Source organism: Bombina bombina, chromosome 4 (genome assembly GCF_027579735.1).
Source record: "Bombina bombina isolate aBomBom1 chromosome 4, aBomBom1.pri, whole genome shotgun sequence".
NCBI lineage: Eukaryota > Metazoa > Chordata > Amphibia > Anura > Bombinatoridae > Bombina > Bombina bombina.
Window position 1 is genome coordinate 420,280,494 of NC_069502.1, and position 288,358 is coordinate 420,568,851.

Consider the following 288,358-nt stretch of genomic DNA (forward strand, 5'->3'; position numbering starts at 1 on the left):
GGGTATTTGTATGTTATATACTCCAGCTCCAGCTGCAGGTATAGTTTAATTATCACTATAAATGAATGAGATCAACAACTGACTCCAGTAAACCCACGAGCCATAGGTATATCACCTCACATGATACTGGTTATATTACCAGGAGTAGTTATTATACCAGTCTTAATACAGATAAATATGTCCTAGCTTACTACAATATACCCCAGCACTAGCTCTAAGTACTACACAATTTTAGCCTGCAGAGCCAATACTATGAGGACACATTTTAATTAGCTAACTATTAAAAATCTTACACCTCTAGCTCTTCATACCCTTTTCTTTAATATCTCACTTAACTGTGCCCCACCAACTTACTACTTTTCTCTTATCTTTCCACTCCTAGATAGAACACACTTGTAACAGGGGCCCAATTTCACCCCCCCCACTCGCTCTTTTTCTTTCCTTTCCTTCTTCTTTTCTACAAACAGCTTTTGCCTGTTGCTTTTCCCCACCTTTTCTATCCCCACACTTGGTCCAAAAGTGACCACTTCAATTGCCAAGCTCCTCCCTAAATGTACATAAGCTATACGTAAGGTTCAAGAGTAACCTTCCTTATCAATAGAGGACCCCACTATAGCATTAACCATAAAATCAAAAAGGAGGTTTCAAATGATTCCCCACATAGACCCACCGTAACATTATCGTGATGTTTTGAATGTATCTATTTGTTGTATCATATGTTATGTATACTAAGTGGTGTTATATATTGGTTGTACTACTCTTATAATCTCAATAAAAAATTTGGAAAAAAAAAAAAAAAATATTTTATCTGATTGTGATTGACCCCTGGTTGTTTTATTATGTAGGCTGTTTTAGTGAATTTAGTGAATGGTTGTATATCACAAATAAAACTTACATTGTTAAAGGGACACTGAACCCAAATGTTTTCTTTCGTGATTTAGATAGAGCATGACATTTTAAGCTACTTTCTAATTTACTCCTATTATCAAATTTACTTTATTCTCTTGGTATCTTTATTTGAAATGCAAGAATGTAAGTTTAGATGCCGGCCCATTTTTGTGAACAACCTGGGTTGTCCTTGCTGATTGGTGGATAAATTCATCCACCAATAAAAAAGTGCTGTCCAGAGGTCTGAACCAAAAAAATAGCTTAGATGCCAACTAATTCAAATAAAGATAAAAAAAGAACAAATAAAATTGATAATAGGAGTAAATTAGAAAGTTGCTTAAAATTGCATGCTCTGTCTGAATCACAAAATTAAAAAATTGTGTTCAGTTTCCCTTTAAGTGCTGAATTTCCTAAGTTTTGTTGCTAAGAAATATTTTTCAAGCCAGTATTATTTCTACAATTTAATTTGTATTATACATATAGGGCCAGATATGAGTGGAGCACAGACGTTTCTTTGTGCAAACGATAAGGAGTTTATTGCAGGTGTTTGCACTCATCTGACATTTTGCTCATATTACGAGTTGAAAGCAAACACGATTGCTTGAGCGCAATCATGGTTTAAGCTAGAATATGATTACTGTGACTTCAAAGCTCTGGTTAACTGTTTCACAAAACAAACAAGTGTCACAAATCACATAAAAAATAAATTACAAATATAGTTACTCATAGTAAGCCTATCTAATAAAAATATTGCACAAAAAAAGTTATAGGGCTCAAAGCTATGAGAACATAGGTGTTAGAAAAAAAAGGCAGGCAAAGGGCTTTAACATAGACATACATACATATACATGTCTAGAGATTTATATATATATATATATATATATATATATATATATATATGTGTGTGTGTACATACAGTATGTATTTATATGTGTATATATGTGTTTACAGACCATATATACACACAAATACACACACACACACACACACACACACATATATATATATATATATATATATATATATATATAAAACAAGTTGTTGTGGGATTAGCACTCTCACTTCTTCAGAAATAACCAGGGTGTCAGGAACAGAAGTATCAATATTGAATATATAGATCCTCACTCACTGGACTTTTAAACATCAAACAGGGTTTATTATGACGTTTCGGGGATCAAAACATCCCCTTCATCAGACCAAACATAAGTGAGCAATAGTGGGGGCCTATATAGGCCAACAAGCCCTCCCCTGAAACGGAAATGATAAGGTATCTCTATGGAAACCACCATAGTAACACTAATTGAAAAATATATATAGCGCAAATTTCTATAACAAAATACATGATATAACATATAAATAGTGATAACTAAGAGAAATCAACAGATTGAAAAGAGAAGCATATTGGGCACACTTGTGGGGAGATAATCATACAATAGGTATGGTGTGTGGAGTGTAGTGATTAAAACATAACTTTTATTGTGTAAAATTGATAAAAGAAAGGTGGACAAGTCCACTACTAAAATTAGAGTAATTAAAACCGTGTCAAAAATAACAATTGACACACAGACTCCTCTCAAGATTTGGTACAGTGATCAATCTGTACCAATCACCAGCCACTACTATAAGTCACAATTGAACTGTTCCATATAGATTGTAAAGCATGCCTAAGTCATAGCTAAATGGTAGCTGTTACCCAGTATAAATACAAAATATATATATATATATTAGTGAGAGGCACCACATATGTGGTCTCACACACAACGATGGTAGGATACAGAGATATGGAGAGGTTTACTAAGCGCCTGCTGGTTAACAGACCTCTGGCTCTGATAGGATGACACCTAGTTGTCAACTAACACATTTGTCAGAAATCAGAAATATATCAGAGCGCCACACTGTGGAGGCTGGGTCTATATGAAGCTATGTATAAAGCGCCACAAATTACAAAGTTTATGATGATGACAATAACAATTTATTCAAGGTGAAATAACAAGTCAATAGTAAAATTTACAAGTAGAAAATGTCATGGATCCATGTAATTAACAATTCAAATAAACGTAAAACACAGTGTTTTAAGTTTATTTTAAGCTTATTTGAATTATTAATTACATGGATCCATGACATTTTCTACTTGTAAATTTTACTATTGACTTGTTATTTCACCTTGAATAAATTGTTATTGTCAACAACATAAACTTTGTAATTTGTGGCGCTTTATACATAGCTTCATATAGACCCAGCCTCCACAGGGTGGCGCTCTGATATATTTCTGATTTCTGACAAAGATGGTAGGATACAGTTAAGTAGAAAATTGCTCTGACTACTATGGCGTTTCACTAGTGATTCCTTTAGAGCATATTTTGATCAATTTAAAATAGTAACTCTTACACAGAGGTAGGTACTATTAAATCCCTGTATGGTCTCACATGTGAGACAAGTAATTGTGTTATAGCATAACATTAATAAGCATTGAAAATGTCAAATAGATAAAAGTATCGCCATAAATATAAATCTACAAAACTGATGGTACCTGAAAGCAAAATAGCTAATAGATTCAACAATTAATGCAGCTTGAGATCATATATATACTCAAATTGCCCAGAGAGAGATACATAAGGGCTAAGAGCTCAGCCAAAGCGGTATAAAGTATCCAAAATTATTTCTATAGGCATGCCAGAGCCAATTACAGACTCAAGTTTTTTACAAATAAAGTCTGTGCTAGAACAAATGCCATAAGGACCAACAATATTAAGCTAAAGAAAAAGGGGGGTATCAACGGCACTGCTATGCAAGTATTTCTTTTATACTCAATATTTCTTTTAACCCTGTATCGCTATTAGTGAAATCTGGGAACTATTCCCTTTCAAATTTAGTTAGCTCGGATAGGTGCTATGTAGTGTTCAACATATGATACATATAGTAGAGAGACTATATGGACCTACTATAACTAGGGACGTTAGGGATATGGATATGGTGAGGAGTCCTGGAGCTCCTGTATTTTAGATTAGCCTCAGAATGCTTTAATGCTGTAATATTAGACCTGATTTGATTTACTTAAAAGGTGTAATTGTAGGTATCGAGCCTCAGCTTTTTGAACTTAGCATTTAACCGTATATGCTAAACTCTTAGCAGTGGAGTTTATTTTTCAATTTAAGCTCAACATTAGGAAGTGGGGCTCACTTTTATTTAAACGATAGTGATATACACACGGTTGCTTTATATAATGAGCAACGCTGACTGCAGACCATATGCAGATAGCTTTACTAGGCAATAGGTAAAGAGTCAACACATGTACCGGTAAACAGCTACCCACACGTCAGTGAGGCTGGTATACTAACACTATCAGAGTTCAACATTGGACAGGAGGTTTAATCTTTGATTTATAATGCTACAAAACTTATAACCACTGTTCACAACTCTATGTTTTTATAACAATATAATCATACTAACTAAACTTTAACGAGTAACGGTTAAGGACTGATACAACAAAGAGCTTTAATCTAGTCATATACACAGCGGGTACAACATACAGCGTATATAAAAAAGATCAAATCAGCAATGTTGAGCCTTCAGTATCACGAACGGATAATGGTCCTATATATATGTGTATCTATGTTGAGCTTTTAATATAATTAACGATTATTGCTCCCATATATATGTGCACAACTGTTACTCTTAATACATAAGTTTATAATAGGTACGCGGTACTGTTGATACTTTGAATTATATACAAACCTACAGTTTCCAGTCGACCTGGAATAGTCTGCAAAGTGTATATGTATTGAATATTTAATCAAACTAGTGAGCATTAGACTGATATTCCAATACTCAAACCGGGGGTTAATTCCCCATGCATAAATACTAAGTGACTAGTAGCTCTAAACTGGGTGCATTGCACATCTATCAGCTTATTCCAAGCTCATAGGATATAAGACCCACATAAACTAATAGTGGGTGAAACCTGAATATCAGAGCTATATGGACCTACTATAACTCTACAGCATTCAGTGGCTCTTGTGTTTAATAATTAATTTAAGAAGCTTTACAAAGAACTCAATAAATAAATAAAACAAAGTATTCTTTTACTTATAACAAACTATTTGAGTTAAAAATCTTTCTACTAAAGACTGTATCAATATACAATAAGTTGATACAATCTAACTCAAGTAGTCGTTAAGCACAACAATATTACCTACCTTACTATATTGAATTTACCGTAATTCAGGCTGTTCAACATTTTTTTAGCATCTGAGTGTGTTTTTAACAATTTTCCAGTATTTTATTTATTTTTGATCTAATAAAAGTTATGTTTTAACGTAGAGCACGTACACTCACTCAATAATCAGCAACTCTGATTTGCCTTATGTAATAGAGTCTTCTTATTACTTATTGATGCACCCAATATTAACCCTTTGAGTGCTATACATGTAGTCTGTCTAGTTAGAGCCTCTCTCTACTATATGTATCAATATTAAGCTAAATTAGGAGCTGGTAGAGAGGAGCAGTGATGTGCGTTTCGCAACTGCTTTTTCAGAGGCGCCCGATTCTAAAACCACACACAGAATTTAAAGGACCTATGGCCAATCATATGGCCGATTGTATTATTGGACATTTACGCCAACCAATCGACTGCCATGTGACAGAATCCGAGAGTGAAGATGTCAGATTGGGTCCATTGTATGATTAACTCCCCACAATATTCTTCTCTTTTCTCTCTAAATATACTATGTTTAACTATTAGCATAGGCACTGCCCATCTTGATCACTCAGGTTTGCACAAGGAGGGCCTGTCGAGATAATCCACCTATATTGTTACTACCCCCCCTCTTTCCCTAGGGGCCTTAGGGAATTACACTATAATACTTATCTTTAGACTATTCTGTAGTCATTCCTGGGGGCAATATGGCCTCCTTTAATTTAATGGAGGACTTTCTCAATAGAGAAAAGCACCGTAAAAATCACTATAGATAAAACTTTCGCCAACCTATCAGCAGAGGGTTATAAAAAAGCTGAGTTTGATGACTGGGAATCAGGCCTCAAGGAATTAGGTGAATTACTGAGGAAACATACACGATCAGTTTGGAATAAGAGTGCATATGATAAATATCTAGCCAAGCATATCATTCCAAGAGGCCTGAGAGTCAGACTTTTCCCATCTTTCAGCTTCCATATTGAAAGTTAACGAGACAGATGGGAACAAGCATTAATTACATGTTCTGAAGTTTTGGTTGCCATACTGTCCGATTATGAAATGGAAATTGTGGAAGAATTAAGTAAAGAAATCTCAGATACTACAGCTAAACTCACAAAATATGAAACCTTAGATAGTTTCAAAGCCGCATATAAAACACTACGCAATGAATTAGACACTAAGGAAAAAGACATTATTAAAACTAAATGTGAGAAACTAAGCAGATATATAAAGGATTTTGAAAAAGGTCGAATTTTCACATAGGACGAACAAATCCCTAGAAGCAGAAGAAATTACCTACCCGCTAAGAATAACAAAGATGATGCATCTACATCAGAGTACGAATCCTCAGCTGCTGAGGATGGTGATGAGGAGTTATCTAATAGGACACTATTAGTTCCAAATGCTAACAAAAGACTAGCTATACTCTCCAGGAGTGAGAAAAAAAAACGAGACAGGAAACAAAACAAAAACAAAAGAAAAAGAAGGGGAGCGAAGATCAGATCGGAACCTAAGGAACAGGTCAAGATGGGGGTATGGGAACAAAGAAGATTGGTCGAAGAGACGGAGATGGTGAAAGTTAACAACCTACAGATTATTAATCTATCAAATAAGACATTATCCATCGATCACCTGAGTGTACTAGGCAAAGGCTTATCCTTCTCACCCATTAATGATATAGACTATTTTGAAATTGTTAAAGATGTTCACTCATTTACTAGGAAAATTGCCCTCAACAAATTATATGCAAAACATGATGGCACCAAGCTAGACAAACAGGCAGTCATGGATCTCATATCACTGTTAGAGGAGAGAGAAAATTCTGATACTGACATAAATGATTGGCAAAAGGGACTAGTTAAGAAGGCAACCTATATGACACAAATATCACAATTTTCAGAAATAGATACTTACCAAAAAGTAGTGATTAGAGATATTCTTAAACTACATGACCATACAATCAACAACATAAGCAAACAAGAATCCTTAGCTTTAAGAGAAATTCAAAAATGGGACAATGTGGTGATAAAGGCCTCTGATAAAGGAGGCAATGTAGTTATATGGCCTACTGAGATGTATCTAATCGAAGCCATGAAACAACTTGGTGACAAAAAATGCTACAAACCCCTGATAGGTAACCCTACCCAAGATTTTCTGAAGAGCTATAACACCTTGATTGAAGGAGCTAAAAAAGATGAACTATTCAACATCAAGGAAAATAATTTTTTTACAGATACAAACCCAAAGGTAGCTACATTCTACTTACTCCCAAAAGTACATAAAAACCAGAGATCACTACCAGGGAGACCAATTGTGTCCGGGATCGGTAGTTTATGTGAACAAGCATCCAGATATATCGATCTGAGACTATGTTCTTATACTAGGGAGACCATTGACATTCTCAACAAGATTGAAGGTATGTCTCTATATGACCAAACTTTCTTTGCAACTTGTGATGTTGAGTCACTCTACACCTCCATAGACCACAAATAGGGATGCCATGCAGTCAACTATTTCTTGGGAATGGAAGCATCTGTGAATAGACCTAAGAACCAATTTATATTCAAACTGTTGCAATTTGTCTTGAGCCACAACTATTTTGTCTTTAGCGACAAATTATTTCTACAAACACATGCTACCACCATGGGCACAGCATGTGCCCCCACATACGCCAATATATATCTTGGATGGTGGGAATGTGAATTTGTTTTTGGAGAAAAAAATGGAACAATATACAGATAATGTCTTACTATGGCTAAGATATATTGATGATGTCTTAATACTATGGAGAGGTGAGGAATCGACATTCAAAGAATTCATAAACAATTTAAATTGTAATGATCTCAATCTCAGACTAACATATGAAATCAGTCATACAGAGGTAACCTTTCTCGACCTGACCATATCAAGGGACTTGTTTGGCCAAGTTCAATATAGTCTGTACAGAAAAGAGACAGCCACATACTCAATATTATCCTTTATGAGTGCTCATCACCCATCCACTAAGAGAGCTATCCCATATTGGGAATTTTTAAGGGTACGCCGAAATTGTTCTAATATCGATTCATTTAAAGTTGAAGAGAAAGAACTCAAATTACGACTCAAAAACAGAGGTTACAACTTGTTATTACCCAAACAAAAACAAGTGAAGGACACAAGAGTCAGATTTATATGCACCTACAATAAGGAAATCAGTGCAATACTTAATAAACAGCTCAATACTTAATAAACTTAATAAACATGCCAATATATTACGAACTGATCAAGATCTGGCAAAAAGTGTGGGACAAAAAGTGGCGATTAGCTGGAGAAGAGCTCCAACTATCAGAGATAGAATCATGAGAAGCCACTTTATTAAGAAAACAAACCGCAGAAAGGATGGCCTAATTGGTACTTATCCCTGTGGCACTTGCAAGTTCTGCGCTTACAAGACTAATGTCAAGAATATACCGATTTTCCCAGAAGGATCAAAGAAAATAAATGGACTTTTCAATTGTAGAACAAACAATATTATTTATTGCTTACAATTTAGTTGTGCCAAAAAGTACATTGGGATGTCCACTAGGGAACTTAGGAAAAGATTGGGGGAACACTTGGGGAATATTAGAAATGCCAAAAAATGATCTGGAAAAGGGCAAAAAAATAATTTTGGTTGCGAAATACTTCTTAGATTGCCATGACAGCAAACCAGAACTTAAATGCTGGATACGTCAAAAAATCTATTTGGGCATAAGAGGTGGCAACATGGAAAATACTCTATTAAGAGCAAAATCAAAATGGATTTTCTGGCTTCAAAGTATGGCACCCCTAGGATTGAACGAAATGATAACGTACAGTGCATTCCTATAATAAACACAGCCAAACAAATTACTGTATAGCCTTGGTAAACCACTTCTATGAGTTAGTGGTAAAACATAATACAGGTTAGATAGTAATTTATCTATGCCTAATGAATTACTTAAGCACAAGTTACTAATCAATACATTTTATGTTAAGGAATTACACTACTAATCCATTTTCTTGAGAGGCTAGATAGTGTTACTCCAGACTTTCAGAATTATCTCCTAAACACATATCCTTGGGGGGTTAGTTAACCTGTGTCCATCTTATTTGAGTAATTTCCATTTAACATGATAAGCAGCTACTCTAGACTCTATAGTCTTTTGTAGTATATTCCAGACTTTTATAAACATTCCCTATCCATACATATTTTGGATGTGAGATAACCATTGTCTTTCGTATCTAAGTAATCTCCGTTTGTCAGGGACAGCACAGATATGTTTTACCATAAATATACTGATATCAGAATGTACGGTTTAAGCATTAGTAATCACTGACGTTATCAGAAACTCTTAGTATGACCCCCGACTCAGTATTAATGTGTCTTAATAATATGTCTAAGGTACAGCTTATATCACCTCAGGGAAAAGCATGTCATTGTTTTGACAGTTACTCAGTGTACACACTCTGTGATATGGGACGACTGTGATTGGACTATGGAGACACACACCCACAACACTATTGGACAATACACTCATGACCCAATCTGACATCTTCACTCTCGGATTCTGTCACATGGCAGCCGATTGGTTGGCGTAAATATCCAATAATGCAATCGGCCATATGATTGGCCATAGGTCCTTTAAATTCTATGTGTGGTTGTAGAATCTCTGAAAAAGCAGTTGCAAAATGCGCATCAGGCGTTCGCACTGCTCCTCTCTACCAGCTCATAACTTAGCTTAATATTGTTGGTCCTTATGGCATTTGTTCTAACATAGACTTTATTTGTAAAAAAAACTTGAGTCTGTAATTGGCTCTGGCATGCCTCTAGAAATAATTTTGGATACTTTATACCGCTTCGGCTGAGCTCTTAGCCCTTATGTATCTCTCTCTGGGCAATTTGATTATATATATGATCTCAAGCTGCATTAATTGTTGAATCTATTAGCTATTTTTCTTTCTGTTACCATGCTACAATTTTGTAGATTTGTAATTATTATATTTATGGTGATACTTTTGTCTATTTGACATTTTCAATGCTTATTAATGTTATGCTATAACACAATTACTTGTCTCACATGTGAGACCATACGGGGATCTAATAGTACCTACCCCTGTGTAAGAGTTACCATTTTAAATTGATCAAAATATGCTCTAAAGGAATCACTAGTGAAATGCCATACTAGTCAGAGCAATTTTCTACTTAACTGTATCCTACCATCGTTGTATGTGAGACCACATACTGTATGTGGTGCGTCTCACTAATATATATATATATTTTGTATTTATACTGGGTAACAGCTACCATTTAGCTATGACTTAGGCATGCTTTACAATATATATGGAACAGTTCAATTGTGACTTATAGTAGTGGCTGGTGATTGGTACAGATTGATCACTGTACCAAATCTTGAGAGGAGCCTGTGTGTCAATTGTTATTTTTGACACGGTTTTAATTACTCTAATTTTAGTAGTGGACTTGTCCACCTTTCTTTTATCAATTTTACACAATAAAAGTTATGTTTTGGGGGCCGAGCCGACAGCAAGCATGAATGGTCGCATTTATTCAGAGCTCCAACTGCTATTGCTTTAAAATTGATATAAGATGCGATTTAGCTATGAAGTCAGACTCAACAATATAGGGGCTTTATGTTTGATTTCTAACCAATAACCAGAGAATGCTGATTTTCCCTCTGACACACTGGCATCAAGTTGAGACCGGAGATCAGTTTTGAAATTACAAAGACGGTGGCCATCTTGCCTTCCTTTGCTCTATCTGAATCATGAACGAAAATTATTGGGTTTTATATCCCGTTAAAGATATATTAACTGCTATGAATGCATCTTTTTTTTTATAAATAGCCAGAACAATTAATTTTTTTTTAGCAAATAAACGGCTAGATTACGAGTCTTGCGTTATGAGTAAAAAAGCACCGTTAAGCCTCATAACGCTGCTTTTTTACTACCGCTGGTATTACAAGTCTTGCAGATTTAGGGGCACTGCACACTTTTTTGGCCTTACCGCAAATCAACTTAGGCAAATTACGTATAGTCTTTTTTTTATGGGACTTCCATAGCGCCGGTATTACGAGCTTGTCCTGGGAGGCTAAAAAGTGAGCGGTAAACACCCTATCCCGTCAAGATTCGTACCGCATTCTAAAGTCAGTAGTTATGAGTTTTACACTACAGAGCTGTAGCATAAAACTCATAACTAAAGTGCTAAAAAGTACACTAACACCCATAAACTACCTATTAACCCCTAAACCGAGGCCCTCCCGCATCGCAAACACTATAATGAATATATTAACCCCTAATCTGCTGCTCCGGACATCGCCACCACTAGAATAAACATATTAACCCCTAAACCGCCATACTCCCGCCTCACAAACACTAGTTAAATATTATTAACCCCTAATCTGCTGTCCCTAACATCGCCGCAACCTACCTACATTTATTAACCCCTAATCTGCCGCCCCCAACGTTGCCGCCACTATATTATATTTATTAACCCCTAAACTTAAGTTTAATCCTAACACCCCCTAACTTAAATATAATTAAAATAAATTTAAATAAAACCTAAAATTATTACCTAAATTAATCCTATTTAAAACTAAATACTTACCTATAAAATAAATCCTAAAATAAATACAATATAACTAATAGTTACATTGTAGCTAGCTTAGGGTTTATTTTTATTTTGCAGGCAAGTTTGTATTTATTTTAATTAGGTAGAAAAGTTACTAAATCGTTATCAACTATTTAATAACTACCTAGCTAAAATAAATACAAATTTACCTGTATAATAAAACCGGACCTGTCTTACACTAACACTACACTAACACCTAACACTACACTACAATTAAATAAATTCCCTAAATTATATACAATTAAATAAATACCTAAATTACAACCCCCCCACTAAATTACAGAAAATAAAAAACAAATTACAAGATATTTAAACTAATTACACCTAATCTAATAGCCCTATCAAAATAAAAAAGCCCCCTCAAAATAAAAAAAAGCCCTAACCTAAACTAAACTACCAATTGCCCTTAAAAGGGCCTTTTGCTGGGCATTGCCCCAAAGAAATCAACTCTTTTACCTAAAAAAAAAATACAAACAACCCCCCCAACAGTAAAACCCACCACCCACACAACCAACCCCCCAAATAAAACCCTAACTAAAAAAACCTAAGCTCCCCATTGACCTGAAAAGGGCATTCGGATGAGCATTGCCCTTAAAAGGGCATTTAGTTCTATTGCACCCCAAAGCCCTAACCTAAAAATAAAACCCACCCAATACACCCTTAAAAATCCTAACACAAACCCTTGAAGATCCACTTATAGTTTAGAAGATCCGACATCCTTTCTCAACGAAGCCGGGAGAAGTCCTCAACGAAGTCGGAGAAGTCCTCAACGAAGCTGGGAGAAGTCTTCATCCAAGCCGGGAGAAGTGATCCCCCAGACAGGCAGAAGTCTTCATCCAGACGGCATCTTCTATCTTCATCCATCCAGCGAGGAGCGGCTCCATCTTCAAGACATCCGACGCGGAGCATCCTCTTCCAACGACGACTACCTGACGAATGAAGGTTTAATTGACATCATCCAAGATGGCATCCCTTAGATTCCGATTGGCAGATAGAATTCTATCAGCCAATCGGAATTAAGGTAGAAAAGATCCTATTGTCTGATGCAATCAGCCAATAGGATTGAACTTCAATCCTATTGGCTGATCCAATCATCCAATAGGATTGAGCTGGTATTCTATTGGCTGCCAGCAGGGAGGTGTCACTCAACCCAATCGATCGGTTTAAATTGTGGCGATTCCTGTCTGTCTCATCAGAGCAGGCGGACAGGGTTATGGAAAAGCGGTCTTTAGACCGCTGCTTCATAACTACTGTTTCTGGCAAGTCTGCAGGCTCAACAGAAACACGGGGCCTCAAGCTCCATTCGGAGCTTGATAGATAGGCCCCACAATATCAAAATTCCTAAGGTTAGTGCGTGTTGGCTTTTCTTCCCGATGTGTTTGCGCTTGAGCTAATAATAATAATAGCGCACCACTTGTAATCTGGTCCAATGTAAGACGAAGAAGAAGCTGCTTCTTGCACTCTCCACTATCTCTGTGGTGGGAATGGAAATCACCCTGAACATGCTCGCTCGGCGTGATTGACAGGCCCTTCTCTCACGTGACTGGTCACGGGAGAAAAGAGGGCAGCGTTACATATTCAATCGAGTGTGTAATGATACATACAGGCAGTGAACGTACAGTGTCCGCTGCCCATCCAATGCAAAGGCTTTTAGACAGACTTTCAAGTTGAGAACCTTATAGCACGGCCGTAAGTACATACGGCCCAGAGTCACTTTAAAAAAAAAAAAAGAATTTATGATTCACGGTTTAGCAATTATTCACCTTTCCAAAACACAGAAATGTAGGATTGCTTCAACAAACTCTTCACTTTTATACTTTTAGTCTAGCTGTTTGCATTAAAGGGAGTACTGCCTATTCTGTGTATTGTTTTTGATATTTGTATTTGATTGTTCCTATTTGGCTTTTCACCCAAGACAGTGTAGGGGTTAACTGCTTGAGTCACTGTTTACAAATCCAGCTGTCTGTGAGTTCTGGTGAGCACCCGGGCTGTGAGTTTAGACAGGGGTATGGAATGTGTACTCATTGCGGTTTACTTCCAGGTTTTGTAATATTTAGGATTTAATATCTTTCCTTTCTAGAATAAATTATAAATGAAAACTAAAAAATGTATTTCATATGATTTCCACCATAAAACAAACAACAAAAGATAACATGGTTAATGACTTATTTCTATGTTTAATTAAAATATAAAACATGCATATTATCACTCACCTGTCCATTTAAAGGTACATTGCTCACAAATATTTTTCATCCTATCTAAAAGAGTGAATGTGAAAGTTTTTTCATTAAATTAACAAGTTGTTCACAGCAATTGTTTTTCAATAGTCAAATTCCCCCACCGCTTGCCTTAAAGTGAAAGTTAACCCTAGCATTTCACAAACGCTAGGATTGACTATTGAAACAAATAAAGGGGACTTTCATTCATGAGGTATAAAATACTTCATGCAGAAAGCTCCTTTATTTGTTTCAAGCGAGCGCCGATCTGAGGCTGCTACGGCAGCACACGGCAGATTGCTGTTTTGCTAGAGAAGTGACGTTTTCACCTCTTAGCAAATAGCCGCACAGTAAATCCGGCTCCCAAGGGCGCCAAGCCAGATTTACCGCACGGTTATTGGCTAAGAGGTGAAAACGTCACCTCCAAAGCAAAACAGCAATCTGCCGTGTGCTGCCGTAGCAGCCTCAGATCGGCGATCGCTTGAAACAAATAAAGGTGCTTTCTGCATGAAGTATTTATACCTCATGAATGAAAGTCCCCTTTATTTGTTTCAATAGTCAATCCAAGCTTTTGTAAAACGGTAGGGCTGACTTTCACTTTAACCAGAGTAGCCAGGCAGGGTAAGGCTTGTGAAGTCTACAGTGTACACTTCCAATTTTCTGAATGGCAAAATACACTATTTTCTGGCTTAAGTTATGGGGGGGAAAGTGCAAGGATAAATAATGAAATTATATTATAAATAGGTTTTATTTTTCATGTTTATACATCAACTTATTTATTTGACTAACACAGTTGGAATAAGAATATGTAAAGGGGCATTAAATGCAATATTTAATTTTCCTCTAAAAAAATGTTTAATTGCAGAAACAATAATGCATTATTTATGTTGCCTGTTTTTTCTGCTTTGAAAAGTATGCTTGTTTCACTTCCACCAGAGGAGTACCTCCACCTGTATGGTGGCACCTGACCCTGCAACATTATACACAGTGATTAGTTAGTTTAGAGCACAAGCTTATTTACATCTCCCTCTAGTGATAGGTGCTACCATGTTGAAATATGTATTTCACTACATTCCAGTGCTGTTTGCACATGTGCAGCAACTCTCCTTCAGATACCTGCAGTATAACCTCGGTACCATAATGGCAGAACCCATGATTAGAGGGAGGTAAATGAAATTTATTTAGTGTTTACTGTCCCTTTAAGTACCCACATACAATAGATATCTCACAAGCCAATGAGAACCACTAGCAACACGTAATTGCAATAATTACAATTGCAACACTTAGGAAGTACACTTACAAAAGAGTTTTTTAAAGCTGGTAATTGTAAAATATTCACATCTATTAGGGTAAAGTGTCTTGCTGGATAGAATAACTGTCTCAGACACCTCAGCTTGTCATGTTGCAGAGAGTTTGTTCTGAAGAAGATCTAGTGAAACGCGTGTCAGGGAGCCTTATATGTAGTGTCATCTCCATTTTTAACACGTTTGTCTTCAGCTTCAGTATGACCTGTTAGTTATTTATCTCAGTGGTATAGCAATTAACTTAGCATTAGATATGGTAGCTCCCGGATTGAAATAAAATTAAACCTAATCTAATACCCCTAAAAAAACAAAAAAGCCACCCCAAAATAAAATGTGGGGCATGGTGATTTGGAGGTTAATACATTTTATTGTTCGTTGCGATGTGGGGGGATGGCAGTTTAGGTGTTAATAACTTTAATAGATACTTTGCTATATGGGGGTTGGCGGATTAGGGGTTAATACATTTATTAGTTATTGTGATGGAGGATGGTGGTTGAGAGGTAAATATTGCACATGCGTTAGGTGTTTGTTTTTATCATAACAGCGAGCGACGGGTAAAATACTTGTATGCAGCGCCGTATATGGGATTAAGTGTAAGTGTAGTGTAAGATCGGGTTACGATAGTAACCTATTAATTTTCAAGAAATCCAGCATCGGGTGGAAGCCTTAACACAATGCTAACTTACATCTACACGAAAAGGGCGACTGCACACAATGAGCTATCCTTTGAATGGAAACCTGGTATTAAAATGGAGCCGTAAATTACTTTTAGCTGCCAACAACTTAGGTATCTTACGACACCATTTTTAACTGCTCAATGGAAACAAGCCCTAAGTCGGCCACCAATATACTCACATATATCCTATTATGTTAAAAATACAAGCTGATACAATGTATTTTTAAATTGGTATGAATCTGTACATGTATATCTAACAGAATGATGCACTGAAATTGCCAATTCTTTTTAAGCAGTTACTAAAAGTAATAGTTTAAACATTTACAGTGATATTTAAGCCACAATCCATAAGTTTAACCCCTTAACGACACACGTCGTACAGGGTACGTAATACACAAACTGGTCCTTAAAGACCAGTGACGTACCCTGTATGTCGTTAGGGGTTTAAATTGCCTGGAAGCGATCATGATCGCTTCCAGATGCTTTCAAGGTTATGCCGTGATGCCTCTATATTGAGGCATCACTGCAATACCTTTTTTGACACACCAATGCAGATTGAGACACTCTGTGGCCCTCTTTGCATTGGCCAGTGATGGTGAAATCGTTGGTGGGTGGGAGCCATTGCAGGGAGGCGGGTGGGTGTCCATCGCTGGTGTAGATTGCATCAGAGGGGGGCGGGATCACACGCAGTGATGTTGGGAGCACGCGCGGGGGCGCGCATGGGGGCGGGAGCGGGTGGGAGCCCTACACTATGGACCAAAGTTGTTAAAGGAAGGAGGCTGAGAGGAGGGGGGACAATTTTATCTAAGCAATCTGGGAGGGGGTGGGGGTTGGTCATTGACGGAAAAAAGCTACACTACAGAAAAGTAAATAAAAAAATCAATAAATTATAAAAAATGGCTAATTTTATGCAAACTGGGTACTGGCAGAAATCTGCCTGTACCCAAGATAGCAGACAATAAGGTATAGGGGCGAGGGTTAGAGAGCTGTTTGGGGGAGGTCAGGGAGGTTGGGGGCTAAGGGGGGATCCTACACAGCAGAATATGTATTTAAAAAAAGAAAAATAAAAAAAAGCCTTTTATTTTAGTACTGGCAGACTTTCTGCCAGTACTTAAGATGGCGGGGACAATTGTGGGGTGGGGGAGGTAAGAGAGCTGTTTGAGAGGGTTCAGGGAGGGATCAGGGGGTGGGATGTGTCAGGTGGGAGGCTGATTTCTATACTAAAGCTAAAATCAACCCTACAAGCTACCTTATTTACCCCTTCACTGCTTGACATAATACAAGTATGGTGCACAGCGGCATTTAGCGGTCTTCTAATTACCAAAAATCAATGCCAAAGCCATATATGTCTGCTATTTCTGAACAAAGGGGATCCCAGAGAAGCATGTAAATAATTTCAGTGAGAAACCTAAAGTTTGTGAAAAAGTGATTTTTTTTTTAAAATTTGATCACATTTGGCGGTGAAATGGTGGCATGAAATATACCAAAATGGGTCTAGATCAATACTTTGGGTTGTCTATTACACTACACTAAACCTGAAATGAACCCTACAAGCTCCATACAAGCTCTCTGATCAACCCCTTCACTGCTGGACATAATACACGTGTGGTGCGCAGCGGCATTTAGCGGCCTTCTAATTACCAAAAAGCAAATCAAGAAGCCATATATGGCTGCTATTTCGGAACAAAGGGGATCCCAGAGAAGCATACAACCATTTGTGCCATAACTGCACAAGCTGTTTGTAAATAATTTCAGTAAGAAACCTAAAGTTTGTGAAAAAGTTTGTGAAAAAACATAATTTATGTAAGAACTTACCTGATAAATTCATTTCTTTCATATTGGCAAGAGTCCATGAGCTAGAGACGTTTCCCAAACCTCAAAATGCCTATAAATACACCCCTCACCACACACACAATTCAGTTTAACGAATAGCCAAGCAGTGGGGTGATAAAGAAAGGAGTAGAAAGCATCAACAAAGGAAATTTGGAAATAATTGTGCTTTATAAAAAAAATCATAACCACCATAAAAAAAGGGGTGGGCCTCATGGACTCTTGCCAATATGAAAGAAATTAATTTATCAGGTAAGTTCTTACATAAATTATGTTTTCTTTCATGTAATTGGCAAGAGTCCATGAGCTAGTGACGTATGGGATAGCAATACCCAAGATGTGGATCTCCACTCAAGGGTCACTAGAGAGGGAGGTAATAAAATAAAAACAGCCATTTTCCGCTGAAAAAATTAATCTACAACCCCAAAAAATAATTTTATTTCCTTAATTGAAAGAAAAAAACTTAAATCAAAAGCAGAAGAATCAAACTGAAACAGCTGCCTGAAGAACTTTTCGGAAGAAGCAAATACATCAAAATGGTAGAATTTAGTAAATGTATGCAAAGAGGACCAAGTTGCCGCTTTGCAAATCTGATCAACTGAAGCTTCATTCTTAAAAGCTCACAAAGTGGAGACTGATCTAGTAGAATGAGCTGTAATTCTCTGAGGCGGGGCTTGACCCGACTCCAAATAAGCTTGATGAATCAAAAGTTTCAACCAAGAAGCCAAGGAAATAGCAGAAGCCTCCTGTCCTTTCCTAGGACCAGAAAATAAAACAAAGAGACTGGAAGTCTTCCTGAAATCTTTAGTAGCTTCCACATAATATTTCAAAGCTCTTACCACATCCAAAGAATTTAAGGATCTTTCCAAAGAATTCTTAGGATTAGGACACAAGGAAGGGCCAACAATTTCTCTACTAATGTTGTTAGAATTCACAACCTTAGGTAAAAATTTAAAAGAAGTCAGCAGAACTGCCTTATCCTGATGAAAAATCAGAAAAGGAGACTCACAAGAAAGAGCAGATAGCTCAGAAACTCTTCTAGCAAAAGAGATGGCCAAAAGGAACAACACTTTCCAAGAAAGTAGTTTAATGTCCAAAGAATGCATAGGTTCAAATGGAGGAGCCTGTAAAGCCTTCAGAACCAAATTAAGACTCCAAGGAGGAGAAATTGATTTAATGACAGGCTTAATACGAACTAAAGCCTGTAAAAACAGTGTATATCTGGAAGTATAGCAATCTTTCTGTGAAATAAAACAGAAAGAGCAGAGATTTGTCCTTTCAAGGAACTTGCAGACAAGCCCTTATCCAAACCATCCTGAAGAAACTGTAAAATTCTAGGAATTCTAAAAGAATGCCAAGAGAATTTATGAGAAGAACACCATGAAATGTAAGTCTTCCAAACTCTATAATAAATCTTTCTAGAGACAGATTTACAAGCTTGTAACATAGTATTAATCACTGAGTCAGAGAGACCTCTATGACTTAGTACTAAGCGTTCAATTTCCATACCTTCAAATTTAATTATTTGAGATCCTGATGGAAAAACGGAGCTTGAGATAGTAGGTCTGGCCGTAACGGAAGTGGCCAAGGCGGGCAACTGGACATCCGAATCAGATCCACATACCAAAACCTGTGTGGCCATGCTGGAGCCACCAGCAACACAAATGATTGTTCCATGATGATTTTGGTGATCACTCTTGGAAGAAGAACTAGAGGCAGGAAGATATAAGCAGGTTGATAACATCAAGGAAGTGTCAGCGCATCCACTGCTTCCGCCTGAACATCCCTGGACCTGGACAGGTATCTGGGAAGTTTCTTGTTTAGATGAGAGGCCATGAGATCTATCTCTGGAAGACCCCACATCTGAACAATCTGAGAAAATACATCTGGATGGAGAGACCACTCCCCTGGATGTAAAGTCTGGCGGCTGAGATAATCCACCTCCCAATTGTCTACACCTGGCATATGCACCGCAGAGATTAGACAGGAGCTGAATTCCGCCCAAGCAAGTATACGAGATACTCCTTTCATAGCTTGGGGACTGTGAGTCCCACCATGATGATTGACATATGCCACTGGTGTGATATTGTCTGTCTGAAAACAAATGATCGGTTCTCTCTTTAACAGAGGCCAAAACTGAAGAGCTCTGAGAATTGCACGGAGTTCTAAAATATTTATTGGTAATCTCGCCTCTTGAGATTTCCAAACCCCTTGTGCTGTCAGAGATCCCCAAACAGCTCCCCAACCTGAAAGACTCGCATCTGTTGTGATCACAGTCCAGGTTGGCCGAACAAAATAAGCCCCTTGAACTACATTGGGATTTAAGGATATTAATTGTGATATCTTGGTATAATCCCTGCACCATTGATTCAGCATACAAAGCTGTAGAGGTCTCATGTGAAAATGAGCAAAGGGGATCGCATCCGATGCTGCAGTCATGAGACCTAAAACTTCCATGCACATAGCCACTGAAGGGAATGACTGAGACTGAAGGTGCCGTCAGGCTGCAACCAATTTTAAATGTCTCTTGTCTGTTAGAGACAGAGTCATGGACACTGAATCTATCTGGAAGCCTAAAATGGTGACCCTTGTCTGAGGAATCAAGAAACTTTTTGGTTAATTGATCCTCCAACCATGTTTCCGAAGAAAAAACACTAGTTGATTCATGTGAGATTCTGCAGTACGTAAAGACTGAGCTAGTACCAAGATATCATCCAAATAAGGAAACACTGCAATACCCTGTTCTCTGATTACAGAGAGTAGGGCACCTAGAACCTTTGAAAAGATTCTTGGAGCTGTTGCTAGGCCAAATGGAAGAGCAACAAATTGGTAATGCTTGTTTAGAAAAGAGAATCTCAGAAACTGATAATGTTCTGGATGAATTGGTATATGAAGGTATGCATTGTGCAAGTCTATCGTGGACATATAATGTCCTCGCTGAACAAAAGGCAGAATAGTCCTTATAGTCACCATCTTGAAAGTTGGTACTCTTACATAACGATTCAAAATTTTCAGATCCAGAACTGGTCTGAATAAATTTTCCTTCTTTGGGACAATGAATAGATTTGAATAAAACCCCAAACCTTGTTCCTGAAGAGGAACTGGCATGATTACCCCTGAAGACTCCAGGTCTGAAACACACTTCAGGAAAGCCTGAGCTTTTACTGGATTTACTGGGATACGTGAGAGAAAATATCTTCTCACAGGAGGTCTTACTCTAAATCCTATTTGATACCCTTGAGAGACAATGCTCTGAATCCATTGATTTTGGACAGATTTTATCCAAATATTCTTGAAAAACCTTAATCTGCCCCCAGCTGAGCTGGAATGAGGGCCACACCCTCATGCGGACTTAGGGGCTGACTTTGGTTTCCTAAATGGCTTGGATTTATTCCAATTTGAGGAAGGCTTCCAATTGGAAGCAGATTCCTTGGGTGGAGGATTGAATTTGTGTTCCTTATTCTGACGAAAGTAACGAAAACGGTTAGAAGCCTTAGATTTACCCTTAGGTTTTTTATCCTGAGGCAGAAAAACTCCCTTTTCCCCAGTGACAGTTGAAATAATAGAATCCAACTGAGAACCAAATACATTATTACCTTGGAAAGAAAGAGATAGTAATCTAGATTTAGATGTCATATCAGCATTCCAAGATTTAAGCCACAAAGCTCTTCTAGCTAATATAGCTAAAGACATGGATCTAACATCAATTTTGCTAATATAAAAAATGGCATCACAAATAAAATGATTAGCATATTGCAGTAAGCGAATAATGCTAGATAAGTCAGAATCCAATTCCTGTTGCGCTAAATTCTCCAACCAGAAAGTTGATGCAACATCAGCCAAAGAAATTGCAGGTCTGAGAAGATGACCTGAATATAAATAGGCCTTCCTTATATAAGATTCAAGCTTCCTATCTAAAGGATCCTTAAAGGAAGTACTATCTTCCATAGGAATAGTGGTACGTTTAGCAAGAGTAGAAATAGCCCCATCAACTTTGGGGATTTTTTCCCAAAACTCTATAGATTTAGCTGGTAAAGGATACAATTTTTTAAACCTTGAAGAAGGAATAAAAGAAGTACCTGGCTTATTACATTCCTTAGAAATCATATCAGAAATAGCCCCAGGAATAGGAAAAACCCCTGGAGAAACCACAGGAGTTTTAAAAACAGCATTTAAAGGTTTATTAGACTGAACGTCAAGAGGACTGGTTACCTCAATATCCAAAGTAATTAACACTTCTTTTAATAAAGAACACATATACTCTATTTTAAATAAATAAGTTGATTTGTCAGTGTCAATGTCTGAGGAAGGATCAGATAGATCCTCATCAGAAGAGGATAAATTATTATGTTGTTGGTCATTTGAAATTTCATCGACTAAATGAGAAGTTTTAAAAGACCTTTTACGTTTATTAGAAGGTGGAAATGCAGACAAAGCCTTCAGTATAGAATCAGAAACAAATTCTTTAAAATTTACAGGTATATCATGCACATTAGAAGTAGAAGGAACTGCAACTGGCAATGTACTATTACTGCTGGATACACTATCTGCATGTAAAAGTTTATCATGACAACTATTACAAATGACATTCGGCGAAATAATTTCTACAATTTTACAACAAATGCACTTAGCTTTGATAGAACCGATGTCAGGCAGCAATGTTCCAGCAGAAACTTCTGAGGCAGGATGAGATTGAGACATCTTGCAAAATGTAAGAGAAAAAACAACATATAAAGCAAAATGATCTATTTCCTTATATGACAGTTTCAGGAATGGGAAAAAATGTAAATAGCATAGCCCTCTGATAGAGAAAAAATCAAGAGGCAAACATCAATGGGGTATTGAAATAATTAAAAAGTTTGGCGGCAAGTATGACGCACAACGTAACAAACTTTTTTTGGCGCCAAAAATAACCGGAAATGACACACTCAAGTATGACGCCGGAAATGACGAAGTTGCGTCATAGACGTATTTTTTCGCGCCAAAAATATTTTCGCGCCAAGAATTACGCAATAAAGTTTAGCATTTGACGCACCCGCGGGCCTAATACCGCCCGCAATTTGCAAGAAGTAGTCAATTGAAAAAATGACTAAACCCCAGGTAAGAAATACATTTCTTTAAAAAATGTTTATATTCCCCAAATATGAAACTGACAGTCTGCAGAAGGAAATACATGAACCTGACTCATGGCAAATATAAGTACAATACATATATTTAGAACTTTATATAAATGCATAAAGTGCCAAACCATAGCTGAGGTGTCTTAAGTAATTAAAAACATACTTACCAAAAGACACCGATCCACATATAGCAGATAGCCAAACCAGTACTAAAACAGTTATCAGTAGAGGTAATGGTTAATTGAGAGTATATCGTCAATCTGAAAAGGGAGGTAGGAGATGAATCTCTACGACCGATAACAAAGAACCTATGAAATAGACCCCCGCTAGGGAAATCATCGTATTCAATAAGTGATACTCCCTTCACGTCTCTCTGACATTCGCTGTACTCTGAGAGGAATCGGGCTTTAACAATGCTGAGAAGCGCATATCAACGTAGAAATCTTAGCACAAACTTACTTCACCACCTCCATAGGAGGCAAAGTTTGTAAAACTGAATTGTGGGTGTGGTGAGGGGTGTATTTATAGGCATTTTGAGGTTTGGGAAACTTTGCCCCTCCTGGTAGGATTGTATATCCCATACGTCACTAGCTCATGGACTCTTGCCAATTATATGAAAGAAAGTGAGCGATTTTTTTTATTTGATCGCATTTGGCGGTGAAATGGTGGCATAAATATACCAAAATGGGCCTAGATCAATACTTTGGGTTGTCTACTAAAAAAAATATATACATGTCAAGGGATATTCAGGGATTCCTGACAGATATCAGTGTTCCAATGTAACTATCGCTAATTTAAAAAAAAAAAAATGGTTTGGAAATAGCAAAGTGCTACTTGTATTTATGGCCCTATAACTTGCAAAAAAAGCAAAGAACATGCAAACATTGGGTATTTCTAAACTCAGGACAAATTTTAGAAAACTATTTAGCATGGTTGTTCTTTGGTGGTTGTAGATGTGTAGCAGATTTTGGGGGTCAAAGTTAGAAAAAGTGTGTTTTTTTTCATTTATTTCATCATATTTTATAATTTTTTTTATAGTAAATTATAAGATATGATGAAAATAATGGTATCTTTAGAAAGTCCATTTTAACGTGAGAAAAGCAGTATATAATATGTGTGGGTACACTAAATGAGTAAGAGAATAATTTCAGCTAAACACAAACACCGCAGAAATGTAAAAATAGAACTGGTCCTTAAGGGTAAGAAAATTGAAAAATGGTCTTGTATTTAAGGGGTTAATAGCTGTAAAATACTTTCTGCAGTCACTTTTTTGACCTAGTTTACTTAAAAAAGTTGCTGCGCCAAGCACAACATAAATGCATTCAAATAAAGAATTACATACATATATACACTTTCTGATAAACATATTTAATATAAATTTTCTTATTTTCGTATATAAGGGCTAAAAAGGTATATGGTATATGAAAAGGCATTTGACTGGAAAGGGCTATGTGTGTGTGTATATATATATATATATAAATATATATATATATATATATAAATAATGTGTGTATATATACATTTGTATTTATGTGTTTATATGTGTATATCTGTTTCCTCTAAAATACATTTCAACATGAAAAATCATTTTTATTAAATTTTAATATATTTTACTCTGTTTTTACTGTAAATATTTTACATTCCAATGTTCTTTGTATCTAAAACAGATATTTATATATATATATATATATATATATATATATATATATCTGTGTGTGTATATATATATATATATATATATATATATACATATATATATATATACCTGTATATATTCATATAGATATATAGTTATAGATATAATTTTTAAATAGCTCATTATATATATATATATACAGTGTATATATATATATATATATATATATAAATAAATATTTAATTTCTTCTAAGTGAAAAACATTAGAAAGTAAAATATGCATAACTACCATTGGGTTTAGTGCAATTGGTCTAATGTGTCGGGTTAGAGTGTGAGCAATAAGTGTTATGTGTTTTTTGAACAGTGCATTCCATTGAAGTCTATGGGAAGAAGAAATTAGCGTGGTCACTACATCCCTAGTGCTAAAGGTGACGTGCAAACGTTTTACTTTCAACTTGTAATTCGAGCGATAATTGAGCGTGTAAAAAGTTTAATTTGAGCGCGGTTTTAGTGTGAGCACGCCACTTGTAATCTGGTCCACAATAAGTAATGGACTCATTGCTATGAAACTTTCAAAGTTGCTAAAACTGATTAAATAAATGTTATTTCAACAAATGCATTTGTTAATTAGATTGTACAATTCATCTAAAAATGCTACTTTACAGAAAACAAATGACCTAAACACACTTTTAGAACAAATCAAACATTGCTCTTAAATAAGAATTTCAGTAAAGGATGTTACAATTAAACATTTAAAGGGATATGGAAGCCAAACTGTTTCTTTTGTGATTCAGACAGATTTTAAAAAAAGTGATATGAAATTTGCTTAGCTGCCATGATATTTTTTGTTGAAGCAAAGAGTAGGAAATACTATTGCCAGCCATCTAGTGCTCTTGCAAATGGATAACATTCTTGCAAAGCAGCTGCCATATCGTGCTCCAGAAATGGTCAGGCTTATAAGCTTCACAGCTTTTCAACCAAAGATACCAAAAGAACAAAAAAATGATAATAGAAGTAAATTAGAAAGTTGCTTAAAATTGCATGCTCAATATAAATAATAAAAAAATGACAGGTCATAATATACATACAGACCCAAGCTGAAAATAAAGCACTTAAGAGTAAATAATAATATACTAATATAAATTATTGTTAAGTGCCTATATACAAATGTGAGTTAAAAATAGCTCCACACATCCTTGTGCAATTAAACTTATACTCTTCAACTTTGAGCTATAAAATATTACTATGCTTTTCCAGTATTTTTAACCACATGCAGCTTCCTTTTCATGCACCATAATTGCTGCCATCGAGTATATAAATGTCAGTGCTCCCTAGAAGACCTGTGCAGCACTGAGTATATTGTGTGTTATCAGTTTGCAATGTGCATAGTTTCTTAATACACTTACTTTCCTTCTGAAGTCTGTTAAAGGAACATTAAACCCAACTTTTTTCTTTCGCGATTCAGATAAAGCCAACTTTCCAATTCACTTCTATTATTAAATTTGCCTCATTCACTTGACATTCTTTGTTGAAGAAGCAGCAATGCCTTTGTGGGAACTAGCTAAACACATCTAGTCAGCCAATGATAAGAGACAAATGTGTGTAGCCACCAATCAGTAGCTAGCTTCCAGTAGTAGTATAGGATATGTACATATTCCTTTTCAACAAAGGATACCAAGAGAACACAGTACATTTGAAAATAGAGTTGAATTTAAAAGTGCCTTAAAATTACATTATATAAATCATGCAAGTTTAATTTTGACTTTCCTATCCCTTTAAACAGACATTAAAAGCCTCTTCAATTCAATCAAGGAACAAAGCAGGGAATACACTAGGAACAGTATCATGTACAATAACCAAGGACTTATTATAAAGTGTATGGTACTTTCAGTGAATCTGACATCCCTGCTGGTTAAAAGAGGCTTCAGACTGCTCTACATTTTGTCCACTGCCAATTCCACAGCTGCCTCCTGTACCGTTATAGTCCAAAATATTTGTTTAGCCTCATCATACTGAAACAACCCCTAATTTACAATTCATTAAATGTGCATTACATATCTTATTCATGGACTGAAACATATCATCCATAATTTATTGGTCATTTCTTAACATTTTTGTTAAAAAAAACTTTTTTTTAACATATGCAAAATATCTGCATGTAATTTTAGCACTAGCAACCGTGCAATACTATGTATTTAACGTTCCACTTGGGAGCTGCAGAGCACTGCTGGTCTTAATAATTTAAAGGCACTGAGCTCTGTATCTGCTTTAAGGGACATCCTACAATATAATTTTTATAGATTTAAAAGATACATACTCCCTTTATTACCCATTCCCCAGTTTTGCATAACCAACACTATTATATTAATACACTTTTTACCTCTGTGATTACCTTGTATCTAAGCATCTTCTGACAGCCCCCTGATCACATGACTTTTTATTTATTATCTATTGACTTGCATTTAGTATTGTGTTGTGCTAACTCTTAAATAACTCCCTGGGTGTGAATACAGTGTTGTCTATATGGCTCACATGACTTATCAGTCTCTTGTTGTGAAAAGCAATTAAAAAAGCATGTGGTAAGAGGCAGCTTTCAATGGCTTAGAAATTAGCATATGAGCCTACCTAGGTTCAGTTTCAACTAAGAATACCAAGAGAAAAAAGGGGACATTCTAAAACATTTAATGTGAAAATGGCTTAATGTAAACTTAATGAGTAAAAAAGTGGCCAAATGGTAATCAATTGCTGCATAATTTTGCACAACCCAAGATTTCCACTATCCAAGCCTATCCTAGAAGTTTCATGGATTTTGGTGTCCCACACGGCAAATGAGTGACATTAAGCTTGTTCTTTGGGGAGCTTAATGTGGCTTAACTTAGATGTTAACCAATTTCCCCCAAACTTACCACAATACATTAATCTATCCATTCAAACATATTATGAAAATTTCAGGACATTTGATAAAACATACTAAAAGGTTTTTTAAAAAACTTTTATTTAAATCCAACAATGTATACAGTCATATATATCACTCATCTTTGCGCCATGCAGGGCAGAATATAATGTGCTAAAAGGTAAATAATTCACAGATAGATCAGTATTAACATTCGTTAAATTATGCTGGTGCAGGATTACCATATGTAAAGTTTTGTATACAACGTTGGGGTTTTTCCATTTTTCAAACATAACAAAACAAAACAAAACAATACTTAACTAGCATAAAACAATTAAAGCAAAACTAGTACCTTCTCCCATTGATAGTACATATGTCACCTTGTGAAATGAATGTGTAAAGCAACCACCTATTAAGTATTTTAGGTGTAAAATGAATTACAATGCTATGTGAATATAAGTCAAATTGGAATACATTTCTGTGAGAGCTAGCAGGCCTCACATATAAACATTCTGCAAGAGTGGACTAGTTCTTCTGGGATAAGACCTAAAACAGCATTGTCATTTATGAATTGGGACTGGTATTAGTGAGCACGGCATAAAGGGGGTAAGGTGAGATCTATGGGGGTACTGAGCGTATACTTGTATTCCAGGTTATATTGCAATGGAGGTAGCATTGGTTTTGGGGGTAATGCAGTGAAGGTTCCTCCCTGACCAGGGACACTATGACAGACCAAGGGGTAATTTGTCAGGGTTTAAAAGGAAATTATGGGAAAAGTAAATAAAAGGAGACAGCAGTGCCATAACAGTCTTATAGTGAATAGGATTAGATTATTTTAAGAGTTATTAATGTGTACATATGAAGCCTCTCCAGAGACAACGATACTAGTAGGTTGAAGTAAGGCGGTGAGGGTACAACCTGCAAGAACTATTTTTGGTGGTAAAATGAATGTCTTCTCTTAAGTTCAAACCTTAAGTGTAATGAGCAAACAAACCTCTTATATTACAATAGGTATCAGAACGCATGGCATATCAAAATACAACTTACATTAGTCACCTAGAAAGTAATTACTCTTGCTTCAGGAGAAGTACTAGCAAAACAAACAAAAGAATTACACACTTACACAGACAGCCAACAGGGCAAGGGCCAAATATTATTACGTGTTATCACGGATTACACTGGAAGTCCATTGCTGTTTGAATTGAAATAATGTAGGGAGCACTTGTCATACCATTGTGTAGCATGATAATAATATCAGATGTCCAATTGAACATATGATCACCCGATAGCTTTATGTAAATTGAGCTATAGATTACTTAGAAGATTTGGTAGAATGACCCCCCTAAAAGAATGGTGTGGATATGTTTATCCCAGGCTACTATGGGAGAAATAGCTATTAGTTATAAGAGTATTACAAAGATGCTAACCCTTCAGGCAATTAAAATTTGAGAACATACTTAAATAAAAGGGGAGCATCCCTGTCACCACATTGACAAGTGCGGATATAATGGCAGGATGGCGGCGTGACTTACAAGTTATCTCAACAGAAGCAGTCAGATTATCATAAATGGGCTGGACCCATATACACATGCTGAGCAAATGTGGACCGATTATTGCAACGGGGGCAAAAGGCAGATCACACTAGAGCACTTACATACAACAAACATGAAGAGGGACCCCCTGTTACCTCAGGACAATAGGCATTAGTAAAAGGAAATCTAAATCTAAATTTAAAAAAAAACCTAACAAACATAAAACTATCAAACTTATACTAGTTATAAACAGCAGATCCATCTCTGGGGTATACCCAATAGTGAGTCGAACAATGTTTTTGTGCAGTTCAAAACACAGAATAATCAAAGCGGTATACTAGCCAGCAGTCGAGACAATCAATCAGCCAGTCAGCCAATGCCCCTTGCTCTGCAGTCATATTCGATATTGTCCTGAACATGGTTTCTCAATGTGTGCGCGTGTGCCGGTACAGGGCATCTTGCAGTAGCTCTGCAGAAACCGCTCCATGCTACTTCAGGTTTGATGGTAAACAGTGAGGTGTAAGGTTAGTTGTACCTGGATGGTAGTTTTGCCGTCCTCCACGTTAAATAGTGGGCCAATGTTGCAAGACAAGGGAATTCTTGGTGCGGTTTATAGGGCTATGGGTGTAATGGGCAGTGCTTCCTTTATTGCTCAGTTCATCTTGGTTATGCACCAGAGAGGGCAGGGGGGGCAAGAGTAAGCCTCAATTTGATTCACAGTATGGTTCTGCAGCAGGTTTCAGCATCCGCAGATGTAGGGGAACTATGGTTATCACCGGTGTCTCCGTCACTGCCCTCAGCTGCTCAAAAGCTAGGTCTGGAAGACCGCTCGTTGTCTCATATGGGTAGGATAAATATCATTCATTGTAGTATGCCGGACATGGCCAGTGTGACTTGAAGTATTTCTCTCCAACTGAGGGGCTTGTTCCAAAATCTTAATTGCTGTGCAGAGACTTGTGCAGGAGGATAGAAGCAGATCTAGCCTAGGCATGAAAAATGCTTTTATTTCAGCCAATACTTGGATGGCTGCATCCGATTCACCCATAGTTAGAGTTTCCATTGTACAGGTACACCACGTGGTGGTAGAATAACTGTCACTGTGTTACGTCCCTTTCTAAATATGCAGGTACAAAACTATGTACAGTGTGGCAGCAGAGCACACGCCACAGCGCCAAATGGCCTTCTTAGTCTTATGCTGCGACCGGGGGCTAGGGCTGATGGAGCACCCTACACAAGTAAAATATCGACTGGTGATGACCAGAGCAGGGTCTCCCAGTAGGATGTGTGATGTGGGGGTCTGGATGGTCTCGAAATAGGCCACTTATTTGGCTGATGGTAGCGGAGCTCTTGTAGCTTGCTTCCATCCAGAAGTCCCGCCCACCGGAAGAAAACATACTAAAAGTTATTCACATTTAACTATTTTTTTTTACAATCCTGAAACATTTAATGTGAGCAACTTAATGTAAAAAGAGCTTAATGTACCAAAAATCATCTAAACATCAATCAATTGCCTTGAAACTTGGCCCAAACTCAGTTTTTCACTTTCCAAACCTATCCTAGAAGTTTCATGGATTTTGGTTTCCCACAAGGCAAATGAGTGACATAATGGGGCCTATCTATCAAGCTCCGAATAAAGCTTGAAGGCCTGTGTTTCTGGTGAGTCTTCAGACTTGCCAGAAACACAAGTTATGGAGCAATGGTCTAAAGACCGCTGCTCCATAACCCTGTCCGCCTGCTCTGATGAGGCAGTCAGGAATCACCGGAAATCAACCCGATCTAGTACGATCGGGTTGATTGACACCCCCCCGCTGGCGGACGATTGGCCGCGAGTCTGCAGGGGGCGGCGTTGCACCAGCAGCTCACAAGAGCTGCTGGTGCAATGCTGAATACGGAGAGCATATTGCTCTCTGCATTCAGAGATGTCTGTCGGACCTGATCCGCAGTGTCGGATCAGGTCCGACAGACATATGATAAATAGGCCCCTAAGCTTGTTTTTTGGGGAGCTCAATGTGGCTTAACGTACAAAATTGAACTTAGATGTTAACCAATTTCCCCCAAACTTCCCACAATACATTAATCTATCTATTCAAACATATTCTGAAAATGTCAGAACATTTGCTAAAACATACCAAAAGTTATTCGCATTTAACTTTTTTTTACTATCCTAAAACATTAAATGTAAACAGATAAATGTGAAAAGAGCTTAATGTACCAAAATTGACCTAAACATCAATCAATTGCTTTGAAACTTGGCACAAACTCAGTTTGTCACTTTCCAAACCTATCCTAGAAGTTTTATGGATTTTGGTTTCCCACAAGGCAAATTAGTGACATTAAGCTTGTTTTTTTGGGGATCTTAATGTGGCTTAACGTACAAAATTGATCTTAGATGTTAACCAATTCCCCCCAAACTTCCCACAATACATTAATCTATATTTTAACATATTATGAAAATTTCAGGACATTTGATAAAACAAACGAAAAGTTATTTACATTTAACTACTTTTTTACAAACCTAAAATATTTAGGGGCCAATTTATCAAAGCTTCAACTGATAATAAGATGGAATCCGCTAGAATCTTGCGCCATATCAGACGCAAATTGAATCCGCCGTAATTATCAAAGTGTCAAGATCGTCAAATGTTGAAATGTGTGACATAATATACCCTCCCGCGATCTCAATCCGACGCAGATCGATGCTTGCGTCATCCCAGATATTTCGAATACACATTCGACTCTATATGACCCTTTTTCCAATTTACCAAACATTTAACAGGTACGCTTGGGTCTATTCCAACGTAGCGTACCTATCATTCAAACTGTCACCCTTGAGGCTGCAGATGCCATAGAAATCATTGGGAGTCTGAAAACACAGAAAGATTATGTTCGATGCTGCAAGACAATGAAGCATATTAGACACAGCGATATGAAAGACAACATTGTTTAGAACAAAAAAAAGGGAATTTAGGGATATGTAAATATGTTTGCATAAGATTTCTGACATAACACACACACACACACACACACACACACACACACACACACATATATATATATATATATATATATATATATATATATATATATATATATCAAAATAACAAGAGTATTGCATTGAGCAATTATACTTTTTTATTGGACTAACTATACATTTATAAGATACGCTTTCGGAAGAGTGTCTTCCTTTTTCAAGTCTGAAGTAATACTGACCAATTTGATGGAATTTACAGATTATATCTTAAAACACAGGCTAAAAAGTGTTACAGAGGTCTGAATGCAGGGGGAGGAGGGGTGTCATAAAAATCATGATGGGGGTTTAGGAGACAGGCAGATAGTGTCAGTAAAAGATTACAGGCAGGGGAAAAAATATGGTAATACACACAGAATATACTGATATATAAAGTTATATATCAACATAGAATCCATATGAATAAAGATGGGAAATTAGGTATACAGGGGAATATAAAATAGTCAAAAAAGGATAAAGGAAAGAAAGAAAAAAAGGGGAATAATAATAATGACAAAAGGGTGGACATAGGCTTACTTGCATACCTATTCAGTGTGGAATATACCATGTAATTGACTACAGTATATGAAAAGTACATTACAAAAAAAAATTGATAATGGGTTTAGAAACCAGCGCCCACATTTAGTCCAGAATTTAGCAAATTGAAGTGCATTATCATTTTCATTTCAAAGGTTTTTCTTTCCATGATGTTTTTGAAGTTGCCTCTGAGAATCTTGATTTTGAGGTTTTGGATGGAGTGGTATATCAGAAGAGAGAACAGCACTCCTGAGATAGAACAAAAGCTAGAATAACTTCCGTGCCTGTTCATTACTATTACAACTCAGGGTGCACGCTCTTTTAGCACACATTAATGCCTTTTCACAGAGAAAAAATATCCTGTAGCATATCAGTCTGACCCTGCCCAATGACAGTCCAGCACCGAAATACCAATTCTTCTCTGAACAAGAGAAACAACAAGCCCAGCCGATCGTTTCGGCCTTCTGTGAGCCTCATCAGTGAGGTGCAGCTGTTTCTCTCTAAGGGCATGTGTACACACAAGTATGTGCAAAGATATATGTACAAATTCTAGCATTAATAATCATTTATAAAAAAATAACATGAGATAAAAGCATATGACTTCTAGAAATACAAATATTCATTAATTTATGTGAAAGTATCATATAACAAATAAAAATAAAAAAAACTTTCTATGAAATATTGTTTGTTGAGGTATAACTCAAGCTATTTCTTGGACATTAACAGATGAGAAATAAAAGATTAGCTTTAGAGAACTGTGCTTGTTAATGGACAGTAATGAAATGGTATAAATAAAGTTGGGAAAAACCCAAATAACCGCAACATCGATGACTGTCAGTTAACAACAGTCCGATGCTCATCGCACCGTACTTGACGCACGTGTTTTTGACGTGTTTTTTGATAAATAAGGGCATCGTATGTGGATCCGCGGCAGCGATGTCTGGCGAGCATATTGACGCCGGAGAATGCACCGAGATTGATGCTTTGATAAATAGACCCCCATATGTTTTAGGACTGTAAAAAAATAGTTAAATGTAAATAACTTTTGTTTTATCAAATGTCCTGAAATTTTTACAATATGTTTGAATAGATAGATTAATGTATTGTGGGAAGTTTGGGGAAAAGTGGTTAACATCTAAGTTCAATTTTGTACGTTAAGCCACATTGAGCTCCCCAAAAAACAAGCTTAATGTCACTCATTTGCCTTGTGGGAAACTAAAATTCATGACGCTTCTAGGATAGGCTTGGATAGCGAAAAACAGAGGTTGTGCCAAGTTTCAAGGCAATTGATTGATGTTTAGGCACATTTTGGTACATTAAGCTCTTTTTACGTTTAGCTGCTCATATTAAGGCCCCTATTTATCAAAGCGTCAAATATGTTGCATTCGTGGGCGTCTACGCTCGCCAAACTTTACCAAACATTGCGGCCGCGAATCTCAATATGCTCTCCAAATGTATGAAAAAAGTCTTCAAAAACAGGCGCGTCAAGTACGGCGCAATGAGCATCGGATTGAGCAGCGTACTTTTGATAACTTAGAGTATTCAACGTCGCGCATTTCCTTACTTATCTAAATTCTTGCTTATATAAATTTTAAACATGTATATTCTACATTAATTTAGTAATGATCTTATTTTAAAGCTCTTCATACCATCTGTAAATCTCTTTGTTAATATAAATATCTCTATATATCTATATATATATATATAGATATATAAATATATATAGATATATAGATAGATAAATATAGATACTGATACTTTTAATATCATATATATATATATATATATATATATATATATATATATATATATATATATATAGAGAGAGAGAGAGAGAGAGAGAGAGATAGATAGCTAGATAGATAGATAGATAGATAGATAGATAGATATAGATATGGAGAGAAAAAATATTATCTCTCTAAGTATAGATAAATAGATATTTGTTAGATATATAACTTATTTTGATATTTATATCGAGAGAGAGAGAGAGAGAAAGAGAGAGAGAGGTATTAATATCTAATTACGTATATCTATTTATCTATGTATGTACGCTTGTATATATATCTGTTATGTATATTTTTAAATTTTTAAACATACTCCTCAACATTGCAATTTTTTAATTATATCAATCTTGACCTTCATATTTCATTATTTATTCCTAATACTAATTATAGAAATAGAAAATATATTATTAATTGGATCTACACTAAAGTTATAAAAAAGAAACCATGTGAATTATTATTCAATTTATTATTCTATTACCAAAATAGAGATTTTATATCTTAAAGGGACATCACACTTATATATGTTATTTCATTATGCAGATAGATAATGCCAATCACATGAGTCATCCATATGTAGACATAATTCTGCAGCTATATAGTTTACATAGATATGCAACCCATCAAAGGATATCTCCATAAACGGTTTTCCAATTTAATATATTTAACAAAATAATAAGAAACAACATTTCATGCTATCTATAGATGATTAAACATATATTTAATTTTCATGTCCCTTTAATATAATATTTTAAAAAAATGTAGCAACAACATGATATTATTAAGAGAAACTTTTTTTTATTGATCTAAAAGTTGTGGTAACATTTTAAAAAATAAAATATAAATAGATAATAAAAAAATTAAAATTTTGAAAGGTTTTCTTGGATTTGGCGCACAGCCTCCACCACATTTTCCAGTGCCTGCCTCAAGTTTCCCATTAGAACTGGAATAAAGGGCTCCGTTTGTGTGCCCTGTTCAATTGATGGAATAAAAACAAAAAATGAAATATGTTACAAAAATTCACTTTTAAGATATAAGCTCTAAAACATCATATGAAAGATTCCTATTTTCTGTTGCTGCCACCTCCTCTTCTGCTGTGGCCGCATATTCAGTATCCTCATCTGTTTCATCTGTCCGAGAAGAAGCACAAAACCAAACCATTGTTATGTGTTTATAATATGTGTCATGGCCTAGATTATACTCCAATTAGAAAGAAAGTTCCCCAGCTTGTGATCAACAGTGATGACCTCTATTGTGCACACAGTGTCCAAATCAGCAACGTTTCGGGCAACAACTTAGCTTGAAAAAGGCCTAAATTGTTGCACAAAACATTGCTGATTTGGACCCTGTATGCGCAATAAAGGTCGTCACTGTTAATCACAAGCGGAAGAACTTTATTTATCATTGATGTGCTGGGCTTGGTAAGCCCTCTCTGAGTCTCATGAGTGGTAGGTGCTGTACTCCATTTGTTTGTTATAGATTATACTCCACATAGATTTACATAAAAAAAAATTGCTTGTCTACAAATTCAATATCAACATATCATTGAAAAAACAGGATAGGATAAATGCTTGCATTCAGTATCAGCCACCTCCTCCAGACTCCCCTCAGGACTCCTGTCTGCTGTGGCATATTCATCACCTTCAGCTGTCCGAGAAGAAGCACAAAACACAAAAACCTTGTTAGTGATGCGGAATATGTGTCAAGGACTAGGTTACACCCCACATTGTCCTCCCAAACAAAAAAAACGAAGTTCTCAAAATTCACAATCAATATAGCATTGACAAAACAGGATATGATAAATGCTTACATTCAGTATCAGGCCCCTCTTGTATAGTCCCCTCTGGACTCTGGCCTGCTTGCACAACAATATCCTCTTGAGAGGATCCCTGGTCTTCAGCTGTCCGGGAAAAAGCACAAAACACAAAAACCTTGTTAGTGATGCGGAATATGTGTCAAGGCCTAGGTTACACCCCACATTGTCCTCCCAAACAAAATAAATGAATCTCTCATAATTCCCAATCAATATAGCATTGACAAAACAGGATATGATAAATGCTTACATTCAGTATTAGGCCCCTCTTGTATAGTCCCCTCTGGACTCTGGCCTGCTTGCACAACAATATCCTCTTGAGAGGATCCCTGGTCTTCAGCTGTCCGAGAAAAAGCACAAAACACAAAAACCTTGTTAGTGATGCGGAATATGTGTCAAGGCCTAGGTTACACCCCACATTGTCCGCCCAAATAAAATAAATGAAGCTCTCATAATTCACAATCAATATAGCATTGACAAAACAGGAGGGGCCTAATTCAGTATTAGGACCCTCTTGTATAGTCCCCTCTGGACTCTGGCCTGCTTGCACAACAATATCCTCTTGAGAGGATCCCTGGTCTTCAGCTGTCCGAGAAGAAGCACAAAACACAAAAACCTTGTTAGTGATGCGAAATATGTGATAAGTCCAAAATTTGGGTAATTGAATGTATAGATGGTTATGAAAAATGAATTATATCAATCAAATATTTTCAAACACAATTGCTAACATAAAGCCTAGTGGTCTTCTTCAGATTTGTTCTTTCCTAGGCACTCTATATTTATAATCTTTATTTGCTATTGATGTCATAGTAACATAGTAACATAGTAGATGAGGTTGAAAAAAGACCGAAGTCCATCGAGTTCAACCTATACAAATCTAAAATATATATAAAAAGCTCCAGTTAAATTTAAATAATCCCACTAAATGGTGACCCATTTAATACTAGCAATCATATCCATGAATTTTGTTTATAGACAGAAATGTATCCAAATAATTTTTAAATGTATCTAGGGTATTGGCATTCACTACCTCCTTTGGTAATGAGTTCCAAAATTGTATTGCTCTTACAGTGAAAAAATGTTTCCATTGCAGGAGATTAAATCTCCTTTCCACCAACCTTAAATTGTGACCTCTGGTCACAACCTTAAATTGTGACCTCTGGCTTTATATAGTGACAGAATTATGCTTTTTTCCCTTGAGTCAATGCCTCTTTTAATACATGCTAGTATCTTATTAGCCTTTGAAGCTGCTGCCCTGCATTGTGTACCCATCTTTAACTTGTTATCTATTACTACTCCCAAATCCCTTTCCTCCTGTGTTTGGCTAAGTTTTGTCCCATTTAAATAATACGTTGCCTGCTTATTTTTACTTCCAAAATGTAGAACCTTGCATTTTCCCGTATTAAATCTCATTTTCCATTTACCTGCCCATACTTCTAATTTTTGCAGGTCCCTTTATAACGAAAGTTCATCCTGCTCTGACCTAATGACCTTACTTAACTTAGTATCATCTACAAAAATAGAGATGTCGCTATTTAATCCTAGCTCCAAGTCATTTATAAAAATATTAAAAAGAATAGGGCCCAGCACTGATCCCTGGGGTACTCCACTGATTACCTTTGTCCAATCTGAGTATGATCCATTTACTACTACTCATTGCTCCCTATCTTTTATCCAGTTATTTATCCACAAACTAACATTTTCAGCTATTCCCAGTCCCTTAATTTTGTGCATTAATCTCTCATGTGGCACTGTATCAAACGCCTTTGCAAAATCTAAGTATATCACATCAACTGATTCCCCTTTATCTATATTTTTACTTACTTCCTCATAGAATCTAATTAGATTAGTTTGACATGATCTATTTCTCATAAAACCATGCAGATTAGAACTCTTAATCTTGTTTATACGAATATGCTCATCAATATAATCCCTTATAATCCCTTCAAATATCTTCCCCACTATTGATGTCAGACTAACTGGTCTATAGCTTCCCGGATCATCCCTACTTCCCTTTTTGAAGAGTGGCACCACATCAGCTTTACGCCAATCCTTGGGTACCATGCCTGAGGATAATGAGTCTTGAAAAATTAAGAGTAGAGGTTTGTCTATAACAGTGATAAATTCCCTCAACATCCTTGGGTGTATTCCATCTGGGCCTGGAGTTTTATTTACCTTAATATTATCCAATTTGTTCCTGATATCCTCTATACAAAACCCAATTAATGGTATGGGCTGACATGTTCTATTTTGTTCCAAAGTATCATCCAATGGTTCCTCTCTTGCGTATACTGAAGAAAAAAAACTGGTTTAGTATCTCAGCCTTCTCCCTGTCACTGTTAATCATGCTACCCTCCCCGCATTTTAAATGTACCTATATTGTCTTTCTTAGATTTTTTGCTATTTATGTACTTAAAGAATCTTTTAGGGTTGGATTTAGAATCCTTTGCAATTAATTTTTCATTTTAAATTTTGGCTAATTTGATTGCTTTTTTGCATGCTTTGTTACATTCCTTATAAATATGGAATTTTGAGTCTGTACTATTTTCTTTGAATAATTTAAATGCCCTACGTTTTTTCCTAACTTCTCTTAACACATTTATATTCAGCCACATTGGCTTGGATTTTTTATTTTTATTTTTATAACCATATGGTATTTGTTGATATGTATATTTATTTAACAAAGTTTTAAATGTTATCCATTTATCCTCTGTATTTTTATTAGAGAATACTTTGTCCCAATTTATGTTATTTAATGATTTCCTTAAATCATTGAATTTTGCTTTCTTGAAATTAAAAGTCTTGGTTAAACCTTTAAGACACTGCTTATGAAAAGAAATTTCAAATGTGACCATGTTATGATCACTGTTACCCAAATGTTCTTTGACTTCTATGTTTGATATTATATCTGTATTATTTGATAGCACTAAATCCAATATAGCATTACTCCTAGTTGGCTCCTCCTCCTATTAATTGTGACAAGAAGTTATCCCTGAGAACATTTATAAATCTATCCCCCTTAGTTGAATTACTAGTTTCATTGACCCAGTTTATATCAGGGTTACAGGTAGTTAAAATCTCCCATAATTACAGCACTGTTATTAGCAACCTTACCTATTTGTATTAGTAGTTGAGTTTCATCCAGGTAACTAATGTTGGGGGGCTTGTAGCATGTTCCTAGTAATATGTTTTTAGGATTTTCCCCCCACTCTTTATTTCCACCCACAGGGTCTCTACATTGTCGCCTGTATCAGAAATATCTTCCCTTATTGTAGGTTTAAGGTTAGGTTTAATATACATGCAGATTCCTCCACCCCTTTTATTATTTCTGTCCTTTCTAAATAAAGTATAACCCTCTAAGTTAACTGCCCAAAAAAGGGAAAAGAAACTGTGGTTTCTTTTCCCTTTTTTTAATAATATTAAAAATATATAAATAAAAAGAGAAAAACACTTGCATACAGGTGTGTAGAATTTATGGTTTCCACCTTGGCCATGTTTTCGTGAACACTTATGAGTTACACATTTTGCATGGTGTGCATAGGTGAACATGCATTTTGCTGCTTGACAGTCAAAAAATAGTAACCCAATACAGCACTATTCATGTCCCTCTATACACACCGTGCTCCGGGTTGAACTTGTAAGTTGCCATGAAAACATGTTTTAGGTGGAAACCAGAGTTGAATAGCATGCATCTCATACCATTTTATGTATCAGAGAAGTTATAGAAAGGTAGTGCAGTTTAAATCACTTTGGAAGCATATCTCTGGTCAATTTTATCATGTTCAACACTTCAACAGCAACAATGGTGTCTGCTCTAAAGTTTTCTTTTTAAAAAGTTTCACTGCCTGTAAGCTTTAATCAATGTGTGTTACTTCTTTCTCTTGAAATGCCTACACATTATTACTTACTGTACTGTAGTAATCTTTTTTGATATTGGATAGGACAGGTGTGCTGCCTATATCTAATTGTATGCCCTGGGCACCAAACTTGTGTTCATAGGCAATAATTTATACAGGATGAAACTGCATTATGTAACAATATAAACTTGTTTATCAGTCTTTTAAAGTTAAATAATAAGAACATGTTGATATGTTCAATTACCTTCTGTACCTGACACATCTGAAGAAGATGTGCCCGATTCTGCGTCCCTCAAATGTTCTAGGAGGCTTAATGGTACTGGCAGTGATGCCCTGTTGCTCCTTGGGCTCTCCATGGAGACAGGCAACAAATACCTGGGTCTCCTGTGTTGTGGCCTTGTTATATCGGCAATGATACAATGATGAATGTCAACATTATAATCAGTTTTATTGTAATATGATGTTCAATGTCAATTTTTAATAAAAGTATGGATTTTATATATTCCATAGTAAACAAAAAGTATTTATTAAAATATTACAATATATATATATTTAAATATACATATATATATATACATATATATATATAAATGTACACACATATACACATCTCTATCTTTGCATTCATTTATGTCAATTAAAGTAAATATATATAAAAATATATTTGTAATCTATAATCTATTAACAATGAAAGCAATCAACATGTATTCATTTTTTTAAAAATATGCGTTTTTTTGTCAATAAATATACTTTGTAATATGAAATATTTCAATATTTAAATTTTAATCCACTTTGATTTTATGTGCATCATGTTTGTCAATATAGTTGATAACTAATACTCACATCTCCGGATCAGTGATCTGATCGCTGCATAACGATCCTGTTCCCTTTGCCTCAGATCACTAAACCTTCTAAGGCATTGACAACGCAATCGTTGTATTCCTGACACCCGCCTCATACGTCGCATCATTTCGTAGACTATGGTGTCCCGATCTTCATGCCTAATGCCACGCACTCCACCTATCCTCCTTGGGAAATACCGGTTTATCCCATACACTAAGATGACCAGTTCACCATCAGTAAATTGTGGTGGCTTAGACATAACTAAAGAAATTTGAAGAAATAAAAAAACCTCAACTGCTCTCACAAAATACCACTGCTCTCTCTCTCTCAAACTCCTGCTCTCTCTCAAAAAAATCCAAAACATAAAGCTATCTTATTGGTTCTATGTAATATCAATTTTAAAATGCATTTTGATAGGCGCAATATATGAATCATGTGCTATGAACAGCGAATCATTGATAATATTTAATGCGTCACCAATGACTGACTGACAAGAGATTAAAATATATTATTAATAACTGCGTATACAATTCTAATTTTATTTTGTCCAAAAATATGGGCCTTTAAAAATTATAATAGGATTACCTGGATTTGTGGCATTTTAATAGTAATGTCCAAAAAAAGATGCGATCCCTGACCTTGCGCATAATAACACTCACTCACACAATCCATCTGAAATAGCTGTCACTCCCGTCGAACTGGATGACCAATTCCCCGTCACTAAATAATTGAGATCGCGCCATCTTAAACTGTAAAATTAATCACTATTATTTAAATGAGACAACTATCACAATTGTAGATGGTTGTAATTCATTATATATTAAGTTGACATATGAGGATTATATTAATCATGTGTCATAAATGTAAATACAATGTTATCATATTGTTGTTTTATTGATGATTCTCTAATTGTCAACAGCTGATTTTCTACGTATTTATCTATAAAAGGGAATTGAAAATGGAGTCTTTTAAGTCCTACTAAGCTATGACAAGAGCTGTAGGTCTTCTTTTTCATTTGATTGTTCATTTGATTATTATTCTTGCAACTTTTGTGTGCTCTATAATTTGGTTTTGTTATGTCTGGGAAGACTAAGTCGGGTAGAAATATTCAGTTTACTTTTGAGCAAAACAAAGTTTTAGTTACCCTTGTTTTAGAGCAGTACGATTTTAAAAGACCCAAAAGACCTCGCTCTCCAGAAAAAATGAACTTTGGAGAGCAATAGCTGGTAGTGTCTCCACCGAAGGCACTCATCCCAAAACAGTGGAGAACTGTAAGAAGAGATTCTCTGACATTAAGAGAATCTTAAAGGCCCAGCTGGCCAGGGAGAAGCAAGCTGCATGTTCTACTGGTGGTGGCGTGCCATATACAGCTGAGCTCTCAGAGTACGAGACTCAGCTGATGGAGAAGCTGGGAGCAAATATAATGCTCAGCCTGGATTTGGTGGGGCATGATACTGACGAGTTGGCAGGTAACATTCTATTACTTGCGTTTTTTATGTCGCACACATTTTAATTTTTTGTTTGTTAATTTTTTATATTTAAATTTTTAGTGTTATTGAGATTATGATGTGAAATTATGTTGATAATAATCATTTATTTATTGTATTTTGTTTAAGCATCTACCAGTGCTGCAGCTGATGATGATGCTGCCACAGATGGAGATGAGACCCTCCTATTGCCCGTCAGTATCCACACTGAATCCAGCTACAGCTTCTCCTTGGCCGCCACACACCCGGACATTATGTGCAGCACCCCTGATGGAGCAAGCATTGGCCATTCTACAGGTATGTTTTTTATTATTACTTTGCTTTTAATTAAATTGTTCACATTTCTAAATATGTATATTGTATTTTTATTATATAGCTGAGGTCCGAAGGGCTTTGGGACCCCCTCCAAGATCTACGATCTCCTCCTCAGGTAACAAAAACAAGATCAAACATGTTATGTTTAAAATGCACAAAAGGTTTGTGTTATACTGGTGCTATAAAACAAACAGAACAGCCAACCTCACTAGCCGCAACTCTCACCAAAAAAGTGCAGCTTTAGGTAAACAAACAGAAAAAACAGAGAGGAGGTGGCGCCTACGGCAGTCTGATGTATTTACAGTGGGGCAAAAAAGTATTTAGTCAGCCACCAATTGTGCAAGGTCTCCCACTTAAGAAGATGAGAGAGGCCTGCAATTTTCATCATAGGTATACCTCAACTATGAGAGACAAAATGTGGAAACAAATCCAGACAATCACATTGTGCGGTTTGGAAAGAATTTATTTGCAAATTATGGTGGAAAATAAGTATTTGGTCAATATCAAAAGTTCATCTCAATACTTTGTTATATATCCTTTGTTGGCAATGACAGAGGTCAAATGTTTTCTGTAAGTCTTCACAAGGTTGTCACACACTGTTGCTGGTATGTTGGCCCATTCCTGCATGCAGATCTCCTCTAGAGCAGTAATGTTTTGGGGCTGTCGCTGGGCAACATGGACTTTCAACTCCCTCCAAAGGTTTTCTATGGGGTTGAGATCTGGAGCCTGGCTAGGCCACTCCAGAACCTTGAAATGCTTCTTACGAAGCCACTCCTTCGTTGCCCGGGCGGTGTGTTTGGGATCATTGTCATGCTGAAAGACCCAGCCACGTTTCATCTTCAATGCCCTTGCTGATGGAAGGAGGTTTGCACTCAAAATCTCACAATACATGGCCCCATTCATTCTTTCATGTACATGGATCAGTCGTCCTGTTCCCTTTGCAGAGAAACAGCCCCAAAGCATGATGTTGCCACCCCCATGCTTCGCAGTAGGTATGGTGTTCTTTGGTTGCAACTCAGCATTCTTTCTCCTCCAAACATGACGAGTTGTGTTTCTACCAAACAGTTCTACTTTGGTTTCATCTGACCATATGACATTCTCCCAATTCTCTTCTGGATCATCCAAATGCTCTCTAGCATACTTCAGATGGGCCTGGACATGTACTGGCTTAAGCAGGGGGACACGTCTGGCACTGCAGGATCTGAGTCCCTGGCAGCGTAGTGTGTTACTGATGGTAGCCTTTGTTACGTTGGTCCCAGCTCTCTACAGGTCATTCACTAGGTCCCCCCGTGTGGTTCTGGGATGTTTGCTCACCGTTCTTGTGATCATTTTGACCCCATGGGGTGAGATCTTGTGTGGAGCACCAGATCGAGGGAGATTATCAGTGGTCTTCCATTTTCTAATTATTGCTCCCACAGTTGATTTCTTCACACCAAGCTGCTTGCCTATTGCAGATTCAGTCTTCCCAGCCTGGTGCAGGTCTACATTTTTGTTTCTGGTGTCCTTCGACAGCTCTTTGGTCTTCACCATAGTGGAGTTTGGAGTGTGACTGTTTAAGGTTGTGGACAGGTGTCTTTTATACTGATAACAAGTTCAAACAGGTGCCATTAATACAGGTTAAAGAAGAAGATACAGGTCTGTGAGAGCCAGAAATCTTGCTTGTTTGTAGGTGACCAAATACTTATTTTCCACCATAATATGCAAATAAATTCTTTCCAAATCAGACAATGTGATTGTCTGGATTTGTTTCCACATTTTGTCTCTCATAGTTGAGGTATACCTATGATGAAAATTACAGGCCTCTCTCATCTTCTTAAGTGGGAGAACTTGCACAATTGGTGGCTGACTAAATACTTTTTTGCCCCACAGTAAATTAAACACTCAGGCCTAGATTTGGAGTTTGGCGTTAGCCGTGAAAACCAGCGTTAGAGGCCCCTAACGCTGGTTTCTTACGGACTCCGGTATTTCGAGTTCATTTACCGACACTCAAAAATCACCCAACGCTCAAATTTCTACCGACACCTCAGACCCAGTAGTTAACATCTACCGACAAAATAAACATTCACAAATCACAAAACAAATATTACACAAAGTACACTTACACTCATACAAACACTACACTATATTAATTTTCAGATTTAATAATTTTTCAACAAAATACAAAGGATCAAAGTTGCGAGATCTTGGGTGTTAGAAAAAAAACTACACAAATCCATTTTCCCATTGACTTACATTGACACACGGGAAAAGACCCTCATATACCTACATCTAACTAATAACATTATCACAAATATACACTCATCGATGCATACAAACAATATACACCACATGACATACAAAAAATATTTATTTATTACAAAAAGAACACAATTTAGTTACTTTTTAACACAAGATCATGACGTCACTCACTTTACGAGGAAAACCAGTCTTAGAAAAAAAAAGACCAATTTTTAGAGCCTCCATTGACTTCTATTGGGAAGACGTGCTCGTGCACGCGAAACCCACATTTCCCTAACGCACGCAAATAGCGTAGACAGAAAAACTCCAAATACCAGCGCTAGAAAATACATGCTTTTATGCGTTAGACACAGCTATGATAAATAGATCAAGAAATTACTATTTCCCTATGGTGGATTTATGGATTTTACTTATTGAATATTCACAACACCATTAAATTGTTTCAGACTTTATATTACATCAACTACAAATCAACATCACTAGTAAAAAACTTTTTTGAACAAAATATTACATTTAAACGGACACAAAAATAATGTCAACTTTTCAGGATTCACAAACACTACACAATGGGAAACAATTCTCATTTACCTTTATTATTGCATTTCAGTTATTCAACTCATATGCTTGCAGCAACAGCATATCTACATAGGCTTAACACATGATCAGTCATGGATGCACATACATTACTTTTAACATTCACTCATACATGTGCATTCAAATGATGGGGGAAAAACACATTACATTCTCTCGAGGAATCACAAAACAGAACATATGGATTTTACTATACTTTTAACATCATGATTCCATCACCAGAAACCATTAGGAATTACGTACAACAAGAACATCATAACACAAGATTACAGATGTCACTTTATGGGAAGGAACAACAATGCAAGACCGCTATATACAAGTCAGCATATGTGGGACACAATCACAATATATACGTACATGTACATAACACGCATCACCCATCACGCAACCACAAAGCACACATTTAGATTTTATTCAGCACACAATAACAATGTAGCACAATACAACAACACAATGAGGATTTCAGAACTACATAGGCAGGTTAATAATATCATGACGTCATTAGAAGATTCAACCATACACATCACAGATTCACGACTGTACCGCCCCTTTCGGAACTTTAACACTCAATACTACAATACAACATATACGTAAACAACAGTTTGGAACAGCATTATTAGGGAGATTTGAATGGGACAATTAATAATTATTGTCAGATCGCAAATCACTTATATATATAATACTACAGATGACAGCCGGAAGTTATTCAGCATTAGTGCCATTTGAAAGGGACGCATACAATATTGACAGCTCGGCAATCACTTATATACACAATACTACAGATGACAGCCGGAAGTTATTCAGTATTAGTGCAATTTGAATGGGACGCATACAATATTGACAGCTCGGCAATCACTTATGTATACAATACTACAGATGGCAGACGGGAAGTTCGGAATTATTATTGCGATTTTAAAGGGACGCATACAATATTGACAGCTCGGCAATCATTTATATATACAATACTACAGATGGCAGACGGGAAGTTCGGAATTATTATTGCAAATTTAAAGGGACGCATACAATATTGACAGCTCGGCAATCACTTATATATACAATACTACAGATGGCAGACGGGAAGTTCGGAATTATTATTGCGATTTTAAAGGGACGCATACAATATTGACTGCTCGGCAATCACTTATATATACAATACTACAGATGGCAGACGGGAAGTTCGGAATTATTATTGCGATTTTAAAGGGACGCATACAATATTGACAGCTCGGCAATCACTTATATATACAATACTACAGATGGCAGATGTTACTTTATCGTTTACAAACAATGTTGCAGCATGTCTTAGCTGAAATGGGAAGATATTAGCTAATGCAATTTAACCATGTCATTGTCTCTTTCCGCTAATGTCTTTTAGTTCAATGCAGATATGTAGCATGTCTTACCTTAAATGCTCAGATAGAGAATGCAATGTAACCATGTAGTTAGCATTTTACACAAGGTTTGGTTTAGGAGAAATATGCATATGTAGCATGTCTTAGCTGAAATGGGAAGATATTAGCTAATGCAATTTAACCATGTCATTGTCTCTTTCCGCTAATGTCTTTTAGTTCAATGCAGATATGTAGCATGTCTTACCTTAAATGCTCAGAGAATGCAATGTAACCATGTAGTTTGCATTTTACACAAGGTTTGGTTTAGGAGAAATACGCATATGTAGCATGTCTTAGCTGAAATGGGAAGATATTAGCTAATGCAATTTAACCATGTCATTGTCTCTTTCCGCTAATGTCTTTTAGTTCAATGCAGATATGTAGCATGACTTACCTTAAATGCTCAGATAGAGAATGCAATGTAACCATGTAGTTAGCATTTTACACAAGGTTTGGTTTAGGAGAAATATGCATATGTAGCATGTCTTAGCTGAAATGGGAAGATATTAGCTAATGCAATTTAACCATGTCATTGTCTCTTTCCGCTAATGTCTTTTAGTTCAATGCAGATATGTAGCATGTCTTACCTTAAATGCTCAGATAGAGAATGCAATGTAACCATGTAGTTAGCATTTTACACAAGGTTTGGTTTAGGAGAAATATGCATATGTAGCATGTCTTAGCTGAAATGGGAAGATATTAGCTAATGCAATTTAACCATGTCATTGTCTCTTTCCGCTAATGTCTTTTAGTTCAATGCAGATATGTAGCATGTCTTACCTTAAATGCTCAGATAGAGAATGCAATGTAACCATGTAGTTAGCATTTTACACAAGGTTTGGTTTAGGAGAAATATGCATATGTAGCATGTCTTAGCTGAAATGGGAAGATATTAGCTAATGCAATTTAACCATGTCATTGTCTCTTTCCGCTAATGTCTTTTAGTTCAATGCAGATATGTAGCATGTCTTACCTTAAATGCTCAGATAGAGAATGCAATGTAACCATGTAGTTTGCATTTTACACAAGGCTTGATTTAGGAGAAATACGCATATGTAGCATGTCTTAGATGAAATGGGAAGATAGAGAATAATATTGAACTAGATTTTTTAATTTAAAAAAAAACATTTGTTACTGGATTATCGTGTACAAAACTTTTTATTGGACTCCAAATACTATTTTGAGGATTCTGTTCATAATTTATAGGTGATTCTGGGTACATGAGCCGGCCTTGGCTCATTACCCCCTTGCGTAGCCCGACTGATGTGTCTGAGGAGCGCTACAATAGGGCTCATAAGAGAACCAGGGCGGTGGTTGAACGGATGTTCGGGCTCCTGAAGATGAGGTTCAGGTGCCTGGACAGGTCGGGAGGAGCCCTCCAGTACAACCCAAAGAAGTTGGCTAAGATCGTTATAGCCTGTAGCGTCCTGCATAATATTGCACAGCGGACCGAAACCTCCTCAGAGATGAGGAGGATGATCCTGTTCTTGAGGGGCCATTCCGGGACGAGGGGCTCAATGTCAGAGCAGACATCATCAACCGCCACTTTAGACGGTAAAGAATAGAAGTTAGACTGGAGTATTGTCAATAGATGTGAACTCTAGGGAAATGACAAGTAGAGAATTGTGCAAACATGTTAGGATTGTTCATCAAATGCTAAAAATGTGTTTCATTTATTAATATAGGTGATGCTCTGGGCATTGGGTCCTGTAGCGAGTCTTTGCCACATGGTTTTTAAAGAGGACATCAGCTGGTAAGTATAAATGTATGGACTGTTGCTGGCATGAATTGTACACAAATACATCATATGGCATACATTTTCTAAACTAGTATTTAGTTTACACATTACTTAAAATGTAAATACTCAGAAAGGGATCCTCTAGCATGACTATGGTTCAATGTCACACATTAGAGGTTTGTTCTGTTCAATATGACTCATCTTCACACTTGATAGAACATAACACAAGATGCTACACACGCTTAGTAAGCTAGTGACAGAAATTTATTCTGAAATGGGGGGTGGGAGAGGGGTACAGAACTGATTCACACACTTGTAGTAATTTTTATTAAACTTTTTCTGCCATTAGGGAGCTGACTTAATCTAAAGACTGAAAGGGAAGAATTAGAAGCCTGACAGTGAAGATTGCCCAGACTGACAGTGGAAAAAGCCAAGATTGAAATTGAAGTATACCAATGGGATCATGTCTGGCATTATCTTTCCAATCTGCTGACCTTGAAAACCATACAAAGACATGTTCACATGGTAAGTGCCAACTATTTGATAGAATAAGGCTGTGGAGGCATCCTATTGGAGACACTTAGATGATTTTCTAATTTTTAGATGGTATTTCACAGTCCTCTATTTTTGAAATGATGAATAACACACATATTGAAGATCAACTGTTTACCCCTGAATTGACTTTCAAAGACCATGCATTATCCAGGTTGGTGTACCAATGCATGCTAGTTAAGAATCACAGGAAGAATGTTGAATATTAGTAGCTTACATACATTAGTCATATTTAGTTCTTAATTAGATATTTAGGGATCACAATCAGACACTTAGATGATTTTACTTTTTTAGATGGTATTTCACAGTCCTCTATTTTATGAACTGATGAATAAGACACCTATTGAAGATCAACTGTTTACCCCTGAATTGACTTTCAAAGACCATGCATTATCCAGGTTGGTGTACCAATGCATGCTAGTTAAGAATCACAGGAAGAATGTTGAATATTAGTAGCTTACATACATTAGTCATATTTAGTTCTTAATTAGATATTTAGGGATCATAATCAGACACTTAGATGATTTTACTTTTTTAGATGGTATTTCACAGTCCTCTATTTTATGAACTGATGAATAAGACACCTATTGAAGATCAACTGTTTACCCCTGAATTGACTTTCAAAGACCATGCATTATCCAGGTTGGTGTACCAATGCATGCTAGTTAAGAATCACAGGAAGAATGTTGATTATTGGTAGCTTACATACATTAGTCATACTTATTTCATCATTAGATATTTAGGGATCACAATCAGAAAAAGGAATACATATTATAGTTGATATAGAGGTATTTGAATGGACATGAAATATTACATTTATGTTCAGCATACATATATATTATTGAAATGTGATATACATTATTATGTATAATTAGAAATTCAGATATTTAAATTTATTTTTCATTACACAATATAATGGTGTATGTTTATTTTTTATTTTTTTTAAATTTAATTAATAAATATCTTTAAAAAATGTTGAACAAAGTTAGAGCATAGACACAAGATGATTGTAAATGTATTTTATGAATATTTGACAACGTGTGTATTAACTTTGTTAAATTTTAGTTTTTTTATTTCAGATTGTCATCTGATGACTTCCAGGAATATTTTTTTGTTTTTGTTTCAGAAACTTTTAATTTTTTAAATGGTAATAATAAACATTTTATTATTAAATACACTCTTTTGAAAAGATTATAATAAATATCCATATAATCTGTCAATAAAAAACAATTTGACTCCCATGACTGGTAGTTGGCTATTTGACAAGCACATGCATAAGATCAAATAATGCATTAATTTTATAAAATCCACTGATTCCGAGAATATTACATTAAACTATCTTTTTTAACATTAATTGGGGAGTGAGATCCATCAATGCTTTTCTTTGGAAATTCTTAGATGTTAAAATAATTTCGGATATGTAGTCAAAATTTGTCATAAATTATTTGTTTTCACTTTTAAGAAGGGGAAGTGGTTCAATTACATTAAAGTGACAGTGTTGTTGAATGTAAAATTAATTTTATAAGATCTTGTATCTTCCTTAGGTATCTCAAAACATTATTTTCTAAATTATTTTAATTTTTACTTTTATAAATGGTAGGTCATTTTAACAAGCTAGTTATTGGATGCCAGGTTAATCGATGTAATTTTCAAGTGGAGTCATTTAACTATAGTTATTAATATTATGTAGTTTTTAAAATCTTACCTCTTGGGTTAGACATCACATATCTATATATAATTTTCATTCCCCTTTAGTTTATTTTGACAATGTTAAATCAACATTCCAAATGTTTTGGTCCTTAAAGGGACATTCACAAAGTATATTGTGCATTGATTTTTAAATAATAATAATAATATAAAAGAATTTAAACATATTTAGAAAGTACTATAGAATTACATTCAGTCTTTAAATATACTTTGAAAAAAATACATCAATGCACATATCTTAGTCAATTACATAAGGCATCTATGTGCAACCAACAATCAGCATCAAAATAGCCTATGTAGATATGTATTTAATCCAAGAATATATATTATTACAATCTAATGATTGAATACCAAAACATATTAAGTTGTTCAAATATTATAATCTTATCCAAAATGCATACATAACAGATAGCTTAATGTCCCTCTAAGCTGAAGACTCCAAAATACCTCCTTTACAATATATATTTCAGTCAGTGTGTAAAACAATCCAGAAGTTAATCTAAATTTGCTTTACTCATATGTTATACTAATTTAGCAAAAGGAAGGTGCCTAGGTTTCTGATATTTTAAGCATTATTGTGAAATGTTTATTTAAAGGGACATGAACTCAAAATATACTTAAAGGGAGACAGTTAAAAAATTAATGATTTATACATTCTGAATGAGTATTCTATTTTAAGCAACTTTAAAAATTGTCTCATATTATGAATGCTCCTTGTGATGTTGCTATCATTACTTTAAAAATAAGGCATTAAATAGATAATTTATTTGCTTCAGTACTCTGGACAGAACTTGGGTTTTTTGGTTGGATTAATTTATCCAACAATCATCAAGGACAACCCAGGTTTTTGGAAACAATTGTCCGTAATCTAAAATATCATTATTGATTTGCAAAGAAAGATAACAAGATAATTCTTAACATTTGAGAATCGGATTAAATTATAAAGTTGTTTAACATTTCATGTTCAATCTGAATCACGAACGCTAAATTTGTTTGGACAGTGTCCCTTTAAGAGATTTAAAGAGTGTATTTACTTCTCTTCTTATCTTGACATACTTTGCTTGAAAAGCATATCGAGATAGGCTCAGTAGATGAAGATTGGTGGATGCACAGAGATGCCTTATGTGATTGGCTCAACCATGTGCATTTAAATTTCTTCTGTTGAGGATAACTAAATACTAAGATAAATTGATTTACATTTTAAAGTCTAAACAATTTTCTATCTCTACAGATCATTTGATACAATTGTTTGTTTGTAATGTCTATTTAAAAATAAAGACGCCATTGCACAATAACATATATGAGCACTTCAGACAAATACAAGCTCGAGGTTTATTTACTAATAACAAACAAACCTGTAGTTTAACATTTATAAACAGATTATCCAAGTTACTGACATTATAACCTGAATTTGAACATTCAGAAATATTGCGTGGGAAACGCATCTTGAAACACCAGATTAGCATCTTTAAACATTAGAGTCTAATGTCACGCAATAGCACACAATCAATGTGCATTATAAATACATTTAATAGAGCAATATCAATACTTCACAATAAGTCAAGAAATGGATTTTATGAACAATAAAGACATACAATATTAAATGTGTATTTGTATTAAAGAATCAAACCGTTATTAAACCGAGAAATGTCTACAACATTTAATAATGTGACAGTATTAGATTTTAAAGAGAATTTAATCATTAATATTTAACGGATCACGGATATTAAATCTGCGTCACACATATCCGCATGACAGGCCCATGAGTTACAAATAAGTCTACATGAAAAATGAAGTTACAGCACCACCAGGAGGTATGTGTAAGGAAGTTACTAAGATATGAAACATTAAGGAACGGCCAATCAGAGTTCATCACACAAACACAACTTGAGTCAGGATGGTCTCACAGACATTCTAACTATATTTCAAACTTTTATCCAATCAGATGTACAGATAACTTGTCCCATGGTGCATCTCATGTTTACTTCACCATATAAAAGTCCATTACACGTTGCCATCTTTGTCAGTTCTCTAATGCCTGCAGGCAGTATATATATTTATATATTTATATATTATATTAGTATCAAACCGAGCAGGCATGTCAGCTCCCAGGTTCACCAAGGAGGAGAGTGCTGCACTGGTCCACGTCGTCAAGGACTTTTATCCCCAGCTGTTTGGGAACAAGAGGAGGTTGACAGATGCGCATGTTAAGAAGGCCCTCTGGGAGTCTATCACCAATGCGGTTAGATTGGTGTGTGACGTCCAGAGGAGCCAGGATCAAATCATGAGGAGATTCGGAGATATGAGGTTGCGCTTAGCAAAAAAAGTCAACCTCATAAGGGACTGGGTACAAGCCTGTAAAAGAGGGGGCAAAAGAGAGGCCCCGCAGAAACTGTACCTACTCCCTTATGAGGTGACTTTATGCGAGCTCCTCAATCTCCAGGTCCCCAAAAGATTTAGATCCTCGCCATCCTCGGCCTCCTCTTCTTCCCTCCCAGCTGCGGGATCTGAAAGTCCTGACGCGGGGGTCAGGGCAGCTGCTTCTCCATCCGGTGGCCTGGGAGGAGATGGAGAATCTGAACCAGGTAATTATACAACTTCATATAATATCTTAATATTTTTTTATTTTTAAAAAAATGTGTATATAGTCAGATACTAAACCTATACAGATCTTACAACATACACTACATATGATGTTTAGATATCTGATTTTATATTAGTGACACATGAAATAGGAATGATGTTTCTTGCGCTATACAGAATATGCGTCACAGAGCGAAAATGGAATAGCGCATACACGTTAACATGGGTTAGCTGTAAGTGGCATTGCTTTATACATGTTGGTCAAATGACGGATGCGTAATTCCGCTTTGAATCATTGCGCAATGATCGTGAAAATGGAATTTCGCATACACGTTAACATGGGTTTGCTGTAAGTGGCATTGCTTTACACATGTTGGTCAAATGACGGATGCGTAATTCCGCTTTGAATCATTGTGCAATGATCGCGAAAATGGAATTTCGCATACACGTTAACATGGGTTTGCTGTAAGTGGCATTGCTTTACACATGTTGGTCAAAATGAAATGTGAATTATTATATATGTGAAGAATACAGTATTCTTATTTTCAATATTATACATAATAAAAAAAGAAGAATACAAATAAATTATAACATATGCCCATCAATTGATGAGAATGAAATAACACCAAAAAATAATTTAAGCTACAGTAAACAACACAACTGATTGAAAATAAGAGTACAGGATATATTTATCATGAATTGAATTGAGGAAACAATTAACTCATGGGACTACCAAAGGATTAATATTTTTAAATTGATTTGCTAATAATGTAAAGATTTAAAACATGGCATGATTTGTATTAATGATATCCAATCCTCATTTAATATATTACAGATCTGGATGTTGGTGCTGGATCCTCAAGGCAGGGCTTGTCACAGTATGGTATGTCTCATTTTAATTGACATTTGTCTTAGAAACATGGACAGAACATTACATACTAAATCCACATTGTTCAATATTTATATGTATCTGCAAAATGGATTTTAAAACTTTTTGCAAATAAGAATAAATAAAACCAAAAAATAGGATTACATTGTAAGACTACTCTGATTTTGTTTGGAATTTAAGATATCCCATCTATTCTGGATGTCTTAATTTTAATGTAAGATTCTTTGAATGTCCAATTTATATTCTTCCCTTGTGTATTGCTTAATCTTATTTGTATACATTTTTAAAAAATACACACAATTTTGCATATGTTTATATTTTAAAAATATAGATTCCATTTTTGAAATTGATCACGTCATTTAAGGGACATGCCAACTAAATTTAACATAGAATTATTTGTAAACGTGATTTTATTGTTTTGTTTAAACATTTTATGAGCTACATTGGTTCAGTCTATTGTTTTAGTTCTTAAAAAAAAAAAAAGGATTTTGGTTTAGGTTAAACAATGCATTACTGGTATTATCCGGCTGTTTTTCTATGCATAAATTGGCATATTTACAAAAGTTAAAATCATGTGTTCAGATAACAGTAGTACATAGTTTAAAAAAGTATACAATTACACATTTAGAGCTTCATGTCCCTTTAATAGATGAAAATTAAATAATTCTTAGGATATCCTTAAATAACATATTAGATTTGAATTGCATGCTCAATCCCATTCATTACATCAACATATGGAGTAGAGAATTCATTAACACCAACATTGTCAAATCAATCTATTTTTATATTAAAGGGACACTGAGCTAAAATTATTAATGTTGTCATTCAGATAGAGCATGCAATATTAAGCAACATTTAAATATAATACTATAATCATATGTGAAATATTCTATTGCTAAATGTATTTTAAAATCAAGAATGTACGTTTATCTGCAGCTCAATTTTGGTTGACCAACCTGGGTTTTTATTGATGATTGGTGGATACCTTCAACAAACAATATTTATTGAATCCAATATTGCTTATCTGCCTTTAAGATTAAAATGTAGCAACATTAAAATTATAATAGGAGTCAATGTTAAATCATTTGGAACAGTTTGAACAGTGAAATCAATGATTGAAATAAATCATGTCAGTGTCCCTTTAATAAACAATAGATTCATTAATCCTTACATTCTTTGGATTAGACAATATTGATATATAATTCACATATTCACTGTTGGAGTTACTTTATAGATATAAGCATACTCTAACAGCACCATGATTACATATTTGTACTAATCAATTTGGTTTGGTATTGTGATCAATATGTGCTGTATCCTAAACAAGATTACTGTACATTGCACAAATGGCTCGATGTGCCACATGTCTTTGTTTATATTTGTCAACAGCTGTTATTCAAAATGTGGTTTGTGTGTATTCTTTTAAGAACATTGATCAATGGGTATATTTAGATATGCAATAGCATCGTATGAGATGAGTTTGATGTCTAATATAGTCAGAAATTAAACATATGTTCAATACATCATTTTTTACAGAATCACCTTGATTCAATCAAGCATTTTTTTTTATAATGACTGCTCTATTCTTCACATTTTCAAGTTGATTATTCTTATAAATCAATACAGATGTGATTTAGTGATATCCCAAATGTGTTCACTAATATATATCTATATCATTCATAGAGAGAGTTGGTGTGGGGAGCCCTGAGGAATCCAGCACTGACACAGAGCCGCATTTGCGGTCTTCTGGTAAGTCCATTGACTCATTTATATGTCATTGAAGGTGTATTGGTAATCAATATTATGAGCATGATTCTGATGAAGCATAACATTTGAAACAAACATATAATTGACTCCTCTGATTATATATTCATTTTCTTTGAATATTGAAAGATTAATAATTAAAACTTTCTTAGTCTACACCTTTGTTATTCAGAAGATGTATAGCATATGTTTGTTTCCATGTTCATTTTTGACAACAGTCATCAAGTGATATCTTAAATGTTCTATGTACTATGCTTTTATGATTTTAAAATTAATACAAACAATACATCGAAAATATGAATCATTGAGAATAACAAATCTAATGTCATTTGTATGCTCCATCAAAATGATGTAAATCATAACTTTGGGTATGTATATCTTTAATGCAACATTGATGTGTGTCTTTGAGCAACAGTAACATATGTTATAATATCTGATCTTAACGTGTACACAACATGTTATGTTTTACAGAGATTGATTTAACATGTGGGACGGAGGAGGAAGAGACTCCCTTGAAGTCTGATGGTATGTGAAATATATCTAACATGTTTCCAACATGTTGCTTTATTGGAAATCATTTTATTGAAGACATTCAAAGTCTACAGCTTTTGCACTTTAAAAAGGAATATTATTTGTCTGTTCAAATACACTACTGCCCCCTTTATATATCAGGCATCATGAAGATATGCTTGGATTTGTTTAAATATTTGGATTTGAAATTCATGCCATCATGATGTCACATGCATATTCTAGGCCAAACCACAATAATAATTTTAGAATTGTACAGACAGTCATTGCTATTCATCTGAGTGCCTATATGCATACCATATCCTCATGTCATCATTGTTTAGAAATTCAAACACACTTCTAAGTATATTGCAAACATAATCAAGTTGAAATGCGTTGATTTGATTTCATGATGTATGAGATATTAATATATTTATTATATTTATTTCAGATGGATCCTCCACTTCTGGTCATCATTGTTCCTCCCCTGCCCAGTCCCCTGCCCAGCCCCCTCCCCAGTCCCCTGCCCAGCCCCCTGCCCAGCCCCCTGCCCAGCCCCCTGCCCAGTCCCCTGCCCAGCCCCCTGCCCAGTCCCCTGCCCAGCCCCCTGCCCAGCCCCCTGCCCCTCCCGGCCCTTCCCATTTGTCCTGTCCTATCCCTCCCAAAAAACGCCCCTTCGTCCCTCTTCGCTGCTCTCCCCGTCTTTTGGCCCGTACAGCTACCCCAGCTGCCCAGCCCCCAACTCACCACTCCCCAGATGTACGGGCTACCCCAGAGCAGCAGCACATCCCTCCCAATCCCATCCCTCCCCAACCCAATCCCATCCCTCCACAACCCAATCCCATCCCTCCACAACCCAATCCCATCCCTCCCCCCTGTCTCAACCTTCATTGTCCTGGGTGTCGGATTGTCCTTCCCAGGCACAGCTGTAAGTATCATTCAAAATCAACATTATAAGATACTTAAGGGAACACTGAATGAAAATTTTTCAATTGTGATTCAAATAGAGCATGCAATGTTAATCAAATTTATAATTTACTACTCTTATCAATTATTCTTTATTCTCTTGCTATCTTTATTGAAACAAATAAATGCCTATATTGTTTTTTATTCCAATAAAATATGGACATCATTTCTTTATTGTTGGATGAATGTATCCATCAATCAGCAGGGACAACCAAAGTTGATAACCAAAAATGGCCTGCCCTATAAACTTACATTCTTGCATTTAAAATATAGCTAGAGAATTCTAAAATTTAAAAAATATGATTAAATTAATAATTCTTTTTAATGTCATGCTCTATCTGAATCAGTAACTAAAATATTTAGGTTTACTGTCCCTTTAATTTGATATCACTACATATACCAATCACCACTATTTGGATCCAACAATGTATGTACAAATGTTCATACATTATCTCTTGTATAACCCAGTGGGAATGTAATTTCTTCTGGTTGCTATGTTTACACAGCTTGTCCTCAACGCCAAAATGTTTAAGGATAGGTGTGCCTACCACAGTATAACAAAAATCTTTAAATTGCTAATGTAAGTACAATGTAAATCCTTTTACAAGATTTTAGACACTCAAGCTGTAAAAGTGGATCATCAAAAACCAATTAAAGGGGACAACATGTTGGATTAAAATGTCCATTTAATGGTTTAGGTCTGTCTGAATAACATATTTCATGTGTAAATAATCAATGTCAACAAATTAATTTAAAGAATGATTTGTCTTTATGATGACAAAGTATTTTTGCTTTTTATTTTGTCTGTTGTGTAATTATCATTAATATTTGTTTTTTTCTTTATTTTAGGCTGTGACTCAACATGGCTCACGCTAGAAGGTCTAGCACGCGTAGAGCAGGCCGTGTTGAGGAACGCAGCTGTCCTGAGAGGGATGGCCGACACCATGCAGGCCCAGCTACAGGTTCAGCATATGACTCTACGTCAGATGAGGCGGTGGAACTCTATGCTTGAATCTGTAGCTGGACAGGCACAGGACGATGAAGGGGATGACCAGTAAGTGGAGGATCTGGAGATGCTCCAAGGGCGCTGATAAGAATCCTCCGTCCACATATTGATGTTTGTTTTTATGGTTGCCATTTGGCCTTTTTTTATGTTTATTGTTGTGCCTGTTGCACTCTTTTACCTTGTCATATGTCTCCAATGGGGCTATGCTGGCCCTTGGCAACTCTCTTCATGGACTGTGATGCACTCTGTTACCTTGTCATATGTCTCCAATGGGGCTATGCTGGCCCTTGGCAACTCTCTTCATGGACTGTGATGCACTCTGTTACCTTGTCATATGTCTCCAATGGGGCTATGCTGGCCCTTGGCAACTCTCTTCATGGACTGTGATGCACTGTGTTACCTTGTCATATGTCTCCAATGGGGCTATGCTGGCCCTTGGCACCTCTCTTCATGGACTGTGATGCACTCTGTTACCTTGTCATATGTCTCCAATGGGGCTATGCTGGCCCTTGGCAACTCTCTTCATGGACTGTGATGCACTGTGTTACCTTGTCATATGTCTCCAATGGGGCTATGCTGGCCCTTGGCAACTCTCTTCATGGACTGTGATGCACTCTGTTACCTTGTCATATGTCTCCAATGGGGCTATGCTGGCCCTTGGCAACTCTCTTCATGGACTGTGATGCACTCTGTTACCTTGTCTTATGTCTCCAATGGGGCTATGCTGGCCCTTGGCAACTCTCTTCATGGACTGTGATGCACTCTGTTACCTTGTCATATGTCTCCAATGGGGCTATGCTGGCACTTGGCAACTCTCTTCATGGACAGTGATGCACTCTGTTACCTTGTCATATGTCTCCAATGGGGCTATGCTGGCCCTTGGCAACTCTCTTCATGGACTGTGATGCACTGTGTTACCTTGTCATATGTCTCCAATGGGGCTATGCTGGCCCTTGGCAACTCTCTTCATGGACTGTGATGCACTGTGTTACCTTGTCATATGTCTCCAATGGGGCTATGCTGGCCCTTGGCAACTCTCTTCATGGACTGTGATGCACTGTGTTACCTTGTCATATGTCTCCAATGGGGCTATGCTGGCCCTTGGCAACTCTCTTCATGGACTGTGATGCACTGTGTTACCTTGTCATATGTCTCCAATGGGGCTATGCTGGCCCTTGGCAACTCTCTTCATGGACTGTGATGCACTCTGTTACCTTGTCATATGGCTCAAATATTCCTTATTTTTACAAGATTATTTATACACGTTGTCGATGTTTTTTTACATACTAATAAAAGACATGTCATTGCACGATTCTTTGTCCTCATTCTTCATTTTATTGATTGGAAGCTCTAGTTTATCTGGTTGATCCTTAAAGGGACCTACCAAAAATAATGGATTTTCAAGAATCATGTATGTAATACAATTGTAAATGACTTTAAGATTAACATCTCCAATGTAATTTTATTATTTGTCTTTATATATTTTTCTCAAAGCTTTATCATTGCATGATTATGATTAGCATAGTAATTCTTTTATATATGTATATATAGATTGTTATTTGTGTATATATGTATATTTCAATTTTCACATCCATGTGTGTATTTAGAAACTCTGCATGAATTGATGCACCATTAACAAATGATCTGAGGATTGATACAATGATATAATCCCTGTAAAGGGTTCATTTTATTGAAATAGTATTGTCTATGTGTATCCTCTTTTTAAAAACAAAATAATGTCCCTTTAAGTGATGGTGAGCACAATTGTTAATGAATGTATTTCCATTTCTAAAGCGTTTTTGTCCTTTTTACATGAACAAGGACATATAATCTTATTAATAAACAATCTTATTGTAATGTTGACAGCACATGTATTTCATTTTCAATTCTATCTTATTGTAAAAGTGTAACCAAATAAATCTCTGTGTGTAATGCGCATATTTTAGATGATGAATATTTTTTAACAAATATGTTAACAAAATACTTCTCCTCCCATATATGGCTTTAGGTAGGCTGACCATATTTCAACTTGAATAAATGACACGTTTGATCAATACATGTGTCATTATTGTTATTCCAAAACAATCTAAACATATCTTAAAACATCAATGGCATATGTATTTCTCATGTGTATCTTTTAAATGTTAAAGATATACACCATAGCTATAGTTCAAGGGACAGTCAAGTCCGAAAAGATGATTCATGATTTCGTGACATTCCTAGATAGCAATCTACACACATACTAGTTACTAAAATATAAATATGTTTCTTATTGATATGCCAAGCTGTCAACTGAGTCCTTGTATTGGCTGCGGTTTTTCAGCGATCTCGGATGCGCCATGTTGCTTAAGACGTCACCTGCCAGGCTGTCCAATGATTCCTTGTATTGACTGACGTTCTTACGTGATCAAGAATGTGCCTTTTATTGGATTGCGTTTTGACGCGATCAAGGATGCACCTTTTTTTGGTTTGCATTCTTACGTGATCAAGAATGTGCCTTTTATTGGATGGCGTTTTGACGCGATCAAGGATGCACCTTTTTTTTGCGTTCTTACGTGATCAAGAATGTGCCTTTTATTGGATGGCGTTCTTACGTGATCAAGGAAGCGCCATGTTAATTAAGACGTCACATGCAAAGGTAAAAAAAACGTCTGATTGTATTACGTAGTCCCGCAATATTTGTTTGTGCACGTTAAACACGTTTGTGAATGAAGCCAGTTTTAAAAACCTTGCGAATATGGATTTTTTGCATCATGTTACATTGTTGACCCGTAGCTGATAAAGACCACCACATTCTCTTTTGCTGGATGTCTGGTTGAATAAACGAACGAAAGCAAAATGTTTTCATGCATATGATATTTCGAGGCAAGTGCAAATATCTATAGTCCATGTTGTTTAATATGTTTGTCAACAATATGTTCCTTTTTCTGAAAAATGACTGTTGTGTTTAATGTTAAAGATATCTAATTCATAAATATGCGCTATTGTGTTAGAATAAAGTAATCAATATGCATTTATCTTTATCATATGCTAAATATATGATGCCGACTTCTTCAAAATGTAATTTCGTTGTATATTTTATTAAAGGTTCATTAGACACTCACATTATAAATCAAATCTTTTAATTTGTTCTCTAGTTAGATAGTCCATTGTTTAACAAATACACGTTTCATTTTGCTTCTGTTCAAATAAAATGTAAGTAATTTTCAGACTCCTCGCCAAGCCTCTAAGTTTCATGTGAGTACCATCTCCAGCTTTCTCCTGTTTTGTGTATGATGGTGTATTGTCTTGTTTTACGTTTGTAATGGGGGTTCATCTATATTTTCAATAGAGCTAACCCGATTTTCTTTGAAAGTGTTTAAAGCTTTGTAATATTGATATCAGTATATGTTAATCTTGTTGTTTCTAGTAGTGTCTATTACATACAGTTCTGTTAAAAATATAGTATACTGTCCCTTTAATGCAAATGTTTATTTTTGTATCATGTATGAGTTCCACATTGGTTAATCTCCAAATATATTATTGTTAGCATATTTTCACCCCCCACTCCTAAAAGGACTTTAAACCATATTCATTGTTAAAACAAATGTCTTTATAAAAATAAATTAACACAATAATGTCTCTTTAAGAAAATAGACTTTATTTAACACGTCAATATAAATCTGATTTCCAAATTTATTGTTTGAACAAGTACATGTAGATATACCAACAATCTTCAAATATATGTTAGCATATGTAATTTTGTTAAAGGGACAGTTTAGAAAACAAATAATGTTTTGCATTATTCTAAAAGTCAATTTTGTAATATCAATGATATCAAATGTTTCTCACCAATTAATAATTTGTCTGTGTTTATTTTAATTTGCGAGCTAAACCTATGAGGTTTGTGTGCTCATTTCTTCGAGCTTGAAGAGTGCATGTAATCATTATACAATTTGACCACTAGAGGGCATTTGGATAGCATTTGTATATGTAAAACCTTGTGCTCATACAGCATATTATTTACCATGTATTCATCATTGATATCTAAAATGTTGTTATGTCAGAACAACAAATAAGTGGTCATTTTTCATAGTCATAGATACAAGGATAAGCACATAAGTCACACGTATTTCTCCATGTTTTGTTGTTTCCAACTTGATAATGCGTAATACAGTGTTTTCTTTGTAATCAATAATTTTCTGCCTGTCCCTTTAAGCTGTGTTATTGGCATTCAAACAGTAATATGCCATCATGGATAATTGTAATGGTAATTTTGTTTGCGATTCGGGAAACAGTTTGGACATCACATCACAGAAACCAATCAATATCATGAAAAAGGATAGGTATGTGATGATGTGGTTTTCACACACTTATAACCCACACTCTGCAAACAATCTGCCTCCATGGACCCGGTCCCATAGAAGTAGATTATATACAGAGTGTGGTCCACAAGTGTATGAAAACCACATCATCACATACCTATCCATTACACATTAAATAAAAAAAAACATTAAACATGAAAACAAATACTTCCTCTTCCTTCCCCTCTTCCCACGGGGCTGAGGCTCTGGGAGGGGCAACTGCCGACTCTGACGAGTTCTCCTTGGAGATGTTGTGGGAAGAGTGGAAGGAAGAGTACTGGGACGACCAAGGTGAGGAGGAGAAGATGGCTGAGGAGGAGAAGATGGCTGAGGAGGAGAAGATGGCTGAGGAGGAGAAGATGTCTTAAGAGGAGAAGATGGCTCGGCAGGAGGAGATGTCCCGGCAGGAGAAGATGGCCCGGCAGGAGAAGATGGGCCGGCAGGAGAAGATAGGCCGGCAGGAGAAGATGTCCCAGCAGCAGGAGGCCCAGCAGCAGGAGGCGGACCAGGAGGCAGACCAGCATGCGCCTCCCGGAAAAAATTAAACATCTCTTGGTGTAGATTAATGATTCTGTTTTGCCCTTGTTCTATTCTATTAAGTATGTTTATTATTTGGTTTTGGCCTTCAATTATTTGGTTTTGTCCATCAAGAATTCGAGTTCGGCCTTCGATATTTTGTATCCGGGAGTTACGCATCTGGTCTATGTAGTCCAGTAGAACCCGCACCTCCGCTATTTCCCTTTGTTGTGCTTGGCGGGGTACCCGTGCACGGCGGTGTGCGGGTTCTTGAGGGGCCTCTGGTTCCGCTGCCTCCTCCTCTGCTTCCGGGGCCTCTTCATCTGCTTCCGTGCCCTCTTCGTCACGGGGGGCCTCTTCCCTCCGAAGTGGAAATTCCTCCCCACCACTCTCATCCCGGGGAGATGGAGGAGGCTGTATTTGTTGTGCTGCCTCCTCCCCAGACTCTGTATATTTAAAAAAATAAAAATTGTATATATTAGCATATTTGCAAATGAAGCTTTAAATGACTTAGCTTACGATACAATTACAAATGCAGAATCATTAATCCACTTTGAAATCTAACAATCAATACGATTTGCGCATTTTCTAAACCGTGTTTGTGATATCTCTGGTCAATCTGAATGTTTTAGCGTTTGTTTTCAGTCTGTTTAAATGCACACCTAACCTATAGCCTAGATACTGATGTAACCGCAAAGTAATTGAATGCGTGTAAACAACGTTATAGCATTAATCTGATCCTTAAAGGGACATGAAACCCAATGTTTTATCTTTCATGATTTAGAAGCATACATTTATTATCAACTTTCTAATGTACTTTTCTTATCTAATTAGCTTCATTCTCTGGATATTCTTTGCTGAAAAGCATATCTAAATATGCTTAGAAGATGCTGATTGTTAGCTGAATATAGCTGCCTCCTGTGATTGTTTCACCGTGTGCATGGCTATTTCTTCATTAAAATATATCTCAAGAATGATTCAAATTAGGTAATATAAGTACATTTGAATGTTTTGTCAAATTGTATTCGCTACCTCAATCATGAAAGTAAAGGTTTGCGTATAGTGTCCCTTGAAATACATTCATATGTGAATTTATTCTTCAATGAGCTTACCGTCAGATGAGAATGGCAGGTTCCCGGTATCAATTCCTCCGATACCGACTACATCCACCTCGGAGATGCTGGGCCGCAACATTTCCTCCCATCGGCAGTACTCGATTTCCAGGGCAGGGCCGCCACCGGTTCCTGCGGAATGTCGGGCCTCCAGGCTTAACTTTTTCTTGAGATCCATCTTACAGTCCCGGTAGCAATGTTTTATAGAGTCCATATCTCTGTTCCGGCCACCCACTGCATTGACTGCATTCCTTATTTCATTCCAGAGCCTCCTCTTCTCAGTCGGGGTAGTCTTCTGGTGCTGCAGTCTCCTATACCTGGCCATATAGGCCTCTACGAGGGCCTCCTTCTCCTCCATCGAAAACCTCGCCTCCCTAGTCGCCTTGGCCTTCCCCTGTGACGATGCCCTCTGTTTCCCGGACTGTGAAGCCCTACTCTGTCCGCCACTGGGCCCAGCCACTTGTTCATCTTGAACCAAGTGGCTGGGTCCACCCACCGCTTCCACCCCCGCTTCCTGCCGCCCTTCCTGTCCCCCTTCCTGCCCTGTTCCTCTCCCCCTCCCTCTCCTCCCCCCTCTACCTCTCCCCTGCCTACCCTCCATCTGTTCCCTAAACTAAACCCCAAATAATCAAACAAAAAGTGAGTGTGATGAAATGAAAGGGGGTCAAAATAAAGAACTAAAAAGACAAAAAAAGTGCTGAAAGTGTGAGAGGGATCTAAAAAAACAAAGAGGGTAAGGAGTATTTAAATAAACCAAAAGAAGAAGAAGACTAAAAGGAGGATATGTAAACTAAATGTAACTAGGGGATGGGTATGGGATGGGTATGGGGTATGGGATAAGAGTAAATGGGATGAAAGGGAATGGGACTACAGGGAATGGGGTATGGAGTGTAGTATGAGGGGGTATGGGGTATGGAGTGTATGTAGTGTTATTGATAAGTGTATGTATGTATTGAATGTGTTTGCGTGTAAATGTGTTAAGTGTACAGAAAAATCACTCGCTCGCTAACTCACACTACTACTAATTCTCACTAACACACTACTACTAATTCTCACTAACAAACACTCCCACTAACTCTCACTAACTACCACTAACTCACGCTCCCACTAACTGACTCACACTAGCACTAAATCTCACTAACAACTCTCACTAACAACTCCCACTACCACTAACTCACTCACGCTCCCACTAACTGACTCTCTCCCACTCCCACTAACTCCCACTAACTCACTCACGATAACACTAACAACTGACTCTCTCACGCTAACACTAACTCACTCACAATAATGCACAAACTCTCTAATCTTAAACCTCCAATCTCCAAAGACCCACCAGCAACACAGTCAAAGAAGCCATGCTTGTGTGGTGCTTATATACCCTGTGTAAATGTTTAATGATGTACCAATTTTCGTTGTAAATTGTGTTCAGGTGTGCTTTATTAGCAATTAATATTAGTGCAATGTGTATTAGTTGTGTGAATTTGCGCATGCTCATTTGGAGTTAGTATTTGTGGAATGTGTAGAATGCGATGATGTCATAGTGGTCGTTTTCGATAACATTGTCCAATAGTATTCTGTTTAAATGTGAATTTGCGATGGTGTGGTATTAGTGAAGTGTTGTATATGTATGTTTGTCCTAATATATAGTGATATTGAATGCGATTATTTTTCTAGTGTATGTATATATTTTTTATTCCTTGTTGTTATTTTGCGAATTTCCGCATCTTAAAGTATATGCGTATTCCCCGTATTAAATTTTATTAAAAATCCCCCCGCTTGTGAATGTGTAATGCTTGTGTGCTTTGTTGATTGATTGTTGTTGTGACATTTGCGACGTGTTATTGTTGTGCATGATGTGGTATGCGTCATATGACCGAGCTGTGCGTATTTCTCGCGAGATCGAGTGTTAGGTGAAAAAAGCTATTTTTTTGCTTTTCCATTGATCTCTATGGGAGACTGTCTAACGCGGGCAGTATTCCGCGTATGACATACACGCGTTAGGAGCATCGTTAGATGGTCTTTTTTGAACTCTAAATACCGGAGTCAAACAATGCCGTGCGTTAGACATAAAACACGCGTGGCGTTAGCAACCCATCTACCGCCAAACTCCAAATCTAGCCGTCAATTAGTAAAAACCTCTCAAGAATAAAATAACTTGAAATGAGCTCTTATTACAATTAAATAAATTATTTATTAACACAGTCTAAAACATCTATTCATATAAATATTCAGTACAGCTTTTACAAACTCTATCTGGAACAGCTATTTAAAAAATATGAATAAAATATTTTTTTTATTATGAATAAATGTGTTTGTTATTACTTGATTCACATGTTATAAATGACTGATGTTCAAATTCAATGCAGGTGTAAGATATTATCTAGTCTTATTATTAAAGGTTAAATTTAATCAAGATATTTATATTTAATTTTTAAATTAATATATAATATTGACCTTTTGGATAAACAAATCAATTATAATAAAGGTTACATGAATCAATAATCATAATTTAACTATTGATCATTAACATTTGATATTCATGTATATTTATCTTTTGTTAAATTATGTAAATTTATTCATTTCAAAAGTATATGAACATTTTAAAAAAAATAAAAGGAAAGTGAACACCAACAACCAAATTATTTTTTAAAATGGAGCATTTAAAGGGACAGTCTACACCAGAATTTTTATTGTTTTAAAAGATAGATAATCTCTTTATTACCCATTTCCCAGTTTTGCATAACCAACACAGTTATAATAATATACTTTTAACCTCTGTGATTATCTTGTATCTAAGCCTCTGCAAACTGCCCCTTTTTTCAGTTCTTTTGACAGACTTGCAGTCTAGCCAATCAGTGCCAGCTCCCAGATTACTTCACGTGCACGAGCACAGATTTATCTATATGAAATATGTGAACTAACACCCTCTAGTGGTGAAAAACTGTTAAAATGCAATCTGCAAGAGGTGGGCTTCAAGGTCTAAGAAATTAGCATATGAACCTCCTAGGTTAAGCTTTCAACTAAGAATACCAAGAGAACAAAGCAAAATTGGTGATAAAAGTAAATTGGAAAATTGTTTAAAATTACATGCTCTATCTGAATCATGAAAGTTTATTTTGGCCTAGACTCTCCCTTTAATGGTACACTGAACACTATTTGTTTCTTTTGTGATTCAGATAGAGCATTCAATTTTAATCAACTTTATAATTTACTCCTACTATAATTTTTTTGTTGTTCTCTTGCTATCTTTATTTTAAAAATAAAGTCCATAACCTTGAACAGCACTTGTTTGTTGGTTGATGAATGTATCCACTAATCAGCAAGAACAACCCAGGTAGCTCCCATTTACTTCTTGTGTAGCTGTTGCTGGACACGGCCAGAGCACTGAGAGATATCAGGTATTGATGTAACTGGAGTGAATAAGGGAACCTTCTTCCTGAGCACAGACATTGGAGCCTGTTATCAGCATGAACTCATATGTGTTAGGGGAAGGTGGACCGACTGTGTGACCGAGAGTAAGCAGAGAAACGCTGATCTATGCTGATGACAGAAGGAGGGTTCCATTTGATTTCAGGAAATAGCTCCCATACTGGGCTTCCCTGAGCACCCATCACTTACCTCATATGATTGGGTGTACAGAAGTAAGTGAACTGTGAGACCGGTTAAGGATATTATATTTGGAAGGTCCTTTAAACATTTACGTTTGAATATCCCTATATCTGAAGATTCTATATGCCGTTCTGAGGAAAATCCGTAATGGACATTTGATTACTGTAGTCTCTCCATTAGATCCTTTACTATACCTGTTTATATACATAGACATACATTTTGTTAGAGTTTACCAGTGTGTATGTATTTTTTCTAATTATCCTTCGAATTGTACTTCTGGACGAAAGGTTCTTCTACTATCGATATCACTTTCTATCGGTTGGGGCTGTAAAACTCCTTTCCCATTGTGATCTGATACTGCTTATATGTTAACGCTGGTATACTGTGGGACTAACACTTATGTACAAAGTATATCTTTAAGACAGATCCTCATTATATGAACAATTTTACTCGTCTAGAAATAGGTTTATAATTTATTTGCACTCTATATATGATATATTTTACATCCCACAAGGTCAGGGATTAGCGCTGTGTAGTTTACTTAAACTTTCTCTTCCAAAACTAAATACTTACCTATAAAATAAACCATAAGATAGATACAATATAACTAATAGTTACATTGTAGCTATTTTAGGATTTATATTTATTTTACAGGCAACTTTGTATTTATTTTAACTAGGTACAATAGCTATTAAATAGTTAATAACTATTTAATAGCTACCTAGTTAAAATAATTACAAAATTACCTGTAAAATAAATCCTACCCTAAGTTACAAATACACCTAACACTACACTATCAATAAATTAATTAAATAAATTAAATACAATTTTCTAAAATAAAATACAATTAAATAAACTAAACTATATTACAAAAACAAACAAACACTAAATTACAAAAAATAAAAAAATGTTACAAGAATTTTAATCTAATTACACCTAAGCCCCGTAATAAAATAAAAAAGCCCCCCAAAATAATAAAATTCCCTACCCTATACTAAATTACAAAGTAATCAGCTCTTTTACCAGCCCTTAAAAGGGCTTTTTTTGTGGGGCATTGCCCCAAAGTAATCAGCTCTTTTACCTGTAAAATAAAATACAAGACCCCCCCAACATTACAACCCACCACCCACACACCCCTACTCTAAAACCCACCCCATCCCCCCTTAAAAAACCTAACACTACCCCATTGAAGATCACCCTACCTTGAACCGTGTTCACCCAGCCGTGCACTGATGGGCCAGAAGAGGACATCCGGAGCGGCAGAAGTCTTCATCCGATCGGGGCAGAAGAGGTCCTCCATCCAGCAGAAGTCTTCATCCAAGCAGCATCTTCTATCTTCATCCATCCGGCGCGGAGCGGGTCCATCTTCAAGACATCAGACGTGGAGCATCCTCTTCTTCCCGACGACTAACGACGAATGAAGGTTCCTTTAAATGACGTCATCCAAGATGGCATCCCTCGAATTCTGATTGGCTGATAGGATTCTATCAGCTAATCAGAATTAAGGTAGGAAAAATCCAATTGGCTGATGTAATTCTTCTGCCCCGATCAGATGAAGACTTCTGCTGCTCCGGATGTCCTCTTCTGGCCCATCGGTGCACGTCTGGGTGAACACGGCTCAAGGTAGGGTGATCTTCAATGGGGTAGTGTTAAGGGGGGATCGGGTGGGTTTTAGAGTAGGGGTGTGTGGGTGGTGGGTTGTAATGTTGGGGGGGTCTTGTATTTTATTTTACAGGTAAAAGAGCTGATTACTTTGGGGCAATGCCCCACAAAAAGCCCTTTTAAGGGCTGCTAAAAGAGCTGATTACGTTTGTAATTTAGTATAGGGAATTTTATTATTTTGGGGGTCTTTTTTATTTTATTAGGGGGCTTAGATTAGGTGTAATTAGATTAAAATTCTTGTAATATTTTTTTATTTTTTGTAATTTAGTGTTTGTTTTTGTAATATAGTTTAGTTTATTTAATTGTATTTTATTTTAGAAAATTTTATTTAATGTATTTAATTAATTTTTTGATAGTGTAGTGTTAGGTGTATTTGTAACTTAGGTTAGGATTTATTTTACAGGTAATTTTGTAATTATTTTAACAAGGTAGCTATTAAATAGTTATTTACTATTTAATAGCTATTGTACCTAGTTAAAATAAATACAAAGTTGCCTGTAAAATAAATATAAATCCTAAAATAGCTACAATGTAACTATTAGTTATATTGTATCTATCTTATGGTTTATTTTATAGGTAAGTATTTAGTTTTAAATAGGAATAATTTTTTTAATTATAGTAAATTTATTTTGTTTTATTTAAATTATATTTAACTTAGGGGGTGTTAGGGTTAGGGTTAGACTTAGGGGTTAATAACTTTATTATGGTAGCAGCGATGTTGGGGCGGGAGAATAAAGGTTAATAATTGTAGGTAGGTTGCGGCGATGTTAGGGAGGGCAGATTAGGGGTTAATAAAATGTATTATAGTGTTTGTAAGGCTGGAGTGCGGCGGTTTAGGGGTTAGTACATTTATTATAGTGGTGGCGATGTCCGGTCGGCAGATTAGGGGTTAATAAGTGTAGGTAGGTGGCGGCGATGTTGGGGGGGGCAGATTAGGGGTTAATAAATTTAATATAGGTGTCGGCGATGTTAGGGACAGCAGATTAGGGGTTCATAGTGATAATGTAGGTGGCAGCGGTGTCCGGTCGGCAGATTAGGGGTTAAATCATTTTATTATAGTGTTTGCGATGTGGGGGGGGGGGGCTCGGTTTAGGGGTTAATAGGTAGTTTATGGGTGTTAGTGTACTTTGTAGCACTGTAGTTCAGAGCTTTATGTTCCGGCGTTAGCCCATAAAACTCTTAACTACTGACTTTTAAATGTGGTAGGAGTATTGGAGGTAGAGGCTCTACCACTCACTTTCTCCAAGACTCGTAATACCAGCATTAGGCAAATCCCATTTAAAAGATAGGATACGCAATTTACGTAAGGGGATTTGTGGTAGCCTCGAGTCGCGGAAGAAAAGTGAGCGGTACACCTGTACCTGCCAGACTCATAATACCAGCGGTAGTTAAAAAGCAGCGTTGGGACCTCTCAATGCTGCTTTTTAAGGTTAACGCAAAACTCGTAATCTCGCCGAATGTAAGCTATAAATCTAAAAAAAAATGTGAAGAAATGAAGGGTGCACATGTAAATAAACCTTCTATTTATCAATATTTAATATAAAAGAGAGTGAAAAAGAGAGAGAGATTGTGAGAGAGAGAGAGAGAGAGAGAGAGAGATTGTGAGAGAGAGAGATTGTGAGAGAGAGAGAGAGAGAGAGAGATTGTGAGAGAGAGATTGTGAGAGAGAGAGATTGTGTGAGAGAGAGAGAGATTGTGAGAGAGAGAGATTGTGAGAGAGATTGTGTGTGTGTGTGAGAGAGAGAGAGAGAGAGAGACAGACAAACAGACAGGGAGAGAAAAACATGTATTAATGTATAAACCTGTAGTGCATTGATGCTACTTCCAGAAATGATAGCAAGATTTTATTTTGTCTTTTTATTTTATATTAGTTTAATGTGACAGTGAAATAAAAAAAGGAATATTTATAATTAATTGTTTGAACTTCATATAGATAACATTGAGCTCATGCAAGTTAAGTTATCCCGAAGATAACAGTGATTGTCTAAAATGCAAGTATGCCTAAAAAAAAGAAATTAGTGGTCATTTTTAAAAAGGCAAGCTAGAATCTAAACACATATTTAAAAATATTTCTTGTTCTAGCCTTACAAATAACCACAGAGTCAATTGTACATCTCTTTTTTTATTTTTATTTAAAGAGATTAGATTAAACATGTGTTTCATCAACTTTACATTGAACAATTGCAACATTTACAAAAATTAACCACTTTCAATGGCTTTACAATGATATACAATATCATTCCTTGAAATGACAATATTTGCTCAAAATTAATCCAAAATATATAATCTTTTGGATTATAAATAATACTGTAAAGTAACTAAAAACACAAATAAAAACTGTATGTTGCACAGTCAACATTATTGCCCAAAAAACGCCTGTATATAGTCTGCTCGAGCTTGGACTCCCAGAGCATCATTCTCCAGGAATGGATCGATGTATTCTCCATACTCCTGTTTATCCAAGATCTCCAGATCTATATCATCTATATCATTTTAGGGCAATATTATGCAACATATAGCAAATAATAAAAATTAAGGAGACTTTGGGGGGGGCGTATTGAAGAACACCACCAGAGATGTCCAAGCAGCGGAAACGGCTCTTCAATATGCCAAAGGTGCACTCAATCACCGATCTTGTGGCGATGTGTGTCTGGTTTTAGCGCACCTCTTCCACTCCATTGGGGTTTTTGACTGGTGGGAACAGCCACGGAAGACACGAATATCCAGAATCACCTGCGCAAACAAAATAGATCATTGACATTAGCAATCATAATGATTAAAACATATCATATAGATATGTTATAGTATCTAAGAGATATTTACCTATCAGGATTCCCTCTGGCATTTAGCCCTCCTGGAACTGATGGTATATGGCAGAATTTCGGAGGATGAAGGAATCATGATTGCAGCCAGGGAGTCCGGAGCGTACACTCATTATCCTCAACCTGGCGTCATAGATGACCTGGATATTCAGCGAGTGGTTGAATTTTATGTCCCGGTATGGCTCCTCTGTACCCCTGGGAGGCTGCACCAAGACATGGGTGCAGTCTATGGCCCCCAATACCCTTGGCAATCCAGCCCTTAGGTAGAACTGGAGCTTGACAGCATGCCACTCCTCCGGTATATTTGGGAAGTGGACATGATGGACTAGGCATTGGTGCAAAGCATTCAGGAAAACCTTCAGATGACGTGAGAAGGTTGCCTGGCTCATACCAATGCCTAGAGATGTCACAGCCTGGAATGACCCAGTTGCCAAGAAATAGAGGACCGATAGCAATTTCACCATCCCAGGGATTGCCTTAGTTCTTGCAGTGAGTGGCTCGAGAGAGTCCTTGATCTCAACATAGAGCCTCTCAATAGATGCCCTATCTAGTCGAAATCGACGGATCACCTCTCGGTCACTGAGGGCATGGAGCCCAATCCTTGGATAGAAAACCCTTGGCACTCTCTAGCGTCTTCCTTGTTGCACCGCAGCCATCAACACCCATCTTTCCCTGTGTCTCCATAATAAAAGTAAAAATTGGACTGCATTGAGTATGTCTATTCTCAATGCTCAAAGTAATAATGAAATAAAGTGATTGAAGAACCCCTTTTATAACGCCTAGTTTCACAGCTGTGAATGATTTCAGTACTTGGATAAATAATGCGCCAAACATTACTTAACAAATAACTTGCACATTTTGATTACTATAGCGTAATTTTGCGAGCAATTAATTGAATAATTTATTTCAAAAACGTATTTTCAATATTTCTTGCGTCATTTGACGAGCATGATGGGATGTCCAAATGAATGTTTGATTAGGTCATCCAGGTGTGTTTATCAGCTGTAAGAAATGCAGGTGTGTTTGTGCAATTCACAAAATTAATTATAAAAAACACGAGTATTTCGCTGTAGTTTAAATCCTATTTCTGAAATTTCTGTGTTTGGATGGCAGCATTGTGAAGGTTAAAAGGTCAGTGATTACTGTGTTTTTAAGATTGAATATTCAATAAAAAAGTGGTGTATTAACAAATCTAAGTAACAAAAAGAATGCAATGTCGAAGATTATGATGTAAAATATGGTTTGATATCCTTTATGTGATTCATAATACCATTTTCAAATTCTTTCAATGTATTTTTAAAGCGCAAAGTTAAACAGTGACATTAATGAGCCAAAGCCATAATTGTTTATTATCAAAGTAATATGTGACTTACCTTTTAAACCTCAACGACAATGCCATTTGAGCCTCCACAACGCTGCCATACAAACAGAAAATCAGAGTTCATGTAATACCTATGTAAATATGCAGGTGATGTACGTAATTAATTGATAGCCTTATTTGTATTGTGTATAATTACTTGATAGCATAATTGTTGTGCAGTGTTTTCATTCTCTTGCTATCCTTTGTTTGAAGGTGTTTTTCTTTTTTAAAGCTTTTTCATTGTTGTGCAGGGTTTTCATTCTCTTGCTATCCTTTGTTTGAATGTGTTTTTCTTTTTTAAAGCTTTTTCATTGTTGTGCAGTGTTTTCATTCTCTTGCTATCCTTTGTTTGAACGTGTTTTTCTTTTTTAAAGCTTTTTCATTGTTGTGCAGTTTTCATTCTCTTGCTATCCTTTGTTTGAAAGTGTTTTTCTTAATACAATATTGGAATTATAGGAAGGGAATGATATTTATAAAAGGGTATACATATTTAATAATGCTTTCCATAGGTGATATGCTTCACTCTAGCAGCATCGAACATAAGATTTCTGTTTTGCGATTCCCATTAACTAATATAGCATCCACGACCTCTAAAGCATCGGATAAGACGCAAACGTAACTGTTCATTTATTGATAACTATTGTAAAGCTTCAAATTGTGTCGAATAACACAGCGAATGCACACAATTCCGCGATAATTAAAGAGGTTTTCTATTCGCATCGATCTGCGTCGATGAGAGCGTCGGATCGTATGTTATGTCACAAATTTCTAATACTTACGATCTTGAGGCTTTGATAACTATGGCGAATCAATCTTGCGACAAGTACAACGCAGAATTTGGGCGCATTTTTGGTTGACGCTTTGATAAATAGGCCCCTAAATGTTTTAGGATTTTAAAAAAATAGTTAAATCTGAATAACTTTTGGTATGTTTTACCAAATGTCCTGAGATTTTCAGAATATGTTTGAATAGATAGATTATTGTATTGTGGGAAGTTTGAGGGAAATTGGTTGACATCTAAGTTCAATTTTGTACATTTAGCCACATTAAGCTCCCCAAAAACAAGCTTAATGTCACTTATTTGCCTTGTGGGAAACCAAAATCCATGAAACTTCTAGGATAGGTTTGGAAAGGGAAAAACTGAGTTTGTGCCAAGTTTCAGGACAATTGATTGATGTTTAGGTGAATTTTGGTACATTAAGCTCTTTTTTACGTTAAGCCATTCACATGAAATGTTTTAGGATTGTAAAAAATACTTTAATGTAAATATCTTTTGGTATGTTTTACCAAATGTCCTGAAATTTTCAGAATATGTTTGAATAGATAGATTAATGTATTGTGTGAAGTTTAGGGGAAATTGGTTAACATCTAAGTTCAATTTTGTTTGTTAAGCCACATTAAGCTCCCCAAAAACATGCTTAATGTCACTCATTTGCCTTGTGGGAAACCAAAATCCATGAAACTTCCAGGATATGTTTGGAAAGTGAAAAATTTAGTTTTTGCCAAGTTTCAAGGCAATTGATTGAAGTTTAGGTGAATTGTGGTACATTAAGATCTTTTTACATTAAGCTGCTCACATCAGGAGGGATATTTATCAAGCCGTCAACAGAAAATACGCTGGAATTCCGTAGCATAATTGTGGCGAGCCTGATTCGACCTAGTTATCAAAGCCTACAGACCGGAAAAGTTGAAATTTGTGACGTGACATATGATCCGCTGGTCTCAATCTGACATAGATCGATGCTTACGTCATTACAGATGTTTCGAATACAAATTCGACACTATCTGACAACTTTTGCAAGTTATCAACTGCCATGATTCCGGCCCAGCGTACCTGGTTTTCAACCCGCCACCCTGGAGACCGCGGATGCCATAGGAATCAATGGGAGTCTGAAAGCAGCGAAAGCTTATGTTCGATGCTGCCAGATATCCCATTGATTTATATGGTAGAAAACAAGTTACGTTTACACCTAACACCCTAACATATACCCCAAGTCTAAACACCCCTAATCTGCCGCCTGACATCACCGCAACCTACATAATGTTATTAACCCCTATTCAGCCGGACCCCATCGCAACTAAATAAATGTATTAACCCCTATCCCTCCGCTCCCCGACACCACCGCAACTAAATACATGTATTAACCCCTATCCTGGCACTCCCGGAGCCCACCACAACTAACTAAATGTATTAACCCCTATCCCTCCGCTCCCGGAGCCCACCACAACTCTAATAAAGTTATTAACCCCTATCCCACTGCTCCTGAACCCCTCCGCAACTAAATAAATTTATTAACCCCTAAACCCCTGGCCTCCCACATCACTACCACTTACTAAACCTATTAATCCCTAAACCGCCAGCCCCCCACATCGCCATATTAACTCATCCCTATCTTATAATAAATTTAAACTTACCTTTAGAATTAAAATAAACTATATTAAACTACTAATTAACCTACCCTAACTATTATACTAAAATTATATTAAACTACAAATTAAATTAACTATATTACATATTTAAAAACCTAACCCTACTCAAGTTATTTAAATCTACTATAAAGAATTACTAAGTTACAAAAATATAACAACTAAGTTACACAAAATAAAAAACACTAAGTTACAAAAAAATTAAAACTAAGTTACACAAAATAAAAAACACTGTAACACAAAATAAAAAATAAAATATTTAAACTAATTACACCTAATCTAATAGCCCTATCAAAATAAAAAAGCCCCCCAAAATAAAAAAACCCTAGCCTACAATAAACTACCAATGGCCCTTAAAAGAGCCTTTTGCGGGGCATTGCCCCAAAGAAATCAGCTCTTTTACCTGTAAAATAAAATACAAACACTCCCCCCCAACAGTAAAACCCACCACCCACACAAGCAAACCCCCCAAATAAAAACCTATCTAAAAAACCTAAGCTCCCCACCCATTGCCCTGAAACGGGCATTTGTATGGGCATTGCCATTAAAAGAGCATTTAGCTCTTTTTCAGCCCAAATTCCCTAACCTAAAATTAAAACCCATCCAATAAACCCTTAAAAAAACCTAACACTAACCCCTGAAGATCCACTTACAGTTTTTGAAGACCGGACATCCATCCTCATCCAAGCGGCAGAAGTCCTCAGCGAAGCCGGCAGAAGTCTTCATCCAAGCGGGCCGAAGTCTTCATCCAACCAGGCAGAAGTCTTCATCCAGACGGCATCTTCTATCTTCATCCATCTGGCGCTGAGCGGCTCCATCTTCAAGACAACCGGCGCAGAGCACCCTCTTCTTATGACATCTGTTGCAGAATTAAATTTCCTTTAACCCCTTAGTGACCACAGCACTTTTCCATTTTCTGTCTGTTTGGGACCAAGGCTATTTTTACATTTTTGCGGTGTTTGTGTTTAGCTGTAATTTTCCTCTTACTCATTTACTATACCTACACATATTATATACCGTTGTTCTTGCCATTAAATTACCTTTCAAAAGATACCATTGTTTTCATCATATCTTATAATTTACTATAAAAAAAAACTATAAAATATGAGGAAAAAATGGAAAAAACCCCACTTTTTCTAACTTTGACCCCCAAAATCTGTTACACATCTACAACCACCAAAAAACACCCATGCTAAATAGTTTCTAAATATTTTCCTGAGTTTAGAAATACCCAATGTTTACATGTTCTTTGCTTTTTTTGTAAGTTATAGGGCCATAAATATAAGTAGCACTTGCTATTTCCAAAACCATTTTTTTTTTTTCAAAATTAGCGCTAATTACATTGGAACACTAATATCTTTCAGGAATCCCTGAATATCCATTGACATGTATATATATTTATTTAGAAGACATCCCAAAGTATTGATCTAGGCCCATTTCGGTATATTTCATGCCACCATTTCACCGCCAAATGCGATCAATTACAATTTTTTTTACAAACTTTCGGTTTCTCACTGAAATTATTTACAAACAGCTTGTGAAATTATGGAATAAATGGTTGTAAATTTTTCTCTGGGATCCCCTTTGTTCAGAAATAGCAGACATATATGGCTTTGGCTTGCTTTTTGGTAATTAGAAGGCTGCTAAATGCCACTGCGCACCACACGTGTATTATACCCAGCAGTGAAGAGGTTAATCAGGGAGCATGTAGGGAGCTTTTTGGGGTAATTTTAGCTTTAGTGTAGTGTAATAGACAACCCCAAGTATTGATCTAGGCCAATTTTGGTATATTTAAAGCCACCATTTCACCGCCAAATGCGATCAAATTAAAAAAAAAAACGTTACATTTTTCACAATTTTAGGTTTCTCACTGAAATCATTTACAAACAGCTTTTGCAATTATGGCACAAATGGTTGTAAATGCTTCTCTGGGATCCCCTTTGTTCAGAAATAGCAGACATATATGGCTTTGGCATAGCTTTTTGGTAATTAGAAGGCTGCTAAATGCCGCTGTGCACCACACGTGTATTATGCCCAGCAGTGCAGGGGTTAATTAGGGAGCTTGTAGGGAGCTTGTAGGGTTAATTTTACCTTTAGAAAAAGTGTAGTAGACAACCCAAAGTATTGATCTAGGCCCATTTTGGTATATTTCATGCCACCATTTCACCCCCAAATGCGATCAAATAAAAACAAAGTTCCCTTTTTCACAAACTTTTTCACAAACTTTAGGTTTCTCACTGAAATTATTTACATTCCGATTGGCTGATAGAATTCTATCAGTCTATAGGAATTAAAGTGGAAAAAATCCTATTGGCTGTTGCAATCAGCCAATAGGATTGAGCTTGTATTCTATTAGCTGATTTGAATAGCCAATAGAATTCGAGCTCAATCCTATTGGTTGATTGGATTAGCCAATAGGATGAAAGCTCAATCCTATTGACTGATTGCAACAGCCAATAGGATTTTTTCCCCTTAATTCCTATTGGCTGATAGAATTCTATCAGCCAATTGGAATGTAAGAGACGCCATCTTGGAAGACGTCATTTAAAGGAAACTTTATTCTTCAAGAGATGTCATAAGAAGAGGATGCTCCACGCTGGATGTCTTGAAGATGAAGCCGCTCTGCGCCGGATGGATGAAGATAGAAGATGCCGTCTGGATGAAGACTTCTGCCCGGTTGGATGAAGACTTTGGCCCGCTTGGATGAAGACTTCTGCCAGTTTCGCTGAGGACTTCTGCTGCTTGGATGAGGATGGATGTCCAGTCTTCGAAAACTGTAAGTGGATCTTCCGGGGTCAGTGTTAGGTTTTTTAAGGGTTTATTGGGTGGGTTTAAATTTTAGGTTAGGGACTTTGGGCTGAAAAAGAGCTAAATGCCCTTTTAAGGGCAATGCCCATACAAATGCCCTTTTCAGGGCAATTGGGAGCTTAGGTTTTTTAGATAGGTTTTTATTTGGGGGGGATTGGTTGTGTGCGTGGTGGGTTTTACTGTTGGGGGGTGTTTGTATTTTATTTTACAGGTAAAAGAGCTGATTTCTTTGGGGCAATGCCCTGCAAAAGGCCCTTTTAAGGGCCATTGGTAGTTTATTGTAGGCTAGGGTTTTTTTTATTTTGGGGGGCTTTTTATTTTGATAGGGCTATTAGATTAGGTGTAATTAGTTTAAATCTTTGATAATTTATTTTTTATTTTGTGTAACTTAGTGTTTTTTATTTTGTGTAACTTAGTTTTTTTATTTTTTGTAACTTAGTTGTTATTTTTTTGTAAGTTAGTAATTCTTTATTGTAGATTTAAATAACTTGAATAGGGTTAGGTTTTTAAATATGTAATACAGTTAATTTAATTGTTAGTTTAATGTAATTTTAGTATAATAGTTAGGGTAGGTTAATCAATAGTTTAATATAGTTTAATATAATTGTAGGATAATAGTTAGGGTAGGTTAAATAATAGTTTAATACAGTTTAATGTAATTGTAGGATAATAGTTAGACTAGGTTAATTAATAGTTTAATATAGTTTAATGTAATTGTAGGATAATAGTTAGGGTAGGTTAATTAGTAGTTGAATATATTTTATTTTAATTCTTAAGGTAAGTTTAAATTTATTATAAGATAGGGATGAGTTAATATTTAATGTAAAGTTAGCGGGTTGTTAGGCTTAGGGGTTAATATCTTAATTTAGTTTATGGCGATGTGGGGGGCTGGTGGTTTAGGGGTTGATAGGTTTAGTAAGTGGTAGTGATGTGGGAGGCCAGGGGTTTAGGGGTTAATACATTTATTTAGTTGCGGAGGGGTCCGGGAGTGGCTGGATAGGGGTAAATAACACTATTAGAGTTGCGGTGTGCTCCGAGAGCGGCAGGATAGGGGTTAATAACTTTATTAGAGTTGCGGTGGGCTCTGGGAGCAGCGGGATAGGTGTTATTAACTTCATAAGAGTTGCGGTGGGATCCGGGAGGGGAGGGATAGGGGGATAGGGGTTAATAACATTATTAGAGTTGCGGTGGGCTCCGGGAGCAGAGGGATAGGGGTTAATTACTTTATTAGAGTTGCGGTGGGCTCTGTGAGCAGCGGAATGGGGGTTACTAACTTTATTTAGTTGCGGTGCGGTCCGGGAGCGGCAGGATAGGTGTTAAACATTTTAGTTTAGTGGCGGTGTTTAGCGACAGCGTATAAAGTTGGGAAAAAGGCGAAAAGCAGCGAGATTGATGACTGTTAGTTAACAACAGTCCGCTGCTCATTGGTGCGCGGCTTTTTGACAGCTTTTTTTTTATAAATATGGAGATCGTATTCAGGTCCACGGCCTCGATGTTAGGCGATGTTAAGCGAGCGTTTGTGGTGCCGTCAAATGCAGCATAGTTGACGGCTTGATAGATAGGCCTCCAGATGTATTAGGATTGTAAAAAAATTGTTAAATGCAAATTACTGTTGATATGTTTTATCAAATTACAATCACAATCAGAATATTGTATTGTATTGTATAGATAGATTAATGTATTGTGAGAAGTTTGGGGTAAATTGGTTAACATCTAAGTTCAATTTTGTACGTTAAGTCACATTAAACTCCCCAAAAAACAAGCTTAATGTCACTCATTTGCCTTGTGGGAAACCAAAATCCATGAAACTTCTGGGATAGGTTTGGAAAGTGACAAACTGAGTTTGTGCCAAGTTTCAAGGCAATTGGTTGATGTTTAGGCAAATTTTGGTACATTAAGCTCTTTTTTACGTTAAACCATTTACATGAAATGTTTTAGGATTGTAAAAAAATAATTTAATATGAATAACTTTTGGTATGTTCTATCAAATGTCCTGAAATTTTCTGAATATGTTTGAATAGATAGATTAATATATTGTGGGAAGTTTGGGGGAAATTGGTTAACATCTAAGTTCAATTTTGTACGTTAAGCCACATTAAGCTCCCCAAAAAACAAGCTTAATGTCACCCATTTGCCTTGTGGGAAACCAAAATCCATGAAACTTCTAGGATATGTTTGGAAAGTGAAAAACTGAGTTTGTGTCAAGTTTCAAGGCAATTGATTGATGTTTAGGTGAATTTTGGTACATTAAGCTCTTTTTACATTAAGCTGCTCACATTAAGGGGCCTAGTTATCAAGCCGTCAACCTCAAATACGCTGGAATTCCGCATCGTATTTGTGGCGAGGCTGATACGCCTTAGTTATCAAAGGCTCAAGACCGGCAAAAGTAGAATTTTGTGACGTAAGCATCGATCCGCCGGACTCAGTCTGACACAGATCGATTCTTACGTCACTCCAGATGTTCCGCGGCACATTCTCACTACTTTTGCTAGTTATCAAAAAACTAGCAGGTACGCTCGGCACTTTTACGGCCCAGCGTACCTGGTTTTCAATCCGCCACCACTGGAGGCGGCGGATCCCATAGGAATCAATGGGAGTCTGACCATAGCGAAAGTACAAGTTCGCTGCTGACAGACATCCCATTGATTTCTATGGGAGCTGTCTACACCTAACACCCTAACATGTACCCCGAGTCTAAACACCACTAATCTGTCCCCCCCTACACCGCCGCAACTAAATAAAGTTATTACCCCCTAAACCGCCGCTCCCGGAGCCCACCGCAAGCGACTCTATACATATTAACCCCTAAACCGCCGCTCCCGGAGCCCACCGCAACTATAATAAATGTATTAACCCCTAAACCGCCGCTCCCTGAACACGCCGCAACCTATATTAAATGTATTAACCCCTAATCTGCCCCCCCTACACCGTCGCCACCTATAATAAATTTATTAACCCCTATCCTGCCCCCCCTACACCGTCGCCACCTATAATAAATTTATTAACCCCTAAACTGCCCCCCCCTACACCGTCGCCACCTATAATAAATTTATTAACCCCTATCCTGCCCCCCACTACGCCGCCGCCACTGTAATAAAATTATTAACCCCTAAACCTAAGTCTAACCCTAACCCTAACGCCCCCCTAACTTAAATATTAATTAAATAAATCTAAATAAATTAACTCTTATTAACTAAATGAATCCTGTTTAAAACTAAATACTTACCTTTAAAATAAACCCTAATATAGCTACAATATAAATAATAATTATATTCTAGCTATTTTAGGATTTATATTTATTTTACAGGTACCTTTCAATTTATTTTAACTAGGTACAATAGCTATTAAATAGTTATTAACTATTTAATAGCTTACCTAGCTAAAATAAAGAGAAATGTACCTGTTAAATAAATCCTAACCTAAGTTACAATTACACCTAACACTACACTATCATTTAATAAATTAATCCCATTTAATAACTATTTAATAGCTATTGTACCTGGTTAAAATAAATTGAAAGGTACCTGTAAAATAAAAATAAATCCTAAGATAGCTAGAATATAATTATTATTTATATTGTAGCTCTATTAGGGTTTATTTTAAAGGTAAGTATTCAGTTTTAAATAGGATTCATTTAGTTAATAAGAGTTAATTTATTTAGATTTATTTAATTAATATTTTAGTTAGGGGGGTGTTAGGGTTAGGGTTAGACTTAGGTTTAGGGGTTAATCATTTTATTACAGTGGCGGCGGTGTAGTGGGGGGCAGGATAGGGGTTAATAATTTTATAATAGAGGGCGACGGTGTAGGGGGGGCAGAATAGGGGTTACTAGGTATACTGTAGGTGGCAGCGGTGTCCGGGAGCGGCGGTTTAGGGGTTAATACATTTATAAGAGTTGCGGCAGGGTCTAGGAGCGGCGGTTTAGGGGTTAATACATTTATAAGAGTTGCAGCGGGGTCTAGGAGTGGCGGTTTAGGGGTTAATACATTTATAAGAGTTGCGGCGGGGTCTAGGAGCGGCGGTTTAGGGGTTAGTAACTTTATTGAGTTGCGGGAGGCTCCGGGGGAGCCGGTATAGGGGGTAGAACAGTGTAGTTTAGTGTGAGTGCTTAGTGACAGGCTAGCAATAAAGCTGGGAAAAAGCCGAAGGGCAGCGAGATCGGATGAGTGATAACTGTCACAGTCCGCTGCTCATCGCCCCGCGGCTTTTTGACAGCTTTATTTGATAACTTAGGCGTATTTTTTCAGGTCCGCGGCGGCGATGTGAGGCGAGCTTAGGCGGGCGTATTGGGACGACGAAGCCAGAAAAGTAGACGGCTTGATAACTACCCCCCCATATGTTTTAGGATTGTAAAAAAATAGTCAAATGTGAATAACTTTTGGTATGTTTTACCAAATGTCCTGATATTTTCAAAATATGTTTGAATGGATAGATTAATGTATTGTGGTAAGTTTGGGGTACATTGGTTTACATCTAAGTTCAATTTGGTACGTTAAAAGGACACTGAACCCAAATTTTTTCTTTTGTGATTCAGATAGAGCATGCAATTTTAAGCAACTTTCTAATTTACTCCTATTATCAAAGTTTCTTCATTCTCTTGGTATATTTATTTGAAAAGCAAGAAAGTAAGTTTAGATGCCGGCCCAGTTTTGATGAACAACCTGAGTTGTTCTTGCTGATTGGTGGATAAATTCTTCCAACAATAAAAAAATCTGTCCAGAGTACTGAACCAAAAATTGGCTGGCTCCTTAGCTTAGATGCCTTCTTTTTCAAATAAAGATAGCAAGAGAACGAAGAAAAATTGATAATAGGAGTAAATTAGAAAGTTGCATGCGCTATCTGAATCACGGGAAAAAAAATTGGGTTCAGTGTCCCTTAAAGCCACATTAAGCTCCCCAAAAAACAAGCTTAATGTCACTCATTTGCTTTGTGGGACACCAAAATCCATGAAACTTCTAGAATAGACTTGGATAGTGAAAATCTTGGGTTGTGCAAAATTATGCAGCAATTGATTAACATTTGGCCACTTTTTTTACTCATTAAGCTATATTAAGCCATTTTCACATTAAATGTTTTAGGATGTCCCAGAAAAAAAGCAAATTTGATGATAAAAGTAAATTGGAAAGCAATCAGCTCTTTTTAAGCCCATAAAAATAAAAAAGCCCAAATCTTAAAAAAAAAAAAAAAAAAACTACCCCAAAAATAAAATAAAAACCTAACGCTCACCCTGAAATCAGTACTCACCATTGCTGAAGTCCAGCGATTCATCTTCTTCCCGGCGGCGCAAGGTCTTCATCTTCCATCTTCTTCCAGCGTGGGACCATCTTTATCCCAGTGGCGCGGAGGCGGCACGGTGATACGACATGGATGTCCTCTTCATGTGATCATCTGCCATACACTGAAGATTGAATGCAAGGTACCCATTTTATATTGAGGTACCCTTGCATTTCTATTGGCTGAAAAATTCAAATCAGCCAATAGGATGCGAGCTGCTTAAATCCTATTGGCTGATCTGATCAAGATTTTTCAAACAATACATGGCTATGATTATTTATTAAAGCTGAGCTAATGTCTCTGCATGTAAAGGCTCTGTCAAAGAAGCTAATTTTATTTTAAAATATTATTATTATTATTATTATTGTTTTTATAGCATTGCTTAATTGGTGATATTTTCCTACACATCCGGCTTGCTTACTATCACTTACCATTGTTTTATGCTTTTTATTAACCTGTTCTCATCCAAGGATATTGCAGCCTTGCTGATTTCCTCCCATTGCCTTGTACTTACTCCAGGACGCTAAGTTCTGTTTAGTATTTGTTACCAATAAATGAAGTCCATTTTATTACTTTACTAACATTTTTTTTACCTTGTCCTACTTAGTGCTTCTTTTAAGCTTATTTATAAATTCAGCAGATAATTTAATATCATAATACACACAGGTATTAGAAATTTGTAATATAGTTTCACATGAAAAGCTCAAACTTAAGAGGTATTAGAACATTTATCTCAGAAAACAACAGGCTTTATTTCAGCAATATCTTTTTTATACCACCGTGCCATGAATAGCAGAATAAAGGGTGGTCCAGCAAAGGAGTCTGGGTGATTCAGAAGTATGGCTTATCAGACTGGAGGTCAAGTCAGGCTGGTCCAGTTTTATAACTGGGATGGATGAAGTTTTAATCCGAGCAATCCAAAGATGTGATTAGGTAGTCCTGAAGCAGAATTGTGCATATCTGGCCAAGGCTTGGGTGGTCCCTAGAAATGTGCGATTCATTTTGGATTGATTCGGAAATTCGTCCGAATTCGTAAAATTCGGGATTCGGATCGATTCGAATTTCCGAATTAAAATAGTGCCGAATCTACCGAATAAATCCGAATTAGTTCGGATTTATTCGGTAGATTCGGATGGCCATGGATTACACTAGTATTGTACAGTATATTAGGTTATATCACTCTGCTATGGGTTACACCTAATATACAGTACATAATACTAGTCTAATACACAGCACATCCCACCTAACACTTACCGAAATTCCGAATTTCTGAACTGAACTGAATCCAGCCGAATTTATTCGAATCCGAATTAATCTGAAAGGAATCCGAACCGAATTTATTCAAATTTTTCCGAATTCGAATCGATCCGAACCGAAATTCGAAAAAATCAGAATCGATCCGAACCAAATTTTTTCGCCATGCACATGTCTAGTGGTCCCTAATTTCACTTTACAGCATAGGTATAGTTGAGGTCAATAGTGGGACAGAGATCCTAAACGTTAACAGTCCCACATAATACAGGTTTATTTGGATCTCTGCCTGGCAAAATACTAAAACACAACAACCAGAATATATTTCATATACAAATAACAATGCTCTTGTACTAAGCATAATGAAATACTTTATATTAAAACAATCTCATTGTGTTTTCTGTCCTTTAACTGCTAAAGTTAAAAATGAACAAAGAGCAGAATGTTAATTGACAGCACTGTTACTTAGCGGCAGAACTATGCCCTTACTAAATGTCAGCTTATCTATTCCAGAAACTGAAACATAACAGTTTCCTACCAAGTAATCATTATTAAGAAACCTTATTAGAAAGCTTTAAAGGTAAAGGTATTTTGTGTGGCCGAGAGGGACCCTAATTGAAGTGGGCCTACATGGTGCAGACAGTGCCCTCACTAAAACTAAAAATTGTTTCTGTGTAGGCACACTCTAAATATTGCCTGCAGGACCTAAGTTTTATTACAGTTTATACTGTAACTACCTCAGGCAATGTAGTCTCGACAGCTGATAGCTGGTGAAACAAACATGGCCACTACTCTTCTCTCAACCTGCACTTTGCTGATTTAAACACATCCATCTTGTGTAGATGTGTCCGAATCAAAGGGCAGGCTGCTCACACTAACACAAAGCTGCTAACTCCCCCTGAACAACTATAACTACGTCACATATAACCTACACTCCCCCTGCACCTCCTCGCTACCTCCCACCGACCAACAACACCTATGTCACAGATAACCTACACTCCCCTGCACCGCCCAGCTAACTCCCCCTGACTGCATATTACTACGTCACAACTTACCTACACACTCTTGGAATGCCCAGCTAAATGCCTAATACCACTTACACTTACGTAATGAATTAACCTACACACCACTGGAGCGTTCTAGCTAACTTCCACATACTGCCTACTGTAAGAAAAATACCTCACTATAATAAACTATACTAGATATTAAACCTCCACATTATAACTATAAAGCTATGTTGCTAAAATTATAATCAATTTTTAAATAATGTGTCACAGAGATGCGCTAAAACGCTGGCGGCCAACCGCTGGAGGGCCAGAAAAACCTTGCCGACCTAGCTGGACTCCTGGAACTCAGTGTCGGTGCGCTGCTTCTTTAAAGGGGTGCAGGGGATCAAGTCACCCTTTTAGTATGTCGGCAATTTCATGACGTACCTAGGGATACCAATAGGGATGAGGTAACTTAGGGGTTTTAGCTTAGAGGGGATTTAGGTGTTAGGTAGAGTAGGGATAGTTTGCATTGGGGGTTGTGGGAGATTAGGGTTAATAGTGTAGGGTACTTGCAGTGGGTATGTGGCTGTATAGGGGTTAAAATAATTTTACTAGTAGTGGGTATGTGGTGGTATGGGGTTAAAAGGACAGTCAACACCATATTTGTTGTTGTTTTAAAATATAGATAATCCCTCAATTACCAATTCCCCAGTCTTGCATAACCAACACAGTTACAATTATACACGTTTTACCGCTGTAATTACCTTGTATCTAAGCCTCAGCAGACTGCCCCCTTATTTCAGTTCTTTTGACAGACTTGTAGTTTAGCCAATCAGAACCGTCTCCGTGGTAAATTCATGTGCATGAGCTCAATGTTATCTATATGAAACACGTGAACTAATACCCTCTAGTGGTGAAAAACTATCAAAATGCATTTAGATTAGAGGCAGCCTTCAAGGCCTAAGAAATTAGCATGTGAACCTCCTAGGTTTAGCTTTCAACTACGAATACAAGAGAACAAAGCAAAATTGGTGATAAAAGTAAATTGGAAAGTTGATTAAAATGACATGCCCTATTTGAAACATGAAAGTTTTTTTTGGACTTGACTGTCCCTTTAATAGTTTAATTAGATACTTGGGCTGGGTATGTGGCGGTTAGGGTTGCCACCTCAGCCATGTTTTCCTGGACACTTATGAGTTACACATGCTGCAGGGTAAGCAGAGGGGAACATGCATTGCACACCTAAAAAGCACATGAATAGTGACCCTGGATAGCACTATTCATGTTCCTCCCTGCACACCCTGCAGCATGTGTAACTCATAAGTGTCCAGGAAAACATGGCCGAGGTGGCAACCGATTCATAGAATAGTACTTGTGGTGGGTATGTGGTCGTATAGGAGTTAATATTAGACATGTGCAACGCAAGAAAATTATTTTCGTTTTCATTAGTTAAATAAATAATTTTGTTTCGGCAAATTAGTTTAGTTAAGTTTAAAAAAAATTGTTCTCTTACACCTGAGTCTTTTTTGTGCAATTTTTTTTAAAATAATTTGTATTAGATGGCGTTATTATGAGTGTAACTGAACCTTTCCATGTGTTTTTTTTTGCTGAACAGTTAACCAGAGCTCTGAAGTTGTGCTAACCCAAAGGAGGTTAACTTCAATTGTGCTCAAGTGATCACGTTTACTTTCAACTTATAATACGAGCAAAAAACCTTACGCACACAAACAGCTGCGATAAAACCCTTAGCGCTTGCGCGTAGCTGTTATCTATCCACTTGTAATCTAGCCCTATATGTTTTTCAATCTGTAACTAATAAGGTATACCAAAGCGCCAACTATACGAAGGCTGGGTCTGGACCAAATGCCATATTATCAAACGATTACAATAAACAATTTATTGAGTACACAAATAAGTTAAAAACATGGATCCATGTATAAACAATCAAATTTATACAACAATAATAGCTAAATGAATAGTTAAAACAAATAGTTATGTAGTAGATATAGCATTTAAAATTGTGCAAACATTGCTCTTAAAAATATTCCTAAAAATTTCCAAATTTAGTATAAGGCTCACAACAGAAATTCAACTTTGTGTTTACCACATACACATAATAGGTGAAATATATTAGTCAGTTATATAATATTATCTAACCAATAATGTTCTCGATTTTATGCAATGCTTCTAAATATTGCCAATAGTTACTAATGTGTAAGGCTCTGAGTAAGACCTTTAACTGTGTGTTTAACACATATGCATTGTCAAGTGAAAAATATTGTGACAGCAATATGCCAATGTAAAAAATGTGTATCAAAAAAGTTGTGTGCAAAAATTAGTGTACCAAAAATATTAAAGGTCAAAAAAATAGGTTGATCTTCAAAAAACGTGAATTAAGAACAAAGATTGTGAAAAATGAAAAACCAAAAATTTACAAAAACATTGTGGTGTGTTCAAATAGTGACTTATATAAATGTGAATAATAGTCCAACCGTTAAAAATAGTCCAACAGTGAAAACTTAATAGAAAAAATAATCCAACAAAAAATTATAATAAGTAGTGCGTCTCTTTAAGAAAAAACAATAATCCTTAAAGTGTTGTGAATCCTAACAGCAATAGTTATGGTGATTTTCCAAGTGTTTTATACTGAATAGCAGTGTCAGTACTTGCTAGCCATTTTCCAACCCAAAATTCTATCTTCTTGGCAAATATTTTGTTATAATCCCTGGATGATCCTTCTGTAAGATATGATGGTGTAGATTGTTTTTAGATCAATAGAAAATTAAATTGTGCTTACCAGTCGACGTGTTTCGGTCACAAAGAGACCAAGGTGATGATCCTTCTGTAAAAGAAAGATATGAAGATGGATATCTTATACCAGTCGACGCGTTTCGGTCACAAAGAGACCAAGGTCTCTTTGTGACCGAAACGCATCGACTGGTAAGCACAATTTCATTTTCTATTGATCTAAAAACAATCTACACCATCATATCTTTCTTTTACAGAAGGATGATCCAGGGATTATAAGATATCCATCTTCAGTCGGCTGTCGTTTGAAGAGGATGCTCCGCGTCGGATGTCTTGAAGATGGAGCTGCTCCGCGCCTGATGGATGAAGATAGAAGATGCCGCCTGGATGAAGACTTCTGCCCATCTGGAGGACCACTTCTGCCCGTCTGGAGGACCAATTCTGCAGGCTTCATGGAGGACTTTGGCCCAGTTGGGTGAAGACTTCTCAAGGTAGGGTGATCTTCAAGGGGTTAGTGTAAGGTTTTTTTAAGGGTGGATTGTGTGGGTTTTAGAGTAGGGTTGGTTGTGTGGGTGGTGGGTTTTAATGTTCGGGGGGTATTTGTACTTTTTTTTTTGCAGGTAAAAGAGCTGATTACTTTGGGGCAATGCCCCGCAAAAGGCCCTTTTAAGTGCTATTTATAATTTAGTGTAGGGTAGGGCTTTTTTTATTTTGGGGGGCTTTTTTATTTTGTTACAAAAATACAAAGTTGCCTGTAAAATAAAAATAAACACTAAGATAGATACAATGTAGCTATTAGTTATATTGTAGCTATCTTAGGGTTTATTTTACAGGTAAGTATTTAGTTTTAAATACGAATAATTTAGTTAATTATAGTAATTTTATTTAGATTTATTAAAATTATATTTCAGTTAGGGGGGTTAGGTTTAGGGTTAGACTTAGGTTTAGGGGTTAATACATTTAATATAGTGGCGGCGACGTTGGGGGCGGCAGATTAGGGATTAATACATGTAGGTAGGTGTCGGCGATGTTAGGGCAGGCAGATTATGGGTTAATAATATTTAACTAGTGTTTGCGATGCGGGAGTGCGGCGGTTTAGGGGTTAATATGTTTATTATAGTGGTGGCAACATTGTGGGAGGCAGATTAGGGGTTAATAAATGTAGTTAGGTTGCGGCGACATTAGGGGCAGCAGATTAGGGGTTAATAAATATAATGTAGGTGTTGGCGATGTTGGGGGCATCAGATTAGGGGTTCATAAGTATAATATAGGTGGTGGTGGTGTCCGGAGCGGCAGATTAGGGGTTAATAAAATAATGCAGGTGTCTGCGATGTTGGGGGCAGCAGATTAGGAGTTCATAAGTATAATGTAGGTGGCGGAGGTGTACGGAGCAGCAGATTAGGGGTTAATAATATAATGCAGGTGTCTGATTAGGGGTGTTTAGACTCGGAGTTCATGTTAGGCTGTTAGGTGTAGACATAAAATGTATTTCCCCATAGGAATCAATGGGGCTGCATTAGAAGCTGAACGCTGCTTTTTTTTTCAGCCCGCTCTCCCCCATTGATCCCTATAGGGAAATTATGCACGAGCACATTTTACCTGCTCACCGCTACCGTAAGCAGCGCTGGTATTGAGGTGAGATGTGGAGCTAAATTTTGCTCTTCGCTCACTTTTTTGCAATCGCCAGGTTTGTAAAAACCTGTAATACCAGCGCTGTCTGCAAGTGAGCGGTGAGGGAAAACTGCTCGTTAGCACCGCACCCCTGTTAACGCAAAATTCATAATCTAGGTGTATGTGATTACTGAGGTATAGATGTATACCTGAAAGTTGTTACCAGACAAGAACATTTTAAACCAATGTTTAGACTATTTTTGCTCTTGAGAAGTGGTACAAAAGACCTCTAACTTTCTGCTTAAGCCTGAAATAAAATGGTGTTTTTTTAATGTTGGAAAAAGAGACAATTAAGCAGTATAGCACTGGAGGGGTTAAGTTAATAAGACTTTGTTTTCATAAGACAGCTTTTCAGCAACACAAGCCAAAGTCAACCAAGTTTCACAAAGAGAAAACACAAGATTCGAATGATGGTTCTGTCATCCGTAAAGGGATCTTTGGGATTAAATTCTCATCATCCACCTGAAGGAAATACCAAATTACAAAACCAGAATGCTGGTGGTCTGGGAAAATGACTATACCCCAAATAAAACACCCTTCTAATATGCAGAAGATTACAGATTATGGAAATGTCAGTCTTCTACCTGAACATAACGGTATGCCTTGTATTCATTCCCACACATGTACAATTTAAGTGCTCAGAAACCAAAAGAAACATTTCAAAGATTCACACAATATGAAGCATTTATGCAGATATTCTGCAAATGTTCTAAAGGTGGGAAATGTAACACATTATAATTAAACAACACAACATAAATAAATTAGCCGACAGCAATAAAACTCATGAATGAATGTTGCCTAGAAGGCAAACATCCAGTTGTTAGAACATTACATCACTGAATATGAAAAATAACGACTCCTATAATACCACCTACCTGTTTTTTTCGAGATGGACCTAAGCACACTTAAAGGGACACTAAAGTAAAAAAATAACTTAAATAATTCATACAATGCATGAAATTTAAAAATGAGAACAACAACTTTCTAATATACTTCTATTATTATTATTATTATTTTTATCTAGATACCCTTTGCTAAAGAGTAAACCTAGATAAACTCATAGTAGCTAAGAAGGGTGAACGTGTCTTTAGTAATTTGTGGGCACAAAGTCGCTCCAACAGCACAGTCTCCTTTAAGATTTTTTATTGGAACATAGGATCACAGAAATCAGGTGACATTTAAACATGCCATATTAAACACATTCACCATCACAATACATAGCTATATTCTATTTCACACAGTAAAACCAGTCTCCAAACTAGATCACCTTACAAAACATCAATCTAAATACAAAGTGCCACCTAGTGGTCACTCCCCAGTAAAATTCCTCTATACTATTAAATGAATGTGATTTTTTTTAAAAATACATAAACAGAGGTCTCAGCGATAATTGTTCACAAAAAGACAGTCAAATCCTTCTCTCTATTTAAACCTTTAGGGTACATAAAATCCAAATGGGAAATCCAAAATGCCACAATTCCTTGTCACCAGCCCTCCTATGGGCTAGATTACAAGTGGAGCAGTATTTTGTGCTCCCGCTCGTTGTGTTAACTGCGCTACAGGTAAGCTTTTTGAGCACGTCGGGTAGTGCGTGTATTACAAGCTTAAAGTAAAACGTTTGTGCACGAGTGCTAACCCAACGTGCACAAAAAGCAGAAGTTAGAATATTGTGACCATGTTAACTTATTCCCCCATAGTAAATGGAGCAAACTCGATTGCATTTTCTCAAGTGCCCTAACCTGACATGAAAATATGAATATTTCACATTCCAATGTTCTTCACATAGCAGAATATGTTCTATTTATTGTTAAATACCTATATATATATATATATATATATATATATATATATATATATATATATTTATTTATTTATATTTATATATGATAGTTTTTTTGGTAAAATATATATCTCACATATATATATATATATATATATATATACAGTGGGGCAAAAAAGTATTTAGTCAGCCACCAATTGTGCAAGTTCTCCCACTTAAGAAGATGAGAGAGGCCTGTAATTTTCATCATAGGTATACCTCAACTATGAGAGACAAAATGTGGAAACAAATCCAGACAATCACATTGTCTGATTTGGAAAGAATTTATTTGCATATTATGGGGGAAAATAAGTATTTGGTCACCTACAAACAAGCAAGATTTCTGGCTCTCACAGACCTGTATCTTCTTCTTTAAGAGGCTCCTCTGTCCTCCACTCATTACCTGTATTAATGGCACCTGTTTGAACTTGTTATCAGTATAAAAGACACCTGTCCACAACCTCAAACAGTCACACTCCAAACTCCACTATGGTGAAGACCAAAGAGCTGTCGAAGGACACCAGAAACAAAATTGTAGACCTGCAGCAGGCTGGGAAGACTGAATCTGCAATAGGCAAGCAGCTGGGTGTGAAGAAATCAACTGTGGGAGCAATAATTAGAAAATGGAAGACATACAAGACCACTGATAATCTCCCTCGATCTTCGGCTCCATGCAAGATCTCACCCCGTTGGGTCAAAATGATCACAAGGCGGTGAGCAAACATCCTAGAACCACACGGGGGGGCCTAGTGAATGACCTGTTGCATATTTCTTTTCGTTGCGACTTTGTTACTATATTAAGCCGCTTTGTTAATTTGTTACCTGTTATTCTATATATAATTCTATACAATACAGGCAGATTGACATTCTGCAACAGATATTTTCCTGTTTATATTATTTACAATGTGAGCACTAGCTATTTGAATGTACCACTAAGAAATAAGGAATAGATGAAAGCAGCAATGCCCTTTGAGAATATTATGTATTTAAACGTTTTTTTTTATTGAATTAATTCATCCACATTTGATTGCAAATTGTCAACTCAATATCTATTGTTACATTTTAATATATGTATACGAGTAATCATGTCTTTTATACTGCTCACCTGTTGCTATACTTGGTCTGAACTAGATATGCAAATGAATTACCGGCTCAGTAGGATACTTATGACGATTTTTTACCAGAGCATAGCTATTGGTTTAAACCAGACTGCATGGTTTTGATTGGACCAAGTGTATATTTAACAGGTGAACAGTTAACCCTTTACTATCCCTGACGAAGTGCTGTAGCAGCACGAAACATGTTGGACTGTATGATATTTAGCTGCTAGGCTGACGTGCTTGAGGCTGTGATATTGTACCTGATTTTCTGTAACCATTCACAGTACATTTTTACGGATACCAATAAAGATACTTTTTAAATTTACTCTCTCAGTCCATTTCCTGCTGGATTTTTTCCACTTGTGTGGAAGCATCTGATTGTATCATTGTTTGGCGGTTTGTCCTGGCACTATACCGCTCCCAGCAGCCCTACAAACACTCTCTCTCACTGGACGCTTCACACAGTGTTTATACTACCGGAGGAACAAACCTTCCAACATTTGTATGTCTGTGACTCACAGCTTACAAAAGCGCTGGTGCTGCTGAAAGAGGAAAACTCGGCCCCTGCATTTAAAGAAGAAGGGTGAGTGAGTGTTTTGTTTATTTTCTTACATATTTGGACTTCCAACATCAATTACTGACCACCTTGTTACACAAATGTATTGTGGGACTATTCTATACAAGATAGACGCTCTTGGTGTTAATAATAAAAAAGAAGGAAAACAGGTGTTATTGGAACATTTATATATTTTTTCATATACATATAACTATACCTGTCTAACCTTTGAAGAGAACCAACACCTTGATCTGAAGGAAGTAATCAAATATACCATTTAATCCCTTAAGCCTGCATACAACATATATACAAGTTAACTTCAGGGATATTGTTCTGTTTTTTCTATTTCCACTGATAATCTCCCTCAATCTGGGGCTCTACATAAGATCTCACCCCGTGTGTCAAAATGATCACAAGAACGGTTAGCAAACATCCCAGAACCACATGGGGGGACCTAGTGAATGACCTGCAGAGAGCTAGGACCAACGTAACAAAGGCTACCATCAGTAACACACTATGCCACCAGGGACTCAGATCCTGCAGTGCCTGACGTGTCCCCCTGCTTAACCCAGTACATGTCCGGGCCCGTCTGAAGTATGCTAGAGAGCATTTGGATGATCCAGAAGTGGATTGGGAGAAAGGCATATGGTCAGATGAAACCAAAGTAGAACTGTTTGGTAGAAACACAACTCGTCGTGTTTGGAGGAGAGAGAATTCTGAGTTGCAACCAAAGAACACCATACCTACTGTGAAGCATGGGGGTGGCAACATCATGCTTTGGGGCTGTTTCTCTGCAAAGGGAACAGGACGACTGATCCGTGTACATGAAAAAAGGAATGGGGCCATGTATCGTGAGATTTTGAGTGCAAACCTCCTTCCATCAGCAAGGGCATTGAAGATGAAACATGGCTGGGTCTTTCAGCATGACAATGATCCCAAACACACCGCCCGGGCAACAAAGGGGTGACTTCGTAAGAAGCATTTCAAGGTCTTGGAGTGGCCTAGCCAGTCTCCAGATCTCAACCCCATAGAAAACCTTTGGAGGGAGTTGAAAGTTTGTGTTGCCCAGCGACCAATGGGCCAACATACCAGCAACAGTGTGTGACAACCTTGTGAAGACTTACAGAAAACGTTTGATCTCTATCATTGCCAACAAAGGATATATAACAAAGTATTGAGATGAACTTTTGATATTTACCAAATACTTATTTTCCACCATAATTTGCAAATAAATTCTTTCCAAATCAGACAATGTGATTGTCTGGATTTGTTTCCACATTTTGTCTCTCATAGTTGAGGTATACCTATGATGAAAATTACAGGCCTCTCTCATCTTCTTAAGTGGGAGAACTTGCACAATTGGTGGCTGACTAAATACTTTTTTGCCCCACTGTGTATATATATATATATATATATATATATATATATATATATATACATACATGATTATGTGCTATGTGCAGAACATTGAAATGTGAAATATTTATAATAGATACACAGTAAAAATGAATGTAAAGGGCTCCAATGTACATATATATATATATATATATATATATATATACAGTGGGGCAAAAAAGTATTTAGTCAGCCACCAATTGTGCAAGTTATCCTACTTAAGAAGATGAGAGAGGCCTGTAATTTTCATCATAGGTATACCTCAACTATGAGAGACAAAATGTGGAAACAAATCCAGACAATCACATTGTCTGATTTGGAAAGAATTTATTTGCATATTATGGTGGAAAATAAGTATTTGGTCACCTACAAACAAGCAAGATTTCTGGCTCTCACAGACCTTTATCTTCTTCTTTAAGAGGCTCCTCTGTCCTCCACTCATTACCTGTATTAATGGCACCTGTTTGAACTTGTTATCAGTATAAAAGACACCTGTCCACAACCTCAAACAGTCACACTCCAAACTCCACTATGGTGAAGACCAAAGAACTGTCGAAGGACACCAGAAACAAAATTGTAGACCTGCACCAGGCTGGGAAGAATGAATCTGCAATAGGCAAGCAGCTTGGTGTGAAGAAATCAACTGTGGGAGCAATAATTAGAAAATGGAAGACCACTGATAATCTCCCTCGATCTGGGGCTCCACACAAGATCTCACCCCATGGGGTCAAAATGATCACAAGAACGGTGAGCAAACATCCCAGAACCACACAGGGGGATCTAGTGAATGACCTGCAGAGAGCTGGGACCAACATAACAAAGGCTACAATCAGTAACACACTACGCTGCCAGGGACTCAGATCCTGCAGTGCCAGACGTGTCCCCCTGCTTAAGCCAGTACATGTCCGGGTCCATCTGAAGTATGCTAGAGAGAATTTGGATGATCCAGAAGCGGATTGGGAGAATGTCATATTATCAGATGAAACCAAAGTAGAACTGTTTGATAGAAACACAACTCGTCGTGTTTGGAGGAGAGAGAATGCTGAGTTGCAACCAAAGAACACCATACCTACTGTGAAGCATGGAGGTGGCAACATCATGCTTTGGGGCTGTTTCTCTGCAAAGGGAACAGGACGACTGATCAATGTACATGAAAGAATGAATGGGGCCATGTATTGTGAGATTTTGAGTGCAAACCTCCTTCCATCAGCAAGGGCATTGAAGATGAAACGTGACTGGGTCTTTCAGCATGACAATGATCCCAAACACATCGCCCGGGCAATGAAGGAGTGGCTTTGTAAGAAGCATTTCAAGGTTCTGGAGTGGCCTAGCCAGTCTCCAGATCTCAACCCTATAGAAAACCTTTGGAGGGAGTTGAAAGTCCATGTTGCCCAGCGACAGCCCCAAAACATTACTGCTCTAGAGGAGATCTGCATGCAGGAATGGGCCAACATACCAGCAACAGTGTGTGATAACCTTGTGAAGACATACAGAAAACATTTGACCTCTGTCATTTCCAACAAAGGATATATAACAAAGTATTGAGATGAACTTTTGATATTGACCAAATACTTATTTTCCACCATAATTTGCAAATAAATTCTTTCCAAACCGGACAATGTGATTGTCTGGATTTGTTTCCACATTTTGTCTCTCATAGTTGAGGTATTCCTATGATGAAAATTGCAGGCCTCTCTCTTCTTCTTAAGTGGGAGAACTTGCACAATTGGTGGCTGACTAAATACTTTTTTGCCCCACTGTATATATATATATATATATATATATATATATATATATATATATATATATATATATATATATATATATATAAGCAAAAGAGAGTGAGAAGCGCCAATACAATCCAAAAAAAATATATGAATATTTCCCCAAAAGATCATATAAAAATGACAAATAGTGATACAATTACTTCAATGAAATCTCCAAAAAATGAAATAATAAAATGACATCCGAAAGTGACTATGTCAGAAGAAAGGCAGAGTCCCCCAGTGGGGATATAGATGGTATCTTACTTACTAGAAAATACCTCAATCGTATGAGGTAAGTGGCCACATCTGTGAGGGAGAGAACAAACAACAACTGAAGACACGTAGTCATTGCCTGCAAAGCATTCTTGAAAAGTATTAAAAATGAACATTTTATTTATGATTCTGATAATTTGTCCTATTACACTTGAGCCCCTGAAATAAGGGTACTGTGTAAGAAAATGGTTGCAATTCCTCCATACAATATTTTTGTTCAACCCCTTGAATTAAAGATGAAAGTCTGCACTTACTATTTACGGACATAACTGTATATATATATATATATATATATATATATATATATATTTATATATATATTTATATATGAATATATTTATTTAGGTATATATATATATATATATATATATATATTGTACCAAAAAACATCAGATATATGTAGAAATATATATCTATGAATAAATAGAACATAATCTGCTATGTGAAGAATATTGGAATGTGAAATATGTTCATGTCGGGTTAACACACTTGAGAATATGCGATTGGATTTGCGATTGAGTAGGGTGTTAGCTTTTCCCCCACTTTTTTTGCTCCACTAACTTTTATGGGGGAATATGTTAACATGTGCAATATCCTAACTTTGTTTTTTTGTGTGCTTCGGGTTAACGTGCAAGCGATAACTTTTTGTAATACAAACGCTAACTGATGAGCGCAAAAAAGTTTACTTCTAGTGGAGATAGCCCGCATTACATACTGCTCCACTTGTAATCTGGCCCATATTTATTGGAAAATTAGAAAGCATCTGACTTCCATGTTTTTGGTCCAGACTAGTGGTAATTTGTCTTCTCATACTTAGAAGACACGGGATGTGAGTGGAGATACATAAAGATTTAATTTAATTTAAACACTGTAAAGTAATTGTCCAGATCTAAACATATTGCTCACAAAGTTTGTAAAACCCTTTTCCCTTGTGATCCCTTTTTCTAATCAAGATGTTGGAGTACAAGGAATATGGCATACATTGGTTCTCATTTTCAGAATGACTTCATAAAATGAGGTAATCGCTAAAGTGGTAATACCAAGTAATTAGGAATTACTTCCTGAGCTGCCAGAATGTTTTATTACCATTATTTTATAATCATTCCTTAATTATTATGAAAGGGTATGAAAATAAAATAGCTTTGATTATAAAGACAAAGGTACCATTTTTTAAATACTGTAATTGTATTTCATGAGCTCAGTGTAAATACTTCCCTTGCAGTGAATGATCAGATTTAAATATAATTTGTAATTGTCAGCAGTGGTTGCATATAGTGTCAGCTTTATTTTTCCTTAATGTCTCAATAGATAAATACACATTTCATTTTGTTTCCACTTAAAGGATTTGCAAGAGAACAGTGTGTAAAAATATTTGGAACATTACTGTTTATTCTTTATACGCCATGTTTTTGACAAATGTCTTCCTTACAAGAGATTTAAGTATATTTCCTCTGTATTAACTATTTCGTAACCTGCCCTTCTTTTAAGTCTGACAACCAGACGGCAACAAATAAATTCACATATACTCAATCTTTACCATAAAGATTATCTTGATTTGTGAAAATTCTGAAGTCAAAAGAAGGCCATCAAAACAATACTCAAGAAACGCACACAGAGAAATGGGCACATAAGCCATCAATAGGTACTTACTTGAGTTCCATTAAAGATAACAAATACAATAATAAATACGTAACAATCAATAGGTTACAATTGGCAAAGCTAAATTTATACAGTGTATTAGACCTCATTTTAAAGGTATATGCTAGTCAAAATGTAAGTTACCATAAGGGAATCACATCTTTTAATATAAACATATTTACAATATACATGCATCGGCAAATATGCTTCTAGTAAAAGTTACCACTGTTTTAGTATTAACATTTATCTCTGCACGCGCATGGGATGCATAGCTAGATATTCTAAGGGCATCAACATTTTAAATATTGCAGCTACTCAGAGTGCCAGTGGGGACTTGTATCATGTCAGTAATTAACAAATTGAGTCATTACCAGATGGTACAAAAAACTTAGGTTCTCTGAGTAAGTGCTGTGTTTAAAATGCTGGGGCACGGTGCATACTTAAATACGCATTTGAAACAGCTATAGCTTTTAATAGAAGCATTTTTGATAATACATGTATATTGCAAAAATGTTTCTATTCAAAAGTGAAATGCCGCCATGTGGATTCAAATTTTGTCTGAAAATGTCCCTTTAACTTAAAACTAAGGTCCCTATGATCTAAAGGTCTGTAGGCAATTGAGATTACTTATGAATACTTCTATTTCCTTGGTATAATAATATAAAGACACTTTTTACCTTGAAAACAGGGTGTCTCACTAAGGGGTGTATACTAATTTTACTTTAGTAAGGAGATTCATACATTACAAAAGTGCACAATGAAAATTGTAATATTAAAAATATTAAAAAAGGAATAATTGAACCATTCACGCAATACTACTATAGAAAAAAATTGTATTGTTAAGGTGCATCAAATATCATAATAATTGTTAACCAAAAATCATATTTTATCAAAAAATTTAATTTGTATGTCAATTACACAGAAATAAATTGTATGATATATGCACAGCATAAATCGTAATTTAAAGGGACAGTAAACCTTTGAAAAACAATTTAAGCATTCAAACTAACAGATATATACCTTCATATTCATAATATATTGTCTTTTTCGTTTTTTCAGTTTTAATAATAAAAAATCGCTTTATGTTTTTTATCATTTGCACTCCCTCCATTTACCTCATTATGCAAAGCCATTCACAGATGGCTCTACATATAGCACTCCGGAGTGCGCATCGCCATTTTTAATCCCATCATTCATTCCGTCGTAGCTGATTTCAGTAGGAGGAGTAAATATTTCACTCTTTCTACAGCGGTTAGTGTGGTAGTGTTAGTGTGGAGACACTACTGCGCATGCGAACGGGATCGTGCATTGCCATCATGAATATTCACTGCACACATTATAGGAAAACCAATGATTGGTCGATAGCTTACACCCATTTGACTTGCTTGCTCATGGGGCTGTCAGCTATCGATAGACTGAAGCGTGAAACGGCTGCTTGAAATGTAAAAAAAGAAGGTAACGATTTAAATAATAACTTTATTTACATTAAAGGGACATTAAACACTAAATACATGCTAGATAGAATGATGCATTCAAAGAAAAGATTAGTCCCTGACTAACATGTAGATGTATTTTTTAAAGTTTCATTAGTTGTTTAAAAAATGACAAACTAAGTGTAAAGTTTTAGTGTCTATAAAACACTGGGAGCTGCCATGTTGTAACTTGTGTTACCTTCTCTGCTGTGGCCAATTTAGGGTCAGTTATAAATATGAAATGAGGAAAAAGGAAGCTGAGTCCCAGGGTCAGTAATGGAGTTTATTGCAATGCAGGCTTATAACAGGTTAGGTGAGCTCCATCTAACGCGTTTCGCGCATGGGCACATGCGCTTCATCAGAGAGTTATATCAGTTATAAATAGGTCACTAGAGTGTGCAGCCAATGGTTGTGCTGGATTTAACAGTGTTCTGCACTTCCATTTCTAAAAGGAACTGAAAAGCTCACAATTTCAGAATGGAATTACAGGCTAAGAGGACAAAATAAATAATGAAAGTATATTGCAGAGTTGTTTTATTATATACAATTTATCATTTTATATTACCATCTCAAAGTGTTTAATGTCCCTTTAAGGAAGTATTTATATTGCAGTTCTATGACGATCTAGAGGTTATAAACTAAGTGACTTTTCTAATCCTTTAAGTTCACTGGATGTGCAAAAACAACATAGAAATTCATACTTATAAGTACAAAATACAAAGTGTAATTGCTGTTTTACCATAAAATAAGCTGAACATGGGCTTCCATCAGCGTGTATGAAATTGTTTCTCAAAAACAAGCATAATTAGCTAAACATTTCCGCCCTAGTACTGTTTTTTCCACAAACTAAAAGATAACAAGGTTGTGACAAACTATGCACAATACTAAATACCCAAATAGACAAACACATGGATACAAAAGTAGAGGTTATTGTAAGATGCTATACACATAAAGCAATGTGATTTGCAGGATTTAATATTTAAAGTCTGCCCCATTCTTCCCAGCGAAGTTAGCTTGTCAAGCGAACGCCATTACTTTCTATAGGAAACATCTCGCCACTGGCAGAATCAAGTAATAAAGCAGCGTCTAAAACTTTCCAAAAGTTCAGCTCCTCTACATGATTTGGGACACCTTTGGACCTCCAGCTTTGAGACAATAGAATGGAGCTGCATATGATAGAATTAACAAGTCTGTTCACCAATCACTTGACACATATTGTGGCAGTATTATAGTAAAGTTTATCAGCAATAAAACTATACCAGTGGGGAATTATCTAACCTATTTTTACCAGTTTAAAAAAAAAAAAACTGCAAGTAGGGGTTAACAAAAAGAAACACCAGTGATATAACTGTAGCCAGCCATATGTATGATTAAAAAAAGTAAAAAAAAAACAGCGAATTGAAACATATATCAAAGTCTTAGGGCACCATTGCACAGAATCGCCTGGGAAACCTCAAAACTCACTCTGTTGTCTCTCCACCTCCTTCATGCACCCCCCCCCCATAGGGCTGGGAGGGTATATAATGTATCCATCCTAAAGGAAAGTAGGCTGGGACAAGATGGCAATTGCTTACCGAACTGCATTTGGTAGTGGAATCAAGGCCGGTACAGGTGCAGTGTCAAAATAAACTTTTATGAATCAGAAAGAGCATGCAGTTTTAAGACAATTTCCAATTTACTTCCATGATCAAATATTTACACTGTCTGGGGAACAAGATCCTACTGAGCATGTGCACAAGCTCACATGCTATACATATTCTAGTCTGTGATTGGCTGATGTTTGTCACATGATACAGGGGGGCTGGAAAATGAGAGAGAAAATAAATTTGTCAGAAAAAAATCTACTGCTTATTTGAAATTCAGAGTAGGTGTTAAAGCATTTCCTTATTATTATGCACTTGTTAATTATGTAATTCTAATGCATTGATTGGTCCTTTAAGAAAGTAAATATGTTTTAAGGCTCGACAAAATAACCATTGAGCTTCCATGAATGCAGAGCAGCAGTAAGGAATCGGAAATCTCATAAAAGTAAACAGTCTTACTTTATTATGTCGTATGCGCTACGGAATTCGGCGGCGCTATACAAATAAATGATAATAATAATAATGCGCTTGTTTCAGCAGTTTTTTCATAAAATATTAAATAAAACATTTTATGAGGGGTGTGTTGCTATACCTGAGCCTCTTGCATTTGGTCCCTGGGACAAAAACATAAAATCTTCCCCTGTTTATGTTCCCATGTCAGGCAATGAAGATAAATCTTATTATTAGTGACAAAGATATCTCACTCCATGGACACATATTCCAAAACTGAAATAACCTAAGAGTCTTGGCCATCTTGGGAAGCGGGGTCGACATCAGCTTCTAGCTATTACCATTTTAAATACCATAAATAAGTATATGCAGACTTGAAAAAGATGGTGAGGCAATTTGAAAGAAACCAGGTGGAAAAGACTGGGCTGAGGGTGATCGTGCAGAGAAATATCCATTTTAAGACAACACGAGAATTTACATGCCAAAAGTTGCTGTATTTTATGGCATTCCCACCAAATGTGGGAAGGAGAATCAACCCTTCCACACTCTCTCCAGCATAATGGTGAACTATCCTTAAAGATTTTAAAAAGTCTGAGGGGTGTAAGGTGCCATTGGGTCAAAACATTAAAGAAAAGTTCCAACAAAGGGGTACAATGAATTGCTTTTCTAATTAAGATAAAGGCTAAGGCTCACACCTCAGTGGACGCAACAAAGTTAAGAGAAGCTTCACAATTTTAAATGTAGGGTATTTTAACAAAAATAGTGGGTGCGTTACATATCTAGGTTGTGAGCATTTGTAGAATCAGCTTTCCCGTCATCCACCTTCTCTCCCTGTCTAACATTTGCTGTATCAGAGAATCTAAGAATTCCCATGATTTTAAAAATCTACTTAGTCAGAGGTACTCCAACTGGAGGTAAATAGGCAGCAACAAATACTTGAAACTGAGATTCTGATCCATTTTAAACAGCTATAGAACATTCTGTGTTATCATTTAAGGGGATAACAAATTGTTATTTTTTCCTTTTTAATGTGTTCCCAATGATTTGTTATACCAGCTTTATAGTATTAAATGTATTGGACATTCCTCCTTTAAGCTTATTCTTGTAAGTTATATATATCTGGTCAGTGTTCCCTCTAAGGCCATTTTTCTGTGCGGCCCAGCAATGAAATAGTTAATTAAGCAACCACACCCTGCAATTAGCAAATACTGCACAATGCAGACTTTAAAGTATGGTTCTCTTGTTAACTGTTGCATTGCTGGGCTGCACACAAAACTGGGCTTAGGGGGAACACTGTGGGCTCCATGTACGAAGCAGCGAAAGCTGCTCCGGAGCCTTTGCGGGGCAGGTTTGCATATGTGAGCCTGCTTCTCGCAATGTAAGAAGCAGCGGTCATTAGACTGCTGCTTCCTACACCCTACGCCACCTCTTAGGTGGCGAAGCAAAATCACAGAGAGCACGCTCGCTCTCGGTGATTGACAGCCCCTTCAGTCGCGTTATTGGTCCGATGAGTGTGTAATGATACATATGGGCAAGTGGATCAATAGATCCTCTGCCCGTGTGTAGCGGAGGCGGGCGGACAGCTTCGCGAGTTAAGAAGCTGTCCGCCCACCTCTTAGTACATGGCGCCCTGTACCTGGTTTTGGGAATTGAAACCGAATTGAAACCGCAACCCTTAATGAAACTGTCATTTTTGTATATATATACAATAAAGATACGCAGGTTTAATTTTCATGTTTTTAAATTGTTTTTGAGAACAATAAGAAGTGGCTTCCATGAGCAAAATCAGCTATTTCAAATGCAAAAATTCTAAAGAAGCAATTTTCAGTACATTTCATAGTAAGAGCAGCTGTCATTGCAAGTTCATGGTAACAATGAAACAATGCCTTGGAGTAATATCAACGCATGCAAATGTGGGCTGGTATTACAAATTAGCAACAATGAGAATGAGACCTGGCACTCACAAGAGTGCGCTTTCATAGGCTCCATAGGCTAGTTCTTATGCCATGAGACACAGTATTAGAACTAATGCAGCTAAGGGTATAAGTTGTGCAGCAATGGCGGCAAATTGTAAATATATATGTATATGCGTATATATATATATATACACAGTATATATGTGTTTATATGTGTATATTTACATATTAACACATGCTGTATATATTTACAGGGAACACACAGTTCCCATAGACTGTAATGTAAAGGTACTTTTCAGTGCCATGTTTTTTTTCTAACACCCCATACCCGCCAACTTTAGCCCCCTAAAAACTGTCCAGTTCATTGATTTTATTAAAAATAAAAATGATACAATTTAATTTTTTTAAATACAATACACACATTGTGCCGACCCGATATGCAGCGTCGCCCGCAAAAGCCGGCGACGCCAAAATTTGCGCTGGTTTGGTATCACATATACGGCGTAACCTAGAAGTTACGCTCGTATATTTCTGCCTTCGCCCGTAGTTTTTTGGGCCATAGACAGGTGTACCAAACCAGCGCAGTTTGGTATCCAATATACAGCTTAAGGACTTACGTGGCGAAAATGGAGAAATCTTACTCCATTTTCACCTCGCCACAAAATGCAGCCGTAGAAAGCCTTACGCTGTCTATTGGAGCCTCGTAACTCCCTTAACTACATGCAAAATAAAACCTAACACCTAACGCATGCGCAATGCCTATCTACCTGTCAACCGCGTTCCCCCGCCGCAATCCCTAATAAAGTATTTAACCCCAAAACCACAGCTCCCAGACCCCGCCACCACATACAATAAAAGTATAACCCCCTAATGTGATCCCCCTACACCGTCGCCAGCTACCTTACCTACCCCCTAAAGTGAGCCCCTACGCCGCCGCCATCTACCTTACCTACCCCCTAAAAAGAGCCCCTACCCCGCTGTCATCTATCTTACCTACCCCCTAAAGTGAGCCCCTACCCCGCAGCCATCTATCTTACCTACACCCTAAAGTGAGCCCCTATCCCGCCGCCATCTATTTTACCTACCCCCTAAAGTGAGCCCCTTACACCGCCGCCATCTATTTAAAAAATATTAACCCCTAATTCAATCCCCCTACACCGCCACCAGCTATATTAACTATAATATAGTTAATATAGTTATTATATTATATATATTAACTATATTAACCCTAATTATATTAGGGTTAATATAGTTAATATCCTTATTATATTATATTATATATATATATATATATATATATATATATATTAAGTATAATAACCCTATCTAACTCTAACATCCCTAACTAAATTCTTATTAAAATAGATCTAATTAATATTAATATTATTAATTAAAATATTCCTATTTAAATCTAAATACTTACCTATAAAATAAACCCTAAGATAGCTACAATGTAATTAATAATTACATTGTAGCTATTTTAGGGTTTATATTTATTTTACAGGTAACTTGGCATTTATTTTAACTAGGTACAATAGCTATTAAATAGTTAATAACTATTTAATAGCTACCTAGTTAAAATAATTACAAATTTACCGGTAAAATAAATTCTAACCTAAGTTACAAATACACCTACACTATCAATACATTAAATAAACTACAAATATCTAAACTAAAATTCAATAAAATAAACTAATCTAAATTACAAAAAAAAAAACCCACTAAATTACAAAAAATAAAAAAAAGATTACAAGATTTTTAAGTTAATTACACCTATTCTAAGCCCCCTAATAAAATAATAAAGCCCCCAAAATAAAAAAAATTCCCTACCCTATTCTAAATTAAAAAAGTTCACAGTTCTTTTACCTTACCAGCCCTTAAAAGGGCCTTTTGCGGGGCATGCCCCAAAGAAAACAGCTCCCACATACCCCTATTCTAAACCCACCCAAACCCCCCTTAAAAAAAACTAACACTACCCCCCTGTAGATTTCCCTACCTTGTCTTCACCCAGCCGGGCAGAACTCTTCATCCGATCCGGGCGATGTCCAATCAAGCGGCAGAGAAGTCTCCTTCCATCCGGGCGATGTCTTCAATCAAGCGGCAGTGAAGTCTTCTTCCATTCGGCGATGTCTTCAATCAAGCAGCAGTGAAGTCTTCTTCCATCCGGGCGATGTCTTCAATCAAGCGGCAGTGAAGTCTTTTTCCATCCGCTGATGTCTTCAAGCAAAGCGGCATCTTCAATCTTCTTTCTTCGCTCCTCCGCCGCGGAGCATCCATCCTGCACGAAGACTGAACTAGGAATGAGGTACCTTTAAATGACGTCATCCAAGATGGCGTCCGTCGAATTCCGATTGGCTGATAGGATTCTATCAGCCAATCGGAATTAAGGTAGAAAAATCTGATTGGCTGATTGAATCAGCTAATCAGATTCAAGTTCAATCTGATTGGTTGAACCAATCAGCCAATCGGATTGCACTTGAATCTGCTTGGCTGCCGCTTGATTGAAGACATCGCCGGATGGAAGAAGACTTCACTGCCGCTTGATTGAAGACATCGCCCGGATGGAAGAAGACTTCTCTGCCGCTTGATTGGACATCGCCCGGATCGGATGAAGAGTTCTGCCCGGCTGGGTGAAGACAAGGTAGGGAGATCTACAGGGGGGTAGTGTTAGTTTTTTTTAAGGGGGGTTTGGGTGGGTTTAGAATAGGGGTATGTGGGTGGTGGGTTGTAATGTTGGGGGGTGGTATTGTGTTTTTCTTTTACAGGCAAAAGAGCTGTTTTCTTTGGGGCATGTCCCGCAAAAGGCCCTTTTAAGGGCTGGTAAGGTAAAAGAACTGTGAACTTTTTTAATTTAGAATAGGGTAGGGAATTTTTTTTTATTTTGGGGGGCTTTATTATTTTATTACTGGGCTTAGAATAGGTGTAATTAGCTTAAAAATCTTGTAATATTTATTTATTTTTTGTAATTTAGTGTTTTGTTTTTTTTGTAATTTAGTTTAATTTTATTGAATTTTAGTTTAGATATTTTTAGTTTATTTAATTTATTGATAGTGTAGGTGTATTTGTAACTTAGGTTAGGATTTATTTTACATGTAAATTGGTAATTATTTTAACTAGGTAGCTATTAAATAGTTATTAACTATTTAATAGCTATTGTACCTAGTTAAAATAAATGCCAATTTACCTGTAAAATAAATATAAACCCTAAAATAGCTACAATGTAATTATTAATTACATTGTAGCTATCTTAGGGTTTATTTTATAGGTATTTAGATTTAAATAGGAATATTTTAATTAATAATATTAATTAGATCTATTTTAATAAGAATTTAGTTAGGGATGTTAGAGTTAGATAGGGTTATTATACTTATATATATATATATATATATATATATATATATATATATATATATATATATATATAATATAATAACAATATTAACTATATTAACCCTATATATTATATATTATATTTTATAAGTTTAGTCAAGTTTTGTAGGCGCCGGGAGTTTCTAAAGTGCCGTAATTCATTGGCGACTCCAGAAATTTGTACTTACGCAGATTTCTGGACATCGCTGGTTTGTCAGACTTACGGCACTTTAGCCTCTGACGGCGCCGTATATAGGATAGCTCGAGTTGCAAGCTGAAACTGCGGGCGGCGGGGGTTCCCTCGCTTGCAACGCAAACTACGATCTTTATCGGATTGTGCCCATTATATTTTGGGGGCATTTGGGGCACATTTATAAAATTAACCAGAGATCTGATCTCTGGTTACATTTATAAGTGCTAATTGCTACAACGAGCTCACAATAGCAATAACCAGTCACTTGTAATGGCTGGTTATTTATTGCACTCCCGCAAACTGCAAATTTGCCCGTTTGCGAGGGCACGACAAATTAGCACTCCACTTGTAATCTAGACCTAATTTTTTTACATTGTTAACAGAACACTTCATTTTTTTGGTTTAAACTTTAACTGTAAAGTTTTTAAGAACTCTGATATCTGGTAAAATTGTATTTTATCACTTTAAGCAGACTTGAAAATTTAAATAGATTAACACAACTGAATATTTATAAATTGATTATTATCTTCTCAGCTGGATTAAATTTTAGGGGCCATAATGTTGTGTGGGAATAAAATCAAACTCACTACTAAGGAAAAATGATGAAAAGTTATACTTTTTAGTCAACATAGTTGTCAAATGCCTCTGCCCTTTTCACCTTGAGAAATGGAAGAGATTAATTAAAAAAGAATCCTTGGACCGGTACTATGAACGCAAGGCAAATAACTACATTGTTGAAATATCTGTTCAGGGAATTATAGTTGTTGGTTGAAAAGAGCTTAAAGGATATTTTTTGTTCATGTGAATCTACAAAGCATTAATCTTTGTTCTAAAGGAAAACCTGCTCTGACCTAGCTTAGTAAAACATACACTGTGCTTTTCCTCTAGTTGCCTATAAACATGTCGTCAGGATCTCGGCTGTGAGAAAAACTAAACAAATTTGAAAGTTACATCTTATTCCCTCACATAAATATTACAATTTTTTTGGTGGAAAATACTTCTACAGCTAAAACCCTGGAGAGGTTTCTAAGAAATATATTCCTTGAGTGCACAAAACTATATTTGTTTGACAGTAATGGTAAAATAGATTTATGTATTGTCTTTATATTATATTGCAATCTAACCAGTGTTCCAAACTTGTTTTCCATTAGCTCTAAAATTAAATAAAAATATTTCATACATATATATATATATATACAGTATATATATATATATATATATATATATATATATATATATACAGTATATATATATATATATATATATATATATATATATGTCTATCTTTCTCAAATTAGATAGATTTTGATGTTAATTATTAATATCAGAATAGTTTTATTCATGTACATCAGTTCTGACAAAAATAATTGATACGCAATCTAAGGGCTAGATTACGTGTGACGCGTTCACAGTTGTCCTCTTATGAATTGTTCCATTTAGGAGATTGTTGCTACAGGGTTTTCTTGAACTTAACCATTGAGGTTGATGAATTTCCCTCATTCCATGAAGTGCTGGTCTTTATGTATGACGGATTACGGATATCATACTTAGATACTACAGTATCCTTAGGCTCTTTTTGAGATTGTTGCCAATTTTTCTCATTATAAATGTTTAATAGAGTCCAAGGGGTAGATTTACCAATGTCTGTCCGACATGATACAATGTAGCGTATCATGTCCGACAGACATTGCTGAATGCCGACAGCATATGCTATCGGCATTTATCATTGCACAAGCAGTTCTAGTGAACTGCTTGTGCAATGCCACCCCCTGCAGATTCGTGGCCAATTGGCCACTAGCACGGGTGTCAATCAGCCCGATCGTATAGGATCGGGCAGATTGAACACTTCAGCCTCAGATGCAGCGGACAAGTTATGGAGCAGCGGAATTTAGACCACTGCTTCATAACTGCTGTTTCTGGCGAGCCTGAAGGCTCGCGCGGAAACATGGGGAACAAGGACCAGCTGCACGTGATCCAGCAGGTAGTGACCACTGCTCTCCTTGTGTCACTGTCTATCACCTTGGCAAATACTCGTTTGGCCTTAGCAAACTATTTCAAGACACTGGATTTGCTGGAAAAGTTTGCTAAGGCCAAACAAAATGCATAGACAGGATGGTCTACTACTGACTACGGACTCTGCACTCTTAAAAGGAGGATTTTAAACTTTTATTTGCCCAGGTGATATACAGTGACACAGGGAGAGTAGTGGTCGCTACTTGCTGGATCACGTGGAGCTAAGCAATCAAAGAGAGTGTGCCAAGGCTATTTAAACAAGGCAGTATTTTGTTTTATCTCTTGTAAGTGCAATAGATTGTGTGCACCAATAATACTATATACATTTTTATTTTGAATCGTTGAATCGCTTTGTGTTCTTATTTTTCAGTGTATTCAAAGTCTGAGCACTCCTTAGTGCTCAGTGAATGTGGAAGCTGCACCAAAGATTTGTCACAAAAGTGAGAGCTATCCAGTTTATAGGAGCTGAAACGCCCTACCTAAAGTATCTACCTATACTCCCAGAGTCACAATGTGAGTTTGTAAAGTGGGTCTATATTATTAGTAATATTGTTATAATTACAATTTATTAATGGACTCAAGATTATATAGTTTATAAATTGTAACTAAATAGGTGATACAGTCAAAAATAACTTTAGATCTATTATTTGTACTCGTTTGTGCGCAGCTTAATTTTTCTTTGTGTGTGTGTGTGCGCACATACATATATATATACACAATCATACATACACATATATACATAAACTTATACAAATACACAAACACACACACCGGACTGAGTACACAACACTGGGTGCTCACCATCACTCACAGACAGCTTCACAGTTTTCATAGTCTCAGGCAGTTAACCCCAGACAAGCCTGGGAGCAAAGCCCAAAGGGAAAATTACAAAACAAAATTATTAACACAACACATAGAAAGTCTCTATTGCAAGCACACAGCAGAGTAGGGATACCAATTTAGGGACAGATTACGAATGGCGCCCTAAGAGTTACGCACAAGTGAAAGGGGTTTATCTTGGCTGTTTGTGCATTTTTTGTTCTATTAAGATTCAGGCAGTGTACTTTTTTTTCTTTTTTAAATGCTTCCAATTTTCTTTTGTTATCAAATTTACTTTATTCTCTTGTTAAAACATAGGAAGGCAGATCATGCACCTGTCTGAAGCAATATATGGCAACAGTTTTACAAGAGTACTTTTAACAATATTATACAATTTGCAAGAGCACTAGGTTGCATGCAGTGCTGCAGAAATGTACCCCATACCTACCAAGATATTCTCTTCAACAAAGAATAGAGTGAGAACAAAGCAAATTTGATAATATAAGTAAACTGGAAACATTTTTATATATATTTTTTAAATTTATGCTATCTCTGAATCATGAAAGAAAAATAATTGTGTTTCATCCCCTTTAATATGATTGAGTGCAGGGCTCAGTCTTGACAGTTAGCCTATTGCCAACAGTCTGATTAAAGGGATACTAACCCCACATTTTTTGCTTTCATGATTCAGATTATGAGCATGTAATTTTAAGCAACTTTGTAATATACTCCTATTATTTGTCTTCATTCTATTCTATCTTTATTTGAAAAGCAGGAGTCTAAGCTTAGGAGCCAGTTCATTTTTGGTTCAGCGCCCATGCTCTATCGGAAACATGAAATAAAAAATGTGTGCTTAGTTTGCCTTTATTTATAAAGAATAACCAATCAGGTATGACATACATTTTCTATAAATAAGAAGAAATAGAGCAAAGCGAAAATATCAGTCTTAGACTTACAGAAGTGTACACATGTATAGCACTCACATTCCTAGAAAGGCTATTGGGCAGATTGGGAGAGACTTGGGGGGAGGAGGAGAATTGGAATAAAAAATAACCTTTATTGGAATAATTAAAAATGTTACCGCTTACACACAGAAAACAACTCTAAAAACACAGGGGGATAGTAGATTGTATTTATCAATGCACATTACAGTCTAGTCAAACTCTGTATATAATATATAGCAAATCAGACCTAGGATATAGGTGTTAATCCATAGTCAGATTGTATATAGTAAACTTACAGGTGTATGTACCCAAGGGGGTCGGCTCTTAATTTAAGAGTAAATGTTAATAAAGAGTCTTTAGATTATATACAGAAAGGTCGCTAATTGTATAGCATAATCAATCATATCATTTATATGATAGATTTATACATTATATGACATAGTACGTTTACAGCTGGTGTATAGTATATTTAAATGATAAAGCTATGAGTTATATAGCATGATACGTTTGCGGCTGGAATATAGTTATATCTATCGCTATAATAGTACTACAGTTGCTGAGTTGCACTATTTCTGTTAATATCCGTATCTGTAATGAACCTTCCAATATTAACTTAAAGGAACACTGAACCCAATTTTTTTCTTTCGTGATTCAGATAGAGCATGCAATTTTAAGCAACTTTCTAATTTACTCGTATTATCAAATTTTCTTCCTTCTCTTGGTATCTTTATTTGAAATGCAAGAATGTAAGTTTAGATGCCGGCCCATTTTTGGTTAATAACCTGGGTTATTCTTGCTGATTGGTGGATAAATTCATCCACCAATAAAAAAGTGCTGTCCAGAGTTCTGAAGCAAAAAAAAAGCTTAGATGCCTTCTTTTTCAAATAAAGATAGCAAGTGAACGAAGAAAAATTGCTAATAGGAGTAAATTAGAAAGTTGCTTAAAATTGAATGCTCTATCTGAATCACGAAAGAAAAAAAATTGGGTTCAGTGCCCCTTTAAGCAGACTGTTAGAATAATATTATGGTCAAATAAACAGTGAATACTGGTATTGACAAATCAATTTTAGTGTTAAACTGAATTATAAAAGATCTATCAAGCACCAACATCCACAGCGTGTAGTCTTAAGGATATGTACCAAGAGTCACTAATAATACTAACAAACACAGTCCCTGCCTTAGATTGTAAATAGTAAAGCTATGAGTTATATAGCATGATACGTTTGTGGCTGGAACACAGTTATATCTATCGCTATGATTGTACTACAGTTGCTGAGTTACACTCTTACTGTTAATATCAGTATCTGTAATGAACCTCCTAATGTTAACTTGAGCAGACTGTTTAGAATAATGTGCTTATAGTTAAATTAACAGCGAATACTGGTATTTACAGATCAAGTTTAGTAAATTATAAAAGATCAGACACCCGCAAACATCCGCAGCGTGTAGTCTTTAGAGAATATACCATGAGTCGCTAATAATAATAACAAACATAATCACCCTGCAAAATTAAAAATGCTTATAGCATGAAAGTTAGCTAGTAGTGCTATTAGTACCCCTGTTCTTTCTTCTCATGAAGAAATAGAAACCTAGAGGCCTATTTATCAAGCTGTCAACCGCAAATACGCTGGAATTCCACAGCGTAATTGTGGCGAGCTTGATCCAACCTATTTATCAAAGCCTACAGACCACCAAAAATTGAAATCTGTGACGTAACATACAATCCGCCGGATCAATGCTTACGTCATTACAGATGTTCCGAATACACATTCGGCACTATTTGACAACTTTTCCAAGTTATCAAATTTCTAACAGGTACGCTCGTGGCTATTCCGGCCCAGCGTACCTGGTTTTCAATCCGCCACCCTGGAGGCCGCGGATGCCATAGGAATCAATGGGAGTCTAAAAGCAGTGAAAGCTTATGTTCGATGCTGCTAGATATCCCATTGATTTCTATGGTAGAAAACAAGTAACGTTTACACCTAACACCCTAACATAAGCCCAGAGTCTAAAAACCCCTAATCTGCTGCCCCGACATCGCTGCAACCTAAATAAAAGTATTAACCCCTATCCTGCCGCTCCCGGACCCCACCACAACTAAATAAATGTATTAGCCCTTATTACGCCGCTCTCGGACCCCGCCGCAACCTAGATAAAGTTATTTACCCCTATCCCTCCACTCCCGGACCCTGCAGCAACCAAAATAAAATTATTAACCCCTTTTCTGCTGCTCCCGGACCCCGCCTCTACTGTAATAAAATTATTAACCCCAAAACCTCTGGCCTCTCACATCACTAATAGTGATGTCGCGAACATAAAAATTTGGGTTCGCGAACGGCGAACGCAAACTTCCGCAAATGTTCGCAAACGGGCGAACCGGGCGAACCGCCATAGACTTCAATAGGCAGGCGAATTTTAAAACCCACAGGGACTCTTTCTGGCCACAATAGTGATGGAAAAGTTGTTTCAAGGAGGCTAACACCTGGACTGTGGCATGCCGGAAGGGGATCCATGGCAAAACTCCCATGGAAAATTACATAGTTGATGCAGAGTCTGGTTTTAATCCATAAAGGGCATAAATCACCAAATATTCCTAAATTGTTTGGAATAACATGTTTTAAAACATCAGGTATGATGTTGTATCGATCAGGTAGTGTAAGGGTTACGCCCGCTTCACAGTGCACAAAGTAGGTGATATACCGGCCCTGACTATGCTCTGCAGACCAGGTATCAGTGGTCAGATGGACCCTTGCCCCAACACTGTGTGCCAGACATGCCATTATAGCAGACTTATATGGCTTTGGCGTAGCTTTTTGGTAATTAGAAGGCTGCTAAATGCCACTGCGTACCACACGTGTTTTATGCCCGGCAGTGAAGGGGTTAATTAGGGAGCATGTAGGGAGCTTGTAGAATTAATTTTAGCTTAAGTGTAGTGTAGTAGACAACCCAAAGTATTGATCTAGGCCCATTTTGGTATATTTAATGCCACCATTTCACCGCCAAATGCGATCAAGTAAAAAAAAATTGTTCACTTTTTCACAAACTTTAGGTTTCTCACAGAAATTATTTACAAACAACTTATGCAATTATGGCATAAATGGTTGTAAATGCTTCTCTGGGATCCCCTTTGTTCAGAAATAGCAGACTTATATGGCTTTGGCATTGCTTTTTGATAATTAGAAGGCTGCTAAATGCCACTGCGCACCACACGTGTTTTATGCCCAGCAGTGAAGGAGTTAATTAGGGAGCATGTAGGCAGCTTGTAGAGTTAATTTTAGCTTAAGTGTAGTGTAGTAGACAACCCAAAGTATTGATCTAGGCCCATTTTGGTATATTTAATGCCACCATTTCACTGCCAAATGCAATCAAGTAAAAAAAAATTGTTCACTTTTTCACAAACTTTAGGTTTCTCACAGAAATTATTTACAAACAACTTATGCAATTATGGCATAAATGGTTGTAAATGCTTCTCTGGGATCCCCTTTGTTCAGAAATAGCAGACTTATATGGCTTTGGAGTTGCTTTTTGGTAATTAGAAGGCTGCTAAATGCCACTGCGCACCACACGTGTTTTATGCCCAGCAGTGAAGGGGTTAATTAGGGAGCATGTAGGCAGCTTGTAGAGTTAATCTTAGCTTAAGTGTAGTGTAGTAGACAACCCAAAGTATTGATCTAGGCCCATTTTGGTATATTTAATGCCACCATTTCACCGCCAAATGCGATCAAATAAAAAAAAATTGTTCACTTTTTCACAAACTTTAGGTTTCTCACAGAAATTATTTACAAACAACTTATGCAAGTATGGCATAAATGGTTGTAAATGCTTCTCTGGGATCCCCTTTGTTCAGAAATAGCAGACTTATATGGCTTTGGCGTTGCTTTTTGGTAATTAGAAGGCTGCTAAATGCCACTGCGCACCACACGTGTTTTATGCCCAGCAGTGAAGGGGTTAATTAGGGAGCATGTAGGCAGCTTGTAGAGTTAATTTTAGCTTAAGTGTAGTGTAGTAGACAACCCAAAGTATTGATCTAGGCCCATTTTGGTATATTTAATGCCACCATTTCACCACCAAATGCAATCAAGTAAAAAAAAATTGTTCAATTTTTCACAAACTTTAGGTTTCTCACAGAAATTATTTACAAACAACTTATGCAATTATGGCATAAATGGTTGTAAATGCTTCTCTGGGATCCCCTTTGTTCAGAAATAGCAGACTTATATGGCTTTGGAGTTGCTTTTTGGTAATTAGAAGGCTGCTAAATGCCACTGCGCACCACACGTGTTTTATGCCCAGCAGTGAAGGGGTTAATTAGGGAGCATGTAGGCAGCTTGTAGAGTTAATCTTAGCTTAAGTGTAGTGTAGTAGACAACCCAAAGTATTGATCTAGGCCCATTTTGGTATATTTAATGCCACCATTTCACCGCCAAATGCGATCAAATAAAAAAAAAATGGTTCACTTTTTCACAAACTTTAGGTTTCTCACAGAAATTATTTACAAACAACTTATGCAAGTATGGCATACATGGTTGTAAATGCTTCTCTGGGATCCACTTTGTTCAGAAATAGCAGACTTATATGGCTTTGGCGTTGCTTTTTGGTAATTAGAAGGCTGCTAAATGCCACTGCGCACCACAAGTGTTTTATGCCCAGCAGTGAAGGGGTTAATTAGGGAGCATGTAGGCAGCTTGAAGAGTTAATTTTAGCTTAAGTGTAGTGTAGTAGACAACCCAAAGTATTGATCTAGGCCCATTTTGGTATATTTAATGCCACCATTTCACCGCCAAATGCGATCAAGTAAAAAAAAATAGTTCACTTTTTCACAAACTTTAGGTTTCTCACAGAAATTATTTACAAACAACTTATGCAATTATGGCATAAATGGTTGTAAATGCTTCTCTGGGATCCCCTTTGTTCAGGAATAGCAGACTTATATGGCTTTGGCATTGCTTTTTGATAATTAGAAGGCTGCTAAATGCCACTGCGCACCACACGTGTTTTATGCTCAGCAGTGAAGGGGTTAATTAGGGAGCATGTAGGCAGCTTGTAGAGTTAATTTTAGCTTAAGTGTAGTGTAGTAGACAACCCAAAGTATTGATCTAGGCCCATTTTGGTATATTTAATGCCTCCATTTCACCGCCAAATGCAATCAAGTAAAAAAAAATTGTTCACTTTTTCACAAACTTTAGGTTTCTCACAGAAATTATTTACAAACAACTTATGCAAGTATGGCATACATGGTTGTAAATGCTTCTCTGGGATCCCCTTTGTTCAGAAATAGCAGACTTATATGGCTTTGGAGTTGCTTTTTGGTAATTAGAAGGCTGCTAAATGCCACTGCGCACCACACGTGTTTTATGCCCAGCAGTGAAGGGGTTAATTAGGGAGCATGTAGGCAGCTTGAAGAGTTAATTTAAACTTAAGTGTAGTGTAGTAGACAACCCAAAGTATTGATCTAGGCCCATTTTGGTATATTTAATGCCACCATTTCACCGCCAAATGCGATCAAATAAAAAAAAATTGTTCACTTTTTCACAAACTTTAGGTTTCTCACAGAAATTATTTACAAACAACTTATGCAATTATGGCATAAATGGTTGTAAATGCTTCTCTGGGATCCCCTTTGCTCAGAAATAGCAGACTTATATGGCTTTGGCATTGCTTTTTGATAATTAGAAGGCTGCTAAATGCCACTGCGCACCACAAGTGTTTTATGCCCAGCAGTGAAGGAGTTAATTAGGGAGCATGTAGGCAGCTTGTAGAGTTAATTTTAGCTTAAGTGTAGTGTAGTAGACAACCCAAAGTATTGATCTAGGCCCATTTTGGTATATTTAATGCCACCATTTCACCGCCAAATGCAATAAAGTAAAAAAAAATTGTTCACTTTTTCACAAACTTTAGGTTTCTCACAGAAATTATTTACAAACAACTTATGCAAGTATGGCATAAATGGTTGTAAATGCTTCTCTGGGATCCCCTTTGTTCAGAAATAGCAGACTTATATGGCTTTGGCGTTGCTTTTTGGTAGTTAGAAGGTTGCTAAATGCCACTGCGCACCACACGTGTTTTATGCCCAGCAGTGAAGGGGTTAATCAGGGAGCATGTAGGCAGCTTGTAGAGTTAATTTTAGCTTAAGTGTAGTGTAGTAGACAACCCAAAGTATTGATCTGGGTCCATTTTGGTATATTTAATTCCACTATTTCACCGCCAAATGCGATCAAATTTAAAAAAAACTAAAATTTTTTCACAATTTTAGGTTTCTCACTGAAATTATTTACAAATAGCTTGTGCAATTATGGCACAAATGGTTGTAAATGCTTCTCTGGGATCCCCTTTGTTCAGAAATAGCAGACATATATGAGTTTGGCGTTGCTTTCTGGTAATTAGAAGGCCGCTAAATGCTACTGCGCATCACACGTGTATTATGGCTAACAGTGAAGGGGTTAATAAGGTAGTTTGTAGGGAGCTTGCAGGGTTAATTTTAGCTTTAGTGTAGAGATCAGCCTCCCACCTGACACATCAGACCCCCTGATCCCTCCCACACAGCTCCCTTCCCTCCCCCACCCCACAATTGTCCCCGCCATCTTAAGTACTGGTAGAAAGTCTGCCAGTACTAAAATAAAAGGTTTTTTAATTTTTTTTAATTTTTTATTTAGCATATTTACATATGCTGTGGTGTAGCATCCCCCCTTAGCCCCCAACCTCCCTCATCCCCCCCCAAAACAGCTCTCTAACCCTCCCCATCTGCCTTATTGGCGGCCATCTTGGGTACTGGCAGCTGTCTGCTATTATTTCACAGTCAAAAAAATGTTGTTTTTTTAAATGATGTACACTACTGTTACACCAGATATGAGTGGTGGCAGTGGGCAAGTGGGTACAGTATACGCTGTTAGTCTGACACACACGCTGGCAGGCAGGCAGGCAACTGCAATTAGATTACACAGGAAAAAAAAAAAAAGCAGACTGATGTTCTAGCCCTAAAAAGGGCTTTTTGGGGTGCTGTCCTTACAGCAGAGATCAGATGAGTCCTTCAGGACTGTAGTGGACACTGAATACACTAGCCTAGCTATCGATTTCCCTATCAAATCAGCAGCAGCTACACTGTCCCTCCTCTCACTAAGAATACAGCTTCCAAATTAATCTAAAATGGATGCTGTCCAGGAGGTGGGAGGGTCTGGGAGGGAGGGTCTGCCGCTGATTTGCTGGAATGTGTCTGCTGACTGTGAGGTACAGGGTCAAAGTTTACTCAATGATGACGAATAGGGGGCGGACCGAACATTGCATATGAATAATCACTAACATTAACTAAACCTATTAACACCTAAACCGCCAGCCCCCCACCTCGCCATAAACTAAATAAAGCTATTAACACCTAAACCTAACAACCCGCTAACTTTACATTAAAATTACAACATCCCTATCTTATAATAAATTTAAACTTACCTGTAGAATTAAATTAAACTATATTAAACTATTAATTAACCTACCCTAACTATTATACTACAATTACATTAAACTATATTAAACTATTAATTAACCTACCCTAACTAGTATACTAAAAATACATTGAACTACCAATTAAATTAACTATATTACATATTTAAAAACCTAACCCTACTCAAATGATTTAAATCTACCATTAAAAATTTCTAAATTACAAAAAAAACACTGTTACAAAAAAAACACTGTTGCAAAAAAAAAAACACTGTTGCAAAAAATACAAAACATTAAGTTACCAAAAATAGAAAACCACAGTATCAAAAATAAAAAAAGAATTACACCTAATCTAATAGCCCTATCAAAATAAAAAAGCCCCCCCAAAATAAAGAAAACCCTAGCCTATAATAAACTACCAATGGCCCTTAAAAGGGCCTTTTGCGGGGCATTGCCCCAAAGAAATCAGTTATTTTACCTGTAAAAAAAATACAAACACCCCCCCAACAGTAAAACCCACCACCCACACAACCAAACCCCCCAAATAAAAACCCTATCTAAAAAACCTAAGCTCCCCATTGCCCTGAAAAAGGCATTTGTTATGGGCATTGCCCTTAAAAGGGCATTTAGCACTTTTACTGCCCAGAACCTACTCTAAAAATAAAACCCACCCAAAAAAACCTTAAAAAAACCTAGCACTAACCCCCGACGATCCACTTACAGTTTTTGAAGTTCCGCTTGAAGGATCCATCCAGCCAGCAAGAAGTCTTCATCCGGGTGGCCTCTTCCATCTTCATCCAGCTGGCGAAGTCTTCATCCATGCGGCCTCTTTTATCTTCATCCATCCGGCGGGGGGCGGGTCCATCCTGAAGACATCCGACGAGGAGCTCCTCTTCAATACGGTCTCCGCCATAAACTGGATCTTGAATGCAAGTGACGTCATCCAAGATGGCATCCCTTTCATTCCTATTGGCTGAAAGGTTCCAATCAGTCAATAGGATTAGAGCCGCTAAAATCCTATTGGCTGTTCCAATCAGCCAATAGGATTTGAGCAGCTCTCATCCTATTGGCTTTTCCAATCAGCCAATAGGATTGAGCTATTAGATTAGGTGTAATTCTTTTTTATTTTTGATACTGTGGTTTTTTAATTTTTATAACTTAGTGTTTTTTATTTTTTGTAACTTGGTGTTTTTTATTTTTTGTAACAGTGTTTTTTGTAATTTAGAAATTTTTAATTGTAGATTTAAATAATTTGAGTAGGGTTAGGTTTTTAAATATGTAATATAGTTAATTTAATTGGTAGATTTAATGTATTTTTAGTATAATCGTTAGGGTAGGTTAATTAATAGTTTAATATAGTTTAATGTAATTGTAGTATAATAGTAAGGGTAGGTTAATTAATAGTTTAATATAGTTTAATTTAATTCTAAATTTAATTTTAAATTTATTATAAGATAGGGATGTTGTAATTTTAATGCAAAGTTAGCGGGTTGTTAGGTTAAGAAGTTAATAGCTTAATTTAGTTTTTGGCGATGTGGGGGGCTGGCGGTTTAGGGGTTAATAGGTTTAGTTAGTGGTAGTGATGTGGGGGTTTAGGGGTTAATACTTTTATTTATTTGCGGTGGGGTCCGGGAGCGGCGGGATAGGGGTTAATACTTTTATTTAGTTGCGGTGGGGTCCAGGAGCAGAGGGATAGGGGTTAATACTTTTATTTAGGTTGCAGTGGGGTCCGGGAGCGGTGGGATAGGGGTTAATAACTTTATTTAGTTGCGGTGGGGTCCGGGAGCGGCGGGATAGGGGTTAAACTTTTTAGTATAGTGGCGGTGTTTATTGACAGGGTATAAATAAAGTTGCTAAAAAGCCGAATAGCAGCGAGATCGATGACTGTTAGTTAACAACAGTCCGCTGCTCATCGCCCCGTACTTGGTGCGCGGCTTTTTGCCGGCTTTTTTAATAAATATGGAGATCGTATGCAGGTCCGCGATATTAGGCGATGTTAGGTGAGCGTATTGGTGCCGGTGAATGCAACATAGTTGACGCTTTGATAAATATGCCTCATGAACAGGATAAAACTTTATTTCTCTACTAATCTTTTTAGCAGGAGGGAGGGGAAGATCTATGTTTTAAATACGTAAACAAATCCTGTGATTCCTAATTTGATAGCATATAGAAATCACTGTATTTCATTCCTTGTACATACAAAAAAAAAACCAGATATATTAATAAGTGGCATATGTAGCAACTTTTTCTCTTTGTTCTAGCCAGCATGGTGAGACAATTCATATTGAAGGCCCCCTGTGCATCTAGTGGTTGTGATATGTTAAGATAATGTATACATTTCACATACAAATTAGAAATTTTATATGATAAGCAGGAGTTAATTTTTCATTTTAGAATAATATACCTGTGAGAAATTTTATTTCTCATGAGATGTAGAGATTATAAATGTAGATGCTAAAACCACTGAAATGGTTGCCATTGTTGATAGAGCTAAATATAACACAAAAAAGAATAATGTTGGCAAAACTGAATAAAAGTATAAAAAAAGACTAAAATTAAAACTATCTGAAAGAAAATAGAGGGACAGCAGCCAAACCTAGGTAACATTATAGGTTTTTTAAATACAGTTTGGTTTCCTTCAGATTGCTATGGTCTGGAATTCACTGAAGCCGTTTATTCCTCCCTCCAAAATCTGCCAATGTTTTAATGGGCTGCAGAGACACAAGTATCACTTAAAATATCAGATGTGCATTATTGTGTATCAGAACTTCCTCAGGCTAAAAGGGCTGGATATCTTATTAAAGTGGGGCTGTTTTGTGATACCACAGAGTACTATGCTGACGTTTTATGCCACATCTGAACAAAATGTATGTTCTGAAACTGTTTAGCATGTTCCATCAAAACATAATATCACAATTCTGTGTTGCCATAGCTACCAGAAATAACAAGTCTTTGACTGTCATACTCCTGGGAAAAAATGTCAACAGTTCGGTATTTTATGGATAAAGCATACAGGAGAATGTGAATCAGCGTGTGATGAGTATCTTTACACATGTCTTTTTTCCAGATTAAACTGGCAAAACATATGAGAAAAGACCAGTCTTTACAGCAATAATTTACATTAAAACAAAATACAGAACAGAAGAATTTTTCAAACAGTACAAACACAGCTCCATAGATGTGCTCCCTGTTTTATTTATTGATACACAATTAATTTGAAGTTTCTTTTATGCATTTAGATCCATTGGTTACTGATATAATTATATGTACATTATTGCTGCCAGCATAATTATTCTCACCTGAACATAAATATAATGAGGTTTTTGTCTAATCATTGAAATCAGGATATTGAATTAGGAAACATAATTAAACACTGTGGGCTAGATAACAAGTGCGGCGCAATCACGATTTTGCAAGCCTTTTTCATTCCGTAGTCGCCTCTTATGTTTCAATCCTTTGGTAAAGCTAATGGTCACTATTGTTTCTAGATATAAAGACAACACAGTAACACATTTCCAATGATCCTGCTAAAATAAGTGTTTTGGCCAGCATGTTTTTTAGGGGAAAATATGTATATATCAGAACATATCTTCCTGTGATCACATAATAAATTTAAATTTGCTGATTGAGGGCTCTATAAGTGACATAGGCATCTATTTATCAAGCCGTCAACATACCTGCATTCAACGGCACCAATACGCTCGCCTAAGATCGCCTAACATCGCTGCCACGGACAAGAATACGTTCTCCAAAGTTACCAAAAAAGCTGTCAAAAACCTGCGCACCAAGTACGGTGCAATGAGCAGCGGACTGTTGTTAACTAACAGTCATCGATCTCGCTGCTCTTCTGCTTTTTTACAGCTTTCTTGGTACCCTGTCACTAAACACCCACACTATACTATATTGTTTAGCCCCTAAACCTCCGCTCCCTGAGCCCACCGCAGCTAAATAAATTGTTTAACCCCTAAAACGCCGCTTCCGGAGTCCACCGCAACTAAATAAATTGTTTAACCCCTAAACCGCCACTCCCGGAGCCCACTGCAACTAAATAAATTGTTTAGCCCCTAAACCGCCGCTCCCGGAGCCCACCATCACCTATATTATACTTATTAACCCCTAATCTACCCCCCTACACTGCCGCCACCACTATATTAAATGTATTAACCCCTAATCTGCCCCCCCCCCTACACCGCCGCCACTATATTAAATGTATTAACCCCTAATCTGCTCCCCCTACACCACCACCACTATATTAAATTTATTAAGCCCTAATCTGCCCCCCCTGCACCACCGCCACTATATTAAATTTATTAACCCCTAATCTGCCCCCCCTACACCGCCGCCACTATTCTAAATGTATTAACCCCTAAACCTAAGTCTAACCCTAACACCCCCTAACTTAAATATAATTTAAATAAATCTAAATAAATATTCCTATCATAAAATAAATTATTCCTATTTAAAACAAATTACTTACCTATAAAATAAACCCTAAGATAGCTCTAATATAACTAATAGTTACATTGTAGCTAGCTTAGGGTTTATTTTTATTTTACAGGCAACTTTGTATTTATTTTAACTAGGTACAATAGTTATTAAATAATTATTAACTATTTAATAAATTCCTAGTTAAAATAAATACAAATATACCTGTAAAATAAAACCTAACCTAAGTTACAATTACACCTAACACTACACTATAATTAAATTAATTCCCTAAATTAAATAAAATTTAATAAAATTATCTAAAGTACAAAAAACAAACAAACACTAAATTACAGAAAATAATAAAATAATTACAAGATTTTTAAACTAATTACACCTAATCTAATCCCCCTAACAACATAAAAAAGCCCCCAAAATAAAAAAGCCCTACCCTACACTAAATTACAAATAGCCCTTAAAAGGGTCTTTTGCGGGGCATTGCCCCAAAGTAATCAGCTCTGTAACCTGTAAAAAAAAATTACAACCACCCCAACATTAAAATCCACCACCCATCCAACCAACCCTACTCTAAAACCCACCCAATCCCCCCTTAAAAAAACCTAACACTAACCTCTTGAAGATCACCCTACCTTGAGATGTCTTCACCCAACCGGGCCAAAGTCCTCAACGAAGCCAGGCGAATTGGTCCTCCAGACGGGCAGAAGTCTTCATCCAAGCCGGGCAGAAGAGGTCCTCCAGACGGGCAGAAGTCTTCATCCAGATGGCATCTTCTATCTTCATCCATCCGGCGCGGAGCGGGTCCATCTTCAAGACATCCGACGCAGAGCATCCTCTTCAACCGGAGTCTTTTTCAACAATGATGGGTCTTTTAAGTGACGTCATCCAAGATGTTGTCCCTTCAATTCTGATTGGCTGATAGAATTCTATCAGCCAATCGGAATTAAGGTAGGAAAAATCCTATTGGTTGATGCAATCAGCCAATAGGATTGAACTTCAATCCTATTGGCTCATCCAATCAGCCAATAGAATGCAAGCTCAATCCTATTTATTTAGATTTATTTAAATTATATTTAAGTTAGGGGGTGTTAGGGTTAGGGTTAGACGTAAGCATCGATCTGTGTTGGACTGAGTCCGGCGGATCGTATGTTACGTCACTAAATTCTACTTTTGCCAGTCTGTAGGGTTTGATAACTAAGGCAAATCAGGCTCGCCACAAATACGCTGCGGAATTCCAGTGTATTTGCGATTGACAGCTTGATAAATAGATGCCTATAGCTTGGTATACTCCTGAGGACTGTTGTGTGAAGTGGTGGTATCACTATTACAAAATTCAGCCAGTTTACCAATAGGGACTGGGTCACTGGAAAGTTGAAATAGTGGGAATGGCAATGGTTAAAAATGACTAATCAAAGTATTACCCACCATATGTAAAGTCCATAATGTAAGCCTCCAGCCTTTTTTACAGTCAAGTCTCTCACGCTGACTGCAGTTACAAATCGTACTAAAAAATATTAGTGCTAACACTGCTCAGCTCCAGTTTAATCAATAACGCTCTTATTCTTGTGCTCATATTACAAGCTGAAAGTAAAAAGTTAAAACGAAAGCCTCAGGTGCGCTAACATTTGGAGGTTGGATAGTGTGTCCTCTTTAAATCCCTCACTTCATATAGACTTCAATGTGGCTCATCACAAAACTCAGTTCTGGCTTTCACTCCAGCGCTAATCTAAAGGCACACTAAGCAAAGGTGCTTTATGGGCTTTAAAAAATATGTGTGCACTTTTATTTTTTTTAATTTATAAACCCCAAGCATGAAGTTACCCAGGGGTCAAGTCCTACAAATAAAAGTGTGGGAACTCACAAATACTTCCACCCCCCAAACAATTAGTATTGTTTTATACACACACACATACGCACACTGTATTTCTATGTATATAATCTATACACTTTGGTCAATGAAAGCAAATTTAAACCAATCAAGGGTTGAATGGTTGCACCCATGTAATGTGCAATAATCTTATTTGTGCTGAGGGTAGCTAAATAACCGCAAACAAGCCACACAGAAATGTAAGCACCATGTGTTCCACACAGTGCTGGATGATCACACAGCAGGACCGCTGACAGGCTTGCATTTAGTGTATTGTAGGAAGTGTTACTGCCCATTACTAGAGGATGTTACTATCCATCTAGTGCAGAGACTGAGACTGAGCTACAGTTCCTCCCACCAGCAGCAGCAGTGTTTACTGAACCATTTCTATTCTCTGTCCAGGGGGAACTTAGTTCCCCCTGCAAAAATAGTGCAGGAACTCCGCTCCCATACGTTCCTGCTCGTCTTGACCCCTGAAGTTACCTTTCAAGCGATGGATCTTGGAGGTTTCTAGGGCGTAAGGAAGCTGAGTTCAAGGGGTTTGAGCCCTCTTCTGTTTTCTGAGCCCTAGACTACCAAGGATTAGGCGAGAGTAGCATATAATATAAAATAAATTGGATGCGCCTATAAAGTGATTCTAAATACAAATCAGTGTGACCAACATGCTAGTAATATCTAGCCAAAATGCAAAAATGAACAGGTGTGCTCACTGTTATACTCCAAAATATTAAACAATAAAAGATAAATAAGCCAAAAAAATATATATATATATAATAAGTGTTGCTGTCTGCTAGACTCTTATGCAAATCACATTATATATATCATCAATTAGATCAGATAAGTGCAATATTTGTAATATATAGAGTCACTTATCAGTTCGTTGTAAACTTCACTCCAGCCAGGTAGTGCTGTCCCACAATCAGGGGAGAATAACGGTGATGTCACAATTATGATGTGTATGGTCTGTGGCAAGCTGCTTCTTCTAAAAGTAGTTGGTTTACAGTTCTGTGGTATACAAAGAGAAGAAAAAAAGAAAGCGCCACAATGGTGCAAGATCAATGGTGACGGATACTGTCCCCACTCAAATGGCCCATACTTCTGAGATATAAGGCACTTGATAAGTGCTACAGATGCTTTCTGGGCTCTTACAGTTGCCCAGCAAACTGTTCCACGTATCTGCACGGCTCCTCTGGGATTCTTGCCATAAATTCCTGTCATGTAGTCATCCAGACATGTGCATACTACTTATCTAGATATCTCTTCAACAAAGAATAACAAGAGAACAAAGCAAATTTGATTATAGAGGGATCTGCCGGACCAGAGTTCCATTAGACTCCCACACTATTCGACATAGTGGAAAGGAAGCAAGAAACCCAGAGGAGCCGTGCAGATACGTGGACCAGTTTGCTGGGCGGCTGTAGGAGCCCAGAAGGCATCTGTAGCACTTATCAAGTGCCTTATATCTCGTAAGTACGGGCCATTTGAGTGGGGACAGTATCCGTCACCATTAATCTTGCACCATTGTGGTGCCTTCTTTTTTTCTTCTCTTTGATTAGGCGAGAGTGTCAGGGGGTCTTCAATGAGCTCTGAGACCACCCCCCCACATAACAACACGTTGTCATCATCCGCTGTCAATACAAAGGGGATAAAAGCAAAATAGAAGAGTTAGTTACAGCAAATGATGATAGGCCCAGGACCACATCAAGGTCTCTTCTGCCAAGGTTCCCTAACCTACAGCCACACAATGCATGCCTTCAACCAAACACACTGAGATACAAGCACGGGTGATACAGTCCCGTTGTAATTTCTCTAGACACATACAAAACATGAAAATGGACTGCACTCTCATACCATACTGGTTACACATCCCATTAGCCTGGAAAACACAGAACCTGGGTGCCCACCAGCACTCACAGACTGTTACACAGCTTTCAGGGACTCAGGCGGTTAACCCCAGACAAGCCTGGGTGCAAAGCCCATAGGAAAAATGTCAATACAAAATTATTAACACATAGAAAGTCTGTCTCTTCAGCCTTCCCCTGGCCATTATGCTAGCATTCTCACATTTCCAATAAGTCTAGACACAAAGGGGCTGACTACAATCTATATTTTGATAATTTTATTGCAAGACAGGAGGCTTCATTTTATGCATTCAATTCAATACTTAATCCCAACAGCAGCAAATACAGAGGGACATTATAGCAGGAAAAAACATAATTTATGCTTACCTGATAAATTTATTTCTCTTGTAGTATGTTCAGTCCACGGGTCATCCATTACTTATTGGATATATTCCCCTTCCCAACAGGAAGTTGCAAAAGGATCACCCAAGCAGAGCTGCTATATAGCTCCTCCCCTCACATGTCATATCCAGTCATTCGACCGAAACAAGACGAGAAAGGAAAAAACTATAGGGTGCAGTGGTGACTGGAGTTTTAATTAAAATTTAGAACTGCCTCAAAAAAAAGACAGGGCGGGCCGTGGACTGAACACACTACAAGAGAAATAAATTTATCAGGTAAGCATAAATTATGTTTTCTCTTGTTAAGTGTGTTCAGTCCACGGGTCATCCATTACTTATGGGATACCAATACCAAAGCTAAAGTACACGGATGATGGGAGGGACAAGGCAGGAACATTAAACAGAAGGAACCACTGCCTGTAGAACCTTTCTCCCAAAAACAGCCTCCGGAGAAGCAAAAGTGTCAAATTTGTAAAATTTTGAAAAGGTATGAAGAGAAGACCAAATTGCAGCCTTGCAAATCTGCTCAACAGAGGCCTCATTTTTAAAGGCCCAGGTGGAAGCCACAGCTCTAGTGGAATGAGCTGTAATTCTTTCAAGAGGCTGCTGTCCAGCAGTCTCATAGGTTAAACGCATTATGCTACGAAGCCAAAAAGAGAGAGAGGTGGCCGAAGCCTTTTGACCTCTCCTCTGACCAGAATAAACAACAAACAGAGAAGAAGTTTGCCGAAAATCTTTAGTTGCCTGTAAGTAGAACTTCAGGGCACGGACTACGTCCAGATTATGCAAAAGACGTTCCTTCTTTGAGGAAGGATTAGGACATAATGATGGAACAACAATCTCTTGATTGATATTCCTGTTAGAAACAACCTTAGGTAAAACCCCAGGTTTAGTATGCAGAACTACCTTGTCTGAATGAAAAATCAGATAAGCAGAATCGCAATGTAAGGCAGATAACTCAGAGACTCTTCGAGCCGAGGAAATAGCCATCAAAAACAGAACTTTCCAAGATAGAAGCTTAATATCAATGGAATGAAGGGGTTCAAACGGAACACCCTGAAGAACTTTAAGAACCAAGTTTAAGCTCCACAGAGGAGCAACAGTTTTAAACACAGGCTTAATCCTAGCCAAAGCCTGACAAAAAGCTTGAATGTCTGGAACTTCTGCCAGACGTTTGTGTAAAAGAATAGACAGAGCAGAAATCTGTCCCTTTAACGAACTAGCGGATAAACCCTTTTCTAAACCTTCTTGTAGAAAAGCCAATATCCTAGGAATCCTAACTTTACTCCATGAGTAACTCTTGGATTCACACCAATATAAATATTTACGCCATATCTTATGGTAATTTTTTCTGGTAACAGGTTTCCGAGCCTGTATTAATGTGTCAATAACCGACTCCGAAAAACCACGCTTTGATAGAATCAAGCGTTCAATCTCCATGCAGTCAGCCTCAGAGAAATTAGGCTTGGATGGTTGAAAGGACCCTGAATTAGAAGGTCCTGCCTCAGAGGCAGAGACCATGGTGGACAGGACGACATGTCCACTAGGTCTGCATACCAGGTCCTGCGTGGCCATGCAGGCGCTATCAGAATCACCGATGCTCTCTCCTGTTTGATCCTGGCAATCAGTCGAGGTAGCAACGGAAATGGTGGAAACACATAAGCCATGTTGAAAACCCAAGGGGCTGCTAGTGCATCTACCAGCACCGCTCCCGGGTCCCTGGACCTGGATCCGTAACAAGGAAGCTTGGCGTTCTGGCGAGATGCCATGAGATCCAGCTCCGGTTCGCCCCAATGAAGAATCAGTTGAGCAAACACCTCCGGGTGAAGTTCCCACTCCCCCGGATGAAAGGTCTGGAGACTTAGAAAGTCCGCCTCCCAGTTCTCCACGGTGACAAGAGTGAGATTCTGCCCAGCGAATTATCTTCGAGACTTCCAACATCGCTAGGGAACTCCTGGTCCACGATCCCTGAGCCTTCAGGGAGTTCCAGACTGCACCCCAGCCTAGTAGGCTGGCATCTGTTGTTACAATCGTCCAATCTGGCCTGCGAAAAGTCATTCCTTTGGACAGATGAACCCGCGACAACCACCAGAGAAGAGAATCTCTGGTCTCTTGGTCCAGATCTAGTAAAGGGGACAGATCTGAGTAATCCCCATTCTACTGACTTAGCATGCATAGTTGCAGCGGTCTGAGATGCAGGCGCACAAATGGTACTATGTCCATTGCCGCGACCATTAAGCCGATTACTTCCATGCACTGAGCTACTGATGGGCTTGGAATGGAATGAAGGACACGGCAAGCATTTAGGATTTTTGATAACCTGGACTCCGTCAGGTAAATCTTCATCTCTACAGAATCTATAAGAGTCCCTAGAAAGGGAACCCTTGTGAGTGGGAACAGAGAACTCTTTTCCATGTTCACTTTCCACCCATGCGACCTCAGAAATGCCAGAACTATCTCTGTATGAGACTTTGCATTTTGAAAACTTGACGCTTGTATCAGAATGTCGTCTAGGTACGGAGCCACCGCTATGCCTCGCGGTCTTAGTACCGCCAGAAGCGAGCCCAGAACCTTTGTAAAAATTCTCGGGGCCGTAGCCAACCCGAAGGGAAGAGCTACAAACTGGTAATGCCTGTCTAGAGAGGCAAACCTTAGGTACCGATAATGATCTTTGTGAATCGGTATGTGAAGGTAGGCATCCTTTAGGTCCACTGTGGTCATATACTGACCCTCTTGGATCATGGGTAGGATGGTTCGAATAGTTTACATTTTGAACGATGGAACCCGTAGGAATTTGTTTAAGATTTTCAGGTCCAAGATTGGCCTGAAGGTACCCTCTTTTTTGGGAACCACAAACAGATTTGAGTAAAAACCCTGCCCTTGTTCCGACCGCGGAACTGGGTTGATCACTCTCATTACTAAGAGGTCTTGTACACATCGTAGAAATGCCTCTTTCTTTATCAGGTTTGTTGATAAACTTGACAGATGAAATCTCCCTTGTGGAGGAGAAGATTTGAAGTCCAGAAGGTATCCCTGAGATATGATCTCCAATGCCCAGGGATCCTGGACATCTCTTGCCCAGGCCTGGGCGAAGAGAGAAAGTCTGCCCCCCACTAGATTCGTTTTCGGATAGGGTGCCCTTTCTTCATGCTGTCTTAGGGGCAGAAGTAGGTTTTCTGGCCTGCTTGCCCTTGTTCCAGGACTGGTTGCTTTTCCAACCCTGTCTGTAACGAGTAGCAGTCCCTTCCTGTTTTGGAGTGGAGGTAGTTGATGCTGCTCCTGCCTTGAAATTACAAAAAGGCACGAAAATTAGACTGTTTGGCCTTTGATTTGGCCCTGTCCTGAGGAAGGGTGTGACCCTTACCTCCAGTAATGTCAGCAATGATTTCTTTCAATCCGGGCCCGAATAAGGTTTGCCCTTTGAAAGGAATATTAAGCAATTTAGATTTAGAAGTTACATCTGCTGACCAGGATTTAAGCCATAGCGCTCTGCGCGCCTGGATGGCGAATCCGGAGTTCTTAGCCGTTAGTTTGGTTAAATGCACCACGGCATCCGAAACAAATGTATTAGCTAGCTTAAGGGCTTTAAGCTTGTTCATAATCTTATCCAATGGTGCTGTGCGAATAGCCTCTTCCAGAGACTCAATCCAGAATGCCGCCGCAGCAGTGACGGGCGCAATGCATGCAAGGGGCTGTAATATAAAACCTTGTTGAACAAACATTTTCTTAATGTAACCTTCTAATTTTTTATCCATTGGATCTGAGAAAGCACAACTATCCTCCACCGGGATAGTGGTACGCTTGGCTAAAGTAGAAACTGCTCCCTCCACCTTAGGGACCGTCTGCCATAAGTCTCGTGTGGTGGCGTCTATTGGGAACATTTTTCTAAATATCGGAGGAGGGGAAAAGGGCACACCGGGTCTATCCCACTCCTTGCTAATAATCTCTGTAAGCCTTTTAGGTATAGGAAAAACGTCAGTACACACCGGTACCGCATAGTATTTATCCAGCCTACATAATTTCTCTGGGATTGCAACCGTGTCACAATCATTCAGAGCCGCTAACACCTCCCCTAGCAATACACGGAGGTTCTCAAGCTTAAATTTAAAATTTGAAATTTCTGAATCCGGTCTCCCCGGATCAGATCCGTCACCCACAGAATGAAGCTCTCCGTCCTCATGTTCTGCAAATTGTGACGCAGTATCGGACATGGCTCTCGTGTCATCGGCGCGCTCTGTCCTAAACCCAGAGCTATCGCGCTTGCCTCTTAACTCAGGCAAATTTGATAACACTTCTTTCATAACATTAGCCATATCATGCAAAGTGATTTGTAAGGGCCTTGATGTACTTGGCGCCACAATCTCACGCACCTCCTGAGTGGGAGGCGAAGGTACTGACACGTGAGGAGAGTTAGTCGGCATAACTTCCCCCTCGTTGTCTGGTGATAATTTCTTTACCGGTAAAAACTGACTTTTATTTAAAGTAACATCAATACAATTGGTACACATATTTCTATTGGGCTCCACATTGGCTTTTAAACATAATGAACAAGTAGATTCATCTGTATCAGACATGTTTAAACAGACTAGCAATGAAGGCTAGCAAGCTTGGAAAAAAAACTTTCAATAAATTTACAAGCAATAGAAAAAACGCAGCAGCGCTTTTAAAAAACACAAAAAAAACTGTCACCGTTGAATAACAATGAACTAATTCAGTTATAGCCAACAATTTTAACAGTAAATGTATGAATTTAGCAGAGGATTGCACCCACTAGCAAATGGATGATTAACCCCTCAATACCCAAAACCGGATAATCAATTTAAGATTTAACGTTTTTCTCACAGTCAAACACACTGTCACAGGTCTGCTGTGACTGATTACCTCCCTCAAAAATTAATTTTGGAGACCCCTGAGCTCTCTGGAGACGTCCTGGATCAAGGAGGAAGAAGCAGGAAGACTGTGCTAGAATTTTAACTGCGCAACAAGGTGCTAAAAAAGGTCCCTCCCACTCATATTACAACAGTGGGAGACCTGTTACAACGGTTTCTATGCAGAAATATATACGATAGCCATGTTGAAAAAAATCATGCCCAAAAGGATTTATCACCAAAGTACCTCCAAAAAAGGAATAACATGCCAGTAAACGTTTTTTTTTTTTTAAAAAAAAAAAAACAACTTTCCAGGGTTATGCAAAGATATCACTAAGCCTGCTACCAGTCGCTTCTACTGCAGTTAAGGCTCATACATTAGTTTCAGTATTAACAGTATTTTCTCAGTCAGATTCTAGTCCCTAGAAAATAACTCAACTGTGCATACATTTATCAGCCTGATACCAGTCGCTACTACTGCATTAAAGGTTGTACTTACATCATATGGGTAACAGCAGTGTTTTCTTAGTCAATTCCATTCCTAGAAAATATTTACTGCACATACCTCATTTGCGGGGGACCCCGCCTGCTATTCCCTTTTCTGAAGTTACCCCACTCCTCAGAATGTGCAAGAACAGCCAGTGGATCTTAGTTACGTCTGCTAAGATCATAGAAAAACGCAGGCAGCTTCTTCTTCTAAATACTGCCTGAGAGAAAAAAACAGCACACTCCGGTGCCATTTTAAAATAATAAACTTTTGATTGAAGAATAATTAGGTAAAAAACTCCTATCTCCTCTCGCGACCTCCTTCTTTGTTGAGACTTGCAAGAGAATGACTGGATATGACATGTGAGGGGAGGAGCTATATAGCAGCTCTGCTTGGGTGATCCTCTTGCAACTTCCTGTTGGGAAGGAGAATATATCCAATAAGTAATGGATGACCCGTGGACTGAACACACTTAACAAGAGAAATAAACAACCAATAAGATCACAGCACTATGTATCAAACTTAAGGAAGACTGTCTCTACTTCCTCTTTTCTTTGCTGCTTCCCAGCAGTTAGCAGCTAAGTGATTTTGCTCTCTTATTAAACACTGATATCTATATTGTTCTTTGCTTTTTTTCAAGGAAATTGTATTTTCCATCTACAGTCTAAATTTCTATACTTTCCTTAGCACTGTGCCTTTCATTTGCATTTTAGCACTGACTGTGCCTTTCATTTGCACTGTAGCTGTATCAGGTACAGGCTGCTTCTCAGATCCATGCTTTCATACTCTGTTGTATTTATCCTGATGCATACTTTCTATTTATTTTTTATTTTATGTATTTGTATTCCAAATATGATTTAACTATTTAACTTTCTTTTACAACAGTGATTTTATTTTGGTAGCTTTTGTAAGTTTTCTACTTTTCACTGTATTTTAGCACTAGAACATGTGTCTTGACTGTTTAGCCTTCTTTAAATTAAATGTGACTATTTGTAAAGTAATGTCTGTGATCTATTTCTAAATATTTATTTTAACTATGGCAGTGCCATTTTATTTAATCATAAATAACAGTTGCACTCAGGGTTGCCAGGTGTCCGGTATTAGACCGGACTGTCTAATATTTCAGGTTTCTGCCGGTAATTTTTTTTTAAAACGGACATAGCCTTAGGTAGTCAATGTGTTTGCTTTTGAAATATTTTAAAGGCTTTTACTATTTAAGTTGCTTCAGCCCCATCCGGGCCAACCTACTACCCATTAGCCCAGCCACCTGCACCCTTTCTAGCCCTACTGAGGAGTCACTCATCTTGCTGATCCTGATGCGCAGTGGCCCTCAGCCTGCGCTCTGCATACTGCCTGTGTGTGTCGGACGTCACATGATCACGCACGTGACGTCACGACAGTGGGCTGTGCTAGTCTATGCTGCTGAGCCTGTGTGACTGTGAATTCACTTAGTCAGAGCCAGCAAGCAAGTGAAACTAGCAAGATCATAGGACCTACTGTCTGGGGTCCTGGGATCTTTAAATAGTGCCAACGAACTAGATTTTAATCTGCTAACATACTATATTCATTGTGTTATAATAATTTTGACTAAATGTCTAAAGCATAAATGTGTTTGTTACTTCTAGCTATCTAGCGCCCTTCTTTTTATTTCTTTTTGTAACTTTCCCCTGTTTCCATTTTAAGGGAGGTGGTTTGGGAGTGGCTTAGTTGTAACTTTAGGCTCAGCGCTGTCCTTAATATATTTGTTTCTACATATAATAATCAATCATACTATCATACACATTAGAGCCACATTACATTAAAAATGTAACAGAAAAAGGAAATTTATGCTTACCTGATAAATGTATTTCTTTTACAATATGATGAGTCTACGGATTTCATCCTTACTTATGAAATATCGCCTCCTGGTCAGCAGGAGGAGGCAAAGAGCTCCACAGCAGAGCTGAAAAAATAGCTCCTCCCTTCCCCCCCAACCCAGTCATTCAACCGAAGTTAGGAAGAGAAAGGAAAAGCCAAGGAGCAGAGGTGACTGAAGTTTAACAAAAATAAAAACCTGTCTTTAGAAAAAACGACAGGGAGGGCCGTGGACTCGTCATATTATAAAAGAAATAAATTTATCAGGTAAGCATACATTTCCTTTTCTTTTACAAGATATGACGAGTCCACGGATTTCATCCTTACTTATGGGATACAATACCAAAGCTATAGGACACGGATGAAAGGGAGGGACAAGACAGGAACCTAAATGGAAGGCACCACTGCTTGAAGAACCTTTCTCCCAAAAACAGCCTCAGACCAGGCAAAAGTATCAAATTTGTAAAATTTGGAAAAAGTGTGAAGAGACAACCAAATCTGTTCAACAGAAGCATCATTTTTAAATGCCCATGAGGAAGCCACAGCCCTAGTAGAATGAGCCGTAATTCATTCTGGAGGCTGCTGTCCAGCAGTCTCATATGCAACACGGATGATACTATTCAGCCAAAAACAAATAGCGGTAGCCGTAGCTTTCTGACCCCTACATTTCCCAGCAAAAACAACAAATAATGAAGATGTTTGACGAAAATCCTTAGTCGCCTGCAAGTAGAACGTCAAGGCACGGACTACGTCCAAATTATGTAACAGACGCTCCTTCTTAGTAGCAGGATTAGGACACAAGGAAGGAACAACAATTTCCTGATTAATATTCTTGTTAGAAACAACCTTAGGAAGAAAACCAGGTTTGGTACGTAACACCACCTTATCCGAATGGAAAATAAGATAAGGAGAATCACATTGTAATGCCAAAGCTCAGAAACTCTGCGAGCAGAAGAAATAGCAACCAAAAACTAGACATGTGCATGGAGAAAAAATTCGGTTTGGTTCGGATCGATTCGGATTTTTTCGAATTTCGGTTCGGAGTGATTCGAATTCGGAAAAATTTGAATCAATTCGGTTCAGATTTGTTTCGAATTCATTCGGATTCGAATAAATTCGGCTGGATTCGGTTTGATTCGGTTCGGAAATTCGGAATTTCGGTAAGTGTTAGGTGGGATTAGACTAGTATTATGTACTGTACATTAGGTGTAACCCATAGCAGAGTGATATAACCTAATATAATGTACAATACTAGTGTAATCCATGGCCATCCAAATCTACCGAATAAATCTGAATAAATCAGAATCTCCGAATTTGCAGAATTTTACAAATTTCCTAATCGAACCGAATCGCACATGTCTACCAAAAACAAAACTTTCCAAGATAATAACTTAATATCTATGGAATGCATAGGTTCAAACGGAACCCCTTGAAGAACATTAAGAACTAAATTCAAACTCCAAGGAGGAGCAATTGGTCTAAACACAGGTCTGATTCTAGTCAGGGCCTGACAAAAAGATTGTACATCTGGGACATCTGCCAGACGCTTGTGTAGCAGAATAGACAAAGCAGAAATCTGTCCTTTTAAGGAACTAGCTGATAACCCTTTCTCCAATCCTTCTTGAAGAAAAGATAAAATCCTGGGAATCCTAACAGTACTCCATGAGTAGCCCTTGGATTCGCACCAATAAAGATATTTACACCATATCTTATTGAAATCTTTCTAGTAACAGGCTTGCGTGCCTGAATCAAGGTATCAATGACCGCATCAGAGAACCCCCGCTTGGATAAAATCAAGCGTTCTGCAGAGAAATTAGATTTGGATGATGGAAGGGTCCCTGAATGAGAAGGTCCTGCCTCAATGGAAGCTTCCACGGTGGCAGAGATGACATGTCCATCAGATCGACATACCAAGTCCTGCGAGGCCATGCAGGAGCGATGAGAATCACTGAAGCCCTCTCCTGTTTGACTCGAGCAATCACCCAGGGAAGGAGAGCAAATGGAGGGAACACATAAGCTAGGTTGAACGACCAAGGCGCTGCCAAGGCATCTATCAGTTCGGCCTGAGGATCCCTGGACCTGGATCTGTATCTCGGGAGCTTGGCATTCTGACGAGATGCCATAAGATCCAGCTCCGGTCTGCCCCATTTGAGAATCAGGGTGGCAAAGACCTCCGGGTGGAGTTCCCACTCCCCCGGATGAAACGTCTGTCTGCTCAAAAAATCCGCTTCACAGTTTTTTTCTCCTGGGATGTAGATTGCTGACAGATAACAAGAGTGAGCCTCCGCCAACCAAATTATCTTGGATACTTCTGTCATTGCCAAGGAACTCCTTGTTCCTCCCTGATGATTGATGTAAGCCACCATTGTGATGTTGTCCGAATGAAATCGGATGAACTTTGTCGAAGCCAACTGAGGCCAAGCCTGAAGAGCATTGAATATTTCCCTCAACTCAAGAATATTGATTGGGAGTAGAGACTCTGACCGAGTCCACACACCCTGAGCCTTCAGGGAATTCCAGACTGCACTCCATCCTAGTAGACTGGCGTCCGTTGTCACTATCACCCATGAGGGTCTGCGGAAGCACATCCCTTGGGACAGATGATCCTGTGACAACCACCAAAGAAGCAAGTCTCTTGTCTCCTGATCCAGATCTATCTGAGGAGACAAATTTGCGTAATCTCCATTCCACTGTCTGAGCATGCTCAGTTGTAGAGGCCTGACATGAAAACGAGCAAACGGAATGATGTCCATTGCCGCCACCATCAATCCAATTACCTCCATGCACTGAGCCACTGATGGCCAAAGATTGGACTGAAGGGCTCGGCATGTATTCAGAATCTTTAACTTTCTGACTTCCGTCAAGAAGATTTTCATAGATATAGAATCTATTAGAGTTCCCAGGAAAGGAACCCTTGTCTGTGGCACTAGTGAAGGAACCCTTGTCTGTGGCACTCCACCCGTGAGTCCTTAGAAAGGACAGGACCATGTTGGTATGAGACTTTGTCAGTTGATAAGACAATGCCTGGTTCAGAATATCGTCCAGATAAGGTGCCACTGCAATGCCCCGCGGTCTGAGAACCACTAGCAGAGACCCTAGAATCTTTGGGAAGATCCTGGGTGCCATGGCCAGCCCGAAGGGAAGAGCCACGAGCTGAAAATGTTTGCCCAGGAAGGCAAACCTTAGGAACTGGTGATGATCTTTGTGGATAGGAATATGAAGATATGCATCCTTTAAGTCCACGGTAGTCATATATTGACCCTCCTGGATCAATGGAAGAATTGTCTGAATAGTCTCCATCTTGAAGGATGGAACTCTGAGATCTAAAATGGGTCGGAACGATCCCTCTTTTTTGGGAACCACAAAAAGATTTGAGTAAAACTCCTGCCCCTGTTCCTGTATTGGAACGGGACAAATTACTCCCATGGTGGAGAGGTCTTCTACATAACGTAAGAATGCCTCTCTTTTTATCTGGTCTACAGACAATCGTTAAAGAAGGAACCTTCCCCTTGGGAAAGAATTTTTGAACTCCAACTGATACCCTTGAGACACAATTTCTAGTGTCCAGGGATCCTGAACGTCCAAGCCTGGACAAAGAGAGAAAGTCTGCCCTTGGAAGGTATATCGGAGATAGCCATTAAAGCATCAGAAGTTGCAGGGACCACGTGGGCTCCTGTCCTGCTGCGTTTGCCTTGTAACACTGGCAACTTAGATAAAACTTCTGTAAGAGTGTTTGACATAACTGCAGCCATATCCTGCAAAATAAATGAAGAAGACACTGTTGAAGAACCTGGCATTACCTGAGCGGGCATTAAAGACTGTGACGTTTTGGGAAAAAGATGCGGCATACCCTGATCTTCATCAGTCTGAGGACATTCATTAGATAAATCTTTATTAAAGAAAATTTGTTCTCTACACTATAAAGCCCTCTCAATACATGGGGGACAAAGTGTAACTGGGGGGTCCACAATGGCATCTAAACACATAAGACAAGTAGTTTGTTCAAGGTCATCCATTTTGACAACCTAAACAGAAAAATGCAAGCTTGGTCAGAAGCATTGAAAATATAAAAGTGTAAAAAATCAGTCTAACCTTAAATTTTTGCGAAGTACTGTTTCTTTAAGAAAAACGTTATTTGAACAAAGATCGATATATATGTCAGAGAGCAATTGTTTTCACATTCCCATATTAGTGAGTGACGTCTCCGTGCAGGAAGACACTGTTATTTAACAGAACAAAATCAGAAACTTATCAGTCACCTCACCGCAGCTCTGCTGCGGCTCCTACCTGCTTCCACTGACCAAGGATAAAGTCCCTGAACTGGCATGCCTAAGATCACTTGTGTGAGTTGCAGAAACAAGTGTACCTAAGAGCCGTAATGGCAATCGGAACAACTGCGATAAAGCGCGCCAATACAATGCCCCGCCCATCGGGGGCGTCAGAACCAGGGAAAATATGAAATACACCCATACAGGCCAAAGCCCCGGAGTCTATTAGGCACTAAACTCCTACAGCTCCATAACTCTCCCAACGTTAGCCCTTTTTTCACATTAAAAGAGAAATCGCCCGTAATACAATACATGTCAAAATAACATCTCAGCGCTTCTAGGTTAAGTTTAGTTATGCTAGAGTGTCTGAATAAAGTTTTCACATACTTCTTTCTTACATCCCAGCGCTTCTAGGGTAATTTTGGTAATACTAGAGTGTCTGGATAAAGCTCTATGTCGGTTCTCATACTTCTTATCACTAATGAGGACCAACATAATAGCGACAGGAAGCCTTGTCATGGCCCCTGAAGAAAAAATGAAAGTACAGACCGTTCTGAGAAATGTCACTCTTTTTCTTACAGTGCAAAGCCCCAGAAACAGACTGCACTTACCTGCATGCTGAGGAACAGCATGAGAGACTCACAGTGTCAGGGGGTCCAACCTTCCTTCTGAGGTCCTGTGAAGATAGAAGGGCCTTAGTTAAAATCTCTCCAAGACCATCTCAGAATAGCAGTATCAGTATGGGAGGCGCAGAGGGGCCAAAAACCCTTTAGTTCCCAGAACCATAAAACTATAACTGCTCAGCAGAAAAATAGTACACTTTGGCACCATTTAAAAATAAAAAGCTCTTGCTTGAAGAATCTAAACTAACACCTCACTTTACCTCTCTCCTATCACTAATGCAGGCAAAGAGTATGACTGGGTTGGGGGGGAAGGGAGGAGCTATTTATGCAGCTCTGCTGTGGAGCTCTTTGCCTCCTCCTGCTGACCAGGAGGCGATATCCCTTAAGTAAGATATCCCATAAGTAAGGATGAAATCCGTGGACTCGTCATATCTTGTAAAAGAAATGGTAATTAAGTATTAGAGTGCAGTCAGAAGGTGAATAGGAGACATTTTCAGGGGATCTGCAATGTAAACTAAACAAAGCTAGACAGATTGTGCACAATTAGCCTTGCAGAAGTAATATAATATTGTAAAGCCAACAATGGGCTCGCTTCCATTGAGCCGTAATATAAATATGCTGTCGGAAGCAAAATCGTTTATCGACTGTTTCCAATGGCGCGTTATACCTCAATATCGTCAGCTGTACTCTGGTTGCTGAAAAAACAAAGCGTCCTATAGCCAATAATTGATAAATTATACCAGGTTTCCAATGAAAGCGCTAACCAATAATACACTGTCGGAGGCTGTCGATACATTGAGAAATATTACACCCAGCTCAACTAGGTGTAAAGAAGGAAAAAGGAGCTTTTTGAGGCGTGTTTCCCATTGAAATTGCAAATCCTAAAAACATTTATGAGTGTTTCAATGTAGAAATATGTTTTCATTGAAATATTAATATGTATGTACATAGAAAAATAGATGCAAGCATATATCACCTATTCCAAATGCAACCTTTGCCCAGGGATGCTATATATATATTTCCAATACATATAGAAATATAATTATATCTAATAATAATCTTCGCCTACATGTATATATGTATGATAATGGTATATACTGTACATCTTTGACCTATATAAACCATATAATTGTATTAGATTTGTTTGTAAATATATATGTTCTAGCAAAATAATGGAATCAAATATTTGTTATGCCATTTTAAGTTAAAGGGATAGTATATTCACAATTAAACATTCAGGAATCAGAGAAATCATTCAATTCCAATCAACTTACATACGTACTCATAATCAATTTAATTTTGTTTTCTTTCTTATTTTAATTATGTATTTAAGTTTAGGAGGCATTCCATTTAATGTTCAGCACCTGTGTTGTTAGACAACAATAATCAAGCGCTCCCCATGTGCAAAATCAAAATGGGAAGATTCCTAAGCTTACATTCCTGCTTTACAAAATTACAGATGATAATGAAGTTAAAACGATAATAGTACATATTTAAGTATATTAATACTGCATGCTCTGATTCATGAATATAATTTTGAATTGACTATCCCTTTAAGAAATATGTCAAATCCTCATTTTAAAGAGACAAATACAGATATAATATAATCCTTCTTCAAATAAACATAGATTATCAATACATACAATCCCCTGAGATTGCACACTTGAATGGCATGGTTACCTGATAGAAATTAATATATAAACATAAGTCAAAGGAAATAACATAATTTATGTAAGAACTTACCTGATAAATTCCTTTCTTTCATATTAGCAAGAGTCCATGAGCTAGTGACGTATGGGATATACATTCCTACCAGGAGGGGCAAAGTTTCCCAAACCTCAAAATGCCTATAAATACACCCCTCACCATACCCACAATACAGTTTAACGAATAGCCAAGAAGTGGGGTGATAAGAAAGGAGCGAAAGCATAAAAAAAATAAGGAATTGGAATAATTGTGCTTTATACAAAAAAATAAATAACCACCACAAAAAAAGGGTGGGTCTCATGGACTCTTGCTAATATGAAAGAAAGGAATTTATCAGGTAAGTTCTTACATAAATTATGTTTTCTTTCATGTAATTAGCAAGAGTCCATGAGCTAGTGACGTATGGGATAGCAGATACCCAAGATGTGGAACTTCCACGTAAGAGTCACTAGAGAGGGAGGGATAAAATAAAGACAGCCAATTCCGCTGAAAAAAATAATCCACAACCCAAATCAAAAAGTTTTAATCTTATAATGAAGAAAACTGAAATTATAAGCAGACGAATCAAACAGAAACAGCTGCCTGAAGTACTTTTCTACCAAAAACTGCTTCAGAAGAAGAAAACAGATCAAAATGGTAGAATTTAGTAAAAGTATGCAAAGAAGACCAAGTTGCTGCTTTGCAAATCTGATCAACAGAAGCTTCATTCCTAAAAGCCAAGGAAGTAGAGACTGACCTAGTAGAATGAGCTGTAATCCTTTGAGGCAGGGACTTACCCGACTCCACATAAGCATGATGAATCAAAGACTTTAGCCAAGAGGCCAAAGAAATGGCAGAAGCCTTCTGACCTTTCCTGGAACCAGAAAAGATAACAAATAGACTAGAAGTCTTTCTAAAATCTTTAGTAGCTTCAACATAATATTTTAAAGCTCTAACTACATCCAACGAATGTAACGACCTTTCCTTAGAATTATTAGGATTAGGACATAATTAAGGGACAACAATTTCTCTACTAATGTTGTTAGAATTCACAACCTTAGGCAAAAATTGAAATGAAGTCCGCAACACCGCCTTATCCTTATCCACAAGAAAGAGCAGATAACTCAGAAACTCTTCTGGCAGAAGAGATAGCTAAAAGGAACAATACTTTCCAGGAAAGTAATTTAATGTCCAGAGAATGCATAGGCTCAAACGGAGGAGCCTGTAAGGCTGACAAAACCAAATTAAGACTCCAAGGAGGAGAGATTGGCTTAATGACAGGTTTGATACATACCAAAGCCTGTACAAAACAACAAATATCAGGAAGATGAGCAATCTTTCTGTGAAAAAGAACAGAAAGAGCAGATATTTGTCCTTTCAAGGAATTTGCAGACAAACCTTTATCCAAACCATCCTGAAGAAATTGTAAAATTCTAGGAATTCTGAAAGAATGCCAGGAAAATTTATGAGAAGATCACCAAGAGATGTAAGTCTTCCAAACCCGATAATAAATCTTTCTAGAGACAGATTTTCGAGCCTGTAACATAGTATTAATCACTGAGTCAGAGAAACCTCTATGACTAAGAATTAAGCGTTCAATTTCCATACCTTCAAATTTAATGATTTGAGATCCTGATGGAAAAAAGGACCTTGAGAAGAAGGTCTGGCCTTAACGGAAGTGTCCAAGGTTGGCAACTGGCCATCCGAATGAGATCCGCAAACCAAAATCTGTGTGGCCATGCTGGAGCCACCAGCAGTACACATGAGCGCTCCATTAGAATTTTGGAGATTACTTTCGGAAGAAGAACTAGAGGCGGAAAGATATAAGCAGGATGATAATTCCAAGGAATTGACAATGCATCCACTGCTTCCGCCTGAGGATCCCGGGATCTGGATAGATACCTTGGAAGTTTCTTGTTCAGATGAGAGGCCATCAGATCTATTTCTGGGAGACCCCAGATTTGCACAATCTGTAGAAAAACCTCTGGATGAAGAGGCCATTCGCCCGGATGTAACGTCTGGCGACTGAGATAATCCGCTTCCCAATTGTCTACACCTGGGATGTGAACCGCAGAAATTAGACAGGAGCTGGATTCCGCCCATACAAGTATCCGAGATACTTCTTTCATAGCTTGAGGACTGTGAGTCCCACCTTGATGATTGACATATGCCACGGTCGTGACATTGTCTGTTTGAAAACAAATAAACGATTCTCTCTTTAGAAGAGGCCAGAACTGAAGAGCTCTGAAAATCGCACGGAGTTCCAAAATGTTGATTGGTAATCTCGCCTCCTGAGATTCCCAAACCCCCGTGCCGTCGGAGATCCCCATACAGCTCCCCAACCTGAAAGACTCGCATCTGTTGAGATCACAGTCCAGGTTGGACGAACAAAAGAGGCCCCTTGAATTAAACGATGGTGATCCATCCACCAAGTTAGAGATGATCGAACATTGGGATTTAAGGATATTATTTGTGATATCCTTGTATAATCCCTTCACCACTGGTTCAGCATACAAAGCTGAAGTGGTCTCGTGTGAAAACGAGCAAAAGGGATCGCGTCCGAAGCAGCAGTCATGAGACCTAAAATCTCCATGCATAATGCTACCGAAGGGAACAATTGAGACTGAAGGTTTCGACAGGCTGAAACCAATTTCAGACGTCTCTTTTCTGTCAGAGACAAAGTCATGGACACTGAATCTATTTGGAAACCTAAAAAGGTTACTCTTGTCTGAGGAATCAAATAACTTTTTGGTAAATTGATCCTCCAACCATGTCTTTAAAGAAACAACACAAGTTGATTTGTGTGAGATTCTGCAGAATGTAAAGACTGAGCAAGTACCAAGATATCGTCCAAATAAGGAAATACTGCAAAACCCTGTTCTCTGATTACAGAGAGAAGGGCACCTAGAACCTTCAAAAAGATCCTTGGCGCAGTTGCTAGACCGAATGGAAGGGCAATAAACTGGTAATGCTTGTCTAGAAAAGAGAATCTCAGAAACTGGTAGTGATCTGAGTGAATAGGAATATGCAGGTATGCATCCTGTAAGTCTATTGTAGACATATAATGCCCTTGCTGAACAAAAGGCAGAATAGTTCTTATAGTCACCATTTTGAATGTTGGTATCCTTACATATCGATTCAATATTTTTAAATCCAGAACTGGTCTGAAAGAATTCTCTTTCTTTGGCACAATGAACAGATTTGAATAAAACCCCAGACCCCGTTCCAGAACTGGAACTGGCATAATTACCCCAGCTAACTCTAGGTCTGAAACACATTTCAGAAACGCTTGAGCCTTCACTGGATTTACTGGAATTCGTGAGAGAAAAAATCTTCTCACAGGTGGCCTTACTTTGAAACCTATTCTGTACCCTAGTGAAACAATGTTCTGAATCCAAAGATTGTGAATCGAATTGATCCAAACATCTTTGAAAAATCGTAACCTGCCCCCTACCAGCTGTGCTGGAATGAGGGCCGCACCTTCATGCGGATTTAGGAGCGGGTTTTGACTTTCTGGAAGGCTTGGATTTATTCCAGACTGGATTAGGTTTCCAACCGGAGACCTTAGGGATTTTATCCCAAAACTCCAATCTATCAGATGGCACAGGATACAACTTCTTAAACCTTGGAGAAGGAGTAAATGAAGTACCCAAACTATCCCATTCCCTAGCAATCACATCTGAGATAGCATCAGGAACTGGAAAAACTTCCGGGATTAATACATGAGGCTTATAAACCGAGTTTAAACGTTTAGCAGTTTTAGTATCAGGAGGACTGGATTCCTCCATATCTAATGCAATCAAAACTTCTTTTAGTAATAAACGAATAAACTCCATTTTGAATAAATATGAGGATTTATCAGAATCAATATCTGTAATAGAATCTTCTGAACCAGAAAGAACCTCATCAGAATCAGATAAGTCAGAATGATGACGGTCACCTACAAATTAATCTGAAATGTGAGAAGTTTTGAAAGACCTTTTATGTTTATTGGAAGGAGAAATAACAGACAGAGCCTTCCTAATAGAATTAGAAACAAATTCTTTTACATTTACAGGAACATCCTGAAAGTTAGATGTTGAAGGAACAACAACAGGTAAAGGATTATTACTAATGGAGACATAATCAGCATTGGAAAATTTATCATGGCAGCTTTCACAAACTACAGCTGGGGGAACAGATACCACAAGTTTACAACATATGCACTTAACTTTGGTAGAAACAGCATCAGGCAACGTCTCTTCATTAGTGGGTTTTGATCCAGGGTCGGGATGAGACATCTTGCAATATGTAATAGAAAAAACAACATATAAAGCAAAATTATCAAATTCCTTAAATGACATTTTCAGGAATGGGAAAGAATGCAAAAAAAAATAAGCTTCTAGCAACCAGAAGCCATGAAGAGAAATGTTTAAATAAAGTGAGTAAAAGAGACCCCCCATTTTTTTGGCTCAAAAAAATGTCTAAATACGCATGCGTAATAGAATACAACTTGCTGTGAAAAATTACTGCGCCGGAAGTGACGAAAATATTTAGCGCCAAAAAAAGAATGCGCCAAAAAATAACAAAATAAAAAGAAACATTTCCCGCCCCCGCGAGCTTAACAGCACGCAGGAAAAAAGGCCAAATGAAACATTTTTCAAGGTAAGAAAAAATAATTAAATGCATTATCCCAATAATGAAACTGACAGTCGGAAAATAAGGAATACCGTTTATCCTGAATCAAGGCAAATATAAGTTTATAGACATATATTTAGAACTTTACATATAAAGTGCCCAACCATAGCATAGAGTGTCACAAAAAATAAGACATACTTACCCCAGGACACTCCTCTACATAAAGCAGATAGCCAAACCAGTATTGAAACGAGAATCAGTAGAGGTAATGGTATATAAGAGTATATCGTCGATCTGAAAAGGGAGGTAGGAGAAGAAATCTCTATGACCGATAACAGAGAGCTTATGAAAAAGATCCCCTAGAGGTAGACCATTGTTCTCGAATAGGCAATACTCTCTTCACATCCCTCTGACATTCGCTGCACTCTGAGAGGAAAACCGGGCTTCAACCTGTTGCGAAGCGCATATCAACGTAGAATCTAAGCACAAACTTACTTCACCACCTCCACGGGAGGCAAAGTTTGTAAAACTGAATTGTGGGTGTGGTGAGGGGTGTATTTATAGGCATTTTAAGGTTTGGGAAACTGCCCCTCCTGGTAGGAATGTATATCCCATACGTCACTATCTCATGGACTCTTGCTAATTACATGAAAGAAAAGTTGTTTATCATGAAGATGAGTTTTATTATTACAGATTTACCCTCATTCATATGTAATTTTCAATGTGTAAATCATTGAACATATTTATTCAATACAAAAACGATGACACATTAAAGTATAATGTGGCATAGTACTAACATTTATAAAATATATGTAATATCATGTCTGCTAAAGCAGAGCATACATTTGCAATATTTAGAATATTAACCAAAATACATAAGTGCTTAATATTACATTAAGTCAGCATCAACATTCATACAAAAATTCCACAATACACCATTATCGGCAAAGCGGTATTGATCTCTAGGTTCACTCTGAGTGATGTTTATGTGCAAGCGTGCAGTGATTCTAAATAATGTGTATATATGCTGTGTGCATAAGAAAAGATAGATGACTTCACTTTCAACTCTTGATTCGTATCAAAACCAGGTATACACAATGTAAGTGACGTTTCAGTGGAAAAGATTTTCAAGATGTAAGTGAACAAATAGAGCGTATGAAACAACCGGTATAACTTCACTGTTATGTTAAATCACAGGTACAGTCTATGACAAGAATTTCCTTTTTTTCTTTTTCACAAAGCTCAAATTTGCTCTTCATAAAGTTCAGACACTTTACCCCCACACCGGACAATACCTTATAACTTCAGACTGTTCGTCCTGTCGGTCCTACTCAATGCAGGGAGGGGAAGCGTGATACTGGCAAGCTCTGTTACTCTCCTTGTGTTAGGAACGCTGTACGCACCTGGTGTTCAGCTCGATTGATTGCACGTTACCAGCAACACTTACACTTGCACTATCACCTCAGAGACTAGGCTGGATGCACAATCCTTTCAGTACAGCGATTTCCCAACGCTGAAATAACGAACAACATAGCCACTTTGATGGAAAGGATTGCAAGCTGCACTAAAGATGGATGATTAAAACAACAATTTATTGGTTACAATTTAAAAATGTTAGCACACATCATAGTAGTTCACCCAAGCACACAGGAGAGGCTGCTCTCTGACGCGTTTCCTGCTACAAAAAGCACTTCATCAGGGATAGCAGCTGATTCCCTGTACTGCCATTTATACCGGTAAATGCGATTTAACCCCTTCGGCACCTTAACACATTTTAATTATCACAACAACATGTGATGTGTTATGGGTAGGTGGATATCAATTTGTTTTTAGTGTCAGAAGGGCCACATCATTACCGGACTAAATGGCTTATATTCATACTCTATTTAAGAACATAGGTAATAGAAATAACAAAAAAATAAGAATAAAAACATTGTTGTACTATTCTAGATGTTAGATAAAGAGAAATGTTGGCATAATTCAATTTATAGGGTAAACTTATTATATAAAAAGATGGATATTTATAACATGAGAAAGAAATTCGGCAACATTACCTAAATGCAGTATGTTATTAGTTGCTTTTTATTTTTATTTTTATTATTATTTTGTACTATTTAATGTACATGTAACAAAGTAACAGAGTTTTTTTGTATCTTATTATTCATATATTTATATATTGGCTTCCTGCATATATTAATTATAAGATTCTGTATGCCTTACTCATTACATATCAGGTTACATAATACTAAGTTAAGGGATAGTTATTGAAACCTGGTTCAACATAATTATATCTATATACCTGTGTATAGTTTAAGGTCCCAAATTTTATTCATTCCTTTAGGGTTGCCAGTTTCTAATTTAAAAATCCAAAAGGCTTCTTTTTTATTTAGTTTAGCTAGCCTATCCCCTCCTGTATTAAGTTTGGGAATCCTATCTATTACTTGAAATTGAAAATATGACAGAATTTGTGCAAGCATAGCTTTAGTATATGAATGGCCTACTCGATGTCTCGCAAAATGCCTGGCCACCGGTGTTTTAGGGTCCAAAGCTTCCAAAGACAGGAGATGTTCTCGTATACGATCCTTTATGGGTCTTATAGTTCTTCCTGTATACTGACAGCCACACAATTTGCAGGAGATCAAGTAGACCACATAGTCAGACTGGCAAGTAAAATGTCTATAAATTCGAAATTCACATTTAGTAGTGTGGGACACAAAAAATTCGCCTGGTTTCACATATTGACAAGACTTGCAAGGTTTAACTCCACACTTAAAGGTCCCATTCTCAGGTCTCAGCCAACTTTCTGTCCTAGGCATGGATAGTGTACCTGATTCTGAGAAATTCCTATTTACATATTGACTCAACGTCTTAGCCCGCCTAGAGACAAATTTGACCCCATTAGTTGAAATATTAGTTAGTGTAGGTTCTTTCTCCAAGATGGGAAGATATCTTTTGACTATGTTACATATTTTGTTATATTGTTGGCTATATTGTGTAGAGAATACAATAGTCTCCTCAGAGTTCTTAGTTCTAGATTTATGTTTGTCCTGGAGTAATTCATTCCTATCCATTAGCCTTACATTCTCTTGTGTGGTAAGTAAGAGATTCTTGTTATAGCCTCTCTTTGCTAGACGTGCTTTTAGAAGATTTGCATGTTTGTCATAATCCCTAATATCGCTACAATTCCTGCGTAACCTCATGAATTGGCCTTTAGGGATGGCCATTTTTAAATGTTTGGGATGGTTAGACTCAGCTCTTAAGATGGTATTTCCAGCTATTTTCTTTCTATATGCCCCCATTGCTACTGTTTTACCCTCTTCCTCTATTTTAATCGTTAGATCAAGAAAGCTGATGCTTTCTTTACTCCAACTATAGGTAAATTTGAGATTCATGCTGTTATCATTCAATGATTCCACAAATTCATCAATTAGTGACACATCCCCTTCCCAGACTATCAACACGTCATCGATAAATCTAGTATAGAATTTTATGTTGTCCTTAAAGTTATTAAGGTCACCAAATATCTTGAACAATTCAAAGTAACTAAGGTATATGTTAGCATATGAGGGGGCGAATTTCGCCCCCATAGCTGTACCCCTATGCTGTAAATACATTTTGCCTTCAAAAACAAAATAATTATGGGTTAATAAATAGCCAACAACATCAACCAAATAGCTAATGAAAACGATATCAAAGTTTGTATAAAACTTTAGTGTTTCTTCCAAGGCTAGTAAGCCTTGTCTGTGTGGAATACAGGAATACAATGAAACTACGTCTATGGTGAGAAAAAGACATGTATCATTTAATTTTAGGCCTTCTAATTTTCTAAGTAAATGTTTTGTGTCACGTAAATAGCCTGGCATGTTTGTTACAATGGGCTGCAGAAATTCTTCTACTCATGCCCCTAATTTTTCGCCTAGTGTACCAATTGTGGAAATGATGGGTCTGCCTGGTGGCTTAGAGGGATTCTTATGAATTTTTGGTAAGTGTTTAAAGGTAGAGATAACAGGGAATTTTACTAGCAATGCCTCTGCAGTTTTTTAATTTAGAATGCCTAATCTGGTCCCCTCCTCTAGAATAGTCTCTAATTCTTTAACAAATTTTATGGTGGGATTGAACGTGAGTAGTTTATAGGTGTCATTGTCATTTAATTGATTTAGGGCCTCTATTTCATAGGAGATCCTATCTTGGACCACTATTGACCCACCCTTATCTGAATTGGTAATGACCAAATTTTTATTTAATTTTAAATCTTGTAGAGCCCTCCACTCTGTTCCTGATAGATTGTTAGCCCTTCTTGTTTTTTGATGTTTCTCTCTTTCACAGCCATAGAGTTTAGTCAGTTCCTGTTCAACAATTGTATGGAACAATTCTATATTATCACCTCTAGACTGTGAAGGGTAAAAATATTTGTTAGTATATTTGATGTTACTTTTAGGAATTATATGTTGTATTTCTCCACATCTAGTGCTCTCCTTATGTAATGTAGCTAAACTGGTTAGATCACATAGTTCGCCAAAATTCATATGTTCAATATTACTAGATAAGATGTTACCACTATACGAATTTACTACATCATTATCTGGCAGGGGAGCCTGCTCACTAATATTTATTTCAGAAAAGTGTTTTTTTAAAGTTACTTTTCTCATGAATTTGTTTAAATCCAGGAGAGCATCAAACAAATCAAAGTCATTGGTGGGCGCAAACCCAAGTCCTTTCGCTAAGACTTTTTGTTGTTCATCTGTCAGAGGTGTACTTGAAAGATTGATCACATTCTTCCCCTCTGGTTCTTCCCGTTTTTTGACCCTCTGTTGGCTCTGCTCGGGTATCTTGGTGTAGATGTGCTTGAATCAGCTCCTGTATTTTTGCCCACCAATGTAGTAGAGTCCTGTTTTACCAATTCAGAAAAGGATTTTCGCTTTGTATTCTCCTTTGGTCTTGCTCCCAGCCCCTTGCTTTGTTGTTGGGTGGTAGTTGTTACTTCATCATTATCCATTATGTTAGATCCATCCAGGATTGTTCCCTGTTCTGACTCTGAAGCAGTTGATTGGTCTCCAGCCATACTTAGGGAGCCTTCTGTGCTTACACTGCTTTCACTGAAAGTGACTCTGCCTTTTTCTTGGCTCTGTTTTTTATTATTTCTAAATCTTTGCCTCCTTCCCATCTTTTTTTCTTCAGAAGAGCCCTTGCTACTCATATTCCAACTATAGACTATATTCAGTTCATAGTCCTTGCAGTCACGTTGATATTTGCCAATCTTTCTATCCATGATTTCTTTATCCAATTTCTCCAATGTTTCATTAAATTGTTTGTCAAATGCTTCAAATATTGTGTCTTGTTTGGTTAATTCTATTTTCTCCTGCAGGTTAGTAAGTTCCGTAAGTACTGTTTCTCTTTCTCCTTTCTTTTTATTAAGTAGTTTACCCATAAGTATCAATGAGCATTTGGTTAGTGTCTCATTACAATCTTCCATGAATGTTATATCCTCTCTTTCATTAGCTGGATACTTTTTCATTCTTAATCCTCTTGGGACTTTGTTCTCATTAATATATAGTTGCAAGAATTCTATTTCCCACCAAAGTCGCAACTCTTTGATACTTAGTTTCTCTTTATTAGCAAAAAGATGTACAATATCATCCTGTGTGCTTTCCTGGGTGGCTGTGCTTTTAATCAGATTCTCCATCTTAGTGCGTCTCAGTGCAATATTACCGTATGCCATTTTGTTTCTGTTTACACCAGTGTGTTAAAACTAACGTGTTTGAGTAAAGTCTCTGGTGTTTATGTTGGAATTTAAAGGAAATTAAATCCAATAAGTCAGCATCAACATTCATACAAAAATTCCACAATACACCATTATCGGCAAAGCGGTATTGATCTCTAGGTTCACTCTGAGTGATGTTTATGTGCAAGCGTGCAGTGATTCTAAATAATGTGTATATATGCTGTGTGCATAAGAAAAGATAGATGACTTCACTTTCAACTCTTGATTCGTATCAAAACCAGGTATACACAATGTAAGTGACGTTTCAGTGGAAAAGATTTTCAAGATGTAAGTGAACAAATAGAGCGTATGAAACAACCGGTATAACTTCACTGTTATGTTAAATCACAGGTACAGTCTATGACAAGAATTTCCTTTTTTTCTTTTTCACAAAGCTCAAATTTGCTCTTCATAAAGTTCAGACACTTTACCCCCACACCGGACAATACCTTATAACTTCAGACTGTTCGTCCTGTCGGTCCTACTCAATGCAGGGAGGGGAAGCGTGATACTGGCAAGCTCTGTTACTCTCTTTGTGTTAGGAACGCTGTACGCACCTGGTGTTCAGCTCGATTGATTGCACGTTACCAGCAACACTTACACTTGCACTATCACCTCAGAGACTAGGCTGGATGCACAATCCTTTCAGTACAGCGATTTCCCAACGCTGAAATAACGAACAACATAGCCACTTTGATGGAAAGGATTGCAAGCTGCACTAAAGATGGATGATTAAAACAACAATTTATTGGTTACAATTTAAAAATGTTAGCACACATCATAGTAGTTCACCCAAGCACACAGGAGAGGCTGCTCTCCGACGCGTTTCCTGCTACAAAAAGCACTTCATCAGGGATAGCAGCTGATTCCCTGTACTGCCATTTATACCGGTAAATGCGATTTAACCCCTTCGGCACCTTAACACATTTTAATTATCACAACAACATGTGATGTGTTATGGGTAGGTGGATATCAATTTGTTTTTAGTGTCAGAAGGGCCACATCATTACCGGACTAAATGGCTTATATTCATACTCTATTTAAGAACATAGGTAATAGAAATAACAAAAAAATAAGAATAAAAACATTGTTGTACTATTCTAGATGTTAGATAAAGAGAAATGTTGGCATAATTCAATTTATAGGGTAAACTTATTATATAAAAAGATGGATATTTATAACATGAGAAAGAAATTCGGCAACATTACCTAAATGCAGTATGTTATTAGTTGCTTTTTATTTTTATTTTTATTATTATTTTGTACTATTTAATGTACATGTAACAAAGTAACAGAGTTTTTTTGTATCTTATTATTCATATATTTATATATTGGCTTCCTGCATATATTAATTATAAGATTCTGTATGCCTTACTCATTACATATCAGGTTACATAATACTAAGTTAAGGGATAGTTATTGAAACCTGGTTCAACATAATTATATCTATATACCTGTGTATAGTTTAAGGTCCCAAATTTTATTCATTCCTTTAGGGTTGCCAGTTTCTAATTTAAAAATCCAAAAGGCTTCTTTTTTATTTAGTTTAGCTAGCCTATCCCCTCCTGTATTAAGTTTGGGAATCCTATCACTTGAAATTGAAAATATGACAGAATTTGTGCAAGCATAGCTTTAGTATATGAATGGCCTACTCGATGTCTCGCAAAATGCCTGGCCACCGGTGTTTTAGGGTCCAAAGCTTCCAAAGACAGGAGATGTTCTCGTATACGATCCTTTATGGGTCTTATAGTTCTTCCTGTATACTGACAGCCACACAATTTGCAGGAGATCAAGTAGACCACATAGTCAGACTGGCAAGTAAAATGTCTATAAATTCGAAATTCACATTTAGTAGTGTGGGACACAAAAAATTCGCCTGGTTTCACATATTGACAAGACATGCAAGGTTTAACTCCACACTTAAAGGTCCCATTCTCAGGTCTCAGCCAACTTTCTGTCCTAGGCATGGATAGTGTACCTGATTCTGAGAAATTCCTATTTACATATTGACTCAACGTCTTAGCCCGCCTAGAGACACATTTGACCCCATTAGTTGAAATATTAGTTAGTGTAGGTTCTTTCTCCAAGATGGGAAGATATCTTTTGACTATGTTACATATTTTGTTATATTGTTGGCTATATTGTGTAGAGAATACAATAGTCTCCTCAGAGTTCTTAGTTCTAGATTTATGTTTGTCCTGGAGTAATTCATTCCTATCCATTAGCCTTACATTCTCTTGTGTGGTAAGTAAGAGATTCTTGTTATAGCCTCTCTTTGCTAGACGTGCTTTTAGAAGATTTGCATGTTTGTCATAATCCCTAATATCGCTACAATTCCTGCGTAACCTCATGAATTGGCCTTTAGGGATGGCCATTTTTAAATGTTTGGGATGGTTAGACTCAGCTCTTAAGATGGTATTTCCAGCTATTTTCTTTCTATATGCCTCCATTGCTACTGTTTTACCCTCTTCCTCTATTTTAATCGTTAGATCAAGAAAGCTGATGCTTTCTTTACTCCAACTATAGGTAAATTTGAGATTCATGCTGTTATCATTCAATGATTCCACAAATTCATCAATTAGTGACACATCCCCTTCCCAGACTATCAACACGTCATCGATAAATCTAGTATAGAATTTTATGTTGTCCTTAAAGTTATTAAGGTCACCAAATATCTTGAACAATTCAAAGTAACTAAGGTATATGTTAGCATATGAGGGGGCGAATTTCGCCCCCATAGCTGTACCCCTATGCTGTAAATACATTTTGCCTTCAAAAACAAAATAATTATGGGTTAATAAATAGCCAACAACATCAACCAAATAGCTAATGAAAACGATATCAAAGTTTGTATAAAACTTTAGTGTTTCTTCCAAGGCTAGTAAGCCTTGTCTGTGTGGAATACAGGAATACAATGAAACTACGTCTATGGTGAGAAAAAGACATGTATCATTTAATTTTAGGCCTTCTAATTTTCTAAGTAAATGTTTTGTGTCACGTAAATAGCCTGGCATGTTTGTTACAATGGGCTGCAGAAATTCATCTACCCATGCCCCTAATTTTTCGCCTAGTGTACCAATTGTGGAAATGATGGGTCTGCCTGGTGGCTTAGAGGGATTCTTATGAATTTTTGGTAAGTGTTTAAAGGTAGAGATAACAGGGAATTTTACTAGCAATGCCTCTGCAGTTTTTTCATTTAGAATGCCTAATCTGGTCCCCTCCTCTAGAATAGTCTCTAATTCTTTAACAAATTTTATGGTGGGATTGAACGTGAGTAGTTTATAGGTGTCATTGTCATTTAATTGATTTAGGGCCTCTATTTCATAGGAGATCCTATCTTGGACCACTATTGACCCACCCTTATCTGAATTGGTAATGACCAAATTTTTATTTAATTTTAAATCTTATAGAGCCCTCCACTCTGTTCCTGATAGATTGTTAGCCCTTCTTGTTTTTTGATGTTTCTCTCTTTCACAGTCATAGAGTTTAGTCAGTTCCTGTTCAACAATTGTATGGAACAATTCTATATTATCACCTCTAGACTGTGAAGGGTAAAAATATTTGTTAGTATATTTGATGTTACTTTTAGGAATTATATGTTGTATTTCTCCACATCTAGTGCTCTCCTTATGTAATGTAGCTAAAGTGGTTAGATCACATAGTTCGCCAAAATTCATATGTTCAAGTATTACTAGATAAGATGTTACCACTATACGAATTTACTACATCATTATCTGGCAGGGGAGCCTGCTCACTAATATTTATTTCAGAAAAGTGTTTTTTTAAAGTTACTTTTCTCATGAATTTGTTTAAATCCAGGAGAGCATCAAACAAATCAAAGTCATTGGTGGGCGCAAACCCAAGTCCTTTCGCTAAGACTTTTTGTTGTTCATCTGTCAGAGGTGTACTTGAAAGATTGATCACATTCTTCCCCTCTGGTTCTTCCCGTTTTTTGACCCTCTGTTGGCTCTGCTCGGGTATCTTGGTGTAGATGTGCTTGAATCAGCTCCTGTATTTTTGCCCACCAATGTAGTAGAGTCCTGTTTTACCAATTCAGAAAAGGATTTTCGCTTTGTATTCTCCTTTGGTCTTGCTCCCAGCCCCTTGCTTTGTTGTTGGGTGGTAGTTGTTACTTCATCATTATCCATTATGTTAGATCCATCCAGGATTGTTCCCTGTTCTGACTCTGAAGCAGTTGATTGGTCTCCAGCCATACTTAGGGAGCCTTCTGTGCTTACACTGCTTTCACTGAAAGTGACTCTGCCTTTTTCTTGGCTCTGTTTTTTATTATTTCTAAATCTTTGCCTCCTTCCCTTCTTTTTTTCTTCAGAAGAGCCCTTGCTACTCATATTCCAACTATAGACTATATTCAGTTCATAGTCCTTGCAGTCACGTTGATATTTGCCAATCTTTCTATCCATGATTTCTTTATCCAATTTCTCCAATGTTTCATTAAATTGTTTGTCAAATGCTTCAAATCTTGTGTCTTGTTTGGTTAATTCTATTTTCTCCTGCAGGTTAGTAAGTTCCGTAAGTACTGTTTCTCTTTCTCCTTTCTTTTTATTAAGTAGTTTACCCATAAGTATCAATGAGCATTTGGTGAGTGTCTCATTCCAATCTTCCATGAATGTTATATCCTCTCTTTCATTAGCTGGATACTTTTTCATTCTTAATCCTCTTGGGACTTTGTTCTCATTAATATATAGTTGCAAGAATTCTATTTCCCACCAAAGTCGCAACTCTTTGATACTTAGTTTCTCTTTATTAGCAAAAAGATGTACAATATCATCCTGTGTGCTTTCCTGGGTGGCTGTGCTTTTAATCACATTCTCCATCTTAGTGCGTCTCAGTGCAATATTACCGTATGCCATTTTGTTTCTGTTTACACCAGTGTGTTAAAACTAACGTGTTTGAGTAAAGTCTCTGGTGTTTATGTTGGAATTTAAAGGAAATTAAATCCAATAAGTCAGCATCAACATTCATACAAAAATTCCACAATACACCATTATCGGCAAAGCGGTATTGATCTCTAGGTTCACTCTGAGTGATGTTTATGTGCAAGCGTGCAGTGATTCTAAATAATGTGTATATATGCTGTGTGCATAAGAAAAGATAGATGACTTCACTATGATATCCACCTACCCATAACACATCACATGTTGTTGTGATAATTAAAATGTGTTAAGGTGCCGAAGGGGTTAAATCGCATTTACCGGTATAAATGGCAGTACAGGGAATCAGCTGCTATCCCTGATGAAGTGCTTTTTGTAGCAGGAAACGCGTCGGAGAGCAGCCTCTCCTGTGTGCTTGGGTGAACTACTATGATGTGTGCTAACATTTTTAAATTGTAACCAATAAATTGTTGTTTTAATCATCCATCTTTAGTGCAGCTTGCAATCCTTTCCATCAAAGTGGCTATGTTGTTCGTTATTTCAGCGTTGGGAAATCGCTGTACTGAAAGGATTGTGCATCCAGCCTAGTCTCTGAGGTGATAGTGCAAGTGTAAGTGTTGCTGGTAACGTGCAATCAATCGAGCTGAACACCAGGTGCGTACAGCGTTCCTAACACAAGGAGAGTAACAGAGCTTGCCAGTATCACGCTTCCCCTCCCTGCATTGAGTAGGACCGACAGGACGAACAGTCTGAAGTTATAAGGTATTGTCCGGTGTGGGGGTAAAGTGTCTGAACTTTATGAAGAGCAAATTTGAGCTTTGTGAAAAAGAAAAAAAAGGAAATTCTTGTCATAGACTGTACCTGTGATTTAACATAACAGTGAAGTTATACCGGTTGTTTCATACGCTCTATTTGTTCACTTACATCTTGAAAATCTTTTCCACTGAAACGTCACTTACATTGTGTATACCTGGTTTTGATACGAATCAAGAGTTGAAAGTGAAGTCATCTATCTTTTCTTATGCACACAGCATATATACACATTATTTAGAATCACTGCACGCTTGCACATAAACATCACTCAGAGTGAACCTAGAGATCAATACCGCTTTGCCGATAATGGTGTATTGTGGAATTTTTGTATGAATGTTGATGCTGACTTATTGGATTTAATTTCCTTTAAATTCCAACATAAACACCAGAGACTTTACTCAAACACGTTAGTTTTAACACACTGGTGTAAACAGAAACAAAATGGCATACGGTAATATTGCACTGAGACGCACTAAGATGGAGAATGTGATTAAAAGCACAGCCACCCAGGAAAGCACACAGGATGATATTGTACATCTTTTTGCTAATAAAGAGAAACTAAGTATCAAAGAGTTGCGACTTTGGTGGGAAATAGAATTCTTGCAACTATATATTAATGAGAACAAAGTCCCAAAAGGATTAAGAATGAAAAAGTATCCAGCTAATGAAAGAGAGGATATAACATTCATGGAAGATTGGAATGAGACACTCACCAAATGCTCATTGATACTTATGGGTAAACTACTTAATAAAAAGAAAGGAGAAAGAGAAACAGTACTTACGGAACTTACTAACCTGCAGGAGAAAATAGAATTAACCAAACAAGACACAAGATTTGAAGCATTTGACAAACAATTTAATGAAACATTGGAGAAATTGGATAAAGAAATCATGGATAGAAAGATTGGCAAATATCAACGTGACTGCAAGGACTATGAACTGAATATAGTCTATAGTTGGAATATGAGTAGCAAGGGCTCTTCTGAAGAAAAAAAGAAGGGAAGGAGGCAAAGATTTAGAAATAATAAAAAACAGAGCCAAGAAAAAGGCAGAGTCACTTTCAGTGAAAGCAGTGTAAGCACAGAAGGCTCCCTAAGTATGGCTGGAGACCAATCAACTGCTTCAGAGTCAGAACAGGGAACAATCCTGGATGGATCTAACATAATGGATAATGATGAAGTAACAACTACCACCCAACAACAAAGCAAGGGGCTGGGAGCAAGACCAAAGGAGAATACAAAGCGAAAATCCTTTTCTGAATTGGTAAAACAGGACTCTACTACATTGGTGGGCAAAAATACAGGAGCTGATTCAAGCACATCTACACCAAGATACCCGAGCAGAGCCAACAGAGGGTCAAAAAACGGGAAGAACCAGAGGGGAAGAATGTGATCAATCTTTCAAGTACACCTCTGACAGATGAACAACAAAAAGTCTTAGCGAAAGGACTTGGGTTTGCGCCCACCAATGACTTTGATTTGTTTGATGCTCTCCTGGATTTAAACAAATTCATGAGAAAAGTAACTTTAAAAAAACACTTTTCTGAAATAAATATTAGTGAGCAGGCTCCCCTGCCAGATAATGATGTAGTAAATTCGTATAGTGGTAACATCTTATCTAGTAATATTGAACATATGAATTTTGGCGAACTATGTGATCTAACCAGTTTAGCTACATTACATAAGGAGAGCACTAGATGTGGAGAAATACAACATATAATTCCTAAAAGTAACATCAAATATACTAACAAATATTTTTACCCTTCACAGTCTAGAGGTGATAATATAGAATTGTTCCATACAATTGTTGAACAGGAACTGACTAAACTCTATGACTGTGAAAGAGAGAAACATCAAAAAACAAGAAGGGCTAACAATCTATCAGGAACAGAGTGGAGGGCTCTACAAGATTTAAAATTAAATAAAAATTTGGTCATTACCAATTCAGATAAGGGTGGGTCAATAGTGGTCCAAGATAGGATCTCCTATGAAATAGAGGCCCTAAATCAATTAAATGACAATGACACCTATAAACTACTCACGTTCAATCCCACCATAAAATTTGTTAAAGAATTAGAGACTATTCTAGAGGAGGGGACCAGATTAGGCATTCTAAATGAAAAAACTGCAGAGGCATTGCTAGTAAAATTCCCTGTTATCTCTACCTTTAAACACTTTCCAAAAATTCATAAGAATCCCTCTAAGCCACCAGGCAGACCCATCATTTCCACAATTGGTACACTAGGCGAAAAATTAGGGGCATGGGTAGATGAATTTCTGCAGCCCATTGTAACAAACATGCCAGGCTATTTACGTGACACAAAACATTTACTTAGAAAATTAGAAGGCCTAAAATTAAATGATACATGTCTTTTTCTCACCATAGACGTAGTTTCATTGTATTCCTGTATTCCACACAGACAAGGCTTACTAGCCTTGGAAGAAACACTAAAGTTTTATACAAACTTTGATATCGTTTTCATTAGCTATTTGGTTGATGTTGTTGGCTATTTATTAACCCATAATTATTTTGTTTTTGAAGGCAAAATGTATTTACAGCATAGGGGTACAGCTATGGGGGCGAAATTCGCCCCCTCATATGCTAACATATACCTTAGTTACTTTGAATTGTTCAAGATATTTGGTGACCTTAATAACTTTAAGGACAACATAAAATTCTATACTAGATTTATCGATGACGTGTTGATAGTCTGGGAAGGGGATGTGTCACTAATTGATGAATTTGTGGAATCATTGAATGATAACAGCATGAATCTCAAATTTACCTATAGTTGGAGTAAAGAAAGCATCAGCTTTCTTGATCTAACGATTAAAATAGAGGAAGAGGGTAAAACAGTAGCAATGGAGGCATATAGAAAGAAAATAGCTGGAAATACCATCTTAAGAGCTGAGTCTAACCATCCCAAACATTTAAAAATGGCCATCCCTAAAGGCCAATTCATGAGGTTACGCAGGAATTGTAGCGATATTAGGGATTATGACAAACATGCAAATCTTCTAAAAGCACGTCTAGCAAAGAGAGGCTATAACTCTTAGTTACCACACAAGAGAATGTAAGGCTAATGGATAGGAATGAATTACTCCAGGACAAACATAAATCTAGAACTAAGAACTCTGAGGAGACTATTGTATTCTCTACACAATATAGCCAACAATATAACAAAATATGTAACATAGTCAAAAGATATCTTCCCATCTTGGAGAAAGAACCTACACTAACTAATATTTCAACTAATGGGGTCAAATTTGTCTCTAGGCGGGCTAAGACGTTGAGTCAATATGTAAATAGGAATTTCTCAGAATCAGGTACACTATCCATGCCTAGGACAGAAAGTTGGCTGAGACCTGAGAATGGGACCTTTAAGTGTGGAGTTAAACCTTGCAAGTCTTGTCAATATGTGAAACCAGGCGATTTTTTTGTGTCACACACTACTAAATGTGAATTTCGAATTTATAGACATTTTACTTGCCAGTCTGACTATGTGGTCTACTTGATCTCCTGCAAATTGTGTGGCTGTCAGTATACAGGAAGAACTATAAGACCCATAAAGGATCGTATACGAGAACATCTCCTGTCTTTGGAAGCTTTGGACCATAAAACACCGGTGGCCAGGCATTTTGCGAGACATCGAGTAGGCCATTCATATACTAAAGCTATGCTTGCACAAATTCTGTCATATTTTCAATTTCAAGTAATAGATAGGATTCCCAAACTTAATACAGGAGGGGATAGGCTAGCTAAACTAAATAAAAAAGAAGCCTTTTGGATTTTTAAATTAGAAACTGGCAACCCTAAAGGAATGAATAAAATTTGGGACCTTAAACTATACACAGGTATATAGATATAATTATGTTGAACCAGGTTTCAATAACTATCCCTTAACTTAGTATTATGTAACCTGATATGTAATGAGTAAGGCATACAGAATCTTATAATTAATATATGCAGGAAGCCAATATATAAATATATGAATAATAAGATACAAAAAAACTCTGTTACTTTGTTACATGTACATTAAATAGTACAAAATAATAATAAAAATAAAAATAAAAAGCAACTAATAACATACTGCATTTAGGTAATGTTGCCGAATTTCTTTCTCATGTTATAAATATCCATCTTTTTATATAATAAGTTTACCCTATAAATTGAATTATGCCAACATTTCTCTTTATCTAACATCTAGAATAGTACAACAATGTTTTTATTCTTATTTTTTTGTTATTTCTATTACCTATGTTCTTAAATAGAGTATGAATATAAGCCATTTAGTCCGGTAATGATGTGGCCCTTCTGACACTAAAAACAAATTGATATCCACCTACCCATAACACATCACATGTTGTTGTGATAATTAAAATGTGTTAAGGTGCCGAAGGGGTTAAATCGCATTTACCGGTATAAATGGCAGTACAGGGAATCAGCTGCTATCCCTGATGAAGTGCTTTTTGTAGCAGGAAACGCGTCGGAGAGCAGCCTCTCCTGTGTGCTTGGGTGAACTACTATGATGTGTGCTAACATTTTTAAATTTTTAAATTGTAACCAATAAATTGTTGTTTTAATCATCCATCTTTAGTGCAGCTTGCAATCCTTTCCATCAAAGTGGCTATGTTGTTCTTAATATTACATACTTCTAGAGATTTGAAGTATTGTCTTTAACATGGAGTTATTGAAACAATTTAAAAGTGCATTGTGCATTGGTCACAGAGAGAGTCAATGAGGCATATTTATCAAGCTCCGAATGGAGCTTGAGGCCCCGTGTTTCTGGCGAGCCTGCAGGCTCGCCAGAAACAGCAGTTATAAAGCAGTGGTCTAAAGACAGCTGCTCCATAACCCGGTCCGCCTGCTCTGAGCAGACAGACAGACATTGCGGAATTCAACCCGATCGAGTACGATCAGGTTGATTGACACCCCCTGCTGGCGGCTGATTGGCCGCGAGATTGCAGGGGGCGGCGTTGCACCAGCAGCTCACAAGAGCTGCTGGTGCAATGCTGAATATGGAGAGCGTATTGCTCTTCGCATTCAGCGATGTCTGTCAGACCTGATCCGCACTGTCGTATCAGGTCTGACAGAAATTTGATAAATTGGCCTCTGTGTATGTTCATATGATGTCAATTAAAATGTATTAATCACCTCTATATCATGGTCACATACTGTATATGTTGTGCATACATCAGTGCTTAAATATCATAGAGATGCATTTCTCTAATTAATCTAAATATTTAATAATATTCTTGACAAAAAGGAGTGCATTAGTCATGATAGGCAGGGCCGCCATCAGGGGGTGACAGGGTTGACTCCTGTCAGGGGCCCAATGGGCCAGGGGGGCCCCATGAGGCAAGAACTTTTTTTTAAATTTTGTCAGCCACCAGTGGGTACTACAGCAGAGTACTAATTGAGCATGGGAAATGTTATTAGCATTAAAGAGAATTTCTGAGTGTGCACTAAACCACTATGCACAGTGTGAGACAGAATTGGCACTTTGTTTGTACAGTGTGTGCCTGAGTCAGACGGCAGATCTCTTTCATTTGCAGAGAAGGTAGGACTTACTTAGAAAATATTTTTTATTTCTTTGTGCAATTTCGGATTGTAACTTCAGTGTGTGTGGTAGTAGTTATATGGTGGGGCTAGGGGTTCATAAAAATACATTCTTTTAGCAGCAGTGTATGTATTATTATTTGTCAATGCTGTAGAAATTCTATATTTAAAACCATGCAGAAATTTTTCCTCCTCAATACACAAATGGTACGTGCCCTTTTGGCAGATATGCTTTTTAATTTATATATATATATAACATTCCAGTTTACTGCCCCTTTATGCAAGGACTTCCCAGATGCAAGGAGGCATTTTATCTAAGATTTTTACATCTGAATAAAATGTTATACACTCAGACTAAGATTGCTCAGCATTTGAAATGAGACAGGTTAACTTAAAACTGTTCAGTTTACACTTAAGTTGACTTAATTTTGAAATACATACCAACAAGCCTAAATCCTGCATTTAAACCAGATCTAATGGTATGAGTACCACAGCTTATGGTTCCACCAAGACCATAGAGTACAGCATTTTCAAAATCCATAAGTACAACTGACAGATGGGAACATTTGTACACTATATTTGAAGTGGTGCTCTTGGTTGGGGAAAATGGGGAAAAACAAACATATGTCAACCTTTTAAAAGTACTTTTCTTCATCTAGCCATCTACCCAGATCATTAATGTACAATTTTGAATTCACAGAATTATTTTTGTTTGCACATTTACAAATATGATTCTTAAAAAAGTGATATCTTAATTTCTGCAATTTTTTTTATTATGCATGTCACACACTGTTGATTTAGGGGATGCAAGGTACATAAATATTTCCTCCTGTGAGTGTTTCTGTGGGTGTCTGTGTTTATGTCTTTGTGCTTTGGTTTGTGTCTCTATGAGTGTGTATGTATTTTTTTTCTGTGGGTCTCTCTGTGAGGGTGGGTGTGTATGTCTTTGTGCATTTTCTGTGGATGTCTGTGATGGTGTGTGCATATGTCTTTGAGCTTTTTCTATGGGTGTCTCTGTGAGGGTGTGTGTATGTTTGTCTTTGTGTATTTTCTCTGGATGCCTCTGTGAGGGTGGGTGTGTATGTCTGTGTTTTCTGTGGATGTCTCTGTGAGGGTGTGTGTGTGTGTGTATATATATGTATGTCTGTGTTTTCTGTGGATGTCTCTGTGAGGGTGTATGTTTTCTGTGGGTGTCTCTGTGATGGTGTGTGTATGTCTTTGTGTGTTTTCTGTGGATGTCTCAGAGAGGGTGTGTGTATGTATGTCTGTCTGTGTTTTCTGTGTGTGTCTCTGTGTGTGTATGTCTTTGTGTGTTTTCTGAGGCTGTCTCTCTCTGTGTTTTCTTGGGTGTACGTGCAAGTTTGAGTGTATGTCTGTGTGTGTCCCCTGTCCATTGTCTGTTCCTTTTTAGGACATTTTGACCATACTACTGATTATTCACTTCTTTCTACAGACTTTGAGACTAACAAGACCTTTCCGGAAGTCACCAATCCACAATTTAACCTTTAAATTATTGTTTAGGCAGTTCAGGGCCCTTCCTTTCAGCCACTGCATGCTGTTGTCATCATTTAGTTGGCATCTTCCTTTACAAAAAGATAATCAGAACTCCATATTTTGTTTTCTAAATCTCCTTTTTTTACAAAACCGTAGTTTACCTCATTACTTGTTGTGCTGACTGTCTGTTTGGGTGTCTGTGTCTGAGTGTGTTTCTTTGCGTGTCTGCTAGAGTGTCTATATGTGAATCCTTATGTGTGAGTGTGTTTCAGTGTATGAGTGTGTCTGTGTGTGTGTGTATGTTACTACCTGTACAACATTTCCAAGTTTAAATAGACACAAGAATAAAGTGCATATACGTTTTAGTCACTTGGTCAAAAATTGCACATGTCAAAGGAGGGGGTGGGGGGGCCCTGATCAATGGTTAAGTCAGGGGCCCCAACATTTCTAGTGGCGGCCCTGATGATAGGTATAGGTGTCAGATATTACATACCACACATGACTATAAGCATGAATGCAAGGTATTTGGCCATATCAACAGTAAGGAGTATTTACTTTTCAACTCTTCTACAACAGGCTACCACCAGCCCCACCCCCACTTGCCACAGGTTGACAAATGCAAGTATTTTACTGCATTTTTGATTGCCAATTATTGTAATGGCTAAGGGATGGCTAATATTTTTAAACGCCATTTAAATGTATTGGATCCTGATTTGCAAAATTGCAGAGGTCAAGGTTATTACAATGGAGCCAATATGGAAGGTCACCAGTTTAGTGATTGAGTAGTAAACATTACTGACGACCTTTTCACAATTTTTTACTTTTCAAAATCAAGAGGCTATAAAACTAATCTTTGCTTGTTTCAAGCAGCAATTTTTTTTTTTTTTTTTATGTTGCATGACTTTTTAAACAGTTCATTGCAAAAGGTCTGCATACAAAATAAATGTTTTAAAGGAATTGAAACTGCCACTTTGGGGTTGATCACAATATTGCACTTGTCTTTAGCAGATAATCTTTTCTGAACCTTGGCCAGCATTGTCAGTGTTTTTCCAGAGCTGACAATTACAAATTGCTTATACCAATAATACCACTCATTATGATAATAATCCACAAGCACAAAACCATTGTCTCTCAACTGGGCCGGCTCTAGGGTTTGTGAAGCCAAGTTCAAGGTAAAATGCAAGGCCATGCAATTTTTTAAGTGAACAATAAATTTCCACTTCATTTCAGTAAACATTTACTAGCTAGAGAAAAGAAAATATATTTTTCTATAAAACATTTTTATTAGGTAGCAGGAGGCATTGCATTTTCCACTTATGCCAATGCACACATAATAAAAAATGTAAATGAGCGCTTTCCCCTCAAATACCTTAAAACATGAAAAATTATTTTTAGTCAATTTTAATATTTTATTATGTGTTCTTCAATAATTTGGTACCATATAATTTTGACACCTTGTATCCAACATTCCCAGCATGTTTCTGATAGGTGTTTAAGTGAAAGATATTTTCTAGTAATATCCCGGCATGTATTTGAAATGGATAAATTTAATATATGCATTGTATGACTCCCAAAAATGTTAAAGTAATAAGTGAATTTTTTGCTAGATCTTCAAGAATTACATTTCAGCTAAGGCAACCACAAGATGTATAAAAAAAAGTATTGTTTTTCTTATTTGAGCCTGAACACTAAACTGGTGACCTTCCATATTGGCCCCATTGTCATAACCTTGACATCTACAATTTTGCAAATGAAGACCCAATACATTTAAATGTAGCCACCAATCAGCAAGCGCTATCCAGGGTGATAAACCAAAAATGGGTCGGCTCCTAAGCTTAGATTCCTGCTTTTTCAAATAAAGATAGCAAGAGAATAAAGTCAATTAATAATCGCCTAGATTTAGAGTTCTGCTGTAGCCGTCAAAAGCAGCGTTAAGGGGTCCTAACGCTGCTTTTTACCGCTGGTATTTAGAGCCAGCCAGGAAAGGGTCTAATGCTCACTTCCAAGCCGCGACTTTTCCATACTGCAGATCCCCTTACGCCAATTGCGTATCCTATCTTTTCAATGGGATCTTCCTAACGCCGGTATTTAGAGTCTTGGCTGAAGTGAGCGGTACACCCTCTACCGACAAGACTCCATCCGCAGAAAAAAGTCAGTAGTTAAGAGCTTTATGGGCTAACGCCGGTTTATAAAGCTCTTAACTACTGTGCTATAAAGTACACTAACACCCATAAACTACCTATGTAACCCTAAACTGAGGTCCCCCCACATCGCCAACACTATAATAATTTTTTTTAACCCCGAAATCTGCCGACCGCACACCGCCGCCACCTACATTATCCCTATGAACCCCTAATCTGCTGACCCAAACATCGCCGACACCTACATAATATTTATTAACCCCTAATCTGCCGACCGGACCTTGGCGCTACTCTAATAAAGTTATTAACCTCTAAACTGCCACACCCCTATAATAAATAGTATTAACCCCTAATCTGCCCCCCCAACGTCGCCGCCACCTAACTTCAAGTATTAACCCCTAATCTGCCGACCGGACCTCGCCGCTACTCTAATAAAGTTATTAACCCCTAAAGCTAAGTCTAACCCTAACCCTAACACCCCCCTAAGTTAAATATAATTTTAATCTAACGAAATAAATTAAGTCTTATTAACTAAAGTATTCCTATTTAAAGCTAAATACTTACCTGTAAAATAAACCCTAATATAGCTACAATATAACGAATAATTATATTGTAGCTATTTTAGGATTTATATTTATTTTACAGGCAAGTTTGTATTTATTTTAACTAGCTACAATAGCTATTAAATAGTTATTTACTATTTAATAGCTACCTAGTTAAAATAATTACAAAATTACCTGTAAAATAAATCCTAACCTAAGTTACAATTAAATCTAACACTACACTATCAATAAATAAATTAAATCAATTAACTACAAGTACCTACAATTACCTACAATTAAATAAACTAAACTAAATTACAAAAAAAAAAAACCACTAAATTACAAAAACTAATTTTAAGCTAATTACACCTACTCTAAGCCCCCTAATAAAATAACAAAGCCCCCCAAAATAAAAAAATTCCCTACCGCAATCTAAATTAAAAAAGTTAACAGCTCTATTACCTTACCAGCCCTTAAAAGGGCTTTTTGCGGGGCATGCCCCAAAGAAATCAGCTCTTTTGCCTGTAAAAAAACCCACAATACCACCCCCCAACATTACAACCCACCACCCACATACCCCTACTCTAACCCAAACCCCCCTTAAATAAAGCTAACACTACCCCCCCTGAAGATCTCCCTACCTTGAGTCTTCGTCACCCAACCGGGCTGAAGTCTTCATCCGATGGACCAGAAGAGGACATCCAGACCGGCAGAACTCTTCATCCTATCCGGGAAGAAGAGGACATCTGGACCGGTAGACATCTTCATCCAAGCGGCATCTTCTATCTTCATCCATCCGGAGCGGAGCGGAGCCATCTTCTTCCAGCCGACGAGGATCCATCCTTCTGCCACGACGCCTACTCACCGAATGAAGGTTCCTTTAAATGACGTCATCCAAGATGGCGTCCCTCAAATTCCGATTTTTTAAAAATAATCTTTTATTGAGGTTTTTATAAAGTATAACACATAATACATATGCATAATAATAATGGTCAGAAGACAGGTTATTTTCTGAATTATATAGCAAATTTACAATTGAAGGTTTGTTAGCTGTTAATCTACAGTACACATTATCTGCATATAAAATTGACTTAATATCAATAATTGTGGACACACAATAATGTAGTAGTGATAACTTACAATCAGGATGTACAAAGTAGGTTAATAGCAGAAACAAAATATGAAGTATAAGTCCACAATAAAACTGCATATTTAAATAAAACCTTGATTTTTTTGCTTTGCTTTGATTTTAGGAAATGTTCCTCCCTAGACTTAGAAGGCTACTCTTGGGCCTGGTTATTTTAATAATGTCAAAGGAGGAGAACTGGCAGTTGAAATGGCCACTTTTGGGCCTTAGTACAAATATAACTAAGATCTACATCTGAGACTAGTGTATTGTAAAGAATACTTCGGGTTTAGAGAGAATATTTATATCAATGCTATTGTATATAAATAACTAAGGCCCACAACCTCCAGAGTACAGCAATATAATGGCTATGAATGCTAATGATTGGGTCTAATAGTAGGTTGCAGCAGAGGTCTTACTATGTAGGTATGGGAGTTACTGCAGAGCATATTCATCCATAAGTATATAGTAGTGATATTGCCTAGTATGCTCCGGGATTGGGCACACAGATATTGGATCTTTTATTGTGATTTTTATAAAGGCTGCCACGGATGCGAAATATAGAAAGAAGGGGCTTTGACCCCAGGGCAGGCCAGAGGACACAAGGGATAGGTGGGTTGTAATAGAGGGCGGCTCTCAGAGTAGTGTAATTAAGGAGAAACAGGAAGTGTAGGTGCCATCTCCATATCCGGACCTGTTGTAGAGAAGAGCAGCTCCCACCCTCCCTTCCCTGTTTGGTTGTATGGCAGGGAAGATGTTTCCAGCGGTGTGCTTGATGTCTAGAAGTTTCGGAAGTAATGTGGGTACCTCCTGTGGGTTGAGGGGAGGTTAGCAATATGTTTACTTGATAAAGTTTGAAGAGTTATTTAGCTCCTATGGGACAAGCACTAATGTTGGTTACTTTGTAACCAATACCTTTTCAAGTGGTTTAAAAGTTATTTATTTGTTTACATGTTTTAAAATAAATTGGCTGCAGCCTTTTCAACCCCAAGCGACTGTGTCTTAGCCTTTATTGGGGGGATGGAGTAAAGGACAAGAGTGCCTAATTATGGGGTCATGTACATTAGAGGATTGTCAAGTTAGATAGGCAATTATATCTTATGCTAGGGGTTACATGATCTGCCCTACCACCTCGGCTGTTGACAGCAAGACAGAAGCATCACATGTATTATAGTAGTTAAAGTATAAAATTATCTGTTAGGCTTATACTAATATTCAAGACGTCTCCTACTATGTGAAGCAACTTGGCCAACCCCTTTTCAAAAGAGTAAATAAATAGATATACAGTATATACGTTAAACTATTGGAATATCTGTGTGCTCTTAGAGAAACCAAAGTTATACACCCAACAGCACTAGAAATGGGCTACTGATAAGTTAATTATATGAAGCATATACAGATCTCATAAGAAAATAAATATATACTGTATATATATATATATATATATATATATATATATATATATATATATATATATATATATACTCCTGGAAAAACGGATGCACTCTCAGGTCTTTTTTAGTGAAGAAAAAAATCTTTAATGTAACGTTTTCAGGGACTTCCTCCCCGTCATCAGCATAAATGTTATGTCAAAAAAGCAAACATATAAAGCAAAACATGTGATTAAACAATTTCAAATACCTGTGTTGAAATCAGTGAGCTGGCGCCTAAACAGTGCATTTGGAACGCATCTCCTGCGTTCCACTGTGTGCATACCGGAACTGACTACACTTCCTGTATTTCCGGCAATTAGGGTCAATAACTAAGATAATAAAAATACAAATAGAAATGTACTTCAATAAAGTGAAACTTGTGTGCAACACATATCGTGAATAAAACGTAAGTGTACCATCTCTGGTTATTGTGTTAATGTGCTTAATTGTGATGTCTAACAATGCGCTTAATAATATTTTGTGTCCCTCTATTATTATGACAGATCAAATGTGCAATGCTTGTTGTCCGTTTTGTATGCTACTTGCATGTCTCTATCTGCAAATACTTAGACCTGCTTTTAATGGTATATCTTGGTCCTTAGTTGCTTATAATATTTGCTGTCGCGCTGAGCGTCTGTTTTGTTTTCCTATGTTGGTATGGTAACCGGTTGCTGCCGGATCTACTTGGCACTCTAATATATGGATAGGGTCTATGTTAGCATATACGCTCTAAGGCCAACTTTTTAAAGGGTGTTTGTCCTCAACTGCAGAATCAGACCTACTTCCTCTAATAGTAAATAGCATGAATATTTTTGCAACTATATATGTGTGTATTTCACCAACTGTACCTACATCAATTACAAGTAGCAACTCAAGCACTATAAAAATAAACAATAAAAATAAAAATTGAATATAAAAATAAATTAAAAGGGACGTAAAGGAAAAGATGAATAAACAATAACGTTAGAATAAAATTAAGAAAAAACTAAGAAAAAATCTAGCAATAATCCCTATGTCTATGGTGTACACTTCATGTATACCCAATAGTCTTGAGGACTTGAGCAAATGTCCACAATGAGAGTATGCTCTTAGCACTTAGTACTGTTTCTGTACGTCCTATTGTCCCGTGGTGGTCAGCTGACCTGCTGTGCCAACATAAAAAAATATATATAGAATTGGTCCCAGTCCCAGTGGTGCTGTTTGTATGTCCATCCATATTAGCTCTCAGTAAATCCCCTTATTGAGTTTCATCTTCCCTTTGTTGGTTTATCCTTTCTGTACGTCATTCCCTGTTTCTTGTTGTTAATCACTCGTGTCTGTTCATCATTTAAATAACTTGTTGGTTTTATTTCATTCCTCTGTTATTTCTTTCTTATTGATATTCTCTGTCATAATAATAGAGGGACACAAAATATTATTAAGCGCATTGTTAGACATCACAATTAAGCACATTAACACAATAACCAGAGATGGTACACTAAAGTTTTATTCACGATATGTGTTGCACACAAGTTTCACTTTATTGAAGTACATTTCTATTTGTATTTTTATTATCTAAGTTATTGACCCTAATTGCCGGAAATACTGGAAGTGTAGTCAGTTCCGGTATGCACACAGTGGAACGCAGGAGATGCGTTCCAAATGCACTGTTTAGGCGCCAGCTCACTGATTTCAACACAGGTATTTGAAATTGTTTAATCACATGTTTTGCTTTATATGTTTGCTTTTTTGACACAAAATTTATGCTGATGACGGGGAGGAAGTCCCTGAAAACGTTACATTAAAGATTTTTTTCTTCTTAAAAAAGACCCGAGAGTGCATCCGTTTTTCCTGGAGTATCCATTGCATGATTGCACCCAGGCAGATGTCCTAAGGAGGGTAACACTGTATTGTGAACGGTATATATATATATATATATATATATATATATATATATATATATATATATATATTTATATATATACAGTACAGATGAAGCTTGCACTTTCTGGATTTTCAAAAAAAGGTTCTTTATTTAGCAAAAAATGTGACGTTCAGGGATCAATCACCCCTTCATCAGACTGGTCTGATGAAGGGGTGATTGATAACCGAAACGTCACATTTTTTGCTAAATAAAGCACCTTTTTTGAAAATCCAGAGAGTGCAAGCTTCATCTGTACTGTATTAATTTGTGCCTGCACCCTGGTAGATGCTTTTTAAGTGAGAGTGCGCTTTGCTTGCTCTCTCTCTCTCTCTCTCTCTCTCTCTCTCTCTCTCTCTCTCTCTCTCTCTCTCTATATATATATATATATATATATATATATATACACTGTGTGCAGAATTATTAGGCAAATGAGTATTTTGACCACATCATCCTCTTTATGCATGTTGTCTTACTCCAAGCTGCATAGGCTCGAAAGCCTGCTACCAATTAAGCATATTAGGTGATGTGCATCTCTGTAATGAGAAGGGGTGTGGTCTAATGACATCAACACCCTATATCAGGTGTGCATAATTATTAGGCAACTTCCTTTCCTTTGGCAAAATGGGTCAAAAGAAGGACTTGACAGGCTCAGAAAAATCAAAAATAGTGAGATATCTTGCAGAGGGATGCAGCACTCTTAAAATTGCAAAGCTTCTGAAGCGTGATCATCGAACAATCAAGCGTTTCATTCAAAATAGTCAACAGGGTCGCAAGAAGCGTGTGGAAAAACCAAGGCGCAAAATAACTGCCCATGAACTGAGAAAAGTCAAGCGTGCAGCTGCCAAGATGCCACTTGCCACCAGTTTGGCCATATTTCAGAGCTGCAACATCACTGGAGTGCCCAAAAGCACAAGGTGTGCAATACTCAGAGACATGGCCAAGGTAAGAAAGGCTGAAAGACGACCACCACTGAACAAGACACACAAGCTGAAACGTCAAGACTGGGCCAAGAAATATCTCAAGACTGATTTTTCTAAGGTTTTATGGACTGATGAAATGAGAGTGAGTCTTGATGGGCCAGATGGATGGGCCCGTGGCTGGATTGGTAAAGGGCAAAGAGCTCCAGTCCTACTCAGACGCCAGCAAGGTGGAGGTGGAGTACTGGTTTGGGCTGGTATCATCAAAGATGAGCTTGTGGGGCCTTTTCGGGTTGAGGATGGAGTCAAGCTCAATTCCCAATCCTACTGCCAGTTTCTGGAAGACACCTTCTTCAAGCAGTGGTACAGGAAGAAGTCTGCATTCTTCAAGAAAAACATGATTTTCATGCAGGACAATGCTCCATCACACTCGTCCAAGTACTCCACAGCGTGGCTGGCAAGAAAGGGTATAAAAGAAGAAAATCTAATGACATGGCCTCCTTGTTCACCTGATCTGAACCCCATTGAGAACCTGTGGTCCATCATCAAATGTGAGATTTACAAAGAGGGAAAACAGTACACCTCTCTGAACAGTGTCTGGGAGGCTGTGGTTGCTGCTGCCCGCAATGTTAATGGTGAACAGATCAAAACACTGACAGAATCCATGGATGGCAGGCTTTTGAGTGTCCTTGCAAAGAAAGGTGGCTATATTGTCACTGATTTGTTTTTGTTTTGTTTTTGAATGTCAGAAATGTATATTTGTGAATGTTGAGATGTTATATTGGTTTCACTGGTAAAAATAAATAATTGAAATGGGTATATATTTGTTTTTTGTTAAGTTGCCTAATAATTATGTACAGTAATAGTCACCTGCACACACAGATATCCCCCTAAAATAGCTATAACTAAAAACAAACTAAAAACTACTTCCAAAACTATTCAGCTTTGATATTAATGAGTTTTTTGGGTTCATTGAGAACATGGTTGTTGTTCAATAATAAAATTAATCCTCAAAAATACAACTTGCCTAATAATTCTGCACTCCCTGTATATATATATTTATTCATAGATACACCCATATACCTACAAACATATACACATATTAGGGAGTTGTATGAATATGGAAATATTATGAAGCTATTATCAACCATGACCAGAGATAGACAACAGTTATAAGTATAAGTACTTTAGCTTCCATAAACACTACTTGAATGAATGGTAACATTAGGCATCAAAAATCAGGGAAACCGTATGGGAACTTAACTTTAACGTGCAAACCAAAGAATTAGGTAACTCAAGACAAAGGGGAAAAAAAAATCAACACAGTATTATATATATGCTAGGTATATTTTAGGTTTAGATAACTCCAAATAGGTTTCGTCCGTGCATTAGGCCCAGCAAAGGCATGTGTTCTGTACTCAAAGCCTTAGAGTAGTCAGATAAAGTAGCTTGAGGGATATGCAATTCTAGTGCTTCAAGTCTGGTTTCTGTCCCAGTAATAATATGCTGTATCCGTCTCCATATCTCTGTGACAGCCCCCTCTATCTGATTAAGATGTAGCGAATGAGTTATACTGGGGAAGGTAGCGATCTGCATGTGTAATTCTGATTCTGTTGAAGAGGGTGCTTTACTTAGGTCAGACCGAACAGGAGTCATTCCTGATAGTAGTGTGAAAGGACATACCACTTGATTCATGGTGGTCTCTTGGCAGACCTCTCTTGCGCCCCGCGATAAGCCGACAGGAACCTTTTTATTTTGTGCGACAGAGGTGGAATGCTCACTTGATGAGGCTGGTGGAATGGTAAAGCCAAGAGACATAGTAGGCGCAAGCTCCCCTGTATCGCAACAAGTAGTAATCTCCATAAAGGTGCTGTTGCTTCATATAGTGTGCTACCTGTGTGTTCCATTGCATAGTAATCTCTATACTGTTATTTGCAACCTCTGGTTCCCCTTACCCGGTTGCCGATGCCATTGGTCTGTCATATTTGCAATGCGTAGATAGTGAATGCAGTATATCACTAAGTGCAATCTAGAGGCTCTGGAAATATTGATTCAGCAGTTGCTGCACGCGTGCCTCCCAATTACCCACAGCTGTGATAACCTTAGGCAGATCTTTGGCCTTGATCTCTGGACCCATTGAGTACCAGAGGTGACAAAAAAGCTAGTTAGCAATGGTATATAGGTAGGATGAGATCTAGAAAAAACTGCTTTACCCGGGTGACTGGGGGGGGGGGGTATTTGCAGGCCGCCGCAAGAATCTTTGAAGGTCTAGGTTAGGGCTCCAGCTGAGAAGATTTGTAAAATAGTGGCACGTAAAGATGCAGTAGATTCTCCCACAGCCAACTCTAGGGATAGTTTCTAGGGATGCCACTCTGATTCTCAAATAATCAGCGGATTATTTAGGGTTTTTCTGGAGCTCCCAATTTTTGCAGCCAACATGGATGCCACCTGGACACGCCCCCCCCCTTTTACATTTTTTTTATATTGCACAATAAATAAAAAATATGTTTGTGTGTGTATATTTGGTAGTCACTGCTACGCACCACCCTGCAATTGAGGTAGTAATTCTCCTTTTAATTCCCAATGCCCAAAATAAATACGTGCATAACTCCCGCACACCATATAATAAATATTTATTACAAATACCACCTCTACTTAAAGGCAGTTGAAAGCAATCACAACCATTATATTTCTGATTTTTATCTTTTGATTTAACATATTTCATTGTTATTTATTACTTTAGACCACCTTACATAAAAGGTGCTACTGGTAATTTTTTGCATTTTATTTGCAGTTACTTTTTTTACAATAGCTGTAAAATCAGTTGCTAGACAGCAACTTGTACATTTTTTTTTACAGTGCATTGTTTTTACACATACCCAGTATAGGGCTTCTCTGAGAAGGTCTTGTGACAAGATGCCCAGAGAAAACCTAGGTATTAAAATGGAAGTTCCCTTTTCATCATGCAGGCAGTGGCTTAGCAGGGAGCTTCAAAGTGCTTTTTATGTTAATTCAAGCATTGTTTTATCTCTTTTTGCATCCAATTTAAAATATGATATAATGCCATAAAGTTTCTTAGAATACAATTTAATACATTTAATTTAACAAATTGTTAATGATGCAAAATATTCTTTTGGGCAAACAGGGAGCAAAAAATAGTTTAACGTGCAGATGCTCCAATTGTATAAGAAGTAATGGGTTTGACATTGCAATGTCAACAATTTGTAAAATATGTGTTTCCGAAGGTGTTTAGACTCATTACTTTTTAATCTGGTAATCCTTTGGAAATGTAGTGTATGGAAAAAACAAGCAGCAATGTGGTGAAAGACTTAAAGGAATATGGAATTGTTGGGAAACCTCAGATTTGTCAGCACAAGGCTGAACTAGATGGTTGTAATCTGAGCTGCCACCAAAGGCTGAAAGAATTGCTGCCGAGTTTCCCTCATGTTTGCCATATTCATTTCATAAATGCATCGAAGAAAACAAATCCATTTTCCACTGAAACTGTGTAGAAAGTATATATATATATATATAAATAAATTGTTGCATAGGAAATTGGCACATCTAGGCAAGTATCACTGATTGCTTTCACCCAGTAAAGCTCCATATACACTGTTACCAAAGCACAAGACGATTCTGGGTAAGGTTTACAAATTAGATATCTAACATCTCAGATTATTTTGCTTCATACTGTGTTAACACTCAGCGATTCCCTAATGGGGAAAATGCAGAAATGACAGAAATCATCACTATACAACCTGTTTTGTTCTAGTTAGAACTCTTCAGTAGCAGATATATTTCTGATTGCTGCTTAGGTAAAGCTCATTTCAGGTTTAAATCAAAATTCATTAAAATTATGGTGGAGATAAAATTTACTTTTGAGACAGATATATATATATATATATATATATATATATATATATACAGGGAGTGCAGAATTATTAGGCAAGTTGTATTTTTGAGGATTAATTTTATTATTGAACAACAACCATGTTCTCAATGAACCCAAAAAACTCATTAATATCAAAGCTGAATAGTTTTGGAAGTAGTTTTTAGTTTGTTTTTAGTTATAGCTATTTTAGGGGGATATCTGTGTGTGCAGGTGACTATTACTGTGCATAATTATTAGGCAACTTAACAAAAAACAAATATATACCCATTTAAATTATTTATTTTTACCAGTGAAACCAATATAACATCTCAACATTCACAAATATACATTTCTGACATTCAAAAACAAATCTGTGACCAATATAGCCACCTTTCTTTGCAAGGACACTCAAAAGCCTGCCATCCATGGATTCTGTCAGTGTTTTGATCTGTTCACCATCAACATTGCGTGCAGCAGCAACCACAGCCTCCCAGACACTGTTCAGAGAGGTGTACTGTTTTCCCTCCTTGTAAATCTCACATTTGATGATGGACCACAGGTTCTCAATGGGGTTCAGATCAGGTGAACAAGGAGGCCATGTCATTAGATTTTCTTCTTTTATACCCTTTCTTGCCAGCCACACTGTGGAGTACTTGGACACGTGTGATGGAGCATTGTCCTGCATGAAAATCATGTTTTTCTTGAAGGATGCAGACTTCTTCCTGTACCACTGCTTGAAGAAGGTGTCTTCCAGAAACTGGCAGTAGGACTGAGAGTTGAGCTTGACTCCATCCTCAACCCGAAAAGGCCCCACAAGCTCATCTTTGATGATACCAGCCCAAACCAGTACTCCACCTCCACCTTGCTGGCGTCTGAGTCGGACTGGAGCTCTCTGCCCTTTACCAATCCAGCCACGGGCCCATCCATCTGGCCCATCAAGACTCACTCTCATTTCATCAGTCCATAAAACCTTAGAAAAATCAGTCTTGAGATATTTCTTGGCCCAGTCTTGACGTTTCAGCTTGTGTGTCTTGTTCAGTGGTGGTCGTCTTTCAGCCTTTCTTACCTTGGCCATGTCTCTGAGTATTGCACACCTTGTGCTTTTGGGCACTCCAGTGATGTTGCAGCTCTGAAATATGGCCAAACTGGTGGCAAGTGGCATCTTGGCAGCTGCACGCTTGACTTTTCTCAGTTCATAGGCAGTTATTTTGCGCCTTGGTTTTTCCACACGCTTCTTGCGACCCTGTTGACTATTTTGAATGAAACGCTTGATTGTTCGATAATCACGCTTCAGAAGCTTTGCAATTTTAAGAGTGCTGCATCCCTCTGCAAGATATCTCACTATTTTTGACTTTTCTGAGCCTGTCAAGTCCTTCTTTTGACCCATTTTGCCAAAGGAAAGGAAGTTGCCTAATAATTATGCACACCTGATATAGGGTGTTGATGTCATTAGACCACACCCCTTCTCATTACAGAGATGCACATCACCTAATATGCTTAATTGGTAGTAGGCTTTCTAGCCTATACAGCTTGGAGTAAGACAACATGCATAAAGAGGATGATGTGGTCAAAATACTCATTTGCCTAATAATTCTGCACTCCCTGTATATATAATGATAGAATAAATAATTCTATGGAGGTGCGCTAGTAGAAAAACAGCAAACGGTGGAAATTGGTAGCACTCTTGATAGTAGATAGCGGTAACATCAACCCTAGATGGACATGGATAAACAGAGGCACCACATAGGGTAATAACATAGGAAATCACAGATCGAATCAAAACAGATAACCCCCGTCTCACAGGTAATGGCTACTCACAAACAAGGAGGCACGACTTGAGTGCCTAACTGTGCAGCACGGGACCAATAAAGTCGCCTGATAGACTTCCAGGAGCAGCTGAATGCCAGCAGCAGGTCACACTGATTGATAATCCCAAAGCAAAGAAATACCTCCAAGGGTGGCGATAATCCAGTACACGGTGCACTCAGGTGTTAGGCAAGAGCCCGCCTTGGACAAAGTCAGACAATAAGCAATGCAGCAAGTCCTCCGACAGTGGAACCAGTAGAAAGATAACAGAGCAAGTATATCATAAAAAGTGCAAACTTTAATAGCACATTTAAAATTCCAGCAACGCGTTTCTCAGCAAATTAACATGCCGTTTCATCAGGTTGCAAAAAAGACAGAATACTTGCTCTATTTAAAAAACATGTGAACTAATCAGATCGTCAAGTCCGTACACACCTCTCCTAACGTCACAATAGGCGATGACCTGCAAATCGGCATCATGCAGTATGTGATTCTGAATGAAAGGGTGTGTAGAGAGACGCCGACAATGACTGGATAACAACAGTCATTATGTTATCCAGTCATTGTCGGCTGTTGAAATTGAAAAAGAAGGGTATTGATTGAAATTACACGGCTGTTACCTGTCTGAATATCACAGGAAATTGTTCATCCCAAAAAGGCTTCAGGGTTAGGAATGTCTGCACTATTGGCTGGAATAACCTATTATTTTGCACAAAGTTGTGTGGCATTCTTAACAAGTGCTCCCTCGATTTGAAGTTATTGGTTATTGAGGAGGTGAGTGAACAACTGAGAAACCTGGAAGTTGAGATAAGAACCTTTGAAACCTTGCATGTAACCAAATTGATGGAGGATACTGAGAATACATGGTTGGTGAAATTGAAACAGCAGCTTGACAGCTATGAGAAAGAGCTTGTTAGCTTCAAGGAAAATAAGTAGGAGGCTGATACAGCTAACTATAAGGAGAAGAGGATTTGTAGGTGGGTGTTGGGACCCCAGGAGAGGAGTTTCTATTCAAGAAACCGGAGAACCAGGGTGTTCAAACCAAAGAACCTAAACACTGTTGAGAGCTCTGACAATAGTACAGACAATGAAGGGGGCACGATGGGATCCACACAAGTGGTCCAGAGCTCACAAGTAATGCAGACTAGGTCAAAAAACTGGGCAGGCAGAGGCCGCACACACGAAGAGGTGGGCACAAGCTTCAGACAAAGGGGAAGACCACGGAGACAATGATGCAAATAGATAGAGGTGACATTAATAATATTATGAATCTCAGTTCACACCTTCTAACTGCTGCCGAACAATCTGTGCTCCATAAGGGATTTAAATTTGTTCTCACTGTCACCACAGATGACTTTTCTCTGAGTGTTGATCTGTATAAATTCCAGAGGTCACTACACCTTAAGGAACACTTTGGTGTTTCAGAAACAGTATGTTCAGGCTTTAGGAAGAAGGGGAGATTTGATCCTAAGAGTAACAACCCCAGTATTAAAACCTACTTGAGGATGGTGAAGGAGGATATGATGGTTGACCAGCATGACAAACGACATTCTGTTCGTAATAATCTTACGAGATTGGAGAGACTTGCTTTGAAGGATCTACAGGCCAACCATAATCTGGTAATTAGGGAGGCTGACAAGGGGGGTGCCCTGGTACTCCAGGACTATTCAGTTTATAGAGCTGAGATTGTCACACAACTCTCAGATGATAGCACATACCGGAGATTGCCCAGGGACCCCACCAAGATCTTCAAAGATGAGATTGACATTTTTGGGAACCATCTGCTACAAATGGAGATTATCGACAAACAGTTGAGAGATTACTTGGTTACTGATTTCCCGATCATACCAGAGATTTGCACCCTCCCAAAAGTCCATAAAGATCCTTTGCATCCCCCTGGCAGACCTATTGTCTCGGCCAGGGGTTCGATTTTGCAACCACTGGCCACATATGTGGATTCTCTTTTACAGCCACTGGTCCGCAATTAATTAATTAATGGTCGAATTAATTAAGATATTGCAGGACTGGAGCCAGTTTAGCTCATCCGATGTGCTGGTCACTTTGGATGTGACCAGCCTTTATACGATTATTCCGCACGAATTGGGCATAGCAGCTGTTGGGAAACATTTGCTTAAGAGTCCGTATGTTGGACCCCCAGTGGATGTCATTTTGCAGCTATTAGATTTCTGTTTGAAATATAACTATTTTAAATTTGAAAAGGACTTCTTTTTACAGATTTCGGGTACGGCGATGGGGTTCAATGTGGCCCCATCCTATGCCAATTTGTTCATGGCTGATTTTGAGTTGGAGCAAACGGATCTGTTTACAGATTGCAGGATCAAATTGTTTCATAGGTACATTGATGATCTCGTCATCATTTGGGGTGGCACCTATGATGATCTTCTTTTTTGGTTCAGTAACCTTAACAAGACGAATGCAAAAGTCCAATTTAAGATGACGGCCAGCACTGAGACTGTGGACTTTCTTGATTTGAGGATATCTAAAGGTACTGAGAAAGTCTGTACTACCTTGCTCAAAAAGTTGACAGACAGAAATTCGCTGTTGGAGGTAACAAGCTGCCATCCCCCCAGCCTGAAAAAGGTACTTCCTCGGTCCCAGTTTAAACGTGTGGTAAGAAACAACACTGATGACCAACAGAAACGTGTACAGTTAGAGGACATGCATCACCGCTTCATGGAGAGGGGATATGGAAATGCATACACCCAGAGGGCACTACAGGATACTCTCCAGATGACCCAGGATCAAGCACTGATCAAAACTACTCGCAAGGATATGGGTAAACGTATGGTGTTCAGTACTACCTTCACACCTGAACGACTTCATGTCTCTACCCCGTTGAAGGATCATTGGGACATTGTCGCTAGTGACACAACACTCCCCTTTAGTCATATGGAAAGCCCGATGGTCGGTTACAGACGTGACCGATCATTAAAAGATCTTTTGCTATGACCGGACAACAGGGAAAGTTACAATCAACACACCTGGTTGAATCTGAAAAAGATGGGTTGTTTCAGATGCAGTGGTTGCCTTACATGCAAGGGTCTCATCCAGAGTTCCAACTTCACTCATCCGTGGACCAGTAAGAAGTTCCATATACGACATAGGGTGACTTGCACCACTACCCACATAGTATATCTGCTACACTATCCGTGTGGAAGATTCTATGTGGTTAAAACCCAGGATGATCTTCGTACGAGGATGGCGAACCATGTGTGGTTTTTGATACATATGTACGAATGGTTACGCCTGGTTTATGAAAGTTGTGGTATGTTTGTGATCGCTTGTTTTTAGTATGGATAGCCCATGTTTCATTTAGGTTGTTTGAGAGGCAACTGAGTGGTGATAGCTCTTGTTATGAAAATAATTAATGGTAGAACAGTATATAGGCATATCCAAATATGCATGGGTCTATGGAATCGGTCCTTGTTCATCAATATGGCGATGTTTGAAGTTACTGTTTCTAAACTGATATGTAATACTATGCTTGTGCTATGGGCTTTTGTGTACAAATATATGTGCTGATTGTGCTGTGATATGACTTTTTGTAGTATGGGATTGTTGTTATGGATGGTGTGGCTTAGTTTTGTTAGGCGGGTGCTCTGTTTTTATTTCAGTTGATGGGTTGTTTCAGATGCAGCAGTTGCCTTACATGCAAGGGTCTCATCCAGAGTTCCAACCTCACTCATCCGTGGACCAATAAGAAGTTCCATATACGACATAGGGTGACTTGCACCACTACACACATAGTATATCTGCTACACTGTCCGTGTGGCAGATTCTATGTGGGTAAAACCCAGGATGATCTTCGTACGAGGATGGCAAACCATGTGTGGTTTTTGATACATATATACGAATGGTTAAGCTTGGTTTATGAATGTTGTGATATGTTTGTGATCGCTTGATTCTGGTATGGATAGCCAGTGTTTCATTTAGGTTGTTTGTGAGACACCTGGGTGGTGATGGCTCTTGTTATGAAAATAATTAATGGCCGAACAGTGCATAGGCATATCTAAATATGCATGGGTCTGTGTAATCGGTCCTTTGTCCAACCATGTGGCGATGTTTGAAGTTACTGTTTCTAAACTGATATGTTGTACTATGAATCTGGTATGTATGTGAAGTTTAGTTAGGATGGTGCTATGGGTTTTTGTGTACAAATATATGTGCTGATTGTGCTGTGATATGACTTTTTGTAGTATGGGATTGTTGTTATGGATGGTGTGGCTCAGTTTTGTTAGGCGGGTGTCTTGTTTTTAATTTAGTCCTTAGCGTGTGTGTTTATATGATATAGTGTTGTACAGGCACTTTGTGGTACAAGTGTGAGCTTCGTCTCGATTGCCGTGCGTGTATGGGTTCGTTTGATGAATGGCTGTTTTTCAGATTCTTGGCGCGTACCTTGGCACATTTTGCTCCCTTTTATGAGACACATTGTTTGTGATTAATGTTGAGACATTGTCCGCCTTTCTGATTTTCTTTAGTTACTGTGGTGCTTGGCTTGTTATTGTTGTGTGCTGGTCGCTAGGCAACCACATATAGCCGATACTTTGAATGAAGATCGTGGGTGTGATTAGTTTGTATTACAAATGTATTTTATTATACACAATGATCCCTAACACTGCCCGTGTTTGCTTTTACATATGTAACATTTGATCATTGGTTGTTTGCTATGTGTATGAGATAGCACGGATAAGTGGTATAATCGTGAAGTGATTGCTTTTTCTATGCTGTTTTTGTCCTTTGATGTGTTCCGTAGCAGTTCTGCACTTGCGCAGAGGCACTTGGCAGATGTTGAGGGGCACAGCTGTTTGGGATCACATGGTTATGGGTTTTCTTTAAATGGGTGAGTTTTTTGTTTGTTCAGTTGGTCCGAGGACGGGGGCAACCCAGAAAACGTTACTACAAAAACAAAATTTATGCTTACCTGATAAATTCCTTTCTCCTGTAGTGTAGTCAGTCCACGGGTCATCCATTACTTATGGGATTATAACTCCTCCCTAACAGGAAGTGCAAGAGGATCACCCAAGCAGAGCTGCTATATAGCTCCTCCCCCCTACGTCATATCCAGTCATTCGACCGAAACCAAACGAGAAAGGAGAAACTATAGGGTGCAGTGGTGACTGGAGTATAATTTAAAATTTAGACCTGCCATAAAAAACAGGGCGGGCCGTGGACTGACTACACTACAGGAGAAAGGAATTTATCAGGTAAGCATAAATTTTGTTTTCTCCTGTTAAGTGTAGTCAGTCCACGGGTCATCCATTACTTATGGGATACCAATACCAAAGCTAAAAGTACACGGATGACGGGAGGGACAGGCAGGATCTTTATACGGAAGGAACCACTGCCTGAAGAACCTTTCTCCCAAAAACAGCCTCCGAAGAAGCAAAAGTGTCAAATTTGTAAAATTTGGAAAAAGTGTGAAGTGAAGACCAAGTCGCAGCCTTGCAAATCTGTTCAACAGAGGCCTCATTTTTAAAGGCCCAAGTGGAAGCCACAGCTCTGGTAGAATGAGCTGTAATTCTTTCAGGAGGCTGCTGTCCAGCAGTCTCATAGGCTAAACGTATTATACTACGAAGCCAGAAGGAGAGAGAGGTGGCCGAAGCCTTTTCACCTCTCCTCTGTCCAGAATAGACGACAAACAGGGAAGAAGTTTGTCGAAAATCTTTAGTTGCCTGCAAATAAAATTTCAGGGCACGGACAACGTCCAGATTGTGCAGAAGTCGTTCCTTCTTTGAGGAAGGATTAGGGCACAATGAAGGAACAACAATCTCTTGATTGATATTCCTGTTAGTGACTACCTTAGGTAAGAACCCAGGTTTAGTACGCAGAACTACCTTGTCTGAATGGAAAATCAGATAAGGAGAGTCACAATGTAAGGCAGATAACTCAGAGACTCTTCGAGCCGAGGAAATAGCCATTAAAAACAGAACTTTCCAAGATAACAGCTTGATATCAATGGAATGAAGGGGTTCAAACGGAACACCCTGTAAAACGTTAAGAACTAAGTTTAAGCTCCATGGCGGAGCAACAGTTTTAAACACAGGCTTAATCCTGGCCAAAGCCTGACAAAAAGCCTGAACGTCTGGAACTTCAGACAGACGTTTATGTAAAAGGATGGACAAAGCTGAGATTTGTCCCTTTAACGAACTAGCGGATAAACCCTTTTCTAAACCTTCTTGTAGAAAAGACAATATCTTAGGAATCCTAACCTTACTCCATGAGTAACTCTTGGATTCGCACCAATGCAAGTATTTGCGCCATATTTTATGGTAAATTTTCCTGGTAACAGGCTTCCTAGCCTGTATCAAGGTATCAATCACTGACTCCGAGAATCCACGCTTTCATAGAATCAAGCGTTCAATCTCCATGCAGTCAGCCTCAGAGAAATTAGATTTGGATGTTTGAAAGGACCCTGCACCAGAAGGTCCTGTCTCAGAGGTAGAGACCATGGTGGACAGGACGACATGTCCACTAGGTCTGCATACCAGGTCCTGCGTGGCCACACAGGCGCTATTAGAATCACCAATGCTCTCTCCTGTTTGATCTTGGCAATCAATCGAGGAAGCATCGGGAAGGGTGGAAACACATAAGCTATGTTGAAGACCCAAGGTGCTGTGAGAGCATCTATCAGAACCGCTCCCGGGTCTCTGGACCTGGATCCGTAATAAGGAAGTTTGGCGTTCTGGCGAGACGCCATGAGATCCAGATCTGGTTTGCCCCAACGCCGAAGTATTTGGGCAAAGACCTCCGGATGAAGTTCCCACTCCCCCGGATGAAAAGTCTGGCGACTTAGATAATCCGCTTCCCAGTTCTCCACGCCTGGGATGTGGATCGCTGATAGGTGGCAAGAGTGAAACTCTGCCCAGTGAATTATCTTTGAGACTTCCATCATTGCTAGGGAACTCCTTGTCCCTCCCTGATGGTTGATGTAAGCCACAGTCGTGATGTTGTCCGACTGAAACCTGATGAACCTCAGAGTTGCTAACTGAGGCCAAGCCAGAAGGGCATTGAAAACTGCTCTTAATTCCAGAATATTTATGGGAAGGAGACTCTCCTCCTGAGTCCAAGATCCCTGAGTCTTCAGGGAATTCCAGACAGCGCCCCAACCTATCAGGCTGGCGTCTGTTGTTACAATCGTCCAATCTGGCCTGCTGAAGGGCATCCCCTTGGATAGATGTGGCCGAGAGAGCCACCATAGAAGAGAATTTCTGGTCTCTTGATCCAGATTCAGCATAGGGGACAAATCTGAGTAATCCCCATTCCACTGACTTAGCATGCACAATTGCAGTGGTCTGAGATGCAGGCGTGCAAAGGGTACTATGTCCATTGCCGCTACCATTAAGCCGATTACCTCCATGCATTGAGCCACTGACGGGTGTGGAATGGAATGAAGGACCCGGCAAGCATTTAGAAGTTTTGTTAACCTGACCTCTGTCAGATAAATTTTCATTTCTACAGAATCTATAAGAGTCCCTAAGAAGGGAACTCTTGTGAGTGGCAATAGAGAACTCTTTTCTTCGTTCACTTTCCACCCATGTGACCTTAGAAATGCCAGTACTAACTCTGTATGAGACTTGGCAGTTTGGAAACTTGACGCTTGTATCAGAATGTCGTCTAGGTACGGAGCTACCGATATTCCTCGCGGTCTTAGTACCGCCAGAAGAGAACCCAGAACCTTTGTAAAGATTCTTGGAGCAGTAGCTAACCCGAAGGGAAGAGCTACAAACTGGTAATGCCTGTCTAGGAAGGCAAACCTTAGATACCGGTAATGATCTTTGTGAATCGGTATGTGAAGGTAGGCATCCTTTAAATCCACTGTGGTCATGTACTGACCCTTTTGGATCATGGGTAAGATTGTCCGAATAGTTTCCATTTTGAACGATGGAACTCTTAGGAATTTGTTTAGGATCTTTAAATCCAAGATTGGTCTGAAGGTTCCTTCTTTCTTGGGAACCACAAACAGATTTGAGTAAAACCCCTGTCCGTGTTCCGACCGCGGAACCGGGTGGATCACTCCCATTAGTAAAAGATCTTGTACACAGCGTAGAAACGCCTCTTTCTTTATCTGGTTTGTTGACAACCTTGAAAGATGAAATCTCCCTTTTGGAGGAGAAGTTTTGAAGTCCAGAAGATATCCCTGAGATATGATCTCCAACGCCCAGGGATCCTGGACATCTCTTGCCCAAGCCTGGACGAAGAGAGAAAGTCTGCCCCCTACTAGATCCGTTTCCGGATTGGGGGCCCTCACTTCATGCTGTCTTAGGGGCAGCAGCAGGTTTTCTGGCTTGCTTGCCCTTGTTCCAGGTCTGGTTAGGTTTCCAGCCCTGTCTGAAGCGAGCAACGGTTCCTTCCTGCTTTGGAGCAGAGGAAGTTGATGCTGTTCCTGCCTTGAAGTTACGAAAGGCACGAAAATTAGACTGTCTAGCCCTTGGTTTGGCTCTGTCTTGAGGCAGGGCATGGCCCTTACCTCCAGTAATGTCAGCGATAATTTCTTTCAAACCGGGCCCGAATAATGTCTGCCCTTTGAAAGGTATGTTAAGCAATTTAGATTTAGAAGTCACATCAGCTGACCAGGATTTTAGCCACAGCGCTCTGCGCGCCTGAATGGCGAATCCGGAATTCTTAGCCGTAAGTTTAGTTAAATGTACTACGGCATCAGAAATAAATGAATTAGCTAGCTTAAGGGCTTTAAGCTTGTGTGTAATCTCATCCAATGGAGCTGTGTCAAGAGTCTCTTCCAGAGACTCAAACCAGAATGCCGCCGTAGCCGTGACAGGTGCAATGCATGCAAGGGGTTGCAATATAAAACCTTGTTGAACAAACATTTTCTTAAGGTAACCCTCTAACTTTTTATCCATTGGATCTGAAAAGGCACAGCTATCCTCCACCGGGATAGTGGTACGCTTAGCTAAAGTAGAAACTGCTCCCTCCACCTTAGGGACCGTTTGCCATAAGTCCCGTGTGGTGGCATCTATTGGAAACATTTTTCTGAATATAGGAGGGGGTGAGAAAGGCACACCGGGTCTATCCCACTCCTTGTTAACAATTTCAGTAAGTCTTTTAGGTATAGGAAAAACGTCAGTACACGTCGGTACCGCAAAATATTTATCCAACCTACATATTTTCTCTGGGATTGCAACCGTGTTGCAATCATTCAGAGCCGCTAACACCTCCCCTAGTAATACACGGAGGTTCTCAAGCTTAAATGTAAAATTTGAAATGTCTGAATCCAGTTTATTTGGATCAGATCCGTCACCCACAGAATGAAGCTCTCCGTCTTCATGTTCTGCAAGTTGTGACGCAGTATCAGACATGGCCCTAGCATTATCAGCGCACTCTGTTCTCACCCCAGAGTGGTCTCGTTTACCCCTAAGTTCTGGCAATTTAGATAAAACTTCAGTCATAACATTAGCAATGTCTTGTAAAGTGATTTGTAATGGCCGCCCTGATGTACTTGGCGTTACAATATCACGCACCTCCTGAGCGGGAGATGCAGGTACTGACACGTGAGGCAAGTTAGTCGGCATAACTTCCCCCTCGTTGTCTGGTGAATTTTTCTTAACATGTACAGATTGGCTTTTATTTAAAGTAGCATCAATGCAATTAGTACATAAATTTCTATTGGGCTCCACATTGGCCTTTGAACATATTGCACAAAGAGATTCCTCTGTGTCAGACATGTTTAAACAAACTAGCAATTAGACTAGCAAGCTTGGAAAATACTTTTCAAATGAATTTACAAGCAAAATAAAAAAACGTTACTGTGCCTTTAAGAAGCACACAAAAAACTGTCACATTGAGATAACAATGAACCGGTTTAGTTATAGCAATCAATATTTCACATGAAATGCATTAATTTAGCAAAGGAATGTACCCATTAGCAAATGGATTATTAATCCCTTAATACCAAAAAAACCGAATAACAATAAAATATATACGTTTTTATCACAGTCAAAGCACAGTCTCACAGGTCTGCTGTGAGTGATTACCTCCCTCAAACTAGTTTTGGAGACCCCTGAGCTCTGTAGAGACGTCCTGGATCATGCAGGGAGAATAAGGAAGACTGTGACTGAATTTTAGATGCGTAGTAAAAGTGCCAAAATAGGCCCCTCCCACTCATAATACAGCAGTGGGGAAGCTCAGTAAACTGATTTTATTCAAAATAAACGACAGCCAAGTGGAAAATAATGCCCATAAATTTTTCACCAAGTACCTCAGAGAGAAAAACGATTAACCTGCCAGTAAACGTTTTAAATATATGAAATGATAATAAAAGCCTGTTGCTAGTCGCTATCACTGCAGAAAGGCTATAAGTTAAATGTATACAGTATTTTCTTAGTGAAGTGCCATTCCCCAGAAATACTTAGTGCCAACATACATACATAACAGCCTGATACCAGTTGCTACTACTGCATTTAAGGCTGCACTTACATTATATTGGTATTAGCAGTATTTTCTCAGTCAATTCCATTCCTTAGAAAATAATATACTGCAACATACCTCTTTGCAGGTGAACCCTGCCCGCTGTCCCCTGTTCTGAAGTTACCTCACTCCTCAGAATGGCCGAGAACAGCAAATCTTAGTTACGTCCGCTAAGATCATACACAAAAACTCAGGTAGATTCTTCTTCTAATACTGCCTGAGAAAAAACAACACACTCCGGTGCTGTTTAAAACAACAAACTTTTGATTGAAGAAATAAAAACTAAATTTAATAACCACACTCCTCTCACACATCCTATCTATTAGTTAGGTGCAAGAGAATGACTGGATATGACGTAGGGGGGAGGAGCTATTTAGCAGCTCTGCTTGGGTGATCCTCTTGCACTTCCTGTTAGGGAGGAGTTATAATCCCATAAGTAATGGATGACCCGTGGACTGACTACACTTAACAGGAGAAATAAAGAGTTATACTTTTAAAACGGTGAGTGACTTCCTATTGTCTGTATATTGTCTATGCTACCTTGAAGAGCACCTCGGATGATGGTTGTGAAAGTGTGTGCTGGTTCCCCTCTGCATATGATGTTATATATATATATATATATATATATATATATATATATATATGAGATATAGAATTATTGAATAGACAATTAGCAAATTTAGGCAAGTAACCCCCCCTTGCTTTGCCCCAGAAATACTCTGTATACACTGTCATCAGTGCACCAGTGAACTCTGGGGAAGATATGCAAATTAGATTCAATATCTCACAGCTTTTACTTCCAAGCAATGTTTTAAACACAACAATTTCCTTTATGAGGTAGGATACAGCAAGAAGAGCATCCTACCATCCTGCATCCTACTCCATAAAGTGAATTGTTGTGTTTAAAACAGTGCTTGGAAGAAGAAAAATGTGAGATATTAAATATTTAATTTGCATATCTTACCCAGAATTCCCTTGTGCATTGGTGATAGTGTATACAGAGTATTTCTGGGGTAAATTCTGGGATACTTGCCTAGATTTGCTAATTTTCTATTCAATAGTTTTATGTCTCTTACTTTTATGTAATGGAGGATTTTTATCTCAAGGTATTGGGGCAGATTTATCAAGGCTCTTTGATGCCCCTGTTTCCGCACGAGCCTTCAGGCTTGCCAGGAAAATCAGCAGTTATAAGCAATGGTCTTAAGACCTCTGCTCCTTAACTGGTCCGCCGCCTTTGAGGCGGCAGACATCAATCCGTCCGATCCTATACGATCAGGCTGATTGACACCTCCTTCTGCAGCATATGTCATGTCCGCCAAACAATTATAATTCGGCCCCTTTATCTCATAGCTCAAATGAGTATTTATATATATATATATATATATATATATATATTTATTTAGTGACAATAATTTGTAAACCTAATAGATTTTATGACTCATTATCCAACTAAAGTCAAAGATATACTGTGTAATTTGTTGGTGTTAAGACTAAAATTATATTTTTATATTTTCAGTGTTAATTGCTTGCATATAACTTTCTACACAAGTCATCTCCTTAGCATCACTGTACTACAGGAAATTATCTGAACTCATCTGGTGAGTCAACAACAAAGAAAATTGGAAGTGACTTAAATTATATGCTCTATCTAAATCATATAAGTTTAATTTTGACTGGTGATATGTATATTGGTATAGACTTCTGTGACATAATTCAATTTATGTTCCGGGTTGGCATGCACACTAATTAGTCGTGCTCAGAATTGAACCTGAGACTCCAGGTTTGGAGCCATTTACCCGATACCTGTGCCTCAAGAAGGCTCTGTATTCTACTGTTGTAACTGGAGGCCTGTCGCTGAAATGAGCTTTGCCAGCTGCAGGTAGTTACACAATCAGCACTGCTATAAAAGGCTGCCTCACAGGCCATTCAGCGCCCTGACATAGAGGTTAATTCACTCTATTTGTGCCTCTTACCTTTGCCTGTATACAAGTTATTCTCCTGTACCCGGCTTGTCTCCTGACCTCTCTTTTGGATCTCCCCTGTGTTTAGATGAAGGATCGGACAGCCTCTCTGGTAAACTGAACTTGGCGTGTTTTCTGACTACTCTTCTGGGTACTCCCTGTGTTTGGTGACTGACAGGACTGCTTTCTGGTATCTGATCCTCGTCTTGTCTTCAGAATATTTAATCAGCCAGTCTCAGCTATTAGAGTATCCAGTATCTGTACTCTGGTATTCTGATCCTGTACCCAAGCCCTGCAGAGGACTCTTGTCTGGCACTGGTATCCAGCTTCAGTACCTAGCCCTGCAGACGGTGCTTGGCAATCACTGGTATTCTGTTCAAGCACCCTAGACCTCAGAGGACATCTGCCAAGCAGTGGTAACCTACTTCAGCACCCTAGCCCTGCAGAGGGCATCTGCCAAGCACTGTATTCTGTTCCAGTATCCTAGTCCTGCAGAGGGCATCTACCAAGCAATGGAATCCTGCTTCAGCACCCTAGCCCTGTAGACGGCAACTTCCAAGCACCGGTATTCTGTTCCAGTACCCTAGTCCTGCAGAGGTCATAGGCCAATCACCGGTATCCTGCTTTAGCATCCTAGACCTGCTGAGGGCATCTGCCAAGCATCAGTACCCAAGCCTTGAAGAGGGTGTCTGCCAAGCACCGGTATCCTGCTTCAGTACCCAAGCCCTGCAGAGGGTGACTGCAAAGCATTAGTATCCTGTTCCTGTCTTCGTCCCTCAAGTGGGCATTCCAATCTTTGTCCCTCAAGTGAGCACTCCAGCCTCAGTATCCTGCATCAGTACTCAAGCCCTGCAGAGGGTGTTTGCCAAGCATCAGTATCCTGTTCCTGTCTGCGTCCCTCAAGTGGGCACTCCAGTCTTTATACCTCAAGTGAGCACTCCAATCTCAGTCTTAGAGTAGGCACTCCTGTCTTCGGCCCTCAAGTCGGCACTCCAGTCTCAGCCTTAGAGTAGGCACTCCAGTTTTGGGCATTCAAGTGGGCACTCTAGTCTCAGCCTTAGAGTGGGCACAACTTCTGACCCAGCTCCGGTGTGGGCATTACTGCTGCCTTATTCTGTTTCCTGAATATGACTCTCCAGTTTCCCATACAATAAACTGGTCTTATGTCTGTTTTCTCAATCATGCCTAAAAAGTATAGTTCCTCAAATAAGCCTATTCCACTGGCCCCTTTAAGTGCACAAGATGGGACTAAGTCTAACACCTCTACACATGAGCTTCAAATTCCTTAACCTGCTCTGCCCAGAGTGACACACACATGGAAATGTAAGGAGCTCCAGGTAATATGCCAAAAATAGCTTCCTTTTTATCTCAGTGTCCCACATGGAGGGACACTGAGAGTCTGGCCTTCTTGCCGCTGTCTTCAGCTGTGTCTGCAGCTCTTTAGGCACGCACCGCCACACGTTGCTTAAATTTAAAGAGACCATGTTCTAATTATTGGAACTCCCACTTGGAGGACTCAGGTCTGGGAGTTCCTATAAAAACTCACCCAGTGCATCACTCTGGGCTGAGTTATTGCCTTACTTACCTTGTTCCTGGCTCCTGAGACCAACACATACTTACCTCATACCTGTGTATGCTCACCTTGCTCTTGAAATAAACCATACTTACAAGATACCTGTGTATGCTCACATTCCTCCTGAGACCAAGCATACTTACTTTGCACCTGTGTATGTTCACATTGCTCCAGAGACCAAGCATACTTACTTTGTACCTTTGTATGCTCACCTTGCTCTAGAGACCAAGCATACTTACATTGCACCTATGTATGCTCAAATAAAAAGAGAGAAGTGCTCAACCTGGGAACGAACAATAGCATAATAGCTTGTTCTATGGCTAGTTACCACCCAAGAAGCAGCCTCTTTTTACTCAACAGGTGCCTTTCACAGAGAACTTTCCTAAAGCATATCAGTCTGATACTGACTTAACAGTACAGTCCAGCCATGAAATACCAGGCAATTCCTCTCTGAACAAGAGAAACAGACGTACATTTTGGCCTATTGTGGGCCTGGTCAGTGAGGTGCAGCCATATCCCTCTAGTCACATTGAGCAACGGGTCCATGTCTGGATTCCTGCATCACACTTTATTTATGCATATGATTACACTTGGGGAAGTCTCCCTAAGTGTGATGCAGGAATCCAGACGTGGACCCATTGCTCAGTGTGCCTAGAGGGATATGACTGCACCTCAATGATGAGGCCTACAATAGGCCAAAACATACATCTGGGGTTTTGCTGTTTCTCTCGTTCAGAGAGGGATTGCCTGGTATTTTGGTGCTGGACTGTACTGTGAAGTCAGGATCAGACTGATATGCTTTAGGAAAGTTCTTCTCTGTGAAAGGCACATGTTGAACAAAAAGAGGCTGCTTCTTGGGTGGTAATTAGCCATAGAACAAGCTATTATGCTATTGTTCATTCCCAGGTTGAGCGCTTCTCTCTTTTTATTTATGCAAATTATCACACTTGGGTAAGTCTCCCTAAGTGTGATGCAGGAATCCAGACGTGGACCCGTTGCTCAGTGTGCCTAGAGGGATATGGCTGCACCTCACTGACGAGGCCCACAATAGGCCGAAATGTACATCCGGGGTTTTGCTGTTTCTCTCGTTCAAAGAGGGATTGCCTGGTATTTTGGTGCTGGACTGTACTGTGAAGTCAGGATCAGACTGATATGCTTTAGGAAAGTTCTTCTCTGTGAAAGGCACATGTTGAGCAAAAAGATGCTGCTTCTTGGGTGGTAAGTAGCCATAGAACAAGCTATTATGCTATTGTTCGTTCCCAGGTTGAGCGCTTCTCTCTTTTTATTTATGCAAATTATGACACTTGGGGAAGTCTCGCTAAGTGTGATGCGGGAATCCAGATGTGGACCCGTTGCTCGGTGTGCCTAGAGGGATATGGCTGCACCTCACTGACGAGGCCCACAATAGGCCGAAATGTACGTCTGGGGTTTTGCCGTTTCTCTCATTCAGAGAGGGATTGCCTGGTATTTCGAGGCTGGACTGTACTGTGAAGTCAGGATCATACTGATATGCTTCAGGAAAGTTCTTCCCTGTGAAAGGCACATGTTGAGCAAAAAGATACTGCTTCTTGGGTGGTAAATAGCCATAGAACAAGCTATTATGCTATTGTTCATTCCCAGGTTGAGCGCTTCTCTCTTTTTATTTATACCTATGTATGCTCACCTGGTCCCAGAAAGCCAAGCAGAATAACCTGATACCGGTGTATGATCACCTTGTTCCTGAAACTGTACTTATCTGGTATCCCGTGACAGTCTCACCAACAGTACCCCCTGGGTATTCTGTGTCTGTTGAGAAACCTGTGTCTACCTTACCAGTAACAGCCTTCTTCAAACTAGCTGCACCTATTAGGTATTCTGTATCAACCTCATCCTTTACAGTTCCATTCAAGAATGCATGTCTACTGTACTTAGTTACTGCAATCTACTTAATTCTGAACCTTGTATCGGACTTAAGTGTTTTGCATAAGGCCTATGTTTAAACACGCTGTTTCTTCAAGCTGAACTATGAACTGTTCTTTTACTCATAAATCAGTAGAGCTTTAAAAAGACTTTCATTGTTCTTTGTATCTGTTCCTGCATTCTGAGTTCCACACACTCTAATCCCCTCACCATTAAAATCAATGAAGCAGCATCTGTCCCCTTACCATTCACCTCTTGGCACATACAAAGGGCTCCATTTAAAATGTTCCACTGTGAAGCCTTCAAATGCAAATGGAAATAAACTCACTCAATGAACAGTCTACACTAACAATAAACTAAACAAAATATAAAAGAAAAAAAGGCACTATACTTCACAAGGGCAATAGCTTTTTTACGAATTCTACATGATTAGCGTTAGTGTAGGTGAAAAATCTCAAACATACTCCCAGGTAAAAGGCAATCAGAGATTTACTTTGTTAGTTTTCTGGAACCAAGCTTTCAGGAGATGTGAAGTATACAGATGCAAGGAACAGGCTGAGATCGTCACCAGATAAGCAGGAACAGACGTCAACACATGTTAATCCAGGAGAGAAGTCGTAAGCCAGGCCAAGGCTGAATACTATAATATACAGCAGGAACCAAACATCACATCAGAAGGAGCAGGCAAAAGAATAAGTAAAAGTTCTGTTCCAGAGGTCAGTAGCCAGTAAATGAGTCCTTAGATCACAGACAATAATAAGTATTGGAGCATAAATCAGGACATAACAAAACAAAAACACCAGGACTTCCATGAGGATAACCAAGCACCATTCTAGCTTTAGCAGTGGCATTTAACCCCCGCCCCAGTCAAAGGTCTGTGTTTTTCCAAAGTTTTTAGGGTTGTAATTATTTTTTGCTTTGTGATAAGTTCTCATTTTATGAACAAGATTTAATGTATTAGGCACTTACACAACTAAATTAATTCCTGCTAACAAAAATAATGGAAATATAGGCAAAGAGATATTCAATTAATTGTGCACATGGTCTAATATTCACATATTGTTTTAGATCAATCAATCAGACAAACACCTAGATTACAAGAGGGGCAATACATTTTTATCGCTGATGAGAGCTAACTGCGCTCAAGGTAAAAATTCAGCGCTCCCAGGTTTGTTATGGTATGACAAGTTGAAAGTATAAAGTCATTGTGCAAAAGATAGACTCAGGCATGCTAACTTCAAGTTTTAGGATATTGTGACCTCGCTAACTTCCTCTCCCTAGACTTCTATGGGGCGTGCTAAAAAATTACTTTTTTAATTATCTCTATCTCATGAATACCTCATGATTTAGATTTTAATGGGTTAATTTTCTTTAGCTTGTGTGCTAAAAACATTTGTTTTTTTCAGAAGAAATGTGTTACTGTGTTTTCCCTTAGATTAGCCAGAACCCCTAATAAATAGTTCCACTTGACCAAATTTGATTGCATTTCTATTGATGCATCAAGTTAGTAAAAATGTCAGCACAAGAGACAAAAAGCAGTGCTCTCTACCCAGAGCTAGGTAAGGTTGATCAGAGGACACTAGAACAACTTGAGACATGCTTTTAATCATATTGACACTAGATGATGAAAATATGACAACCATGTCATATTTGGTACCATACTAATTCTTATGATGTCACTGGGAAATTGCTTATATAGGTGTATGCGCTGAATATGTAAAACAGAAGTTATAAGGTTCTATAATTTCAGCCAAAGACTCTGAACTTTATGACATGTCGTAAAAAGGAGGTATGTGGATATTTCTGGTAAAAAGAGAGGGGTTTCTTAGACCCTCTGGAAAGAGGTTGGGTCAAGCAATTTGATATCAGAGAAACAGGTATAAAATGTTGTGTTTAACAATACAAGTTGTTCATTCTACATGGGAGGCTGTGTATCAACAGAGTGACCATCTTTTCCTGCCAATCTCCCTGGCGCAAATACCTAAGCTAGGAATGTATAAGGTTTCTGTTATTTATCCTTTTTATTTTAAAAACTGTTTGCTTGTGTATAATTCTATCTGTAAACATCGTTTTATTAATAATGTACTGTGCATATTTTTTTGCATAATAAATTATTCCTTTATTAAGCTTTTGCCTTTGTCTTATATTTCAACCACGTTACTGAAAGAGACTGGTAGTATTACTACTGTGATTTTAGATTATTTTTGCTAAATTGTATTCTGGGATTTAATTTGTCTGGGTTCCTTAACCTTTCCCATATAATCAATCTTAAGTGGTGGAAGCTTAGAGATAGTTTAGTGTGGGTGGCATTAAAGGGGAGTTTGAGCATTTTTTCTAAGTCTAAGACAGACTAGAGAGTGTTGTTAACCCTTACACCCACTGAACTAAGTCACAGTCTTGCCTGGAGTGGCTAGACTGTGACATAATAGTTAAAGTGGAAAGGGTCTGTTAAACCTTTCTGTGACAAACAAGTGACTGGTGCAGGGTTGGTTAACCCTGGTCATCACACACACTCGCACTCTGATCCGAAAATTCGCAAGATCAACTGTGCTAAACAAAAGTTGCATTAGGAATGATTAAAATTACAATGTTCTTCACTTAGAAGAAATTATTGTTTTTATTTTTAAATATATATTTCTATATATTTATATGAATATTTTAATGAAATATAAATCTATACATATATATATATATATATATATAATTTTTTTCATTAACATTACAACATATATATATATATATATATATATATATATATATATATATATATACTGTATATATATATATATATATATATATATATATATATATATATATATATAAAAACTGTGTATATTTTCTTTTAAGTAAAGAACGTGAGAATTTCAAGTATTTTTATTAAAATTATAAAAACATATTCAAAATGATTAAAAATTATATTGCATATTACAAGGTATTTGACTTGGCACGGTACAAAATTTTATGTATACAATATGTGTACATATCTATGTATGTGTATACATACATATTAATACATACAAAAACATATATACACAAGTATACATACACAAATATAAATATCACACACAAAAATATATAGACATATATACATAAGTTTATATGCCATATACCCCTTTAAACCCTTTTAAAACACTTTTTTCAATATAAAATCCTAACACTTTACTTAAGGTCTTAAGTTGCGCTAATTCTTCTCTACGTAATTTTGTCTTTTGCTCAATCGCAACCCATAACTTTCATCTTTTTATTTCAGCAATGTTTAGCATGATCACAAAAGCCATAGAAAATATATGGTGCGCTAAAGTGATACAATATTTTAGGGAAATTTATGCTAATGACCATGGCTGGTACCCTACTACTCGTCATGCTATTGTTTCCGTCCTGTGTCAGCAGCTTTCTTCAAAGCCCTCCTCTTATTTTAACCCTTTCAAGTGGCGGTTGGTCAAACTCTTCATACTGGGCAATGTCATCTTGGAGCTTCTCACAGCCTCTGACAGAAGCAGTGCACATTCATAGCTCATTGATGGCCTTTTGAAAGCAGTGTTATGTACTTTGGGTTAGGATGCATGATAAGGTGCAGACACTTTTCATTTTTACAGTGCACTATTGTTATTCATGGGCCTTTTTTATATATGTTTTGTGACTTTTAAACTGAGCATAAAACTATAAAAATGTAAAGCTCCAGCTGTATTGTGTACACTAAACCAAAGTGCACAATACAGCTGTGAAAAAGCCAGAAACATCACTAACGTGAATATTCCCCACTTCTGTCACAGAATACGAGACTCAAAGATGGCTGCGCCCAGTATGAAAAAGCTGAGCTTCACCAAGCAGCACCTGTAAAACATTTAAGTAAGAGAATGGCTCTCAGGAGAGCTGTAAGCACAGGAGAAAAAGTAAAAGTTTGTTGAGAGGTAACCATTCTGCTAAAGTTGTCCAGCAGTTTAAAGTTCCTGTAATCTAACTATCTATCTATCATCTATCTATCTATCTATCTATCTATCTATCTACTGTATCTATCTATCTATATATCTATCTATCTATCTATCATCTATTAACTATCTATCTTCTGTCTATCTAAACTATCTATCTATCCTCTATCTATATATCTGTCTGACTATCTATCTGTCTGTCTATCTAGTATCTATCTATCTATACATCTATCAACTATCTATCTTCTATCTATCTAAACTATCTATCTTATATCTATCTAAACTATCTATCTATCATCTATCTATTTATATATCTTTCTGTCTGTCTATATGTCTGTCTATCTAGTATCTATCTATCTATCTATCTATCTATCTATCTATCATCTATCTATGTATCTTCTATCTGTAATATATCTGTCATCTATCTGTCATCGGTCTATTTATCATCTATCTATCTATCTATCTATCTATCTATCTATCTATCTATCTATCTATCTATCTATCTATCATCTATCTATCATCTATCTATCATCTATATATTTATCTATCATCTATCTATATTTCTATAATTTATCTATCTATTTACAGGTATACCCCACTAATACAGCGGGATAGGGACCGGAACCCCACTGTAAAGTGAAACAAGGCGGTTTTAGCTTTCTTTTCACTTGCCAGTGTGTTTAAAAACTTGAAAACATGTTTAAACTAACATACTGTATATTAGGGGTGCAATAGTGATACGTTTAGTTTAACACTAGCCCAGCACAGTATTTAATTAGTATTCAATAAATAATGTACCTGTAAAATAGTGGCAATTACTGTGGTTAAATTTGCCAGACTACAATACTGAGGCACAGATTGCACTGTAATGTTGTAACGGGAGTGAACTGCGCATAACAAAATGGTGCCAGTCACTTTTCTCTGAATCTCACGATGATTACAGCACTGTTGTAAAATCCTTGAAGGTTGAACTTCAGCTCCACAAAGCGCTGTATTAGCGAAGCACAGTAAAGTGAGGTATACATGTATTTAATATCTATTATCTATCATCTATCTATCTTCTATTTGTCATCTATCTATCTATATATATATATATATCTAATGTTTGATGACCACATCTAAGCAGCTCAAACATGGGTTTCATGTAATCACTGAAAACGTTTGGCTTATCATTTTATAATTTGTATAAATGAATGTGATAAAAAGAGTAATTGCTCTATTTATATAGCACTTTGCTTTTTGTTATTCTTTACATTTCTTGTGGCTTTAATAGCAAAGTGTGTTTATTCCTTAATCAAAATAAATGACTTCCCTACTACACCCAATCACTTTTTCCAAAAAAAAAGCTATAATGAATCCTTAAAACAAGTGTGATCTGGGGAAAACTAAAGCAGACATGAAATGAAAGGTCAATTGGTACAGATCACTTGCCTAGAATTCAAACCGATATTTAGTCTTTTGAGAGTGCCAGGAACAAAAAGTAAAAATAGTTATTAGGGGCTTCATGGAAACTAGAAGAATGAACGGAAAACCAAACACAAAAAGACAATTTAAGGTTGGCAAGAAGCCTGAGATCTTGAAATAATAAAACATGACCAAGAAATGTAAACTGTGATCAGTTTACCCTAATGATTATCATGCTGTGCATTCACTTCTGAGCTATAGATTAAGTAGTCTTTAGGGATTTATAATGACTTGTATCAAAAGAATCTTAACGCAGTTAATTGTACATATGTCATCTTATATTCCACATCACATTGTTTTAGTGTGTAGCCCAACTTGTGAAATTGTGACTCATTTGTATCAAGACTAATCATGTGGTGGGGCATACATAACAGACAAGAAAAATCAAGCACTGAGGATTTACACATTGGGCTATTTTGGCAAAAAATGTATATTTATCAAGCACAAATCCTTTGATTTATTTTCGAATATACCAGTTAAATTGTTACATACAGTTACAGGAAATGTAAAGGCAGAAAATATTAACACGCATTTTCCTTTTCATTTTTTATGATCGCATAACAGAACCAGCTGTGTTTTTCTGAACTATGTATTAAACATGATAAGTGTTAAATGAAGGTAGTAACTTAATAAAATTGCTTATAAAATACATGAACCATAATATGAAACTATATATCACTGCTGATTACCTTGGGTGGATTTAGAATTTCTAAGAACTCACTTGGAGTGATTCATAAATCCACTCTCTCCTATAACTGTTTGATTATTCTTCTTATATATAATATGATAGTAATAATAATAACAATAATAATAATGATAAATATTGCATTATTAATTAAACCCATGACATTTAGCTGATAAAGAAAACATGTAACCACTACGCTACAGGAAAAACTTTTTCCTAGCCATTATCCACAATACCTAAAAGTACCATGTCCTGTTGTAAAAAGTAACAAAAGGAATGTACAGAATATACATTTAATGGTTAACTAATAGAGAATGCAATGGCATGCTTTCAGTTGCCTGAAGAAGGGACCTCAATGTTCACAAAGCTTTCCATTGTAATTCCTAATAGTAAACCATTAATGGTGTCACCTGTACATCGCTTTTTTTATTTCTACATCTTTTGCTTTAACAGCTAAGATAGTGCATCAAATCTTGAAACATAAAAAATGATATATTAAAAAAATTACAGTATTCAAGTTAAAGTTCATGGAGGCCTACTTATCAAGTCGTCAACTTACTTTTTTTTTTACTTTTATAATTTTTATTAAAGGTCGTTACATACTAGTACAGAAGAAAAAACAGAAACAAACAACAAAAACAAAAAAGAAAAAAAAACATCTGTTATCATTTAAGTCATGACTAGGCACAAAAAAGCTTAAGAAAAAAAAAGACAACCTTCAAATTTTAGATACAATATGTCATATTTTACAGGCTTTTCAGAGAGAAAACAACTGTATTAAACAATATAGTAAGGGAAAACAGAATTTATGCTTACCTGATAAATTTCTTTCTCTTGTGATGTATCGAGTCCACGGATTCATCCATACTTGTGGGATATTCTCCTTCCTAACAGGAAGTGGCAAAGAGAGCACCCACAGCAGAGCTGTCTATATAGCTCCTCCCTTAGCTCCACCACCCCAGTCATTCGACCGAAGGCTAGGAAGAAAAAGGAGAAACTATAGGGTGCAGAGGTGACTGAAGTTTATAAATAAAAATATACTACCTGTCTTAAACAGACAGGGCGGGCCGTGGACTCGATACATCACAAGAGAAAGAAATTTATCAGGTAAGGATAAATTCTGTTTTCTCTTGTAAGATGTATCGAGTCCACGGATTCATCCATACTTGTGGGATACCAATACCAAAGCTTTAGGACACGGATGAAGGGAGGGACAAGACAGGTACCTTAAACGGAAGGCACCACTGCTTGTAGAACCTTTCTCCCAAAAATAGCCTCCGAAGAAGCAAAAGTATCAAATTTGTAAAATTTGGAAAAAGTATGAAGCGAAGACCAAGTCGCCGCCTTACAAATCTGTTCAACAGAAGCCTCATTTTTAAAAGCCCATGTGGAAGTCACTGCTCTAGTAGAATGAGCAGTAATCCTTTCAGGAGGCTGCTGGCCAGCAATCTCATAAGCCAAATGGAGGATCCTTTTCAGCCAAAAAGAAAGAAAGGTAGCAGTAGCCTTTTGACCTCTCCGCTTACCAGAATAAACCACAAACAATGAAGATGTTTGACGGAAATCTTTAGTTGCTTGTAAGTAGAACTTTAAAGCAAGAACCACATCAAGATTGTGCAACAGACGTTCCTTCTGTGAAGAAGGATTAGGACACATCGAAGGAACAACAATCTCCTGATTGATATTCCTATTAGAAACAACCTTAGGAAGTTTGGTACGCAAAACTACCTTATCTGCATGGAAAACAAGATAAGGTGAGTCACACCGTAAAGCAGATAACTCAGAAACTCTTCGAGCCAAGAGATAGCTACTAAAAACAGAACTTTCCAAGATAGAAGCTTAATATCTCTGGAATGCATAGGTTCAAATGGAACCCCTTGAAGAACTTTAAGAACTAAGTTTAGGCTCCATGGCGGAGCAACGGGTTTAAATACAGGCTTGATTCTGACTAAAGCCTGACTAAACACCTGAACGTCTGGGACATCTGCCAGATGATTGTGTAAAAGAATAGACAAAGCAGATATCTGTACTTTTAAGGAGCTAGCTGATAATCCCTTCTCCAATCCTTCTTGAAGAAAAGACAATATCCTAGGAATCCTAATCTTACTCCATGAGTAACCCTTGGATTCACACCAAGAAAGATATTTTCGCCATATCTTATGATAAATTTTCCTGGTGACAGGCTTTCTAGCCTGAATCACGGTATCAATGACCGACTCAGAGAAACCACGCTTTGATAAAATCAGGCGTTCAATCTCCAAGCAGTCAGACGCAGAGAAATTAGATTTGGATGCTTGAATGGACCTTGGATTAGAAGGTCCTGCCTCATCGGCACAGTCCACGGTGGAACAGATGACATGTCCACCAGGTCTGCATACCAGGTCCTGCGTGGCCACGCAGGTGTTATCAAAATCACTGAAGCTCTCTCCTGCTTGATTCTGGCAACCAGACGTGGAAGGAGAGGAAAAGGTGGAAATACATAGGCCAGGTTGAAGGACCAGGGCACTGCTAGAGCATCTATCAGTACAGCCTGGGGATCCCGGGACCTGGACCTGTAACAAGGAAGTTTGGCGTTCTGATGGGACGCCATCAGGTCCAATTCTGGTGTGCCCCATAGCTGAGTCAGCTGGGCAAATACTTCCGGATGGAGTTCCCACTCCCCCGGATGAAAAGTCTGGCGACTTAGGAAATCCACCTCCCAGTTCTCTACCCCTGGGATATGGATTGCTGAAAGATGGCAAGAGTGAATCTCTGCCCATCGGATTATTTTGTTTACCTCCATCATCGCTAGAGAACTCCGTGTTCCTCCTTGATGATTGATATAAGCTACAGTCGTGATGTTGTCCCACTGAAATCTGATTAATTTGGCCGCAGCTATCTGAGGCCACGCCTGAAGCACATTGAATATCGCTCTCAGTTCTAGAATGTTTATCGGGAGGAGAGCTTTCTCCCGAGACCATAAGCCCTGTGCTTTCAGGGAGTTCCAGACTGCACCCCAGCCCAGCAGGCTGGCATGTGTCGTTACTATGAGCCACTCTGGCCTGCGGAAACACATTCCCTGAGACAGGTGGTCCTGAGATAACCACCAGAGAAGAGAATCTCTGGTCTTCTAATCCAGATGTATTTGAGGAGATAAATCTGCTTAATCCCCATTCCACTGTTTGAGCATGCATAGTTGCAGTGGTCTGAGGTGTAGACGGGCAAAAGGAACTATGTCCATTGCCGTTACCATGAGTCCGATTACCTCCATACACTGAGCCACTGATGGAAAAGGAATGGAATGAAGAGCTCAGCATGTGGTTAAGAGTTTTGATTTTCTGACCTCCGTCAGAAATATTTTCATTTCTACCGAGTCTATCAGAGTCCCTAGGAAGGAAACTCTTGTGAGAGGGAAGAGAGAACTCTTTTGCATGTTCACCTTCCACCCGTGAGATCTCAGAAAAGCCAACATGATGTCCGTGTGAGACTTGGTTAGTTGGAAAGCCGACGCCTGATTTAAGATGTCATCTGGATAAGGCGCCACTGCTATGCCTGCGGTCTTAGAACCGACAACAGGGACCCTAGCACCTTTGTGAAAATTCTGGGAGCCGTGGCCAACCCAAAGGGAAGGGCCACAAACTGGTAATGCCTGTCCAGAAAGGCGAATATGAGGAATTGATGATGATCTCTGTGAATAGGGATGTGTAAATACGCATCCTTTAAGTCCACGGTAGTCATATATTGACCCTCCTGGATCAGAGGTAGAATAGTCCGAATAGTCTCCATCTTGAATGATGGTACTCTGAGGAACTTGTTTAGAATTTTGATATCCAAGATTGGTCTGAAAGTTCCCTCTTTTTTGGGAACCACAAATAGGTTTGAGTAAAACCCTAGCCCTTGTTCCGCTTTTGGAACTGGGCGGATCACTCCCATGGTATGTAGGTCTTCTAAACAGCATAAGAACGCCTCTCTCTTTGTCTGGTTTGCAGACAATTGAGAAATGTGAAATCTCCCCCGGGGGGGGGGTCTTTGAAATCCAGAAGATATCCATGGGACACAATTTCTAAAGCCCAGGAATCGTGAACATCTCTTGCCTAGGCCTGAGCGAAGAGAGAGAGTCTGCCCCCTACTAGATCCAGTCCCGGATCGGGGGCTATCCCTTCATGCTGTCTTGGAGGCAGCTGCAGGCTTCTTGGCCTGTTTACCCTTGTTCCAAGCCTGGTTAGGTCTCCAGACTGACTTGGATTGGGCGAAATTCCCCTCTTGCTTCGCAGCAGGGGAAGCTGAAGCGGGACCACCCTTGAAGTTCCAAAAGGAACGAAAATTATTTTGTTTGGTCCTCATTTTGTTTGTTTTATCCTGAGGGAGGGCATGGCCTTTCCCTCCAGTGATGTCTGAAATAATCTCTTTCAGTTCAGGCCCGAATAGGGTCTTTCCTTTGAAAGGGATGTTCAAAAGTTTAGATTTTGATGAAACATCAGCAGACCAGGACTTAAGCCATAACGCCCTACGTGCTAAAATGGCAAAACCTGAATTCTTTGCCGCTAATTTAGCTAGCTGAAAGAATTAGCCAATTTAAGGTCCTTAATTCTATCCATAATATCCTCTAATGGAGTCTCCATCTGAAGAGCCTCTTCCAGAGCCTCAAACCAGAAAGCAGCTGCAGTAGTTACAGGAAGAATTCACGCAATAGGTTGGAGAAGAAAACCTTGATGAACAAAGATTTTCTTTAGGAGACCCTCTAATTTTTTATCCATAGGATCTTTGAAAGCACAACTGTCTTCGATAGGTATAGTTGTACGCTTAGCGAGAGTAGAAACAGCTCCCTCCACCTTAGGAACTGTCTGCCACAAGTTCCGCATGGTGTCAGATATAAGAAACATTTTCTTAAAAACAGGAGGGGGAGTGAACGGTATACCTGGTCTATCCCACTCCTTAGTAACAATATTCACAATCCTCTTAGGGACTGGAAAAACATCAGTGTAAACAGGAACCTCTAGGTATTTGTCCATTTTACACAATTTCTCTGGGACCACTATAGGGTCACAATCATCCAGAGTCGCTAATACCTCCCTGAGCAACAAGCGGAGGTGTTCAAGCTTAAATTTAAAGGCCGTCATATCAGAATCTGCCTGAGGGAGCATCTTTCCTGAGTCAGAAATCTCTCCCTCAGATAGCAAATCCCTTACCCCTACTTCAGAACATTGTGAGGGTATATCAGATACGGCTACTAAAGCGTCAGAAGGCTCAGCAGTTGTTATTAACCCAGAGCTGTCACACTAGAGGTACTTGGCATCACTTGTGCGGGCGTTACTGGTTGTGACACTTGGGGAGAACTAGATGGCAAACCCTCAATTCCTTCTGTCTGAGAATCATCTATTGCTATATTTTTAAGTGCTATAATATGCTCTTTATAATTTATAGACATATCAGTGTAAGTGGGACACATTCTAAGAGGGGGTTCCACAATGGCAAGGATTTTCCTTGGTGTCAGACATGTTAAACAGGCTAGTAATGAAACAAGCAAGCTTGGAAAACACTTTATTCAAAGTAAATAATAATTAGAAAAAAATGGTACTGTGCCTTTAAGAGAAAAAAAGATGCACAAACTCTGCAAAACAGTGTAAAAAAGCAGTAAACTTTACGAAATTTTTACAATAGAATCATAAAGCCTTAGTAAGTTTGCACAGCCAGCCAAATAAATGATTAACCCCTTAATGTAAAAACCGGATTGACAAAACGTAAAAAACCATTATAAAAACGTTCAGCACCTTGCCACAGCTCTGCTGTGGCACCTACCTGCCCTTTTAGAATAGATTTGTTGGGAAAAAACTTCTTTTAAGCCCTCAAATACAGCAGGAACCTCTGGAGAAGCAGCTGGATGTCTTCAGAATAAAAGAAACTGAGCAACTGAGGCGCGAAAATAGGCCCCTCCCACCTCACTTGATGTTAGTGGGGCCTAAAAGAAACACATCAAAGTGTTTCTAAACTAGCCATGTGGGTTAATAACCCTTAAATAAGCCACAAGCCCCATTAAAGTCCCTCAGAAAAACGTTAAGATTTAAATAAAAAAACGTTTTTCCCATAAGTGCCACCAGTAACAAATGAGCCCTTTGTGTAAGCTGGGATTCTCTATTAAGTGTCTGAATACAGCTTACCCTTCCCTCATGGGGATATTGTCAGCCTTTTCTAGAATTATCACAGTCTGTCTAGAAAAATATTGACTGAACATACCTCAATGCAGCTTAGTATGTAAACCGTTCCCCCAACTGAAGTTTTCCTGTACTCCTCAGCCTCTGTGGGAACAGCAGTAGATCTTAGTTACAAAGTGCTAAGATCATCATCCTCCTTGCAGAAATCTTCATCCCTTTTCTACCAGAGAGTGAATAGTACACACCGGTACCATTTAAAATAACAAACTTTTGCTTGAGAAAATAAAAACTAACATTTTTGTCACCACACTCACTTTACCCTTCCTAGCAGTTAATCAGGCAAAGAGAATGCCTGGGGGGTGGAGCTAAGGGAGGAGATATATAGACAGCTCTGCTGTGGGTGCTCTCTTTGCCACTTCCTGTTAGGAAGGAGAATATCCCACAAGTATGGATGAATCCGTGGACTCGATACATCTTACAAGAGAAATTTACAATTACCATTTCTTGTTTAATCACTTCTTAGCCCTTGTTATTTCACTAATTCGACCTTAATTTTATTTGGAAGTTTAAAACCACCACAGATTCATTTATCAGATTCCTGACTTGAGGGAATTGGGGGAGGGAGGACCCTTAGAAAGTCATATAGAAAAAGAAAAGGAGAAAAAAAAAAAAAAAGGGAAATGGGGGGTGGGGGGGAGAGATCACCTCACTCGCTTATTCTTGTTTATCTTATGTCATATTTTCTAAAGGTGTTAACAGCTGACTCTGTATATTGGTGTTTTTGTATAGTCTAATAAATTCTATCCATTTTGAAATAAATTTGATTTGCTGCATTTCTGAGTTATTTATATTATCAAACTGTTCTATTATATATTGAGTTTGCAAGAGAAAAGTTAAATTATTTATAGTGGGCGCCCTTTTCTTCTTCCAGTTTTAAGGATAAGATATCTCCCACCCAAAATTGTTATATTAATAAAATCTCTATTAATAGATTTGTCACATGTATCTAATAAAAAGATTATATGTTGAAGTTCTGTGGGAAACTTTGTGAATATCACTTTATCTAGCCAGAATTGTATACGTTTCCAAAATTGCATCATTTTTGGGCAACTCCAAAACATGTGAATCAGGTCAGCTTCAGGCGAGCTACAATGAGGACATACTGTAGATTTAGAACTTGAGAAGACCATTTGTTTATTCTAGCTGGCGTAATATATGCGCTATATAAAATTTTTACGTGGATTTCACTCCAATTTGCAGAGAGTGTAGCCTCGTCTAAAACAGTTATACTATGTTTCACTTTATCTTCATCCAAGTTTAGAATGTCTGATTGCCATTTTGAACAAATCTCTACAATATTAGATTCCCCTGTTTTAAGGAGAACCATATTATACCAATATTTAATCGAACGTTTGCCTGCGTTGAAAAGTGCCAAACCCATTTTTATTCCTGGATGTATCCAAGGAGTTTTACTACCTTTAGCAATTTCAGAGTACCAGTGTCTAACTTGAAGATATGCATAAAAATCACGATTCTGTAACTGGAAGCTCTCTTTAAGTTTTTCAAATGAATTTATGTTGCAGGATTCAGATTCCTTGAGTTGAATTAGATAAATAAGCCCAGCACTGGCCCATTTCCTAAATACTTGATTATGCAAACCAGGAGAAAATTGTGGATCACCTCTAATAGGAAGCAAATCAGAAATATGGGGATCACAATCTAGTCTACGTCGTATATCCTGCCATGCTACTATAATATGCCACAATGTTTGTTTATTTTTTATTTTCCTTGGAATATCTCTTTTAGGACAGTGCAATAGAGCACTCAAAGTGAAAGGATAAACTAAATTTTGCTCTGCTTCAATAAACACCATATAACTCCCTCCCGTAAGCCAATCCATTGCAATTTTTGCAAAGCATATACTATTATATAAAGCGAGGTTAGGTAATGCCAATCCACCACATTGTCTTAGTTGTGATAGTTTATGTAGAGAGATTTGTTTAGAACCCCTCCCCCAGATCAATCGTCTCATAGATTAGATTAGTTCAAGCTATACCAATCCCCTGGATTAATACTAATCTTAATTCCTAAGTATGTAATAAATTGTACTGCTATTTTAAATGGAGGTGTATAATGATTCTGGTGACGCTCACTCAGCCAGAGCAGTTTTGATTTGGTTACATTAATTGTATATCCTGAGAATGAACAAAATTCCGATATAATATCTAAGATCTTAGGAATTTCCCTTTGGGCTTCATTAAGAAACAATAACAGGTCATCTGCATACAACAAAAGTTTAACAGACTTGTTACCTATCGTGATCCCCTTTAGGTTATCTCTAAGAGTAGCTTCAAGAGGCTCAATTGCTAAATTAAATAGTAGAGGTGACATTGGGCACCCCTGCCGTGTTCCTGTAGTGATCGGAAAAGTCCTAGTATCTGAACCATTAACCATTAGTATAGAAGTTGCCTTGATATATAAGGCACAAATACAGTCCAAAAACTGATCTTTAAACCCAAACTTTGCCATAGCCTGAAACAAATGATCCCAAATAATTGAATCAAATGCTTTATGTGCGTCAACTGCTAGAATAGCAGAATCTTGACCAATCTTGCTTGTAGAGTCTGAAAGAGAGTCTATTAACACAAATATTTTATGGGTATTTGCCGACATGTTCCTTTGGGCCACAAAGCCAACCTGATCCGCATGGTCGTCAACTTACTTGCATTCAACGGCACCAATACGCTTGTCTGACATCGCTTAACATCGCAGCCGCGGACCTGAATATGCTCCCAATTTTTAACAAAAAAGCTGTCAAAAAGCCATGCACCAAGTACGGGGCGATGAGCAGCGGACTGTTGTTAACTAAACAGTTATCGATTTGGCTTTTTCCCAGCTTTATTTATATACTGTCACTAAACACCGCCACTATCCTAAAATGTTTAACCCCTATCCTGCCGCTCCCCAACCCCACTGCAACTTTAATAAAGGTATTAACCCCTATCCCGCCTCTCCCGGAGCCCACCGCAACTCTAATAAATGTATTAACCCCTATCCCGCTGCTCCCGGAGCCCGCCGCAACTAAAGAAAGTTATTAACCCCTATCCCGCTGCTCCTCAACACCGTTGCAACTCTAATAAACCTATTAACCCCTATCCCTCCGCTCCTGGACCCCTCCTCAACTAACTAAATGTATTAACCCCTAAACCTTTGGCCTCCCACATCACTACCACTTACTAAATCTATTAATCCCTAAACCGCCAGCCTCCCACATCACCATAAACTAAATTAACCTATTAACCCCTAAACCTAACAACCCGCTAACTTTATATTAACTATTAGCTCATCCCTATCTTATAATAAATTAAAACTTACATTTAGAATTAAAATAAACTATATTACACTATTAATTAATCTACCCTAACTGTTATACTAAAATTACATTAAACTACAAATTAAATAACTAAATTACATATTTAAAAACCTAACCCTACTAAAATAATTTAAATCTACAATTAAAAATGACAAAGTTACAAAAAATAACAAACACTACAAAAAACAAAAAAACACTAAGTTACACAAAATAAAAAATAAATGATCAAATATTTAAACTAATTACACCTAATCTAAGAGCCCTATAAAATAAAAAAGCCTAGCCTACAATAAACTACCAATGACCCTTAAAAGGGCCTCTTGCTGGGCATTGCCCCAAAGAAATTATCTCTTTTACCTGTAAATAAAAAATACAAATACCCCCCCAACAGTAAAACCCACCACCCACACAACCAACCCCCCCAAATAAAAACCTAATCTAAAAAACCTAAGCTCCCCATTGCCTATTTGTATGGGCATTGCCCTTAAAAGGGCATTTAGCTCTTTTTCAAAAGCCCAAACCCTAATCTAAAATTAAAACCCACCCAATAAACCCTTTAAAAAGCTTAACACTAACCCCTGAAGATCCACTTACAGTTTCTGAAGAGCCGACATCCATCCTCAACGAAGTGGCAGAAGTCCTCATCAAAGCCGGCAGAAGTTTTCATCCAAGCGGGCCGACGTCTTCATCCAACCGGGCAGAAGTCTTCATCCAGACGGAATCTTCTATCTTCATCCATCTGGTGCGGAGCGGCTTCATCTTGAAGACATCCGACGCGGAGCATCCTCTTCTTACGACGTCTTCTTCCGAATGAAGGTTCCTTTAAATGATGTCATCCAAGATGGCGTCCCTTTGATTCCGATTGGCGGAATTAAGGTTGAAAAAATCCTATTTGCTTGCATTCTATTGGCTATTCCAATAGGATTGAGCTTGCATTCTATTGGCTATAAATAGGCCTCATGGTCTTCAAATTGGTCATTTTAACTAAAATAATTTAAAACTGTTATAGAAGATCTCCATTAAAGAGCAATACAAGTTACTTGATTAATCATAAAATTATATTACTGTAAAGCAAAATCACCTAGATTACGAGTCTTGCATTCCAGTTTTAACACTGAAAAAATGGCCATTTCAGCATAAAAACCAGAACGCAGCCATTACGAGTCTTGTCGGTATAGCTATACCGCAAGCATTTTAGCCTGTAACGCAACGTCAGTCCCGCACTCAAAAAAATTACGTTTTTGTGTGGGATTTCCATAGCACTGCCATTACAAGTTTTGCTGTGAGGCTACAAAGCTTGCTTTCCAGCCTATACCGACACAATACGTTCTGCAATCTGAGACCAGTAGTTTATGCCACAAAACTGTTACAGAAAAACTCATAACTAAACTGTTACAAGTACACTAACACCTATAAACTACCTATTAACCTCTAAACCGAGGCCCTCCCGCATTGCAAACACTATATTAAAGTTTTTAACCCCTAATCTGCTGCTCCCGACATCGCTGCCACTAATAAAATGTATTAATCCCTATTCTGCTGCTTCTCGACATCGTCACCACTATAATAAAGTTATTAACCCCTATTCCCCCGCACCCCAACATCGCCCACACTATAACACTATAATAAAGATATTAACCCATATTCAGCCACTCCCCAACATCGCCGCCACTAAATAAATTTATTAACCCCTAAATCTCTGGCCTCCCACATCACTGCCACTAAATAAACCTATTAACCCCTAAACCGCCATCCCCCCACATCACAAAAAACTAAATTAAACTATTAACCCCTAAACCTAACAACCCCCTAACTTTATATTAAAATTACAATATCCCTATTTTAAAATAAGCTTAAACTATAAATTAAACTAACATTACTATTATACTAAAATTAAAATAGCTATCAATTAAATAAATTAAATTACACATTAAAAAAACTTAACACTACTAAAAAATGTAAATCTACAATTACAAAAAATAAAAAATACTAAATTACAAAAAATAAAAAACCCTAAATTACGAAAAATAACAAACAAAATTATCCAAAATTATCCAAAATAAAAACAATTACACCTAATCTAATAGCCCTATAAAAATAAAAAGCCCCCCCAAAATAATAAAACCCTAGCCTACAATAAACTACCAATAGCCCTTAAATGGGCCTTTTGTAGGGTATTGCCCTAAAGAAATCAGCTCTTTTACCTGAAAAAAAAAATACAAAGAAAAACAGTAAAAACCCACCACCCAACCAACCCCCCAAAATAAAAAACTAACTCTAACAAAAACCTAAGCTACCCATTGCCCTGAAAAGGGCATTTCTATGGGCATTGCCCTTAAAAGGGAATTCAGCTCTTTTTCTTGCCCTGAAAAGGGCATTTAGCTCTTTTAAGAACCCCCAAACCCTAATATAAAAAAAAAAAAAAAAAAAAAAGTAAAAAAAAAACTAACACTAACCCCCGATGATCCACTTGCAGTTTCTGAAGTCCGGACATCCAGGTGGTGAGAAGTCTTCATCCAGGCGGTGAGGTCTTCATCCAGGTGGCGAGGTCTTCATCCATCCAGCGGCATCTTCTATCTTCTTCCAGGCGGCATTTTCTATCTTCATCCCGGCGACGCTGAGCGGGTCCTTCAGTAGCTCTCATCCTATTGGCTGATTTGAATTTCAAAAATCAAATCAGCCAATAGAAAAGGCTCCCTTGCATTGAAGATTCATTGTACGGCTGCGACCGCATGTAGAGGATGCTCTGCACTGAATGTCTTCAAGGATTGACCTGCTCCGTGCCACTGGGATGAAGATAGAAGATGTCATCTGGATGAAGATAGAAGACGCCGCCTGAATGGATTAAGACCTCGCCGCCTGGATGAAGACTTTTTGCCTCCTGGATTTTGGGACTTTAGAGACTGTAAGTGGATCGGGGGGGGTTAGTGGTTTTTTAACTTTTTTGGGGTAGGTTTTTTTTTTAGATTAGTGTTTGGGCGTTCTTAAAAGAGCTAAATGCCCTTTTCAGGGCAATAAAAAGAGCTGAATGCCCTTTTAAGGGCAATGCCCATACAACTGCCCTTTTCATGGCAATGGGTAGCTTAGGTTTTTGTTAGATTTAGGCTTTTTATTTTGGGGGTTGGTTGGGTGGTGGGTTTTACTTTTGGGGGGTCTTTGTATTTTTTTCAGGTAAAATAACTGATTTCTTTAGGGCAATGCCCTACAAAAGGCCCTTTTAAAGGCTATTGGTAGTTTATTGTAGGCTAGGTTTTTTTATTGTGGGGAGGCTTTTTTACTTCTATAGCTATTAGATTAGGTGTAATTGTTTTTATTTTGGATAATTTCGTTTGTTATTTTTAGTAATTTAGTGTTTTTTATTTTTTTTCATTTAGTATTTTTTATTTTTTGTAATTGAAGATTTATTTTTTAGTACTGTTAGGTTTTTTTAATGTGTAATTTAAAGGGCCACTAAACCCAAAATCTATCTTTCATGATTCAGATAGAGAATAGAAATTTAAACATTACAATTTACTTCCATTATTTATTTTGCTTCATTATTTAGATATCCTTAGTTGAAGAGAAAGCAATGCACATGGTGAGCCAATCACACAAGGCTTCTATGTGCAGCAACCAATCAGCAGCTAGTGAGCATATCTAGATATGCTTTTCATCAAAGAATATCAAGAGAATAAAACAAATTAGATAATATAAGTAAATTAGGAAGATGTTTAAAATTGCATTTTCTTTCTAAATCATAAAAGAAAAAATGTGGGTGTCTAACTGATAGTTATTTTAATTTTAGTATAATAGTAATGTAAATTTAATTTATAGTTTAAACTAAGGTTTTTTTTAATTTCCCAGGTAAGTTTTTATTTATTTTAAGATAGGGATATTGTAATTTTAATATAAAGTTAGGGGGTAGTTAGGTTTAGGGGTTAATAGTTTAATTACGTTTTTTGCAATGTGGGGGCTCTCGGTTTAGGGGCTAATAGTTTTTTTTAGTGGCAGTGATGTGGGAGGCCAGAGGTTTAGTGGTTTAATAACATTATTTAGTGGCGGCAATTTCGGGGAGCAGCGGAATAGGGGTTAATATCTTTATTATAGATTTTGGCAATGTTGGGGTGCGGGGAAATAGGGGTTAATAACTTTATTATAGTGGTGGCGATGACGGGGAGCGGCGGAATAGGGGTTAATAACTTTATTTTGGTGGTGGCAATGTCGGGAGCGGCAGATTAGGGTTTAATAACTTTATGTAGGTGTTGGCGATGTCGGGGGCAGCAGATTAGGGGTGTTTAGACGTGGGGTTTATGTTAGGGTGTTAGGTTTAAACTTAACTTTTTTTCCCCCATAGACATCAATGGGTTTGCGTTACGGCTATCGCCATTCCGCACTTCAGGTGTTAGTTTTTTTTCTAACACCTTCTCCCCATTGATGTCTATGGGGAAAGCGTGCGCAAGCACGTATTCTCAGCCCTTGGATTTTGTGCAGTATGGAGCTCATCGCAACCATATCGCACGCACAAGGCGGATTTTTAACAACATATAATGGCAGCGCTATGGAGTGGGAAATAACGCAACTTTTGTTGTGTTCATTTCATACCCTCTATAGCGCAAAACTTGTAATCTAGGTGTATATGAATTAAATTCAAACCATTACCTTACTTATCAAGTACTTTAACCACTGAGTTACTGTAACAGTGTTACCTATAAGGGTATCTTCAATAATACTCTTAGGTGCATTATTAGATATTTGTTTGTTTTTTGCTAAATGTATGTACTGTCATTATTTATCACTTATTCCTGCTATTCAATATCATTTTAGGGGTTATCCTTATAAAATAGTTAGAAATGTATGTTTTTTTACTAATGCTAGGTTAAATTGTGTCCAACTGGAGTTCTATATTTGTTTTTTTTATTATTTGATAGCGCACTTATATTAATTCATGCATAGGTACTCTTTTTTTGTCTGCGTTCCCAAATATAATACCTCATATCCCATGTAATGTAATATACATGTGTATCATATTTCCAGATATATACGAGCATGACTATTTAATCTTGTATGTTTTGCTGTTGTGACTTGCTATGTTTTCACATAAGTGCTGGCATAGTTTGACATATAAGCACTGGCTGAATTTTTTTTATTGCAGAGCTTTGTATCATTCTCATTAATCTGCTGTTCAAGAAACAGTTTTTGAGGATAAGTTTTTGTTTCACGTTAGATGGTTGTTTGAATGCCAGGATAGGGAGTTGTGGAAAATAATATTTGAGTGTGGTATCGTTTTGTGAAAAATGTCTGAGAGCATTTTATAATTTTATGTATCCCATCTAGCACAGGGTTATATTTAACTACCAGTGCAAAATAGGTTGTGCTTTTCTTCTGTTGACAATGTAACATCTGTCCATGTGATATTTTCAGTGCAGATTTTTTTAGCTATAGTCCTTGTTTTATGGTTACACATATGGGCTCGATTTATCAAGCTTTCTCCTCCCCTACAACTGCAGGTTCTCACAAGAGAACCTGCAGTCACGATTTATCAAGCAACGGCCATGAGACTGCTGCTTCCAAGTGATACTTGCCTACAACTAGTACAGCTTATAGGCCATGCCCACACAGTATCACAAAACCACTAATAGATTCACAAGTCCAGTTTGATTGTACATGCCACTAACCCATGATCTCTTACAGATGATAACTATACTTGAGGATTAATTGTTCCCTTTATGTATCTTGCAACTTTTTCTTTACTGTAGCTCAGACTCTTTTGCTGTGAGAGCTCACTTTTTGGTTTAGTATACCAACTGCAGATGCACTGTTAGGACTAAAGATTGTAGCTAAATAAAATAGTCTGTTATTCTGTACAGACTCTTACCTGGCAATTGCTCACTCTCATAAGACTATGTAAGAAAGGTTGTGCATATGGATGCTGCTAAAACAAAAACAGGGGGTAACTATCATCATCCTCTCTTTCCACTTGCATATATTTCCCCTTATTAATTCAGTTATGTAACAAACTCTGTACAGTCCTCCCCATTGTCATTGCACAATATCAGCTCATCTACATATTCTAGTTCATAGGTTATACATTTGGTAATCAAGCAAGAGTCTACTTAAATTTGTATATGGCTGTTAGGGATGGGTGAATGTGTACATTTCTGAATTTGAATGTTGGAACGAATGTTATTACCGAAATTTGAATTAGAAATCCAAATGTTGATAAGAACGAATATTTTTAAAAATGATATAATCGAATGCTATTTACAGTTTTCGAATGTCACTTTCGAATTCGATTGTTTATAATTATATCGAATGTCCACATTCGAAATTTTGAATTTAACATTCTATTTAACACATACTAGTCAGAAGTTCAATAGTTCTTGTGGTAGGGCGGGAATCTAGTAAATTGATACATAATAGATACAAATATATCATTTCAAATGTTTCTATATAGAATATTGCATAATTTGAATATTACATTGAAAGAAAGCATTATAAATACTATTACAAACATATAAATTCGAATTTTTCGAAATTAATATTTTCGAATGTATTCGTAAAATTCGAAACCGAACATTCGAAAATCGAATGTTAGAATGTTATGTACACATTCGAAATTTGATTCGAATGAACATTTTCGAATGTTGCGAGACATTCGCCCATCCCTAATGGCTGTATGAGCATTCCATGCACTGGAAGTCTGTTTTAGGCCATATGTACTTCCTTCTGTAGCTTGAAAACTGGCTCTTGACTTTTTTTAAATGCTTTTGGGCTCCATCTTGAACATTTCTTTATTGTGTTTCTCAATTCAATGATGACTTTATATCCAATTGCTAGACATGAAGCTTTTAGGATGATGCGATACTGTGTAATGTTCTAATTGTCCTGTAATTGGCTACAAATGCAAAGGTCTTGTTGCAGTATCCTATTATATTTTTTGCTTTTGTAACTCTGCACATTTTGATATTTATCCCTCTTTGGTTAAATACTCACTTGCAACCTATAGCTATAGCATTTAGGGCTAGATTACAAGTGGAGCGCAAAATTATTGCATGCCCACAAATGGGCAAATTTGCTTGTTTGCGGGCATGCAATAAATAACCAACCATTACAAGTGGCTGGTTATTGCTACCATGAGCTCATGGTAGCAATTAGCGCTTAGATTCATACCATATTTTCTTAAAAGTGCCCTGGCAATCATTGACCAAAAGGTGGTAAACCTCCCCTCCTAACACTCATGGGAGTAGACTAAGATCAGTAGATAGTGATGTTGCGAACCTAAAATTTTGCATTCACGAACGGGGAACGCGAACTTCCGGAAATGTTCGCGAACGGGCAAACCGGACGAACCGCCATAGACTTCAATAGGCAGGCGAATTTTAAAACCCACAGGGACTCTTTCTGGCCACAATAGTGATGGAAAAGTTGTTTCAAGGGGACTAACACCTGAACTGTGGCATGCCGGAGGGGGATCCATGGCAAAACTCCCATGGAAAATTACATAGTTGATGCAGAGTCTGGTTTTAATCCATAAAGGGCATAAATCACCTAACATTCCTAAATTGTTTGGAATAACGTGCTTTAAAACATCAGGTATGATGTTGTATCGATCAGGTAGTGTAAGGGTTACGCCCGCTTCACAGTGACAGACCAAACTCCCCATTTAACACACCGCACTGCATTATTCTAGGGCAAAGGGAATCACAGCACCACGACCACGACGGCCCCTGCGGGGTGGCCTGCCTCTGCCTGTCATTTTTTTTTCGATTAGTGGTACTATGCGTGCAAGCTACTGTGACAACAGATATTAGTGGCAATGTGCACTGGCAGAAGTTGGCAGAGTAGACGCTGTAGGCCTGTCACACACGCTTGCAGACAACTAACTGCTATTCAATCTATTACAGTCAAAAAAATTTTTTTTTTAAATGTACACTACTGTTACACCAGATATGAGTTGCACTGGTGTGACACTGTGCCCTGGCAGGCCCTGAAACGCACACGTGTGAAGGAAACTGACTGCTATTATTTCACAGTCAAATTTCTAGGTTTTTTTAAACCCCTTAATGACCGAGGACGTACGCCATACATCCTCAGAAAAAATACAGTTAATGCCTGAGGACGTATGGCATACGTCCTCGATTTGGAAAGCAGCTGGAAGCGATCCAGATCGCTTCCAGCTGTTTTCCGGTTATTGCAGGATGCCTCAATATCGAGGCATCCTGCAATAACAAATTTTACCCCTCCGGTGCAGAGAGAGCCACTCTGTGGCCCTCTCTGCACCGGGCATCAATGGCCGCATTCGTTGGTGGGTGGGAGCTGAAGTGGGAAGCGGGTGGGCGGCCATCGATGCGGTCCTTGTCAGAGAGGGGGGCGGGATCGGGGGCGGCGCGCGTGTGCGTGCATGGGGAGGGAGCTGGTGGGAACCGCTACACTACAGAAAAAACATAATTTATGTAAGAACTTACCTGATAAATTCATTTCTTTCATATTAGCAAGAGTCCATGAGCTAGTGACGTATGGGATATACATTCCTACCAGGAGGGGCAAAGTTTCCCAAACCTCAAAATGCCTATAAATACACCCCTCACCACACCCACAAATCAGTTTAACGAATAGCCAAGAAGTGGGGTGATAAGAAAAAAGTGCGAAAGCATAAAAAATAAGGAATTGGAATAATTGTGCTTTATACAAAAAAATCATAACCACCACAAAAAAGGGTGGGCCTCATGGACTCTTGCTAATATGAAAGAAATGAATTTATCAGGTAAGTTCTTACATAAATTATGTTTTCTTTCATGTAATTAGCAAGAGTCCATGAGCTAGTGACGTATGGGATAATAAATACCCAAGATGTGGAACTTCCACGCAAGAGTCACTAGAGAGGGAGGGATAAAATAAAGACAGCCAATTCCGCTGAAAAATAATCCACACCCCAAAATAAAGTTTTTTTTTTTTAAACTTTATTTTTATTGAGGTTTAGGAACATGTACAACAGTAACATTAACACATGAATATTTAAGTTCAGAATGTAGAATAAGTTCTAGCTGACTTTTTCAAGATATGCAGGGTAGAAAACATTTGAATATCACTTTACATGTCAAGTATATATGTGGTATGCCACCAAAGAAAAAAAAAAGAGTTAAAATAAATGATTACAAAAGAAAAAACCAATACAATGGAAGACTGCTTAAGGCGACAATAAAGATGAAATGAGTTATGTTGCAGTGACCCATGCAGGTGAGTAACAAGGATAAAGGGCTCTACAAAAGTCACCTATGAGTCTGAATTCTTTATCAAAATCAATAAATATGTACAAATTTGATAAATGAGGAGATACGGTGGTCTGCTATTGGAGTAAAAGATCAGGAAGAGCGTAACGTGCCATACCTTGTTAATGAGTCAGTGGTAATGAGTGTTAGTTGATTCAGGAACCTCATTTTTCAGTATATTGAGTCAAGGGTAGGGTCAATCAGCAGACAAGAGCTGCTTTAGTTTGGGGAGGGGATTTTTAGCGTAAGAAGGGAGTGTCTTATCTCAGCAGGGAGGAGTGTTTCTGGTGGGAGAGTTTTGCTAATTGTGACAATTTAGAGTCTCAAATAAGGTATGCAAAAAAAAAAAAAAAAAATGGGGTATGCAGTGATCTAGAAAACCAAGAATTTCCAAATATTATTGCTGTAGATGGGGGCTAAGGGAATAAGAGGAAAAAGGAAAATAAATGAATGAAAACAGCCTTATATAAAGGTAACGTGTTCTTGCTATGCAGGGTTGTCATATAAATAAAATTTGGACTAATCTGCCTTTTAGTGGCTAGTCATCAGGAGGACATAATGATATCAGCTCAAGTGGGATGTAGTTTGGGTTGTCTGATACATAAATAGATCTCTCTATGTGAGCTGTACTAGGCAAGAGTAACTATCAAAGTAAATTACTATGGTTAGGCTGAGGGAGTATGTTTGTGAGGTAGGGGAGAGAAGGTCAGCAAAGTAAGGCAGCTAGAGAGGGTGTGTAGCACCCGTCGTGACCAAAGTAAACACTAGGGACAGGGTGAATATATAGGCTATAGTTAAATGTTAACCTAAATAGATTGTTTTATAAATTGGCTATTCTGAGTGTAATGTCAAATGACAGGTGTAGAGTATGTGGGTCTCCCTCTTAACCATTAATTGCAAGGTGAGTCTATTAATATATGAGCTTCTAGTAAGTTCACTGAGTTCTGTAACTCTGAGTTGGTTCAAGTATGCAGAATGTAGCAAAACTGTGAATATACTTGTGATAATGTAGGGAATGACAGGTCTAGTTGGAAGTCATGCATAAATTAAGCAGCGTATTTCAACTGACCTTGCCCTCAGCAGCGTAAACAAAACTAATCTAAGAAGTTAGCCCAAAATAGGAATCTTAATGTGACACACAAACCCAAAACAATTAAAGATTATGTGAACAATAGCAGGTAAGACTAAAAGAATAAGAGGCAACAGTACAAGTATATCTCTCCAGTATAAACCAGTACAGTAATCGTGTGGTGGGAGACAATATCCCCTCAGAAAGGGCAGCAGGCGTCCCTCCTTGGGTTCTTGATAACCTTTCTCTCAAGCCCACACGGCATCTGTTTAGAATGTTCATTTGAGCGGGTGCCGTTCTCCCGCAGCATAGTTGCAGTGTGTGTAGTGTCTGTGAAGAGAAGCCCACCTCTCCCCAAAAGAGACAGTGCTTGGGTACAAGAAGTCTGGGTGAAGAGATTAAGAGTCTGACATCGTGGGAGTTCTGTATTAGTGCTGTCCACTGTGATTTGAATCCAGTAAGTCCGGAGGTTAAACACCTGTCGGCTAATCGGACTGAGGCTGCTGTGAAGGGATGTGCCGTTACAGGCTGTTGTACACTCCGGTGATCAGGAGAGGTATGAGAGAGCCAGGGGTAATGATCATTCAGGTCACCCCCCGGGAAGTCGGCCGCATCCTCCCGAGGAGCCACCGCTGGTAAGCCCTCTCCAACAAACCGGAGGTTATGTGCTGCAGGTGGTACGGCAGAGTGATCTAGGTCAGCAACTAGCTCCGTGAAGCACCCGGTGCTGTGTAGGCGTGAATCAGGTGGATATTGGTTGTTCAGAACTGATGCTGGGACCCCGTTTTCTGAGGTAGTGGTCTCGGGGTCATCTCTTCCTATTATTGTGTTATCAGGGATAGAGTGAGCTATTGATATCAACCAGGGGCAGGAGGCCGCAGTGGCTTGGATCTGGGTTTCGAAAGGCACATCGGGAACTATATTAGCAGGGTTCAATAGCGGCTCTTCACTTGCATTCCCCTTGAGTATCAAAGTGAGATCGCTGAAGCAATGTTGCATTTGTTGTTCGAAGCCAGAAAGGAGCGTAATTAGCATGATATCGAATTCTTTCCCGCTGAGAGTGGTCATGATGAGCTTATTTCACCCCACGCTCTGGGGGGGGGTTCCGTTGTTATGTGAGATAGGCCGCAGGCATGAGAAGAGTGCAGATGTAGGAAATCTGGTATGAATCTGATCAGCAAAACTTTAGAAAGCCGATGATGTGCTTTGTGATGAATAGTGCTGAGTAAATCAAGCGATATATCCTAAATCGAGAAGATCTTTGTTAGAAGCTTAAAATATGTGACTTATCATGGCCGCTGCTTAGACACGCCCCCCCAAAAATAAAGTTTTAATCTTATAATGAAAAAAACTGAAATTATAAGCAGAAGAATCAAAATGAAACAGCTGCCTGAAGTACTTTTCTACCAAAAACTGCTTCAGAAGAAGAAAACACATCAAAATGGTAGAATTTAGTAAAAGTATGCAAAGAAGACCAAGTGGCTGCTTTGCAAATCTGATCAACCGAAGCTTCATTCCTAAACGCCCAGGAAGTAGAAACTGACCTAGTAGAATGAGCTGTAATCCTTTGAGGCGGAGTTTTACCCGACTCGACATAAGCATGATGAATCAAAGATTTTAACCAAGATGCCAAAGAAATGGCAGAGGCCTTCTGACCTTTCCTGGAACCGGAAAAGATAACAAATAGACTAGAAGTCTTTCGGAAATCTTTAGTAGCTTCAACATAATATTTCAAAGCTCTAACTACATCCAAAGAATGCAACGATCTTTCCTTAGAATTCTTAGGATTAGGACACAATGAAGGAACCACACTTTCTCTACTAATGTTGTTAGAGTTCACAACTTTAGGTAAAAATTTAAATGAAGTCCGCAACACCGCCTTATCCTGATGAAAAATCAGAAAAGGAGATTCACAAGAAAGAGCAGATAACTCTGAAACTCTTCTAGCAGAAGAGATGGCCAAAAGGAACAGAACTTTCCAAGAAAGTAATTTAATGTCCAGAGAATGCATAGGTTCAAACGGAGGAGCTTGTAAAGCCCCCAGAACCAAATTCAAACTCCAAGGAGGATTGACTTAATGACAGGTTTTAAACGAACCAAAGCCTGTACAAAACAATGAATATCAGGAAGATTAGCAATCTTTCTGTGAAACAACACAGAAAGAGCAGAAATTTGTCCTTTCAAAGAACTTGCAGACAAACCTTTATCCAGACCATCCTGAAGAAATTGTAAAATTCTAGGAATTCTAAAAGAATGCCAGGAAAAATGATGAGAAGAGCACCAAGAAATGTAAGTCTTCCAGACTCGATAATATATCTTCCTAGACACAGATTTACGAGCCTGTAACAGTATTAATTACGGAGTCACAGAAACCTCTATGACTGAGAATCAAGCGTTCAATCTCCATACCTTCAAATTTAATGATTTGAGATCCTGATGGAAAAAAGGACCTTGAGATAGAAGGTCTGGTCTTAACGGAAGAGTCCAAGGTTGGCAAGTAGCCATCCGAACAAGATCCGCATACCAAAACCTGTGAGGCCATGCTGGAGCCACCAGCAGAACAAACGAACGCTCTTTTGGAATCTTGGAGATCACTCTTGGAAGAAGAACCAGAGGTGGAAAGATATAGGCAGGATGATACTTCCAAGGAAGTGACAATGCATCCACTTCCTTTGTCTGAGGATCCCTGGATCTGGACAGATACCTGGGAAGTTTCTTGTTTAGATGAGAAGCCATCAGATCTATTTCTGGAAGACCCCAGATTTGAACAATCTGAAGAAACACCTCTGGGTGAAGACCATTCGCCCGGATGTAACGTCTGGCGACTGAGATAATCCGCTTCCCAATTGTCTACACCTGGGATGTGAACCGCAGAAATTAGACAGGAGCTGGATTCTGCCCAAGCAAGTATCCGAGATACTTCTGTCATAGCCAGAGGACTGTGAGTCCCCCCTTGATGATTGACATATGCCACGGTTGTGACATTGTCCGTCTGAAAACAAATGAATGATTCTCTCTTCAGAAGAGGCCACGACTGAAGAGCTCTGAAAATCGCACGGAGTTCCAAAATGTTGATGGGTAATCTCGCCTCCTGAGATTCCCAAACCCCCTGCACTGTCACAGACCCCCATACAGCTCCCCAACCTGTCAGACTTGCATCTGTTGAGATCACAGTCCAGGTTGGAAGAACAAAAGAAGCCCTTGAACTAAACGATGGTGATCTGTCCACCACGTCAGAGAGTGTCGTACAATCGGATTTAAAGATATTAACTGTGATATCTTTGCATAATCCCCTCACCACTGGTTCAGCATACAAAGCTGAAGAGGTCGCATGTGAAAACGAGCAAAGGGGATCGCGTCCGATGCAGCAGTCATAAGACCTAGAATTTCCATGCATAAGGCTACCGAAGGGAATGATTGAGACTGAAGGGTTTCGACAAGCTGAAACCAATTTCAGACGTCTCTTGTCCGTCAGAGACAAAGTCATGGACACTGAATCTATTTGGAAACCTAAAAAGGTTACCCTTGTCTGAGGAATCATTGAACTCTTTGGTAAATTGATCCTCCAACCATCTTCTTGAAGAAATGACACAAGTCGATTCGTATGAAATTCTGCTAAATGTGAAGAACAATGTTCTGAATCCAAAGACTGTGAATCGAATTGATCTAAATTTCTTTGAAAAATCGTAATCTGCCCCCTACCAGCTGTGCTGGAATGAGGGCCGCACCTTCATGTGGACTTGGGAGCTGGCTTTTGCTTTCTAAAAGGCTTGGATTTATTCCAGACTGGAGATGGTTTCCAAACAGAAACTGTTCCTTTAGAGGAAGGATCAGGCTTCTGTTCCTTATTCTGACGAAAGGAACGAAAACGATTAGCAGCCCTATATTTACCTTTAGATTTTTCATCCTGAGGTAAAAAAGTTCCTTTCCCCCCAGTAACAGTTGAAATAATAGAATCCAACTGGGAACCAAACAATTTATTACCTTGGAAAGAAAGGGAAAGCAAAGTTGACTTAGAAGACATATCAGCATTCCAAGTTTTAAGCCATAAAGCTCTTCTAGCTAAAATAGCTAAAGACATATATCTGACATCAACTCTAATGATATCAAAGATGGCATCACAAATAAAGTTATTAGCATGTTGAAGAAGTTTAACAATGCTATGAGTATTATGATCTGACACTTGTTGTGCCAAAGCCTCCAACCAAAAAGTGGAAGCTGCCGCAACATCAGCCAAAGAAATAGCAGGCCTAAGAAGATTACCTGAACATAAATAAGCTTTCCTTAGAAAGGAATCAATTTTCCTATCTAAAGGATCCTTAAAGGAAGTACTATCTGCCGTAGGAATAGTAGTATGTTTAGCGAGAGTAGAGATAGCCCCATCAACTTTAGGGATTTTGTCCCAAAACTCTAATCTGTCAGATGGCACAGGATACAATTTCTTAAACCTTTTAGAAGGAGTAAATGAATTACCCAGATTATTCCATTCCCTAGAAATTACTTCAGAAATAGCATCAGGGACAGGAAAATCTTCCGGAATAACTGTAGGAGGTTTAAAAACCGAATTTAAACGCTTAGTAGATTTAGTATCAAGAGGACTAGATTCCTCCATTTCTATTGCGATTAAAACTTCTTTAAGTAAAGAACGAATAAATTCCATTTTAAATAAATATGAAGATTTATCAGTGTCAATATCTGAGACAGAATCCTCTGAACCAGAAAAATCATCATCAGAAACAGACAAATCAGAATGATGATGTTCATTTAAAAATTCATCTGAAAAATGTGAAGTTTTAAAAGACCTTTTATGTTTACTGGATGGAGGAATAACAGACATAGCCTTCCTAATAGATTTAGAAACAAAATCTCTTATATTAACAGGAACATCCTGAGTATTAGATGTTGATGGAACAGCAACAGGTAATGGTATATTACTAATGGAAATACTATCTGCATTAGCAAGCTTATCATGACATTCATCACAAACTACAGCCGGAGGGACAGATACCACAAGTTTACAGCAGATACACTTAACTTTGGTGGAACCAGCATCAGGCAGCGTTTTTCCAGAAGTAGCTTCTGATCCAGGGTCAATCTGAGACATCTTGCAATATGTAAGAGAAAAAACAACATATAAAGCAAAATCTATCAAATTCCTTAAAAGGCAGTTTCAGGAATGGGAAAAAATGCCAATGAACAAGCCTCTAGCAACCAGAAGCAAATGAAAAATGAGACTTAAATAATGTGAGAAAAAAGGTGGAGACAAAAATGACGCCCACATTTTTTAGCGCCAAAAAAGCTGCCCACATTATTGGCGCCAAAATGCTTTGGGCGCCAAGAATGACGCCACATCCGGTGACGCCGACATTTTTGGCGCAAAACGTCAAAAAAATGACGCAAGCACGAACAACTTCCGGCGACAAGTATGACGCCGGAAATGACAAAGAAAATTTTTGCGCCAAAAAAGTCCGCGCCAAGAATGACGCAATAAAATGAAGCATTTTCAGCCCCCGCGAGCCTAACAGCCCACAGGTAAAAAAGTCAATTTTTAAGGTAAGAAAAAATGTTTTAATTCATATGCATTATCCCAAATAATGAAACTGACTGTCTGAAATAAGGAATATTGATCATCCTGAATCAAGGCAAATAAATGTTTAAACACATATATTTAGAACTTTATATAAAAGTGCCCAACCATAGCTTAGAGTGTCACAAAAAATAAGGCTTACTTACCCCAGGACACTCATCTACATGTAGTAGAAAGCCAAACCAGTACTGAAACGAGAATCAGTAGAGGTAATGGTATATAAGAGTATATCGTCGATCTGAAAAGGGAGGTAAGAGATGAATCTCTACGACCGATAACAGAGAACCTATGAAATAGATCCCGTAGAAGGAGACCATTGAATTCAAATAGGCAATACTCTCTTCACATCCCTCTGACATTCACTGCACACTGAGAGGAAAACCGGGCTCCAGCCTGCTGCGAAGCGCATATCAACGTAGAATCTAGCACAAACTTACTTCACCACCTCCATGGGAGGCAAAGTTTGTAAAAAATGATTTGTGGGTGTGGTGAGGGGTGTATTTATAGGCATTTTGAGGTTTGGGAAACTTTGCCCCTCCTGGTAGGAATGTATATCCCATACGTCACTAGCTCATGGACTCTTGCCAATTACATGAAAGAAAAATGTTTTTAGAAGTGGGAGATAGGGGTGCAAAATATTTAGTACTTGGAAATCTAAGTGATCCGGGAGCGGGTGGGGGATTGGTCTTGGGGGGGGGAAGCTACACTACAGAAAAATGAAATAAAAATTAAAAAAAAAAACATTTTATTTGCAAACTGGGTACTGGCAGACAGCTGCCAGTACCCAATATGGCCCCCAATAAGGCAGAGAGGGAGGGTTAGGAAGCTGTTTTGGGGGGGATCAGGGAGGTTGGGGGCTCTTGGGGGGGGGGGATCCTACACAACAGCATATGTAAATATGCTAATAAATATATATATATATATATATATATATATATATATATATATATATATATATATAAAAAAAGATGATACCTTTTATTTTAGTAGAAAGTCTGCCAGTACTTAAGATGGCGGGGACAATTGTGGGGTGGAGGAGGGAAGAGAGCTCTTTGGGAGGGATCAGGGGGTCTGATGTGTCAGGTGGGAAGCTGATCTCTACACTAAAGCTCAAATTAACCCTGCAAGCTCCCTACAAGCTACCTAATTAACCCCTTCACTGATGGGTATAATTCATGTGTTGTGCGCAGTTGCATTTAGTGGCCTTCTAACTACCAAAAAGCAACGCCAAAGCCATATATGTCTGCTATTTCTGAACAAATGGGATCCCAGAGAAGCATTTACAACCATTTGTGCCATAATTGCACAAGCTGTTTGGAAATAATTTCAGTGAGAAACCTAAAGTTTGTGAAAAAGTTGACTATTTTTTTTAATTTGATCGCATTTGGTGGTGAAATGGTGGCATTAAATATACCAAAATGGGCCTAGATCAATACTTGGGGTTGTCTACTACACTACACTAAAGCTAAAATTACCCCAAAAAGCTCCCTACATGCTCCCTAATTAACCCCTTCACTGCTGGACATAATACATGTGTGGTGCGCAGTGGCATTTAGCGGCCTTCTAATTATCAAAAAGCAACGTCAAAGCCATATATGTATGCTATTTCTGAACAAAGGGGATCCCAGAGAAAAATGTACAACCATTTATGCCATAATTGCACAAGCTATTTGTAAATAATTTCAGTGAGAATCCTAAAGTTTATGAAAAAATTTGTGAAAAAGTGAACATTTTTTTTTTTTATCACATTTGGTGGTGAAATGGTGGCATGAAATATACCAAAATGGGCCTAGATCAATACTTTGGGATGTCTTCTAAAAAAAAATATATACATGTCAATGGCTATTCAGGGATTCCTGACAGATATCAGTGTTCCAATGTAACTAGAGCTAATTTGGAAAAAAAATGGTTTGGAAATAGCAAAGTGCTACTTGTATTTATGGCCCTATAACTTGTAAAAAAAGCAAAGAACATGTAAACATTGGGTATTTCTAAACTCAGGACAAAATATAGAAACTATTTAGCATGGGTGTTTTTTGGTGGTTGTAGATGAGTAACTGATTTTGGGGGTCAAAGTTAGAAAAAGTGTGTTTTTTTCCATTTTTTTCCTCATATTTTATAATTTTTTTTATAGTAAATTATAGGATATGATGAAAATAATGGTATCTTTAGAAAGTCCATTTAATGGCGAGAAAAATGATATACAATATGTGTGGGTACAGTAAACGAGTAAGAGGAAAATTACAGCTAAACACAAACACCGCAAAAATGTAAAAATAGCCCTGGTCCCAAACGGACAGAAAATGGAAAAGTGCTGTGGTCATTAAGGGGTTAATGTACACTACTGTTACACCAGATATGAGTTGCACTGGTGTGACACTGGATGAACCTGAATGCTATTATTTCACAGTCAAAAAAGTGTTTGTTTTTTTAAATGTACACTACTGTTACACCAGATATGAGTGGTGGCACTGGGCAAGTGGGCACAGTATACGCTGTGAGCCTGACACACACGCTGGCAGGCAGGCAGGCAGGCAGGCAACTGCAATTAGATTACACAGGAAAAAAAAAAAGCAGACTTATGTTCTAGCCCTAAAAATGGCTTTTTGGGGTGCTGTCCTTACAGCAGAGATCAGATGAGTCCTTCAGGACTGTAGTGGACACTGAATACACTAGCCTAGCTATTGATTTCCCTATTAAATCAGCAGCAGCTACACTGTCCCTCCTCTCACTAAGAATGCAGCTTCCAAATGAATCTAAAATGGATGCTGTCCAGGAGGTAGGAGGGTCTGGGAGGGAGGGTCTGCTGCTGATTGGCTGGAATGTGTCTGCTGACTGTGAGGTACAGGGTCAAAGTTTTACTCAATGATGATGAATAGGGGGCGGATCGAACCTCGCATATGTTCGCCCGCCGTGGAGAACGCAAACAAGCTATGCTCGCCGGTGAACTATTCGCGACATCACTATCAGTTGATGTTGATTTCATTGGCCTTTATTTATTGGCCTCTAGGTAGAATAGTTATTAAATAGTTATTAACTATTTAATAACTACATAGTTAAAATAAATACAAATTTAGCTGTAAAATAAAACCTAACCTAAGTTACAATTACACCTAACACTACACTATCATTAAAATAATTAAATAAATTAACTACAATTAAATAAAATTAGCTAAAGTACAAAAACACTAAATTACAGAAAATAAAAAAATAATTACAAGAATTTAAAACTAATTACACCTAATCTAATCCCCCTAATAAAATAAAAAAGCCCCCCAAAATAATAAAAATCCCTACCCTATACTAAATTACAAATAGCCCTTAAAAGGGTCTTTTACGGGGCATTGCCCCAAAGTAATCAGCTCCTTTTCCTGTAAACCCAAATACAATACCCCCAAACATTAAAACCCACCACCCACACACCCAAGCCTACTCTAAAACCCACCCAATACCCCCTTAATAAAACCTAACACTAACCCCTTGAAGATCACCCTACCTTGAGCCATCTTCACCCAGCCAGGCACAAGTGGACCTCCAGAGGGGCAGAAGTCTTCATCTGATCCGGGCAGAAGAGGACCTCCAGACGGGCAGAAGGCTTCATCCAGGCGGCATCTTCTATCTTCATCCATCCGGAGCGGAGCGGATCCATCTTCAAGCCAGCTGACACAGAGCATCCTCTTCTTCCGACAACTCCCGACGAATGAAGGTTCCTTTAAATGACATCATCCAAGATTGCGTCCCTTGAATTCTGATTGGCTGATAGGATTCTCAGCCAATTGGAATTAAGGTAGGAAAAATCCTATTGGCTGATGTAATCAGCCAATAGGATTGAAGTTCAATCCTATTGGCTGATCCAATCAGCCAATAGGATTGAGCTCGCATTCTATTGACTGATTGGAAAAGCCAATAGAATGTGAGCTCAATTCTATTGGCTGATTGCATCAGCCAATAGGATTTTCCTACCTTAATTCCGATTGGCTGATAGAATCCTATCAGCCAATCGGAATTCAAGGGACGCCATCTTGGATGACGTCATTTAAAGGAACCTTAATTCTTCGGGAGTTGTCGGAAGAAGAGGATGCTCCGCGTCGGCTGGCTTGAAGATGGACCCGCTCCGCTCCGGATGGATGAAGATAGAAGATGCCGCCTGGATGAAGCCTTCTGCCCGTCTGGAGGTCCTCTTCTCCCCGGATAGGATGAAGACTTCTGCCCCTCTGGAGGTCCACTTGTGCCCGGCTGGGTGAAGACGGCTCAAGGTAGGGTGATTACTTTGGGGCAATGTGAGTGATGCAGGCATGTTTCGTGCCTTCCGGCACTTTTTCACTGCTCACTGCTCAGTGAACAAGTGCCGGACTTCTGCCCCTCTAGAGGTCCACTTGTGCCCGGCTGGGTGAAGACAGCTCAAGGTAATTATTTTTGTGACACTCTAAGCTATGGTTGGGCACTTTTATATAAAGTTCTAAATATATGTAATTAAACATTTATTTGCCTTGATTCAGGATGTTCGATATTCCTTATTTCAGACAGTCAGTTTCATTATTTGGGATAATGCATATGAATAATCAATTTTTCTTACCTTAAAATTTGACTTTTTTTCCTGTGGGCTGTTAGGCTCGCGGGGGCTGAAAATGCTTCGTTTTATTGCGTCATTCTTGGCGCAGACTTTTTTGGCGCAAAAATTTTCTTTGCCATTTCCGGCGTCATACTTGTCGCCGGAAGTTGCGTCATTTTTTTGACGTTTTTGCGCCAAAATTGTCGGCGTCACCGGATGTGGCGTCATTTTTGGCGCCAAAAGCATTTAGGCGCCAAATAATGTGGGCGTCTTTTTTGGCGCTAAAAAATATGGGCGTCATTTTTGTCTCCACATTATTTAAGTCTCATTGTTTATTTGCTTCTGGTTGCTAGAAGCTTGTTCATTGGCATTTTTTCCCATTCCTGAAACTGTCATTTAAGGAATTTGATCAATTTTGCTTTATATGTTGTTTTTTCTGTTACATATTGCAAGATGTCTCAGATTGACCCTGAATCAGAAGCTACTTCTGGAAAATCGCTGCCTGATGCTGGATCTACCAAAGTTAAGTGTATTTGTTGTAAACTTGTGGTAACTGTTCCTCCGGCTGTTGTTTGTGATGAATGTCATAACAAAGTTGCTAATGCAGATAATATTTCCTTTAGTAATGTTCCATTACCTGTTGCTGTTCCATCAACATCTAATACTCAGGGTGTTCCTGTTAACATAAGAGATTTTGTTTCTAAATCTATTAGGAAGGCAATGGGGGGTAGTTATCAAGCCGTCTACTTTTCTGGCTTCGCCGGCCCAATACGCCCGCCTAAGCTCGCCTACCTTCGCTGCCGCGGACCTGAAAAAATACGCCTAAGTTATCAAATAAAGCTGTCAAAAAGCCACGGGGCGATGAGCAGCGGACTGTGACAGTTATCACTCATCCGATCTCGCTGCCCTTCGGCTTTTTCCCAGCTTTATTGCTAGCCTGTCACTAAGCACTCACACTAAACTGCACTGTTCTACCCCCTATACCGGCGCCCCCGGAGCCCCCCGCAACTAAATAAAGTTACTAACCCCTAAACCGCCGCTCCTAGACCCCGCCGCAACTCTTATAAATGTATTAACCCCTAAACCGCCGCTCCCGGACACCGCTGCCACCTACAGTATACCTAGTAACCCCTATCCTGCCCCCCTACACCGTCGCCCTCTATCATAAAATTATTAACCCCTATCCTGCTGATCCCGCACCTCTCCGCAACTAAATAAATAGTTTAACCCCTAAACCGCCGCTCCATGAACCCGCCGCAACCTATATTAAACCTATTAACCCCTATCCTGCCCCCCCTACACCGTCGCCACCTATAATAAATTTATTAACCCCTATCCTGCCCCCCACTACGCCGCCGCCACTGTAATAAAATTATTAACCCCTAAACCTAAGTCTAACCCTAACCCTAACGCCCCCCTAACTTAAATATTAATTAAATAAATCTAAATAAATTAACTCTTATTAACTAAATGAATCCTATTTAAAACTAAATACTTACCTATAAAATAAACCCTAATATAGCTACAATATAAATAATAATTATATTCTAGCTATCTTAGGATTTATTTTTATTTTACAGGTACCTTTCAATTTATTTTAACTAGGTACAATAGCTATTAAATAGTTATTAACTATTTAATAGCTTACCTAGCTAAAATAAACTGAAATTTACCCCTAAAATAAATCCTAACCTAAGTTACAATTACACCTAACACTACACTATACTTTAATAAATTATTCCTATTTAAAAATAAATACTTACCTGTAAAATAAACCCTAAGATAGCTACAATGTAATTAATAATTATATTATAGCTATCTTAGGATGTATATTTATTTTACAGGTAACTTTGTATTTATTTTAGCTAGTTAGAATAGTTATTAAATAGTTATTAACTATTTAATAACTACCTAGCTAAAAGAAATACAAAATTACCTGTAAAATAAATCCTAACTTAAGTTACAATTAAACCTAATACTACACTATCATTAAATTAACTAAATAAACTACCTACAAATAACTACAATTAAATAAAATTACATAAACTAACTAAAGTACAAAAAATAAAAAAAGCTAAGTTACAAAAAATAAAAAAATAAGTTACAAACATGTTAAAAATATTACAACAATTTTAAGCTACTTACACCTAATCTAAGCCCCCTAATAAAATAACAAACCCCCCCAAAATAAAAAAAATCCCTACCCTATTCTAAATTAAATAAATTTCAAAGCTCTTTTACCTTACCACCCTTAAAAGGGCCATTTGTGGGGGCATGCCCCAAAAAGTTCAGCTCTTTTGCCTGTAAAAGAAAAATACAACCCCCCCCAACATTAAAACCCACCACCCACATACCCCTAATCTAACCCAAACCCCCCTTACAAAAACCTAACACTAATCCCCTGAAGATCATCCTACCTTGAGTCGTCTTCACTCAGCCGAGCCACAGATGGAACTGAAGAGGACATCCGGAGCGGAAGAAGTTAATCCTCCAAGCGGCGCTGAAGAAATCTTCCATCCGATGAAGTCATCATCCAGGCGGCGCTGAAGAAGTCTTCGATCCGGCCGATGTCATCTTCAAAGAGGCGCTGAAGAGGTCTTCTATCCGGGCGAAGTCATCTTCCAAGCCGGGTCTTGAATCTTCCTTCCGCCGACGCGGAACCACCTTCTTCACCGACGGACTACGACGAATGACGGCTCCTTTAAGGGACGTCATCCAAGATGGCGTCCCCTCAATTCCGATTGGCTGATAGGATTCTATCAGCCAATCGGAATTAAGGTAGGACAATCTGATTGGCTGATGGAATCAGCGAATCAGATTCAAGTTCAATCCGATTGGCTGATCCAATCAGCCAATCAGATTGAGCTCGCATTCTATTGGCTGATCGGAACAGCCAATAGAATGCGAGCTCAATCTGATTGGCTGATTCCATCAGCCAATCAGATTTTTCCTACCTTAATTCCGATTGGCTGATAGAATCCTATCAGCCAATCGGAATTGAGGGGACGCCATCTTGGATGACGTCCCTTAAAGGAGCCGTCATTCGTCGTAGTCCGTCGGTGAAGAAGGTGGTTCCGCGTCGGCGGAAGGAAGATTCAAGACCCGGCTTGGAAGATGACTTCGCCCGGATAGAAGACCTCTTCAGCGCCTCTTTGAAGATGACATCGGCCGGATCGAAGACTTCTTCAGCGCCGCCTGGATGATGACTTCATCGGATGGAAGATTTCTTCAGCGCCGCTTGGAGGATTAACTTCTTCCGCTCCGGATGTCCTCTTCAGTTCCATCGGTGGCTCGGCTGAGTGAAGACGACTCAAGGTAGGATGATCTTCAGGGGATTAGTGTTAGGTTTTTGTAAGGGGGGTTTGGGTTAGATTAGGGGTATGTGGGTGGTGGGTTTTAATGTTGGGGGGGGTTGTATTTTTCTTTTACAGGCAAAAGAGCTGAACTTTTTGGGGCATGCCCCCACAAATGGCCCTTTTAAGGGCTGGTAAGGTAAAAGAGCTTTGAAATTTATTTATTTATTTTAGAATAGGGTAGGGATTTTTTTTATTTTGGGGGGGTTTGTTATTTTATTAGGGGGCTTAGATTAGGTGTAAGTAGCTAAAAATTGTTGTAATATTTTTAACATGTTTGTAACTTATTTTTTTATTTTTTGTAACTTAGCTTTTTTTATTTTTTGTACTTTAGTTAGTTTATTTAATTTTATTTAATTGTAGTTATTTGTAGGTAGTTTATTTAATTAATTTAATGATAGTGTAGTATTAGGTTTAATTGTAACTTAGGTTAGGATTTATTTTACAGGTAATTTTGTATTTCTTTTAGCTAGGTAGTTATTAAATAGTTAATAACTATTTAATAACTATTCTAACTAGCTAAAATAAATACAAAGTTACCTGTAAAATAAATATAAATCCTAAGATAGCTATAATATAATTATTAATTATATTGTAGCTATCTTAGGGTTTATTTTACAGGTAAGTATTTATTTTTAAATAGGAATAATTTATTAAAGTATAGTGTAGTGTTAGGTGTAATTGTAACTTAGGTTAGGATTTATTTCACAGGTACATTTCTCTTTATTTTAGCTAGGTAAGCTATTAAATAGTTAATAACTATTTAATAGTTATTGTACATGGTTAAAATAAATTGAAAGTTACCTGTAAAATAAATATAAATCCTAAGATAGCTAGAATATAATTATTATTTATATTGTAGCTATATTAGGGTTTATTTTAAAGGTAAGTATTTAGTTTTAAATAGGATTCATTTAGTTAATAAGAGTTAATATATTTAGATTTATTTAATTAATATTTAAGTTAGGGGGGCGTTAGGGTTAGGGTTAGACTTAGGTTTAGGGGTTAATAATTTTATTACAGTGGCGGCGGCGTAGTGGGGGGCAGGATAGGGGTTAATAAATTTATTATAGGTGGCGACGGTGTAGGGGGGGCAGATTAGGGGTTAATAAATTTATTATAGGTGGCGACGGTGTAGGGGGGGCAGATTAGGGGTTAATAAATTTATTATAGGTGGCGACGGTGTAGGGGGGGCAGGATAGGGGTTAATACATTTAATATAGGTTGCGGCGGGTTCAGGGAGCGTCGGTTTAGGGGTTAATACATTTATTATAGTTGCGGTGGGCTCCGGGAGCGGCAGTTTAGGGGTTAATATGTATAGAGTAGCTTGCGGTGGGCTCCGGGAGCGGCGGTTTAGGGGGTAATAACTTTATTTAGTTGCGGCGGTGTAGGGGGGGTCAAATTAGCGGTGTTTAGACTCGGGGTACATGTTAGGGTGTTAGGTGTAGACAGCTCCCATAGGAATCAATGGGATGTCTGTCAGCAGCGAAATTGTACTTTCGCTATGGTCAGACTCCCATTGATTCCTATGGGATCCGTCGCCTCCAGGGGTGGCGGATTGAAAACCAGGTACGCTGGGCCGTAAAAGTGCCAAGCGTACCTGCTAGTTTTTTGATAACTAGCAAAAGTAGTGAGAATGTGCCGCACGGAACATCTGGAGTGACGTAAGTATCGATCTGTGTCGGACGGAGTCCGGCGGATCGATGCTTACGTCACAAAATTCTACTTTTGCCGGTCTCGAGCCTTTGATAACTAAGGCGTATCAGCCTCGCCACAAATACGCTGCGGAATTCCAGCGTATTTGAGGTTGACGGCTTGATAACTAGGCCCCAATGTCTGTTATTCCTCCTTCCAGTAAACGTAAAAGGTCTTTTAAAACTTCTCATTTTCCAGATGAATTTTTAAATGAACATCATCATTCTGATTCTGTTTCTGATAATGATTTTTCTGGTTCAGAGGATTCTGTTTCAGAGATTGATACTGATAAAGCTTCATATTTATTTAAAATGGAATTTATTTATTTACTTAAAGAAGTCTTAATTGCATTAGAAATAGAGGAATCTGGTCCTCTTGATACTAAATCTAAACGTTTAAATACGTTTTTTAAACCTCCTGTAGTTATTCCAGAGGTTTTTCCCGTCCCTGATGCTATTTCTGAAGTAATTTCCAGGGAATGGAATAATCTGGGTAATTCATTTACTCCTTCTAAACGGTTTAAGAAATTATATCCTGTGCCATCTGACAGATTAGAGTTTTGGGACAAAATCCCTAAGGTTGATGGGGCTATCTCTACTCTTGCTAAACGTACTACTATTCCTACGGCAGATAGTACTTCCTTTAAGGATCCTTTAGATAGGAAAATTGAATCATTTCTAAGAAAAGCTTACTTATGTTCAGGTAATCTTCTTAGGCCTGCTATATCTTTGGCGGATGTTGCTGCAGCTTCAACTTTCTGGTTGGAGGCTTTAGCACAACAAGTAACAGATCATAATACTCATAGCATTGTTAATCTTCTTCAACATGCTAATAATTTTATTTGTGATGCCATCTTTGATATCATTAGGGTTGATGTGAGGTATATGTATTTAGATATTTTAGCTAGAAGAGCTTTATGGCTTAAAACTTGGAATGCTGATATGTCTTCTAAGTCAACTTTGCTTTCCCTTTCTTTCCAAGGTAATAAATTGTTTGGTTCACAGTTGGATTCTATTGTTTCAACTGTTACTGGGGGGAAAGGAACTTTTTTACCACAGGATAAAAAATCTAAGGGTAAATATAGGGCTGCTAATCGTTTTCGTTCCTTTCGTCACAATAAGGAACAAAAGCCTGATCCTTCCCCTACAGGAACGGTATCAGTTTGGAAACCATCTCCAGTCTGGAATAAATCCAAGCCTTTTAGAAAGCCAAAGCCAGCTCCCAAGTCCACATGAAGGTGCGGCCCTCATTCCAGCCCAGCTGCTAGGGGGCAGATTACGATTTTTCAAAGAAATTTGGATCAATTCGATTCACAATCTTTGGATTCAGAACATTGTTTCACAAGGGTACAGAATAGGCTTCAAGATAAGGCCTCCTGCAAGAAAATGTTTTCTTTCTCGTGTTCCAATAAATCCAGTGAAGGCTCAAGCATTTCTGAAATGTGTTTCAGATCTAGAGTTGGCTGGAGTAATTGTGCCAGTTCCAGTTCTGGAACAGGGTCTGGGGTTTTACTCAAATCTATTCATTGTACCAAAGAAGGAGGATTCCTTCAGACCAGTTCTGGATTTAAAAATATTGAATCGTTATGTAAGAATACCAACATTCAAAATGGTAACTATAAGGACTATTCTGCCTTTTGTTCAGCAAGGGCATTATATGTCCACAATAGATTTACAAGATGCATATCTGCATATTCCGATTCATCCAGATCACTATCAGTTTCTGAGATTCTCTTTTCTAGACAAGCATTACCAGTTTGTGGCTCTGCTGTTTGTCCTAGCAACAGCTCCAAGGATTTTTACAAAGGTTCTCGGTGCCCTACTATCTGTAATCAGAGAACAGGGTATTGTGGTATTTCCTTATTTGGACGATATCTTGGTACTTGCTCAGTCTTCACATTTAGCAGAATCTCATACGAATCGACTTGTATCGTTTCTTCGAGAACATGGTTGGAGGATCAATTTACCAAAGAGTTCATTGATTCCTCAGACAAGGGTAACCTTTTTAGGTTTCCAGATAGATTCAGTGTCCATGACTCTGTCGTTGACGGACAAGAGACGTCTGAAATTGGTTTCAGCTTGTCAAAACCTTCAGTCTCAATCATTCCCTTCGGTAGCCTAATGCATGGAAATTCTAGGTCTTATGACTGCTGCATCGGACACGATCCCCTTTGCTCGTTTTCACATGCGACCTCTTCAGCTCTGTATGCTGAACCAGTGGTGCAGGGATTATACAAAGATATCACAATTAATATCTTTAAAACCGAATGTACGACACTCTCTGACGTGGTGGACAGACCACCATCGTTTAGTTCAGGGGGCTTCTTTTGTTCTTCCGACCTGGACTGTGATCTCAACAGATGCAAGTCTGACAGGTTGGGGAGCTGTTTGGGGGTCTCTGACAGCGCAGGGGGTTTGGGAATCTCAGGAGGCGAGATTACCAATCAACATTTTGGAACTCCGTGCAATTTTCAGTGCTCTTCAGTCATGGCCTCTTCTAAAGAGAGAGTCGTTCATTTGTTTTCAGATGGACAATGTCACAACCGTGGCATATGTCAATAATCAAGGAGGGACTCACAGTCCTCTGGCTATGAAAGAAGTGTCTCGAATACTTGTATGGGCGGAATCCAGCTCCTGTCTAATTTCTGCAGTTCACATCCCAGGTATAGACAATTGGGAAGCGGATTATCTCAGTCGCCAATCATTACATCCGGGCGAATGGTCTCTTCACCCAGAAGTATTTCTTCAGATTGTTCAAATCTGGAGACTTCCAGAAATAGATCTGATGGCTTCTCATCTAAACAAGAAGCTTCCCAGGTATCTGTCCAGATCCAGGGATCCTCAGGCGGAAGCAGTGGATGCATTGTCACTTCCTTGGAAGTATCATCCTGCCTATATCTTTCCGCCTCTAGTTCTTCTTCCAAGAGTGATTTCCAAGATTCTAAAGGAGCGTTCGTTTGTTCTGCTGGTGGCTCCAGCATGGCCTCACAGGTTTTGGTATGCGGATCTTGTTCGGATGGCTACTTGCCAACCGTGGACTCTTCCGTTAAGACCAGACCTTCTATCGCAAGGTCCTTTTTTCCATCAGGATCTCAAATCCTTAAATTTGAAGGTATGGAGATTGAACGCTTGATTCTCAGTCATAGAGGTTTCTCTGACTCCGTAATTAATACTATGTTACAGGCTCGTAAATCTGTGTCTAGGAAGATATATTATCGAGTCTGGAAGACTTACATTTCTTGGTGTTCTTCTCATCATTTTTCTTGGCATTCTTTTAGAATTCCTAGAATTTTACAGTTTCTTCAGGATGGTTTGGACAAAGGTTTGTCTGCAAGTTCCTTGAAAGGACAAATCTCTGCTCTTTCTGTTCTTTTTCACAGAAAGATTGCTAATCTTCCTGATATTCATTGTTTTGTACAGGCTTTGGTTCGTATAAAACCTGTCATTAAGTCAATTTCTCCTCCTTGGAGTTTGAATTTGGTTCTGGGGGCTCTTCAAGCTCCTCCGTTTGAACCTATGCATTCGCTGGATATTAAATTACTTTCTTGGAAAGTTTTGTTTCTTTTGGCCATCTCTTCTGCTAGAAGAGTTTCTGAATTATCTGCTCTTTCTTGTGAGTCTCCTTTTCTGATTTTTCATCAGGATAAGACGGTTTTGCGAACTTCATTTAAATTTTTACCTAAGGTTGTGAATTCTAACAACATTAGTAGAGAAATTGTGGTTCCTTCATTGTGTCCTAATCCTAAGAACTTTAAGGAAAGATTGTTGCATTCTTTGGATGTAGTTAGAGCTTTGAAATATTATGTTGAAGCTACTAAAGATTTCCGAAAGACTTCTAGTCTATTTGTTATCTTTTCTGGTTCTAGGAAAGGTCAGAAGGCCTCTGCCATTTCTTTGGCATCTTGGTTAAAGTCTTTGATTCATCATGCTTATGTTGAGTCGGGTAGAACTCTGCCTTAAAGGATTACAGCTCATTCGACTAGGTCAATCTCTACTTCCTGGGCATTTAGGAATGAAGCTTCGGTTGATCAGATTTGCAAAGCAGCAACTTGGTCTTCTTTGCATACTTTTACTAAATTCTACCATTTTGATGTGTTTTCTTCTTCTGAAGCAGTCTTTGGTAGAAAAGTACTTCAGGCAGCTGTTTCAGTTTGATTCTTCTGCTTATAATTTCAGTTTTTTTCATTATAAGATTTAAACTTTGTTTGGGGTGTGGATTATTTTTCAGCGGAATTGGCTGTCTTTATTTTATCCCTCCCTCTCTAGTGACTCTTGCGTGGAAGATCCACATCTTGGGTATTCATTATCCCATACGTCACTAGCTCATGGACTCTTGCTAATTACATGAAAGAAAACATAATTTATGAAAGAACTTACCTGATAAATTCATTTCTTTCATATTAGCAAGAGTCCATGAGGCCCACCCTTTTTGTGGTGGTTATGATTTATTTATTTTTTTGTATAAAGCACAATTATTCCAATTCCTTATTTTTTATGCTTTTGCACTTTTTTCTTATCACCCCACTTCTTGGCTATTCATTAAACTGATTTGTGGGTGTGGTGAGGGGTATATTTATAGGCATTTTGAGGTTTGGGAAACTTTGCCCCTCCTGGTAGGAATGTATATCCCATACGTCACTAGCTCATGGACTCTTGCTAATATGAAAGAAATGAATTTATCAGGTAAGTTCTTACATAAATTATTTTTTTTTAAATCTTTTTCATTAGATGGTGTTATTATAAGTGTAACTGAACTTTGTAATGTATTTTTTTTGTTTTGTGAAACAGTTAAAGGGACACTAAACCCAAATTTTGTTCTTTCATAATTCAGATAGAGCATGTAATTTTAAGCAACTTTCTAATTTACTCCTATTATCATTTTTTCTTTGTTCTCTTGCTATCTTTATTTGAAAAACAAGGCATCTAAGCTAAAAAGCCAGACAATTTTTGGTTGAGAACACTGGACAGCACTTGTTTATTGGTGCTGTCCAATCAGCAAGGACAACCCAGGTTATTCACCAAAAATGGGCCAGCATCTAAAATTACATTCTTGCTTTTAAATAAAAATACCAAGAGAATGAAGAAAATTTTATAATAGGCGTAAATTAGAAAGTTGCTTAAAATTGCCTGCTCTATCTGAATCATGAAATAAATAATGTGGGTTCTGTGTCCCTTTAAGAAGAGCTCTGAGGTTGCGTTATCCCAACAAGCGTTAACTTCAATTGCACTGAAGTGTTTACTTTCAACATGTAATATAAGCGAAAAACACCCGCAATAAACTCCTTTATGCTCGCACGTAACTATTACCGATCCACTCGTAATCTGGCCCATTATGTCCTTGACTATATTACTATTATTATGTTTATAATTTTAGCTGTTTATTATTCTAAAATAGTAAAACAATTAAAAATGATGAGTTGCATTATTTTTCCCCATTGAGTTTTTAATAGTTATGCTTAGAGAATACAAAATGGTGAGTCACTTGTACAAACAGATTACTTATTACTGAGACATAATTGGAGTCTAGGTTTGTAAAGAAAACATGTTGGTGTTCCCTATACCATTAAGCAATATATCTCATTGCTCACTGTTTGTAAACCACTCTTTGAAGACCGTCCTATAAACTTTTTCTAAGTTGCTTTCTAGACCTATAATCGGTGGTTACCCAGCAGTGTAAAAGCCAGCAGTGCCTCTGCTTTTATCTAACCATAAACAATTAGACTTGGGCATGGTGCACTTTGTAATTGAAATATTAAGGCAAAATTATCTGAAACTCATAGGAGTATAATTGAATTTCCTATGCCCCCAATTTTACAATTTCAGTCCAAGTTTGCTTAACATAGATATTTTTTAGTTTACTTAAACATTTCCTAAGAACTTTCTTTTCAGAGAATAAATCTGTAGTTCCTGACTGTCTCTAAGTTATCTCCAATTAGAACAAAAATGATAATAATGATGCTTCTTTTATTTTTTTTGTTGTTTTAGTTTTTGTATGTGAGACAAGTAGGTGCACTTATCGATAAAATAAATTAACTGTTTAATTTATATTACCATGTTTTGAGTACTAAACAACCTATGAAAAAACAACATGACACCTATATAATTTAATGATTGTCAAGTACTATCATATTTACTAATTTAAAGGGATATAAAACCCCCCAAAGAAAATATTTCATGAGTTACATAGAGCATTTGTTTTTATACAACTTTCCGATTTACTTCTATTATTTATTTTTTTGTTCTTTTGATATCCTTTATTGAAATGGATACCTATGTAGACTCAGGAGCTGCTCATTGGTGGCTGCACATATACAAGTCATGTTATTTGCTCCCCAATACATTTAGTTAGTTCCCAATAGTGCATTGCTGCTTCTTCAACAAAGGATACCAAGATAATGAATCAAATTAGATAATAGAAGTACAATATTAGAGTAAGAGAAGAATTCCTATTTGCCCAAATCATGTCTTTAGAAAATATATATAGTTCAATAGCATAATAAGCGACCTGCCACTCAACTGTGCTTCAAGCCACCAAAAAATGAGTAAATGATTATATATTTCATAATCCTTGGTTAGCCCTTATAAACAGTTTGGCGCAATGAGTTTATACTGCTACCGTGATGCTCGGCCTACGCATTCTGTGTGCAGGACTGCCACACTCTTTACAGGCCAGGCACGTCTTCTAAAACAGTGAGCGATGTTTGCAGAGTTTTCGCTCGCGTGCCAACAGGCATGTCTCTCCGTGTCAACTATGGCATGCGTGCTATAGGTTTGCCATCGCTGCTCTGAATCATGAAAGAAAAAAATTGGGTTCAGTATCCCTTTAAGGTTCCAAGTCGGAAAAATTTGCTTAATGACTGGTTTTAACCAGACAAAGAAACAAAATTCTGAATGTCAGGAAGTTTAGCAATTTTCTTATGGTATAAAACTGAAAGAGCCAACACTTGACCTTTCAAAGAGCTAGTAGATAACCCCTTTTTTATATATCCTCTTGTAAGAAATGCAGACTTCTTGGAATTTTGAAAGAATACCAAAATGTGTATATGTGTATAACTCTGTGTGTGTATGTGTCTGTCACTATGTGTATGTTTGTATGTGCGTGTGTGAGTCTGTGTATGTGTGTATGCAAATGTTTTGCAAGTCATGATATACATTTGCTTCGGAAATGCCATGAAAAAAAATGCACCTTACTCCATGAGCAAAAGAATATTATGGACAAAAAGTCTTAAAACCTTTGTGGGGGTTAGAGGGTAGCATAATTTTGAGTGTCTAGGGCAGCACTATATAATATATATGACTGGTTTTAACCAGACAAAAGAAACAAAATTCTGAATGTCAGGAAGTTTAGCAATTTTCTTATGGTATAAAACTGAAAGAGCCAACACTTGACCTTTCAAAGAGCTAGCAGATAACCACTTTTTATATATCCTCTTGTAAGAAATGCAGACTTCTTGGAATCTTGAAAGAATACCAATTAAACCCCATGAAATCATTTGTTAAATTCATTTTAAGGAGTCTTACAGATCTTTCTGTTTGAACCTATGCATGCTTTAGGCATATAACTTCTGTCTTGGAAGGTAGTGTTTCTTTTAGTGATCTCTTGAATTAGAGAATGATTTAAAGCAATTTAATTATCAATTGATATTAATACTTAAAAAACATTTACATTTTTTGCAGTCCTCAGGATTGCCATAGTTTTGGCATTGTAGACCATCCCTCATGTGTTTAAGATTGTTTTTTAAATTTCAGATTGACTAAATAATTAACAACTATTTAGTTAAATATCTGGGGGCCTCATAGGTACTTTGAGCATCTGTTATATTTGTATTTGAGTCTCAAAATTAAAAAAATCACCAACCTAATAGTTCATAAAATTAATAAAAATAATAATAATCATAATAAAAAAACAACAGCAGACGTACCATTGCTAAAATGAAAAGTACAGAATGTGATCAGTTACATAAGGTTGAGATCTTGTGATGTTTCATTAATCAACAATTTAGCAGCTTAACAGGGCAAAATTATGCCATTTAATAAATAACCCTTAAAATGGGAAAAACCAAATGACATCAATATTCTTTTTAATTTTTATATTTTTAAACCATGATCTTCTTTGTGGTGAACCTCAGTGCAGTTGGAGTCCATTCTATATAGAGGACTGGAGAAGCCAACTTTAAATGCCAGCTGGAATGAATATTTCTCATGCTTTTCAAGATTTCTCTCTGTAGGGAACTTTTTGTTGAGCCCTTTATGAAAATGATATCCACATACCTAACCTCTATGGATATTAGTCCAGGACATTTTCAAATTAAATAACAAGTGGAAATCCATTTGTATTCATTAAAATTAAGTATTTTCCATTAAGGGTGATTCATAAAACCACAAAGCTGGTACACTTGATGTGTCACAGCATTTGCTGCTTTGGAACATATAACACATTGGTTATCTTAATTTACTTTTATTTATGTCTCATAATATTTCCAGCATTTTTAATTTATTTTTAATGCAACTAATGTTTTTAAAGCATATTCAAAAGAAAATCTAAAATATGATCAACAGTAACTACAATGTTAAAAAATGAAATCCTGTCTTGTTATAAATTATTTTTATTCTAGTCATATCTTAGTCCTATAAATAGCACAGCTTAAAAATTTTTAACATTTTTTTTAATACTTGCAGCAATAATTTTAAAAATGAGAGTGAGTGCCCATCAATGTTACACTGATTGTGTTAAAGTAGCCTAGGTTCATCAAACCACAACCATTCACATCCACAACCCATCAGTGCCCCTGTTTAGAAGAACTGAGACATACACACCATGACCCACCCACTTGCTTGACTCCTCACTCCCGCTCGAGCATTAACTGCTCTACAAGTAAGCTTTTTGCACGTGCCGGGTAGCTTGCATTACAAGTTGAAAGTAAAACGTTTTCTCACGAGCACTAGCCCGAGGCCCCCAAACTTTTAATATGGTGACCACATTAACGTTACAATGCTCTTCACAAAACAAAAACACAATTTATGCTTACCTGATAAATTTATTTCTCTTGTGGTGTATCCAGTCCATGGATCATCCATTACTTGTGGGATATTCTCCTTCCCAACAGGAAGTTGCAAGAGGACACCCACAGCAGAGCTGCTATATAGCTCCTCCCCTAACTGCCATATCCAGTCATTCGACTGAAACAAACCGAGAAAGGAGAAACCATAGGGTTCAGTGGTGACTGTAGTTTAAATCTAAGTTTTGACCTGCCTGAAAATGACAGGGCGGGCCGTGGACTGGATACACCACAAGAGAAATAAATTTATCAGGTAAGCATAAATTGTGTTTTCTCTTGTAAGGTGTATCCAGTCCACGGATCATCCATTACTTGTGGGATACCAATACCAAAGCTAAAGTACACGGATGAAGGGAGGGACAAGGCAGGTACTTAAACGGAAGGTACCACTGCCTGTAGAACCTTTCTCCCAAAAATAGCCTCCGAAGAAGCAAAAGTATCAAATTTGTAGAATTTTGAAAAAGTATGACCAAGTCGCCGCCTTGCAAATCTGTTCAACAGAAGTCTCATTTTTAAAGGCCCAAGTGGAAGCCACAGCTCTAGTAGAATGAGCTGTAATCCTTTCAGGAGGCTGCTGTCCAGCAGTCTCATAGGCTAAGCGGATTATGCTTCTTAGCCAAAAAGAAAGAGAGGTTGCTGAAGCCTTTTGACCTCTCCTCTGTCCAGAGTAAACCACAAACAAAGCAGATGTTTGACGAAAATCTTTAGTAGCTTGTAAGTAAAACTTTAAAGCATGAACCACGTCCAGATTATGTAAAAGACGTTCCTTCTTTGAAGAAGGGTTAGGACATAATGATGGAACAACAATCTCTTGATTGATATTCTTATTAGATACTACCTTAGGCAAAAACCCAGGTTTTGTACGCAGAACTACCTTATCTGCATGAAAGATCAGATAAGGAGAATCACATTGTAAAGCAGATAACTCGGAGACTCTACGAGCCGAGGAAATAGCCATCAAAAAAAGAACTTTCCAAGATAAAAGCTTGATATCTATGGAATGAAGAGGTTCAAACGGAACCCCTTGAAGAACTTTAAGAACCAAATTTAAGCTCCATGGGGAAGCAACAGGTTTAAACACAGGCTTGATTCTAACCAACGCCTGACAAAACGCCTGAACGTCTGGAACATCCGCCAGACGCTTGTGCAAAAGAATAGACAGTGCAGAGATCTGTCCCTTCAAAGAACTAGCTGATAATCCTTTCTCCAAACCCTCTTGGAGAAAAGATAATATCCTAGGAATCCTAACCTTACTCCATGAGTAACTCTTGGATTCACACCAATAAAGATATTTACGCCATATCTTATGGTAAATTTTCCTGGTAACAGGCTTTCGTGCCTGTATTAAGGTATCAATAACAGACTCAGAGAAGCCACGCTTTGATAAAATCAAGCGTTCAATCTCCATGCAGTCAGTCTCAGAGAAAATAGATTTGGATGATTGAAAGGGCCTTGAAGTAGAAGGTCTCGTCTCAAAGGCAGAGTCCAAGGTGGAAAGGATTACATGTCCACTACATGTCCACTAGGTCTGCATACCAGGCTATCAAGATCACCAATGCCCTCTCCTGCTTGATTTTGGCAATCAGACGAGGGAGCAGAGGAAACGGTGGAAACACGTAAGCCAGGTTGAAAGACCAAGGCGCTGCTAGAGCATCTATCAGCGTAGCTTCCGGGTCCCTGGACCTGGATCCGTAATAAGGAAGCTTGGTGTTCTGGCAAGACTCCATGAGATCCAATTCTGGTTTGCCCCAACGATGAATCAATTGAGCAAACAACTCCGGATGGAGTTCCCACTCCCCCGGATGAAAAGTCTGACGACTTAGAAAATCCGCCTCGCAGTTCTCCACACCTGGGATATGGATCCAGACTGCACCCCAACCTAGAAGGCTGGCATCTGTTGTTACAATTGTCCAATCTGGCCTGTGAAAGGTCATACCTTTGGACAGATGGACCCGAGATAGCCACCAGAGAAGGGAATCTCTGGTCTCTTGATCCAGATTTAGTAGAGGGGACAAATCTGTGTAATCCCCATTCCACTGACTGAGCATGCATAGTTGCAGTGGTCTGAGATGTAGGCGCGCAAACGGAACTATGTCCATTGCCGCTACCATTAAGCCGATTACCTCCATGTACTGAGCCACCGAAGGGCGTGGAATAGAATGGAGAACACGGCAAGAATTTAGAAGTTTTGATAACCTGGACTCCGTCAGGTAAGAGTCCCTAGGAAGGAGACTCTTGTGGTTGGGGACAGAGAACTCTTTTCCTCGTTCACTTTCCACCCGTGCGATCTCAGAAATGCCAGAACTATGTCCATATGGGACTTGGCAATTTGGAAATTTGACGCCTGTATCAGGATGTCGTCTAGATAAGGGGCCACTGCTATGCCCCGCGGCCTTAGGACCGCCAGAAGCGACCCCAGAACCTTTGTAAAAATTCTTGGGGCTGTAGCTAACCCGAACGGAAGAGCCACAAACTGATAATGCCTGTCAAGAAAGGCAAACCTTAGAAACCGATGATGATCTTTGTGTATTGGAATGTGAAGGTAAGCATCCTTTAGATCCACTGTAGTCATATATTGACCCTCCTGGATCATAGGAAGGATGGTCCGAATAGTTTCCATTTTGAATGATGGAACTCTGAGGAATTTGTTTAAGATCTTTAGATCCAAGATTGGTCTGAAGGTTCCCTCTTTTTTGGGAACCACAAACAGATTTGAGTAAAAACGCTGTCCCTGTTCCTCCTTTGGAACTGGATGGATTACTCCCATAACTAGGAGGTCTTGCACACAGTGTAAGAATGCCTCTTTCTTTATCTGGTTGACAGATAATCGTGAAAGGTGAAATCTCCCTTGTGGAGGAGAAGCCTTGAAGTCCAGAAGATACCCCTGAGATATAATCTCCAACGCCCAGGGATCCTGAACAACTCTTGCCCACGCCTGGGCGAAGAGAGAAAGTCTGCCCCCTACTAGATCCGTTACCGGATAGGAGGCCATTCCTTCATGCTGTCTTAGAGGCAGCAGCAGGCTTTTTGGCCTGCTTGCCTTTGTTCCAGGACTGGTTAGGTTTCCAGGCCGTCTTGGACTGAGCAAAAGGTCCCTCTTGTTTTGTAGCAGAGGAAGTTGATGCTGCACTTGCCTTGAAGTTTCGAAAGGCATGAAAATTAGACTGTTTGGCCCTTGATTTGGACCTGTCCTGAGGAAGGGCATGACCTTTACCTCCAGTAATGTCAGCAATAATTTCCTTCAAACCAGGCCCGAATAGGGTCTGCCCCTTGAAGGGAATGTTAAGTAGTTTAGACTTTGAAGTCACATCAGCTGACCAAGATTTGAGCCATAGCGCCCTACGCACCTGGATGGCAAATCCAGAATTCTTAGCCGTTAGTGTAGTCAAATGAACAATGGCATCAGAAACAAAAGAATTAGCTAGCTTAAGTGCTCTAAGCTTGTTAAGTATGTCCTCCAAAGAAGTCGTTGTCTGTAAAGTCTCTTCCAGAGACTCAAACCAGAATGCCGCAGCAGCAGTGACAGGATCAATGCATGCAAGGGGCTGCAGGATAAAACCTTGTTGAATAAACATTTTCTTAAGGTAACCCTCTAATTTTTTATCCATAGGATCTGAAAAAGCACAACTGTCCTCGACAGGGATAGTAGTACGCTTTGCTAAAGTAGAAACTGCTCCCTCCACCGTTTGCCATAAGTCCCGTGTGGTGGCGTCTATGGGAAACATTTTTCTAAAAATAGGAGGGGGGGAAAACGGCACACCGGGTCTATCCCACTCTTTATTAATAATTTCTGTAAACCTTTTAGGTATTGGAAAAACCTCAGTACACACCGGCACTGCAAAGTATTTATCCAGTCTACACAATTTCTCTGGCACTGCAATTGTGTCACAGTCATTCAGAGCAGCTAAAATCTCCCTAAGTAAAACACGGAGGTTCTCAAGCTTAAATTTAAAAGTAGAAATATCAGAATCAGGTTTCCCTGAGTCAGAGTTATCACCCACAGACTGAAGCTCTCCTTCCTCAGCTTCTGCATATTGTGAGACAGTATCAGACATGGCTCTTAAAGCGTCTGTATGCTCTGTATTACGCCTAACACCAGAGCTATCATGCTTTCCTCTAAATTCAGGTAGTCTGGCTAATACCGCTGACAGTGGATTATCCATGACTGCCACCATGTCTTGTAACGTAATCGCTATGGGCGTCCTTGATGTACTTGGCGCCATTTGAGCGGGAGTCCCTTGAGCGGGAGTCAAAGGGTCTGACACGTGGGGAGAGTTAGTCAGCATAACTTCCCCCTCGTCAGAATCCTCTGGTGATAAATTTTTTAAAGACAAAAGCTGATCTTTATTGTTTAAAGTGAAATCAATACATTTAGTACACATTCTCATATGGGGTTCCACCATGGCTTTTAAACATAATGAACAAGGAGTTTCCTCTATGTCAGACATGTTTATACAGACTAGCAATGAGACTAGCAAGCTTGGAAAACACTTTAAATCAAGTTAACAAGCAAATATAAAAAACGGTACTGTGCCTTTAAGAGAAACAAATTTTGTCAAAATTTGAAAAACAGTGAAAAAAGGCAGTAATTCAAATGAAATTTTTACAGTGTATGTAATAGGTTAGCAGAGCATTGCACCCACTTGCAAATGGATGATTAACCCCTTAATGCAAAAAACGGATCAAAAAAACAAAATAAACGTTTTTTAAACAGTCACAACAACTGCCACAGCTCAGCTGTGGTCCTACCTTCCTTAATAAATGACTTTTGAAGCCTTTAGAGCCCTTCATAGATGTCCTATAACATGCAGGGGAACTGCTGAGGGAAGCTGAATGTCTCTGTCTGTAATTTTAACTGCGCAAAAAAGCGCTAAAATAGGTCCCTCCCACTCATAGTACAACAGTGGAAAGCCTCAGGAAAATCAAGCCAGCCATGTGGAAAAAACTAGGTCCCAATAAGTTTTATCACCAAAGCATATTTAAAAACGATTAAACATGCCAGCAAACGTTTTATATTGCACATTTATAAGAGTATATATCTCTGATAGTAAGCATGATACTAGTCGCTATTAAATCACTGTATTTAGGCTTAACTTACATTAATCCGGTATCAGCAGCATTTTCTAGCAATTCCATCCCTAGAAAAACTTAAAACTGCACATACCTCATTGCAGGATAACCTGCACGCCATTCTCCCTCTGAAGTTACCTCACTCCTCAGACATATGTGAGAACAGCAGTGGATCTTAGTTACTTCTGCTAAGATCATGGAAAACGCAGGCAGATTCTTCTTCTAAATGCTGCCTGAGATAAAATAGTACAACTCCGGTACCATTTAAAAATAATAAACTTTTGATTGAAGAAAAAACTATCTATCACCACTTTCCTCTTACTACCTCCATCTTTGTTGAGAGTTGCAAGAGAATGACTGGGTAAGGCAGTTAGGGGAGGAGCTATATAGCAGCTCTGCTGTGGGTGTCCTCTTGCAACTTCCTGTTGGGAAGGAGAATATCCCACAAGTAATGGATGATCCGTGGACTGGATACACCTTACAAGAGAAATATGTTTTATTTATTCTAAAATACATATATATAATTTTTTTTGGTAAAATATATTTCAATACCCATATACATCAGGGGTGTATTTTGGCCTATGTGTACAAGGCACTGTAGGGCAGCAAATTGGAGGGGGGGTTTCAGCATTCAGTTTTGTGTTTGGAAAAGTATTGTTTCAAGAGATTTATGACTGAGGTATTTATATATATATATATATATATATATATATATATTGCAGCAATCAATAGATATGTGTGTGTGTGTGTGTATGTGCGTGTATGTGTATAACTCTGTGTGTGTATGTGTCTGTAACTATGTGTATGTTTGTATGTGCGTGTGTAAGACTGTGTATGTAAGTGTTTTGCAAGTCATGAGAAACATTTGCTTTGGAAATGCCATGAAAAAAAAATGCACGTTACTCCATGAGCAAAAAAATATTATGGACAAAATGTCTTAAAACCTTTGTGGGGGTTAGAGGGTAGCATATATGATATATATATATATATATACAGGCATGTGATAAATAACCAGCCATTCCAAGTGGATGGTTATTGCTACTGCGAGCTCACGGTAGCAATTTGCGCTCCAAATTTTTTTTAAAATGTCCCCCAAATGCACCTAAATATTTAGTGTAGTTTGCATTATAAAAAAATAAAAACGTAGCATCTTTTTTTAAATTGTATTAATAACTGCAGGAGGCAGTTAAATTTAAGGGGTTAAAATTGGCGGGTGTGGGGTGTGTTATCCCTGTAAAAATATATGTATATGAATATATATATATATATATATATATATATATGTGTTAATATGTGTATATTCATATACATATATATTAGCTTCCCATCATTGTGCGAATTACCACCTTTGCTGCACTAGTTCTGTGTCTGACGGCATGAGAACGAGGCTCCCATTGGAGCCTATAGAAGTGCGCTCTCATAAGCGCAATGCTTCTGTGCAATGTGAATGTGAGGTCGCATTCGCATTGCACCTAACTTTTAATACCACCGCACATTTACCTGCGCTGGTATTACTAAGTAGAGCACAACTATTGCTTTGGCAGAAGCAATATTTTGCACTCAACTTGTAATCTGGCCCATAATATATATATATATATATATATATATATAAAGCCCAACAATATCACAGACTGAGCGTGTGTAAAGAGCATGTGTAATAGTAACTTAACCAGTGATTCCAACTCACTTTGAGTCCCACTATTGTGGTTATCACAAGGCTAGTGACGTGCCCATAACAATTGTCCCAAGATTCAAATATTGTAATTAAAGAAAAAAGGCTTACCACATTAACCATGGTCCTGTTGGAGTTTTTAGGAAAAGTCCTTTTCCAAATAGTTACCTCCATTCATAAACAGCGGCCACTTCCCACTGCTTGTGGCGTGTATCACCAAACTCACACAGAGCGTGTAGCCTCGTTCTGATGCCGATAAAGTGAGACCGGCATTGGCTATTGCACTAAGACCGCTGGGGCTCCCCACTCCGCCCCTGGATAATTGGATAAACACAAAAAGCAACAATGTCGCAGTCTCTGTAAATAAGCCAGGAGAGATTTCTTAGGTTAAAAAGTTCAATTTACTGAGTATATCACATAAAAACGAAAAAGGCACAGCAGACAGGTACAGCAGCTGACGCGTTTCCTGCCTCAAGGGCACTTCATCAGAGATGGTGAAGTGCCCTTGAGGCAGGAAACGCGTCAGCTGCAGTACCTGTCTGATGTGCCTTTTTCGTTTTTTATTTGATACATGGAATAAATTGAACTTTTTAACCTAATAAATCTTTTCTGGCTTATTTACACAGAGACAGCGACATTGTTGCTTTCCATAATATATATATATATATATATATATATATATATATATATATATATATATATATATATATTATAGATATATACGGGCATACCTCATTTTATTGCACTTCGCTTTATTGCACTTTGCAGATAGTGCTCTTTTTACAAATTGAAGGTTTGTGGCAACCCTGTGTCGAGCAAGTCTATTGGTGTAATTTTATCAACATATCACACGTATAAACACATAAATACACATGAATACACATATATACACATATAAACACATAAATACACATATATACACAACTATATATACACACCACCAGCAAAAATATTATGACTCACTGAAGGCTCAGATGATAGTTATCATTTTTTAGCAATAAAGTATTTTTAATTATGGTATATACATTGTTTTTTTTTAATCCTACTGCTATTGAACACTTAGTAGACTACAGTGTAAGGTAAATATAACTTTTACATGCACTAGGAAATAAAAAAAAAATTGTGTGACTCACTTTATTGCTGTATTCAATTTATTGCAGTGGTCTGGAGCAAAACCTGCTATATCTCTGAGGTATGCCTGTATAGGAAAATGTATTTAAAAATACTAGAAAATATTCCCTACACAAACCCAATTCTGAAAAAGTTATGACAGTATGGAGAATGCAAAAAGAGTCATTTGAAAATTCAATTCACCCTGTACTATATTGAAAACACATTCTTAACATATTATTTGATGTTTTCCTTTGTGAATTTAATATATTTTTGAAACTATACACTCATTTCAAATCTGAAGACTGCAACATACTCCAAAAAGATGGGACAGTCTAGCAACTATATTATGCATGTCTTCAGCTGTGCTACTGTTCGGGGCCTTCGTTGCCTTATTTTGCACTTCATAATGCGCCACACATTCTCAATCAGAGACAGGTCAGGACTGCAGCAGGCTATGGTAGCACCTGCACTCTCTGCTTATGCAACCATGCACTTGTAATCCAGGCAGAATGTGGTTTGGCGTTTTCCTGATAGAAAATGTAGGGATATCCCTGGAAAAGATGACGTTTGGATGGCAGCATATGTTGCTCCAAAATGTATACATATCTTTCTTCATTAATAGTGCCCTCACAGATGTGCAAGTTACTCCTGCCATGGGCACTGACACCCCCCATACCATGACAGACACTGGCTTTTGGACCTGACGCTAATAACAGTTTGGATGGTCCTCTTCCTCTTTGTTCCTGAGAACACGATGGCTGTTTTTTCCAAAAACTATTTGAAATGTTGACACCTCTGACCACAAAACACAATTCCACTGTGCTATTTTCCATTTCAGATGAGACAGAGCTCAGAGGTGTTGGCAGCACTTTAGGACAGTGTTGATGTATGGCTTCTGCTTTGCATAGTAAAGCCTTAACTTGCACCTGTGGATGCAGCGGCAAATGATGTTGACTGACAAAGGTTTACCAAAGTATTTCCAAACCTATGTCAGAATATCCATTACAGACTCATGACGGTTTTTGAGATAGTGACATCTGAGGGATCAGAGATCACTCGCATTTAGATGTGGTTTACGACCTTGCCCTTTAGCGACGAAATTTGACCGGATTCCTTAAATCTTATAATTATATTGTGCTCTGTAGAGTGTGAAATGCCCAAAATCCTACCGATTTATCTTTGGGGAATGTTGTTCTCATAGTGTTGGATTATTTGCTGGCGCATCTGTTGGCATATTGGCGAGCCTCAACCCACCCTTGCTATTGAAGGATTATGCCTTTTTTGGAGGCTGCTTATATAGGGGGATATTTATCAAAGCGTCAACTGATAATACGTTGGAATACTGCATCGTATTTGACGCGAGATTGATCCGCCGTAGTTAAAAGAGCATCAAGAACATCAAATGTTGAAATGTGTGATGAAATATACGCTCCCGCAATCTCAATCCCAAGCAGATCGATGCTTGCATAATTACAGATGTTTCTAATTCACATTCGACTCTTTTTGACCCTTTTGCCAATTTATCAAACATTTAACAGGTACGCTCACGTCTATTCCGACGCAGCATACCTAGTTTTCAAACCGCCACCCTTGAGGCCGTGGATGCCATAGAAATCAATGGGAGTCTGAAAACACAGAAAGCTTATGTTCGATGCTGTAAGAGAATGAAGCATATTACATAATAAAAGTAAATTAGAAACTTTATTAAAATTGTATACCCTTTCTAAATCAAACAATATTATTGCTCCACATTTGATGCACTAGTAGATATAGGGACAAAAATGAAAAATACATTACTGCTTATGGATTATGTTACATCTTTAGCTCTCATTACAAAGCAAGGGGACAATATTATTTCTCCAAATTTGGTGCAAAGTTTTGCCCCAAATTTTTGCACTAATAGATATAGAGATAAAAATGAAATAAATACACAACATAATATAGCTAACTTCCTTTTTATTTTTTTGATAAATCTATTTGCATAATTTTTAAGGCATATAATTCAAGTCCCACTCTCGACTTCGCACCAAATTTGACGCAACACTTTTTGCACCAATTTAGACGCAAACTCCTAAACAACCCACACACTAGTGAATTTTTCAACCACTTTTGATTGGAATATGCATAATCACATGATTTATGACATCAGCCAATCTGATTTAAATATACATTTTAAACTATCACTAACGAATCAAATTGCTCGATACTTGTGTCATTGATCACTCATCAGAACTTGTAAGTGCCATTTGTTACATTGTATATTATACTTTGAAATTATGTATATGTAAAATGAGTATTAAAGATAAGCATTGATGCTGACATTAAGACACAGGGGCCTATCTATCAAGCTCCGTATGGAGTTTGAAGCCCCATGATTCTGGTGAGGCTTCAGGCTCTCCAGAAAAAAAAGTTATGAAGCAGCGGTCTAAAGACTGCTGCTCCATAACCTGTCCGCTTGCTCTGAGTAGGCGGACAGACATTGTCCCAATTCAACCCGATCAAATACGATTGGGTTGATTGACACCCCCTGTTAGCGGCCGATTGGCCGCAAATCTGCAGGGGGCGGCGTTGCACCAGCAGTTCACAAGAGCTGCTGGTGCAATGCTGAATGCGGAGAGCGTATTGCTCTACGCATTCAACAAAGTCTGTCGGACATGATCCGCTGAATAGATTATGTCCGACAGAGGGTTGATAAATCAGCCCCACATAATGTAGTATTTTAGACAATGATTTTAAATTCTAATGATGTTTGATTCAATATAATCTTAAACTGATAGCTCAAAGGGATAGCCCACCTAACATTAAACTGTCATGAATCAAATACAGCAGAAATTAAAATCACCTCTTTACTGCCATGCTATTTTCAGTGTATTTCTTCCTTCACTTGAATTTCTTTTTCAGTAAGAAATGTCACCTTATAGGCCAGCCCATTTTGTAACACTTGTGTAGGGGTGGTTTTTTAAAACTAGATTGCAATCAGGAGGGGTTACACAGGTACAGAGAGAAAACGGTCCCAGCTCTTAAAATATCCATTGATTTCAAATAAAAACCATATTGATACCCTGATTACATGTTATATTTGCAATTATTCCTGCTCAGAATAATAATAAATTTACACTATATACATATAGTGGTATAAATAAACACAGAGATATGAAAGACAACATTGTTTAGAACAAAAAAATGAATTTAGGGACATGTAAATTTGTTTACAAAAGATTTCTAGCAGATGCATTTGCTTGAGTTCAATCAAATTTAACTAAAGAGCTCTGGTTAATTGTTATGCAAGCCAAAAAAGTGGCACAAAACACATCAAAATTATATTTACATCTACACTCATAATAACACTATCTAATAAAAATTATTTTTAAAAAATTGCATTAAAAAGTTACAAGGGTTCAAAGATATGAGGTTCAAGGTGTTAGAAAAAAAACGCTGCAAAGGGCTTTAACTTATGAGATACATACGGACATGTTCTCAGGAACAAAGAGGAAGAGGACCGTCCAAACTGTTATTAGCATCAGGTCCAAAAGTCAGCATTTGTCATGGTATGGGGGGCGGGGTCAGAATTCCAGCATATTTTTGGTTGACATGGAAGATGAGGGAGGCGGTTTCTCCTCTGAGGGCGGTCTCCGTGCTTTGGTTGCTTCTGAACCCGGATTGGGAGTGGTCCAGGGTGTGGTTGGCCTCAATGTGGTTAATAAGTTGCAAGCTGATGGCCTTCTCTATGACTTTGGCCGGGAAGGGGAGTAGAAAAATGGGGCGGTAGTTATTCGGGTCCGCGGGGTCTGCCGAGGGTTTCCCCATGGCAGACCCCGTCATTTCACATTCCAATGTTCTTCACACAGCAGAATATGTTCTATTTATTCATAAATACATATTTCTACATATATCTGATGGTATTTTGGTAAATCTATATTTATACCTATATATCACTGTTTTTTAAACCTGTCCTCAGGCCACATTTTGAGGTTATCTGAACTAGAGCACAGGTGAAATAATCAGCTGATTAGTAAACGGTTATTTTACCTGCTCTCATCCAAGGTAATTCAGAAAACGTGGACCGTTGGGGAGGCCTGAGGACAGGTTTGAAAAACAGTGCTATATATAGATGATTATCTATAGGTATAGATATATACAGATATATATATATAGCAATATCTATTTCAAAGTACATTGAACATATTCTGCCATGTACAGAATATTGGAATGTGAAATATTTACACTAAATACACAGTATAACACTTTATTAAATAAGAATATTACATAAAAATGCTTTCACATGTTTTCATCTACTTAACTGCCAAGGGCTCCAATGCACTTATATGTATGTCTATATGTTTGTACATATGTATTTATGTGTTTATATGTGTATATATGTTTGTAAATACATAAATACATATGTTCATGCATATACAGTATATACAGAATATATATATATATATATATATATATATATATATAAACATATATATATATATATATATATATATATATACATACACACATATGCATTAACTTCAATTGCACTCAAGTGATCGTGTTTACTTTCAACTTGTAATAGAAGCAGTGTTCAACCCAATGGTAGTACTGAATATTTTACATTCCAATGTTCTTCACCTAGAAAAAAGTGTTATAAAAGTGTTTATTTTTAAATATATATTTCGATATACAGATACAAATTCCCAAATTTGGACTTCCAAAATCCAAACTTATTTTAAAATCCAAACTTTTTTACTAATATTTCTTTTTTTAAATAAAATTAACAAAAATTTAATTTTTTCCGGCCTCTAAGTCACAAAACTACCTTTAGTTACATATATAAGCTGTATTATGAAATTTATATATTTTCTCAATGACATAAGATGTTGTTTACAGTAGGTCCCATCCCCTCTACCAACTGTCCCATTTTAAAGATACAAGTATTCAGAAATCAAAACTTTTCTGAAATCCAAACCTTTTCCAGTCCCAAGCAGTTTGGATAAAGGGTTTTCTACATGTATATCTCATTATCTTTTTTAAAATATATATATATCTAGCATCCAGCAGTAAAACAGTAAATAAGGGAACCACACATTGCAGTGTCTCACAAAAGTGAGTACACCCCTCACATTTTTGTAAATATTTTATTATATATTTTCATGTGACAACACTGAAGAAATGACACTTTGCTACAAAGTAAAGTAGTGAGTGTACAGCCTGTATAACAGTGTAAATATGATGTCCCCTCAAAATAACCCAACACACAGTTATTAATGTCTAAACCGTTGGCAGCAAAAGTGAATACACCCCTAAGTGGAAATGTCCAAATTGGGCCCAATTAGCCATTTTCCCTCCCCGGTGTCATATGACTCGTTAGTGTTACGGGGAGCAGGTGTGTTGAACTTGGTGTTATCGCTCTCACACTCTCTCATACTGGTCACTGGAAGTTTGACATGGCACCTCATGGCAAAGAACTATGAGGATCTGAAAAAAAGAATTGTTGCTCTACATAAAAATGGCATAGGCTATAAGAAGATTGCCAAGACTCTGAAACTGAGCTGCAGCACGGTGGGCAAGAACATACAGTGGTTTAACATGACAGGTTCCACTCAGAACATGCATCGCCATGGTTGACCAAGCAGTTGAGTGCACTTGCTCAGCGTCATATCCAGAGGTTGTCTTTGAGAAATAGACGTATGAGTGCTGCCAGTATTGCTGAAGAGGTTGAAGGGGTGGGGGGGTCAGCCTGTCAGTGCTCAGAACATGCGCCGCACACACTGCATCAAATTGGTCTGCATAGCTGTCATCCCAAAAGGAAGACTCTTCTAAAGATGATGCACAAGAAAGCCCGCAAACAGTTTGCTGAAGACAAGCAGACTAAGGACATGGATTACTGGAACCATATTCTGTGGTCCGATGAGACCAAGATAAACTTATTTGGTTCAGATGGTGTCATGCGTGTGTGGCGGCAACCAGGTGAGGAGAACAAAGACAAGTGTGTCTTGCCTACAGTCAAGCATGGTGGTGGGAGTGTCATGGTCTGGGCCTGCATGAGTGTTGTTGACACTGGGGAGCTACAGTTCATTGAGGGAACCATGAATGCCAACATGTACTGTGACATACTGAAGCAGAGCATGATTCCCTCCCTTTGGAGACTGGTCTGCAGGGCAGTATTCCAACATTATAACGACTCCAAACACACCTCCAAGATGACCACTGCCTTGCTAAAGAAGCTGAGGGTAAAGGTGATGGACTGACCAAGCATGTCTCCAGACCTAAACCCTATTGAGCATCTGTGGGGCATCCTCAAATGGAAGGTGGGGGAGCAAAAGGTCTCTAACATCCACCAGCTTTGTGATGTCCGTGAGGAGTGGAAGAGGACTCCAGTGGCAACCTGTGAAGCTCTGGTGAACTCCATGCCCAAGAGGGTTAAGGCAGTGCTGGAAAATAATGGTGGCCACACAAAATATTGACACTTTGGGCCCAATTTGGACATTTCCACTTAGGGGTGTACTCACTTTTGTTGCCAATGGTTTAGACATTAATGGCTGTGTGTTGAGTTATTTTGAGGGGACAGCAAATTTACACTGTTATACAGGCTGTACACTCACTACTTTCCATTGTAGAAAAGTATAATTTCTTCAGTGTTGTCACATGAAATATATAATAAAATATTTACAAAAATGTGAGGGATGTATTGACTTTTGTGAGATACTGTATAAATAAATAAAAAATAAGAAAATTTCTACTATGTGAATAACTTTGGAATGTTAAATATTTACAGTAAATACACAGTAAAATACATTTGGCTAGATTACGAGTCTTGCGTTATTAGTAAAAAAGCAGTATTAAGCCTCATAACGGTGCTTTTTAACTACCGCTGGTATTACGAGTCTTGAAGATTTAGGGGCACCGCACACTTTTTTGGCCTTACCGCAAATCAACTTACGCAATTTGCGTATAGTCTTTTTCTATGGGACTTCCATAGCGCCTGTATTACGAGCTTGTCCTGGGAGGCGAAAAAGTGAGTTGTACAGCCTACCAAGATTCGTACCGCATTCTAAAGTCAGTAGTTATGAGTTTTACACTACAATGCTGTAGCATAAAACTCATAACTAAAGTGTTAAAAAGTACACTAACACCCATAAACTACCTATTAACCCCTAAACCGAGGCCCTCCCGCATCGCAAAAACACTAAAATAAAATTATTAACCCCTAATCTGCCGCTCCGGACATCGCCACCACTATAATAAACATATTTACCCCTAAACCGCTGCACTCCCGCCTCGCAAACATTAGTTAAATATTATTAACCCCTAATCTGCCGTCCCTAACATCGCCGCCACCTACCTACATTTATTAACCCCTAATCTGACGCCCCCAACGTCGCCACCACTATTAAATGTATTAACCCCTAAATCTAAGTGTAACCCTAACCCTAACACCCCCTAACTTAAATATAATTAAAAGAAATCTAAATAAAAGCTACTATTAATAACTACATAATTCCTATTTAAAACTAAATACTTACATGTAAAATAAACCCTAAGCTAGCTACAATATAACTAATAGTTACATTGTATCTAGCTAAGGGTTTATTTTTATTTTACAGGCAAGTTTGTATTTATTTTAACTAGGTTTTTAACTAGGTAGAATAGTTACTAAATAGTTATTAACTATTTAATAACTACCTAGCTAAAATAAATACAAATGTACCTGTAAAATAAAACCTAACCTAAGTTACACTAACACCTAACACTACACTACAATTAAAAAAATTCCCTAAATTAAATTTGCTAAATTACAAAAACAAACACTAAATTACAGAAAATAAAATACAAATGACAAGATATTTAAGCTAATTACATCTAATCTAATAGCCCTATCAAAATATAAAAAGCCCACCCAAATAATAAAAACCCCTAACCTAAACTAAACTACCAATAGCCCTTAAAAGGGCCTTTTACGGGGCATTGCCCCAAAGAAATCAGCTCTTTTACCTGTAAAAAAATAAAATAAACAACCCCCCCAAAAGTAAAACCCACCATCCACACAACCAACCCCCCAAATAAGGGAGTATTGGGTGGGTTTTATTTTTAGGTTAGGGCTTTGGGCCGCAATAGAGCTAAATGCCTTTTAAGGGCAATACCCATCCAAATGCCCTTTTCAGGGCAATGGGGAGCTTAGGTTTTTTTAGTTAGGGTTTTATTTGGGAGGATGATTGTGTGGGTGGTGGGTTTTACTGTTGGGCGGTTGTTTGTATTTTTTTTTACAGGTTAAAGAGCTGATTTATTTGGGGCTATGCCCCGCAAATGGCCCTTTTTAAGGGCTATTGGTAGTTTAGTTTAGGCTAGGTTTTTTTTTTATTTTGGGTGGGCTTTTTTTATTTTGATAGGGCTATTAGATTAGGTGTAATTAGTTTAAAGATCTTGTAATTTGTTTTTTATTTTCTGTAATTTAGTGTTTTTTTTTTTTGTAATTTAGCTAATTTTATTTAATTTAGTTAATTGTATTTAATTTAGTTAATTTATTTAATTGTAGTGTAGTGTTAGGTGTTAGTGTAACTTAGGTTAGGTTTTATTTTACAGGTAAATTTGTATTTATTTTAGCTAGGTAGTTATTAAATAGTTACTAACTATTTAGTAACTATTCTACCTAGTTAAAATAAATACAAACTTGCCTGTAAAATAAAAATAAACCCTAAGATAGCTACAATGTAACTATTAGTTATATTGTAGCTAGTTTAGGGTTTATTTTATAGGTAAGTATTTAGTTTTAAATAGGAATTATTCAGTTAATGATAGTAATTTGTATTTAGATTTATTAAAATTTTATTTAAGTTAGGGGTTAGGGTTAGACAGATGTATGGGTTAAGAAATATAATATAGTGGTAGCGACATTGGGGGCGGCAGATTAGGGGTTAATAAATATAATGTAGGTGTCGGTGATGTTGGGGGCAGCAGATTAGGGGTTCATAAGTATAATGTAGGTGGCGGCGATGTCCGGAGCGGCAGATTAGGGGTTAATAAGTATAATGCAGGTGTCGGCGATGTCGGTGGTGGCAGATTAGGGGTTAATAAGTGTAAGATTAGGGGCGTTTAGACTCAGGGTTCATGTTAGGTGTAAACATAAAATGTGTTTCCCCAATGGGCTTTTTTGCAGGTGTTAGACTTTTTCTTAGCCGGCACTCCCCATTGATGTCTATGGGGAAATTGTGCACAAGCACGTAAATCAGCTCACCGCTGACTTAAGCAGTGCTGGTATTAGAGTGTGGTATGGAGTTCAATTTTGCTCTACACTCACTTCTTGCTTTTAACGCTGGGTTTGTAAAAACCTGTAATACCAGCGCTGTAGGTAAGTGAGCAGTAACAATAACGTGCAAGTTGACACCGCACCCCTCATACCGCAAAACTCGTAATCTGGCTGATTATAATTTAATAAAAATGATTATTCATGTTTTAAGTTATTTGAGTGATAAAGGTTTCAAAGCGTGTGTGTTTTACATAGGAGAGGTAGAAACCTCAAAAGATTCCCAAACAAGATGGATATAGGGCCCAATCACAATAGTTATCACACTATACAATTAAATATTGTTACACATATGAATACTTTAATGGCTGGCAGAAAAATACACAAAATTAACATGAACGTAGGCCCACTTTAAACCTACAATTTCTTCAAATAATGGAACAGTTGTTCCAGATCAGTCCCAATCAATTGTATCGAAAACAGTATTTAAAAACTGTATCCAAAGCTGTATCAAAAAGCTGTGATTTCAATGTTGTAGCAATATGATTAGTTAAAGCAGTCAACTGGATTAAAATGGGGCAATTTTAAAACATTCATGACTAAGTGGAACAAGAGAGGGACTCATCACTCACGGGATCATAACACAAACAATAGATGCAATTGTAAACACTTTGTATATTTCATGAATTCATTTTAGATGATACTTTCATTAGTAGGAGTGGATAATACCCCAAGGTTTTACGGCAGAACATAATGAGGACGCCTACTTCGCTAGGTAATCATACACATCTCCTAAATAGCAGATAACTATTTTGTACCTACCTTGATTGAAGTTTTCTCCATAGCGGCTCACCTTCGTATCCCCTTGGGGAATACCGTACTTGTCGATTTTGTGTTTCCTCTATATTGAAGAATATTTTTGTGAGCGTGCCTGTGTTTTACCCACTGTTGTACGTCCTGTCAGCGTTGTTCAAGAGCTCAGCTGCAACCCTCTCACTAGTTGATTTACTTGCAATGCGCTTTTCACCCTTAGTGGTGATGCGTGTTAGGGCTTCATCCAGCTTGATTTTCATTGGTCCTACTTCCGACTTTTATACTTTTAAATTATGCGTCCCTTTTGGGTGAAATTATACTTTGTTTCATAGTGTAAACTTTTTTAATTCTTCATATGTACAATTAATACATGGGTCCAAAGTCCATAAATTAATGATTGGTTTCTTCCAAAGAATATTTAACTAACAAATATATACACAATTTCCTTAGTGGTCACAATAATCATACTAACAACCACAATATTTAAACCAAAACATAATCATTTAACTTAAAAAATGGCATTTATTTATTGGTATAATGAATGGCACTATTAAATCTAAACATTACTATAATTTCACTTGCAGTTAATTTTCCAATGTGTACAACCTTTGTGTTATTTCAATTCATTCTAGTAGTCATCCTTAGATTATAGATGGGTTAATAAAGATAAATCAATACTATTTTCCAAGGAAAATTATTTAATTTAATGGAATGGAGCATAATTTATCTCCTCATTTAAACCATAAGGTAACCATAATAGGCCACCTGTTCTCAAACCATACTAACTTTGTTAAGTTTTGTGTTGGAACATAATTTTTTCACGTTTGGGGGCAAATTCTACCAGCAGGTGAGGGGCACAGTGATGGGAACTTGATGTGCCCCCACCTTTGTCTTTACTTAGGTAAATGGGAGAAAGATTTCGTCTATGGAGGAAGCCAGGGCGACAATAGTAAGCTCTGGATTCGCTTCATAGATGATGTTCTGTTATTCTGGTCTGGAACCACTCAAATGTTATATGACTTTATGAAGGAATTGAATATCAACAATTTAAATTTGAAGTTCACTTATGAGCACAGTAGGACAGAAATTACATTCTTGGATTTAAGAATCTTGGTTCAAAATGGTAAAACCATTACTAGTACATACAGAAAAAAGATAGCAGAAATAACCTTTTGATGGCAGATAGCCATCATCCCCCCTCCCTGATTAAAAATATCCCTAAAGCCCAATATTTAAGACATCGCAGCAAGATGCTGAAGTATCAGGGATTAGATTTAAAGCATGGGGCTACCCACAGAATTGTCTCAAACAAGCTTATATAGTTGCAATTAAATGTGATAGAGATGAATTACTATATAAGGATAAAGAAAATGATAATGAGAATAAGATTAGATTCATTTCAGTTTATAATAATAAATGGCAGGATATTAGAGCAATCCTCCAAAAACATTGACTGATTCTTACGATTGACAGAGATATAATTAAGTTTGTAGGAGATAGACCCCTAATGTCAGCACGTAGGGCTCCCAATCTCAAGGATAGACTGGTTCACAGTCATTACACAGAAAATGTAAAAACTAATTGGTTGCAGGAATATAAGGAAAGAAATGGAAACATCAGATGTAAAAGATGTTCAGTCTATACAAATATGCAACAAGGTACACATTTCGTAGATACATTTGGTAATACCTTTAGGAAAAAAGGAAAAATTAATTGCAGGAGTAAGGGAGTAATTTATTTGGTTTTCTGTAATTGCCCCATGTATTATGTTGGGAAAACGTACAGGGAATTAAAGAAACGGATAAAAGAACATAAAAGGGATATCTCTAATGAAATAAAAACTAGTAGTGTAGCAAGACATTTCAAAATATTCCATGAAAGTGATGAGGAATCATTAAAGTTTCTGGGCTTAGAAAAAGTAGATTTGTCAATAAGAGGTGGCAACCTTGATAGATTATTACTGCAAAAAGAATGCTGGTGGATCTTTGACCTTAAAGCCCTGAAACCTTATCGTTTAAATGAGGAGATAAATTATGCTCTGTTCCTTTAAATTAAATCATTTTCCTTGGAAAATAGTATTGATTTATCTGGTTATTAACCCATCTATAATCTAAAGATGATTACTAGAATGAATTGAAATAACAAAAAGGATGTACACATTAGAAAATTAACTGCAAGTGAAATTATAGTAATGTTTAGACTTAATAGTGCCATTCATTATAGTAATAAATATTGTGGTTGTTAGTATGATTATTGTGACCACTAAGGAAATTGTGTATATATTTGTTAGTTAAATATTCTTTGGAAGAAACCAATCATTAATTTATGGACATTGGACCAATGTATTAATTGTACATATGAAGAATTTAAAAAGTTTACACTATGAAACAAAGTATCATTTCACCCAAAAGTGCGGAATAATTTAACGGTATAAAAGTCGGAAGTAGGACCAATGAAAATCAAGAAGGATGAAGCCCTAACACGCATCACCACTAAGGGTGAAACACGCATCACAAGTAAATCAACTAGTGAGAAGGTTGCAGCTGAGCCCTCAAACAACACTGACAGGACGTACAACAGTGGGGAAAAGACAGTAACGATCATGGTGGGATCACGAAAATATTCTTCAATATAGAGGAAACACAAAATCGACACGTGCGGTATTCTCCAAGGGGACACGAAGGTGAGCCGCTATTGAGAAAACTTCAATCAAGGTAGGCACAAAATAGTTATCTGCTATTTAGGAGATGTGTATGATTGCCTAGCGAGGTAGGCGTCCTCATTATGTTCTGCCGTAAAACCTTGGGGTATTATCCACTCCTACTAATGAAAGTACCATCTAAGATGAATTTATGAAATATACAAAGTGTTTACAATTGCATCTATCTTTTTTGTTATGAGTCCCTCTCTTGTTCCACTTAGTCATGAACGTTTTAAAATTGCCCCATTTAAATCCAATTGACTGCTTTAACTAATCATATTGCTACAACTTTGAAATCACAGCTTTTTGATACAGCTTTGGATACCGTTTTCAGATACTGTTTTGGATACAATTGATTGGGACTGATCTGGAATAACTGTTCCATTATTTGAAGAAATTGTAGGTTTTAAGTGGGCCCACGTTCATGTTAAAATTGTGTGTATTTTTCTGCCAGCCATTATAGTATTCATATGTGTAACAATATTTAATTGTATAGTGTGATAACTATTGTGATTGGGCCCTATGTCCATGTTGTTTGGGAATCTTTTGAGGTTTCTACCTCTCCTATGTAAAACTGGTTAGAGGGATGGTCACCTTATACTCTGGTGCCGGATAAAGAGATCTCTTATATGGGTTTTAGGCCCATATGTTTTTCTTTTCTTATGAAATTTTTTTATTAATATCCCCCCATGCACAGTTTTGTCCTGATATAAAGTCTATATATATAATGGATATAGCACAAAGCACTCACTGGTCTTGTAATGTATCAAAACAAAATGTATTCCTTTGTGATGTTCCAGGGTGTTCACCCCTTAATCAGACCAATGAAATGGCTTGATGAAGGGATGAACACTCCAAAATGTCACAAAGGAATACATTTTGTTTTGTTACTTTACAAGACCAGTGAGTGCTTTGTGCTACATCCATTATTTACATTCGTCTTAGCACCCTGGCATTTGAATACCTGTTTGTGAGAGTGCACTTACCCTACTACCTATATATACTGTATATATATATATATATATATATATATATGTATGTGTGTGTGTGTATGTGTATACATATGTTTATATGTATGTATATACAAATGGACCTCCCAGCGGATGCATCCTGGGACTGGACAAACCACAAGGAAGCAGGGGTAAGAATGTTACTGTTTATAAGTTGGCTATACTTGTGTTATATACTTATGTTGTGACTGGGCTATCTCTCTTGACAAAAGGACTTGTGTAATACCCATTAGAGAACCCAGTTTTGTGGCACATCCAACTAGCAATACATTTTAGCTAGTAGTAACAGTATCTGGTCAAAAGTCCAGGGATTTTAGTGCTTACACACCATTTGCTGTTGAAGTGTTTATACATTTATACATATAAAAATACATAAATACACATGTTTACATATATATATACAATATATATATAGATACATACATACACATACATACATACATACACATATTTAGACATATGTACAGTATCTATCTATCTATCTATCTATCTATCTATCTATCTATCTATCTATCTATCTATCTATCTATATATATATCCCTTACTGTTCAAATACCATACACTTATTTGAATGTATTTATGTTGTGTTTGATGCACATTTATTTTTAGCTTTAACACAAGATCTTTAGTCATGCTAACTGGACAAGTGCAAATTCAGATTGTGCTGTAATATGTGTGCAAATTAGCGGTCGTGATTTTATAATATCACAACCACGCTAATGATAGCGCGCCACTTATTATTATTTTTATTATTATACTTTATTTATGAGGCGCTAACATATTCCACAGTGCTGTCCATGGATACAATTCATTTAAATAAAACAATGATATAAAACTTGTAAGAGACAGGACAACATTTACAAACACATACAGGAGGAATTGAGGGCCCTATTCCCGTGGGAAATTGCAATCTAGAAGACTCGTAATCTAGCCCATAATGGGGAAAAGTAGTTGATTCATTTCTAGTGATTATCACACAGACACTTTATACAAATAATTACTTATAATAATTTTTTTCTGTTGATGTGTTACAATGCTTGGGTAGGAACGTTTGCAGATAATTAATTGGGTTAGGGGTTGGCAGGAAGGGGTCCACTTAAAGGAATATGAAACCCATATATTTTCTCTTCTGATTCAGACAGAACATACAGTTTTAAAAATGTTTCCAATTTACTTCTATTTTAAAATGTGCTTTGTTCCCATGATATTCTTTACTGAAGAGATACCTAGGTAGGCATCTGGAACACTACATGACAGGAAATAGTGCTGCCATCTAGTGCTCTTGCAAATGGATAACATTCTTGCAAAACTGCCGCCATATCGTGCGCCAGACACATGAACACTGCTAAGTGTATGTCCCTGATTTTCAACAAAAGATACCAAAAAGAATAAAGATTTGATAATAGAAGTAAATTAGAAAGTTTTTTAAAATTGCATGATCTGTCTGAATCATTAAAGGGACACTGAACCTTTCCTTTGTAATTCAGAAAGAGCATGCAATTTTAAGCAACTTTCTAATTTACTCCTATTATCAATTTTTCTTCGTTCTCTTGCTATCATTATTTGAAAAAGAAGGCATCATCCACCAATCAGCAAGGACAACCCAGGTTGTTCACCAAAAATGGGCCGGCATCTAAACTTACATTCTTGCATTTCAAATAAAGATACCAAGAGAATGAAGAAAATTTGATAATAGGAGTAAATTAGAAAGTTGCTTAAAATTTCATGCTCAATCTGAATCACAAAAGAAAAATTTTGGGTACAGTGTCCCTTTAAAGAACATTTTGAGTTTCATGTCCCTTTAACCATCAGCTGCCCAGAGATTCTACACAGCTAAATCTAGCAATATATATATTATGTAAACTTTCCTTCATATTATTTTCATTTGACATATTATTTTTACATATTAAATATGTATTATTATTATTATTATTAATGACAATAAAAGGTGTAACAGTCATACTAGAAAGATAAGTAAAAAAATAAATCAGGTCTCACATGGAAATCAACTTATGCCCACAGTGTTCTAAAGGAAAACATAAGAAATCACTTATCTATATGGAGATCCCAGTCCCTATTTTTTGGTTCATAATGAAGCATGTGATTAGATGTCCTCTGGGTGTAACTATCATATACAGTATCTGCGGTGCTCCTCCCTTGGCACATTGCATGAAGCCTAGTCACACATCATTTCTGAATCAGTTTGCCATTACATTGGAACATTATGCTGGAAGAACTGTGCATGTGTGTTTCACTTTGCTTTAAAAGAGAGTTTTTTGTCACATTGTAATTTGTAGCTGGCAGGACCGAGTATATTATTTTGAGGCACCGTTACATTAGAAAATTCAAAGTTTGCTATTTTCTTGTGTGGTTATTTCATGGTTTGGAGATGTAGTGCTCTTGAACCTGTGGTAACGCTGTCAACTGTTCTTCCCCATGGGTAATTTAAAATATCATTATTTCTTTTTAATGCGTTACATCTAACATCAGCTGAGTTAGTACTATGCTATTCCTGGCACTCACAGGCTGAGGAATCTGGCAATAAAGGGACGCTGAACCCATATTTTTTCATGATTCAGATGGAGCATGCAGTTTTAAGCAACTTTCTAATTTCCTCCTATTATCATTTTTCTTCATTCTCTTGCTATCATTATTTGAAAAGAAAACAAAATGAAAGTTTAGAAGACGGCCTATTTTTGGTTCACAACATGGGTTCTCCATGCTGATTGGATAGCACCAATAAACAAGTGCTGTCCAGTGTCTGAATCAAACATTGGCGGGCTCCTTAGCTTAGATGCCTTCTTTTTCAATTCAAGATAGCAAGAGAACTAAGGAAAATTGATAATAGGAGTAAATTAGAAAGTTGCTTAAAATTGCATGCTTTATCTGAATCATTAAAGCAAAAATTTGGGTTTAGTGTCCCTTTAACTAAATTAGAAACAAATTGACTTTAAATTATATATAGGTAACTCTTACAGCAAAACCTCCATGTGTATTTTTTTCCTTTAAAACTGTGCTTGTGTTGCTTTTTTTATTTTCATATTCTAAATGTAAAACTAAATGTAGCAGGTGTAATATTTTTACGCATATTATTATGTTATTTTTATTATTATTATATCCTTTTGCAATTACATGTTATGTCCTGTTTTCATATTACAGAATTTATTGCTCAACTTACCGTTAATTGTGTGTTTCATAATATACATTTTATAAAATACATTGATATTGTTACCATCCTTGCTGGATAGTAATCTGATGCATTTGAAGTAAATTGGTCCAGTTTATAGCAATGGTTTTCAAACTTGTCCTCAGGACTCCCCAACAGGCCAGATTTTCAGGATTACCTTGGGTGAGAGCAGGTAAAATAACCATCGGCTAGATTACGAGTTTTGTGGTAAGAGCGGCTCGGTACTTTAAACCGCTCACCTCCCTATAGCGCTGCTATTACAGGTTTGCAAAAACATGGCATTAGCAGGCAATATGTGAGCACTGAACAAATTTGAGCTCCATACTGCACTCCAATACCAGCGCTGCTTTGAGCTGGTTTTACGTCCTCGTGCACAATTTCCCCATAGACAATGGGGAGAGCCGGTTAAAAAAAAGCCTAACACCTGCAATAAAGGAGCATATAGCTCCATAACGCAGCCCCATTGATTCCTATGGGGAAACAAAAACATTATTTATGCTTTCCTGATAAATTTATTTCTCTTGTAGTGTATTCAGTCCACGGGTCATCCATTACTTATGGGATATATTCCCTTCCCAACAGGAAGTTGCAAGAGGATCACCCAAGCAGAGCTGCTATATAGCTCCTCCCCTCACATGTCATATCCAGTCATTCGACCGAAACAAGACAAGAAAGGAGAAACCATAGGGTGCAGTGGTGACTGGAGTTTTAATTAAAATTTAGATATGCCTTAAAAAGACAGGGCGGGCCCTGGACTGAATACACTACAAGAGAAATAAATTTATCAGGTAAGCATAAATTATGTTTTCTCTTGTTAAGTGTATTCAGTCCACGGGTCATCCATTACTTATGGGATACCAATACCAAAGCCAAAGTACACGGATGATGGGAGGGACAAGGCAGGAACTTAAATGGAAGGAACCACTGCCTGTAAAACCTTTCTCCCAAAAACAGCCTCCGAAGAAGCAAAAGTGTCAAATTTGTAAAATTTTGAAAAAGTGTGAAGCGAAGACCAAGTTGCAGCCTTGCAAATCTGTTCAACAGAGGCCTCATTCTTAAAGGCCCAGGTGGAAGCCACAGCTCTAGTGGAATGAGCTGTAATTCTTTCAGGGGGCTGCTGTCCAGCAGTCTCATAGGCTAAACGTATTATGCTACGAAGCCAAAAGGAGAGAGAGGTTGCCGAAGCTTTTTGAACTCTCCTCTGACCAGAGTACACGACAAAGAGGGAAGAAGTTTGACGAAAATCTTTAGTTGCCTGTAAATAGAACTTCAGGGCACGGACTACATCCAGATTATGCAAAAGTCGTTCCTTCTTTGAAGAAGGATTAGGACATAATGATGGAACAACAATCTCCTGATTGATATTCCTGTTAGAAACTACCTTAGGTAAAAACCCAGGTTTAGTACGCAGAACTACCTTGTCTGAATGGAAAATCAGATAAGGAGAATCACAATGTAAGGCCGATAACTCAGAGACTCTTCGAGCCGAGGAAATAGCCATCAAAAACAGAACTTTCCAAGATAAAAGCTTAATATCAATGGAATGAAGGGGTTCAAACGGAACCCCTTGAAGAACTTTAAGAACCAAGTTTAAGCTCCACGGAGGAGCAACAGTCTTAAACACAGGCTTAATCCTAGCCAAAGCCTGACAAAAAGCCTGGACGTCTGGAACTTCTGCCAGACATTTGTGTAAGAGAATAGACAGAGCAGAAATCTGTCCCTTTAACGAACTAGCAGATAAGCCCTTTTCTAAACCCTCTTGTAGAAAGGACAATATCCTAGGAATCCTAACCCTACTCCATGAGCAACACTTGGATTCGCACCAATATAAATATTTACGCCATATCTTATGGTAAATTTTTCTGGTAAGAGGCTTCCGTGCCTGTATTAAGGTATCAATAACTGACTCCGAGAAACCACGCTTTGATAGGATGAAGCGTTCAATCTCCATGCAGTCAGCCTCAGAGAAATTAGATTTGGATGTTTGAAAGGACCTTGTATTAGAAGGTCCTGCCTCAGAGGTAGAGACCATGGTGGACAGGACGACATGTCCACTAGGTCTGCATACCAGGTCCTGCGTGGCCACGCAGGCGCTATCAGAATCACCGATGCTCTCTCCTGTTTGATCTTGGCAATCAGTCGAGGTAGCATCGGAAATGGTGGAAACACAGAAGCCATGTTGAAGACCCAAGGGGCTGTCAGAGCATCTATCAGTGCCGCTCCCGGGTCCCTGGACCTGGATCCGTAACAAGGAAGCTTGGCGTTCTGGCGAGACGCCATGAGATCCAGATCTGGTTTGCCCCAACGATGAATCAGTTGAGCAAAGACCTCCGGATGAAGTTCCCACTCCCCCGGATGAAAAGTCTGGCGACTTAGAAAATCCGCCTCCCAGTTCTCCACGCCTGGGATGTAGATCGCTGACAGGTGGCAAGAGTGAGACTCTGCCCAGCGAATTATCTTTGAGACTTCCAACATCGCTAGGGAACTCCTGGTTCCCCCTTGATGGTTGATGTAAGCCACAGTCGTGATGTTGTCCAACTGAAATCTGATGAACCTCAGTGTTGCTAACTGAGGCCAAGCTAGAAGAGCATTGAATATTGCTCTCAACTCCAGAATATTTATTGGGAGGAGTTTCTTCTCCTGAGTCCATAATCCCTGAGCCTTCAGGGAGTTCCAGACTGCGCCCCAACCTAGAAGGCTGGCATCTGTTGTTACAATTGTCCAATCTGGCCTGCGAAAGGTCATCCCCTTGGACAGATGGACCCGATAAAGCCACCAGAGAAGAGAATCTCTGGTCTCTTGATCCAGATTTAGTAGAGGGGACAAATCTGAGTAATCCCCATTCCACTGACTTAGCATGCATAATTGCAGAGGTCTGAGATGCTATGTCCATTGCCGCTACCATTAAGCCGATTACTTTCATGCACTGAGCTACTGACGGGCGTGGAATGGAATGAAGGACACGGCAAGCATTTAAAAGTTTTGATAACCTGGCCTCTATCAGGTAAATTTTCATTTCTACAGAATCTATCAGAGTCCCTAGGAAGGAGACTCTTGTGAGTGGTGATAGAGAACTCTTTTCCACGTTCAGCTTCCACCCATATGACCTCAGAAATGCCAGAACTATCTCTGTATGAGACTTGGCAATTTGAAAACTTGACGCTTGTATCAGAATGTCGTCTAGGTACGGAGCCACCACTATGCCTCACGGTCTTAGCACCACTAGGAGTGAGCCCAGAACCTTTGTAAAAATTCTCGGGGCCGTAGCTAACCCGAAGGGAAGAGCTACAAACTGGTAATGCCTGTTTAGAAAGGCAAATCTTAGGTACCGATAATGATCTTTGTGAATCGGTAAATGAAGGTAGGCATCCTTTAAGTCTACTGTGGTCATGTATTGACCCTCTTGGATCATGGGTAGGATGGTTCGAATAGTTTCCATTTTGAATGATGGAACTCTTAGGAATTTGTTTAAGATTTTTAGGTCCAAGATTGGTCTGAAGGTTCCCTCTTTCTTGGGAACCACAAACAGATTTGAGTAAAACCCTTGCCCTTGTTCCGTCCGCGGAACTGGGTGGATCACCCCCATTACTAAGAGGTCTTGCACACAGCGTAGAAATGCCTCTTTCTTTATTTGGTTTGCTGATAACCTTGAAAGATGAAATCTCCCTTGTGGAGGAGAAGCTTTGAAGTCCAGAAGATATCCCTGAGATATGATCTCCAACGCCCAGGGATCCTGGACATCTCTTGCCTAAGCCTGGGCGAAGAGAGATAGTCTGCCCCCCACTAGATCCGTTTCCGGATCGGGGGCCCTCTCTTCATGCTGTCTTAGGGGCAGAAGTAGGCTTTCTGGCCTGCTTGCCCTTGTTCCAGGGCTGGTTAGCTTTCCAGCCCTGTCTGTAACGAGCAACAGGTCCTTCCTGTTTTGGAGCGGAGGAAGTTGATGCTGCTCCTGCCTTGAAGTTACGAAAGGCACAAAAATTAGACTGTTTGGCCTTTGATTTGGCCCTGTCCTGAGGAAGAGTATGACCCTTACCTTCAGTAATGTCAGCAATAATTTCTTTCAAGCCGGGCCCGAATAAGGTCTGCCCTTTGAAAGGAATATTAAGCAATTTAGATTTAGAAGTCACGTCAGCTGACCAGGATTTAAGCCATAGCGCTCTGCGCGCCTGGATGGCGAATCCGGAGTTCTTAGCCGTTAGTTTGGTTAAATGTACAACGGCATCAGAAACAAATGCATTAGCTAGCTTAAGTGCTTTAAGCTTGGCCATAATCTCATCCAATGGAGCCTTGCGAATGGCCTCTTCCAGAGACTCAAACCAGAATGCCGCAGCAGCAGTGACAGGTTCAATGCATGCAAGGGGCTGTAAGATAAAACCTTGTTGAACAAACATTTTCTTAAGGTAACCTTCTAATTTTGTATCCATTGGATCCGAAAAAGCACAACTATCCTCCACCGGGATAGTGGTACGTTTAGCTAAAGTAGAAACTGCTCCCTCCACCTTAGGGACCGTCTGCCATAAGTCTCGTGTGGTGGCGTCTATTGGAAACATTTTTCTAAATATCGGAGGAGGGGAAAAGGGCACACCGGGTCTATCCCACTCCTTGCTAATAATTTCTGTAAGCCTTTTAGGTATAGGAAAAACGTCAGTACACACTGGTACCGCAAAGTATCTATCCAACCTACATATTTTCTCTGGAATTGCAACCGTGTTACAATCATTCAGAGCCGCTAATACCTCCCCTAGCAATACACGGAGGTTCTCAAGCTTAAATTTAAAATTAGAAATCTCTGAATCCGGTCTCCCTGGATCAGATCCGTCACCCACAGAATGAAGCTCTCCGTCCTCATGTTCTGCAAATTGTGACGCAGTATCAGACATGGCTCTCCCATCATCAGCACGCTCTGTCCTTAACCCAGAGCTATCGCGCTTGCCTCTTAATTCAGGCAATTTAGATAATACCTCTGTCATAACAGCAGCCATGTCTTGCAAAGTGATTTGTATGGGCCTCTCTGATGTACTTGACGCCACAATATCATGCGCCTCCTGAGCGGGAGGCGAAGGTACTGACACGTGAGGAGAGTTAGTCGGCATAACTTCCCCCTCGTTGTCTGGTGATAATTTCTTTACAGATATAAATTGACTTTTATTCAAAGTGACATCAATACATTTAGTACACATATTTCTGTGGGGCTCCACATTGGCCTTCAAACATAGTGAACAAACAGATTCATCTGTGTCAGACATGTTTAAACAGACTAGCAATGAGACTAGCAAGCTTGGAAAATCCTTTCAAATAAGTTTACAAGCAATATAAAAAACGCTACTGCGCCTTTAAGAAGCACAAAAAATCGTCACAGTTGAAATAACAATGAACCAAATCAGTTATAGCAACCAAATTTTCACAGTAAATGTATTAAGTTAGCAAAGCATTGCACCCACTAGCAAATGGATGGTTAACCCCTTAATACCCAAAAACGGATAATCAATTTAACAATTAACGTTTTTATCACAGTCAAACACACTGTCACAGGTCTGCTGTGACTGACTACCTCCCTCAAAATTAATTTTGAAGACCCCTGAGCTCTCTAGATACGTCCTGGATCAAGGAGGAAGAAGCAGGAAGACTGTAACTGAATTTTTACTGCGCAAAAAAGCGCTAAAATAGGCCCCTCCCACTCATATTACAACAGTGGGAAACCTCAGTTAACCGTTTCTATGTAGAAATAAACGACAGCCATGTGGAAAATCATGCCCCAAAAGATTTATCACCAAAGTACCTCACAAAAAACGAATAACATGCCAGTAAACGTTTTAAACATGCACTTTAAAAGTTAGGTAGTGTTATTAATAAGCCTGCTACCAGTCGCTTCTACTGCAGTTAAGGCTCATACATTACTTCAGTATTAACAGTATTTTCTTAGTCAAATTCCATTCCTTAGAAAATTACTTATTGTACATACATTCATCAGCCTGATACCAGTCGCTACTGCATTTAAGGCTGTACTTACATTTCATCGGTATCAGCAGTATTTTCTTAGTCAATTCCATTCCTTAGAAAAATAATTTACTGCACATACCTTGTTTGCAGGATTCCCCACACGCTATTCCCTTTCTGAAAGTTACCCCACTGCTCAGAATGTGCGAGAACAGCCATTGGATCTTAGTTACTTCTGCTAAGATCATAGAAAACGCAGGCAGATTCTTCTTCCAAATACTGCCTGAGAATAAACAGCACACTCCGGTGCCATTTAAAATAACAAACTTTTGATTGAAGAAATAAACTAAGTATAAAAAACACCACAGACCTCTCACAACATCCTATCTAGTTGAGTTGCAAGAGAATGACTGGATATGACATGTGAGGGGAGGAGCTATATAGCAGCTCTGCTTGGGTGATCCTCTTGCAACTTCCTGTTGGGAAGGGAATATATCCCATAAGTAATGGATGACCCGTGGACTGAATACACTTAACAAGAGAAAGTTATGTTTACACCTAACACCCTAGCATAAACACCGAGTCTAAACACCCCTAATCTGCTGCCCCCGACATCGCCACCACCTACATTATACTTATTAACCCCTAATCTGCCGCCCCTAATGCTGCCGCCACCCACCTACACTTATTAACCCCTAATCTGCCCCCCCCCAATATCGTCGCTATCTATCTACATTTATTAACCCCTAATCTGCTGCCCCCAACATCGCCACCGCTATACTAAAGTTATTAAACCCTAAACCTAACCCTAAGTCTAGCCCTAACACCCCTAACTTTAATGTAATTAAAAGAAATCTAATTAAAAATTCCTATAATTAACTAAATAATTCCTATTTTAAACTAAATACTTACCTATAAAATAAACTCTAAGATAGCTACAATATAACTAATAGTTATATTGTATTTAGCTTAGGATTTTTTTTTCACAGGCAAGTTTGTATTTATTTTAAATAGGTAGACTAGTTACTAAATAATTATTAACTATTTACTAACTATCTAGTTAAAATAAATACAAATTTACCTGTAAAATAAAACCTAACCTGAGTTACACTAGCACCTAACCTTGCACTACAATTAAATAAATTACATTAAATACAATTAACTAAATTACAAAAAAATATTTAAACTAATTACACCTTATCTAATAGCCCTATCAAAATAAAAAAGCCCCCCACCAAAAAAAAATAAAAAAAACCCTAGCCTACAATAAACTACCAATGGCCCTTAAAAGGGCCTTTTGCTGGGCATTGCCCCAAAGAAATCGGCTCTTTTACCTGTAAAAAAAAAATACAAAAACCCCCCAACAGTAAAACCCACCACTTACACAACCAACCCCCCAAATAAAATCCTATCTAAAAAAAACTATGCTCCCCATTGCCCTGAAAAGTGCATTTGGATGGGAATTGCCCTTAAAAGGGCATTTAGCTCTTTTTCTGACCAAACCCTAATCTAAAAATAAAACCCACCCAATAAACCCTTAAAAAAACCTAACACTAACCCCCGAAGATCCACTTACAGTTTTTGAAGACCGGACATCCATCCTCAACGAAGCGGCAGCAGTCTTCATCCAAGCGGGCAGAAGTCCTCAACGAAGCCAGGAGAAGTCTTCATCCAAGTGGGCCGAAGTCTTCATCCAAGCCGGAAGAAGTCTTCATCCAGACAGCATCTTCTATCTTCATCCATCCGGCGCAGAGCTGCTCCATCTTCAAGACATCCGGCGCGGAGCATCCTCTTCTTTCCACGGCTAACAAAGAATGAAGGTGCCTTTAAGGGACGTCATCCAACATGGCGTCCCTTGAATTCCGATTGGCTGATAGAATTCTATCAGCCAATCGAAATAAAAGGTGAAAAAATCCTATTTGCTGATGCAATCAGCCAATAAGATTGAGCTTCAAACTTATTGGCTGGACCAATCAGTCAATAGGATTGAGCTCACATTCTATTAACTGTTCCAATCAGCCAATAGAATATGAGCTCAATCCTATTGGCTGATTGGATCAGCCAACAGGATTGAAGCTAAATCCTATTGGCTGATCCAATCAGCTAATAGGATTTTTTCACCTTTAATTCCGATTGGCTGATAGAATTCTATCTGCCAATCCGAATTCAAGGGATGCCATATTGGATGACGTCCCTTAAAGGAACCTTCATTCTTTTTTAGCCATGGAAAGAAGAGGATGCCTCACGCCGGATGTCTTAAAGATGGAGCCGCTCTGCACCGGATGGATGAAGATAGAAGATGCCGTCTGGATGAAGACTTCTGCCGGCTTGGATGAAGACTTCTCCCGGCTTCGTTGAGGACTTCTGCCCGCTTGGATAAAGACTTCTACTGCTTCGTTGAGGATGGATGTCTGGTCTTCAAAAACTGTAAGTTGATCTTTGGGGGTTAGTATTAGGTTTTTTTTAAGGGTTTATTGGGTGGGTTTGGGCAGAAAAAGAGCTAAATGCCCTTTTAAGGGCAATGCCCATCCAAATGCCCTTTTCAGGGCAATGGGGAGCTTAGGTTTTATTACATAGAATTTTATTTGGGGGGTTGGTTGTGTGGGTGGTGGGTTTTTACTGTTGGGGGGTTGTTTGTACTTTTTTTACAGGTAAAAGAGCTGATTTCTTTGGGGAAATGCCCCGCAAAAAGCCCTTTTAAGGGCCATTGGTAGTTTATTGTAGGCTAGGGTTTTTTTTTATTTTTGGGGGGCTTTATTATTTGGGGGGTTGGTTGTGTGGGTGGTGGGTTTTACTGTTGGGGGGTTGTTTGTACTTTTTTTACAGTGGTGATTCTCTGCATCCTGGCTATTGGATTCCACAGTCCACTGGTCAGCTGAGAGGTCCCAGTACTGCTGATAATGCACCTGGTGGTGCTTTGTTTCCTGTAAGTACAACCTTGAATCCTTTATATCCGGTGTACAAACGTTACTGGGCTATGTGTGTGCCTTTTCTGCCCTTCTAGGCATCATATGATAGGCCCTCGCTAAGGATCATCTCTTTCTGGCTGGAGACACCAGTGAGCTGAACCATTGTTTGAAGTTCAAGACTGCCACAATAGCACCATTTGGGTGCACCTCGTTTGTGAGTATATTTCCTATCCAGCTGATGTGTTGTATCCGATTGTCCTGACATTACTAGGCCATGTTGGCGCCTCTGTGTTTCTTTTTCTTTTAGATCATGCCACACCAGGATCACCGTCCTATGACAGAGAGCTGCCTTCCTCTTTTGGATTATTCTTTGCGTGGACACTTTGTTATTTGCATATACCAATCTCATCTGGGTCCACTTGTGAGCATATCATTTTAATAATCTGATACAAGTGTGCTAGGTCCATTTTATATCTCACATTTATCTGCATATATCTGCTTATCTGTTTGTTGTGTATTGTTAGCGCCCCCTAGGAGTGTGGTGTATATTATATATGCACCACCCTCCTCTATATTTTTAGTTTAAATATTTGATAATTTCTTTTTTATTTTGTGTAATTTAGTGTTTGTTTTTTTTGTATTTAAACTAATTATAGTAATTGTATTTAATTAATGAAATTTATTTAATTGTAGTGTAAGGTTAGGTGTTCGTATAAAAAGAGGAAGCAGGTGACAGCAAAAGTCTGATATTTATTTATATAAGACACAGAAAAATTGGTGACGTTTCAGGTATTATCCTTTATTCATGCAATGCCAAACTCACAACTAATACAACTTTATATACCCATACAACTCTAGGTGGTGATAAAGAGTTATTAACCCTTTCTAAGTTCAAAGTATATACAATAGTTCACAAGCTTTCACATAACTATACACCACCAGATGGTGATAAAAAGACATAACTCTTTCTAAATACAACAATTCAATACAATATCTCATATTCTGCTAGTGGCTACATTTTAGCATTAAATTGTTAAACATTCTTAGATATTTCTTCAAACATTTTTAAACATTTAAATTGCTCATCTTTATATTCAATATAACAAATGTCTAGATAAATATTTCATAGAAAAATAGACAGATCCCAATCTTTGTTCATACCTTTAGGAGTAAGAGTCAATAATTCGTGAATCCAGAAAGATTATTTTTGCTTCAGCAGTAATTCCCTATCACCACCTCTCCACGGTAATGCAATATGATCAATAATTTTAAATTTAAGCTGACTAATTGAATGGCCAGCAGTCAAAAAATGATATGCAAGGGGAGCTTTTAGATTCTTAGTACGAATATTACTTTTATGCTCAATTATACGGTCTCTCGCACTGCGAGTAGATTCCCCTATATAGACCCTCCCACACGGACAATTAACCATATATATAATGAAAGTAGTAAGATAAGTGAAGTAACCCTTGATGTTATATTTCTTCCCGGTATGGGGATGATAAAATACAGAACCTTTTGTCATATTACTACAACAAGAGCAACCCAGACAAGAGAAACAACCATTATTTTTTGATGAATTAAACCAGGAACTTAATAAGTGATGGAGGATGGGCACTGTCATATCTGAGTAAACTGTTACGGTCTGTAATTTTTCTATAAAGATCTGTAACAAATTAATTACCCATTTTGATAATCCTAACATCCAAAAAATCTAAGGACTCTTCAGTCCATATGAGTTTAAACTTAATATGATTAGTGGATAAATTCAAGTCGCTCACAAATTTTTCCAGGGTTCCAACGTCGCCCAACCATATACCAAAAATGTCATTGATATAGCGCCACCATGTGGTGCCAAATCGAATAAATAAATCATTACAAAATATAAATTTCTCTTCATAGACATTCATGAAAATATTGGCATAGTTTGGGGCGACGTTGGAACCCATGGCAGTGCCCTGTAATTGGAGATAATAATCATCCCTGAATAAAAAGTAATTACTGTACAGAATAATGGAAAGTAACTGCATGAAGAAATCAATCTGAGCAATACTGTATTTTTTATCTGATAACAAGGTATAATAAATTGATCCCATTCCACTGGTATGAGTGATAGACAAGTATAAACTATCAACATCTAAACTAAATAATATAAATTTACTAGTTGATAACTCCAGCGAATTCAATTTATTTAAAAAGTCTCCAGTATCTTTAACAAATGAGCTAGACATTTCTACATATTGGCAGAGAATTTTATCCAGAAAGATCGAAATATTAGTGTAAACCGAGTTTGTACTCATAACAATGGGGTGTCCAGGGGGGTGATTCATGTTTTTATACACTTTTGGTAAAGTGTAAATCACAGAGGTGTATGGTTTCTCTATTTTCAAAAAAATAGCAACATATTTATTAATAATACCACTCTTTAAGGCATTATCTAAACACTTCCCTATTTCATTTTGTATATTAAATATTGTGTGTAAGCTTTTTATATACTGTATCATCACTGAGTTGTTTATAGATCTCGTTAATGTAAATAGTCTTTATCTAAGACCACGACCACCCCTCCCTTATCTGCCCTCTTTAAAATGATATCTGAATTGTTCTGGAGAGAATATAAAGCTTGTGTTTGCTCATTTGAAATATTATTAGCCTTACTTATATATTTTTTATTTTTATATTTCTCAATCTGCACTCGCAAAAGACTAATATCCCTCTGTACCAGGTCAGCATAGGTTTCCACACTGTGGTTAGCATAACCAGGGTTAAAACGACTTTTTTTCTTTAGACCAAACTGATGCAAATGGATAGTAGGACTCTCATTACTAACTTTGGGTTTTGGTTCAAATAAAGTTTTGAGTTTCAAACTCCCAAAAAAATCTATACAAGTCTTTCTGGAGCTCAAAGCTTGGCCGTAAGCACCAAGGCAGACACAACCGCCAAAAAGAAAAAAACAGACCACCAACTGAGATCTGCAAGTCGGTATTAAGATCGGAAGACGATGACCCTGATGCTTCGAGTGGGAATGTGGTAATATGCCTTGATAATACAGATAATGCAACGGATACGGGACAACCTATTACTAACAATGTAATCAACATTTCTAAGCATGTACTTTCTGAAAATGAACTTGAGCTCCTTAACAAAGGCTTTTCTTTTTGCCCAGTAAATAATTGTGATTTCTTTGAGCTCCAGAAAGACTTGTATAGATTTTTTTAGGAGTTTGAAACTCAAAACTTTATTTGAACCAAAACCCAAAGTTAGTAATGAGAGTCCTACTATCCATTTGCATCAGTTTGGTCTAAAGAAAAAAAGTCGTTTTAACCCTGGTTATGCTAACCACAGTGTGGAAACCTATGCTGCCCTGTTACAGAGGGATATTAGTCTTTTGGGAGTGCGATTGAGAAATATAAAAATAAAAAATATATAAGTAAGGCTAATAATATTTCAAATGAGCAAACACAAGCTTTATATTCTCTCCAGAACAATTCAGATATCATTTTAAAGAGGGCAGATAAGGGAGGGGCGGTCGTGGTCTTAGATAAAGACTATTACATTAACGAGAGCTATAAACAACTCAGTGATGATACAGTATATAAAAAGCTTACACATAATCCTGTATTTAATATACAAAATGAAATAGGGAAGTGTTTAGATAATGCCTTAAAGAGTGGTATTATTAATAAAGATGTTGTTGTTTTTTTTAAAATAGAGAAACCATACACCCCTGTGATTTACACTTTACCAAAAGTGTATAAAAACATGAATCACCCCCCTGAACGCCCCATTGTTGCGAGTACAAACTCGGTTTACACTAATATTTCGATATACCATATGTTTACTCAGATATGACAGTGCCCATCCTCCATCACTTATTAAGTCCCTTCCACATAGCCAGTTACTCCGTGTTCGTAGAATTGTTTCATCAGAAAATCTGATAGATAAGAGACTGACAGAGATGGGCGAAAGGTTTACTGATAGGGGGTACCCTAAAGATATGATAAATAAAAATATTGATACTGTTAAATCCATCCCTAGGAATGTTCTGTTGAAACCAAGTATAAATAAGAAAGTTCAGAACCCTAGAACCATCTTTGTCTCAAAGTATAATTCTCAGAGTTCTGCAAATCAACGTATCATTCGGAAACATTGGAATATATTGTCTAACTGTAAGCCAGGCATTAGAGATTTTCAATAATACCCTATGCCAGCTTATAAAAAAGGTATGAACCTGCAAGAAAATTTATTTAAGGCGGATATAGGCCCAAAAATTAAATTAAAAACCAGGTTTATTTCATCAAAAAATAATGGTTGTTTCCCTTGTCTGGGTTGCTCTTGTTGTAGTAATATGACAAAAGGTTCTGTATTTTATCATCCCCATACCGGGAAGAAATATAACATCAAGTGTTACTTCACTTGTCTTACTAATTTCATTATATATATGTTAATTGTCCGTGTGGGAGGGTCTATATAGGGGAATCTACTTGCAGTGCGAGAGACCGTATAATTGAGCATAAAAGTAGTATTAGCACTAAGAATCTAAAAGCTCCCCTTGCATATCATTTTTTGACTGCTGGCCATTCAATTAGTCAGCTTAAATTTAAAATTATTGACCATATTGCATTACCGCTGAGAGGTGGTGATAGGGAATTACTGCTGAAGCAAAAATAATCTTTCTGGATTCACAAATTATTGACTCTTACTCCTAAAGGTATGAACAAAGATTGGGATCTGTCTATTTTTCTATGAAATATTTATCTAGACATTTGTTATATTGAATATAAAGATGAGCAATTTAAATGTTTAAAAATGTTTGAAGAAATGTCTAAGAATGTTTAACAATTTAATGCTAAAATGTAGCCACTAGCAGAATATGAGATATTGTATTGAATTGTTGTATTTAGAAAGAGTTATGTCTTTTTATCACCATCTGGTGGTGTATAGTTATGTGAAAGCTTGTGAACTATTGTATATACTTTGAACTTAGAAAGGGTTAATAACTCTTTATCGCCACCTAGAGGTGTATGGGTATATAAAGGTGTATCAGTTGTGTGTTTGGCATGGCATGAATAAGGGATAATACCCGAAACATCGCCAACTTTTCTGTGTCATATAAATAAATATCAGACTTTTGCTGTCACCTGCTTCCTCTTTTTATGATATTTTGTGGAACCTGGAGCAGTGGTTCCTTGGTGACGTGTATTCTATCCCAGAGTGCTGACATCTTTCAGCTTTTATATAGGTGTTAGTGTAAGACAGGTTAGGTTTTATTTTACAGGTAAATTTGTATTTATTTTAACTAGGTAGCTAGTAAATAGTTAATAACTATTTACTAACTAGTCTACCTAGTTAAAATAAATACAAACTTGCCTGTGAAATAAAAATAAAACCTAAGCTAGATACAATATAACTATTAGTTATATTGTAGCTATCTTAGGTTTTATTTCACAGGTAAGTATTTAGTTTAAATAGGTATTATTTAGTTAATGATAGTAATATTTATTTAGATTTCTTTTAATTATATTAAAGTTAGGGGTGTTAGGGTTAGACTTAGGGTTAGGTTTAGGGGTTAATAACTTTAGTATAGCAGTGGCGATGGCGACGTTGGGGGCGGCAGATTAGGGGTTAATAAATGTAGGTAGGTAGCGACGACATTGGGGGCAGCAGATTATGGGTTAATAATATTTAACTAGTATTTACGATGCGGGAGTGCGGCGGTTTATGTTTATCATAGTGGTGGCGATGTCAGAAGCGGCAGATTAGTGGTTAATCATTTTATTTTAGTGTTTGCGATGCGGGAGGGCCTCGGTTTAAGGGTTAATATGTAATTTATGGGTGTTAGTGTACTTCTTAGCACTTTAGTTATGAGTTTTATGTTACGGCGTTGTATCATAAAACCCATAACTACTGACTTTCAGTTTACGTATGGATCTTGACGGTATTGGCTGTACCGCTCACTTTTTGGCCGGACAGGCAAACTCGTAATACTGGCTCTATGGAAGTCCCATTGAAAAAGGACTTTTTAAAAGCTGCGGTAGTTACATTGCGTTACGGTTTAAAAAAGTGTGCGGTGCACCTATACCTACAAAACTCGTAATAGCAGCGGTAGTGAAAAAGAGCCATAACGATGCTTTTTCACTCATACCCCAAAACTCGTAATCTTGCCGCATGTTTATTAATCAGCAGATTATTTCACTTGTGTTCTAGTTCAGTTATCCACAAAATCTGGCCTGTTATGGAGGACATGTTTGAAAACCAGTGATTTATATCAATGTTGTTAAAGGGACATTTAACCCAAATGTTTTCTTTGTTATTCAGATAGGACATGTGATTTCAAACTACTTTCCAATTAACTTCTATTGTCTAATGTTTTTGCTCTCTTGGTATCTTTTGTTGAAAAGTATACCTAAGTAGGCTCAGGAACTTCTGATTGGAGACTGCACATATTTGCCTCAGTACACATAGTTAAGAGTGAAAATAATTTAGGACATTAGACTTTCAGACACATCCCCATGAGAACACATATAGCCTATGAAACACAAAGTAAAAAAAAAAAAAAAAAGTATCTGGGTAGTCTTTACTTCCTTAGTATATCACATCACATGTGTGAAGAAATGCAATTATCAGTAAGTATACATTTTGTTTGGTGATAGTATTTAAGCACTACTGGGGTCTATTCCAAAGCTTACCACATGAAAAAAAGATTGAGTCCAATTACTTGATTTCAAAGACTGTGGGGCCTATCTATCAAGCCCTGAAAGGAGCTTGATGGCCCGTGTTTCTGGCGAATCTTCAGACTCGCCAGAAACAGCAGTTATGAAGCAGCGGTCTAAAGACCGCTGCTCCATAACCCTGTCCGCCTGCTTTGAGCAGGTCGACAGAAATCACCACAATTCAACCCGATCGAGTACGATCAGGTTGATTGACACCTCCCTGCTGGTGGCCGATTGGTGCAAGTCTGCAGGGGGCGGCGTTGCACCAGCAGCTCTTGTGAACTGCTGGTGTAATGCTGAATACGGAGAGCGTATTGCTCTCCGCATTCAGCGAGGTCCGCAAGACCTTTGTTAAATAGGGGCCTGTGTGTGAAGATAGAAAACATTGAATTGATAAGCTTTATTAGGAAGATTATATAGTTGCCTTGCTGCACTGTTTTACTGAAGCATCATAATACTGAACCTAAGGAAACCATCAGTCTAGTTCAACATTACCTTAAACATATTCAATTCCCTCCTCAACTTGTATTCCTAAAGTATTACAGAGTGAGTCCAACTAACCAATTAGAAGCAGAATAAATTACAATGTTGCTTATATCCTAAGAGGCATCCAAATATTATTTCAGGGCTCAGACCACAACACATCTTTGAAAAACACAGACCACAACACGTCTTTGTTCCGATCAGCCAATAGAATGTGAGCTCAATCTGATTGGCTGATTGAATCAGCCAGTCCGATTGAACTTGAATCTGATTGGCTGATTCAATCAGCCAATCAGATTTTTCCTACCTTAATAAAATTGGCTGAATCCTATCAGCCAATCGGAATTCGAGGGACGCCATCTTGGATGACATCACTTAAAGGAACCTTCATTCGTCAGGTAGTCATCGTTGAAGAAGGATGTTCCGCGCCGGAGGTCTTGAAGATGGAGCCGCTCCTCGACGGATGGATGAAGATAGAAGATGCTGCTTGGATGAAGATGTCTGCCGGTCCGGATGTCCTCTTCTGCCCGGATAGGATGAAGACTTCTGCCGCTCCGGATGTCTTCTTTTGGTCCATCAGTGCTCGGCTGGGTGAAGACGACTCAGGGTAGGGAGATCTTCAGGGGGGTAACATAGAAACATAGATATTGACGGCAGATAAGAGCCATAGGCCCAGCAAGTCTGCCCGACCTTACCTAACAGTATAAACTTATCTAGTTCGTAGGATAGCCCTATGCTTGTCCCATGCATTTTTAAAGTCCCCCACAGTGTTTGTTGCTACTACCTCTTGAGGAAGTTTATTCCATAAATCAATCACTCTTTCTGTAAAGAAGTGCTTCCTCAAATTACTTCTGAATCTACTACCCTTTAGCTTGAGCTCATGACCCCTTGTTCTTGAATTTTCCATTTTATGTAAAATACCCACAGCCTCAGTTTTACTAAACCCTTTAATGTACTTGAAAGTTGCTATCATATCACCTCTTTCCCTTCTCTCCTCTAAGCTATACATATTTAGGTCATTGAGCCTATCCTGGTAAGTTTTATTTTTTAGACCAGGGTAGTGTTAGGTTTATTTAAGGGGGGTTTGGGTTAGAGTATGGGTATGTGGGTGGTGGGTTGTAATGTTGGGGGGTGGTATTGTGTTTTTTTTTTACAGGCAAAAGAGCTTATTTCTTTGGGGCATGCCCCACAAAAAGCCTTTTAAGGGCTGGTAAGGTAATATAGCTGTTAACTTTTTTAATTTAGATTAGGGTAGGGAATTTTTTTTATTTTGGGGGGGCTTTGTTATTTTATTAGGGGGCTTAGAGTAGGTGTAATTAGCTTAAAATTCTTGTAATCTTTTTTTATTTTTTGTAATTTAGTGGGGTTTTTTTGTAATTTAGTTTAGTTTATTTAATTGTATGTAATTGTAGTTAATTTATTTAATTAAATTATTGATAGTGTAGTGTTTAATTGTAACTTAGGTGAGGATTTATTTTACAGGTAATTTGGTAATTATTTTAACTAGGTAGCTATTAAATAGTTAATAACTATTTAATAGCTATTGTAGCTAGTTAAAATAAATACAAAGTTGCCTGTAAAATAAATATAAATCCTAAAATAGCTACAATATAATTATTTGTTATATTGTAGCTATATTAGGGTTTATTTTACAGGTAAGTATTTAGCTTTAAATAGGAATACTTTATTTAATAAGAGTTAATTTATTTAGTTAGAATAAAATTATATTTAACTTAGGGGGGGGTTAGGGTTAGATTTAGCTTTAGGGGTTAATACATTTATTATAGTAGCGGCGAGGTCCGGTCGGCAGATTAGGGGTTAATACTTGAAGTTAGGTGGCGGCGATGTTAGGGAGGGCAGATTAGGGGTTAATACTATTTATTATAGGGTTTGCGAGGTGGGAGTGCGTAGGTTTAGGGGTTAATACATTTATTAGAGTAGCGGCGAGGTCCGGTCGGCAGATTAGGGGTTAATAAATGTAGGTAAGGTAGCGGTGACGTTGGGGGGGCAGATAAGGGGTTAATAAATATTATGTAGGTGTTGGCGATGTTAGGGGCAGCAGATTAGGGGTACATAGGTATAATGTAGGTTGCGGAGGTGTGCCGGAGGGGCAGATTAGGGGTTAATATTGTAATGCAGGGGTCAGTGATAGCGGGGGAGGCAGATTAGGGGTTAATAAGTGTAAGGTTAGGGGTGTTTAGACTCAGGGTTCATGTTAGGGTGTTAGGTGCAGACTTAGAAAGTGTTTCCCCATAGGAAACAATGGGGCTGCTTTAGGAGCTGAACGCTTCTTTTTTGCAGGTGTTAGTTTTTTTTTTAACCCAAAATGCCCCATTGTTTCCTATGGGGGAATCGTGCACAAGCACGTTTTTCCAGCTAGCCACTACCGTAAATATGCCTGTACGCTCCCTTTTTGGAGCCTATCGCAGCCCTTCAGAGAACTCTAAATACC